Below are 288,358 nucleotides of genomic sequence, written 5' to 3'. Positions count from 1 at the left end.
TTACATTAGGTATATCTCCTAATGCTATCCCTCCCCCCTTCCCCCACCCCACGACAGGCCCCGATGTATGATGTTCCCTACCCTGTGTCCAAGTGTTCTCGTTGTTCAATTCCCACCTAAGAGTGAGAACGTGTGGTGTTTGGTTTTCTGTCCTTGCGATAGTTTGCTTGGAATGATGGTTTCTAGCTTCATCCATGTCTCTACAAAGGACATGAACTCATCCTTTTTTGTGGCTGCATAGTATTCCATGGTGTATACGTGCCACATTTTCTTAATCCAGTCTATCATTGATGGACATTTGGGTTGGTTCCAAGTCTTTGCTATTGTGAATAGTGCCACTATAAACATACGTGTGCATGTGTCTTTATAGCAGCATGATTTATAATCCTTTGGGTATATGCCCAGTAATCAGATGGCTGGGTCAAATGGTATTTCGTATTCTAGATCCCTGAGGAATGGCCACACTGTCTTCCACAATGGTTGAACTAGTTTATAGTCCCACCAACAGTGTAAAAGTGTTCCTATTTCTCCACATCCTCTCCTGCACCTGTTGTTTCCTGACTTTTTAATGATGGCCATTCTAACTGGTGTGAGATGGTATCTCATTGTGGTTTTGATTTGCATTTCTCTGACGGCCAGTGGTGATGAGCATTTTTTCTTGTGTCTGTTGGCTGCACAAATGTCTTCTTTTGAGAAGTGTCTGTTCATATCCTTTGCCCACTTTTTGATGGGGTTGTTTGATTTTTTTTCTTGTAAATTTGTTTATTTGTAGATTCTGGATATTAGCCCTTTGTCAGATGGGTAGATTGTAAAAATTTTCTCCCATTTTGTAGGTTGCCTGTTCACTCTGATGGTAGTGTCTTTTCCTGTGCAGAAGCTCTTTAGTTTAATTAGATCCCATTTGTCAGTTTTGGCTTTTGTTGCCATTGCTTTTGGTGTTTTAGTCATGAAGTCCTTGCCCATGCCTATGCCCTGAATGATATTGCCTAGGTTTTCTTCTAGGGTTTTTATGGTTTTAAGTCTAACGTTTAAGTCTTTAATCCATCTTGAATTAATTTTTGTATAAGGTGTAAGGAAGGGATCCAGTTTCAGCTTTCTACATATGGCTAGCCAGTTTTCCCAGCACCCATAAAAGAATTTTAAAACAGAACTGTAGGACAAAATGTTAATCAGTGGGAGGTACTTGTGTTACCTGAAACAACATCTCAAATTTCTACTGCTTCACTGTCTTTAAATACTACCACTTGCTTACCTAATATCTGTGGTGTTTTAGCACTTTTTGTCTCAAGCTCCTTACAATAGATTTTTAAAATGAGTTTGTTTCTTGAACAATGAGAACACATGGGCACAGGGAGGAGAACATCACACACTGGGGCCTGTCGGGGGTGGGGGGCGAGGGGAGGGAGAGCATTGGGACAAATACCTAATGCATGCGGGGCTTAAAACCTACGTGATGGGTTGATGGGTGCAGCAAACCACCAGGCACATGTATACCTATGTAACAAATCTGCCCGTTCTGCACATGTACCCCAGAATTTAAAGTCAAATAAAATTAAAATAAATAAAATAAAATAAAAAAGAGTGTGTTTCTGTCCATAAAATCATTTCCTTTTATCCAGTCTCTTCTTTTTTTCCTTACTGTGAGATTTGATTCTCTGAGATGGCGGACCCTTCAGAGCACCACTTCAGAAACTGACCTCTCTCTTTAAAAAGTCAAATAACCTACATGAAGTGGCTCGAACGGAATTGAGAATTAAAAAGCAGAATGGTTTACCGTAAACTAAGAGGCACAGATTAATTCATAAAGCTGAAAATATTCTTAGACAGACTGTTAACTGCCATATAAGAAGGATGTTGTCAATTTAATGTAACAAAAGGGTGCCGTAGAAAGGATGCATTTCATAAATCAGGTCACCCCTACAGGGTGGTCACACCTACACGTCATTTTAGGAAGAGAACAGTCAGGCCATGACTCACCCAGGAAGACGGTCAGTGTGATGGTGAAGAGGGACGGTAAGAAGAACCCTTATCCAGGAGTGGGGAATAACAGAACTGGGATGATTTGGAAATGGAGAAAACTCCATGGAGGCTGCTCCAGGAGACCTCAGCTGTCTGAAGGCCAGGCACACTAAATGAATGCACGGCTTTTTCTGCGAGGCTCCAGAAGTCAGAGGCAGAACCTATGCATGGATTCATCAAGAGGCTAGAAATCAGCTCTCTAAACAGAGAAATTCACTTATTTTTGAAATAAGCCTTTACATGGAACAAGCCTCAGGTATGTTGTCATTTAAGTTCTGATTCTACCTCAACCACACATACCATTTGCCTCAATATGTCAGCCAAGCAAGGTAAGAATTATACGTATCTCAAGACAAAAATCTTGATAAAGTCACCATTTGTTTCAGAAATATGTTTTTGTTTCTATTGAAATACAATTCGATACAATTGAATTCAATTCAGAACAATTCTCTAAAATGCACTTGTTTCTAAATATTGAGATTTCTTAAAAAGTAATGGTGTGTCTTGCACAGGTTTCCATGCTAAACAGCCATCCAGCTTGGGTGTTCTACAGAGAATTTCTATGTGAGACTGTGGGTTCTAGGAGTTACCCTGTTATCTCTCTAAGGTCCTTGTCAACTCTAAAACTCAAGGATTATGTGATGTTGCTGGGAGGATTTCTACACTGAGAGGGAGTTTAAACTACATACCAGATGAATCTTGATTCCCTCCATCCACCTAAATTCTTTGTTGTTGTTGTTGTTGTTGTTGTTGTTGTTGTTTGACAGTACACCAGGAATCATATATCAGAGTTTCACCTTTTTTTTAAGTCCCATAGACATATCTCTTAATCAATTATACAGGTCTATACAGAATGATCCATTTTGTAGTAAGAATAAGTCCACAAACCAATGAGTAGACTTGCTCCCAAGAGCCTTCTAGTAAAAACTATAAAGCATATTACTGCAGTTTTGCACTAATAAGCATTGCAAAGCACTGAGATTTTCTAATTTTCTAGTTCCTGTTTTTTATGACGACATCTGTGGACCTAAACTTGGCACTCAGCATAGCACATCTGTGCCAGAAATTGCAAAGGTAGACAAGAGCAGAAAAGGAAGTGGATGTTGTTCAGGAATAAGGAATAGAAAAAAAGAAGAGAGATGGGGTTTTTGTTTGTTTTGGTTTTGTTTTTATAAGTTACTTTTTACAGACAGAAACAAAACAGAAAATACCCCCCATAAGATCCTGTGGTTTGAGGAATTGTTTACTCTATAATCTTTTTTAGATAGATCCAAGATCAGTAAAATGATCCAGTGGATTCTGAGCTGGTACAGGCAGATGTGAGCTCTCCGTGAGGATCCACCAAGTGACTGCTTTGGTGGATCAAGCTGCGTTTTCAAGATCATTATTGTTTCCAAACAAATAACCCTTTAAAACTTCTATTATATTTCTCTTCCAAAAATTGGTAAGATTTCCTTCTAAATGTTTACAGTTTTTGTTTTTTTGTTATTTCATGTTCAACTCACTTCAGAAGGCAGAAAACCCCAATCCTACCATACCTCTAATAATTCTATGCTGTTTTTCCTTCTGAAATGGAAAATAATTATTGGCTGTTTCCTGACACCTAAGCTAAGATAATCATCAATGTTGATGGTACTCACAGAAGAAAAGGGAGTTTGAAGTATCTGTATTCTCTTGGAGAGTCTGATGTTTTTGGGACAAGCCTTTAAATGGTGCAAGCCTCAGGTATGTTTTTTACGTTCTGATTGTACATCAACCACACATATCATTTTGCCTCCACAGGGCTTATTAAGTAACGAAGCAAGGTGAGAATTGTACATATCTCAAAAAAAAAATCTTCATAAGGCCACCATTTATTTCAGAAATATGTTTTCATTTCCATTGACATATTTAGAGACAGAACAAATATTGAGTATGAAATAATTCTGTTCACTAAAAGAGATGGCTTCCTATTGCATTGTCGCAGGTAGTTTTTATTGAACCACTAGTTGCTAAAACTAATGACTACCTTTGACCTCCCTCGGAAATAATAACTGATTATACCATCCAATTATAATTTCCAGAATAGTTCTCTTCTCTTCTTTAGAACAGAAGGCAGTAGCAATGAAATGCAATTAGCAAGAACTGCAGGGCCAGCATATTTTCTAGACTGGGTGACAATGTTGAGTTTGACTCAGTAAAAAAAAAAAAAGTGGTTTTATTTTCTCCCTTTGATGGAAATTTTGACTGCTAATGTCTCTATATATTTGAAGTGTTTTGATATTGTATAAGAAACACTGCCCCAAGGGTAAGGGAAACTGAATATTGAGGGAGGAGAACCGAGGTAATTGGTGGTAACCAAAGCCAGGGAGGGATGGACTGTTTCCCAGACCCCAACAATGTCAACTGTCTTCACTCTTCCAGTGAACTGGGAATTAGAAGAAAACACAAACCAGGAATAGGCACGTACAGAGATGTTTAAGAGGACACAAATGATTTTAAAAAGAAAAAAAAATCTTCTGGAAGTTTCAGTAGAAAGCTGGCATAGGCTCCCAAAGTGATGAGATGATCGTGTCCAGCATTCCTTCCTCGCTTCTAGCCCTAGAAAAACACTCGCAGGCCAGGGATCGTGGCTCACGCCTGTAATCCTAGCACTTTGGGAGGCCAAGGTGGGTGGATTACTTGAGTCCAGGAATTTGAGACCAGCATGGCCAACATGGCAAAACCCCTTCTCTACTAAAAATACAAAAATTAGCTGGGCATTGTGGTGCATGCCTATAATCCAATCCCAGCTACTCCAGGGACTGAGGCACGAGAATAGCTTGAACCTAGGAGGCAGAAGTTGCAGTGAGCCGAAATCACATCACTGCACTCCAGGTGGCAGAGTGATACTCGGTCTCAAAAAAAAACCACTCATTTTTTCACTCATGCAATAGACATTTTCAAGCGTGTTATGTATCTGCAGGGATGTGAGCTCAAGGGGTTCAAAATCCAGTGCAAGGTGAGGAGAGGGATGGGAGACATGGTTCAGAAAATAGTTACAGAGAGGATGCTTCCAGGATTGGCAGAATCAGTCTCAGTTACCAGTTTGTGAACATGCATGAAAAATGGGAAAAATGGAAGAAAAAAAACATAAAGAAGAGAGGACACAGTCAGGTTTCTAGGGGCTGAAGCCAAAAGAACTCTGAATCTGGTGCAAGATGCCCCCAAATCCAGAGGAAACGTAAGGGAGTATCCCCCTCAATTCAGCACCATGCCCGGAAGGAAATCCAGGAACCGGTCAGGGAGGGATTTGAGATACCCACCAGACTTGGCAGTGATCTGACATCCACTTTTTTGACCCTGGGAATTGAATGTCTCATGTGTTGGTGCAAAGCTGACCTGATCGTATTTGAATTCATCTGCTCTGACTCCCTATTGTGCATTTCCTCTGTATTTCCAATATGCATGGGTTAGCCTTTCCTTAAAATAGTGGAGAGAGGTCACTTACATATTTTATACACAGGCAAAATGAGGTGCCAAAATCTTGGTTTAGCCCCCTGAGAGTGGCCAAGGGCTCTGAAGATCTAAGTTCTGAAAGCTGTTCCTCCTTCAGCCATCTCGAGTGTCTTCAGGGAAATTATGAACTCCTCCACATATCATTTTCAGAGAACAGATAATAACATTGGCAGAAAATCGTTAACTCAATAGATTCTGTCCTAAATGGGGAAATCATGGTTTATAATTCACCTGATATCATTCAGAATTTTCTATAACAAATTGGATTTTCGTTAAATGGAGAGAGATCATAGTTTAGTACCTCAACAGGGAATGGGTTGCACCTGCTTTATTTAAAACTAGCTCTCATTCCTCAGTGCTCTGTAAAAGAACTGCAAGCATCCACCTGTACTGCGAATGACAATGTCTTTAACTGCTTTGACACATAGTGCTCTAGTGGTCCTTTGGGTTCCATGTTAGGCCCTGTCACACTTTCTGAAACTTGCACCTTGAGCTTACTGTTGAATAAAAAGCATTGGCCAAGCAAAGTTAAATTGTCTACCCTCCCAGCTAAATTTTAGGCCTAGTAACCCCTTCCCATTTTAGACTGAGATTGTGAAGACTTATTTTCTGTCCATTCATGAGAGGAACTAAATTTGTTGTACTTTTACAAGTAAAAAATAAGAGCCTCTTCGAGTATCCTGCAGAAAAGCTAATTAGGCCAACTAATCTTCATGACAGTAAGTGTCCTTCATATATCCTTGCCTCTGCTTTCTCCAACCAGTTGCTGTTGCTTCTGCCTGCAGATTTCTGGGCCAACCCAACAGGGGCAAGAAACAGAACAGAATCCTCTTTCTTGCTGCTAACAAATTTAGTAACTAGGGTTTCAGCGGAAGCTCAGAGTGCCCACTTAATGTACCTCCTGCCCCACTATTTTAATCCAGTATGAGGGATTGAGTTTCTGCCTCAGCTTCCCTAACAAGCAATCCAATGCATGCTCAGGGTCTAAGCAGTGCTCTAAGTGCCAGCCCTCTTGGTTCAAACATTCCAACCTCTTGCCTTACCCACTGGTTATAATACTATTGTGATGTCACTGCCCTGGGAATCTTCCACTTTTCAGACAAGGCTTGTCTGATACAAACACCTGCACAAAACAGGCCAGAGCTAAGGACATATTTTATCCACCATGCCTTAAAGAGCTTTTTAAACAAAGAGGTTTAAAATGGACTGGGAAAAGGTCCATTTCCCAGTAACTGTCCTGTCTGGCCTCAGTGTCCCTCCCTCCTGTTCTGTTTACCTAAAAAGCAAAGTGATCTGTTTATCCCCAGCCAGAGTACCCACAAAGTACATGCACATGTAGCTGAGGCATCCCAGCAGGATGCAGCTTCCACTGCCTCTAAGATAAGTGCCAGAGAAGGGCCAGAGAACACCATCAACCCAGAAGTCGGTGCCCCAAAGCTTCATTATACTTCATTTCCTCTGTATCCAGACTTCCTTCCAATCTACTTGCAGTATATTATCACTGTCCCCTGACATTGACAAGTGACACAGCTTTGCTTTTTCAGAAAGAGAATAATTAATAAATGCCCTTAACCCTATCACCACAACCACTTTTTAAATATATGAGAACAAAGGCATCACCGCCCTCATAAATCTCTTTCATTCCAAATAGTACCATGACCCTATTTATCAGATGAAAGCTAGATATGAAGCCAGGAATTCTCTTCACTTCGATTGTTTGTTCGTTGTTAATGGTATAGAAGTACCATTGATTTTGTATATCGTGCTTGTATCCTGCAACTTTGCTGAACTCACTTCATTCTTTTTCAATTCTAATATCTCCATTTGGTTCTCCTTTGTATTTCTATTCATTTGCTGAGGTTTTCTATTTTTTTCATTCACAGATTTTATTGTGTTCTCACCACACAGAGAATATTGTAACTATGTGACCTGATGTATATGTTAATTAGCTTGATTGTGGTAATTATTTTACAATGTACACATATATCAAAACATCCTATTATAAACCCTCAATTGATGCCATTTGTGTTTGTTGAGTATACCTCAGTAGGGCTGGAAAAAAATTCTCACAAAACAAGAGTGGCAAACAATTTATCTCAAGAAATTTCAAAAAGAAATCATAGCAGCTACCATTTATGGGGCATTTCACCTATGTTGGAAATATGTGCCTCCTACACATGTTATTTCATATAATTCTTGCAATAATTATGGGATATAGGCAAATATTATCATCCCATTCCAGAGGCTCAGAGAGACTAAGTGGTTTGTCCAAGGTTACCCAGTCAGTATGAACCTGAGCCCAACTTGACTTCAAATTTGTTTGACTTTCAATCTAATCTCTTAAATCCTATGTGCATTGTTTTCCATAAACTCCCTCTGGCAGCAAAACAGGTATTGGGAGTTCTTTCCAATATTAAAATAACAATAAACTGTTCCATAATGAGAACATTTAACTATTTTCTTTAAATGCTTGTCCATTTTACCATATAATGGACTATTTGCGGATGACTTGAATTACAAATAGGGAGACATCTTGAGTTAATTTCTGCTTCCCTCTTGTGTCAGAGACAGGTGATGACAATCGCAAGGGCTGTACATTGACTTCTACCTCTTTTATCTCTCCCTTTTATTTGTCTTGTAAATGATTCAATTTCTTCTCTGTCTGAATGACTGAAAAGGCTGAATTTGAAAATTTGATCTGTTAGCAAAATATATCCCAGCTCCCTTGAAACTCTCAGTAAAATGTATCTATTTCCTTAAAAGCAGCAATTTCAGTGAGTGATAGAAAGAGATTAAATCAATACAACACAACACAATAAACCTTCTTTGTCTCATGTCTTCTATAAAAACCGCCTCAAAACAATTTTCAATCTTAAGTAATACTGTTACCAAGTTATAGGCAGCTCCCTGAGGAAACCTGAAGGAATGCTGAGCCGTGATGGGCTTCGGGGCTATTTCAGAGCATTAGTCGCTGGTTTATAAAATACAGGGGAATCTTTGCTTTTCACATAATGTCTCCAAAAATTCATGCTATTTATTGCACCATTAAATGCTTTAGAAGGACTTTCTATGTAAAGAAAATCTTTGGTGGATCATTCTCTAAAACAAATGAAGACTCCTCAATTTTAGCTGCATTACAAATTCACTTCTTCTGTGGATCAGGTTTACTTTGGGACGATCTAGAATTTTTATTTAAAGAGGCCTGTGGGTAGACTTGGCCACTGTTTTTTCTTAGATGGTGCATTTCTCCAGGGTGGTTTCAGGGGGTGGCTGTGGATGCTGTTGATTAAGATGCTCAAGGTTCGCCCATTACCAGTCATCCCCCTTGGCACTACCACTAGGATTACCCTTAAATATCTCTCATTTCTTCTACACAAATAGATAAGACTGTAGTAAAGTCCAGATGCCCACCTTTACATGTCCAACTTTTTCTTTTCTCTGGCTTATTGTGAATAATGTGTCAGCCAAGCCAATACCAGCACCTTTCTGCAGATTACTGTATCTGAAACGTGCAGAGCTGGCTTTATTACCTGAAGGATGCTGAGGCAAAGCTGTATCATAACACAGAAAATAACTATAAGCCGCATGTTCCTCATAGCCATGCCTTGCTCCCTGAAGAAGCAAGTGCTGGGAAGTATGCCAGAAGGAAGAATAAAGGATACTTTGGGCACAGTGTGGTGCGACTCTCCTTTCCCCTTCTCGATTAGGGAAACTTGGTAAGTGATTGGAGTGACAACACCCCAGCAGAATGAGACATTTACAGAGAGAATCCACTAGTGTTTAGACTGTACTATGTAATACGGTATTCACTATACACACGGGCTTCTTAATTTTCAACTCATTAAAATTAAGTAAAACTAAAAATTCAGTTGCTCAGTTACATTAGCCAAAGGTGCCCATGGCTACTACAGTGGGTAACATGATATAAAACATTTCTATCATCATGGAAAGTTCTAAAGTGCTGATCTGGACAACTTCATTTCACAGGAAGTTTCTTGGCTCTGAAAAGTTCATAATAAATGGCCCAAAGAATGGAGACTGAGAATCCTAGACAGTTTTCCCTTTATAACTACAAGGGAAAACTATAAGTCTAACATAGGTAACCGAAGAATCAAAAAAAGCAGGATTTACAAATCGCACAGGGCCAGGAGGGGGAGCTATGATCCTCTGACATTGAGTCTGACTCTTCCCCGCTACTGGAAACTGGATATTGCACAGCTGTGGCTGGATTAAGGCATCAAAATAATACAAGTCTAGTTTTGCTATAACTATAGAATAGTTATATATAATATATCATATATTATATATTATATATCATATATTATATATTATATATCATATATTATATATTATATATCATATATTATATATTATATATCATATTATATATAATTATTATATATTATATATAAAAATTTATGTATATATATAAAAAAAATGTGCCGGGCTCATCTGACTTTTGTACTTAAGGCCCTGCACATGGAAAGTTGTCCGCTTAGATAGAGGAATTATGCAGCATCAAATATGTCATTACCATACATTTAGAAGTATTCAGAGCCTTTCTAAATACTACAACCACGGGACAGATTTGACATGATGGAGTTAACATTCATGCTTCAGCTATTTGTGAGTCACATGTGAAGGATATTTTATGTGTCCTTTTGTGGAGGCTTGATTTGGAGACAGGAGTCAGTCCCTGGGGTCTTTAGTGACGCTCTTCAACTAGGCTGCATTGCATCCCAATTGTGACACAACCTCACTGTGGCCAGGCAGTAAATTCAGTGAGTAGATATTGTCAACCCCACTGCACCGATGAAGAAGCTGACAAGAGTGTGTCTGCAGTGGTAGTTTAGAAATGGAGTATCTCAATGATTTCTAGACACATCTCTTGTAAATTATTCATCCCAAATGTCAGGTATCTACTTTATTGGCTCTTCTTTGAAAACGCCACATGGAAGAAAATCCCTCAACCATATGAGAACTGTCTTAACTGCCTTTGTCTGTTTTCTGTCTTCTTTTTTTCAGAACCAGCTCTCACAAGTGCCTCTAATGAATTTGGCCGCTTATTGGGCTTATCAAATATAGGGTAACTTCATATTTGCATTGCAAATTAATCACCTAAAGAATGAGCTGACATTTCATTTGTTTCTAGGCAGGTCTTCAAGTCTTCCAATTGGAGCATGTATTCTAGATATACTAAAATATATCCGAATAGATTTTTAAAATTTTTATTTCAAAAAATCATTCTATGAAAATAGATCCTCACACTGGCTTAAGGAAAAATAATTTATTATGAGAATGTGAAAAGGTCTTTCAAAACCTGAGAATGAGAATGCAATTGAACCTTATAGAAAACTAAAACCGGGAACCTGAATAAGCTGCGTACTGTGCCCTGTCTCCTGTCTCTCCCCTCTGCTCATATCTGCACATCTCACTTGGTTTTTTCTCTTGTTCTGCAGAACCGCATGGCAGGAAACACGGGTAACAGCATCTCTTGTGCTTTCCATCTCACTGCTTCGGGCACTAAACAGACACCAAACAGACTGTTAGTTTCAGACCTAATATCTCAAGGAAGAGACTCATCAGCCCAGCCTGGAACAGGTCCTATGTTTGCACAGAAAAACTCTGGACATGAATAAGAATCGCGTCTTTTTTTTTGAGACGGAGTCTCGCTCTGTCGCCCAGGCTGGAGTGCAGTGGCACAATCTCGGCTCACTGCAAGCTCCGCCTCCCGGGTTCATGCCATTCTCCTGCCTCAGTTTCCCGAGTAGCTGGGACTACAGGCGCCCGCCACCACACCTGGCTAATTTTTTATATTTTTAGTAGAGACAGGGTTTCACCGTGTTAGCCAGGTTGGTCTCGATTTCCTGACCTCGTGATCCGCCCGCCTCGGCCTCCCAGAGTGCTGGGATTACAGGCGTGAGCCACGGCGCCCGGCTTTTTTTTTTTTTTTTTTTTATGAACAGATAATTGTGTGGAGTGTGTGTGTGTGTATAAGCACAAATGCCAGGAATTGTTACTACTGACTTTCTTACTACTGACTGTCTTTTATCTTTAAAGCCAAAATCTCAAAATATCACTAATGATTTTTCTCTATTTACTTGGCTAAGCAGGAATAAAATAACTTCATATTTAAATGTTTCTTTAAATTACACCAAAACGTTTTCTTTTATTTTTACCAAAGTATGTATAAGTATATCAAGGCTACAATGTTTTTCATGAGTTTGTATTAGGTTGATTAGGTATCCAGATGATATACAGTTATCATCCAAATATAATATATTTTGAATTGTCTGAAATATTTGAATTGAATTTAACTTAATCTTCCTTCTCAAAAAATTTGTAATAACAAAAGCATACTTGAGAGTACTAAATAACACATTATGGATTCATAATATTTACACATCTGCAAAAATAATGATTAAGACATATGCTCCAAGCATTTTTTTAAAAGGAAAATATTAGCTATATTGTTAGCTGCTAATTTCTTCAAAATTTTCCTTACTCTGTCCACATTATGCACACTGGGTTCCTAGGTATGTTTTTATTCTAAATCATAATCTCTTGTTATCTTAAGGATAATCTATTAGCTTGATAACAAGAGCAAAGTAATATTTTGAATGATCCTCTATAGCAGTAGGCAAGATTAAAAGGTAAACATGGAAATGTAGACACATGATTGTTAAAGAAATGTAGTAATAAATAAGAAATTATTTTTAAACAAATAGATGCTAAAAATTGACATATGTATATAAAGGCCTAATAAATTGATTTGCTAATTGTTCCTTGGGATGATTAACATCAATCTTTGGCATACCGTACATTCATAAGTATACTGAATTCCTTTCCAAATTGCCAGTATTCTCATTCCTCAGCCAGCAATGTAATCACTTCAATTATAATGAGATAGAGTTTATTTAGTAGCTACTTGTACAGAACTGTCTCCGATTTCAAGGAAAACAAATTAAGCAATATAATTTGGGAGACTGAATCATGAAATAGGAGCCCGAAGACCCCACTTTTATTCTGGATCCAACGCAAAGCTATTATACGACCCTAAAAACGTCATTTCAATATGCCGAGTCTCAGTTTTTGCATGTATCAGACATTTCACAGAGATACAAGGAAGATTTTATTTGACAAAAAAAAGTATATACAATGAAATGCTTAGCTGTTGAGTGTCCAATTTGATACGTTTTAGCAAATGTAAGCATGGAGTGTCACCAACACCCCAGTGAAAATATGGAACATTAGCCAGGCTTGGTGATGAGTCTCCTTAAAAAAAATTAAATCAAAATATCGAACGTTTCTCTCTCCTCAGAAAGTATCCTCGTAGGGTGGAAGAATTTCAAGATGTCTTCAGGACTGCATCACCCATCAATCTGGACTTAATTATGAATAACAACCAGGAGGATAGGCCTATGAATCTACTTTCCTGTGACTAAATTGTTCGTTGTATTCATACTATTTTCTCCCTAGACCAATATTTCCCAAACTGTACTAGGAAACTTCCTGGGACAAATCATCTGGCTTGAGAGGTGGGAAACAGCCAATACAGTTAGCCAGGTAACAGGATCAAACTTATGGGAGCATCAGGCAAAGCTGAGCATGTCTCTTTACTGCAAGACCCGTCAGCACCTTTTCATTGTCTTAATGTGCATTGCAACTCTGTCCTATGAAAACATACAATGCCTATTTCCAAAACTGATTGTCCACAGTGTATTTTTATTTCAAAACATCTACTTATATCTCAAAGGAACTCAAGTTGCTGCTAAGACAATTGGGAAATGCTTACCTTGATCATGACAGACTCAAAAACTACCAAGGAAGGCTGAGAACATTCCAAAGACCTCAGCTGCCATCGACTTGTGTTACTGAGACTTCCTGTGAGGCAACCCTCTTTTCCCAAGGCTTCTGACTAGTTCAGTTCACTAATATTGTGGAATGGATAAAGTCAACATGGAAGAATCTCCCCTCTCCTACCATTTTGGGGGAAACTGGTGTCTAACACTGCAGCTTTGTTTTGTTTTGTTTTGTTTTTTATACTTTAAGTTCTAGGGTACATGTGCACAATGTGCAGGTTTGATACATAGGTATGCATGTGCCATGTTGGTTTGCTGCACCCATCAACTCATCATTTACATTAGGCATTTCTCTTAATGCTATCCCTCCCCCAGCCCCCCACCCCCTGACAGGCCTCGGAGTGTGATGTTCCTCACCCTATATCCAAGTGATCTCATTGTTCAATTCCCATCTATGAGTGAGAACATGTGGTGTTTGGTTTTCTGTCCTTGTGATAGTTTGCTGATAGTGATGGTTTCTAGCTTCATCCATGTCCCTGCAAAGGACAAGAACTCATCCTTTTTTACAGCTGAATAGTATTCCATGGTGTATATGTTCCACATTTTCTTTTTTTTTTTTTTTTTTTGAGATGGAGTCTCACTCTGTCCCCCAGGCTGGAGTGCAGTGGCGTGATCTAGGCTCACTGCAAGCTCTGCCTCCCTGGTTCACGCCATTCTCCTGCCTCAGCCTCCCGATTAGCTGGGACTACAGGTGCCCACCACCAAGCCCGGCTAATTTTTTGTGTTTTTTTTTTTAGTGGAGACAGGGTTTCACCGTTTTAGCCAGGATGGTCTCGATCTCCTGACCTCATGATCCGCCTGCCCCAGCATCCCAAAGTGTTGGGATTACAGGTGTGAGCCACCACGCCTGGCCTATATGTGCCACATTTTCTTAATCCAGTCTATCATTGATGGACATTTGGGTTGATCTGTGCTATTGTGAATAGTGCCACAATAAACATATGTGTGCATGTGTCTTTATAGTAGCATGATTTATAATCATTTGGGTCTATACCCAGTAATGGGATTGCTCAATCAAATGGTAATTCCAGTTCTAGATCCTTGAGGAATCGCCACACTGTCTTCCACAATGGTTGAACTAATTTACACTCCCACCAACAGTGTAAAACATTCCTATTTCTCCACATCCTCTCCAAGCATCTGTTGTTTCCTGACTTTCTAATGATTGGCATTCTTTTTTTTTTTTTTTTTTTGAGATGGAGTCTGGCTCTGTTGCCCAGGCTGGAGTGCAGTGGTGCGATCTCTGCTCACTGCAACCTCCACTTCCCAGGTTCAAGTGATTTTCCTGCCTCAGCCTCCCAAGTAGCTGAGACTACAGGCGCATGCCACCACGCCCGGCTAATTTTTCGTATTTTTAGTAGAGACAGCATTTCACCGTGTTAGCCAAGATGGTCTTGATCTCCTGACCTCATGATCCGCCTGCCTTGGCCTCCCAAAGTGCTGGGATTACAGGCGTGAGCCACCGCACCTGGCTTGGATTGCCATTCTAACTAGTGTGAGATGGTATCTCATTGTGGTTTTGATTTGCATTTCTCTGATGACCAGTGATGATGAGCATTTTTTCATGTGTCTGTTGGCTGCATAGATGTCTTCTTTAAAGAAGTGTCTGTTCATGTCCTTTACCCACTTTTTGATGGCGTTGTTTGTTTTTTTCTTGTAAATTTGTTTGCGTTCTTTGTAGATTATGGATATTAGCCCTTTGTCAGATGAGTAGATTGCAAAAATTTTCTCCCATTCTATAGGTTGCCTGTTCACTCTGATGGTAGTTACTTTTGCTGTGCAGAAGCTCTTGAGTTTAATTAGATCCCATTTGTCAATTTTGGCTTTTGTTGCCATTGCTTTTGGTGTTTTAGACATGAAGTCCTTGCCCATGCCTATGTCCTGAATGATATTGCCTAGGTTTTCTTCTAGGGTTTTTATGGTTTTAGGTCTAACATGTAAGCCTTTAATCCATCTTGAATTAATTTTTGTGTAAGGTGTAAGGAAGGGATCCAGTTTCAGCTTTCTACATATGGCTAGCCAGTTTTCCCAGCACCATTTATTAAATAGGGAATCCTTTCCCCATTTCTTGTTTTTGTCAGGTTTGTCAAAGATCAAATGGCTGTAGATATATGGCATTATTTCTGAGGCCTCTGTTCTGTTCCATTGGTCTATGTATCTGTTTTGCTACCAGTAGTATTGTATCATTCTTATGCCTTTGTGTCCTCATAGCTTAGCTCCCACATATCAGTGAGAACATACGATGTTTGGTTTTCCATTCCTGAGTTACTTCACTTAGAATAATAGTCTCTAATCATTTTAACGTTAATTGTGGCTTACATTGTTTGAACAGGCAAAACCAAATTTCTAATTTATAGTAAAACAGGAGCTAAGAATAACCACAGAGAATCATACCCCTGGATAAAAAAAAAAAACTCTTAACTTTTTGTAATTTCTAATTTAATTTAATACACTTTGTATTAACTTATGAACACTTCTCATTTTTTTCTTTGATCCTGAAATAGAAGGCATTAAATTATGCACAGGTTATTGAAAGGGACAAAGAGAACAGGTTCTGGAACCAGATCTGCCACTCAGATTGGAATCCTGACTATGTGCGAAGTGAGGAAGTCCGAGGAAGCAACATGAGAAGAAGATAAAAAGGTTCAGAGTTACAATTACTCCACCAAAATAAAAGGTCTGGAGCTACTACTGAGGTTTATGAAATTTGTGGGGCTGATTACAGATTATTTTCTATAAACAAGAAGAAAAAAAATCACTTCTTTATTCCAGCTCAGCAGACATCTCCAAGAGCTCAACAGACTGAAGAGAGATAAATTTTCAAAATATAGTTTACTATGCATTTATTATGTGCCGGGCAGTGTTGCAAGCAGTTTATATTTATTAACTTATATAATCTTTATCAGAAGGAGTTGAAGGATGTCAGCAAGAATGGTGGAGTAAAAACCTCTGAAAATCCACTTCTCCATAAAAGTAATAAGAGCACTGAGAAAAAAATGTCAAATCATCATTTCTGGAACTCTGGAAATTAGCCAAAGTCTTGCAATAATTTGGGGAACATTTACTTATTTATTTATTTATTTATTTATTTCATTTGAGACTGAGTCTTGCTCTGTCGCCCAGGCTGGAGTGTGGTGGCGCGATCTCAGCTCACTGCCTCCCGGGTTCACACCATTCTCAGCCTACCCGTGGTAGGCTACCCATGTAGTCCCATGGTAGCTGGGACTACAGGCACCTGCCACCATGCCTGGCTAATTTTTTTGTATTTTTAGTGGAGACAGGGTTTCACAGTGTTAGCCAGGATGGTCTCGATCTGACCTCGTGATCCACCTGCCTCGGCCTCCCAAAGTGCTGGGATTACAGGTGTGAGCCACCGCGCCTGGCTGGAGAACACTTTTTTTTAAAAAATGGCCAAAACTTGGTAATAACGTGATCTTTGCATCATTTTCAGTTCCTCTATACTCACTTTCCTCTCTAGCTCTACAGTAGCCTTGAAAACCAAGAGCCCTGTGATCATAATGAAAACAATCATCCTAGAAGCTCTGAAGAAGGGAGAATAGGTTTGGAGCTCCCCTAAAACATCATTCTCAGAGAACTACCATCATTTGCCTAGAAGTTCCCTGGAAACTTCCTCTCAAAGGGGTTGTCCTTATTTGGCCTGAACCAGTGATCACTGACTGTGAACAGCCATTCTCCAGAAGTGTTTGTCAAAAACAATCAGCAGTAACTATTTAACATTAAAGCTGCCTAAAGCAGTGACAACATTTGGAGACAAGAAGAAGCTAGCCAAAAAAACTTAAAAGGAAAATCTGAGGAATAAGATGTCATAGGGAACTTTGAAGAGCTCTAACATATTCCTGAAAATCCAAACAGCCACACACATGAGAAAGAATGTGTGACTGCCCAGGGCTGTGCATATGCCCAGGAAATACCTCAGAGGGCCCTAAGCTCTCACTTCTTTATTACCTGGGGACTCTGCACAAACAGGAAGTGAAGGCTAAGGCAGAATTATAAACTGCCTTCCTACACATTGAAGGCATACCTCAAAACCCACACAGCCCCTTATCAGAGGCTTGAGAGACAGGAATTCCAGGCATATCTGAAAATCTGTGTCCAGATATTAGCTGACACAATAAACTAATCATGCAGAGACTCCGATAAATACATATGAAAAATGATGCAGACTTTAAAGAGTCAGTCCAGAAAATTAATGAAATAAACAAAGAGCAGCAATAAAAACAAACCCTGTGGAGAAGAAAGAATATGATTTCCAGAGTGGCCACATATTATTATTTAAAATGCCCAGTTTTCAACAAAAACAGCACAGCAGTTTCTTGAAAACTTAAACATAGACTGGGACCCACAAGCCACTCCCAAGTATATGCCCAAGAGAAGTGAAAAGAAAGCAGTAACACTGCCTCTATTTGAAGATAACAATATCTTGCATATAAAAAAATCCCAAAGAACCCACAACATAAAAACTCATATGCAACGTCTGTATAAAAACTTGTATACAATGTTTATAGCAGAATTGTTTGTAATGGCTGAATAGTGGAAAAAAATCCAAAAGTCCATCAACTAATGAATACATAAACAAAATGCTGTATATTCATGCTGTGGAATAGGATTCAACCATGAAAAGGAATGAAGTACTGATAAATGCTACAACATGGACGAACCTTGAAAACATTATGCTGAGTGAAAAAAGTCAGAGACAAGAGGCCACAAACTGTATGATTCTATTTATATGAAATGTCCAGAATAGGAAAATCCATAGAGGCATAGATTATTGGTTGCCAGGACCTGGGGCAAAGCAGGGTGTATGGAATGACTAGTAGAAGATGTGAAGCTTCTTTTGGGATAACGAGCTTGTTCTGAATTCCATAAGGGTGATAGTTCACACCTGTGTGAATATACTAATAACCACTGTGGGGGTGGTTGTGGAACTACTGCAGTCTTCTCTATTCAACAGATGATAAAATGGAGGTACTAGATATTAGGCAATTTATGCTAAGTCGCAAAAGTATTTAAGTGATAAAAATGGAATTCAAACCTAGACACTCTGACTCCAGCATCCAAACTTTTAACTACTATGTCATGTGGAACTTGCAAAGGTCTCTTTCCTAACTAAACTAAAATTCAACTAACAAACCAAACAGGTGATATCTTGTTTCCCTTTTAGCTGGAGACAATGATATAAAATAGAGATATTTGTACCATTTTTGTAGATTAGGTGATATACCCAGATATTATGTAAGATTACAATGACATATAATGAAACCTAGAAGTACCTTTACAGAAATTGCCTCTCATTGGATCATTTGGTTCCAGCTTTGCCATATGTAAAAGCTTCTACTATAATGGCACATGAATAAGACTTTTTCCTCAGAGACTTTACCAGTGTGGACTTGTCATTTTCTGTTTCACACTGTTACTTAAGCCCTCAGTGTTTACCTTCCTTGTTTATAACACAGGGATAATAGTGGTATCCCCTTAGAGGACTGGAATTAACACACTTAATACGCTTAGGCTACTGCCATGAATATAGTCCTCCTTCATAAGTGCTAGCTATTATAGTAATAATTAATATTACGCTCATACCAATACCATAAACTAATCAACACTTTCTTCATAATTCTTGTTAATATAGGCAATATGAGAAAATAATTAACATGTAATTTAAATGAGAATATGATCAATGTTCACCAGCCACTACAACAATTGCAAGAATAGCTAGTAACTCGTGGACTGGGTGGATGGAGAGTGAACTACACAAATGAGGTGAGGACACAAGGAGAGAAGTATTCTGCTGAATTAGCAGATATTTTCCCTAAGTGAAAATTTCGGACATGGATGGAGACTATAACCAGTTGAATTTTCAGAGTAGGATTGTGAGGCTGAGTAACATTTTCCAAACATTTTTAATCCGTATTTGGTTGAATCCACAGATGTGAAATCCACCGATATGGAGGATGACTGTATGTTTAAATAGAATAAATACGTTAATTAGTTGGATTTATTTTTTTTTTTTTTAATTCTCAGATGGTCCTTGGACTGGGTCACTGGTCACTAGCTTAATTTTTGATACCTAGGGAAATTTTCTCACACAGGCACAAGACTGTAAAGAAGTCAGTGTTTATCCTCAGATGCAACACCAATTCCAGTTAGCAGAAGGTCCCCGGATTTCAAAACAAGGAAATGAAGTATCTTGGTTTGATGAGGGGAAGTCACTGACTATAAGAAGGATGCCAAGTATTTTGGATTGATAAGCAGAAGTTGATGAAGAAAACAGAACGGATTCAGAAGAGCTATGATCTTGTCCTGGGGTTTTTCTCTGCCTTTATAAAGACCTGGGCTTCATATCTTTGCTTTTATGGAGACCAGATGCCTCATTTCCAACATGAAGGGCTTGATCAGTTGATCTCTGTGTTCCTTTCTCAGAGGTCTGATGTTCTACAATTAAATGTCAGTCAAGTCAAGAGCAGGTATCTCAGATTCTTCAGAAGAATCACCATGAAAGGAAAAGAATGGAGAGAAGAAGAGGAATGACTGAAGGAATAAACATTCTGCTTTCTGAAAGGGCTGAAGACACGTGACAACACAGCAATTAATAAAAGGACAAAAGAGCTCTGGGAGCAGAGTTTTCACGTTTGAGTAGACAGACTCAGCAGGAGGGTTAAAAGATGGACAAGGTGGTTGAGTCACCAATGAGAAATGTAAGGTGGGGAGGTGGTATGGTGTTGTGCAAAGGGCATGGGATTTGGGTCCTAAAACCTGGTTGAAGTCATTCACTAGTTTATATAACTGAGGGTAAGCCACCCATGTTTCTGAGCCTTATTTCCTCATATGTAAAGTGTGAACAATATTTGTACTAGATTCTTGAGGATTCACATGGGATCCTTCAAATGATACATCATAGTAAATTAATTAATATATCCTGCACCTAGTTTCTGCCCACAAATTTCTCTTTGGGTGCAATCTACAAAAACACAGAGTTATCTTTATCCCTCGAGTTTTGTCCCTGAAGTTATCCCTGGAGCTTGGCAGAGAGGCACAACAAAGGTCATCTCCTAATCCCTTCCCTTCTCTGTCCAGAAGTCTACAAAATCCCCCTCGAAACTTACAAACATTGTAAAGCCTTACCAGTAAAACCTACTGTGATAAATAGAAGCCACAAAGTTTACTCATATAAAATGCAAGTTCACATTATATGAGCTAAATGAAATGAATTCAGTAGCCTTGAGAGTATTCCACGGAGGGTTCTGATCTGTCCCAACCAAAATCCCAGCTGTGCTTTGGCACACATGGTGAGCGTTACCTTCTCCTGCTTAAATATTGATGGAGATGATTCTGGGCTCTGTGGCTTAGCAGCTCTAGGGATCTTCTGTTCATTTGCAACTTGAGAAGATGGGGCCAGGAGACTATTGTAGCTGGGGGGATGCATCCTCCTCCTGCCCTCTTTCCAAGATGGGCTTGTCTGTTTCATCCTTCCCTCCACATTCCCCTCCTAGGTCAGAAGATAAGAACTTTCAGAATCATTCTCCCCATTTAAGAATGGGGGCTTGGCAAAGAACAGATCCAATCGCTAATTTTATTGTTATTGGGGTATTTTACTGTAACTCCGAAATCTGAAAAGCGTCATATCAATGAGTGTTTGTGTTATTTACTATTTTAACGGATAAGGGCTGAATTGTGTCTCCCCAAAATTCATACGTTGAAGTCCTAACCCCCAGTACCTCAGTATTTGGAGACAGCACCTTTATAGAGGTCATTAAGTCCAAATGAAGCCAGTCAGGATGTGTCCTGATCCAATATGACTTGTGTCTTTATAAGGAAAGGAGATCAGGACAAACAGAGGGATGCCAGAAATGCACGCAGAGAAAAGACCATATGAGGGCCCAGGGAGAAGGTGGCCATCTGCAAGCCAAGACGTGAGGCTTCAGGAGAAACCAACCCTGCCAGCACCTTGATGTTGAACTTCCAGAATCCAGAATAGTGAGAAAATAAATTTCTGTTGTGTAGGCCATCTGGTCTGTGGTATTTTGTTATGGCAGGCCTGCATCTGTCCATGTTTGCATAGCTATAAAAAAACACCTGAGACTGGGCAATTTGTAAAGAAAAAAGGTTTTGTTGGCTCACAGTTCTACAGGCAGTCCAGGAACCATGGCACCAGCATCTCTTCCTGCTGAGGCTCCGAAAGCTTTCAGTCATGACAGAAGGTAAAGGGAGAGCTGGTGTATCACATGGCAATAGCAGGAGCAAGGGGTGGGGGAAGATGCCAGGCTCTTCTCAATAACCAGATTGCACATGAACTAACAAGAGTAAGAACTCACTCATTGCAATGCAGATGGCCCAAGCCGTTCATGAGGAGTCCACCCTCATGACTGAAACACCTCTCACCAGGCCCCACCTCCAACATTGGGGATTAAATTTCAGCATGAGATTTGGAGGGGACAAACATTCAAACCATATCCCAGCCCCGGTGGACTAATATATTAACCAAGTGATAATGGCAACCTCTAGTGAGGGAAATGGACAAAATGAAGAAAGAAACCCACATTGCCGAGTCTTATGCACCTTCTCCTTCCCTATTCCTTAAATAACGGAGGCTATCTCTTCCTGATGGGAGTTAAGGCTCAGAGAAACACACTGATTTGAAGAAATTATTCAAAGCTCAGGACAGTCTTTCTGCACAGGAATGGTTACAATAGGCCATTAAATCAGTTATCTATTACTGCTTAACAGAGTGCCCCAAACTGAGCAACTAAAGCAACAAGTGTTATCTCACAGTTTCAGTGGGTCAAGAATACAAGACTGGCTAATCTCGGTGGTGCTGGTGCAGGGTCACTCATGAAGCTTCAAGCAACATGTTAGCTGGAGCTGCAGTGTCATGAAGTTCCTGAAGCTGTAGGCTCCAGTTCTAAGCTCACTCACATGGCTTATTTCCTCACCTCACAAACCTCTGTTTAGGGCTGATCACAATGTGGTGGCAGACTTCCTCCAGAGCAAGCATTCTGAGACCAAGAGTAAGAATAACCAAGATGGCAGCCACAGTATGTTGTATAACCTACCTGCAGTATCTTATATAACCCACCTGCAGTTTCTTGTATAACCCACCCACAGTTTCTTGTATAACCCACCTGCAGTTTCTTGTATAACCCACCTGCAGGAGGGACATATCATTGGGTCTTCCATGTGCTATTGGTCACACAGAACCCTCACACAATGTAGGAACGGACTAATACAAGGGTGTGAATACTGGGAATTGAGGACCAGTTATTTGCAGCCACATTGGAGGCTGACTACCATTTAAAAAGTCTCAGAAGAGAGTGTGGAGCCCAAGTACCCTTACCAATTCTCCGTGCTTACTCACCTGAATCCGTTCCTTCTCCCAAACCCATCCCCCCTGACTAAATAAAGGTCAATAGAACCCAACATTTTCTTTACATGTATTCATGAAAAAGAAAAAAAAAAAGAAGAAGAAGAAAGCTAGTGTCAGGTAAAGTAGTAAAGTGTGAAGAGGGTCAAATAGTTATTTATCTGTTATATTTGTGAGCAAATGGCATGTCTGGAAAGACCCATCTAATCATAAATAAGACAGAAAGAAAAGGCATGTTATATAATGTTGACATCACACAGTTAGAAAACACACACACAACCCACAGCAAGGGAAAGTTCGGGTCCTAACCTAGGAGAAGGTATAAATTGACTCTTCACAGTTGGTTTCTGCTACAAAATAACTTTAAAACAGTATTGATTCAATAAAACAGCATCCTAAAGATAAGATGATCAAACAAGAGGGAGATTGGAAATGAAAGAAATTAAATTGTCAACCACAACCACATCCCTTTGGAAGTCATTAATTAGAAAAAGCAGAGAACAGAATAGTCATCTCTGAAAATCAAATTAATGACATAAAAGAAATACTCCAATATAGATTAAATAGAAAAAAGCAATGAGAGAGAAACTAATAAATAGAAAACACATGAGAATATTATTGTACCTACAGCAGAAAAATCCAACAGACTGACAAAAAGATGTATGAAAAGGTAGAAGTGAATATCTCTGAAATAGAGAAAGTATTGAAGCTGCAAATCACAAAAGCACAATGTGCCTAGGGAAATTCGATATAGAAAGCTTACCACCAAGATTTGTCCTAGTAAAGATTTTGAAATTCAATGATAAAGAAAATAGTTCTTCAGGTGCCAAGCAGAGAGAGCAAGTTGCTCTAAAGAAAGATATGATCATGGTTGGTTTTACAGTTTTCTACAAATACCATCCAATAAGAGAAGACATCAAAAAATACCTACAAAGTTCTGAGAAGAGAAGGCACGGGGCCAAGAATATCATACCTAGTTAAGATGTCATGAAGACATAAAAGCGACATAGATATATTCTCAAACAAGGAAGAACTAAAGAAATGTAATGCCTAGGAGCCTTTCTTTCGTTAAAAAAAAAAAATTACTTGCCATTAAAATTCATCGGCCAGGCAGGGTGGCTCGCACCTGTAATCCCAGCACTTTGGGAGGCCGAGGTAGGTAGATCACAAGGTCAGGAGATCAAAACCATCCTCGCCAACATGGTGAAACCCTGTCTCTACTAAAAATACAAAACTTAGCCAGGCGTGGTAGCATGTGCCTGTAATCCCAGTTACTCAGGAGGGTGAGGCAAGAGAATCGCTTGAACCTGGGAGGCGGAGGTTGCAGTGAGCCGAGATCATGCCACTGCACTCCAGCCTGGCGACAGAGCTAGACTCCGTCTTAAAAAAAACAAATTACCAATTACAGAATGAATTTAAGTGTAGAACTCATGAAGGTAGAAGCTAAACAGTAGGTAATCAGCATCTAATCCATTTAAATATAAAGCTAACGCTTATTAACTATACAAGTTGTGGTCATAGAATATGCATGTTATAAACCTAGACAACAAAAAATAATAATAATACTATAAGCAACAAAAATTGTCATTGAGGGAGGGGAGCTATGAAACATTGAATGATTTTGAAAGGACTCATAACTTCATTTTTCAAAGCAAAGTTTCAATAGATACTTTCCTAAAACCCGAATATGAATTTACAATCAAAATAAAACAAAACAAACTCCTCATGTCATAAGGAGTGCAATTTTGTAATATTTCTCAAAGCTTCTCTCTCTTTTGTAACTTTAAAATCATCTTTAGGTAATAGTCATAGCTATTCTTGGGATGGTATTTATTTAAAAATTAAGAATTTGTTCAGTATTTTTCTTCTATTTAGTTAAATCTAAATAGCTGAGTTTAAAAATAACATCTAGCATATCATTCCATTTTTATAAATGTATTAAAGACATAACTATCTATGTATTATTCCCCTTCTTTCTGAATAAATATATAGAAAAAGTGCTGAAATAACAGCCTAACAATTGTGACAGTAATTTCTGGGTACGTGGCTTGGATGCTTATTTTTACTTTTATCTTTATGCTTTTACATTTGTTGATTTCTTTACAATTTGTAAGCATCATTCATTGGAAAAAAAATGGAGACAAATATGTCAAGATGTTATCCATGTTTAAAACTGGGTGGTAGAACCAGAAGTGATTATTTTTTTCTTTATATTTTGATGTTTTCTTAATTATTTTGAAGTGGAAATTTTTAAACAAAAGGAAAAACATTAAAATTGGGAGAGACTTTAAAAATCATCTAGTCCAGACCTTTTATTTAATAAAAGGTTGCATTTATTTTAAATAAATGCAACACACATTTATTAAGTGCCTACTGTATGCAGATGAATTCAAAGATGAATAGGATATAGGCTTTGCCCTTAAACCAATGTGATGTGCTGGAGTTGGCTTGTGATAACTCGTGAGGGTTTATTTTTAAGTTTTCAGGAATTTAGGGTGCTACTTATTACATACAATTATTATTTAAAATTAAATTATATACTTCACTGTACTATTTTTCATGCTGGTGAATATCTTTAATCTTATTTTAATATGACACATTATAAATAAAAATGGGCTACCAACAGTGCCTTGCTTAAAAAATTCTATCCGGATGTAGTGGTTCATACCTGTAGTTCCAGCTACTTGGGAGGCTAAGGCAGGAGGATCACTTGAGCCTAGTTGGCTGAGGCTGGAATGAGCCATGATGGCATCACCTGCATTCCAGCTCAGGTGACAAAGCAAGAAAAAATTATTAAATTTTGTCCAAAAAATACATTATACAAACTTATAATTAAATAAATTATATTAAAATTCTTAAATTTTGTCTAAAAAATTATACAAACTTATAATTAAATAAATTATATTAAAAAGAAAAGTATGCTGCAGACGTAATTGTGGTTTTTGCCCTTAAAAGTAATGGTAATTTTTTAAAGCAATTAAAAATATTTTTGCCATTAGAAATAATAAGTACCCAGGCACTTCCAAGTGATTTTATTCCATGTGCTGTTTCCTGGGTTCTTGGGAGCCGTTTCGCATGTTGCCTCTGTCTGGCGGAAACCTGTGCCATGAGGGCTACTGCACACCTCTTCTCAACTCTCCTTCAAGGGCGTCGCATTGACAGGCTAAATTTGGCTTTCGTGGGAGGGTTTTCACCAGGGAAAGCATTAACTATTACACATTTGAGCTTCACTATTTTAAAGAAGCCATGAGAAAAAATGGGAATGATCTAGATTGTACTTCAATGTTTGCCACGCTTGTAGCTATGACGTGAGTAGCACAAATTCAAGGAAAGAAATATTCTTCCAGTATTTGGAAACTGTCACTCAATTCAGTAATCACTCATGTTACTGAAAAATGAATGAAGTTACAACTATGTCTTCATTGTTTCAGTTTTGTCTTGCTAATGCAAATGGAAATACCAGCCAACTGTCACAGCAGAACTACATTCGTTCTTCAATTGCAACCGTACATTGGCGGCAGTTACTGGAGTACAGTTAATACCAATGAAAGCATCTCGCGAGAATCAACTGACTAACTGGAATTGACAATAAAAGATATCATATGATATAATATTTTATTATTATTTTTAAATGGAATGCTATATACTCTTTATATTGGTGAAAGCTGTAATAAACATATGAGTGTGTGTGTGCACGTGCTCACATATAGTTTCTTTTAGAGTTGATCATTACACATACCAACACAAAACTGTTCATAATCTAGTGTGAAAGAAAAATCTGTGAAAAACGATCAATAACAAAAGGCACAATGAAAGAATCAAAGTCATAGCCCATAAGGGAACAGTGTGATCATCTGCCTGGTGAAAGAAAGCAAGGAAAGAATCCAAGGTTCAGAAGGATGATGAGAATGGTGCAGTTCATTCCGTTTGCCAGCAAAATCAATCACTGCCTGAACTCAGCAGCCTTTCTCCCAGCAGCCCAGGAGAATGACAGACTCTTTTCCCTCATTCTGCTTGTATGCTGTATGCACATGAAATCATGTGCATTTTAAACCAAATTCACTGCGATTTTGTGCTATCAAGATGCCTAGGAGTGACGTGATCAATAAACCGAGAACCAAGAAGAGATTTCTCCTCTCCAAATCACCGTCCCTTCCATCATTCCTCTGTGATTCTTCCCACAGGAATCCTTTTACACCTGCAAGCCTGAGCAGTCAAGAGAACTATGGCACATTACGATATACGACAGGGGAATTTTCTAAAGAGACACACATCCCTGACTGATGCAGAAGCTTCATTTGAGGATGCAGGAAGTGGAATAGCCACTGCGTCATTGCCTCTTCTAAACAGAAATGGAATCAGTGGGAATAATTATAAAACTGGAGAATATATAAAAATTACCTCTAAAATAAACCTATCTCCTTCCTAAGAAGTAGCCATGCTCACCAGATGGAGTGGAAAGGCAACTGGGGAAATGGGTCAGTCCCACCTGGGCCTTCACCCAGCTAGGTGACCCAAGACCTTCATTTTTATCACCTATAAAATGAAAGTGTTCAACAGGCTGCTTTTCATGTCTCTTTTCAGACTTAATGTTTCTTAATTCTAAGGACTAGCAGAGTAGAGATCTCTCTCTAAGGAAATTTAAGAAGTTCCTAGTCCCAAATAGAGTCTGTTTTGCTACAATGCATGTTTGTGCAATCTAAATTAATTCATCCATGACTGACGATTTGGCGAACATCTGAATGGGAGAAAAGGCGTGCTGATTCACAGTTTTTACCAGCAGTTTAGATTTTGTACCTCCCAGTAACAATAGCTTCATGCAAAGTCCACCAGCCCAGCTGAACACAGCCAGGCATGGAGGATTCAACACAGCACTGCATACTCAGGCGACCCAAGTATGCTCCAAAAGCTCACAGTCGGAGCATCTCAGGTAAGCTTGTTGGAAATGCAGAATCCCAGGCCCTACTCCAGGGATTAAATCAAAATCTGCATTTGAACAACACCCCAAGGTTCTTCATATGCATATTAGAGTTTGAAAAGCCTTGATACCTTCAACATTCATTCCTGGCACTTTCTGCTACTCAACTCAGTTTTACCACCTGTTCTTTCTTGGACCTGCTCATTAAGTGGCTCTCCCACTTCTGTTAAGCTACTGATATGGTTTGGCTGTGTCCCCACCCAAATCTCATCCTGAATTGTAGTTCTCATAATCCCCATGTATCATGGGAGGGACCTGGCAGGAGGTAATTGAATCATGGGGTGGTTACCCTCATGCTGTTCTCATGATAGTGAATGAGTTCTCGTGAGATCTGATGGTTTTATAAGGGGCTTTTCCTCTCGTCGCTCTGCACTTCTCCTTGCTGCTGCCACGTGAAGAAGTACGTGTTTGCTTCTCCTTCGCCATGACTGTAAGTTTCCTGAGGCCTCCCCCGCACTGCAGAATTGTGAGTGAGTTAAACCTCTTTTCTTTATAAATCACCCAGTCTCGGGTGATTCTTCTTAGCAGCATTACAATGGACTAATACAGCTACCTACAATTTTGTTTTGGTTTTAAGGGATTGAAACTGTCATTTTTACTCTGATTCTTTCTCCCAGGATTCCTAATGTGTTTGTCAGTACTGTGGCTAAAAATTTGCAACATTCTTTTTCCCACAAGCCTTGTTATATTTTAGCACATGATTTTGCAATACATAAAGTTTTTCGTGATCTTATATATAACATTATAGCAGAAATGCCAATATACTGCTTCAGTTCAGTTCTATCTTTAATAAATTAAGTTATTGAAAAATAAATTTATCCTTTTTTAAGGTAGTGTGGACTATTTGGGAAAAGAAGGAAAAGTAATTTTCCCTTATTCTTTACCAGCCCAACCTCAGGAGGGTTGCTTTCCTTTCCCTCTTCCCCAAACCCACACACTACTGCTGAAAGTGGTGTCTCTGCTCTTGGCTCTTGGTATGGGAACCACAGTGAGTATGAATTACTGATCATAAAAATTTTGGTCTGATATTTAAAAATTCATTGCATCCTTACCCTAATAGACCTAGTAACCCTTTGTGAGGCTACAAAAAAAAAAAAGAAAGGCATATTTGCTTGCCTGGGGGCTTCTCTTCCGGTTCGCCTGGGTAGAATTCTGGGTGTAGTTCCCACTTCTACCACTAGGGACCACTCCCGTTCCCAGGGACCTTGTCTCAGTCCTGGACCCAAAGCATCCGTCCCGGTCCCCAGAGCTCAACCACTGGGCGGGGAAAGCTCCCAGGAAGGGGATCCGCTTCACTTTGGTTTTCTGTGAACCACGTTTTCTGCTTATAGACCCGGGAGGTGGGAGCTGACCCAGTCTCCCACCGGCTCCTCCTCTGGTGGTTATGGCCAAGCCAGCCTGCACACTCCTGAGGCTGGAGAGGAGCATACTGTCCAGCCCGCCGGGCTCCGCGCTGCGGCCCTCAGACCTCTCCTGTTAGCTTCAGCGCGGTTCTCCTTCTGGCCCAAGGAAGCTGCTCTCCTTCCAAACCATCTCTCGCAAAATAGGTTGCCAGCCACTATGGTCTACTAGAATGAGTTTCCCTATTTGAAAAAAAGGTTTTGTCTTTAAAAATAAAAAAAGAAAAAAGAAAAAAAAAAGAGTCCAAGGAAGAAGCCGATTTTATTTATATTTGATTGAAATATTATTCCCTAGTCCTCCATTATCATTTTCATTTCCCTCTATCTTTCAGCATTCTTTATTATTCCAGGGCTAGACCTGCTGTAGGTCTGATCACACCATTAAAAATCTGACTTAAAAGCCTGTAGGTGCACACCCGGGAAGGCTGCCTCATTGGTCAAGCACTGCAGGGCCCTTCTCAAACGGACCACCATCACTGGGCCAGAGGCACTGACCCCTGAACATTACTTATACCTCCATGAGGAACTAGTGAGGCTACAGTGCCCAGACATTTGGCCTACCAACAGTACTGATGTTTCTGTAAAGGTATTTGTAGGTGCAATTAACATTTAAATTATAGACTTTGAGAAAGGAAGACGGGAAGGAGGGAGGGAGGGAGGGAGGGACAGAGGAAGGGAAGGAAGGAAGGAAGAAAGGAAGGAAGGGAGGGAGGGAGGGAGGAAGAAAGAGAGAGAGAGAGAAAGAGAGAAGGAGAGAAGGAGAGAGAGAGGGAGAGAGAGAGGGAGAGAGGGAAAGGGAAAGGGGGAGGGAGGGAGGAAGGAAGGAGGGACGGAGGAAGGGAGGGAAGGAAGGAAGGAAGGAGGGAAGGAGGGAGGGAAAGAAGGAGGGAGGGGGGAGGCAAAGAGGGAGGGAGAAAAAAATAACACCAGGTTGCAATGACTGATTTCATGACTTACAAGATTTGAAATTAGACAGACTGACAGCTTCACTGCTAAGGAGCTTCTAAGCTAAAATGAAAACTGGAATCCCAGACTTTTTCCCACATCTGCCTCCCACGTTGCTGTGCATAAAAGCACTAGGTTTCTGTCCCTCTGACTTCACAACAGAAAAATACATACTGGAATTCCTCTATATATTACCTTTTTAACCACTGCTATATCTTTCTGGGGCTCTTGCTAAAGTAGTAAGGTTAATTTACATGACAAAAAGTGGTTTTTTTTTCTTTTCCTTTTTTTTTTTTTTTTTTTTTTTGAGATGGAGTCTTGCTCTGTTGCCCAGGCTGGAGTGCAGTGGTCTGATCTCGGCTAACTGCAACCTCCGCCTCCGGAGTTCAAGTGATTCTCCTGACTCAGCCTCCTGAGTAGCTGGGATTACAGGCATGTCCCACCAGGTCCAGCTAATTTTTGTATTTTTAGTAGAGATGGGGTTTCACCATGTTGGCTAGGCTGGTCTCGAACTCCTGACCTCAAGCAGTCCACCCACCTCAGCCTCCCAAAGAGCTGGGATTACAGGCATGGGCCACCGCAAACCTGCCGAAAAGTGTTTTTCTACAGGACACATTAGCACTTTCAACAACCACTAGTTCAGAGCCTCAGAAGTCCCTAAAAGGTGGTTCGCAACCCTGGGGGCACATTGAAATCACCAGTAGAGTTTGTCAAAACTACCGATGCTCCAGCCCCATCAAAAAGTATTAACTCAGAATCCTCTGTGTAGACCATGCAGAGGAAACTTCTTTAAGCTCCCATAGTGACCCAGACATGCAGGTAGAGTGGAGAAACCCCATCCTGAAGAACCAGAAGTGGGCCACCACCACTATTTGTCCCTGAACTAATGTCACAGTCATTGTTCACTGGAGCCTGTAGTAAATTGGCTAGCACAGGCTTATTTCTCAGCTTGACTCTCAGCTTGGCTCTCTGGGGGACCCGATGTCCTTTTGGGCTCAGCTTACCAGTCATTTGACATTTCAGCCCCCATCCAGCATCGGCGACACCACCAGCACCGTGGTGGCGTGGTGTCAAGAGCAGAGGTTCAGGGTCAGATACATGGTCACCTGACCTACAAGCCAAGGCATTGGGCAGTGACCCTTCATTTTCATCTCTGTAAAACAGGAAGAATTATCAAAATTCAACCAATGGGGATGTCTGTAATATTAATGTAATATGTATAACATTCACTGCCATACCCATCAAAATAAATTGCTGCTGTGAGTAATAGAGGTTCTTACCAAGAGCTCAACAGGTAAGAGTCAGGAGGTGCTTCTGGGATTCCAACAATTTGGAATGAAATGATGATGAATTGCAATTTGGTCGCAAATAAAAACAAGACAAACTAATAGGACTTGAGGTAGGAAGTGCTTGTGTTTTCTCTCTATGGCAGCCATTGTGGCTGCTCTCAGATCTATGACTCGGGCCTTGATCCTTTATGGCATTTCTTGATACCCTTTCCTGCCCTCCCGACTGCTGCCTTCTCAACCTGCATGAGCCAGCCAGGATGATGGTGACCAATACTCTCCAGTCTCTGTCCATTGCAGCACGATTTGTAATAATAAAGAGTGAGAATAATAGACATATTCAACAATAAAGGGGAAGTTGAATACATGATGTCTTTGTTTTTCAATGGAATCGGTTTGAAGAATTTCAAAAGAATTGCAAAATGCTCACAAGATAATTTTAACTGACCCAAAAGCAAGATCAAACTGATTATGTAGGTCAATTTTAATTGTGCAGGTAGGTGTGTGTTTGGAAAAATAATCACTGTATCGAGCACCTATGATTAGAAGCCTATCTTGAACTTTACCTCACATGCTCATCTGAGACTAGCCAAGTATTCCTTGTTTTAAAGAGTCAGTTACCTTGTCAGTATATCTAATAAATGACAGTATCTACCCAGTCACCTTGAGTGCTTTAGGAATTACGCGGGGAGGAAGATTAATTAATAAAGATAGATAATATTTTTCTAAAAATGTTTACCTTTAGACATTTCTCTGGCTCCTCAAGACATCTCAGAGGTTAAATTTCATCTATTTTTTTGTGTCCCAGGTTAAGGCTTTCCACCATTTTTCCTTGGGAGCACATGAGATAGTTGACATGCACAGTTTGGACACACCTCCATGCACTGACAGATTATTCTGGAAGCTGTGTGTTTATCTAAAAGTCTTAATACCAAGGAAGATGAAAAAAAAGCCATTGAAGGGCAACTGGAAATCTCTCCCACAGTGAACAGATATAAAAAGCCCCACGGGCTCTCAGGAAGAGCTTTCGGGAACTTTGAAAATGGATTCACATTCAGAAAACGCTGTTTTGTAACTCTTGTTTCTCACCCAGACCAAATCTGAGTTACAGGCAGTTCAAAACAAGTACAAACAGGGCTCGTGGTGTTACTAGGTTGGCTTATTTTCTGGAAATACAAGATCTTTCCAGAACTTCTTTATTAATTGATATGAGTAAAACTTTCCCCCTTTCCTGTCCATCAGACAGAAATAGTCACACCTCAGAAAATGACTAAGTGTTTTTGTAGTAAACCTCAGATGAAGGCTTCAAGGAAGTGATTGGGGTACCTCTTGCACCACAAATGTCTTACGTGCATGTGAATGCTTTAAATATTATATCAGGTCCAGCGTTTATTACAGTCCTTGTAAGTTTCTCAGAGGTAAAAAGGCAATAATCCAATAGTCAACCAAGTGGGGACTTAGAAATGGTATTTATGCTTAGCCTTCTACTTGTTAATGTTGTTTTCCCAAACACCCCTCATCAGGTTGAGAAGCTAAATGCCAAGACGTCACCCTGGCCTCCTTTCTTCTAAGTCAGATACTGTCAGTCTGGGTTAGGTTCCAGGAACCTGTATTTTCCAAAAGCTCTAAACATGATTTTAGTATGTTTAAGACTTGAAGTCTGCAAGCTTGTCAGGGAAACATTATACTATGTTGTAAATAATTATATTGATAAATTAACATACAGAGGCAGAATGCTATGAATTAACAACTATAATATTTAGAAATGTTTTTCAGCAATGCTGTTAAAAGAATTTTGCTGTATGTATAATGAAAGTTAATAACCCTTAATAACCCACTTATTGTTAGCTGGGCATGGTAGCACACACCCTGTAGTCCTAGCTACTGGGGGGCTGACCTGGGAGGACTGGTTGAGCCTGGAAGGTTGAGGTTGCAATAAAACGTGATTGCATCACTGCACTCCAGCTTGGGTGACAGAGCAAGACCCTATCTCATATAATAATAATAATAATAATCTACTTATTAAACTACCGGTAAGTAGCTCTTGCTATATGTAAAAGTATATGGAGTTGTATCTCATTTTATGTAAGAACTAAATGAAAATCTTGCATATTTTATTGGTTACTGACCCACCATTAAGAATCATAATTATGATCATTGATACTATTATAGACAATCTGAAAATAGGGCAGTTTGTAAGAGATAGTGTCTCTTAGCGTTTAACCGGGAAAACGAAAAACTCTTCAAGCATTTACACAAAGGAAACTCATTGCAGGGAGAGGGTAACATGGGTGCGGAAGGAACTGAGAAGCCACACTGAGGCAACAGATAACCTGGGGATTTGCAACAGCAGGAAACTACTGCTGCCCTTAGGCTGGGGGCAAGAGAAGGAAGTAATGCCACCTGGGACCTGGGAGCAGCTCCATCTAATGGAAGCTGGAACCACCTCAGGTGTGTCTGTATGGTCAGAGCAGGATTCACAATGCGGTGCAGGTGCTAACAGACATACCACATAAGGCTGTGCGGGAGGAAAGCAATGCCCCACCCTCTCCCTCCCAGCCCTCCAGTCTCTCATCAATTAGCTGAACCCAATGGAAAGCCAATGGACCTGGGAGCCCGGGAAGCACAGCACGGGAGTCAACCCTCCTGGATATACAGAGCAGGGCAGGGGCAGGATGAGGAATGGATCTGTGGGCAGCAGACAGAGAGAGGACCAGCACAGAGACTCAGAGATGCTGTGAAGGTAAGTTCCTGGGTGATTAAAAGTGTAAAGGAATGGGAAAAATGGTCAAAAACCAAGAAGGTTGACAAAGTTTAATTACAGGCCAAGACAGAATTACTGACTACGAACTTCAAACTGGAAAAACAGGCAGAGATCAGGCTTTCTGCTTCTGCTATGAATTAGACCCTGAAGCATTAAAAAATACTGAAAAAATACAATATATTGTGTAAGGATAAAATGTATATTGTGAACCTCCAAAATCTGAGACAGTTCTCAGTTAATTTAGAAGTTTATTTTGCCAAATTTGAGGATGTGTACCCCTGACACAGCCTCAGGAGGTCCTGACGACATGTGGCCAAGGTGGTCAGAGCACTTGGTTTTATACATTCAAGGAAGACATGAGACATCAATCAACATATGCAAGATGAACATTGGTTCAGTCTGGAAAGGCAGGACAACTAGAACCAAAAGCAGGAAGACTCAAGCAGGGAGGGGGCTTCCAGGTCGTAGGTAGATAACAGACAAATGGTTGCATTCCTTTGAGTTTCTGATGAACTTCTCTAAAGGAGGAATCAGATATGTATTTGTCTCAGTGAGCAAAGGGGTGACTTTGAATAGAAGGGGAGGCAGGTTGGCCCTAAGCAGTTCCCAGCTGGACTTTTCCCTTTGCCCTAGTGATCTGGGGACCCTAAGGTTTATTTTCCTTTCACAATATCAAAAGTCATACTGATGTGGTCACTATTAAGAATTGTTCTTGTGTTCTCATTGTTCAATTCCCACCTATGAGTGAGAACATGCGGTGTTTGGTTTTTTGTCCTTGCGATAGTTTGCTGAGAATGATGGTTTCCAGCTTCATCCATGTCCCTACAAAGGATGTGAACTCATCATTTTTTATGGCTGCATAGTATTCCATGGTGTATATGTGCCACATTTTCTTAATCCAGTCTATCATTGTTGGACATTTGGCTGGGTGCAGCACACCAACATTGCACATGTATACATATGTAACTAACCTGCACGTTGTGCACATGTACCCTAAAACTTAAAGTGTAATAATAATAAAAAAGAATTGTTCTTTATTTCAAACATCTCATGACTGTCAGGTTTCAGAAATGTAAATTAGTCTGAGGTATATTATACATACTAGAGAAAAGAAAGATGGAAAAGGATATCTGATTTTCTTAGAATCACTTGTAAGTAACTCGGTTGAGACTGAATAATTTTTCTTATGCATGATGAACTTTTATTAACATTCTTTTTTTTTTTTTTTTTTTTTTGAGATAGAGTTTCACTCTTGTTGCCCAGGCTGGAGTGCAATGGCACGATCTCGGCTCACTGCAGCCCCCGCCTCCCGGGTTCAAGCAATTGTCCTGCCTCAGCCTCAGGAGTAGGTGGGATTACAGGCACCCGCCACCATGCCCGGCTAAATTTTTTTCTTTTTTGTTTTGTTTTTTTTTGCGTTATCTGTTATTTTAATTTCTTAGCAGTGTCCAAGATATCACACTCTCCTAGACTGGGATCCAAAGAGCTATAAAAAATTGGTAGCAGAGTCACCAACTTGCTAGGAGTCATAAATTACCCCTTACTCTTTTTTTTTTAATTATTATTATTATTATACTTTAAGTTTTAGGGTATATGTGCACAATGTGCAGGTTAGTTACATATGTATACATGTGCCATGCTGGTGTGCTGCACCCATTAACTCGTCATTTAGCATGAGGTATATCTCCTAATGCTATCCCTCCCCCCTCCCCCCACCTCACAACAGTCCCCGATGTGTGATGTTCCCCTTCCTGTGTCCACGTGTTCTCATTGTTCAATTCCCACCTATGAGTGAGAACATGCGGTGTTTGGTTTTTTGTCCTTGCGACAGTTGACTGAGAATGATGATTTCCAATTTCATCCATGTCCCTACAAAGGACATGCACTCATCATTTTTTATGGCTGCATAGTATTCCATGGTGTATATGTGCCACATTTTCTTAATCCAGTCTATCATTGTTGGACATTTGGGTTGCTTCCAAGTCTTTGCTATTGTGAATAGTGCCGCAATAAACATACGTGTGGATGTGTCTTTATAGCAGCATGATTTATAGTCCTTTGGGTATATACCCAGTAATGGGATGGCTGGGTCAAATGGTATTTCTGGTTCTAGATCCCTGAGGAATGGCCACACTGACTTCCACAATGGTTGAACTAGTTTACAGTCCCACCAACAGTGTAAAAGTGTTCCTATTTCTCCACATCCTCTCCAGCACCTGTTGTTTCCTGACTTTTTAATGATTTCCATTCTAACTGGTGTGAGATGGTATCTCACTGTGGTTTTGATTTGCATTTCTCTGATGGCCAGTGATGATGGGCATTTTTTCATGTGTCTTTTGGCAGCATAAATGTCGTCTTTTGAGAAGTGTCTGTTCATACCCTTTGCCCATTTTTTGATGGGGTTGTTTGTTTTTTTCTTGTAAATTTGTTGGAGTTCACTGTAGATTCTGGATATTAGCCCTTTGTCAGATGAGTAGGTTGCAAAAATTTTCTCCCATTTTGTAGGTTGCCTGTTCACTCTGATGGTAGTTTCTTTTGCTGTGCAGAAGCTCTTTGGTTTAATTAGATCCCATTTGTCAATTTTGGCTTTTGTTGCCATTGCTTTTGGTGTTTTAGACATGAAGTCCTTGCCCATGCCTATGTCCTGAATGGTAATGCCTAACCTGACTTCAAACTATACTACAAGGCTACAGTAACCAAAACAGCATGGTACTGGTACCAAAACAGAGATATAGATCAATGGAACAAAACAGAGCCCTCAGAAATAATGCTGCATATCTACAACTATCTGATCTTTGACAAACCTGAGAAAAACAAGCAATGGAGAAAGGATTCCCTATTTAATAAATGGTGCTGGGAAAACTGGCTAGCCATATGTAGAAAGCTGAAACTGGATCCCTTCCTTACACCTTATACAAAAATTAATTCAAGATGGATTAAAGATTTAAATGTTAGATCTTTTTTGTATTTTTAGTAAAGATGGGGTTTCTCCATGTTGGCCAGTCTGCTCTCGAACTCCTGGTCTCAGGTGATCCACCTGCCTCGGCCTCCGAAAATACTAGGATTACAGGCATGGGCCACTGCGTCTGACCTTAGTATTCTTCTTTTCTTTTGTCTGTCACAGCGAATTTAAATGGACAACACTTCTGATTTATAATCAGTTTTATTTTCTTATTCTTTGAGGTTTTTTTTAACGTCCAATACTTCAAATAATGTCCAATAACATCTGATACTTCAAATAATTCTATATTTTATGAAACTCAATTTGGAGATAAGATATATTAACTTTATTCCTAAGCTTCATTTAAATGTTTAGTCTTAGAATTTGCATTTTTATTCTAGTTTGGAAATTTACATCTATATCATATTAGAAATGCTAGTTTTTGGATGGCCTATAGATAAGGAAAATAATGAAAGGAGAGAAGAGAAAAGGAGGGGAGGGGAGGGGGAGGGGAGGAGGGGAGAGGAGAGGAGAGGAGAGGAGAGGAGAGGAGACAGAAGAGGAGACAGAAGAGAAGAGAAAAGGCATCCAAGCAAGGATTTGAATCCCTTCAAAATCTATTGAGTGAAATGCAGGTAAATAATAGCTACACTAAGGAAAAGAACTATAACCTATTCAAAGAAAATACTTTTACTTTAAAAAGTCATTGGCTAACCTTGTTTATATCAATTTATTTTTTACCTTATAAAATATACTTTGTGTCAGATAGGTAGACTAAATTTGTTGTTTTCTAATCTCCATATGTGCAAAAACATCTTTGTACTATGTCATTCTGCTCACAGATTTACTTCTAAACTTCCTTTGCCGCAAATATCTTAAAATAAAAATTATTTAAATGTTAGTTTCTGTCTTGCTGTGATTGTGAAAAACATGATCTTACAGACCCAACAAGCTCAGTGATCTCTAACAGAATAAAAACAAAACACATTTGGCTTTAAGCATATCATAGGCAAACTTCTAAAAACTAGAGGCGAAGAGAAAATCTTGAAAGCAGACAGAAAGAAATGACACGTTACATAAGGGAACAAGAATTATTTCTAACTTTTCATAAGAAGCAATTTCCCCCAAATTGACTTATAAATTTCATCCAATCCTTATCAAAATTGTAGCATTTTTGGTAGGCATTGACAGATTCTAAGACGTATATGGAAATTGAAAGGATTTACAGTTGCCAAAACAATCTAGAAAAAGAACAGTAAAGCTAAAGAGCCTATCTACCTTACTTTAATACTTTCTATACGGCTACAACTGAAAAGTTAGCATGGTATTGGCATAAATATAGAAAACGAAATCAATGGAACCGAATAAAGAGTCCAGAAATAGACCTAAATTCATATGGTCAATTTATTTTCAAGTGAGACACCAAAGCAACTGAATGGGAAAGTGTAAGTCATTAAATAATTGGAGATGGAACAGTTACATATACATACAGAATAAAACGTACCTTGATGCATATCTCACATTGCATGTAAAAGTAAATTCATGGTGGATTATAGGCCTAAATGTAAAAATTAACACTATAAAACTTCCAGGAAAAGCAGAGGAGAATATCTTCACAACTTAGCAGACAAATATTTATTAGGCAGGATCCAGAAATCACTAACTATAAAAGAAAATATTGATTAGTTACACTTCATCAAAATAAAAAATTTCTCAGCAAAAAACACTGTTAAGAAAATGAAAGGGTGAGCCACAGACTGGGCAAAACTATTTGCAATACCTAAATCTAAAACAGAACCTGCATCCAGGATATATAAAGAATCCCTTCAATTTAATAATAAAAAGACAACCCTTTAAAAACATGGGCAAAACAACTTGAATAGACACTTCACAAATACATTTGTATTAATAGTCAATAAGCACATGACAAATATCCAATGTGTTGTCATCATGAGGGAAATGCAGATTAAAATCATGAAGAGATATCACTATAGAGCCACTAAAATTGCTAAAATTTAAAATATTGAGCAGTCAGAAGTGGCATCCATTGCTGGTAGGAATGTAAAGTGGTAAAACAATTTTGGAAAAAATGTAACAGTTTCTCATAATGTTTTTCCCCTGCTACCCAGCAATTGCACTCCTAAGTATTTACCTAAAAGAAATGAAAGTATGTGCCCACACAAAGACTTGTAAACAAGCATTTATAGCAGCTTTCTTTATAATAGTCCAAAACTGGAAATAACCAAAACACCTACCAACTGTTGAAGAGATCAACTTCAGAAAGATTAAAAAGCCAGTGTATTCAGTTAAATAAAGGGCCCTTTTAAGAGAGTAAAGGTATGCGTCAATCAAGACAAAGAGCCTCTAGGGAGAACTAGGGTATCCTTCGGCCATTTCCACAGAAGCCAAAGAGAGTGAACAGATTACCTTGAAAAGATCTGTGGATGTGGCTTTTATCAAATAGAGTGACATCTGGTGAAATTCACCAAAGACCCACCGACCTTTTTTCTTTTTTTTTTTTGAGACGGACTCTCGCTCTGTCTGTTGCCCAGGCTGGAGTGCAGTGGCGCGATCTCAGCTCACTGCAAGCTCCGCCTCCCAGGTTCACGCCATTCTCCTGCCTCAGCCTCCCGAGTAGCTGGGACTACAGGCGCCTGCCACCACGTTCGGCTAATTTTGTGTATTTTTAGTAGAGACGGGGTTTCACCGTGTTAGCTAGGATGGTCTCGATCTCCTGACCTTATGATCCACCCGCCTCGGCCTCCCAAAGTTCTGGGATCACAGGCATGACCGACTTCTTAAGAAAATTGTTCCAGCGGAAAAACTGCCAGCTTGGGCTGAAAGAGACACAGTAAGAAACGAAAAGATGCTATTGAATCCCAAAATTCTCTGACAGGGAGCAAGCTGACAAAACTACTCAACTGCAAACAGGAGCTACCTTTCATGAAAAAGGAAAGATGATTCCTCGGATGGAATCACAAGCCCCGGGGGTAGATCCAAGAACCCGGGAAAATTATTCTCCAATCTTGAAATCTAATCAAGAAACTTCTGTTTGCTCAGATGCATTTTGGAATTGCCTTTAACAAGTGGCTTTTACCTTTCATTTCCCCATTTTTTGAACACAAAGTCTGCAGCTGTGATTTTATGCCTATCCCACCACTGTATGTTGGGAGCAAATAATTCGTAGTTTTAGTTTCACATATCGGCAAATGAAGAGAAGTGGTGCCTCAGTAGCTGTACGCAATGGATTACACCTAACAGCCTCATTTCCATTTGGTACTGATTTAGATTTTAGATTTGAGCTGATAAAATGTAGATGAGATTTTAGGCTTTGAATTAATGCTGTAGCAGAATGAGACTTGTGACTTTTGGAGAGGTTGATGTAGTTTGCATTTGGTGGGCCAGAGGGTGGATTGTGGTAGGGAGAACTCTAACAGCATCTCCAAGATTCCCATCCCATGTATCATCCCCCTTCACTAGAATGTGGATGGGAACTGTGAATATGAGAAGACACGGCTGTGACTGGGTAGCAAATCAGTTGACTTTGAGTGAACCATAAGGGAGAACATCCTGGGTGGATCTGATCTAGCCAGGCAGGTCCTTATAGAGAAAAGAAGCAACAATAGCCATGCTCCTGCTGGCTGGAAGGAAGGAAACAAATGGTCATCTTGTGAACTTCCTGAGGTGACCACATCATAGGGAGCTACCGGGAGCCTCCAGGAGCTAAGAGCAGTGCCTGTGAACAGCTATCAGGAAAATGGGACTGACTTCAGCCATACAACTGCAATGAAACGCCTCTAGCCACCAGTGAGCTTGGAAGAGAACCCTGCACCTGAGATGAGATTAGCAGCCCTGGCCCAGAGCTCCCTTTCAGCCTGGTGAGACGCCAAGCACAGAACCCAGCTGAGCCCTCTTGACTCCTGACTCACGGACACCGTTTTAAGCTACTGCATTTGCAATCATCTGTTATGCAGTATAGAAAAGCGATGTTTTACTTAAAGAAGTGATCTTTGGAAAATAATTATGGGTCTGTTTCCTTTCTCTTCCTCAAAATCATGCAAAATGTGCAACCGAAACTGAGACAGGGATGAATGATGTCCTTCACCCAGCAGCTCCTCATTCCTAAGAATGGCGAACATGCAGAGGGGATGCATGTAGCCTTTTAGCAAATGTTAAAACTCTCCTATTTGAAGATAAATGGGTGAGTGGATGGATAGATGGACAGATGATGGAGGTGCAGGCTTTGCCAGGAGTCTGCTGCCTGAGTTGATTAAGGTGCTGTGCCTGTGGAGGTTTTCATAATCGTTCCCTACTTCAGACTTAGCAGTCTCTATTTCATTCTCATCAGATTTTCTCTCCAAACTGAGATCATTTGACCATCATTGAGAGATAAAAAAGGTGAAGTATTTTTTTTCTAATGTCATCCCTGTGGCAAACCCATTGTCTATGGTGTATCCGGGTTCAGAATATCCTTCGAGCCTACCTTCATTCTAATGCCTTGCTTCACCTGCCTGGACTGGACCATTCCCATGTATTAATGGCATCTTGATTAAGGGATGAGTCCAGACACTACTGTTTTCAATGGACCATTTGACTGAAGGCACAGAGGTTTTTGCATCCTGGGGCAATGCATCCTGTTAAGATACCAGATGGGTGAGAATTCACAGAGGTTTTTGCAGCCTGGAGCAACACATCCTGTGAGGATCCCAGGTGGGTGAGAGTTCTACCTTTCTTTGAGAAAATAAGAGAAGGGTGATTGTGAAGGGAGATGGCAAAAAAAGAAAAGCATGAGAAGTTGCCCCAAATGCATTCTCAGACATCATTTTTGGGGAAAAGGACACATGAAAATCAAGTCAAGAATCTGAACATTAACTCTTTTAATACTACCAGGCCCTTGTACCACCTGAAAAGACTTCATGAAGCCTACATCTCCACTTTGGAAACTGAAAATCAAGATATTTCTGAATTAAAAGCCTAGAAATGTAACTGCTAAAAGCATGAGCCAGGGCAAAACAGGTCTTCCCCAGTTCTCCTGACTTAAAAGAGATATTTTAAAACAATTACTGGAAATTACTACCAGAGACCTTGATTCGAAACAACCAAGGTCTTTAGTTTCATTTTAGCTAGACATCAGAAAGTTTTGTGGGGTGTGCATGGGGGATGTGTATGTCTGTCTGTTCTTCAGTGTGTCTCCGTATAAGTATCCTGAATAAAAAAAGGAAACTGCTACCTGAGCTGAGTTGATAATACAGTTTCAAATATTTATGCATTAGTTAAATCTTCTCTAACATAGGGGATCCCTTGTGAATCTGGACACAAGACCCAACTCACAGATGGTGTCCAGTCTAACTGCCCCATTGCCCTATAGTAAAAACCTGAGTGTAAGAGTTAATATTGCTTTATGACTCAAAATATGATCATCCAAAAGGCAAATAAATTCAAGGAGATGACTTGTTTTTTGATGAGATTTTAAAAAACAACAATGAACATTTTTGCCAATTCTAGTTTTGGTGAATGGCAATAGGAAGGTAATTTAATTTCAGGACTCAGAGTAACATTGTAGATCTACTCTTTGTGGCAATATAGATAGAAATAAGTTTGTGTAAAGATTTATTACACCAAAACTCTGTGAGCAGTTCATTAACCTTCAAGGAACTACCGTGTATTACATTCAAAGACAAAGAAAATCAAAACTTTATCTGTCCTGGGGCAGCCACGATATTGAAGACAGGTCCGTAGTATTTTCTTGATTCTGAACATAAAATTTGAGCTCTTTCAGAGTAGAGGAAGATGCAACATGGAATGTCCTTTATACGTCATCATAACTGCTCCCTGGCTTTCTCGCTTGCCCTGAGGTGACCTACATTTTAACACGCAACTGGAAAGTCTGTTTAATTTAGAAGGAGTCATGACCAGGAATTTTCAGAGCAAATTTTAAAAGTCACAATGGGGACTGGAAACGAGCCTTAAACTTGAAAGATGTTTGTCAGCAAGGTTTTACCATATTCCATTCGAATCTGCAAGCAGCCAAAGCACCAGTGATAACGTAACACCAGCAATTACAATTAGCGTAATAATATCTGCCATTTTGACCATTATCCTGCAATAAGGATTGTGCTTAATATGCATGATTTCATGCAAGTCTCACACTAACCCTTTGAGGAGACAATACATTTTGTATCCTCATTTTATATACAGAACAAATGGTAAGAGAATTGGGTTATAACAAGGAATCAATAAAGAATGTAAATGCATGCTATATGATAGTAGTATTACCTTCACATTGAAAATAATTTGGCTTCAATAAAACACATTTTAATCTGTCCTGTTAAATTGCTAATTCTACACTTATTCTTAATTTTAATTTTTAAGTTTCATGTTTAAGGTTTCATGTTAAGTTTCATGTTTTAAGTTCATAGTTTAAGGACTATGAACAGAAGGATTTTGAATCTTAGATTTAAATGATAAAAACTAATTTAGTCAATAATAAGGTATATATATATCTTTCTATATATATATACGTATATATATAGACATATATATACGTACATATATACATAGAGAGAGGGGGAAGAGAGAGAGAAAGCATAGTATTGTGATTTATTTTAAGGAATCTGCATTTTACTCAAATTTGTGAAACATTGGAGTACACATTGATAGCTGCAAGAAGACAAAAGCAATGGCCAGGTGTGGTGGCTCACACCTGTAATCCCAGCACTTTGGGAGGCTGAGGTGGGCAGATCACTTGAAGTCAGGAGTTCGAGATTAGCCTGGCCAACATGGTGATACCCCATCTCTAATAAAAATACAAAAATTAACCAGGCGTGGTGGCACATGCCTGTAATCCCACCTACTCGGGAGGCTGAGGCAGGAGAATCGCTTGAACCTGGGAGGCGGAGGTTGCAGTGAGCCGAGATCACACCATGGCACTCCAGCCTGGCTGATAGACCAAGAGTCCGTCTCAGAGAAAAAAAAAGAAACAAAACAAGAACTGATTATGCTAATCCTAGAGGAAAGAGATTGATGGTAAAGAAATAAAGAAACATGTCAAAAGAGTACTCAGTCATCTAAAAGCCTCCTGCCCAGAAGAATTGTTGCATTTTTCTTCATGGCCCCAACTGCTAGAATTACAATTGATGGGTGGACGAAGCCACACACACATGGACCCACACACACATACACACATGCACCCACACATTCACACACGCACACACACACAGAGTTGTGGCAAAATTGAATGAGCTACCTTGTGTGGAAATGAACCTCCTTTCACTGGGGGCATTTCAACAAAGACTTCCATGACTAGTGTGGGCAAGAAGGGTTGACCAGAACATTAAGACCCCTTGCTGTGCTAGGATTCTCTGCCTCTTAGGGGAAGAGTGTTGAAGCTAGGAAGTCAGAATTAATGTCACCATTTTGCCATGACTAGATCTGTTTGTGTTGAAACCTCAAAAAAAATAGGCAGTATCTTGAAGACACAGAGACACCAACCAGGGGAAGGAAAGTACTTGTTTTTTCCAAGGAACTCCTTAACAACGACAAGGGGGTAGAGGAAGAAAAGTATTAATAACTGGGCTGATGACATGTGAATGACAATAGAACAGCCTCTCCTCCTGCCTTGTAGATGATAATCTCCCCAGTGACCTTTCTCCTTGCTACATGTTTTCACAGAGAATCCAGCTCCCCAAACCTCCCTTCCACAACTCACTACACTCCCACCTAAGACATACATTAAATTGGCTCATTCCTCATGCCAGAGAAGTCTAGATAGGAGAAAATGAGTCTTTATTGGCAAGAAAGAGCCAGCAGACAGATAGCAGATGAACAGGAATGAAAGATCACTTGGCTATTTTAAGAGAACTGACAGGAGGCTGGGTGCAGTGACTTATGCCTGTAATCCTAGCACTTTGGGAAGCCAAGGAGGGCAGATCACTTGAGGTCAGGAGTTCGAGACCAGCCTGGCCAATGTGGTGAAATCCCATCTCTACTAAAAATACAAAAAGTAGCCCGACATGGTGGTGCATGCCTGTAATCCCAGCTGCTTGGAAGGCTGAGGCAGGAGAATCACTTGAACCTGGGAGGTGAAGATTGCAGTGAGCCAAGATCGTGTCACTGCACTCCAGCCTGGGTGACAGAGTGAGACTCCATCTCAAAAAAAAAAAAAAAAAAGAGAGAGAGAGAGAGAACTGATAGGAGATGCAGAAATGAGCATCTCTGAGAAGTGAAAGAGCCCAGGGCACTGAAGCTGATGGAGACCTAGGGGAGCTTGGTGACAGTGGAAATGGCCACATTCGTGTCATGGTCCAGCATCTGTGGCAGAAAAACATAACAATCCATTGAAGTTACAGTAAATAAACAAATACAGACCAATTACATATCTTCCTCCTTTTCTGCAGTGTAAAAAGCAGTGATCACCACTTCAAAATTTTGCAGGATGTTGATAAGTGGGAAAACATACTTCAAATTATTTTGTTTCCATAAAGAATGTATGTAACATTTCTGTAAAGCTGCATTGATTCAACATACCTAAACCTGATTTCTTGTATATAGTAAATAAAACAGTGCATATCTTATTTTTCCCTGGTTTATAAGTTATCAAAAAATGGATAAAAAATTATGCCTGAGCGGTTGTATATTTTCTCCATATAATGGTTCCGTATACACTCATCATAGCACACCCCGTCTGCCACCCAGTTTAATATTGCAACCCTTGCCATTCCCTCTCACGGGTATCATTCCTCTAACTCTGCTTTTTCTTTTCCCCATAATTACCCTCAAACGCAATGGATAACATACTTCTGTGCTTTGTTTATTGCTTGTCTCTTTCTGCTAGAATGAGGACTCCATGAGGGCAGAGGGTCTCTGTCTGTGCTTTCCTTCATATTTCCCATGTCCACAACAGAGCCTGCCCCATGGGGCACTTGGTTCATATTTGTTGACTAATTAATTGCCCATTGTCTATTTTTCATCTGCTTTTAACACTCATTGTAGATCCCTTAAAGACAGAAACCATTTCTGCTGTGCAATCCCAGCACTCAGTGAGCGCTTTAGTGACGTAGAATGGATGAGGAAAGAGAAAGCAGCAGCCCTTCGCATTCAGAAGCCGGCCTGGATCCCACAGCCAGGCCATGTTATTCTCCCACCAGGCAACAATCACACAGAACACCAACCTCAACAAAGCTTACTCTGAGGCCACTGTCAAGTAAGATGAAGCAGGCCCACTTCTGTGATCTCAGACACCATCCTTTGTACTCAATATGGTTGTTCTTCTGGGCACCATTTATAATTTCATAACTTGATAATTTTATAATTTTATTTATAAATTATAATTTTCATAACTTCATAATTTCATCTAAACACAAAGAAAAGCAAGGCCACTGTGCCACCCACAAATGTCAAACATCCCCTCTCTGGACTAACATGAGTGACTGCTACTTCTTTGCCAATTGCAGCTTTATCCTCATTTTAGTCTCCCCTCCGCATACAGAGGATTGACTGAGATCATAGGCATAATCCATTCTAGAGAAACCTCTACTTCCTTATAGCCCCCTCCCAGCTCACCCAGTCAAAGCCTAAATCCTATCATTGTTTGTTTTCAACACCTCTTACGGGGCCACCCCATTTCCTCCGTGGTGTGTGTTCTCTCTTGCTGCGATAAGTAATAAGCCCAACTTTTTAAACTATAGGGGTGTTTCGGTGGCCTTTGACTGAGGGTCATTGATGGAATAAATGAATTACTTAATTGATGCTAGCATTTCATAACACATCTGCCTTGGGATTCCTTATGTATCTTAGACATTACAACTCCCCAAAGCCTTTTGAAGGAAAAGAGTTTTACCTCTTTGCTTCTCTAGCAAAATAGATGGATTCTTCCAACTCCAGGAAAACCTCAGGAGATTCATCTCAATGGTATTTAGTCATCTGAAAGTAAACCCATAAGCCAGGCATAAGGGATGTGAAAGACTTTTGAGTAATTTTTAAATTATAAAATGAGCTACATTATACATTGGTATAGGTATTTATTCACAACCACAAAGTTGTCACCTATAAAAACAATTTCAAATTACATCTCTAATCCACAGCCAGCTACTTTTTCAAGGTATTGGTACATGGAAGATTTCAGCAGTTCTTCTAAGTACAAAGTAATGAGACAGAGTAACCCACCTGTTACTCAGCCCACCCTGAGTAATGTATTTTTCTATACATCTCTGCTGACCGCCAGACCTTGCAGCACCCACCAGTCGGCACCACCCCCACTGATCAGACCTTGCAAACTGAGTGAAGAAACTAACATCAGGAGCATTCCACTATAAATCTTACTCAAGGGAGTTAACCCTGTCATCTGTATGTGAGCAAGACCATGAGAATGACCAATCTGGACCCTTGCCTCATTATAATACTAAAATCCCTGCCTGATGAGGGGCTTATCTGCCATGTGATATACAAAAAAGTATGTCTCTACACTGCCCTTGCATGGCTGAAATTCCTTCCAAATCATGTTTACATATCTTTTATTTAACGTCGACCCCTTTTCTTCCCCAAATAAAAGATCCCAAGCAGCTCTTCCCAGGGAACCAGCCAGGGAATCCTTCATCCTGTGCTGTCTCCCTTGTACTCAAGCATAAGCCCTCAATAAAGCCTTGTCTGGGAAACTTGCTTGGCTTCATGTCAATTTCTATTGCATGGGAGCTTAAGAACCTGTGGTCCATAACAATAACAGGTCTTACTTTAACTCTGTGTTCTACAAACACAAACCGCAATGAAGAGGGCTGGGAAGGAGTAGGGACTTGGAAGTCATTCTTAAAGAACATGGTGCCGACGTTGGGCGCTAGTTAAAGTTGATGAGAACAGATTTTATTCACTCTATTGCAAAGGGAAGTGTCCAGCATAAACTGAGCTCATCTTTTGTTCTGTGCACAGGTGACTGGGTGTTTCAAGGAAAGAATGAGAAAGTAGGGGTAGGGATGGAACAGAGTGCTCAGTGGAGTCAGGGAAGCAGAAACTTAAAAAAGCGGGAAGGGGGTGGTTGGTTTACGTGATTAGTCCATCTGTGTTTGTTAACTGGCGATTATCCAGTTAGGCTTCTGTCCTGCCATGGAGACTAGAAGGCAGGTGCCCTATCTTCAGGGGTTGGCTGGAACAAAAAGTAAATCATTCTGGCAGCCTTGAGTTTTCCCAGGCAGGAACTTAAGAAGCCTGGTGTCCTCATCCCAGGAGTGCATCCTTGAGCTATTAGGAACTGTGCTGCGACAGTGCTGACTCCTTGTCAGAGAAAAGCTTACTTGAATACAATTATTGCTTCACTTGAGTTTGTACATTATTTACTAAAAACAGCTTCAGGAAAACAAGATCTTCAACAGAGATAAAAGAAAATTTGCCAACCAACAGCTCTAAGAATGGGCTGATGAACATGTAGAAGGTCACAAAACACTGATGAAGAAAGCAATGATTAACTGGCTGCCTGTGATTGTGCACATTTCACAGAAATGTTTTGGTCATCATTTCCCCTAATCTCCCTTAAACCCCCCCGGATCAATATCCGGAGGCAAAGCTCTGAGGGGTGGTCTCTGAGTGCTAGTTCACTCCCTCCTCTGGTTTGCTGGCTTCTTGAATGAAGCAAACTTTCTTTTCACCAAAGCTCTCTTGAGTTTTTGGCTTTCAAGCAATGAGTAGCCCAGATCTGAGTTCAGTTACAATGATAGTGTTTGTTTGTGTCTCTTAGTGTGGGAATGGGTAGAAAAAATTGTCTGTGCTGAGAGTCAGCCATCCTTATGGGCCAAGGTTAAGGCCTAGTTGAGAAGATGGCTCAGAGGAGCCTGAGCTTAATCAAGAAGAGAGTCTTTGTCCGTGGGAATGTAACCAAGTATCCCCATTTTTTAAGACAAAGAGAATGAGTTATTTTTTCATTATTATTTTCTTCTTTTCTGTTTTCTCCTTTTCCCATTTCCTCACTTCCTACTTAGCTCTTTAGAAATGCAATTATAACATTCTGCCTTCTCCAGATGTTCTTTACAAGGCAAGCTTATCTAACCGTGTACTTACTTAGAGGCTCTAGAGCAGAAACCTCTCCCCAAGGAGATGCCTCAAGAAACAACAGTCAATTTACAACCCAGAGTATTCCCAGCATGAAACTCTCTCCCACCTGGAGCATATCTTGAGACAAGTCTGCTTTGCAACCTGGTTCTGCCTGTGATGGTGCCAACTTGACCATCTAGTAGATAAAGCACCAAAGCAAGTCCCATGGACCCGCAGCTGCTCACTCCCTGCCCTGCATGCCACTCATGCCAGGCCCCCTTTTAAAAGTGCCCACTTTCTGCTCCAAAAGCGAAGTGGTACCCTTAAGGCAGGAAGCCTGGACTTATTCCCATAAGCTAGCTTTAGAATAAAATGTCACTTTCTTTATACTAGACCTTGTTCTTGTTGATTGGACTCTGCAGGTGGTGATCAAGTGAACCTGTGATTCAGTTACAGGGACATTGACTAAGCAGCTCTGGAGCTCAGTTTCTCCCAAAAAGTATCATATGTAGCTTCTCCCAACGTGGTGATGAGGTTACTCGTGTACACGTAAGTAGACATAGTAGTTATCTCCACAACTTCCATGCTACCCTCCCTCTACGTGTAGCACCCATGAAATTTGAGTGTCAGAGAAGGGCAGAGTGGAGAGAAACATCGAAGACTAAAACCAGGACTCTGATTCAAGAGCTAAGTCTGCTCTGCCTCTAGCCACTAGACCTCCCTTTTTGTTTAAGACAGTCTGAGTTTGCTTTTCTGTTACTTACAACTGAAACCATCCAAACGGAAATATAAATTTTAATATAATCTTTTGGGGTAAACAAGAGAACAAATCAAACATAACCAGAGGACAAACTCTTTATTTATTGTCCAGGGAACTGCAGTTAGAAAGAATAAATACAGAATGGTTTTGCAGTTTAATAGTTTGATGCTTCATCCATAGAAGGGATAAATTTCCAAACCTATGACTCCATATGGAAAGATGGTGGCTAAGTCGGGCCCGGTAGTGATCTCAGACACCATTCTTTGTACGCAATGTGGTTGTTCATCTGAGCACTGTTTATTATCCCCAGCAGTAATGGGTTGCTCTAAGCATATGTTAAAATAAAGTTAGTGAGTGAATAATGGCCCCTTTTAAGTTCATGTACCATCATAATGTCAATTTCTTTGAATACTTGGCTTAAAAAGCCATTGTATTGAACTGTGCATGAGCACATTGACATGCTACTGCCTTTTATAACCCTGGTATCTCTACAAGCTCATCCATTATCTCCAAATTAAACAACAAAGGTTCCTTGGAAAGGCCCCAGTTAGACATCATTACCGAGCATGTTGCCATCATTTGCTAGATTAGTGAGACTAACTATATAACCTGCAGCAATGAGTCAAGACCTTGGCGAAACAGGAGAGATGAGGTGTACAAATCCTTTTGTAAATCGCTTTAAATCAAAGCATTCCATCCCCTATTGATAGACTGGATTACTTCAAATGTTAGTATCTCTCTTCCTCTCAGTCATTGCATGCTCTGAAGGGGGAATGGATGACTCATAACTCTTGGGAATTCACTCTCTGCCTCTCTGCAACAGCATTGGATCCATTTTCAGCTTTACAGCATTGAGCATTTGGGCTGGGTGAGAACACTAGATATTATATTGGTCTTCTGGTTTAGATTAGAAGAGAGGATAAGAAGAAAACTCAGTGAAACATGCAGCACATGATTAAGAACCATTCTTATCTAAAAGAATTGGAAGGAAGATTAACATTGGTTCAAAAGGTAGACTCTGAGGATAAACGACCAGGGCTCCTGGCCCCTCTCCTTCCTACTTGTGCAACCATAGGGAAATTACTGCATTTAATGCTTTTAAGCCTCATTTTCCCATTCTGTAAAGTGGGAATAATAATAGTACCCTTCATACACTGTTGTCTTGAGAACTCAGTGTGAGAAGATGCTCAGCCCTATTGCTTTTTAATGCTCAATAAATGTTAGCATATGGTTTCACAAAGAGGATAATGACACTGTTGTTTTTTAAAAAGCTAATATAAATATGTTTATACTTACATGTATTCTTACTGCAGTCTTAGTAGCATTTCAAAGGAGGGACTTGGACGTTTGTAAGATTTTGAAGTCTGAATTAAGATAGGTCTTTCAATGTGGGCGTGTAATTAGGATTAAGTAAAGATCAAGATATAACCGTCTAGGATTGGCAGATAAAGCAATTGTACGGGTTTCCAGGTAAGAGGTTCACACAATCTTAGGATATAATCTGTCGTTTCGTGTTTTCTAATAGTGAGTTGATGGGTCTTTCAAGATATTCCTGAAATGAGCAATAAGGTTATTTTCAGGTTTGTTTTCCTGGGCAAGAGTTTAATAGACTAGCAAATTATGTTGAAAGAACACAGTGGAATAATAAAGTCAATAGCTCTGTGAATTTCCATGTTCGATGTACAATAAAATAGTGGTTAACCCGAAATTCATTTCTATATAAAACTTTTGGCAGTTAATTTTGCAGCAAATTTCTGTGTTAAATTTTATTTTATGAAAAGTGCTGCTAATATCTTTGTATGCATTTACCATCTCTTCATGGACAAAAAGGAACCATTAAGGGAAAAGTTGGCCTTAGATCAAAACTTCTCTTCAAGAGAATTCATATTTGTAAAATCAAGAAGCAAGTTACCATACTAAATAATAAAGGATTCCCTGAGGGGCCAGTCTTTTTACTTAGGGTGTCATTAAGGTTTAATTTGTGGTCACACTACTGAAATCTTATTTTTAGAGGAGAAAAAGAAAAACATTAAAAAGAACACGGCAAAAATTCTTCCTTCATGTCAATCATTAGACTCCGTCATGTTTTCTCATCATTTAACCACCCCCATGACTACATTCCTCCTAATTCAATTTAGGAGGATCAATATTCTGCAGATCCATAGTGCAACCACTCCCATTGCCCATCTTTCAGATCTCTTGCCCCTTTCATTCTAGGTCCCACCCCCTGGCAAAACACCATCCATTGATAAACCTGGCTGTTGCAAACCGACAGCCATTTCCACTTGTACTTGACCATGAAAAATTCTTGGTTATTTTGGAAGAGAAAACAGTAGTGTGGAAAGTTCTATGTGAGTGAGGGTTGGCTACTTTCCTGCCACCTGGTTATAATAAAATCAAGTTACAGATTCAACACAACCATGTATTTAGACATTTATATGTAATCATTTATTAGCAGGCAGATGGGGAGGGTTCTGCAAGCTTCGTGGAGCCTGAGCTCCCTGACCTTTTAGAGATCTGTCCACATCTCGCCAGAGACTCTCTGGGACATACACAACATTGCAGAAAGAGGACTCTGTGACCCCAACGCCTGTCATCAGGCAACAAAAAACCGTCTGACTCATTCTAAACACAGGCCCAGATAGGGATGTAATTTGCTATTCTAAGTGTAAGTAATGTCTCTAAAATATTTTAGGCCACCCATACCGCTTCACTACCACTAATTTTTGTAATCTCAGCACTTTGGGAGGCCTAGGCGGGTGGATCACGAGGTCTTCAGTTCGAGACCAGCCTGACTCACATGGTGAAACCCCGCCTCTACTAAAAATACAAAAATTAGCTGGGCATGGTGGTACGCACCTGTAGTCCCAGCTACTTGGGAGGCTGAGGCAGGAGAATCGCTTGAACCCAGGAGGCAGAGGTTGCAGTGAGCCGAAATCATGCCACTGCACTCCAGCCTGGGTGACAGAGTGAGACTCCATCAAAAAAAAAAAAAAAAATCCCATTTCCAACAATTGTGTTAATTAATGAGTGTCAAACTTCACAAAGAAAAATGCACTCTTAATATTTATTAAGCTACTTTTTTAAAAAGCTTGGAGTTGACCAGGGATAGAAGGAATGAAATTCCTTGTTGTAAATGCCTATGGAGGATGGACTTTCTGACACCCTGAGAGTGAATTTCTAAGACAGCAACTGAAGGCTCCCATGAGCAGACTTCTCAATCTTTTTAATCTGGAGGGAAGTTTTAAATGATGTTCAGGATACAAAACGTTAAAGATGTGTGACATATAGTACATGCAAGTGGAAATTTGTTTCCCTTGTTTAAAACTAATCATATATATATATTTTTTTTCGAGACGGAGTCTCGCTCTTTCGCCCAAGCTGGAGTGCAGTGGCTTGATCTCGACTCACTGCAAGCTCCACCTCCTGGGTTCAAGCGATTCTCTTGCCTCAGCCTCCTGAGCAGCTGGGATTACAGGCGCCCACCACCATGCCCAGCTAATTTTTGTATTTTTAGTAGAGGCGGGGTTTCGCCATGTTAGCCAGGCTGGTCTCAAACTCCTGAACTGAGGTGTTCCGCCCATCTTGACCTCCCAAAGTGCTGGGATTACAGACATGAGCCACTGCGCCCAGCCTAATCATATCTTTTTAAGCAATCAATTGTTTCCTAGAGAAAAATATAACCAACTTCCCTTTTGAAATCAAGCTCTTCCCTTTTGCCTCAGGAAAAACTCGCTCAAACCAGGCTTCTCCTCTGTTCTCACACGAGAACAATAAACACAGAAGACTTCTGTGACCAAAGGTGTGGGAGTTTCTTCTCACCACCAAGCAGTGGACACCAGCTGGGTATCCTCCAATTGAATTCCAACTCTATCTACCTGGAGATAGTGACCGATCCCATTGGTTGAAGGCTCAGTCCCCAACCGCCTCCTTCTTCCTAGTTGCAAGTCCAAACCTCCTGAACTCTGACCAACTGGCATCAAGTCAGGGTTTCCACGACTCTCCCTGGGTTTGATTAATTTGCAAGAGCAGCCCATGGGACTCAGGGAAACATGTTTACTGGTTTATTCTAAAGAATGTTGCAAAGGGCATAGATGAAGAGATGCATATGGTGAGATACGTGGGACGGGGTACAGAGCTTTTGTGTCCTGGGCATGACACCCTCCAGGACCCTCCACATGTTCCACTAACTGCAAGCCCTCTGAACTCTGTCCTTTTTAGTTTTTATGAAGCCATGACTGATTAAACCACTGGTCATTGGTGATCAGCTTGACCTTCTTTAATGTGAAGCATGTGCTGCCTAAACATTCAATTCTGAGTCAAACTTGAGGTACACACAGATGTCATTGTCAACTGAAGGGCTACAACTTTTTCCCTTGCTGTTGGTGTTTATTAAATAACAGAAAATTTGCTCCTATGTGCGAGAAGTTGCAACTGCAGTGAAGTGTTCATTGTTTCCCTGAGGCTGACAGAGCACTCTCTTACCCAGAAACCCAGGACTGGCCTCCGGAGTGATATGTGAGTCCCATCTAGAGAGTCTGGGGTTGCATGGGGTGCAGGATTCTTCCTCTTCTCTCCAGACTCTGTTCTCAGACTGAGTCAAAGATTCAAAGAAACACTCCCTCGCCTGGTCATGCACTTGTGTTTAAAGAGAGGGAAAGTATGGTTCAATTTCATTCTACAGTGCTGCCACGTTCTGCTCAATAAGAATTGAGACTTACTGATGGCCCCAGGCCCAAGCAACAATGGAAACATCTCAAGGATTTCTTTTGCCGCATGGTTTTTTCCAAAAATTTAGTTTTCTTTTAAATCCAAAAACTCTTGACATTTGTGGCAAAAACATTTTCTCCAGGGCTTTGCAGAGGCTTATTCAATGGTTGATGTTATGGAAAACATCTGCCAGTGTGACTAGTGTTAACAAGCCATTCTCCATCTTCAAAGCACTCCAAAAACCTGGCCTTGTGTCATCTTGAAAGTATCCCTCAAGCACAGTCATGACATTCCTGTTTGGAGGAGGAGATGATGTCTCTTTATCTGACTTTTTACAAAATTTTAAAAATCTCAGTTCAACTTATCCCTGTTTAACTGTATTTGCAGGAGCATTCAAACCTTCTGTTACTTTCTTTTCTTTTTTTTTGAGACAGAATCTCACTCTGTTGTCCAGGCTGGAGTGCAGTGGCGAAATCTCAACTCACCCCAACCTCCGCCTCCTGGGTTCAAGTGATTCTAGTGCCTCAGCCTCCCAAGTACCTGGGACTATAGGTGCCCGCCACCACACCTGTCTAATTTTTGTATTTTTAGTAGAGATGGGGTTTAAAAAAATTCTGAGCAAACTATCACAAGGACAGAAAACCAAACACTGCATGTTCTCACTCATAGGTGGGAATTGAACAAAGAGAACACTTGGACACAGGATGGGGAACATCACACACCGGGGCCTGTCGTGGGGTGAGGTGGGGGGAGGGATAGCATTAGGAGATATATCTAATGTAAATGACGAGTTAATGGGTGCAGCACACCAACATGGCACATGTATACATATGTAACAAACCTGCATGTTGTGCACAAGTACCCTAGAACTTAAAGTATAATTTAAAAAAAAAAAAAAGAGAGAGATGGGGTTTCACCCTATCGGCCAGGCTGGTCTTGAACTCCTTACCTCAAGTGATCCGCCCACCTTGACCTCCCAAAGTGCAGGGATTACAGGTGTAAGCCACTGCGCCTGGTCATTCCAAGAGTTTTTGACCCCAAGCAGTACTGCATGAACACATCAGTGTGTTGTGACAATGCCAGGTTTTTTCTTATTCTACAAAAGATGTGAAGCCTCTTATCAAGCTATCCCTGGATGAGGTGTTACCGGTACAGATGCTAACACAATGCCCCCAACACAGATGCCTTGTTTAAAGATACGTAGACAAAATTTAAACTAGATCTTTGCCTTTGCTTGGTTTGAGCAGCTCTTCATAGCTGAAAATATTGCTTGAATTTCATTACTATTTACCAACCTTACTTACAAATGACATGACTGGTGTCAAGTTAGATGCTGCTGCTGCTTTTATCGGTTTATTATTCAGAACCTTTTCAGGGTCAAGAGGCTTTTCAGCAATATCTCAATTTGTCTTACCATTTGAGAGTGGATTTTTTTTCCAATTTCTTATACTAAAAATGGGCCTAGGATTTAACTCAGTATAATTTTACATCCTAGGGACTATTAAGTTTTCACAAAAAGTGTGGCCTTTCCTTTTATGGGCAATAAGTTCTGCTAGTAAGTAAGTTGAATTCTGAGTCATTTCTCAGAAAGTGACTCTTTTTAGCAAATGCTTTACACTGTTTTGAGATTCCAATGGTGATCTCAAATAATCAGCATCTTTACTTCTGAGATGTGAGGTAAAGGGTCTTTTCCATTCTGCTGGAGCCATCACTGCGGTCACAAGTTGTTTGCCAGGAAAGACACAAAATCTGGCAAGACACAAATGCCCTGTGAAATTCATTGATAAGTAGTTTCCATTGTAAATATGAACATACAAATTTATTACATACCCTTTATTGCACTTATACAATGAAATGACTCAGAAGATTGTAGCTCTTCATCACTTTATCAGCACAATCTGTAGGTCTAGACTTAAATTATCCTCTTCTTTCTCATATCTCATTTTCAGAAATCACCACATGGACTCTCCAACATGATTGGCAATATAAATGCTAATAAATGATAACACAGAGGGCATAATAAATACTTGAACAGGAATTGCAAAAAAAAATGAAAATGTCACAATAAAATTCTCTTCTAACCTATATAAACCTTGCCTTGCAATGCTTACCACAGCAAAATGCCAGAGCAGAAGCTGAGTTGCAACACACACAAAAATTCCTTCCTTAGAATGGAAATGTCCCTGCAGTTTACTATCAGGCTGGGTGCAACTTGTTTGCTCCCTTGTATCTGTCAGGAGTGTGAGAAGATTGGTCAAGGGAGGTGATCTTGGGAGGGAGAGGCTGGTATCTTCAGCCTAGAGTCTTTCCATGGGCACTATAGCATCCACCGATTATCAACAGCCTTCCCCAATTTGCACAGAAAACTGAGAATGGACTCCTGCAAATAAACACAGTCCTGTTCACAGCAACACAATAAGGCTTAAGGATCCCTAACAAAATCCCGACAGGGCTGCTATGTCACCAGCATTGTGCAGTATGTGAAGTTCAAAAATTGGGGTTTATGCATAATGTGATACCACCTTACTCCTGCAAGAATGGCCATAATCCAAAAATCAATAAACAGTAGATGTTGGCATGGATGCAGTGATCAGGGAACACTTTCAATTGCTTGTGGGAATGTAAACTAGTACAGCCACTATAGAAAACACTGTGGAGATTCCTTAAAGAACTAAAAGTAGAACTATAATTTGATCCAGCAATTGCATTATTGGGCATCTACCCAGAGGAAAAGAAGTCATTATATGAAAAAGATACTTGCAGATTTATACGGAAAGTCATTATACGAGAAAGATACTTGCAGATTTATAGCAGCACAATTCACAATCACAAAATTGTGGAACCAACCCAAATGCCTATTAATCAACAAGTGGATAAAGAAACTGTGGTAGAAATATACAATGGAATACTTCTCAGCCATAAAAAGGAATGAATTAACGGCATTTGCAGTGACCCAGATGAGATTGGAGACTATTATTCTAAGTGAAGTAACTCAGGAATGGAAAAGCAAACATTGTATGTTCTCACTGATACGTGGCAGCTAAGCTATGAGGACACAAAGGCATAAGGATGATACAATGGACTTTGGAGACTTGGGGGAAAGGGTGGGAGGGGTTGAGGGATAAAAGACTGCAAATAGGGTGTAGTGTATACTGCTCGGGTGATGGATGCATCAAAATCTCACAAATCACCACTAAAGAACTGTAACCAAACACCACCTGTACCCCCCCCAGTAACCTATGGCAGAAAAAATTTTTTTAATTAGGGTTTACTTTTTCATTCACACTCCCTTGCAGAATCACCAGTGACATCTCACAAGATGCCATTAGAGAAACTGTATCCTAGAGCATAGCTTAAATGAGCATGCACATTTATGTCTGACTATTTATGCTAAAGAGTTCTTAAAGAACAGATGTCAATCTGCTGATGCTCCACTCTCTCATTGCCCTATGCATTTAAGTGTTTCAGAAGAAATTCATATGACCCCACTGGGGCAGAGATTTGTCTGATGCCATGAAACTTTGAGTAGACACAAAGGAAAGGCAAGAAATTAAACACAGGAGAACTTGGTTCAGTATCTGGGGCCAGCAAGGAATTACGCACTTAGAACCCAGATGCTAGGTCTCAGTGAGGCAGGTTATCTCCACCTCTCCCTATCCCCACCCCACAAGCCCAAAGAAGGTGTATTAGTCTGTTTTCATGCTGCTGATAAAGACATACCCAAGACTGGGTGATTTATTAAAAAAAAAAGAGGTTTAATGGACTCACAGCTTCTGTGTGGCTGGGGAGGCCTCACAATCATGGTGGAAGACAAAAGGCACATCTTATATGGCAGCAGGCAAGAGACAATGAGAGAGCCAAGTAAAAGGGGAAACCTCTTATAACATCATCAGATCTGGTGAGACTTATCACTACCACAAGAACAGTATGGGGAAAACTGCCCCCATGATTCAATTATCTCCCGCTGGGTCCCTCCCACAGCACTCGGGAATTATGGGAGCTTCAATACGATATAAGATTTGGGTGGGGACACAGCAAAACCGTTTCAGAAGACATAAAGGCTTCTCTCACCTGGAGGATCCTTCACACTAATGGTTCCTGGAACAGGCACCACTGAATCCTGGATTCATCTATAAGAGGAACAGGTAAGGGATCAGAGAACAATGATCCCTTACCCCATTACAAAATGTTTATATTTTAAATGTCTCCTTTACTTTCTTGCTGAGGACATGGTAAAACCTGGTGAAAGCAATGTTAGGCAAGCCCAAGTCCTTATTTTTGTCAATTTTTTCACCCAGACCAATATTTGGGGTCTGCTCTAGTTCACGGATTGGTCTCATTTTGAACTCATGTTGATAATCTCCAATAAACACTCTTCATGGCCTGGAAATTCTGAGAGTCTTTTCAGGTAAGCCCGCTCTACCAGCTCTTATCAAAGTGACCGCTCTCTTGCGTGTTACCAAATATGTTGGATATTTGTATCCTGATTTTACACCACCTTTTAGTAGCATTTTGTGCATTTCACTATCTCATCTTTTATTTTTTGCTACAGGAATATGTATTCATTGTAACAACTTTATTGAGATATAATTTACATACCATGCAAATAATTCATTTAAAGTATACAATGTGGTGGTTTTTAACACAACCTGTTTTGGAATATTTCATCACCCCAGAACGAAACCTATACCCACTACCCATCACTCTCTAATCCCCCCAGCCCTCCTTCCAGCCCTAGGCAACCAGTAATCCACTTTCTGTCCCTGGAGATTTATCTGTTCTGGATATTTCATATAAATTGAATTATATATCATGTGATATTTTGTGACTGGCTCCTTTCACATAGTATGTTTGCAAAGTTCATCCATGTTGTAGCATATATCAGTATTCCATTCCTTTTTATTGCCAAATAATATTTCACTGTATAGATCTACCACATTTTGCTTATCTGTTAATCACATGGTGGGCATTTGGGCTATTTCCAGCTTTTAGCTATTATGAATAATGCTCCTGTGGTCATTCATGTACAAGTTGTCGTGTGGACATATGTTTCATTTCTTTTGGGTATATGCCTACGAGTAGAAGTGCTGGGTCATATGTTAACTCTATGTTTAACCTTTTGAGGAACTGCCAGACTGTTTTTCAAAGTGACTAAACCATTCTTACATTCCCATCAGCAATGAATAAAAGTTCTAATTTCTCTGCATTCCCATCAACACTTGTTATATCTGTTTTTTAAAAAAATTACAGCCATCCTAGTGGGTGTGAACTGGTTGTGGTTTTCACTGGCATTTTTCTGATGACTAATGAGGTTGAACATCCTTTCATGTATGTATAGGTTATTTTTATATCTACGTTGGAAAATGTGTATTTAGATCCTTTGCCCATTTTTTTTAAATGGTTGACTTGGTGTTTTTTTTTTAATTAGCGAGTTATGTTATTTATATATTCTAGACACAAGTCCCTTATCAGATATATGATTTGCAAATATATTCTTCAAGTCTTTTGGTTGTTTTTCCACTTTCTTGATGATACCTTTTGAAGCACATGTTTTCATTTTTGAAGTTCAATTTTTTTTCCTTTTGTTGTTTGTGCATTTGACATTGTATTTAATAAACCATTGCCTAATCCAGAGTCCCAAAGATTTACCCCTATGTTTTCTTCTAAGATTTTTACAGTTTTAACTCTCACGTTTAGGTGTTTGGTCCATTTTGAATTAATAATTGCATATGATGTGAGGAAGGGTCCAACTGTTTTCTTTTGCATGTAGATATCCAGTTGTTCTTGCACCATTTGTTAAAAAAAAATTCTTTTCTGTTGATTGTTTTGGCAACCTTGCTAAAAATCAATTGACCATAAATGTGAGGGAATATTTCTGTGTTCTCAATTCTCTTCTATTGATTTATATGTCTATTTTTATGCAGCACCACACATCCTCTTCTTGAAACAGTCTTCTCGTGGCTTCCAGACCACAAAACTTTTCTGGGTTTTTTCCAGTCTTTCCATCTCCTGTGTAGTTTCACCTACTTGTTGCAGCCATATCCCTGAGCTCTAAATTTGTCTATCTGACTGCTTCTGCTGCATCTCCATTGAAATGTCTCATTGAAGACATTTCATACCTTACATGTCCAAAACTAAACTTTGGCTTATCTAAGATAGCAAAATATTCTTATTCAAGTCTTCCCATGAAAATGGCATTTTCATCCACCCAACTTAGCTAGAAACTTGCAAATCACTTTTGTCTCCATTTCCTAACATAATCTGTATCAATTGGGATCTAGTCAAAAGACAGAAACCACACTAGTTATTTTAACAAAATGAATTTAATATAAATAATTTCAACCAGACGTTAGAGAATGCAAAAAGACAAAAAGAAAACATTAAGATATTACAAAAGTATTAAATGCAGTGAAAAACTATCTGCCTTAAGTCTGGGGGAACACAGAGATAAGGTTGGAATTATTAAGAGCTTGGGATTATGAGACACCTGGAGGAAATATTCCATGAAGCAGGACTTAGACCTCTAAGGAGGGCTCTCCAGCCAGCTGTTGCTCCTGTCTCAGGATGGGTTTGGGATGGGAGTGAAGCTGAACCTGAGAATATTAGGAAAAGTGCAAACTGAAATCTACTGTCACAGCCAAGGTGTATTAGTAGCATCTTTGCTAGAACCTTGTCAACAGGAACCGGAAGCAAAAAGGAAGGAGCAGGTCTCTTCCTATGATGCCTCCAGCCTTTCAGTGTCCCTTTAGCATCTTCCTTCAGCAGAGCTTAGCAGGTTGGGAGCTGATAATGCAGAAATTTTATGATATAGAGTCTCCATCTCAGCATCCAGAAGAAATGGGTGTGGAAGGACAGCTTTGAAGCTGAGAAGCAACAACTTAGTAACCAGCTCAGTCCATCCTTTTGATTACTCAGCACCCACACTTCCTGTTTTTTCTGCCTGTGTGCTCTGGACCCTACCTGCCTCTCTAGCCTCAATCCCTAATTCACAGTATGTTGACCATTTTAACATTCTTTCAGATCCCCAAATCCCCAAAATGATTTCTGGCCTTAGGATTATCACATTTCACCTGGACCACTCTCTACCCCATATCCATACCAGTTCTTTGCCTGACTGGCTCCTTCTCATCTTCAAGTCTCAGTTAAACTATCTCTTCCACAGAGTGGGCATCCTTAACCATTCAATTAAAGAACCAACTGACTCTTGCATATAATAATTTTTCTTTTCCATCATTGTATTTATATATTCATTGTATGTTTATTCATGTGACAATTTTTTATGTCTGTCTCCATCAATAGAATATGAGCCCAATATTTACCTTATCACTTTATATATAACATCCATCATAGCCCCTGATATTTCGTAATGCTGAATAAATATATGTTGAACAGATGCTACTGAACCAACCCACTGTGTTGTCAGGGGTACCATATTCATCTGCAAAAGAGATCCTTTTTGTGTTGGGCAAGTGTTAAGTCAAGAAGTGGGGTGAACATTTAAAAAACCTAGTGGAAAGAATATTTTTCTAGCCCTAATTGTAACCATGGTGCACCCAGACCTGAGATGCATTAAAAAACTTTTTTAGTTAAAAAAATAAAAAACATTTCAAGAAACAGGATCATAGCCATCTGGAAAATAAAAACAGAAAATGGGTATTTGGAAGAACTGGAAAATAGGTAAAAGTAGTTCAGATTATGAATACTTTGAAGGCCAAGCACAGGATACACAGCTGTTTGATTTCCCCTGAAAACTCAGCAAAAAGGATGAGCTTCTGTTGCAGTAGCAGTGGTCTAGTTTTACCAGCAGGAAGAAATTCCAATAAAAGTCACGTGTCATTTGAATAGATCAACAACAGGCAGGTAACATGTGTATTCAGTAGAAGAAAGGGGATGTTTGGGACTTGAAAGTGGAAGAGAGGAATAAGGAAACAGGGTCTTTCAAATTGACTTAGAATTTCCCTTTTTCTGTGTTCATGTTTTTCACTAGCTGTTCCCAAGTGTCCTCAAACAAGTCATTTTTCACTGCAAGGATAAGTCTCAGCCAATACCTTTCACTAGATTACATGGAAGAGTCCTAACTTATAGTAGGGGCCAGCATCATGGGCATGCAACCCATGTAGTAACAAAGAGCCCTGTGCCCAGAAGGGCAACACACTTGATATGAGGTTCTGCTGTTGCCATTGTGAAATTCATAGATTTCTGATTAAGAGATCCTGCATGTTTATTTTGGACTAGACTCTGCAAATAGTGTAGCTACTCTTACTCATAGTCTAAGTTCTGAGCCATATTATGCTAAAAGAATTTCCACATATAAGTCCTTCCCAACCCTGGGCTTCATTTGATAACCTTATTTTATTAAGATGAGTTTAGAAAGTACTATGTCCAATCACCCTTCCCAGTCCCTGAGATTCCCTCCCCTGCCCTTGATGATGTGCACCATTTCTGCTACGTAAAAAGCATGGGTGGGAATTCACTATAATTTGAATTTCCCAAAATAAAGATCACAAATTAATAAATCTGCTAAAGATGATCTTGCACATAACTAAATGACTTTTGTGCAAGGGGACATTTAAAAATATATTCCCCAAGTGTAAATTGCCTCCCTTCTTTCTATGCTACATCAGATCCCTGACCTCACACCAACTAGAAATACAGTGGAAATTATCAGTACAGCACTATTGATTCTAGTTTTCCACTAAAAGATCTGTATTGTTAAAACAAGACTTTATATATGAAGCATTTTGTAGTTCTGTGAGTACTTTCACATACTTTGCATCATTTGACCATCACAACAGCTGTGTGGTAAGCAGAGTGGGTCCTATAATTCCATGTAGCAACAGTGTCAAGGGCAAATACAAGGAGATGGCAACTCAGGGTCAAGTCTAGACTAGACCATTTCCTTGGTTGTAAAATGAAGATGAAATGTGATCATATGTGTGAAACTCCTAGTATAGTGCCCAGCGTGGAATACTTAGGAGTTTTTGCTGTTGTGTGCATGCTACCCTGGGGAAACTGAGGATAAACGTGGTCCTGATTAGAATCCCATCCACTCACCACCATCCGTCTCCAGCAATTCCCACAAGCATCCTGCTTTCTCATGGCCCCTTGACTTTCCATCTGCTGCTCTGCCCAAAATTGCTGCTGCCCATTTTCCATCTGGTTAACTCCCACTTACTCTTAAAGACTTATCTCATGTGGCCCTTTTTCTAAGGCTTTCTCCTATCAGCTCTTCTCCAGGCTGTGTTAGGTGATCCTTCCTGGGACTCCCGTCTCCCTCTCCTCGGTATGGCTGCACCATGTTGTGCTGTAGATGCCTGCTCCCAAGTTTGTCTCCTCTGTTGCCAATATTTACCTTTAGGTCAGGTAATCTCTGTTTTGCAGTTCTTGAGTAGATGTTCAATCAATATTCTTTCCTTAAATGAGTGAATACATAAATGAATAAAAAAAGGTACAAAGGAATCAATTAATTTGCTTTTTGTGTGTGCCCCTTGTAACATAACGGAGATGCCAACAGCTTTTCCACTATCCTGGAGATAAGCCAGCACTCTGCTTTAAAGCGGAAAGCAGCAGGGCATGATTTCCCTCAAGGAAAGCATTTCTTGAGTTTCCAGGGATCTAGCCTGTGGCCACAGGTTTAGAAATGATAGACAGCTGAATCTGAGTTGGGGGAAGGCGCATCACTTGATTGCAAAGATCATTTTTCTTGGCACTAGTCAAAGAAGAGGAGAGAGACATCTGCATGTCCCAATGACATCACTTGGCCCTGCCTTGCACAATAGAGGAAAAAAGCTGTCAGGGCAGATTTCCAGTTTATCTAGACATAGCTGGGCCAAGGCCAAGATTTTCCACCCCTCTCCCTACCCCTACTGCTCCCAACACCGAAAATGGCCTTTGGAGCATTGAATAAAACTGCCGGGAAAGAACCAAGCTCTTCATCATGAGTTCAAGGTGGTGTCATCATATACCCCTCACCCTTCTGTGCTTCCACTCGCCACCCCCCAACTTCCACCCAAGAAGCCACTCCCTGAATTTGAAGATTAGCATTACTCCACATTTTTTATACTTAAGCTATATATGCATATATCCTTAAAACTGTAGAGCCTTGTTTAACATTTCTTAAACTTTATATATGTTTTATCATGTTGTACACACTCACCTTAACTTACGAGTGTCTTCTCGATATTACATTGTGAAATTTACCCACATGAATATTTGTAGCTCTGCTTCATTCATTCCCTTGGGTGACTCTCAGGTCCCCAGGGTGGGCGTCAAATGTGACAAGCTAGTTGGAGATGTGCTCCGTGTAGTATGTGAGGCTGGTAGGAAAGCATGAAGGGGCACATCACTCTCAGCTCTTAGCCTGCTCTCGTCTTGGGGTAAACGTGTATCCGGGGAGGATCTGTGGTCTGCTTCATCACATGGAGGCTGGGCTGATCTCATTTCCTGAGCTTTGTTCCCCTCTTGAGTGATTCTACAATCAGACAGTATACTGTCACCAAAACAACGCTGGGCTGGAAGTCAGAAAGCTAGATTCTTGTCCCAGTTCTGAAATAAGAACCCATGTGACCTCTGGTAAGTTATTTCACCTTAGCAAGCCTCAGTTTCCATGTGGAGTATAAGTTGGTTTTCAGAAGCCTTACAAGTCGCAGAGGACCCATGCAGCACATTTCTAGGGTGGCCTGCTGTGAAGTTGCCAAACTTTGTACAGAAGGACCCTGCGGTGGTCTCTGCACCCCTACTTCCCATCTAAAGATAACCACGCAGATTACCTAACTTTCCTAAGCCTCCCCTACCTCCTCCCCACAAATTGAGAAAATAATGATGAAGTTATACAATGCATGTAGGCAGGGCGCGGTGGCTCACGCCTGTAATCCCAGCACTTTGGGAGACTAAGGCGGGTGGATCACGAGGTCAGGAGATAGAGCCCATCCTGGCTAACGCGGTGAAACCCTGTCTCTACTAAAAATACAAAAAATTAGCTGGGCGTGTTGGCAGGCGCATGTAGTCCCAGCTACTCGGGAGGCTGAGGCAGGAGAACGGCATGAACCCCAGGAGGCGGAGCTTGCAGTGAGCTGAGAGAGATTTCGCCACTGGACTCCAGCCTGGGTGACAGAGTGAGACTCCGTCTCAAAAAAAAAGTAAATAAATAAATAAAATGCTTGTAAAGTGCTGAGCACAAGGCTGGCACATAAAAAGAGATAAACGTTAGTTAGTATTAGCGTTTTTCTGAAGACAATATTTTCCCTTTTTTGCATAATCTCTGTCCTCCTAAAAATATGCATCTCCCATACCTATTCCTATAAGTCTTTGGAGGGTATTTTGTCTTCTCCTGTAACTGCCACTGATCATGCCCCTAAACCCAACCATGTCACCACAAGGACACAGAGGCCACGGCACTGGTGCTATGCTGCCTTTGACCACCAAAGCCAGCCTCCAAGTCTGGAGCACCAATGCTTCTTTAATGCTTTTCCCAAAATCCCAGATTTTGTTACATTTCCCAAAAGTAAAAAAGTCAAAGCAGAGAAGAAAACCTCTCGAAGTCATTCTTGCCTTATTTTGGTTGCTGATTTTGATCATTGTTGTTTATTTTCAATCCCTTTTCTTCTGAGCACTCATGGAATATAGGCTGGGAAACAAGTCTAACAGAACTTTGCCTCTCTCTCTCCCAACAGCCAAGGGTAGTTTTGTCTCTTGAGCGTATTTCTGAGATCTAGGTCATATCTATGTACCTTATGCTCATCTCCGCAAATAGGCTGTTGCCCAAGAAACTTTTTGGTTCCTCAAAAAACTCCTGGTCGCCAGCCGGGCATGGTGGCTCACGCCTGTAATCCCAGCACTTTGGGAGGCCGAGGCGGGTGGATCACGAGATCAGGAGATTGAGACCATCCTGGCTAACATGGTGAAACCACGTCTCTACTAAAAATACAAAAAATTAGCTGGGTGTGGTGGCGGGCGCCTGTAGTCCCAGCTACTTGGGAGGCTGAGGCAGGAGAATGACGTGAACCCGGGAGGCAGAGCTTGCAGTGAGCCAAGATTGCGCCATTGCACTCCACCCTGGGTGACAGAGCGAGACTCCATCTCAAAAAACAAAAACAAAAACAAAAAAAACTCCTGGTCGCCATGCTCGCTTTGGTTCTGTCTCTAACTCTGCCACTCTGGGACTTCGGGAACCCTTCTGAGCTACAGTATTCCCACCTCAGCCCCTCGGTGCAGAGGCCCACCCCTCAGCACTCTGTAAAGACCCTCCCCTTCCCCTTGTTGGCCGATTTTTCAACCTCTTAATGAAGGAGTAACCATCTGGCCTCTCTCAGAGGACATCATTAAAGGGTGTCATAGAAAAAAAAATTGTCCCCCAAAGATGTTATTGTAATCCCAGAACCTGTGGATATGTATTTTATATGGCAAAAGGGTCTTTGCAGGTGTGATCAAGTTAAGGCGCTGCAGATGGGGTGATTATCCTGGATGACTGGGGCAAAGATAGGGTGATTATCCTGGATGACTGGGGTGGACCCAATATACAAGAAGGAAGTGGGCATTGGAGTTAGAGAAGAAGATGTGGTAGGATGAGCAGAGATGGGAAAGAGAGAGAGAGAAAGGGACTTGAAGATGCTACGCTGCTGGCTTTGAAGGTGGGGAAGGCAACACGAGTCAAAGAAAGCAGGAAAAGGCAAGAAATAGATATAGATGCCCCCCCACCCCCGCAACCCAGGGTACCCAGGAGGAACACAGCTCAGACCACACCTTGATTTTAGGACTTCTGACCTCCAGAACTGACACATAGTAAATGTGTGTTGTCTTAAGCCACTACGTTTGTGACTTTGTTACAGCAGCAATCTGGACCTAATATAGGTGAGTGAGCAATTTCCGTGTGAAGGATCCACTCAAGTCCTCCCAGCTCCTGAAGTCCTTTAGTCCCCTCTTCTGCCTTAACGTGAGGCACTCTGGAGTCTCAGAGTCCTTGAGTCTGGACAGCTACTTCCTGAGGGCAAGCTTCAGCCAACCCTCCCAGAAAATGTTTAGAATCACTCTCTCTTATTTGAGCTGGTACACTGAATCCAAAATCTCTGATAAGTGCCCCTAATTTGAGAAGTTCAGCCTCATCTAAAGTTGCGTTCCTTTCTTTCTGGTTTATGACCTTAAAAATTCATTCTCACCCATGCTTCTCTGGTTTCTGCTGGTATTCATTGGCAACATCTTGTGATTCATTGAGTCTGTAAGCATTCTCCTCCCAGGTAAGACTGTATTTACCCCCTGAGCCTTGCTGGGATATGGCTCTGGAGTTATGAGGGATAGAGAAATCAAGAGTCTGGAGGCAATGTGAGAATGGTCCTGTGTGAGAAGCGTGATCCCTGTTAGAAATCACCCAGGTGAGATGTTTGCACTAAGCCTCAGGGGAGGAGGGCTTGCTTCTGTGGGTGACAAAGCCTCTTTGGGGTTTGAATCTGCCCAAACATCCTCTTTCCAATCCTCTCTTTCCCAGAATTGCCCTATTCCCCCCCCCCGCCCCCCCCGCCCCACACACACACAAGAATGGGAAGGCTGGAAAGGCAGAACCCATGCTGTAATTCAGCGGCCCACGAGGACAGACCATGCCTGATTGACAGCTGCATCAGCCCCATGTCTACAAGACCTGAGCACACGCAGGGAAGTGCTGTGGTCCTCTGCCTGTTTCTTTAAAAGAAAATCTCAACCCTGAGCTCATCATATTATTTTAAATTAAGCTTTCTGGCACAGTTAAAAACAGGTAACCCATATTCTGAAGGTAAAATATCCTTGTTGCTTTCACACTTAATCTGATAAGATTGACAATCCAGATTGCCCATTTTCTTGAGAATAGTCACACCAATTAGGGTAAAAATTTACTGGCAAAGAACAGACTTCACTCTGACTAGTTTATGTAAGAAGAGATTCTTATCACAGGCTAGTAAACACCTTCCAGAATAATTGGGAAAGCTGCAGAAACAAACTCTGGGCTGTGCTTTTAGGAATAACATTCAAATGATACTGCAGTCTCTGGTAGACAAGACAGTAGTTGCTTTTGCCACAATCGGACACGGGGAATATGCTGCTTGAGGGATGAACCTGCCTCTGCACACAAGGGTCCCTGTGCCAAGTCGGCTCACTAGGATCCGTTTCAATGGAAAGGAGGTTTGTTGCCCACCTGAAATTCAAGTTCTGAGCAAATGTTTCTGCTCTCAGAACCTAAATCACATCCCAAACTCTAACTGCAAGGGAATCTAGGAGATGTCATTTTTAATATTCCAGCCTCTACTCCAAGAAGGCAGTTGAAACCAATCTGCAGTGTCTGCCCACTCCTGTGGGGATTCCTCAAGGAAGTACCACCAAGGGACTATCTGGCAAATCATGCAGCAAGGGTAATCCAAGCCCAACAGCTGCATTCATGAGCTCGGGACATGCCAGAGACTTCTTGGCAGATGAGCTGGGAGTCAGAGCCTTGAGAAGAATGCAGGACCAGTTGTTTGGCAAGTGAGGGAGGCAATTCAAACTCAGCTCAGATGTTATGCGGATCAGGAATTTGAACTCCGAATTGTGCTCCATTGTTACCTTTTTGTGTGTTGGATTTTTCTTCATAGTTACTTTTATCTTATTGTTTAAAGTTCTCCTATTTTATTTCAGAAATGGGGGAAAAAGATTTCTACACCATAGTCAAGGTCTCTAATGGGAGAACTAAATAGTGAGAGAGGAATTATTCCCACCAGAGGGGAATTCCCTCTGACAAGCTTCTCAATTTACAAATTCTCAGCTCATGTTGAATTTGGCAAACGAGAGCCGTATACGCATTGTTTTTATTTTGGAATTTGGATCTATACAATTAACTAAGTGGAAGCTAGTATGCTATATGAATGCTAATTAATTGCTCCTCATTTAAATAACAACAATGAAGACATTGTTAGCTGTACTGGTTTGCATACGCAAATTGTTTGTCTTTGCTACTCGAGAAACTCACTGATCACAGCTGCATGAAAAATGTCTGGTCTATGAAACTTCCATCCATCTTCACATCATAATGCTTAGTTACGCAAAATTAATTAACACCTGTAGATCAAGGGATTTTACTCTTATTTATGTCTACCTTTAACTCCTAGAATTGTATACAATTACTTCCTGAGAAAACTTGTGCAAAATAATCACTTAACATGAAATAGAGTAATAAAACATTGAAACTGGGATGTGCATATGTGAATGAGTCTAGGAATGGGTGTGTTTCTGACAAATTGAGCATATGGAGCCTCTTGTGATTGATACAAAAGTAGCCATCTCTGAGAAGCCCAAAGCAGCTCGTGTTTGCACAGATTCTCTAGTGACTAAGACTGTTCTTATTTTCTCTACACCTTTTTCCACTTTCCCATAAGCATTTTTAAACTATGCACTGTTTTTCTACACTGAAGTCATCAAGTCACCTCCAAATCTTAAAACCAAGCGGAGAAAAGCCATTATTTAATCATAGCAGTTACGGATGGCAGAAGCAGTCTTCACATTTCCTACACCCCATGCAGCCAGAAATCATTTCCTCCCGCTGTAAACCCACCAGATTTTTTTTCAACTCACAGGAAGAAACAATGTTTTGGTCTCACTTATTTGGAGGTATATTGGAGGTTTGTCTATCTTAAAAGAGAAACTGTCTCTAAGCCCCCAAACCCAAACCAAGGTTAAAAAACACCCCCTTTTTCCTATTTGGCCTGGAAGCCAAATAATGCTTTCAAAGTAAACCTGGGCATTTTTAAAAACCAATGAGGATAATTTAGAAAAAATAAATAAATAAATATTCAAGTTTTCTCTCAATTTTGCAGTTCTGGCCACACATCACATCAGCCTCAGGGTCTTCAACATTTTGTGACTGCCACGAGCTTTCCCCAGAACGATAAGATCAACACAGGTGGCTGAATATATCTCCGTGTCTAATTAAAGGCTCCCTTCTGTGCTGGGCTATTGATTAATTTGTAATCTACTGGCAGGTCTTCTTATGCTAGTTACCAAATACACAGTTCCAGAGACGAATTCTCTTTGAAACACCAAATTGATGATTATTTAAAGCAGGGACCCCTAACCTCTAGCCTACAGACATGTAGCTTTCCATGGTTTCTACCAGGCCTCACAGCAGAAGTTGAGTGGCGGGCCAGCAAGCCAAACTTCATCTGTATTCACAGCTGCTCTCCGTGGCTCACATTACCATCTGAGCTGCGCCTCTTATCAGATCAGTGACGGCATTAGATTCTCACAGGAGCATGAACCCTATTGTGAACTGCACATGCAAAAGATCTGGGTTGCAAGCTTCTTATGAGAATCTAATGCCTGATGATCTGTCACTGTCTCCCATCACCCCCAGATGGGGCTGTCTAGTTGCAGGAAAACAAGCTCAGGGCTCCCACTGATTCTACTTTATGGTGAGTTGTATAATTATTTTATTATATATTACAATGTAATAACAATAGAAATAAAGTGCATAATAAATGTAATGCACTTGGATCATCCTGAAACCATCCCTGTCTCCACCCCATCCATGAAAAATTATCTTCCATGAAACCAGTCCCTGGTGCTAAAATGGTTGGGGACTACTGATTTAAAGAGCATGCCATCATGCATCTTAACTACTGTTTTTGAGGACAGATGTTAGTTATCCTGAATAATCAGTTTTGTTATTCATCTGTTTCTCTTTTATATTTCTCACAGATACAATTTATCAACTGGATAATTTCTCTGAGTAATCAAGAAATTAGTAGCCTATGCTTGTAGTATGTGTTAACTGGGGAAATAAAGATTCCCAAGGATAAAGAGAGTAAATTGATCTAATCAATGAATGTAACACCAATTTAAATGTTTAATCAATTCTCACAAACTCTTCAAACCCCTTGAGATGCTCTGTGTTCTCAGGTGGCTGCCATGCAGGGCCTGCAAATCCAGCAGGGGACTCTTGAGGCACCAGCAGCCTCCTTGTGAATGGCACCTGTCCCCCTAGCAAGACCACCTCCCTGGCCTGGCTTCATTACCTGGTCCTATAAAGACGGCAATGTTTCACTACCTTCCCAGAATTAGTGCTGACTCCCTTGAGTGCCCAAACACGAAATCCACAAGTTTTAAAGTACCCGTTCAATCAACCATGCTTGGTAACTTATGCAAGAACTTGCTCCAGTACTGTTTTTAATCATCTCTTCTGGAGCTGGCAAATTGTTTGCTTGATTTTGCATATGCCAACTCCAACGAACTCATAATAGCTCCTACGAGCACTGCATTGAGAAGGATTCTGAGATCCTATATGAGCTTAATGGGAAAGCACGTTGTGTCAGGCAGCATTTATGCCCCATCAGTCTTGCTCCAACCACTGCTGCAGGAACCACCTGTGCACAAGTGAACCTCACAACGCCTCACTTCAGCTTCCTGGTGTCTCTTTTGCCTTCTATCTGGGGGCAGTCCTGCCCCTGTGGTGAGGAATCTCTGTAGGAACCAGCCCAGCCATGCTGCCAGTGGGCTAATTGCTGGGGCAGCCCTTGACCAGTGGGCTGAGAGCCAACGGGGAAATACTCCATTTCTGTGTCTTGGGTGGACAGTGCTGAGGAACATCCTACACCATTCCTCAGATGGCCCTTGATATGGTTTGGCTCTGTGTCCCCACCGAAATCTCATCTTGAACTGTAGCTCCCATAATTCCCACGTGTTGTGGGAGGGACCCAGTGGGAGATAATTGAATCATGGTAGTGAATAAGTCTCATAGGATCTGATGGTTTTATAAGGGGTTTCCCTTTTTGTTTGGCTCTCATTCTCTCTTGTCTGCCGCCATGTAAGACATGGCTTTTGCCTTCCACCATGATTGTGAGGCCTTCCCAGCCACATGGAACTGTGAGCCCATTAAACCTCTTTTTCTTTATAAATTACCCAGTCTCAGGTATATCTTTATCAGCAGTGTGAAAACAGACTAATACAGTCCTCCCTGGGGTTGCTCCCACAGCCATAACTAGCTAATAATGCATTTATAAACTGGCTGGAATTCCCACTTTCCCTCCTCATTATCCTCAGTTCCCCATTCCTGTTCTCTGAGATCACTTCTCAAAGTAAATTGTTTCTATGAGAGTTCTTATCTCAAGTTCTGCTTTCTTGGGGGGAAATCCAAGCTAAGAAAAGGCCCTGCTAAATTATTGGGGTTAGCCATGAATGAAGGTTTCATGGGGAGTTCTACCTCTTAAGCCACAGAGCTGCCACTCCTGGTGTCTTCCATCCCTTACAATGATTTCAACTCCAATCAGCAACGGAGCAACTGATACAATATCACTGAGGAGGCGGTTCAGTTAGCTGACAGTTGTTATCATTATGTATAGTTCAGAATAAACAATGTGTTTAACTCCAAGTTCAATCTTTCATTCATCATCCTTAAAAATTAAGACAAATGTTTCATCCTCATTATCAACAACAATATCGACAATCTTTTCTGGGTGATTTTTTTTCAGAGTACTGTCTGAAAAGTACTGTTGAGAATGACCAAGGAGACAGAAACAGAGAACTACTTGCAAGACTAAAGTAAAAATGATAAAAGAGGGTAGGGAGCTGAGGGGATGGAGAGAGGTTGATTAATGGGTACTATACTAGTTCATTCTCACACTGCTATAAAGAACTACCTGAGACTCGGTAATTTATGAAGGAAGGAGGTTTAATTGACTCACAGTTCTACAGGCTGTACAGGAGGCATGGCTGGGAGGCCTCAGGAAACTTATAATCATGACAGAAAGGTGAAGGGGAAGCAGGCACGTCTTCATATGGTGGCAGGAAAGAAAGAGAGCAAAGGGGGAAGGGCTGCACACCTTTAAACAACCAGATCTCATGAGAACAGTAAGGGAGAAGTCTGCCCTCATGACTCAATTTCCTCTCATCAGGCCCTTCCTGTGGGGATTGCAGTTTTACATGAGATTTGGCTACAGACACAGAGCCAAACCATATCAGGTGCAAACACACGCTTAGAAGAAATAAGACCTGGTGTTTGATACATCAGTAGGTTAACTATAATTAACATAAAGTGATTGCATATTTCAAAATAGCTAGAAGATAATAATTTGAACATTTCTAGCATAAGATAAATATTTAAGATGTTGGACATCCCAATTACCCTGATCTGATTATATGAATGTACCAAATTATTACATGTACCCTAAAAATATGTACAGCTATGGCATATCAATAAAAATAAATAAATATTTTTATAGCAAAAAAGATCCGAGAGCAAAAGCTATAATAATAATATAAATTGCATATTCTGAAAACTAAATAAATGGCACCAAGAAAAAAAATACTATCTTTAGGGAAGAGGTGGAACTTGAATTGGATGTGCAAAAAAAGGATTGGACTGGCAGAGGAGTAGAAAGGGAATTCCAGGCTGAGGACTGGTTTTAGCAAAAGTGCAGCATGGGAATGCACGTGGCATGTTCAAGAATTAATTAGGCAACGAGTTTAGGATAGAGAATATTTGTGGAACTAGAAGGAGATAAATTTAAAGAAATAGACTGGGACTACACTACGAAGGATGGTAAAGATGAGAATAAGGAGTCTGAATGTTTATTCTATAAGCCATAAGGTCTTATTGACTATTTGGTGGCTCAAACTATCAATAAGCCTTGAAGCTTGCAGACCAGAACTAATAAAATATCTCAGATAATATAGATGAACACAAGGAGGATTGCAGTGTGCTCTTGAACCACAAAACTGCTACTCACAATTCTTTTGAATAATAAAAGGTGAAGGTGAGAACTTTAAGTAATGCTTCAAAGAAGAGGAAATAAAAGAAAAATTGGGATGTCAGAGAGCTATATGCACTCTCATGTTCACTATAGCAATATTCACAATAGCCAAGATATGGAATAACCTGTGTCCATCAAAGGATAAATGATAAAGAAAATGTGGTATAAGTAAAGCCTTAAAGAAAAGAAAAATCTATCATTCTTGACAACATGAATAAACCTGGAGGACATTATGCTGAGTGAAATAAGGCCGGCAGAGGAATAGCAATACCACATTATCTCAAACCATCTCATGATGTGGAACATAAAGATGTCAGACTCAAAGATGCAGAGAGTAGAATGGTGGTTACCAAGGACTGGAGGTGGGGGGAAATAGGGAATTGTTAAAGCATACAAAATTTCAGTTCGACAGGAGGAACAAGTTCAATATATCCATTCTACAACGTGGTGATTCTAGTTAACAACAATGTGTTGTATACTTGAAAATTGCTTAGAGATTTTAAATATTCTCACTACAAACAAATGAAAACCATTTGAGGTAATGTATATGTTAATTAGCTTGATGTAGCCATTCCACAATGTACACATATTTCAAAACATCATATTGTGCACCATAAATAGATATGGTTTTTAAATTTTCTCAATTTGAAAAAATATTTTAGAGAAGAAAGCAAAGAAGACAAAAGGCAAGACCTTACTGCTGAGCCTGAATCCACCAGCCTGGATACCAGTGGATTTTCCTGAATGAAGTCACTGATTTTTTTTTAAGTAATCATTACTTTTCAATTCTAGGACTTAGAAAATGCTTGTAACATGTTTGCAAGGCAGTAAAGGATTAGTCACTGAATATATCAATGTGTTAAAATGATAAAATAATTAGGCAGGCAAGATGGAAAAGGAAAAAGGCTTTAAAATCTGCAGCGGAAGGATGGATTTAGATAGCTGCCTCATACATCCTCCTTCTTGTTTTATATTTTTAATCCTGTTAAAAAAATCACCCACTCAACAAATATTCTTTGAATGGTGACTGTGTATCATGGGAAGGTTACCAGAGGCACAGGCTTGAAGTCAACACTGCTTTCAAATCTACATTCTGCCATCTACTCACCCATGATTTTTGCAAATTGTGTGTACTTTCTGATCCTCAATTTTCTTTTCTGTAAAATGAAGATATAATATCTACCTCATAGTCTAATGTAAGAATCATAAAAGTTCTATAATATGCAATCAATTAATGGAAACTTAAAGATGAAAAAGTTTCATTTGCTGTATCATCAAAAAAATGGAAAGATAAATTACTGTATGATAGGGCATTTGCTAATTTCCTAGCTATAATTTCAGCAATTGTGATAGGCTCTGCCTACAGAAATAATTTTAGTTGGAATTTAAATATCTCTATTAAATCTTTAAATTTCTGTAGGAAACATAAATTCTGACTTCTCCTTTAAAGATGGCCTATCCAATGTCCATGGATTTAGTTTCTCTGCTTCTCTGACTTAAAAAGAAATGGTATACTGAAAGTTATTTGTTTCACATAATTCTACTTGAATCACTTGAGATATCTGCTTTCTAACCTCTCATTTAAAAAATATCTCAAGTAATCTTGAAATACACAGTAACTTTTATTTTGATTTTTCCATTCAGCTTGGAGTTTAATTCTTTGAGATTCAGTGATTTAAGTTTTAGTAAATTACCATTATGAGTCTATTACATCACCAACTCCAGAATCATAGTACTAAGAGAAAAATATATATATAAACTCACAAGTTTAAATTTGCTACAACGAATTATTGAAAAAAAGCATTTTAATATTAAATCAGATTTTTAAGGCAGAGATCATACAACTGATAATAATTCCAAAAATTAGTAAAATCCCTGACACTCATTAATAAGCCCATTGTCTTTGATAGTGTCATAATGATGTTTCTATTACATGAAAAGCTTTGTACAAATTGGAAAAATACTTAAGTGACATTATCAAATGTCTTTTTTTAAGCTACATAAAAATAGCAACTAAAAAAGCACATCAGAAACATAATAGCCTCAGTTAAAGAGTTGTTTTTGTCTGAAAATGGAAGAAAATCTAACATATTTACAATTTCCCCACAGTTGGCATGTCTCTATCAGTTAGAAAGGAGGACAAAAGGATACAGTGAAATGTGATTTCACTCAGTAGCTTGAGGCAGCCAGCAAAAGAATTTTGACCTTACAGTGTCTCCTTCAAAGGATGCTGTGCGAGCAAGTGTTTTCTTCACAAAAAGCAAAACAAGTCACTGTTCAAAACCAACATGGCTAGGCTGAAAATTTCAGCAACATCTGTGAATTTCTCTGCAAACTCATCAGCAGGAACAGGTGGTAATTTACCAACCAAATAAACAAGGTAAATGACTCCACAGAGAACTCCTTTGTATAGGACGGACTATGGGGGTTGAGGAAATCAGATTGCATTCTAGAGATCCACTACGTAACATTGTGCCTGTAGTTAACAACACGAAACTGTGCACTTAGAAATTTGTTATGAGGGTAGATCTCATATTAAATGACCTTCTAAAATATGCTGGAATGATGTCTCTCATCTTTTTTTCTGTTCAAAATTAGGTGTATTATTTATACTGTTTTATTAATTTTACTATTTTTGTCAATAGTGTTAAGGAATAATTTACCTACAATATAATTCACACATTGTAATTGTACAAGTCAATGATTTTTTCCAAACATGTATCATGTAACCACTACCCCAATCAAAACATAGAAAACTAGTGGCAGTTGGCTGGGGGGAGGGGTTGCGGGGAGTGCAGGGGAAGACAGGGAGATGTTGATCAAAGGATACAAAATTTCAGATAGAGGGGAGGACTCCTTCAAGGGATCCATTGTATGACATTGTGACTCTAATTAATAACAAAGTATTGTTATTACTTGAAATTGCTAAGAGAGTAGATTTTAAGTGTTCTCACCACAAATCAACTGTAAGTATGTGAGGTAATGCATATTTTAGTTAGCTTGATTTAGCCATGCTGCAAGGTGCACAAATGTTGAAATATGTTGTATACCATAAATATATACAATTATATTAAAATTAAATGTTAATAACCTAAATAAATAAATAAATAACTCTTTCAAAAAGATATAAAATATTTTCATCTTGCCAGAAATGTGTCTCATGTCCCTGTGTAGTCAACCTCTGTCCACCACCCTCTGACCCTGGAATCCACTAACCTAATTTTGACCACCACAGATAGGTCCTGCCCGCTCTAGTATTTGAGGCAATGGAATCACACAGTCTGTGCTCTTCTTCTGAGACTAGCTCCTCTCACTCAGCATCGTGTGGAAGGGGGTCTTCCTCAGCCATTCATCTGCACGAGGTGTCCGCAGTGGCAGCACCAAAGCCACACTCCAGACTAGTAGGCGTTATCCATATGGCACGAGTGCCATCTGTGTCAGTTCTTAAAATGTTTCTCCTCTGGCCAAGGGCGGGAGGCAACCTCAGTGCTGCTCAGGACACTGAAGGGACCCCTTCCTCCCACCTTGCTGGAACCTCCCAGTAGGAGCCCAGGCCAGCCAGCAAACCGATGTTCTGCCTTGTGAAAGCTGAAGAAGTCAACTGAGCGAGCCTGGACTTCTGACCTACAGAACTGTGCAGCAATACATTTTGGTTCTAAGCTACTTAGTTTGTAGAGGTTTGTTACAGCACCTGTAGAAAACCAATACAGCTCCCTGTCTGGAAGACAGGGACTCCTCAACTCTGACTCCACACTGTTAGAATGATGATCAATGAGTAAAGAAAGATGAACATTGTGTTATGACTAATGTTCACGGAGGCAATTTGATTCCAACTGTCCAAAAGAGGATATTCCATTTGAGGTAAAGAATTTGCTCTTTGATTATATTTGTAAATGAATTAAATACTTCTTAAGATGTGAAAGGACTAATTAAATCCATAGCTACCCAATTCTTCTGCATAAGTAAGTGAATGATTTCATATATCTGTAAATGTATTGTGATTAGTTACATTTAATTCATGCATTCATTTTACAAACGTTGTTTGAACGCCTACTATGTGCCAAGCACTCTCTAGTTGTTGGGATACAATAATAAGTGATATACGGGGAAAATCCCTGCTTGCATAGAGTTTCTATTCCAGAAAGGTGAAGCCAACTGGGAAGAGGGATGGGGAGGGAGATAGAGAAGGGGAGCGTAGGGTCTAGTGTGTATGTGTGGACAGGGGTTACAGAGGGGCTGAAATTTGAAACAGAGTGATCAGGGAAATCATCCTGGAGAAATTGATGTTCAAGCCAAACCTGAAGACTTGTGCCCTAGGCTCCAGCCTGCCGGCATGCTAAGAAGCAAACAGGGGCTGATGCAGCTGGAGCTGGGTGGGGAAGATGAATCAGAGGCGGATCTGGGGCCTGGGGACTGGGCAAGTCCTGTAGGGAGAAGGAAGCCCTGGGGGCTGGGACAGAGTGGCAGGTATGACTCTGCTATTGGGGAGTCTTTCTGGCTGCTTGTGCCAAGGGCAGGCTGCAGTGGAACAAGTACTGGAGTACTCCCACCCATCAGGAGTCCTCCCCAGTGCTATCCTGTATTGATACAAATGCATGTTTCACCAGGCACATCTGTGCTTGTGTATAAATACATAAGATAAGATCTTGTCTGGCAGATAAGAGCTTGATACAGAACAGCTCACTCCCGCTCTCCTGTTCTATGTATGCTGCAGTTCTTCCCTCTAAAACTGAACCTGCACGTGAAAATGACTTGCATCTGTTTTTATTGATACACTGAAGAGCTCTACTCATATTCTTATTTGATTGTCATCAGTAAAGCAATTAGAAGAAAAAAATCTAAACTACTATGTGTGTATTACTCCGTTAACACATTTTTCTCTTGCAGGTTGAACAGCTGGTTTCTTGAACCAATGCATAACATTTATTGGAGTGATTTCCCACCCCCTCCTGCTAGGTACTCCAGCCATCTGGAAAGAGGACTTCCAAAGTTCAAACGGCAGTCTCTTGTGAAAATAGAATTTACTTAAAACTTACTCCATATCTCTAGTAGTTGTCGATGTTTACAATTTAGAAAATTCAAAGGAGTTTTTCTTTTGTGTTTTGCATTTCTTTCTGATTAACCAATTAACTCAGATGTGTGCTCATGTCGTAAACTTGGTGGTCTCCAAATATTTATTGAAGAATTAATTAATTTTAGGTATCAGGTAAATTCAACTGATCACAGCAAACTACAGAACCAGTAGCTGAAAATAACTGTGAAGGCAATTGCTACTGAGGAAGAGCTATTTGAACAAGCTAATTTGCTTCAAGATGGGATCTGAAAAGGGATTCTTGGAGTTACTTGGGTATGAGAAGTATTGCCTGAAAAGACATTTTCTTTAGGGTTCCCAGAATTTGAATTAAAAGAGAAGAGAGAGGCTGCTTGAAGACACAGTGGAAGATTGGAAATGTCCCTGGCACTAAAGCCTTCACAGTTCTTCAACCACGACTGCTCTGGTTGCAACAACAGAGGCCACTGGGCCCCATTTTCATCAGCTTTTGAAAACTGCAACAATTAACAGTGTTCTTCTCAAGAGAAAACTCTTCTGACATGGGTTTTCATGTTTAAAGTAAAAAAGGAACACCCCACAAGCATTCTTTCTGACCTACACCTTTTCTATTTTCTAGTGGAAATTGTAACCACAGGTTACCATGTTTTCCTTCCTGTGTTTGAAAACCACATGTGTTTTAGTGAAAACATTAAGGTGAGTAATGAAATGGAAGGTTTCAAAGTGCCAGCCACCTGTCACTAGAAATGGAAATATCTCACTTATTCTTTCTTCTACAGCAATAAATTAGAGTGAGCAGAAGATGTAATTTTTACTCAATCCATCTCAGCTGAATACAAATCATGTATCCTGCTGGAGTAAAAATATTATACAAATATTTGTTGGAGTTAGGTTCTTTTGCACTTTATGGATTTGTCAAATGGAAAGAAATGTTATCCATTGCTTTGTTTTACAGCAGAGGAAACTGAGGCCCAGAGAGATGATGGGACTCCCCAAGTCCTCAAGGCTTGTCAGTGGTGGAGCCCAGACCTGTCATGATCATGAATCTGGGAGTTCTAGGACTCTGAAGTCCACCATCTGCCACCACAGCAGACTGCCCTGCTCCCCTGCTCCCACAGCAGATAACAGCAGAAAAGGGGCAGGGAGGGGTGATATTGAGTGCTTCCTAGGAACTTCCATGTTTTATTTCAACTCATTCTCACCTGTGAGGTAGATAAATACAAGCAGAGGCGTGTTGTACAAACTAGCCAGCACCTACTATGTGAGCATGTTCTTAAAGTATCAATGGAAGATGTTTGTTACGAAGATTTGTTGCCATTACAGGTGAGGAAGAAGGTGATCATGTTTCTTTAAGGCAGAGAGTCAGAAGCCAAACAATTTAACATCTACGCTTTTGTAAAAGCATAGCTTGACATTTTCCTCTATTTCTCTGACTTTCTCAGCAACACCAGAAATATCCTTAGGACCATAAGCTAATTGCCAGCCGACTCACTGGAGGGGATGATATCTCAGCAGCCACAGGTGTTTGCCAGTGAAAAGCTGAAGGTGCAGCTGGGTGAGGAGAGCAGTCAGGAGCCTGGTGTCCATTCCCACCTGGCCATGTGCGGCTTCCTCTGCCTGCCTCACTCTGTCACCCTGTGCCCCTCTTTGCTCTGAGCACAGCTGGCTACTGAGGGATGAGCCCCTCGGGACGCCTCCTCCTTGAACACCTCCTATGCCAGCACTCGGTCCTGGATTTAGCAGCTGTACAAACTCAGTTTTGTCTGGGTAATCAGTACATGATGCAAAAACATGCAAGAGACTCATCTGTTATCCGTCACAGAGGGTCTGCCTCAGATCACCGCTATTGTTCAATCACCTGGGAGGCTAAACCACAGGTCAAAATGGTTCTCTGTGAGCAAAGACAAATATGGTGAAACAATAACCAAGAGGATATTTGTCTCAAGCTATCAGAGGTGTATCCTCCAGCAGTTTAGGAATATTTTCAACTCCTTAAGGAAAGAAGTACAATTAAGTACAATTGAACAATTCAGAAAACAAGATGACAAATTCTTATCATCCAACCCTCTTTTATTTATTTTTCCATAAGTTTTTGGGGTACAGGTGGTATTTGGTTACAGGAGTAAGTTCTTTAGTGGTGATTTGTGAGATTTTGGTACACCCATCACCCAAGCAGTATACATTGCACCGTATTTCTAGTCTTTATCCATCGCCCCCCCTCCAACCCTTCCCCCCAAGTCCCCAAAGTCCATGGTATCATTCTTATGCCTTTGCATCCTCATAGCTTAGCTCCCACATATCAGTGAGAACATACGATGTTTGGTTTTCCATTCCTGAATTACTTCACTTAGAACATGAGTCTCCAATCTCATCCAGGTCGCTGCAAATGCTGTTAATTCATTCCTTTTTATGGCTGAGTAGTCTTCCATTGTATAAATACACCACAGTTTCTTTACCCACCAACCCTCCTTTTAAATATTCTTTGTCAAGCCCCAAGACTTTTAGCCTGAAAATCTTATCTCTTATTAACTCAAATTAAAATCACTCTCCCAGATGATTATATTCCCTGTACTTATACTTTGTGTCAGTGACATTATGACACTTTCATCTCACAGATGAGATGCACCACCTCTGAGGGACAGAGTGAGGAAATCCTCACCACTCCTGCTTGTTCTTTGTGCATTCTTGCTATTGGATTCCATTTAGAAATCGGCATGGACAGCCTTCTGCCCAGGTTGAGATAAATTCTACCTTTTAAGTGTTTGAGGCATTTAACCACTGACTACAATGCAAAATTCACACTTTGCTGAACTTTTTCCTTTATCAAGAATTTTCTAAAGCATTATTATTTGCTCTGTGCAAGACGTGGTGCCAGAAAACCAGAGGAGATACCAAAAGAGATATAAAACAAACTCAACTCTTGGGGGACAGAGATGGGGGTGGAGAGGGAGGAAGCAGGAGAGAGGAAGAGAGAAAGGTGATTGTGAAATCAAGAGGTCAGAGGAAGCCTCACAGAGAAGGAGGGGGCTTGAATCATAGCAGTGAGGATGGGAAAAGACTGGAGGCACCATTTTAACTAACACTTCACTCATCAAATGAGAAAAAAGGATTCAGAAAGTATGCATGGCTTATTTAAGGTCACACTGTCACTAAGCCTAACTTGTTACCTTACAGAACAGCAGAGAGAGAGGGAGAGAGAATGAACACACTTGTCCGCTGCCCTCCACTCACTAAGCTCCTGACGACCTCTCAGTCACCTGGGAAACCAACCCTGTTTCTGGCTATATAGAAAGGGCTTTGGAAATACAATAATATTATACTTGATTTTCAAATAATCTTTTTACTGGAATTGACACACGCAGAAAAGAGTGCAAGTCACAAATGCACAGCTAGATGAACTTTTCCAAAGTGGACCTACCTATTACCTACTCCCTACATCAAGTCATAAAAATAGCACCATGAGCCATCCTGGTGCTCCTTCCCTGGCACTCCACCACCTGCCTCCCCAGATGCAGTAGCTACTCTCATGACTTTCCATTGCATGAATTCATTTTACCTGTTTTTGGACTTAATGTAAACACAATCATACAGTATGTCTTTTTTTGGGACCTGGCTTCTTTCTCTTGACGTTATGTTTTCAGCATGTGTTCAAGCTGTGGCATGTTTCTACCGATGAAAGTACCACAGTTTTATTGTGCAGTCTCCAGTTGGTGGACGCTTGAGATGTTTCCACTTTGGGGTGATTATGACCTGGGCTGCAGTGAACATGTTGTACATGTCTTTTAGCGCATCTGTCTACATTTTTGTAGGTTATGTACCCTTGACATGCCTGAGTCACTGGTTTTGCATATTCTCAGCTTTACTAGGTACTGCTAAACCGTTTTCCAAAGCTGTATGAATTTAATAAGAATTCCACTTTCTCCACTCCCTCCTCATGATGTACATAATGGACTCACTATGTCCAGGGAGTTACAAAGTAAAGCATTGAATTTTTTGGATTTTCTTTTGTAGCTAAGAAATAAAAGAAAGAATTTAAGTTGAGAACTGTGGGAGAGGTCTTCATTCTATCCAAACGCAATCACAAGGAAAAGAGAAAGCGTGAGTCTGCAGAAGGTAAGTAAATATAGAGAGGTTTGGGGAAATAGATACAGGTACAAGTGTTTTGTTTTCTAAAAATCTTTTTAGGGCTTTGACTTTATGGAGTGCACAAAGACTATAACCTCAAGAACTCAGGTTTAAAGAATTTCAGTTCTATTGTTCGGTTTCTTTAGCTCGGGTTATTACTACATTCCTAGGAAAGGTGGAAGCTTGGGAGTAAAGCTGTGGTAGCTAAAATGTGTTGCACCAAGCTGAGTTTTATCCAGAAGCCTTTTAAGTTCTTAAATGTTTATTTCTTTTCTAGTTCCCTTGGCAGAGCAAGGGACAAGGACAGAAAGGTTCTGGGGAACAACCATTCATGTCTTTGCTCAAAGAAACTTCCTCAGTGTGATTAAAATCTGATCCATATTTCTGCAGCCCTCCCAAATTGATGTAATGCCTAAATTTATGTACCTACTCTGGCAGTTCCATATCAGTTGCTTCAGACTTGACCTTTTCCTCTCATTAAAAGCACATGATCCGAGTTATTAAACAAGGAGTTTGTGGTTTTCTTTCACTGTGCAATGGAAATGCTTTTAAAAGTTGCTTTGGAAGAAAGAAATTTTGAAGTCATTCTTTGGAGTTATAAGGGCAGATTTAAACAGTATCATTACTCATTCTTTGAGTTTTTTTATGTGTGTAGGAATAATATTTGTCCTTCAGTAAAAAGCGAAGTAGCTAGTCCTATTCAGAGCAACCAGAACATTCCAATCAGCTGCCTAAAAATCACATCTGCAATTTTCTAAAAAATAAAACATCAGCAAATCAAGTAAAAACCAAAGAAACAATTTTAAAAATGATGTTGTGGCCTAAACTATAAACTGTATGGTATAGAAATTTTGTGCTTCAGTCTCAAGATATGTGACCTCAGCCACAAGGAGGATAAAATGCCAAAGTACTGACAGGCATCTTTATATTTTGAGATTAGCAATCATTTCAGATTTCTTTTATAGACAGTTTTATATTTTTCAAAATATTTATGGTGAATATTTATTACTTCATAATCAGGCAACCAGTAAAAGTTATTTTTAAAATAAAATAATTCAAAAAAGTATAGATAAAAGAATACTTGAAAACACCAAAATGTTATCTGTCTTTAGGTGGTGACATTCTGGCTAATCTTTTTTCTTTTCTGTAATCTCTAGTTTTTTTGTTTTTTTTTTTTGTTTTGTTTTGTTTTTTTTTTGTGTGTGTGTGTGTGTGTGTGTGTGCGCATAACCTTTATCATAAGAAAAATAACAAATATTTCTCAAAATCTACATGTGGAATACGACCCTTTCTTTCAGCCTTTGCAGACAGAGTTCAGCATGGCTCCTAATGAAGCCTGCCTGGGTTCTGATCCTGGCTCTGCCAGTCACTTGCTTTGCGATCTTGTGTAAGTTATTTACTTTCTCCGAGCCTCAAGTTCTCATCTGTAATGTGTGCATAATCCCCATATCATAGGATTGCTGTAGGGTTAAACAAGATCGTATATGGAAAATGCTGTGATACAAACGCTCTATAATGGGTAGTTATTAATTCAAATTGCACCATTCTCTTCTTGAGGCTTATAGGGATCAAAGCACTTTAGAGGTTATAGCTGCTCAATCTTGCCTATAAAAATGCCAGGATGTGATATGAATATACCCTCCTTTTAGTAATTTTAAAATCAACACTTTGAGAAGAGTTTGTGAAATAATGCATGATATTTGTAATCTGTGTAGAAAAATAAACACATTTTCTGATTTCAAATACCACATATCTTTGATCTTCAAACATCATATCTCCATCAAGTTCTCATAAGAGATGTAAAAAGATTAGTTCATTTTTTAAATTACTTTTAATATTATACAAATATTAAAAATAGAAATGGAAGCTAATAGAAATACAGATGTAAGCTATTAAAACTATTCCTTAAATATAAGAGATTTTTCTTCAATCATCATAGTGCATTTTATTTAAGTACCAGGCAATCCAGGTGTGGTTTTGTTTGTTTTAATGAGTAAAATGGAGATAGAACATCTGCCTTCTGGGTGATATGCTGGACTCCACGCGCATGGCTTTCCCTCTCTTATGTGCTGCCTCTACCTAGTGATAGGCAGACAAAAAGGAAAGAAAGAAGAGAAAGAAAAGGAAATGTCAGTTTGGCTCCACTCCCAGCGGATTGAGCCAATCCAAGGTGAAAGAAATAACCCGTGTCAAGGTTTGCCACTTGGGTCCCAAACATTTTGAGGGTGAGATGCTTGAGTTGAGGGATAAACTGTGACCAAGAAACAAAGCACGTCTAAGTGACTCACACAACAGGCACACATGGTCATCCACATTAGGCCACTGTGCTAAGCCACCAAGAAAAAAAAAATCTTTACATTTTTGTTCCACAAAAGTTTTTCTTTAAAAGTGAATGGTCGAAGTGATGATGTAACCAAAAAAGCTGGACATAACACAGAGAGTGATGATTTTTAGTGTTTTCCTGGTACCACCAGTATAGGCTTTTTTGAGGGTGTTTGAAATTTTTTTATGCCAGTGAATATAGGAAATTAGCAGTGAGTACCACTAGAAGCAAATAGCAGTGCATCCCCCATCACTGACAATTAGTACTTTCTTTAATTTGATATTTAGTCTCAGAATTTTATAGCTGAAAGAAACCTGATAGAATATCCTATGTAGCCCAGCATACTTTCTGTAAAATGAGAAATCCTCTTCCTAATTTGTGTGCGTGTGTGTGTGTGTGTGTGTGTGTGTGTGTGTGTGTGTGTTAATAGCAGAATAAAGCCAGGCTATGGACAAAGGAGAAGGGAATGATGAGGGTCAGGTGTGGCATTTGCCTTTTCAAAAAAGAGATCGAGTGACTTACTCTAAACTAAGTTCCCTTTCAAATCTAAAGCAATTGCACTATGTCAAACTATAAAATTGCAACAATCAAATTTATAAATATGATAGTTTGCATCTTGATTTCTTCCTCCTGGATTTACGGGTGAATTCTAAGATTTATTCATCCTTCCTGGGGAGGACTTGCCATTAAAATGTATGGTCTTTTGCATTTTCAGGTTGCTGTTGCTTTTACCCTGGTGGAAGATAATCACTAAAAAGTAGTCTCTGTGGATTATCTAATCAATATCTCTTTAATTTCAGACAAAATTTTATATCCACTTGGGCCATAATTATTGTGCTAATATCTCTAGGCTTCCCAAATCTAGGAGAACTGTGTCTGTGGATCTTTAGAAATACTTGGACTGACTAGTTTCATGCTGGTTCTACCCTTAGAATCCAGAAACACGCCAGAAGCATATCCTGTTAACTTGTATCTATGTTAAGAAAACATTGAAAATGTAATTATTCACTATCTGATTTAGAAACTGATGTTACAATTAGAGTGTCTGTATTGGTAGTGGTAACAACAATAATGACAACAAATTGTACCCATAGAATTTCCAGAGCCGTAAATGTTACAATTAGAGTCTCTTTATTGGTAGTGATAACAACAATAATGACAACAAATTGTACCCATAGAATTTCCAAAGCCATAACTAAAACCAGATGGCAAATACAGTTTTTATAACTCCCACCTTAAAAAAAAAAAAAGTACCAAAGGAACCGTTTCTTGTTTAATTTCATTCTTTTATAGTGTAATAGTAATTGATACCCAGGAAAAAACAATCTACTCTAAATATTCTACACAGTAAGGATTAAATTTCATTTTCTATGGTTTTATTATTTAGTGGGCACTCTAATCTAACATTGCCCCTCTACCCATGCCTTGTCTTTTGTCCTCAGAATATCTTATTAATCAGAACTTTCATAAACATACACAATTCTTTGACTGTTTCAAGAGTCAGGCTATATTTTCAGCTCTTGTCTTGTTTCTGTCAATATGGTGGCAGAAATCATGGATTTGAGGATCAATTGGACTGGAGTCAAGCAGTCCCCTACCGTTTACTGGCTGAATGAGCTTAGGAAATCGTTTGTTTAACCTTTAAGTCTCAATTGTCTCATCTGTAAAATGAAGAGGATATTATCCATCTCAGGGGATTCATTGTTAGAATCAAATGAAATAATTGAAATAAAGTGTGTAACACTATGCTTCGACACAGGTAGTAAATGTACGATAAATATTAACTAATATTCACACATTATCTTTTTCTTAAATGAAGGAATAATACAGACTACCCTTCCCTTGTGTAAGATTTTTTGAAGTAACTTAACATTACAAAGCATGTCTAATAAATATTTTAAATAATGGAACTTTCAAATATATATTATAAACATTATTCAAACCTTAACCTAGGGTAAGGTTTCCATTCACCTTTCACTGGTTTCGAAGAGTTGATGTCAGTTTTACTATCAACAGTAATTGAGGTTTATCACTCCCCAAGAGGAGGGTCAGTTTTTTTTTTGTTTGTTTTTTGTTTTTTTTTTTTCAGGATTTAGAGCTCTTTTCTGGCAATAACAATTTCTAACTTCTAATTATCCTTTTTCTGGCTTGAAAATCTAAAGTTGGATTGAAGAAGAGAAACGACAACATCTCCCTTTTACTTATCCAAGCTGTGAATTTAAAATACTTTTTGTTTTTGTTTGTTTGTGCCTATCAACTTTGACCCATAGCTCCCAGAATAATTTTGATATTTTCTGAATAAATTGACATTGGACTTTACACATCACTCATGTCTTTAGTTAGGGTAGGCCACTGTCCTCTAATTCCATGCTGATTCTTCTAGGGACTCTGGTGAGCCACTCAAAAAACAATTTCTGCCAACCCTTTGGGAAAGTATCAGTGGTTTGGTGGCCAAATTCCTCATCAAATAGTGCAAACTGGTTTCCTCCAAGCTGTGACTTCTGCAGAGACAGAAATGTCCTTGTTAAGTAACACTGTCCTCAAATTTTCTATGCGTATCATAGCCTACTTCTCCCTAAATACTACCTTTCTCCAAATCAAGACTCAAAATAAGATGTTTTCTTTTTAATTTCTATCCTAAATCCCATACAGAAGGAAGGATGCAAGACATGGTCTCCATGGGAGACCGGGTATAATCACCAACTAGGTCCAAAAGAAAAGCAAAGTCGTGTCCTGGGTTCCTTTTTCCAAGTTCCGAGTTGTGGGAAGATGGGTTGTGGCAGCTCTGGGAGCAGACACATAGGATTTCCTCCTTCCTCAGCTCTCAGGAGGGCCGCTGGATCCAAGGCAGGGGTCAGGTGTTTCCGAGATGAAGTGAACTGAATAAGGCAGCTACCCGACAGGCAGTCCTCAGCATTATTCCAGGAAACGTCAGGGCAGAACCTGAAAGAGGAAAAGAAGTACACAGCTGAAAGTTGGGGTGTGTTTAACGTAATGAGTGGAACCTCACCGCCCACGTGTCATCCCCTCCAGGAAATGCCATTTCCTCTTCCAGGAAACAAAGGTGTGGAGAACTTCTGAGAGCAGCCACATTTATAAAACTAAGAGACAGTGTCTGATAGAAAACAGAAACACCCCACGGCCTGGGAAAGGAGATGGCGGGTCTACAGGATGCTGGCATCAAGAATATCTAGAGGTGTCCACTACACCTAATGGATACCCAGAACAGATGTGAATTTTTTGTTTTAGATGAAATTTTACGATAAAAAAATCCCAATTTTGTAGATATATGATGGATGTTGTTTTAAAAGATCTGATCTTCAGGTTAACGGGTTTCCTAGTAGGAAACCGTAGGACTATACGATTATAGGACAATTGAGTAGCCAAGAGTCCTCAAAGATCAGTTGTCCAAAAGAGAAAGAAAGAGAAAACTGAGTGTACGATGTAAGAATGGAGAATTGGCCGGGCGCAGTGTCTTATGCCTGTAATCCCAGCACTTTTGGAGGCTGAGGTGGGCGGATCACCTGAGGTCAGGAGTTCGAGACCAGCCTGGCCAACATGACGAAACCCTGTCTCTACTAAAAATACAAAAATTGACTTAGCATGGTGGCATATGCCTGTAATCCCAGCTACTCAGGAGGCTGAGGCAGGAAGAATCACTTGAACCCAGAAGGCGGAGGCGGAGGTTGCAGTGAGCCGAGATTGTGCCACTGCACTCCAGCCTGGGTGACAGAACAAGACTCCACCTCAAAAAATAAAAAAAAAAAAATAAGGAGAATTAATTATTCAGCAGCTCTTGAGATGGTGGCTCCAGCCTGACCTGGGTTTGAATCTTGGTTCTGGTACTTTATTAATTGTGGGATCTTGAGCGAGGTGCATAACCTATCTAAGCCTCGTTACTCTCTTCTGTTAAAGAGAGATGATGATGATGATGATGATGATGATGATGATACACATCACATAAGATTATATTATATGAGTAGTGCATCTAAAGTCATCACAGGCTGGGCACGGTGGTTCACCCCTATAATCCCAGCATTTTGGGAAGCTGAGGTAGGAGCATCACTTGAGCCCAGGAGTTTAAAACCAGCCCGGGCAACATAGTGAGACCCCGTCTCTACAAAAAAAATCTTTTTAAATATTAGCTTGGGCATGGTGGTGTGTGCCTGTAGTCCCAGCTATTTGGGAGGCTGAGGTGAGAGAATTACTTGAGTCCTGGGGGATCAAGACTGTAGTGAGCTATGATCATGCCGCTGCACTCCAGCCTGGGCAACACAGCAAGACTGTCTCAAAAAGAAAAAAAAAAAAGTCCTTATCATACTTGGTGTATATATGAAACTTTTTCTAAAGCCACTAACTACTGATTAAATTAACAGGACATATGAGCTTCCTTTCAGTGCCTAATTGTCAATGAGAAACCCAGATATGGAGCGTGAGGAACTTACCATCTTTTAGGCACAGTAACTGTTATCCGTTTGCCATTTCTTGTTTCAGTGTAACAGGATCCACTGAAAAACAATTAGAGAAAGAGCCAGGTGGATGGCACTCTGAACTAGGGAAGCTTCTGTTTTGTAGTTTGCAGAAAGAATCTGCGTGGGGATCACTGCTTAAGCTTTGCCTCCTTGTTTCCAGACATAGACGCTCTTTCCTGCCAAATTTCCATAGCAAATACCCAGTGAGTGCCTACTGTATGCCAGGTTCTGATGATGTCACAGTGAGCCAGCACCTCCGAGGTACTGGCCACTCTCGAACCTCCTGGCTAGGATCTTCCAAGAGCTACAGCCTCTGGCCTGAGGGTCAGTCCAATGCTGTTAGATATTGACAAATGTGGGGCTAATTTTAATGGAATATAGTTTTATCCTTAAAAGGTGTGTGTGTGTTGGCTTTATTGGGTTCATATAGATTAGGGGCATCATCATAACTCGCTTCCCAGTGCAGACCTGAGTGATTTAATCAAGTCGTGAAACACTTCAGGGCCTCAGTTTTTCATCTGTCTTCCCAACCTCTGAGGTCCTTTTTAGTTGACATTCTACATTCCCATGATCAGAAGGCTGCTAATTCAACTTTTGGCTTTTGTTAAACCTTTTTTTTTTTTTTTTTTTTGAGGCAGAGTTTTGCTGTCACCCAGATTGCAGTAGTGCAGTGGTGCAATCTCGGCTCACTGCAACCTCCTCCTCCCAGGTTCAAACGATTCTCGTGCCTCAGCCTTCTGAGTAGCTGGGATTACAGGCACGTGCCACAACATCCAACTAATTTTTGTATTTTTAGGAGAGACAGGATTTTGCCATGTCGGCCAGGCTGGTCTCAAACTCCCGGCCTCAAGCGATCCACCCACCTCAGCCTCCCAAAGTGCTGGCATTACAGGCATGAGCCACCGCACCTGGCCTGTTTTGTTTTAATCGTTTTTAATGTCTCTCTCAAAACAAGAAAAGAAAAAAGGACAAAAAATTACTATTTTACTACTCAGATTAATCTGATCTTAGTACACTACAGCAACAAAAGTCTTAATCAAGTACATTTTAATTATTTGGTGTCATCATTGCAAGGAAACCATTCAGTAAGAGTATTAGTAACCAGACATACGATTTTCTAACCTGAATGAGAAATTAGTTACATGGAGTATAGAAAAAGAAACCACCCCATTTATCCTCATTGTGACCATCATTAGTATCACCCACAAGGCATAAAAAGTCCTAAAATGACACGCACGGCGGCAACATCGCCTTTGCAGCTTCAAGCTCAGTAAAGCTGAAATCAGTTCCACCTTGGCAATTGTGTATAAAACGACAATGTGCAGATACAGGAAATCAAAGTCCCAAGTCCGAAGCCACCTAGGAACGATGACCCCAGGACAGAAGTGTGCCCAAACCTCCCGGGGTAGGTCATTTTAAAAGAAACAATGTTTACAAGCCCTTTCTAGCGTGAAAAACAGAGAAAACAAGACACAGCTCTTTCCACCCAATCTGCTGGAGCGCCGTTTCGTTTTCAGTTTGGCGAGAGGGAGAGATGTGGCCTCTCGCCCCTTTTCCTGACTCTGAGAATGTGGCCGGAGCCGGGGCGCTCCTGCTCCGCCTCGCCGCCCTCCCGGGGCTGTCCTGGGCCCTCCGGCCGCCGCCTCCCGCTCCAGTTCGCAGCTGGGAGACAAGTGGCTGGTAAGGAGGCCGGGGCGGGAGCCTGGGCGCGGGACCGGGGGCGCACGGCGGGGGACCGAGCGCGCGTCCCTGGCTAGAGGTGCCGGGTCCCGGGAGGCCGGGCTGGCTGGGAGGCTGGCGAGCGCCCCCTGGCCGGCACCGCCTTCGGGTCGCACCCGCAGTGCGCCGGCCCCGCCAGCCCCGCCAGCCCCGCCAGCCCCGCCAGCCCCCGCGCAGTCCCCGCGCCACCGGGCAGCAGCGGCGCCGTGCTCGCTCCAGGTAGGGCCCCGCGCCGCCGCCGGGAGGGAGCGGGCTGGAGGGGCCGAGACCCGTGGCGGGAAGGGCTACCCGGGCGCCTCGGAGAGCCTCCGGGAAGGGGTGAGGGCTGCCGGGTGAGCAAGCGGAGTAGGAAATTGAACCAAGCGGGCGCAAGAGCGCACCGGGAAGAATTTCCCCGCTGGGTTTCTGGGACGCGGGTCGCACGGGATGCGGGATGCTGGCGACCTTAGCCGGGTGGGGGCCGCCGGCCTGGGGGGCGCTTCCTCCTATCTTCTCCCTTTTCCTTCTCACCTGAACGAAAGGGGGCCTGCGGGGAGGGAAGAAGGTGGAAAGTTTTTGTATTCTTGGTTTAAAAAAACGCGTGAGGAAAGGTGTTTTCTGGAGATGGTATCCTGTCCACAGGGGAGCATACCCCGTTTTCTGGGAATGTATTGGAGCACGGACGGGGGTGCCATTGCTCAGGCTTCTAAACAAGCCAAGTTTCTTGTCAAGGGCCTGGGGGAGGGGGAGGCAGGTCTTTGAAAGATATCAAAAAAAAAAAAAAAAAAAAGTCTGGGTGCTCACTCCTGTAGCCTCAAGTGAGGTTATTCCCCAGCTTTGAGGGCCAGGTTAACCAAGCAACGTTTGTGCAATAAAGTATCTTTGTGGTATTGGATTTTCGAGAGCCACCGTTATCAATGGGAGAGTGACTGTTGAATGCTACAGGCGTGGGCGCTCCCCAGTGGGCGTGAAGAGAGGTCCACGGGCTGGCTGGATTGGGAGACTCCGGTCATTTCTGCAAGGAGAGCGCCACAGAACTGCCTTGTCCCCTGGGCTGTCCTGCCCCTGTGCGGGCTGGACGTGGTGCTAATAAAAGATGATTCAGGAGTGGCACAGGCTGAGGGGGACTAGGCTGGAGAAGGTGGAGGGAAGAGGGAGCACTCCGTGCCCTCTTCCTGTCCATGGGGAAATGAACCATCTGTGCCTGGTGTCCAAGTCCTTGATGTTCCAGTTGCCCTTTGAGAGCACACCTCAAGCCGGCTGAATTCTTTTAAGAACCACCTACAAGATCTGAGAAGTCCGCCCATGCTTTCTGTCAACTCCGGCCTCTTTGTCCTTTTCTTTTGCCAAAGAAAATTCTAAACCACTGGGATTCGGGAGGCTCCGTGAGAGAGGCAAGAAGCCTGGAGGGTCCACTCCGTTGTTCTTTTCCCTTGGTTTGCTCCCTAGAAGCCATGGTCCCCACTGGGCCCTTCCTGCCCGAGGCTGTGTGATAGACAAGCCCTATTCCTAAGGTCCTGGGTCCCCCACCCCACCCCGCACCCCGACCTTGTGAATCATCATCTTCATTTTTTCCCTGACTTATCTTTGGTAACCCTTGTAAAATGGCAGGCTTACTGCGGATGCTTAATCTCTTTTAAAAGTGCTGTGTCTAGCGGGAAGAAGGGTGACATTTACTAATATGGTTGCAAATTACTTTTGAAGTTTATGCACAGCTGTTTAAAATCCCTCTGAGATCAGTGCCATTGTTTGATGCAGGTGCCTACCGCAGAAGGCTCTTGTTAGTCCCTTCCTCCTGCTGATTGAACATACATATATTTAAAGAGGTGGCGTAGGGAGAGCTTCTAAAACCTGCAAAGCCAAAGCTGCACAGCTCCTGCAAGTTAGCGATCCACTCTAAGTTTTTCTGTTGTTGTTTCTGTCTTCTTGTCTCTCATGAACTTCTGTTTCTGATTTCAAGAGTAACCTGCTGGGCACCATCAGCCTTTGTTTCAGTGACCTGCGATTTTCTTCTACACTTTAAAAATGTCAATATCTAGGCAAGACTCTTGTCACCCACCATCCGCGTTGTCGTGTTCATTTCCGCTACTGTCTTGTGCTGTGGTGCTTCGGGATGGCAACTGTTACTTGAGCAAACTTCTACCTCTGTTCTCCTGCAGAAATGTCCTCACTGCGTCTGCGCTTACCATACACGTTGCAGCTCCTGGAACTTTGATTTCTTTTGCTGTCTCACTTCTCCTTCAGGCATCAAGGGGAGGGTGTTCGATTATTCACACCTCAGCTCTTTCTATAATCTCAAAGATCCCTTTCAACAATAATACCCTCTGTCTCTTGTTAACGCCAGGCATCGGAGGCCCCCTTACATAGCCGGCTTGTCATTGGTCATTTCTATAAAGTATTCTCATTCTAACACGTGCTGTCTCTTCTGTGGAAAAGACTGAATTCTTCTCTGCAATGAATTAGATGTTTTAACCAAAATTCCATGTGGACTGGGTCCAGAATTTTCTTTCAAGAGTATGGGCTTGTGGTACAAGTATGTAACTTCGGGGATTCAGAAGCAGACCTAAACAGACAAATATCCTTATAACGTGTTATTTAATTATGGTATATTTGCCTTTCTGGAAATTAGGAATTAGAGTTAGTACTTCCTGTTTTTAATGCATTTGATGTCTTAGAGTTGCTGATTATGTTTTTGCCCCTAAAAATGTTGCTAATGTCATGGTTTCTTAACAAGGTTATATTTGATTTCAGGTGATTTCCTTTTTATGGAGTTCAGTCTTTAATTTTTTTTAATAATTTGCCTCAAATCATTTAAAATGATATATTGTTATAGAATGAAAAATCCCAGCAATATAGATGTGATTCCGTGTGTGTGTATATATGTGTGTGTATATGTGTGTATATGTGTGTGTGTAATCTGTAATTTAAAATAGGGAAATTAGTATTGTGACGGCATACATAGCATTAAACTCACGCTTGCTGTTTCTGTTGTTTTAACACTTTAAGCAGCTCATTTCTAAGCAGCTATGTGTTCAGCTCAGCTTTTTCATACCTATTCCAATTGTTAAGGAAGAAATCATGAGAAACTATAGAAAAATGTGATGTTGAACCAGAGAGATGGATTAAAAGCTGTTTCCTTACAATGGTGAAAATATCTTTCATTATTTTAACATGCCAAGCATTTATACATGTCAAATTCTGATTGCTCTGTCATCTAAACACATTCTTGGGGACAAAATGAGCACCAGAGTTTTAGAAATTAGGAAAGCTCACTCAAGCCCAGAATCATAGATTTTTGCTCCTGGATTAAATTAGCAAATATTTGGCAGGACAATCTTTCCGCAGGTTGCTGTAGGTTGATGTTAGCTTTTGAATTAAGCTAATAATATTAATTATAATAATCAGCATTAACAAAACCAAGGAAGTATGGTTTTGAGTCATTATTATTTAGAATTTATGTGCTGTATATCATACTCAGAATTTTATTTATATGTAAGAGGCATTACTGCTTCGTTTAACCTCCAAAAGCCTTTATAAATTAGATATTATTATTATTCTAATTTTTCAGATGAGGAAACTGAGGCTCAAGGGGTAGAGCCGCTTGTCCAGGTCTTATAACCGGTAAGTGGTAGAGTCAGGTTAGTTGGACCACCCAGATTAGTCTAACCATCAAGCGTTTGCTTTAAACCACAGTCCCAGGTGACCTACCAATTAACTTTTTTATTGTGGTAAAATACACATAACTTAAAATTTAACGTCTTAACTATTTTCTAGTGTACAGTTCGGTGACATTAAGTATATTCACATTGTTGTGCGACCATTGCCATCATCCATCCACAGAATTCTTCTCATCTCCTAAAACTGAAACTCTGTCTTCATGGAACATCAATTCCTCATCCATCTTTCCCCTCAGCCCCTGGCAGCCACCCTTTTACTTCCTGTCTCTAAGATTTTGACTGCTCTAGGGACCTCACATAAGCAGAATACCGTATCCATCCTTTTGTAACTGTCTTATTTCACTTAGCATAGTGTTCTCAAGTTGTATCCATGTGACAGCATTGGACAGGACTTCCTTCCTTTTTAAGTCTGAATAATATTCCATTTATGGATATACCACGTTTTGCTTAAATTTGCATCTGTCGATGGTTGCTTCTATCTTTTGACTATTGTGAATAATGCTGCCATGAAGAGGAACGTGCAAATATCTGTTTGAGGTCCTGCTTTCCATTCTTTGGGATATGTACCCAGCAGTAGAATTGTGGGGTCATAGGGTAATTCTATGTTTAATTTTTTGAGGAACTGCCATATTGTTTTCCACAGTGGCTGGACCGTTTTACATTCCCACCAATGGTAGAAAGGGTCCCAATTATTCCACATTCTCAGCAACGCTGTCTTTTGTTTTGTGTTTTTTGAGATGGAGTCTCGCTCTGTCGCCAGGCTGGAGTTCAGTGGCACGATCTCAGCTCACTGCAACCTCCACCTCCCAGGTTCAAGCAATTCTCCTGCCTCAGCCTCCTGAGTAGCTGCGACTATAGGCACACGCCACCACACCCAGCTAACTTTTGTATTTTTAGTAGAGATGGGGTTTCACCATGTTGGCCAAGATGGTCTCAGTCTCTTGACCTCATGATCCACCCACCTTGGCCTCCCAAAGTGCTGGGATTACAGGCGTGAGCCACTGCACCTGGGCTTTTTAAAAAATCTTCTTTATAGTAGCCTTTCTAATAGGTGTAAGGTGCTGATAGTTAACTTTTTACGCAATCATTGAATGCCCAATGGCAGGGATCTCTGGGCTGATGCTACTCCTGAGTTCATTGTTTATTTCCTATCCCAGCTTGAGCATATACACCTTTTTCTAGTGTAGAATTAATGGAGGAAATACAACTCACACAGCACCTGAGGGACTAGGGAAGCCATGGAAAGGACTGTCCCTAAAACATAAACAGAATGTCCCTGTAGGTAGTGTTATCTCCACCTCCATGGGGAACCTTATGATTCAGAAATGAGTAGTTGTTGAGAATAAAGTGAACATGGCATCAGTTTTAATAACCCTGAATGTGCAGGACAGGTGCTTTTTAGAAGGTTAGTTACAGATATAATTATCTTTTGTATGTTCTCAGAGCAGGACAAGTTCTCAAGACAATGGAGAGAATGGAAAGGGAAACTGCTATTGAATTCACCAGGCCTGTGTTGCAAGCCTCAGATCATACACCGTGTTGCAAAACCCGCAGGGAGATGTGGTCAGGCAAATAGGAAATTATAATGAATTGTGATGAATTCATGAGATATTTGTACTATTATGTATCAGTTTATAATGTCATGCAACTCTGTTTTACATTTGCTGGTTTCCTTTCTGTCTCTTTTTTCCTCTAGCATGAAACTCCATGAGGGCTGGCATTTTGTCCCTACATGTGTCCCCAGCCACTCTAACAGGGCCTGGCACATACCAAGTTCTGAATAAATATGTGCAGAATGATTGTGTAAGTGTTTCCATAGGGGACACACTTGGTGTTATGTGCACAGCTAGATTTGGGGTGTTGCAGAACTATCAGTGACGGCTCAGCTGAGACCTGAAGGGGAAGTGGCAGTGAGCCAGACGGGGGGTTCTGGGAGGTAGGAACAGTGTTTGTAGAATGGCCCTGCAGCATGTGAGTCTGGAATCCCAGTGCAGTCGAGTCTAAGCCTTGCAGGTGAGTGGAAATGAGCAGGGTAAGCATCGCAGCTTCCGTTTAAACCTCTGCTCCCCATCCTAATTTGCCACATGACCTTAACCAGTGAACTTCTTGGAGTGTCTTTCTCTCCGTTTGTAAAATGAAGAAAATTGTGATCTCTGATAGCAGTGATGCTGAGAGAAAGGAGCATGTGCAAGTGTGTGGGCTATTGCTGGGTGGAGCTGGAGGGGTCAGCTGTGCCAGATCACATAGGGCCTGTAAGCAGGTGAACCATATACGTTATCCTCCAGATGGGGACTGTTTATAGAGTGAAAGAGCACGTTATTAATCACTAAGCTTGGGTAACAGGTACAAACCCAGATTGTCCTGGGCAGACTGTCCTGTAGAGTTGTCCTGCCTTTAAGTCGTACAAAGGAGTTTGATCCTTTTCTAAGAACAGGAGCAACCCTTTAAATGCTTTCTCTACCAATGTATACAAGTGCCATTCAGGTTCTCTCTAGCATTTCAGAGAGTTTTACCTGCCCGTGAACTCACAGCACTCGGCTTGTACTGGAAACTCAGCTATACCTTGGCAGCTGTCTCCTCACTGGGCACTTAATTCATGAACAACTAGGAGGGAAAGAGGACAAGACAGCCAGGGGTCTGCTCTTTGGCTCTTTGCATTTTTTTTTTACGGGGTCTTGCTCTGTCGCCCAGGCTGGAGTGCAGTGGCACGATCTCAGCTCACGGCAGCCTCCACCTCTGAGGTTCAAGGGATCCTCCGGCCTCAGCCTCCTGAGTAGCTGGGACTGCAGTTGCATGCTACCATGCCCGGCTAGTTTGTGCACTTTGTAGAGATGGTGTTTTGTCACGTTGCCCAGGCTAGTCTTTAACTCCTGGGCTCAAGTGATCTGCCTGCCTTGGCCTCCCAGAGTGCTGAGATTAAAGACATGAGCCACCACACCTGGCCTAGCTCTTTTCACCTTTAACTGGAGTGTTAGCTGATACCAAGAACACATCTTTTGGGTTTTTCTTTTTTTAACCTTGTAACAACACCTAAAGGACTGGGTGCTAAGTGTTAAAAGAAAAAAATTTCAGTCTGGTGGTTTAAATATCTGCAGAAGCAGTATCCTTGTCATCCTGAAATTTTTTCCCTGTGGGCAATAATTCCTAATAAGCGTACAGCCTATTGGAAAAATCAAAAAGTAAACAAACTATGGCAATATATTCTAACATGTATTGACTGGTCACTATCGGCCATTTGCTGTGCTAAGCACTATATGTAGATGATTTCTTGGGTGCTTTGAGAACATGTAGAAGGGAACCAAGTCCTGATTCGGAGGTTCAGCAAAGGCTTTCAGAGGACAAGGTATCGCGGGTGGGGATGGAAGATGTATGGGAATTAGCCAAAAGGACAGGGGTTCAGAGGTGAGCCGAGTCTGTCCTGAAAGTAAGCAGAAATGTTGTTCTTGTCGTTTTGAGAGAAGTTCATCTCAGCTGTGTTCAGCATTTTTAGGGCATAAGCTTCAACATTTTCCATTCTGTTTTCACTGATATGTTTTAGCTATACAAAAGCAGGCCTTCTACACAGCTTTTCAAACTCCAAGATACAGTCTACTAGCTGGCAATGACATTAATTTTGGGGGTGATAACAAGCATGAAATAGAATAAAACAGAAAATATTAGGATGCATTTCATGTAGGAAGGGTAATTATTTCATGAAACTTTGTATCATTTGGTTTGGGACACATTAAATCTGTTTCATACCTAAAAGAAGACATTCATGTGGCCAACAAACATGGAAAAAAAACCCTTAACATCACTGATCATTAGAGAAATGCAAATCAAAACCACAATCAGTTACCATCTCCTACAAGTCAGAATGGTGATTATTAAAAAATCAAGAAACAACAGGTGCTGGCAAAGTTGCAGAGAAATAGGAACGCTTTTACACTGTTGGTGGTGGGAATGTAAATTAGTCCAACCATTGTGGAAGATGGTGTGGCAATTCCTCAAAGATCTAGAACCAGAAATACCATTTGACTCAGCACTCCCATTACTGGGCGTATATCCAAAGGAATATAAACCATTCTATTATAAAGATACATGCGCACGTATGTTCATTACAGCACTATTCACAATAGCAAAGACATGGCATCAACCCAAATGCCCACCAATGGTAGTCTGGATTAAGAAAATGTGGTACATACACACCATAGAATACTATGCAGCCATAAAAAGGAATGAGAACCTGTCCTTTGCAGGGACATGGATAGAGCTGGAAGCCATCATCCTCAGCAAACTAACACAGGAACAGAAAACTGGACACCTTATGTTCTCACTTATAAGTGGGAGCTGAATAATGAGAACACGTGGACACAGGGAGGGGAACAACACACACTGGGGCCTGTCGGGAGGTGGGATTGGAGGGAGGGAGAGCATTAGGAAAAATAGCTAATGCATGTGGGGCTTAATACCTAGTTGATGGGTTGATAGGTGCAGCAAACCACCATGGCACGTGTTTAGCTATGTAACAAACCTGTACGTCCTGCACATGTACCCCAGAACTTAAAATTAAAACTAAAAAAAGAAAATTACATACCTATGGCATTTAGTTTTCTATACCATTCCTTTAAATCATAGAATCAGATGAGCTTAGGGGCTGGAAGGAAGAGGGAGCGATGGGAAGGCAATCGTTGATCATGCCCTGTGCCTGGATCCTGGGAATCAGTAATTCAGAAAGCCCCATATGTTGGGTGGATCTCACAGCTTACAGAGAAGCCAGCTGAGGTGTGCAGGTTAAGAAACTTGATCAAGGGTCACACATTAAATTACTAGCGCTGACCCCTGATCTCTTGGCTTCTGATGTGGTATTCTTTCCATGCCTCCAGGGACTGTGTTCTCAAAGTTTGTTAGTTAGGTGGCTGTTTAGGGAAGGACCACACCTGGTTCTTGTTTGTTTGTTTGTTTGTTTTTGAGACAGGGTCTTGTTCTCTTGCCCAGATTGGAGTGCTGTGACTCAATCTTGGCTCACTGCAACCTCCGCCTCACAGGCTCAAGCAATTATTGTTGCTCAGCCTCGAGAGTAGCTAGGACTACAGGCATGCACCACCACACCTGGTTAATTTTTGTGTTTTTAGTAGAGACAGGGTTTCACCATGTTGGCCAGGCTAGACTTGAAATCCTGGCCTCAAGTGATCTGCCTGCCTTGGCCTCCCAAAGTGCTGGGATTGCAGGTATGAGCCACCCTGCCTATCAGGGGAAGATATTTTCTTAAGCGGAGTATCTAATAACAACCATGTCCCTTGTTTGTTAGGCAGGTTATAAACTTTGAAATATACCCTTCAGTTTCATAAAGAGCAAGACAGGTTAGGAAGAAATAGTGTTCATTATACAGACCAGAGATCTTTCAGCTTGACATTGACAAATATAAACTTGGCCACCGTCCCTCCACTAAAGCGTTTCCCTTGCTGCTGGGGAAGGACCTCCTGGTGATGTTGTGTGAGATGATGCACTTTCTTTGCAGCCTCTGTGGTCACTGGGATCACAGCTAAATCCACTGTCTGCTTTTTCCAGCATCTACACATAGGCTGATGAGTTCTCCTGGAAAACATGCCGCTCTGCAAATTCAGGATGCTGTAGCTCTGTGACTTCCCACTTCGTCTAGGATCTCTGTCTTCCCCAGCTCCCAGATGTTTCCCTGGCCAATGATCTTGCTTCCCACGGCAGCTTCTCCACAGCTGCTCCTGCCTCCACCGTCCCCTCGCGCTCAGCAGCTGTCTTGCCTCCTGCTTCCCTGAGAAAGTACAAGTTTCCCGAATCAGAACTGCCCCCACCCGGGGATCACAGGGCTGCACGCCTCACTTTATCTGAATCCACCCTCTCATCCTTCTTTTCTTTCACAATGAAAGAAACCCCTCAGTTCTAGCCAGGCACAGTGGCTCACATCTGTAATCCCAGCACTTTGGGAGGCCGAGGTGGGTGAATCACTTGAGGCCAGGAGTTTTAGACCATCCTGGCCAACATGGTGAAACCCTGTCTCTACTAAAAACAAAAATTAGCCAAGTGTGCTGACACATACCTATAATCCCAGCTACTTGGGAGGCTGAGGCAGGAGAATCGCTTGAACCCAGGAGACGGAGGTTGCAGTGAGCCGAGATTGCCCCACTGCACTCCAGCCTGGGCGACAGAGCAAGAGTCTGTCTTAGAAAAAAAAAAAAAAAGCCCCTCAGTTCCTGTCTGAGGCTCGCCTCCCCTGGGGCCCTGGAATCCATTTCTTTCTTGTTCTTGGGAATCTCAATCTCTTATCTTCCCTGTCACCTGCATTTTCCTTCTCTCCCTCATTTCTGGCCCCATTCTCCCTGTATTAAGTGAGCTTAAATCCCTTCCTTCTGTGAAAAAAAGAATATATATCCGTTTATACCTTCCTCCAGCTACTTCCTTGTCTCGCTTCTCTTCACAATCAAACTCCTCAAATTGTTGTCTACACTTGCTGCCACTGCTTCCTCACCCCACATGTCTTGAACTACAGATGCCTGGCCTTGCCTCTTGCACCCCTCAGAAATGATCACCCACACTCTCCTCATGGCCGATCCCGTGGAGTTCTACCCCCCTCTTAGCTGACTTCCTGCAGCCAGATGTGCTGTGAGCACACATGCATCCTGGAACATTGTCCCTCTGTGTCTCCCATGACCCCCTGGCCCATGTTTCCTTCCTTCCTCTCTTCTCCTTTGCAAGCTCCTCTTCTTTTATCAACCTGGATGACTGATGTTCCTCAATTTTTCCACCCTGTGAGCATCCTCATCCCTCATCAGCCTCCATACCCATCTGCTCTCTGGCCGTGACCCAGCCATGACTGCCCCAAATCCTTGCCGTTCTTCCCCAGAAAGTTCCTGGGCACATCTAATGCCTCATGCCCCAAACTGGATGCACCACCTTCCCCTTCCTCTTTCAACATGTTTTCTCCTCCTGCTGTTTTCTCCAACTGGCATAGACATCACCTGCTGCACGACCTGAAATCTGTGTGTCTTTCTTGACTGTCTCCCCTATCTCCATAGCTTGCCCCAAACCGATTTTATTCACTCACCCCGATTCCTCTGTGTTCCCTCCAGCCTGTCACACTCCCGCCACCTCTGCTCTAATTACAGCCACCACCGTTTCTCTTCTGGGTTGGTGTGGAACCTCCTCCCTAGCCGTGGTTACCATGGGCTGCCTTCTGGAACCCAGCATGCCACTCCCTGCTCTAAGTCCTCCAAAGGCTACCCAGTGCCCCAGGGATAAAGCCCAGCCTCCCTGATGTGGATTCGAAGGTTCTACTGCTTTCCTCTCCAGCCCTCACATCGGGTTCCTCCCAGTCTGAGCCTCTTTAAGCTCCTCGGAGGTCCCGGCATCTGCTCGTCTCATGGACATCTGCTCAATCTCTGAGCTACTTCCTGTCATCTTCAGCTCCCAAGTTGTCTCTCGTCCTCTGGAAGGCTCTTCCTGATCCTCCACGTCAGGACTTGGCTTTCTTCCACATTATACACTCCCTGAGGACAGGATCCACACTCTCTCTTACTCTTTTTGTTGCAGTTCTAGCATTCAGCATTGTATCTGACACATAGTAGGTGCTCAGTAAATATTAGTGGGATAAATAAATTAGTCATATATTTTAGAATCTGTAATGCCCAAGGTACTGTGTGCTAAGTGTTAGAGGAAAAGAATCCAATCTAGTGACTTAAATGTCTGCACAACAGAATTACTATTGTCTTGGAAGGTTTTGCCTGTAGACTTCTGGAGTTATCTAGATAAATTCTACCAGAAATCAGAGCTGAAGGGGGTGGGAAATGTTTAGAATTCCAGGAGGTGACTTGCTGTGAGAAAAAAGACTCCATCTCCCCTTGTCTATGGTGTGATTTTTCCCCTTATTCATCCCCTTGGCATCCTGCTTTGTGGACCACTGTAATGTCAATAATTTAAAAAAAGATTAAGCTGGCCGGGCGCAGTGGCTCACGCCTGTTATCTCAGCACTTTGGGAGGCTGAGGCAGGTGGATCACGAGGTCAGAGATCGAGACCATCCTGGTTAACGCGGTGAAACCCCGTCTCTACTAAAAATACAAAACAGTTAGCCGGGAGTGGTGGTGCATGCCTGTAGTCCCAGCTATTCGGGAGGCTGAGGCAGGAGAATGGCGTGAACCCGGGAGGTGGAGCTTGCAGTGAGCCGAGATTGCACCACTGCACTCCAGCCTGGGGGACAGAGCAAGACTCTGTCTCAAAAAAAAAAAAAAGATTAAGCTCAAAAAAAAAGATTAAGAGTGATCAGGAAATAAAAGATAATATTAAAATATTCAAAAATATTCTATAAGCAAAAGAATGAGGCAACAGGTAAACATAAAACGTAGACATACCAAAAGTTCATAAGTGATTTTAATAAAGAAAAAATAGCAAAGGATAAAAGAGATAAAATTTTGTTTAAATTAAATGAAAAAATATTTTAAGGATTATTCAAAACAAAATCATACTTTTTTTTGTTATTTTTGGGGGGATTTTTGTTTTGTTTTTTTTTTTTTTTTTTTTTTCCTGTTTTGGAGACAGAGTCTCACTCTCACCCACGCTGGAATGCAGTGGCGTGATCACAGCTCACTGCAACCTCCGCCTCCCGGGTTCAAGCGATTCTCCTGCCTCATCTGAGTAGCTGAGACTACGGGCTCACACCACCATGCCTGGCTAACTTTTGTATCCTTGGCAGAGACATGTTTTCATCATGTTGGCCAGGCTGGTCTCCAACGCCTGACCTCAAATGATCCCCCCACCCCCCGCGCCACCACCAAAGTGCTGGGATTACAGGCATGAGCCACCACGCCCGGCCTGTACTCACTTTTAAATGTACTAAAATAGATATGAGTAAGAAAGGTGAAAGACTAAATTCAAGAATTAGGATGATAGAGGTATGCCCAGAACAAAATAAGTGAAAGCATTCACAAAAAAGAATGTTTATCTTAAAAGGAAAGAGTAGTAAACTATTTAAGGGACTCACTTAAAAGTAGAATAAACCAACATTATGAAACCAAAGAAAAACATAATCTTTTAAAGAAGATTAGAAATAAATCCCAGCAACAATAAAATAAAATGGGCCCTCACATGTATGGGTTTCTAACAACAGCTAAACCCCGGCTAAAACAATGTTAAAGCCAGTGCTGAGGTTTCCAGCTTGTACCCCACAAGGCCTTGGTGACCTCAGGGATGTCACAGAGGGAAAACACTGGGACATTTCCCTCCTGGGGAATGTAAGCACAGGGTCAGGTAAGGGTAGAGAAGAGAGCTACACTCATCTTTGTCTGCAGAATTCGGGTGACGCGTCTTACTGTGCAAGACTGGGCACCTTGTGCATTCTGGCCCCAAATTGCATCTCCATCCATGTGTTCTGCTATCCTTTCAGAAGTGGGAAGATATGGTGGGCCCTTTAGGGCCAAGCGTATCCTTGTCTTTGTTCATGGAGGTCTCTTCTCATACAGAATCCCTATGTCCTGTTCGTGAAACACTATTTGCCCCTACTATATAATTGGCATTTTTTTTAAGTGTCCTATTGTGTTAGACCTTTTCCAAGTCGCCTGTGATGTGTGGACTTTCTTTCTGCTTCCTGTGTCTCTGGGAGCTTGAGGCTTCTATCCTTCTCATTACTGGAGCTCCCTAATGACATTTTAATGCAATTATTGTCTCTTGAGTAAGCCTGAGAGCATGTACCAAGTCTTCTCTCTCTCTTTCTCTCTTTAACTCTCAGCACAAAGCTCAGACAGAACCTTGGATTGAGGAGGTTCATGAGGCCTCCTATAGCCAGGGAATATATTTTATTTCCCTCCAGTTACCAATATGAAGGTTTCCAAACATTCATATAATATTTTAGGCCCTAATCATTAATATTGAGAGCCCTAAGCACTCCGATTTGGGTCCATATCTAAAGGTGAGTTTTAGGGGATCTGACTGAGAAGTGTTCCAGGCCAGCTCCCTAGAAACCCTTGGGTGCACTGAGTTCTTCCTGGCCGGTGTCATCCGCTTGGTCATCAGTGTGTTCCTCCCCTCCTGAGTTCTCTCTGTCTTTCTGTTCTTCAGTTTTCTTGCAGGTGGTCGCTGCACACAAGGATATTAGGAACCCATGAGGTTGTCGCTTGTAGGAGAAGGGACTGGAGAGAGGCCACCGAATCTCGTTGTGTCATTCACCCTACCTAGTGCTGCTCTGCCAGGGTCATGCTCACCTTCCAGACCCACCCAACAGTGAAGTCGGACTGAAAAATCCCAGAAGTGGGAATTGGGAGACAAGGCTGAGTGGATTAGTGGGAGGTCTAGGATTCCCCCTGATTAGAATATTTTGTAGCTGTTTTGGGGGGTCCTTTTCACATCCACCCATTCCAGCCAGGCCAGGATTTCACCTGGATAGCTGGGGTGGGAAAGAAGTGGATACATTTCAAGCTCCTAGGGCTTGGAATAGTTGATGTGTCCCGTCATAACCACTGCAGAACCGTAGGTCAGAGAATGGAACCACTGGTGGCATGTATAACCCTTCACCAATAAACTGAAGTGCAGTCCCACAAACATGGGAGTCATTCAGCTACAATTAGCTTTGCTATGGACAGGAGGAATTAAAATTTAATACCATAGCAACAGCAAAACATGATTCGTTCTACAGTGTTAGTGGGGATGGTAACACAAGGAAGGTTACGATAACCAAGTTTCTCTAAAAAGGTCAAATGGATTTCCTCGGTGGGCTATGTTTCTGGAATATAAGATAATGGTGAATAATAGAGGAAATCTCTCCTCTAAGAATGGGAACTCTTTAATTCATCTGCATTAGTCATTCAATAAAAATAAATTAGCATACATTTTACTGGGGACATATTTAGAGGGGTAATATGAACAGGAGCCATAAATAACTCTTGCATAGGAAGAACGTGAATTGCTCTACTTTGTAAATATTAGTTTGCAAAAGTAATTGTGGTTTTGCAATTACTTTTGATGAACGTAATTCAGTGGGAAGTAACTTGCATAATTCCGAGTTCTGAAGCAGAGGTGCTGAGATATTTGCCATTGCAATGAAAAGGACTTTCCTCCCGGGATTCTTTCCTAGTTCCTGGACAAGGATATTTGTTAATATTTATAGTAGACTTGAGATCTGCGACTAAAAGTGCTTTAGGAGAGAAAAGCATCGCAACAAGAGGAAAGGGCTTTTCTTTTCTTTTTAAAATAAAATAAATGCAATTTCTTTCGCCAAAAAAAAGGCGAACATTGCTAAGTATAAATTAGCACTTCCTTTTAGAAATTAATAAAGTAAAACTCAACCATTAGCAATTTCCCATAGCTAGGGCTGGCAGACGGAAATGTTAACACATAACATCATGTTTGAATTTTATTATTTTCATAGAGAAGAAAACCAGCAAGCAAACCCCTTCTCTTGAGAGAACAGCCTTAAATTACACAGAACAGAGAGCATATGTATCTATTGAAATAAAATAAAATCAATTTTCTCCAGGAAAATACTATAGATATTTCCTCATGAAAAAAATAGTCTAGATCTATGGGTCTAAATATGTAAACATAAAGAGAGGTCACACTAGTCAAATACTGTGCTGTCTCAAGACACCCAGCCATGCTGCTAAGAAGGCACATTATAAAGAAGCATCAAACATTCTGCAGTTTCAAAACGTGAAACGTATATTTGCTTGAATGTTCATCTAAACACTACCCATAGGAAAATTCAAACGAAACTCCAGGGAATTTTAATCCACACGCCACATTTTCTTAGTCTTTTGCAAGATAGAATCAGAGGATTACATTTTCTGAAAACCCCTTTTTAAAAAGCTTAAGCCCTAATCAGTTAAGTGTGACAAAGGCTTGAAATGGGATTTGGTAGCAAGTAATTAAGGATAAAGTACAAGTTGGTATATATTGACAGTGGACCCATGCTATTGTCCTGAAATTGTCAGCAGGGAGTTTATTCTTTATTTGACATTGTTTATTTGACCCAGAGCATTGCTTTGAAGATATCAATTGCTATGGAACAAACTGCTCCCAAACTTAGTGGCTTAAAAAATAGCACCATTGTATTTGTTCTTGATTCTGTGGGCTAGGGATTTGGGTCAGCCTTGGCTTGGCGGTTTTGGTCTTCAGAGCATCCCTAGGGCCCTCTCACAATGTTGCAGTCAGATCTGAGATGAGGTCACTCCCTTATATAGCCCCTGGGTGGATGCAGCTAGGAGGTTGAGATCCCCCCACCCCATGTTTTTCTCCATATGTGGCCCCAAACTAGGAAGTTCCTGCTGCTTTGGTCTTTGGGTGAAAAACAGGTCACAGGCCAGGCAAGATCAAGGAGGGGCAGCAGAGAGCACTCCTGGGCGAGCAGTACAGTGGCATCGAAGAAGGACAGGGGGGAGGGGAAGTGATAGGCTGCAGCAGCTGCCTTTGAAAACACCATCGAGCAATAGTATTGCAGCCATTTATACCATAATATTTCCTACAGAGGACCCCGTTTAGTTTCCGAGATTGAGCCTCTAGTCTTGCTCTTCACACCGCTGGTAGAGGATCTTGCTGAAACAAAAATGATTGCCGCACTCCCCTGCAAAGCTCTTTGGTTACTCCATATCACCTGCAAAATAGAATCCCGAAATCTTTGCCGGGCCCGCGAGTTCTTCCCAGCCCGTCCCCTTCCTGCCAGACTCAGGTCTCCCTTGGGTCCTTGAGCACCTCGTAGCTCCTCAGAAGCCCCTTGCATTTTACAGCTCTGCACCTGATCCCAGGCCTGGCGTGCACTTCCTCACGCTCACGTCGTTACTTTGCTAACCCCTGAGATGTCACCTCCTCTGCAAAGGCCCCCACAGGCTGTGTCAAGGTGTCCCTCCTCTGCGTGCCCTGGAATGCTGTGCACATGGACAGCTCAGCAGCACTAACACACCCTTCCTCCCTCCCCAACTGCACTGTGAGCTCCCAAGGGCAGGCCCTGCATCTCTTTGTCTGTCTAGCCCCTAGCCCTCAGCTTGAGCAGAGAGTCCCACACATAGCAAGTGCTCAGTAAATTTTGATGGAATGTCAGCTCAGTATAGGTAAATGACAGAGTGGAGGAGTGTCAGAGGGAAAAGACTAGAAAACCCCGTACAGGAAGAAGGCCGTGTGATCCCATGGAGAGTTGGAGCCTGGGGAGGCAGGAGGAGGAGGAACAAAGTGGTGGGCTTAGACTGCAAGTGGAGGCTGAGAACACTCTAGGTAGAAAAGAGATGTGAACAAGCATAGAAAGTAAAGCAGAAAATCTGATTCGATGTAAGAGAAATCGAGGCATGTGTCATGGTGAGGGGCTTATAGGGAAGAGGCAGTGACAAGGTAGGAGAGATGGCCCAACATCAGGACGGGCCATGGAGACCTGTCCCCATGGGGACATCCCTGACCTGGACTCAGAAGGCAGGGCACCCAGAATCCCACCCATGCACCTCCAGATATGCAGTAGAGCTCAGCCATAGTAGACATGCAGTAGACCTCCCTGTCACCGAGAAGAGGAGGAGAGGCACTGGGCAAAGTGAGGTTGCTGCTTCCGGGACTCTTGGAACTGTGAGACTTATGCTCTGAAATCCCAGCTGTCACTTACTTCACTTTCGACCGAATATCTTCACTCTTGAGCCAAAGTGATTGCATGCCTTTAAAGTGAAACTGTGTGCGCTGGGATCTAGTTGACAAGGGACAGGGGCTATTGTTTTGTTGGGGGAGGGGAGGTGGCAGCTGAGAGCCAACCAAGGAAGCCCACCTTGAAAGAACCCGTAGCCTTTTTTTCAACAAAATAACTAAAAAGTAATCACTACAGAAAATATTTTAGTGCTAAATCTTGGAAGAAAGCATGATGAGTGTTCTTTTGACTCTGAGTATGTAATAATTATAGCTAACATAGACTGAGCTTTTTCTGTCTGCTAGTAACTGTTCTAATCACTTTGCATCCATTAACCCATTTAATCCTATTATGATCCTCATTTTTCAGACAAGAAAACTGAGGTTAAATAGCTCGCTTAAAGCCACAGAGCTACCATACAGCAGAGCTGGAATTTGAACTCAAGCAGTTTGATGCCGTGATCTGTGTTCTTAATACTCCACGTAGCAAAGCGTGATTTTGGGAATATACCTTATCTACTGACTTATGTTTAAAAATACTACCTGACATTGGAGTTAATTCTGAGAAGTGGGTTTTCAGACTTCCTTCTGTCTTTATATCTCAATTGCTGTTTGGAGCTATTTCCTTGTTTTGCTGTCCAATATATTACTTATTTTAGTAATGGAGAGAACACTCACTCTGGTTGAGCATCATCATCAAGCCGGGAGCTCTGCTAAGATCCAGTCGGCTTTGCTGGGTTCTTCTCCAGGCGTTCTCTGCTGGGCCCTGGAGTGTGGGTCTCTCTGCTCAAGCATCTGAACCTTCCTCCTGGTGTTTAGAGAGATTTGGAAAAGGCTGAAAAACTGCATGGAACTCCGAAAGTTGTTGTCTTTTCAGGGAAAACTTGTGAGGGAGACAGGAGATGGCCACAGTGGTTTTCTTTGGGGTCCAGCACTGACCAGGGCATTTATGAGGCTCCCCTGCAGGAGAACCACACAGATGAGTTCATAGACAAGCCTGAGTGGGCTTCTCCTTCGTTCTTCCTTACCCGCGAGCGTCCACCTCAATCCTTCTCTCTTTCCTTTCCAATATCTCCAGATGCCAGGTCCGTGGCTCAATGTATTTCCTTCCTACCAGCATTATTTCAAACTGACAGTGTTGTAAATTTAAAACTATATTTTAAGTAAACATTAAAAGCTTATTTTAGAATCCTAATCTGCTTTTTCAGACTTTTATTCACCTCAGTTCTCCAACTCCCTTTACTTTTTCCTTGAACCCTCCTCCCTTCTTCCTGCTTTCCTCAACTCTTTCATGCTATGTTTAGTAACATGCTAAACACATTAAAAATGGCAAGTTCTATCATATCAACCTACATACCCACACCCACACACGTACGTACTGACGACCGTCACTTGCAAAGAGCTGTTAAGAAGAAAGTTTGTTTAATTAAAAACCAGCAAGAATGGTGGCCAGATTAACATTCTTGAGTCATAACTTGGAGGTTTGAACTTCAACTTTATGGAGCCGTTCTGAGAATTTAAAAAAGTAATCTATTCTGTCATACTGTGAGATCTACATAAATTATTTTTTGGCATAGGCCTTTGTAACTTTTTAATTGGCTTTTGAGTCGGTGTGTTTCTGTGTATGTGAATCAACTGTAGGTTCATGTCAAATTTCTGATTGTCTCGGATACGTGTTGTTTAGTAATATTTGACAGGGTCCTGAAGCACAAGATTCCAAAAAGTTCAAAAAGATACCCTTATTGAAGGAAACATTTCTTTTTTTCTTTTTTCTTTCTTTCTTTCTTTCTTTTTTTTTTTTTTTTTTTTTTTTTGAGACAGAGTCTCACTCTGGTTGTCCAGGCTGGAGTGCAGCACAATCTCAGCTCACTGCAGGCTGCATCTCCCAGACTCAGGTGATCCTCCCACCTCAGCCTCCTGAGTAGCTAGGATTACAGGTGCACACCACCATGCCCAGCTAACTTTTTGTATTTTTAGTACAGACACAGTTTCACTATGTTGCCCGGGCTAGACTCAAACCCTTGGACTCAAGCAATCTGCCCGTCTTGGCCTCCCAGAGTGCTGGGATTACAGGTATGAGCACCCAACCTCGAGGAATAATTTTTTAGTCAACAATTTGAAAAGAATAATTTTTTTTTTTTTGAAATGGAGTTTCGCTCTGTCGCCCAGGCTGGAGTGCAGTGGCGTAATCTCTGCTCACTGCAAACTCCACCTCCCAGGTTTATGCCATTCTCCTGCCTCAGCCTCCTGAGTAGCTGGGACTACAGGTGCCCACCACCACGCCCGGCTAATTTTTTTTATTTTTAGGGGAGATGGGGTTTCACTGTGTTAGCCAGGATGGTCTTGATGTCCTGACCTCATGATCCGCCCACCTTGGCCTCCCAAAGTGCTGGGATTACAGACAGGAGACAGCGCGCCTGTCCTCAAAAGAATAATTTTTAAAATTTCAAGAAACCTATACTTTGTTTTGACTTGGTTTCTAAAATAGAAAATAAAATGGATTATTTATATTTGACCAAATAGGCACATTCTCAGAGGCTAAACAATTCACTGAATATGTAAGCATCTGGCCTGAAAATGACTATGGAGAAAAGTTAGAATAGCCACAAAGTGCAGCATATCCATGAAACACTATCTTGGGGTGGAGACAAGAGTCTCCACACTTTCTACGGGTTCATTTTGTCCTGATCCTTCCATGATGCACTGCCTCTCAGCCAGTGTTTGCAGAAGTTTTTTAGATTCAGTCATGGAGGGAAAGAAGAAGCTGTGGAAACCAAAAAACAGCACAGAGGGGTTTCTTTCTCCTTTGAGTAGGCTTCCCAACAAATCAAGGATGACTGCCTTTACAATGCCGCTCCTCACCTAGTCTCAAAATACTCCAGAAAGTTCTCCCTGCACCTTATTCTATCCAGCGCCTGAAATGCTGCCAGCTAGGATCTTAAGGGACACAGATCCTCTTAAAAATGCAAGCACTGCTGAGATTCCCTTCACCCATTAGGGTGGCTTAGGCAGTAACAAAGAGAAAATGGATATTTTCAAGGAGAAGGGGAAAGCTGGGTTTTATTCGGTCACTAAATGTTGATTGATCAAACACCTAACATGTCAGGCCTTTTTCTGGGTGTTTAAAATACAGGGGAGAAGAGAGGGAGAAGGTACTGACCCTTGTCAAGCCTATGCCTACTTTTTTTTGGAGTAGAAAGACAATAGCTAAGTAAATAACACACAAATAGGGTAAAGTCAGGCACCTCAAATGCAGTGACCTGACCACTACACATTCCGTGCACGTAACAAAACACCACATGTGCCCCATAAATATGCAAAATATGATGTATCAATAAAAACAAACAAACACACACAAAACTCAAAGAACAATAAAACAAAGACGGTGAAGAAGTAAAGAGAATTTCTAGAACCTGGCCTGTTTTTAGATTATTGTTTCCTTTTTTGATGGAGAGTGAAGAAAAATATCTGATATTGTACTTGCTGCCACAAAATCATGGTTAACAAAAAAAGATACAGGCCAGGCACGGTGGCTCACACCTGTAATCTCAGCACTTTGGGAGGCCGAGGCAGGCAGATCACCTGAGGTCAGGAGTTCGAGACCATCCTGGCCAACTTGACGAAATCCCATCTATACTAAAAATATAAAAATTAGCCAGGTGTGGTGGTGGATGCCTATGGTCCCAGCTACTCAGGAGGCTGAGGCAGGAGAATCTTTTGAACCCAGGAGGCGGAAATTGCAGTGAGCTGAAACTATGCCACTGCACTCCAGCCTGGGTGGCAGAACGAGACTATCTCAAAAAAAAAAAAAAAAAAACCAAAAAAAAACAAAGGAGTCACTAGATGTTCTAGAAAAAGGCATGTCCCTCCTTCCCTGGCCCAAACAATGCACAGCTCTTATCTGCCCCAGTCCTCAAGGGCTGGGACCAGGGCTCTTTTATTACCCAGAAGTTCCTTCGCCAGTTCTTTTCCTGGCACTTAGTTGGTGACTAATGAATATTTCTTCCTAGTGAACGTAGTATAAGGTATCTGACGGTGGTCATTTATGTTCATAATGAGGATACGTAACTTTTCTTTTTAAACCTTAACTTTTTATTGCCTATTGCTGAAATGTTAGCAGATAGGCCAATGAGTAGAAAGAACCCCAAGAATTGCCTAATTAATTCCCACTCATGCAGCCCAGGGCCAAGCTCTCACCTCCTGCCCTGCTTTTAACTGCAGCACACATCACCGCTGATGGGACGTGCCTCTCTGCGCGTGACCATGCACTTGGGACTCTCTGAATGTCTCACCAGAGAATCAATAGCCCTAGTTCAGCTCTGAAGGAAGTTTCTCATCGCCCCCTTCTCTTATACCCTAAGGATAAACACTGTCTCTGAGAATTTTCCCCAAATCTTCCTAACATAGAGATAAAAATAGTAAAATAAGAAATTAGACCCCTCAACTACAACTCTAAAATCTTATTTCTCTTCCTGCATCATGGTGACCACGTCCTCACAAGAGCAAGAATAGATGATGATATTCCAGCATGCTGTGATTCTCCTAAAAACCTGCTGCTCCTAGGGACTCTGTGGAGTGAGTTTCCTGGACCAAAGTCACTTCTCAGATCTTCATGTTACACCCATGATGTTTGCTTGCTAAACCATCAGCTTAAGTTATTTATCCTGTATCTTTTATCTCAGTTTTCTGGTTGCATTTTATCTATGTCATCTTTACTTTAGTCAAGCTAACGCTGTGGTTTTGCAAATTAAATCAGCTGTGGGTTTCAGTATGTAACTCCTCTTTGTGTTTACTAAGCCTTTTTTAAAAAAACAAAATAGTACTGTATGTCTGTTTACATCTTTAGTAGTGTGTAAGGGAAGATTGTTTTCTTTAGAGTTCTTTTAAACAATTTCAAGGCTATTCAGAAGAATACATTTTAAGAAACCAAAACATCTTTTTAAAATGCCTTGTTTAATATATATCTTTAGCCATAATTGAATCCCCTTAAAATTTTGAAGTTTATCTGTAGTAAAGAGGTTGTGTGGGTCATGAGTCTGGACTTTATAGTTCAGACAAAGAGAATCTGCTTCATGTTTCAAAGCGAGGAAGAGATTTTTTTAAAAGACAGCTCATGTGGCCCATGTGGGGTGGAAAAGGCAGCGTGAAAGAGCAAGGGGATAAGTAATTAAACATCTATTGCAATCATGAAATTATTAAGAGAAAATGTCTGAAGTTCCGGAGCTAAAAGACTGAAGAGCAGTGATGAAATGCAACAAAAATAACCAGAAAAATCCATGGGACTTGTTGCGTAGATGGATGGAGGAGATGAAGATGAAGGAGAACTCACAGCTGGTTCCAATATTTCTAGCTTGGAAGACTCAGTAAGTGGTAATTCCATTGATCAAGACAGGACAGAGAGGAGAGGCACAGACACTGGAAAAAGTAGAATTCATGTTTGTTTCAGTTGTGTTTGAGGGGCTGGTGGAACATCACCTGGAAAGGTCCAATATGGAGTTGAATACAGGGGACCGAAGAAAGTGAATGTATAGTTCGAGAAAGATATTCTTTTTGAGGTTACTACTAGGTAGAGGATCATAGGAGCCATCAAAATGGATAGATTGACCAGAAATGTTGGTTTAAAAAAAAGGGGGAGGAAAGTCAAAATGTATTCCAAAATAGTTAGGTAAAGAAGTGAAACCAACAGAATAAGCTGAAGAGTGAACCGAGAGGGAAGGAGAGCAGGAGAGAAGAAGGGACAGTGTCCTGTGCAGTGTCAAGGAGGAAGACCAAGAAATTGAATTAAAATACAATTGACAGTACAGAGTTATATTTGGTATGGAGAAAGGTCTCTGGAACAAAAGGAAGAAGGTCTCTGGTTGAGGAGGAAGACCATTTCCAGCTGCAGGATCTGGAAATGACCAAGTCATCAGTGCTCTTGCAGGGAGCAAGATAGATCCACAGAGTGCTGGCTGGAGTAATCCATATGTCAGAGGGCAGAGAAGCGAATGGAAGGGGAGGAAGCAAAGATGGTTCAGGAAGCTGGTTGGTGAAAGAAGGGAGGCAAGGCCATAGCCGCGGGAGAAGCCGCGGCAGAAGTTGTTAGAGGATGGAAAACAGGAGGGTGTTTATAAGCGGGAGAGGGAGAGAGGCAGAAATCACAAGAATAGCAAGGGGTTAAAGAAAAGAACAATTCCAAGGGTGTGTACAGGGTTAGGATCATGTATGCATGAGGCATTCAGGGAAGAACAGATGGAGACTGGAATAAGTTGAATCAGAGCGAAGGAAGTTGAGCCATTTATGTCTTGCGGCTTCCAGTTTTTCCTTAAAATTAACAAGCTCATCTGCCGAGGTGGAGAAGGCAGAGTCATGGTTTTGGAGACATAAGGGGAACAAGTGTGGGACAGCCCGTTTAGGAAATGGGAAAATAAACAGGCAGGAATAAGATCAAAAATAAAGCCAAGATTGTTGGCAAATTCAGCAGTAAATCAAATGCTTACATAATTCATTGTTTTTTATTGTAGTAAAAATAAACATAACATAAAATTTACAATTTTAACCACTTTAAGTGTAAAGTGCAGTGGCATTAATTAGATTCATGACTGTTTCCAGAACGTTTTCATGACCCAAGCAGAAGCTCTGTACCCCGTAAGCAGTAACTCTCCATTTCCCTCTCCTTTCAGTCCCAGGCCACCCCCTTCTACTCTTTGTCTCTATGAATTTGCCTCTTCCAGGTAGCTCATATTATGTGTTGCTTTTTTATTTTTTTTCCAAGACAGGGTCTTGCTTTGTTGCTCAGGCTGGAGTGCAGTGGTGCAATTACAGCTCACTGTAGCCTCTAACTCCTGGGCTCAAACATTCCTCCCACCTTACCCTCTTGAGTAGCTAGGACTACAGGCATATGCCACTGCACCCAGCTAGTTTCTTAAATTTTTTTGTAGAGATGTGAGTTTTGCTATGTTGCCCAGGCTGGTCTCTAACCCCTGGCCTCAAGTGATCCTCTCAGCCTCCCAAAAGTGCTGGGATTACAGGCATGAGCCCTCATGCCAGCCTATTTGTTGCTTTTAAACCATTAATCATAGGATAAGAAAAAGGAATAAGTTATTCTTCTACTGTATAACACTCTGTAAATGAAGAGGTCATTCCTAAACCATATCCTGGTTTTGTTGTTGTCGTTGTTGTTGTTTGTTGGTTTTTTGAGGCAGTCTCGCTCTGTTACCCAGGCTTCAGTGCAGTGGCACGATCTCAGCTCACTGCAACCTCTGCCTCCCAGTTTCAAGCAATTCTCCTGCATCAGCTTCCCCAGTAGCTGAGATTACAGGCATCCACCACCACCCCAGCTAATTTTTGTTTTTTTAGTAGAGACATGGTTTCGCCATGTTAGTTAGGCTGGACTTGAACTCCTGATCTCAAGTGATCTGCCCACCTTTGCCTCCCAAAGTTCTGGGATTACAGATGTGAGCTACCGTGCCCACCTGGCCCATACCCTGTTTTTTTAAATCCACCATGTGGTATCCATTTATAAAACCTTATTATTAATACAATGCTATGAAATTGATATAATGCTTTACCCTTAAAGTGATTCAAATCAGCTGAAGCCTTTGAACCTCTCTAAATTCTACTTTGAACTAAATATTTTCTTTATCATATGCATACACAACAATGAATGTCTTTTTTTCCCCATCCAAATGATAGCACAGAATTGTGAATCTGTTTCTGTTTAGTGTTCTCTTCCAGAGGATTGCATTATTCACTGAATGTGTGTTGTCTGAAATAGAAGTTCCCACAGTAGTTTGTATATGCATCATTTAGGAAGATAAGTGGTTTTTCCTGTTAAGATATGTATACAAATAACCAGTCTGTGTTAATGTTCATTATGGGTGACATGAACAGATCCTTCTCGAGGAGGTTTACATGTGTCACTATAGCATTAGATCTTTTTTTTTTTTGAACTTTTATTTTAGATACAGGGAGTATATTACATGATACTGAGGTTTGGGGTACGATTGATCCCGTCACCCGGGAACTGAGCATAGTGCCCAATAGTTAGTTTTTCAACCCTAGTCCCCCTCCCTCCCACCTTTACTTGTCCCCAGTATCTATCGTTGCCATCTTTATGTCCATGAGTACCCAATATTTAGCTCCCACTTCTAAGTGAGAACATGCATTATTTGATTTTCTGTTCCTGCATTCACCACTTAGGATCATAGCCTCTAGCTGCAACCATGTTGCTGCAAAGGACATGATTTCATTCTTTTTTGTGGCTGTATAGTATTCCATGGTGTCTATGTACTACTACATTTTCCTTACGAGCATCTAGGTTGACTCCATGTCTTTGCTATTGTTAATGGTGTTGCCACAAACATACATATGGATGTGTCTTTTTGGTAGGATGATTTATTTTCTTTTGGATATATACCCAGTGATGGAATTGCAGGTTCAAATGGTAGTTCTGTTTTAGATTCTTTGTAGACTTAGTAATTTTTAATGGAAATGAATTATCTTCCCAAGAAAGTAAATTCTAATAAAAGACTTATTGAAAGAAATGTCTGATATTGGGATCATTTTCCTAACACAATTTCCATTTTCATTTTCTTTAAAGCCCCCACAAGAGTTGACAGAGTTCCTGCAGTGGGGATGAGTGAGCTGTGCCTCTTCCTATCGTGGATGTAGTGGATGTGGCTTACAGATGCCTTTTACATTTCCAGCTGTAGATAGAAAATGCCAGAGGCCACAGCATTTCCCCAGGCCCTGAAACTAAGCTAACACCCTCTAAATATTGCCGAACCAAGTAGTAGAAAGGAAAACTATTCTCATATTGTCTTACTTCCCCAACCATATCTCCCCTAATTCAATTCCAACCACGCTTTAATTCCCAGTTTGGACCCCCATTTTTCTCCTGAGACTACTGCTGGAGAGTTCTCTCTCTTCGGAGTTGCAGTTCCTTCTGTGACGTTGCATAGACTTTGGTACCAACTGGCCTTGGTTGCTTTGTATATGAGTCCTGTATCCCAAGGAGACTATAATCTTCCTGACAGTCGTGGGTTTCAATTCCTAGAATCATGAAATAGTACCACTTTACAGATGAGAACATTAGACCCAGAGAGGTAAAGTAACTTGCCTAAGGTCACACAGCTGAATTCAGCAAACAGGTGAATTAGTCTTTCTTCCCTACTTGAACTACTACTTGAATGAGTGCTCCGAGACTTGATGTCCACAGCGCTCTGTTTTTTTACTGTTTCCACTGCACTTTTTTGTTCCAGAGACCTTTCTCCATACCAAATATAATTCTGTACTATCAATTGTATTTTAATGTATAAAATTATAGTCACATTTCAGGTCCTGCCTCCCAGGGATAACCTTGACTGAAGTTTTAGGTGCTCAGAAATAATTTAGTGACACATTTATAGATTTTAAATTTTGGTAAGAAATTTGGAAGTAACTACCAAAGTTGAAGATATGTGCATACCACAACTTCGTAGTTCTATTACTTTGCATGTATTCTATAGAAACTCTCAAATATGTTCCCAAGGAGGTATCTGCAAGGATGTTCACAGCAGCGTGAGTTATAGAAAGTGGAGGAGAAGGAGGAGGAAGGAAGAAGAAGGAAAAAAAAGAAAAGATGAAACATCAATAGAAGAAAAGATGGATAGCGTATTTCTTTCTTCTTCTTCTTCTTTTTTTTTTGAGAGTGGGTCTTGCTCTGTCACCTAGGCTGGAGTCCAGTGGCACTATCTCAGCTCTCTGCAACCTCCACCTCCAGGGCTCAGGTGATCCTCCTACCTCAGCCTCCTGAGTACCTGGGGCCACAGGAACACACTACCATGCCCAGCTAATTTTTGTATTTTTAGTAGAGGCAGGATTTTGCCATGTTGCCCAGGCTGATCTCAAAGTCCTGAGCTCAAGCCATCTGCCCGCCTCGTATGTCTATTCCGATGGAATCTGCAGCAGTGGTTCTCAAAGTGTGGTCCGGGAGATCATTAAAACCTTTTCAGGGATTTTGCAAAGTCAAAACTGATTTCACAGTATTACTGAGGTCTGTTTTTCCTTTTCACTCTCATTCTGTACCTTGAAGTTTTCCAGAGACTGCATGTTCTGATAGCCACAGGCTAAACATAGAAACTGTCTTCTATTAAACCAGACATTAAAGAGATCACAAAAGTGTCAAACAGTGCCACTTTTTTCAATGTTTTTTGCTTTGAAAAACATAATTATTTATCATAAAATATGTTATCTTTGTTCACATATTACATGATAGGTTTTCATTATTTTTAATTAAAAAATAAATATTTTAATTTTTCTCCTTTTTATTTTCTGATGTGGTAAATATTGACAGATATAATCCCTATAAACCAAAGCTCTTTGTTTTTCTCACAATTTTTAAGAGAATAAAATAATTCTTAGAGTAAAAAGTTTGGTTGGGTGCAGCGACTCACACCTGTGATCCCAGCACTTTGGGAGGCCAAGGCAGGAGGATCACTTGAGGTCAGGAGTTTGAGACCGGCCTGAGCAACCTAGTGAGACCCTGTGTCTACAAAAAATAAAAAAGAAACTAGCTGGGTGTGGTGGTGCATGCCTGTAGTCTAACTAGTTGGGAGGCTGAAGGGGAGAATCACTTGAACCCAAGAGGTGGAGGCCGCAGTGAGCTGTGATTACGCCACTGCACTCCAGCCTGGGCAACAGAGCAAGACTCTGTCTAGAAAGAAAAAAAAAAAAAGACTAACAGGTTTGAGCCCTGCTGTTGCAGACAGTGAAAATGAATGAACGGAGACTGCACGCACTGAGCAGGAATCTTGGAGGCACGATCACTGGAGTTGCAGGAGAATATAAACAGTGATTTATATTGTGTTTTAAAACTAGTAAAACATGCTGTACGCAGAATACATGTTTTTAGGAATATACAGGTATATAAAACATGTATAAAAAGTTATTTTTATATTTGTGTATATCTGAAACACTTTATAATACACTTGAAAAACTATAAATAGCTATATAAGCTCAACAACCACAAAAAAAACAATTAGAAAATGAGCAAAAGACTTGAATAGACATTTCCTCAAAGAAGATATACAGATAGCCAACAAGCATATGAAAAAAAGTTCAATATCAGTGATCATTAGAGAAATGCAAATCAAAACCACAATGAGATACAATCTCACGCCAGTCTGAATGGCTATTACTAAAAAGTCAAGGAATAACAGATGCTGGCAAGGTTGTGGAGAAAATGGAATGTTTATACACTGTTGGTAGGAGTGTAAATCAGTTCAACCATTCTGGAAAGCAGTATGGTGATTCCTCAAAGAGCTAAAAACAGAGCTACCATTCGACCCAGCAATCCCATTACTGGGTACATACCTGAGGGGATAGAAATCGTTCTGTCATAAAGACACATGCACGTGTATGTTCACTGCAGCACTATTTGCAATAGCGAAGACATGGAATCAACCTAAATGTCCATCAGTGGTAGATAGATAAAGAAAATGTGGGCTGGGTGCAGTGGCTCACGCCTGTAATCTCAGCACTTTGGGAGGCCGAGGGGGGCGGATCACAAGGTCAGGAGATCAAGACCATCCTGGCTAACACGGTGAAAACCCGTCTCTACTAAAAATACAAAAAATTAGCCAGGTGTGGTGGCGGGCGCCTGTAGTCCCAGCTACTTGGGAGGCTGAGGCAGGAGAATGGCATGAACCCAGGAGGCGGAGCTTGCAGTGAGCCGAGATTGCGCCACTGCACTCCAGCCTGGGTGACAGAGTAAGACTCCGTCTCAAAAAAAAAGAAAAGGAAAGAAAAGAAAAAAACAGAAAATGCGATACATATGCACCATGGAATACTATGCAGACAGAAAAATGAATGAGACCAGGACTTTTGCAGAAACGTGGATGGAGCTGGAGGCCATTATCCTTAGCAAACTAACACTGAAACAGAAAACCAAATGTGGCATGTTCTCACTTATAGGTGGGAGCTAAATGATGAGAACACATGGACACAAAGAGGGGAACAACACACACTGGGGCCTATCAGAGGGTGGAGGGTGACAGTAGAGAGAAGATCAGAAAAAAATAACTGTCAGGTACCAGGCTTAGTACCTGGGTGATGAAATAATCTGTACAACAAACCCCCGTGACACAAGTTTACCTGTATAACAAACCTGCAGGCGTACCCCTGAACTTAAAATAAACATTTAAAAAAAAGAGAAGATGCTCAACATTACTTACCATTAGAAAATACAAATTATAATCCCATTAGAGAAGTGCAAATCAAAGGAGATAATGCCTCGAACCCATTAGGATGGCTAGTATCAAAAAACAGAAAATAACAAGTGTTGGTGAATACATGGAGAGTTGGAGCCTTTTTGCACTGTTGCTGGGAATGTAAAATGGTATAGCTGCTATGGGAATCAGTACGGTGGTTCCTCAAAAACTTAGAATGACTGCATGATCCAGCAATTCTATCCTAAGTATATATCCAAAGGAATTGAAAGCAGGGTCTTAAAGAGAGATTTACACACCCACATTCATTAGCACCAGTATTCTCAATAGCCAAGAGGTGGAGACGACCCACATATCCATCGACAGATGAATGGATGAACAAAATATGGTATAAATATGCAATGCAGGCTGGGCGCAGTGGCTCATGCCTATAATCTCAGCACTTTGGGAGGCTGAGGCGGACTGATCACTTGAGGACAGGAGTTCGAGACCAGCCTGGCCAACATGGCAAAATCCCATCTCTACTAAAAATATAAAAATTGGCCAAGCATGGTGGCGTGTGCCTGTAATCCCAGCTACTCAGGTGGCTGAGGCATGAGAATAGTTTGAACCTGGGAGGTGGAGGTTGCAGTGAGCCGAGGTCATACCACTGCATTCCAGGCTGGGCAACAGAGTGTGACTCCATCTCAAAAAAAAAAAAAAGTGCAATGGGATATTAGACTATTAGCCTTAAAAAGGAAAGAAATTCCTTCACATGCTGTAATGTGGATGAACTTTGAGGAAATTATGTTAGGTGAAATAAGCCAGATACAAAAGAACAGGTATTGCACGTTCTACCTATGAGAAGTATCTCAAGTAGTCAAATTCACAGAAACGGGAAGTGGAACGGAGATTGCAGGGCTTGTGGAAAGGGAGAATGGGGAGTTATTGTTTAATGGGTGCAGAATTTCAGACTTGCAAGATGTAAAAGTTCTGGAGATGAATGCCTGACGATGTGAATATACAGAACACTGCTGAACTATACATTGAAAATGATTAAGATGGTGAATTTCAGCCGGGCGCGGTGGCTCACACCTGTAATTCCAGCACTTTGGGAGGCCGAGGTGGCCAGATTACCAGAGGTCAGGAGTTTGAGATCAGCCTGGCCAACATGGTGAGAACCCTGTCTCTACTAAAAATACAAAAATTAGCCGGGCATGGTGGCAAACACCTGTAATCTCAGCTACTCGGGAGGCTGAGGCGGGAGAATTGCTTGAGCCTGGGAGGTGGAGATTGCAGTGAGCCAAGATCATGCCACTGCACTCCAGCCTGGCCTGGCAGACAGAGTGAGACTCTGTCTCAAAAAAAAAAAAAAAAGATGGTGAATTTCATGTTATGTGCTTTTTACCATAAGAAAAGCTACATAATTGTGGTTTTTGTCATTACTTTTAATGGCAAAAACCGCAATTACTTTTGCACCAACCTAGTAATCGCTGTAACAAACCTTTATATGACCAGGGAATTTTCTGATTCCCTACCCTCACTCCAGTTATCATAAAAATGAGTTGACTGTTTCTGAATCTCTCAAGTGAGTATCTTGCCCAGACTTCTTGCTTTAGTCCAGTCATTGATGTTGGCTCCTATGAAGCATTCCGCCCTTCCAGAATATCCTGTACTTCCTCCCTATCTATGTAAATTCGACCCAAGGGAACTCTAATGAATCCCATTGCAGGATGCCCAACTCCATACTGCTTTCTCCGTGATACAGTCAGGAGCCAACCCAGGGCACTTGGATTCCTCTTGCCTTGAGGGTCCAGGACACTTATTTTGTGTACAACCAGCTCTCCATTACTCATATGGCCTCGTCTACTGCTTCTTAAGTTTTCAGAGCTGTTCCATCACTCCCATTGGAATGTAAGCCCTTGGAAAACAGAGGTCATAATAACACAACATGGCTTATACATGCCTGCCTCAGAGCTTTGGCATATGGCTGTCACACAATAAGACTGGTGAATGAATGGATAAATGGATCATGGATGGATCAATGTGGTCTTTCACTGTATCTGAGCTGGATGCATTAAGAATTAAGTATAACAGCTTCTTTGAACTACTGTAGCTTCCACATGGCTGGGCTTTGTGTATATTCCTTGCACCACGCTGAAATTTCCTTTCCTCTGCAACCTCATCTTGCTCTACCCCAAGGGGCACTTCTACTGTAAACCTGGATGGTGTGTGGAGTGAGGCAGTCCTGACTCCCCTATCCTGATCCCACTGGCACCCCATTTTACTGCTTTGTTTTAAGACACTTACTATTAATTGATACACAAAAACAGGAGGCAGGTAACAAAAATAATAAACATCAGGGCCTGTACACCATCATGAGTAACACCTAACATTTGCTGTTAGACATCTCTGAGCTCAGTTCCCCACCGTCCCACTAGTAAGTCCTTGGACAATTCACTTGAACTCTTTTTTTGTTGTTGTTGTGCTAAAACATGCGTAACACAAAATGTACCATGTGAACCTTTTTTTTTTTTTTTCCTGAGATGGAGTTTTGCTATGTCCCCCAGGCTGGAGTGCAGTGGCATGATCTCAGCTCACTGCAACCTCCACCTCCCGGGTTCAAGAGATTCTCCCCCCTCAGCCTCCCAAGTAGCTGGGATTACAGGCACACACCACCACGCCTGGCTAATTTTTGTATTTTTAGTAGTTTCACCATGTTTGCCAGGCTGGTCTCGAACTCCTGACCTTGTGATCCACCTGCCTCAGCCTCCCAAAGTGCTGGGATTGCAGGCATGAGCACCTTGCCTGGCCTGAACTATTTTGAAGTGTGCAGTTCAGGGACATGAGAACCTTCACAGTATTATGCAACCATCGTCACCACGCATCTCCAGAACCTTTTCATCATCCCAAACTGAGACTCTGTCCCCATCAAACGTGAATTCCCCATTTCTCCCTCTTCCAAGTGCCCGGGAGCCACCATTTTACTCTCAGTGTCTGTGAATCTGACTCCTCTAGGGACCTCATTTCAGTGGAACTGTTTAACATTTGTCCCTTGGTGTCTGGCTTCTTTCACTGAGCGTAACATCCCCAAGTTTCCTCCATGTTGTAGCAGGTGTCACCATGTCTTTCCTTTTTCGGCCTCAAGAATATTCCAGTTTAACCTTTGAAAGCCTCCATTGCCTCTTCTGTAAAATTGGATCAGTAGGCCATTTTTCAAAGGTTGTTGTGAGGATTTAATAAAATCAGGTAAAGCAACAGACAGTGCCCAGCGCTGTGCTTTGAGCCATGACAGAAATTAATTTAGCCTCCTTCTCTTCCCTTTCTAAATTATAAGTTACATGAGGACCAGGTACAAGAAAAATGCCTTTCTCATGTCCATGGTTCCTGAAGTCACACATTTGTGAGTGCTCAGTAATTAATATTATTTTTAACTGAATTGGATAATCTTTTTATTTAGCAAATTAGAGATTAACTCCCAGAGTCCCAGTATTGTAAAAATTATGTTTCATTCACATTTTCCCGCTATTTGTCCCCTATAGATTAAAAAAAAAAAAAGAAAAAAAAACAGAAAGGAAATAATAGTAGACTTTGTCACTCAGGAAAAGAAAAAGTTGACTTAAGACAATGTAGGTCCGGGTGCAGTGGCTCACGCCTGTAATCCCAGCACTTTGGGAGACCGAGGCGGGCAGATCACGAGGTCAGGAGTTCGAGACCAGCCGGGCCAATATGGTGAAACACTGTCTCTACTAAAAATATAAAATTTTAGCCAGGTGCGGTGGCACGTGCCTGTTGTCCCAGTTACTCAGGAGGCTGAGGCAGGAGAATCTCTTGAACCCAGGAGGTGGAGGTTGCAGTGAGCCTGGATCACGCCACTGCACTCCAGCCTGTGCGATAGAAAGAGACTCCTTCTCAAAAAAAAAAAAAAAAAAAAAGAGCGTGGGGTAGGATCTCCAACTGCTTAGGCAAGAGAGGAGATTAAACAGTCATCAGACAAATTCAGATTCTAAGGGCAGGTGAATGAATAGAACCAATAAGTGAAGACCCAGTTTCCAGTTATCTCCATTTATCAATGTCCTAGGCCTAAGTCAATTAGAGTTAATCACTGTGGAGTGAATTACAGTGTCTCTCCTTGCCGTTAACAATATATTCTGTGGTCACTGCATTATTAAAATGAGCAAACTGGTTCTTCAGTTGACAGTGTGACCAGGTCATTAAACAGATCTCCCCGATGAAAAACCTTGAGCGATATTGATTTTGGTTGAAACATAAAGCCATCCACAAACCATCCTGTCCAGGATGGACGTCAGGTGGCAGGAATTAAGCTCAAAACTGTGACTCACAAACAGTTTAACTTCCTTCAGGTTGATTTTCCCCATTGGTAAAATTCCCATGAATATTCTACATAACCCTTTCATTGTTCCAACATCGTTTTTCCCAAACATCTTTCCTGAGAGCTCTTCAAAAGATGGTAAAGGTACCATAGTAAGATACATGATGTAATGAACTTGACCTCGCTGAGGGGAAAATGGCCATGGTAGCCCTGCTTGGAAGAAATATGCAAACCATCTGAGAAAGAGACAGCTCTCTCGGTGTCGTGGGGTTGGAGATCATGTCTTTCCTTTTCACAACAAGAAGGGCTGGCACCTTCTGCTCTTTCGGTCCTGACAACTGCCTGCTCAGAGCATCAGCCAAACAAGGCCCTGTCATCCCAGCCAGGAAGGATGCGCGGTGCATGGGAGTGGTGGGACATTTGTGGAAGGAGTACGGCCGACTCCCCATTTTCCTCCAGTCCTTGTCCCTGGGCTGGGGTTCCTTCCAGCACCTGCAATTCAGCCCTGCTCAGCGTGTTTCTCTGGAAAACAGACCCGTGGGCCTTGTCAGCAACCTGCTGTGTGAGTTGGGGTGTGTGTTTGATCATCGAGGACAGTGTTTTAGCATCTGGAGGTGTATGTTTGCTTTCCTTACGTAACCACAAAATAGTGGTTAGCTTCTCTCTAATTGATAAGGGTGACAGAAGTTGCTGCTGGCTTTAGAATGATGCCTGAACTCTTCTTCTGACAATGCATGTGGTTAATTTAGTCATGACAGACACATTTCTGAATTTTTCCTCCCTCCTTTTTTCCCCAACGCCACCTTTCCCCATGGTGTTGTGTTTTTGCTTTTGTTTTTGTTTTTGTTTTTGTTTTCCTCTGTCTAGAGACTGAAAGAGACCAGATTGGGCTCAGCTGAAAGCTAGGGGAAGCCTGTGCTGCTCCGCCAGGGCTGAGTATTTTGTTTTCAGCTCCCCGGACTCCACCTGTGTGACTTTTTCTTCCTTTCTTTTTAAAAGTAAACATGGCAGGATGTGTGCTCACCGATTACTGAGTGCACAGAAATACAGGAACTGCTGGGCTAACGAACACGACTTCAAAGGACAGTGGTGAGGAGCCCTTCCCTCCCTGCCAGGCTTGAAAGGGCTGAGCTCTCCGGGGAGGACAGGGCCCGCCCGCAGGGCTCCACCAAAATAGTGACTTCCCAGCCTGTGACTTTCTTAGAGCCCTGAGGAAGGACTCAACGCAGGGAAAGGACACGCTGGCAATGGGGATTCCCTCTTGCTTTGAGCCCTTCTGAACGCAAGCAGAAAAAGAAACCCTTTTATATTACTTTTTAATTGAATGTAATAACAGAAACAATGAAAAGAATGTGACCTTGACTTTGCAACTCTATTTCCCAGGCATATTCCTAACAACACCTAAGAAAGCTAGGATGCAGGTAGCTTTTATCACCTTCGTTCTTTTTAGGTAATGAGTTAGAAGCACAAAGCAGGCAAGAGACCTTGTAACGTCAAATTTAATATTAAGCTGATCTTCTGATGGCCCAGGACATACCCCTGGGTGCTAGAATCTAACACGGAGACATGGGTGGTGACAGGTACCTAGTGATCCAGCCGTTGAACTACACACAATTCTGCTGTTGTCCCCGAGGGAGAACTGTTCACTCTGAAGCTGTAGATGCTGTGTTATAGGGTGTTAAAGTCTCTATGGTTTCTATCAATGCTGTTGCATTCATGATTTATTGCTTCTGCCAAAATGCAAGCATTTCAAGGATGAAATTCATGTTCTCCCACCAGCTCTTGTCTAAAATCCATGCTCAATGAGTATTTACTGTATGCAGGTTATTACTGAAGAGAGGACTTATATGTTCTTCCCATGACATCAGAATGCAAGGATATTTCTCCAAGAGAGCAGGCTTCTATCTGCAAATGCATTCACCTGAGCACAGTGGTGAGACAGCCACTGAGCCTGGCAAGTCAGCACCACTCCAGGTTGTTGGGCTGAAAATAGACTAGAGAGAGTCATCTCTATGCCCTTATTTTATAGGCAAAGAAGCTGAAACCCACAGAGGGTAAGCAATTTCCCCATGTTTACTCTGTCCTTCATTGAGCTTTGTATTGGCTTCGTTGTTCTTAGTGAAAACACAAGGACTCGCCACAGTTAGAGCCGGGGTCCATGTGTGCATCCCAGGCTCCTGCCTCTGACAGAGTTGAGGAACGTGTTGAGAAGGTGTGGTTGCTTTCCTTGACCTTAAACTTAAATAGCGCAGAATTGCTTTGGGCTCAGCATTTTAATCACATCACATAAAAATCAGATGCTATCCACAGAGAAGAAAAAAAATCATTTGAAATGTGCATATGAATATTTATTAGAGAAAGAGTAAAGAGTAGATATTACTTCATGTGGAAACGAGGAGGCTTGGAGGTGGCTTTAATATGCAGCATCAGTAAGAATCAATGCAAAGAGAATGCTATCTAGCAATTTTAAATGTTCACTCAGAGAAATGGGCTTGAATTATAGCAGGAGGATTCCTGTTTAGTTGTTAAAAAAAGATAAAAAGTAATCAGTAGGTCTCAACATGGACTTATTAAATTCATGCCAGATTCACCTAGTTTCCATTTTTGTAGAGTCACCAGACTAATGAATTATTAGACCAGTAAGAGAACATGATTTCAATGAGATATTTAACAAAATGGCTCATAACACTCCTATTAGAAACATGAAAAGTACCTAGTGGGCACCTAGGGGGCAATGATTCCTTCAGATCCAGGAAAAGGGGGTCTTTAGGGGCAGGTCATAGAATTTGGTACTGGATTCTGCCCTAGTCATCAGCATTTCTAGAAATAAATGTCCTTAAGATTTAGAAGTTAGGCCAAATTTATAGCAGACCACACAAAACTCAAAGGGTCAGTAGAATGCAGAATCAAAATGATCATGTAGACTGAAAAGCTAGGCCAACGCCAAATTCAGATCTGACTTTGGCAAAAGCCTTTATGCAGATTCAACAACTTAACTGGTCCAGGGGCAGGTGGGGACATCATGAGAACATTATGATGAACAGGACTCCGGGATTTTCGTTAATTGACATTTCTATCTGAGTTGGCAGTAGAATGTAGCGTCTGCAAAAGTGAATTCATTCATGGTCTGCATTTATGGACCTTCAGTGCATCTAGAACTTTTATCTTCTGCTGATCAAACAGTATCTGGAAATACTGATTATTCTGGATATGCACTGTAATGATATTGAGACTCATAAAAAGATGCTCAACACCCTTCCTCATTAGGGAAATACAACACAAATCAACAAGCTCTGCTTCACACCCATTAGGATGGCTCTTACCAAAAAAAGGGAAGGTGGTGTTGGTGAGGCTGTGGAGATGCGGGACCTTCTTGAATTGCTGGTGGACATGTGAAGTGGTACAGGCTCTGTGGAAAACAGTGCAGTGATTCCTCAAAAAGTTAAACAGAATTACCACATGATCTAGCAATTCCATTCCTGGGTATTCTCAAACTAATTGAAAATGAGGACTGAGATACTTGTACACTGAAGTCCGTGGCAGCATTATTCACCGTGGCCAAAAACTAGAAACAGCCCAAATGTTCATCAGCAGAGGAACAAACAAACAAAATGGGGCATATTCATACAATGAAATATCACTCATCCTTAAAAAGGCATGAAACTTTCTGACACCTGCTACAACACAGATGAACCTTAAAAACATGATGCTAAGGGAGATGATCCAGATGCAGAGGACAAATATGCTAAGACTCCACTTACACGAGGTTCCTAGAGTAGTCAAATTTATAGGCATAGAAAGTAGACGAGCGGTTATCAGGGGCTAGTGAGTGGGGGGAATGGGGCATTAGTGTTGAATGGGGACAGAGTTTGAGTTTGGGAAGATAAAATAGTTCTGGAGATGGATGGTGGTGATGGTTGCACAACAATGTGAATGTATAAATGTCACTGAACTATACACTTAAAAATGGCTAGCATGATACATTTTATATTGTATGTATTTTACCACAATAAAAAGGTTATTAAACGTAGACTAAGTATCCTGGCAGTGAGAACTAGTACAAAAAGCAAACTGACAAACTTTGTGTGTCTGGGCAAAGATGATCAAGACCATAGGTCTAGAAACTCTGGCAAAGAAAAGATAACTAAAGGAATTTAGTTATCATTTACTGTCAAGAAGAACAGGCAGAAGAGGGTGCTGGCCACCCTTAATTAGCTGAAGGGATTTCCTGTGGCAGAGGCATTACATGAATTCCACTTATTCAGAGTAACCATAGGGCAGAATCAGGACCAATGGAAGAAATTATATCCAAGGAGGTAAATTTCAGTGCAGGAAAGAACTTTTAACCAATTAGAACTATGTTTTGAAAAGAAGCAGGGGCATTGCTAAATGCACAACTGAGTGTTCACAGTATACTCAAGAAAGACATTTTATGCAATTTGTGATGCAGAGTGCTGCACTGATGAGTTCTCTAAAGCAGCGGTCCCCAGCCTTTTCGGGCACCAGGGACCAGTCTTGCAGAAGACTGTTTTTCCACAGACTGGGGTGGGGAATGGTTTCAGGATGATTCAAGCACATTACATTAATTGTCCACTCTATTTCTATTATTATTATATTGTAACATATAATGAAATAATTACAACTCACCATCATGTAGAATGATTGGGAGCCCTGAGCTTGTTTTCCTGCAACTAGATGGTCCCATCTGGGGGTGATGGGAGACAGTGACAGATCAGGCATTAGATTCTCATAAGGAACGTGCAACCTAGATCCCTCACTTGCACAGTTCACGATAGGGTTTCTGCTCCTGTGAAACTCTAATGCTGCGGCTGATCTGACAGGAGGTGGGGCTCAGGCAGGAATGGTCACTCACCTGCTACTCACCACCTGCTGTGTACCCCAGTTCCTAACAGGCCACGGACCACCACTAGTCCATGGCCTGGGTGTTGGGGGACCCCTGCTCTAAAGGGTCAACATAGGTAAATTTAGAAAAGTCAGCATCCTCCAAGTTCTCAGATACATTCTCCGATTCACTGATGAGTCCTGAAAATATAGTGAGGCAGAATGTTAGGGCCAACGGAAAGGAAAGTAGGACTCTAGGGATTACAGTCACCAAGATTTCTACCCTTGTGCAAGAGAACTATCACTAAATACTTAGTCATGTCATTTTCAATTATTAAAAATAAATTCATCACACCTGTAATCTCAGCACTTTGGGAGGCTGAGATGGGCAGATTGCCCGAGCTCAGGAGTTTAAGACCAGCCTGGGTAACATGGTGAAACCCCGTCTCTACTAAAATACAAAAAAATAGCTGGGCATGGTGGGACGCACCTGTAGTCCCAGCTACTCAGGAGGCTAAGGCGGAAGAATTGCTTGAACTTGGGAGGCGGAGGTTGCAGTGAGCTGAGATTGCACCACTGCACTCCAGTCCGGGTGACAGAGTGAGACTCCATCTCCAAAATAAATAAATGAATAAATAAATTCAAAGTCCTTCATTTCTAGATAGTATGGAAATAGGTAAGAGTCAACAGCTTAAAATCTGAACTAGGAGAATCAGTCTTATTCCAACTCCAACTTTCCAGAGTCCATGACCAGCTGGCACTAGGACGACTCCGGCAGACTTGTGTCACTTTGGTGACATCAATGTGACGTCACAGCTGAGCAAGGAACGGCCCCCATTATCTTGGTGCCGACTGGATGTTCTGAAGGCAGGAGGAGCCAGGGAGGGGCATCTTGGTTTTAAAAAGCTTTTCCCCATGTCCTTCAAACCGAGCCATGCCTATGATAGATTTGAAATGCAGCTTTTGTTGTGACATTTCCCAATGGAATAGCTTCTGTAAAATGTTTCCTCTCTCTCTGCTAAGGGGTCATTCCTGCCTGGAATGTCTCCAGTCCAAAACCAGCCTTGCTTCTTTAGCTTCCCAGAGGCCCAGCAAGGGAAGACCTGGAATTGGTTATGAACAGGTTGGCCCAGGCTTGCTTACCCCTCTCCTGACAATGCCGCCTCCAAGCTTACCCACCTCCAGGCTCCAGTCCTGGCAGTGCTGGGAGTTGGACCACTGGAATTAGCACAGTGGGCCTCCCCTTAGAGCAGCTACTCCTGTTTCTGAGCCCACAGAGTGAGGCACGATGAGGGGTGTTTCAGCAGGAACAGAAGGCATATCCTTGGGGAAGTCAGCAGGAGCCTTGGTCCCGCTTTCCCTGCTCCTGGAGGCAGTAAGCAAATTCATCCCTGAAAGAGCAGTTCCCCTCCCTTCTTCTTTTCCTTCCTGTTTTGCAGGAGGCCAGATGTTCTTTTCATGCCACCTGCCTTTTATTTCCAAAGCATCCCGAGTGAGGAAGCGCTAAACTGCAGAGGCCTCAGAGGAGGAAGTACAGGGAAGGGGGGCGCTGTGGAAGAGGAACCAGAAAAGGGAAAAGTTAGCTTGCCCTCCATAGCCCTGAGTTTGCAAATATCAAAGTCAAAATGTGTGGCTTCTTTTCTTGGAGCAACTGAGATGAAAGTGTCTTTGAGAGCCCCAGAGAAGTGTCAGATGAATAAGACCTGTCAATCGTCATAACTCTGCAGCAAGGACCAGCGAAGGGAGCTCAATGGGAGCCAAAGGTCTCCTGACGAAGATCTCACCATAACCAACTCAGCCAGGTGCCATTAAAAATACTCACAAAACCGCACTTAGCTTACAGGAGCTCAAAGACCTGTGAATGCTTTCAGAATAGATCCTGAGAAAGGAAGGGGTCCTGGGCAATGCAATGTCCTCAGGTTAGCTTCTGTGGCACCTGAGTTCCCGTTCCCACAGGGCTGGAACAAGCTGTGCAGCCTTGGGCAAATGTCTTCACCTCTCTGAGCCCGTTTCCACATGTGTAAAGTAAGGACAAGAGACCAACTTCGATATGTCACAAGATGGTGGCATTAAAATGGAGAGATGGAACGTGAAAGCACTTTGAATAAACATCGGATTTTGTTAGTCCTCCTCCTCATGTATTTCCTTAAGAGGTAAACTGAGGTATAGATTAACAAAATGGCTTATTGGTTTCAGTCCTTTTAGAACAAGATGAAATTTTATTTTAGAAAACAAAGTGAGAAATAAAAAGAATCACCAACTTCCCTGTAAGCATTCAACAAATGCCTATAGTATAAAACCAATAAGAGGAGTCAAACCCCCTCTTCTGCATCTCCCACCAGCCACACCCTGACACCCCCACTGCACCCCATCTTTCTGTCCCTGATGCTTGCCAAATTGTTCCATCATCAGCCCCACCAGATCTCATGCTACTCTGAGCCCCTGGCTTGGGAGAGTGAGAACTGGGATGGAGAAGGGTATTCTTCCAAAGGTACCATAGATATTGTTTTGTTTTTGGGAGGGAAGGTGGTGCCTCCAAGCCTCCCCTTCCTCTTGCAGCTTGCAAGCAAACATAGATGGAGGGGATACTCTGACTGTTTTTTCTGCTTTCTCTCCCAGGATTCTTACCCAGAAAACATATTGGAATTTCAAATTTTCAAACCTCAGGAAAGTGTTGTGCCCGGAAGATGGTTTGGGGTTGTTTTGTGCTGTCAGCTGTGGGGCTGGGACAGGACACTGAAGCCCAGTGCCCTATTTGGATGCCACTCTTCATCCTATTTTTTTTCCTGGGAGAAGAACAGGGAGAACTGGCTGGAGGAAGAGGAGAAGGGGAGGGGAAGAAGGAGAAGAGATTTTTAGAGCATAATAATAAAATTGTATTTTACTATTAGAATAATTTTTTATCTTCCAGAACATGTTTTCAGTTATAGTCTTGTCTGCTTCTTACTAAAGTCTTATGAGGTGTGCTACTCATTAGTCTACAAGTTTGCTGCTGTCATAGGGCTCCCAAGTAACAGTGACCGAAAGAAGACAGTGGACGTCCCTCCCACGTCAGAGCCCGGGCTCAGGCAGTAAGGGGCATAGCCAAGGTCATCGCCAAGGTCACTGCCAAGGTGATTTGACACCATCACATCCATGTTCCAGCCAGTGGCAAGTGGCTGGGCCCCCCCGGGGGTTATACCCCTCAGCAAAGGGACATTGAAGGAATCTGTATCTGGGACCACCTAGGCTCAGTGCAGGTAGGGGGTTAGAGCCATGGGCTGCCCAGACCTTCAAATGCCCTCACTGCTGATCATCAGTTTCACACATTCCTTTTCTTCTCCTCATCCTCCTCATTCCACACACACACACAAACCTCCCCACTCACACCTGCTTCCCCAGGGCCCCCCTTACTTCCTACTGTCCCTAAGGGTGACCTAGAACTGGGGGCAGGGCCTGACTGCACTGCTCAGTAGGAAGGAAGAGGGCTTGTGATCCACTGCTATGGCTGCCCTAGGGTGGTGCTCCTAGAACTCCATATGGGAGGCTGGGGGCATTTCCTCATAGATCTACGACAAATACACAGCAGTTGGTTTTGTCAGCTTAAAATGAGTGACAGACAGACTGACTTTCCAAAGCATAGACCTTATTTGGGAAGAGTGGGGGACTGCAATCGGGATCCGTCTGCTTTGATGGCGCGGCGAGGGGAGACTTCAAAAGACCAAGAGGGGAGGTGGACATAGGCTGTTTTGAAACAGTGCTCAGTGCAGGAGGTGGCCTTGGCGCATGGCTGGAGACAGGCATGTCAGGCCAGCAGCTTGTCTGGAATACTTTGGTTTTGGGGAATTCCTTGCCTACTTCCTTCGTAACCTCCCAGGTCCTTTTACTTGGGGTTTGACATAAGTGACTCCATTCTTATACTGGTAACTTTCACATTTTCATAGCACCATTTGGTACTGAAAAAAAAATGTATTAATACATATGTGGATTTAACATCATAGGTAATATTTCTATGGAAAAAATGTATATTCCCTGACCTAAACAAATAACTTATTAGTAAAGTTATAAATTTTTGCTGTTTCTTAAATTGGGAATCTCCCATTATGAGGATTGGAGGATTCTTGGAAACAGGAACTATGGCTTAGATACCCACAGTACTTTCTACATATGGAACTCCTGGTAAGTTGGTATTAGGCGAAAGAGAGACTTGTTAAATTACCAAATGTTATCAAAACTGGGCATCTGAATGGTGCCAGGTGATACCTGGGACCAGGTGAACAGAAGTCTTGTAGTGGAAAGAAACTAGTGTTAGAGTCAGCAGAAGTGGGCCAGGTTACTTACAAGCTCGGCAGCCTTGGAGAAAGTGTTAATTTCTGTACACATCCATTTTTCCCTTCTTTATAATGGGAACAATTCATCCTACTTCACGAAACTGTTAGGACTTCAAACTGAATAAATATGTGAAAAACATTTTCCCTTTTTGTTATACTGAATTACTTTTAAAATTTGAATTGCAAATTCCAAAAAGAACTAGTTAAAATCACCTAATATCCAGTATACTGAGAGATAACATTTTGCTCCACATTTTTTCCCACTGACATAGATTTTTCTCTTTGTAATGAGTTTATATTTTTATATATATATATGTTTCTATTTAACTTTTAAGTATATTCTGTAAATATCTTTCTTTCAATAAATAATAAGCCACTGGTTATAAAATATTCCATTATAGTTACATGCCATTATATATTTAAACAATATCTTATTTTTGAATCTCCAGGCTGTTTCTAGTTTTATTATTATTAAACTATGCTGCAATGAACAGTCTTATAAGTATATTTTCTTACATTTTCCTTATCACTTTAAAGTCATTTAATACACACTTCCTTCTATAAAGCTTGTAGAGGTCTCTTATCCAAATTGCTATGGCGAGATCTGCTTCATAATTCATATTTTATAAAGGTAATAAAGTTATATGCTATATATTACAAAATTTTCCCAAAAAGCTATGTACTGGGGAAGGATATTAAGCGTCATGCTCAGTAGAATAAATAGACTGTGAAGAGCTTCATGTCAGACTTTGGATTTTGCTACAAAATTAGTTTATATCACAGAATAATTTTTTTTCTATTTTTAGAACTTTTTGGCATTTGAAATCACAGAGAAGGGATTAAAGACCTGGATGATTTACCTATCTTTTATTTCTAGTAAAATGGAACTTGTTTTATTGGCCCTTGATAATTTTTCTTTTGTAAATTGCCTGTTGTTAGCCTTTGCCCATTTTTTGATTAAGGGATTTGCCCTTTTTAATGATATTTAAATAATTAAATATTTTGCCACATATTTTGCAATTATGTCTCCAAGCTTTACATGTGTTAATAACACACATGTTTTATGTAAAATAGTTTGGAAATGTTTACCTTTGTGGGGCTTGTCTGTGGGATCATATCTAAGAAGTCATTCCTAATTCCAAAAGGGCATAATTATTGATCTGTATTACCTAGTACTTTTAGTGTTTAGCAGTTTTGTTTCTGGATGAATGTCTTCAATCTATCTGAGTTTAGTATTATATTAGCTTTAATGTAGGTTTTAGCTGGTAGACACTGTCTCATTTATTAAGCAATCTTTCCCTTTCCCGTTGAGTTTAAATACCATCTTCTTTAAACACAAAACTTTTATATGTACTTGGATCTGTTTCTGGACATTCTCTTTTGTTCTGGTAATCTGTCCATCTCTTTTGTTGCCAGAACCCCATTATTCCCATTATAATATCTTTATTTTAATACCTATTAGGGCTGGGGGAAGGAAGGATGAAGAGACAGAGGGCATTTTTAGGGCAGTGAAACTTCTGTATGATCCACTGTAATGGTGGATCCATCTCATTATCCATAGAATGTACAGCATCAAGAGTGAACCCAGGCCAGGGACGGTGGCTCGCGCCTGTAATCCTAGCACTTTGGGAGGCTGAGGCGGGTGGATCACCTGAGGTCAGGAGTTCAAGACTAGCCTGGCCAACGTGGTGAAAAGCCCGTCTCCACGAAAATACAAAAATTAGCCAGGCATGATGGTGGGTGCCTGTAATCTCAGCTACTTGGGAGGCTGAGACAGCAGAATCGCTTGAACTCGGGAGATGGTGGTTGCAGTGAGCCGAGATCGCGCCACTGCACTCCAGCCTGGGCGGCTGAGCGAGACTCCATCTCAAAAAAATAGAAAAAAGAGTGAACCTGAGGTTCACTTATGGACTTTGGGTGATAATAGCATGCAAATGTAGACTCATCCCCTCTGGTGGAGGATGTTAATAATGGGAGGAGCTCTGCGTCTGCAGGCACAGGAGTTAAGTGGGAACTCTGTGTACCTTCTTATTTTACTGTGAACCTAAAACTGCTCTAAAAAATAAAATCTATTTTTTAAAAAACAAAATCTAAACATTACTTTTGAAGTCATAGAGCTTAGATTCAGGGGGGAATATGAAAAAAATAGAAAATTAGAATAGATTTCAATTTAGCAAGTATTGCAGTAAAACAGGATCTACAGAATAGTGCTTCTTTAACTCTGTGGTAAAGTGCCAATGAAGAAATAAATTACCAATATCTCTTAGATTTAGCAGCCTCTTAATTATTCTCATCTTTGAAAAGCTATTTGTAAACTGTAAAGTGCTCTGTGCCTGTTAGTTATTTGCCACTAATCTATAATAGACTCCTTTTAAAAATGAAGGTATTCACTCCATCTACCTTCTACTCTGGAGAATAATGAAATTGCAGTTATAAAATGCTGTCATGTTCTCTTAAGAGATTGGTGTCTTATAAGAACAGGCTGAAGTACGTTTCAGACAAGATTGGGTGCATTCGGGGTGGGATGACTGTAGACTGAAGCACATTTCAAGCAATGTCTCTCGTCACAAAATAATCTGAATGGCTCACGACAAATGCACCAAGTAAAGTAGAAGCTTCACATTTGCCAACTATATATCCCATAACCAAGTACTGTTTTTAAACCAGTTAAGAAGAGTTTTTAAACCAGTTAAGAAACTTCTTTTCTTAAAGAAGCTAAGCTTTTAATTTCTTCATATTATATGCATATGATGAATATAGAAAAGCCCCTTTTAAAGTATGAAGAGTGAGCGGTTCACCCAGCCACTGGCTAATTGAATGCCAGCTACTGCACTGGACGCTGGTACACTGCTCAGAAATCAGTACAAGTCACAAGCATTAAGTCTGACAGGGTCCGATATCTGGCCGTTTAAACAATCCTTCAGCGTGTGTAATATTAACACTCTGTGCAGGAGCAAATCCAATCACCTATTCAAATCAAATCCTCACTGAGTGATGCCCAGAAGAGTCAAACACTGGCCCGGCTGAAAGAGGACCAAGGGAGGTGCTGGGAGAACTGGCTCCCAATCCCTTCCTGCTGCTAATTAGGTAGATAGCTTTGATCACTCGCCTTAATTTTCTGAGCCTCAGTTCTCTCTTCTGTTACATGAAAGGGCAGACCACTAGATCAATAAGGGCACTTTCAGATTTCAAAATGAAAAAAAAAAAAAAAACAGATCCACTAGCTGGTTTATTTCCTGCCTTATTATACTGGATTCATCCATTTACTTATTCCAAAGATGCTTGTTATGAACATCTTACATGGTCAATTCCTGTGCCACGTGTGGTCCCTAAATGAGAAGGGAATATGGGAAAGAGAGAGAGACAGAGTCCCTCAATCTACCTTCTTCCATCCTCTGGATGGGGCCAGAATTCACTGAACATGAGGAAGTGATGAGAAGTGGTGAGGAATGGGTTGGGGAGATATTCTTGGCATTGCCATTTATTTAGAACAGGGTTTCTCAACTTCAGCACTATTGGTTTTGGGAGGGCTCTTGGGGGACTAGCCTGTCATCATAGATTGTTGAGCTGTATCTCTGACCTCACCCTGCTAGATGCCAGGAGCACACCCTCCCGCCATTTGTGACAACCAAAAATATCTGTCTCCAGACATTGCCAAATGTCCTCTAGGAGCAACATCACCCTCTGAGAACCACTGATTTAGAACCACCAGGCACTGTGCTGGATTCTGAGCAAACAAACGAGAAAGCTGCTGGCCTGGCCTGGCGGAGCTGACTCCAGGGCAGCTTTGCCAACTTCAGTGTGCATCTGTTCCCTGGCGCCCTTGCTAAAGCTCCATCCTTTAAACCCCAGAGTTTCTCACCCAGCAGCTCTGGGTGGGGCTGCAGGATTTGCATTTTTAAAGAGGTCTCTGGGATGCTGATGTTTCTGTTTCTCCAGGACCATCTCTGAGAACTATGCGGGCTCCACCCTGTTAACAGGTGAGAGTACAGATGTCCTCTTCTCACATCATAAAACAACTTAATAGTTTTTTGAATTCAGAAATTAGGCCTCCAGTGGATACTCAGCCTGCAGTAAATCTGAAATGTCACAGTGAGGAAGAAAAACAAATAGAGACTCACGTAAGCTAGAACAATGCCAATGGGTGGTCAGTTTTATATATTAATTTTGGCTCCTTTCTGAATTAGCAGATGAACGGTCAGTGAAGGGGCTGGCCTAGGAACCTAAGTATTACCTAATTTTAGAGTTTCCATGGATTCTAAACCCCAAACAACTGCAACCAAGTTTTTTACAACACTTGCATTTGTAAGCTGGCAGCATTTCTGACTGCAACTGGATGTAAGCAATTCACGTTGCCCTAAATGCATACATCCACCCAGATAGACCCAGCTCTTTCTTTCTGCTCTTTCTTTCCCTTCCTCTGGTGCCCTTCCCTAGTCCACCCTGTCCCTTTATTTGCAGCAACCCTTCTGTGACTGTGATAGCCCAGTCCCCCGTCGCCCGGCAGACCCGGCACATGGAGGATTCCGTAGAGTATTCTCTGTAAAACTGTTAGCTCATTGTGGACTGAGCACTGCTACTTCCGCTTGCTGTATTGATACTACCAAATACTGTATTTTCTTTGAAAAGTGTCACACGCCTGCAGGAGGAAGTGGGGTGTGGTGTCACAGCAGCATAGGAGGACAGGAGTGTTTTTGCTACTGGTGTGCCCAAGGGTGACAGCTCACTTTGCCATTTCTTGCTCTGTCTCTGACGCCAAGTTCGTGGGAACCAGCCACGTCTCTATTCATGGGATCAAAGGTTAAGAAAGTGGAGCCCAGGCTCTCGAAGCCTTCTTCTCCGACCGTGCTCTAGGAAGGAGAGGTTTGCCCCATACCTACCCCATAATGTGTTGAGAACATGGACCCTGTCCCATATGCATATCCAGCGCAGTGCTTTGCAATATAGTAGGCAGATATTCCAAATGCTTAGTGACTAACAGCAAAAAACAAATGTGTGTGTCACTTCATCCCCTTGGCAGTGGTTCAGAGGTGTTCTGGGCCATGTCTGATGACCCATGAAACAAGTTCCCATGGTATTTTCATGAGGGAGAATTTCTAAGGATGTTTTAGAAAAGTGTGGTGTGATCATCATAGCCATCTTTTCTACCAAACACTGTCATACACATTTTCCATGGATTAATTCATTAAATCATCACAAAACAGACATAGACCCACTCCTTCATAGACCCTGATGAAGTGGGTCCATTATACACCTTGTTTTGCGGATATGATAATGTAGTCACAGAGAGATTAAGTCACTTGTCCAAGACTGTACAGCTTGGAAACTGATAGAGCTGGCCTATACTCCATGACACTGACATTTACAAACTGCAAGCTCTTTCGTGTGTTAACTCCTTCCTGGGTCTCTTTGCCTTTTTGAACTCTGCCATGCAAAGGTTTGAGAATGGCAGAGCCCCTTGCCCAGGGGCTTCAGCTCCCCTTCTCAGTCTAGGCACCCTTTGACCAGAGCACCTGAGTCCCTGGCCCCAACTTGACGCCCCTGTTTTGGGCGGTGTGCTCTTCCTCACTAAGCACCTACATGACAGGAAGAAATGTCAGGAGGACTGCAAGGGATCCAGCATCTCAGTTAGAGCTGCTGGGTCACAAGATGGTAGAGTCAGAGAGAAGGTTGTCTTTTCAGAGTAAATTTTGATACAAGGAGCAGAGTCCTGCATTTCCATTTACTCCTATAGAAGGCAGCATCTTTGTGTCTAGTAAGTGATTATCCTAACCACGGTTAGAAAATGATGCCAGGGAGGCTGAGTTCCTCCCAACTTTATCTGATGAAGTTAGCTTCTTTCTAGGCTTTGTCCATAGAAATCCTCATTGATCCCAATCAGCCACTTCTAAAGGCATGAATGGCAGAAGCTTGGAGGGAATTGCACAGGCTTATGACATGCTGAGAAAATTACCCAGATGGGCACAGGCGCCCTGACATCCAGAAGAGAACTTAGGGTATTCCAAGAAACTCCGTCTCTGTTGATATCACCCACTTCTTCATTCTTCAAACCATAGCCAGAGAGTAGAAAGAAAGAGCATTAAGCCTCAGGTACAGACAAAGAGAAACATCCTATTAGTACTTAAGATAATTAAGCAAGTTGCCAGGAAAGCCTGTCCCTACAGTCATAACACGTCCTTTGCAAGTAGGGACAGGTGGGAGCAGACAGAAACAGTCTACAGCGAAAACTCCATGCACTCATGTCCTCCCTGACCTAACCTTCAAAGACATTTGCTAACAAGAAATGATGTATTAGTTTGGGTGGAGACACTTAGCCACCAAAGCTGGGTTCAGGTGCTGTTGTTTACTCGCTGTGAGTCCTTTGCACAGTTTTGTGGGTTGTGGGAGATCCAACACATAAGCCCTCTTGGCTATGCTTGGGCTTAGAACAAACGGAGTGGCAGATCAGGAGACAGGGAGATGGAGAAGCATGTCCACCAGTTACAACAAAGGCCAGATCGATGGAGATGGCTAAAACGTTCAGGCAAATAAGTTGGTCATCTCTGTTCACAGTGTCCCAGGCAATGCTGGACTGTGGCAGGGACTCTCTCACCCCTGTCAACTGAGGAGGATGCGCCCCCACCCCACCCCAGCCTATGACATGGCCAAGAATAGTGCAGAAATGGTTCTGCAGATCAGCAGATCCTGCAAAATGAGAAGAGGAGGGTGGAGATGGGTGGGAACGGTTTATTCATGTAGAACATGTTAACCAAAAAATGAGTGACTGAGGCAAGTTTCTCTATCAGTTGAGGTTTATTGAGCTAAAGTTTGAGGACACACCCGGGAAAAACACCAGCCCCAGAAGCACCTGTGACCTGTGCTTTCCAAAGAGGGTTTTAGGAACTCAGTGCTTAAGGAGAGGGGGCAAGCAGGAGGGAAGAGAGAGGAGGGAGGCAGTGAGGCTCTAATTAGCGCTTACCAAATCCATGTCTTACATAAGATAAGGTAAATGTGTGAGAACAGGGAGCAGAGGAACAAATCCATTATGCACCTGCCTCAGAGTCAGGAGAAGAGCGACTGATCTCAGCTGGCCCTTCTTCTGTACCTAGGAAGATGACCTTGAAATCAACATTGTCAGTTGACTTCCTAAAACAGAACTCAGTTTTAGAAGTTAAGCTTAGGTTGCAGTCCTAGGGTTGCAATCGGCATAGGCTTGTTTTATAGGGAAATGTGGATCCTGAAGGATTTAGGGGCCAGAAAGGAATTTCCTTGTGAGCAGTGTGTGAGGGTGGCCATCTGGGAGAAGCACAGGGCCTTTTGTCATTGTGGGATCCTGGCTTACGCAGAATGCTGTGACACAGGGTTGTGAAGTGACCACTGTCTCCTGGGGAAAATGAATGGCACGGTGGCAGGACTCAGCTTCCAGGCTTACCTCTCCCCTTGGCATAACGGGTTTGGGGGGCCTGAGATTTTATTTTCTTTTACAAACTTACCCATCAGATCAATCACTCTTCTTCTTGGGGTGCAGGGATGGGGAGTAAGGATAGGTTAGAGGGATGCAGGTGTCTCTGTTTGAAAACACAAGGAGGGAAAATATGAGCTTTCTAATAATGACCATGATTAAAAACTGCTCGGTAAGTGATGGGTGCTGTTGTCCTCATAACCAACATTATCATCATTTCAGTTTTTATATCTTTTACTGCCTGCTGTTTCCTAGATATGGAAATTATGTGACATAGACTTCAAATATCTAGTCCCTTGATTCCCAATAAATACCCACTTGCCCAAGAAGTTTCAGTACCTGGCTGCTGAAAATACAACTTTTACATCCTTAGTTCATGTGTCTTAATTCTTGATTCAGAAAAGGTATCAACTGTATTCTCCATATCTCAAAGTTAACGTGTCCAAAATAAAATGTCTCATCTTCTTGCGCCATCTAGTTCTTCCCACAGTGCTCCCATCTTGTGAATAGGGATGGCCTCCTACCCTGGGTTGGGGCCCCAAATCTTGAGGTCGCCCTGGCCTCCTTTTCCCTCCCCTCATCTTCAGTCACTTGGTACATCCCGTCAAGAGATATCGGAATCCCTGCACGCTGCCAGAGTCCTTCTGCTGGTGCCCCCCGACCATCAACTGGAAGAGTGAAGTCACCCCCGTAGTCTCTCTTCTTCTGTACCTGTTTCTTACAGTCCTCTCAACACAGGGACCAGGATACCCCCATTCTAGGTGTAAATAAGTCTGCTCTGCACTTAAAGCTGAAGACAGCACGCAGACCCCTCGGGTGGTGTCCTACCTGAACTCCAAGTTCTCACCATGGCCTGTGGACAGCCCCATGGGCACGCCCACCTCATCTGTCTTCTCTACCCCTTGCTCACTCCACACAGCCCATACCCCTTCCCAGAACATGCTTGGCGGCTCCGACCTCACACCCATGTTTCGGCTGGGAAAGCTCACCTGCCGTTGTCTGTGTGGCTCACTCCTCTCCTCCTGCAGGTCTTTACTCAACATCATTTCACAGAGACCCTTCAGGACCAGCGAAGCCCTCCCTGCTGCCCCACCCAGCACTCCCCACCTCTCTCCTCTGCTTAGTTTGTTTCATGGGAGTCACCTGGTGTATTTCATATTATATTCTTCTGCTTTCTTGTCTATCTCATGCATCTGGACCCCTGCACAAAGGATGGGTTTTGTCTCTTTGGCTGACTGCAGTGTCCTAAGACACTTAGTGCCTAGTAGCTCTAGTAACTGTTGAATGAATGAATGAGTTAATGGATGCATAGTTACTATAATCAGAAATCGTGGACACTACAATCATAGAACATTAGGTCATAAATACCAAGGATCCTGAGGAAGAAGGAGAAAGAATATCTATGATTTGGACAGCCATTTTTCCAATTGTGGAACATTGTTTAGCATTTCAAATAATGAAAATAAACACATATAGAGGGCTTACTATGCGCTGGGCATTGTTCTGTTTTATACATATTAACTCGTTTAATCTGTGCAATGCACGTAGGAGTTTATGGAGTTTCCTCATACCTTATCTCATTCAGTTCCCAAAATAATACCAGCAGATTGTGGGTGATTACAACATTTTCAAGGATTCTTCCCCAGGGCAGCTGCTTGTGGGAGAGCTGAGGTCTAGAAATGAGGAGTTAGGAGCAGGAAAGGAACCAAGCCTGACCCCACCCCCACCCCAGCATTTTGATTTATGGAGCTCTGGGAGAAGAGTTTCTCCAGAATGATACTTCATGGCCTCCAGTAGATCCCCCCTCAAAGAAACCAACCTGGGAATGACCCTCTGTGTGGAGATCAAGAAGGAAAGGGGCAAACGAGCCTTTCTTTTTTCCTGCTTATGGACTTAGAGTAAGAGTGTCTGGGACATCCAAGTATATACTGTTTCCATTTTTTCTTTTGACATCTTCGATGATCAAGATACCTGCTAAGGATTTGTTCAGAAATCAGAATTAGTTGTAAGGCAGTTGCCTGAACAACTGAAAGCGTAATGACCCCACAGAGAGCACTAAGGCAACATAAAGTATGGCGAGATGGGATTATTAGGTTGGTGCAAAAGTAATTGTGTTTTTTGCCAACGCTTTTAATGGCAATTTAAAAACAAAAATTGTATTTTTAGTAGAGGCAGGGTTTCGCCATGTTGGTCAGGCTGGTCTTGAACTCCTGACCTCAGGTGATCCGCCCGTCTCAGCCTCCCAAAGTTCTGGGATTACAGGCATGAGCCACCAGGCCCAGCCTTTTTTTTTTCCCCCATTACTTTTAATAGCAAAAACTGCAATTACTTTCACACCAAATTAATAGAATATTTGATGAGTTTTAATATAATTATTGTTATTGTTTTTACCACAACTGATCTTCCCCTACTCTTACTCTCAGAAAAAAAAAAAAGAACTTAATAAATCCATAGTCATTTCAAAAGTGACTTCAATAATTTTAAAGTCATTAGTTGTTGGGACTCTGAAAATGTAGGAATCCTGTTACGCATGACAGATTTCCACGGCGGGCAACAGTCACCTAGCACATGCCTGGTAGTTCAGCTGTAACGTGGGCTAAAAGCTGATGGAAAGCCTAACCCCCTTTTAAACACTATTTCTATGACTGGCTGAACTCCGTGGTGGACGGCAAGGCTGTGTCCTACGTCAGCGAGAACCTGCCCGCTGCAGCCAGGAGGCACCTCACAGGGACTGAAAGCACAGAGGGAGGTGGGCCAGCTGGGGCCTGAGGATCCAGACTTGATGAGACTCACAGACCTTGGCCCACTGCCCTCCTCCCTCCTCACCCACTTTTCTCCCTTCTTCTTCACATCAGTACTGGTGGCAGCACCCTGAGCTGAAGGGGAAAAGTTCATATTCAACATCTGAAGGCATTTTATTTGTATGTCGCTTTGGTGAGAGCTCTGTCCTGTAAGAGGGGACCCTTCCCATCTAGGAGAAAGTCTACCCATACCTGTCCTCATCTGAACTAATTAATTCTATGGATTCTGGAAGGAGAAAAGCAAAAGTGAAAAGTAGGTAAGAAGAAAGCATGGCAGACATGCGCTTGGAATACGGCTGAAGACACTAGATCTGGCAGGTGGTAGGATGCTGTGGAAAGGGACTGAAATCTAAGCCCTGAGTTTGAATTCAGGCCCTCCAAGCACTTTGTAACCATAGACAAGTCACCTAAACTTGCTGAGCCCCAGCCATAAAATCTATAAATTAATAAGATGGAGATAACTACCATAGTTGTCCTGTCTACCTGACAGCTACTGGAATGGTTTATGGAGATAAAATAAGTCAAAGTGTCTATGAGAGTTCATTACAATAATTAATGTGATGATTATGTTTAATATTATTAGGTGAGTAACTAGTAACACCCACTGTATCTCAGGGTTTTTTAAGGATCTCATGAAGCATGAGAAAGATATTGAAAGATGGTAATTTTGTTCGGGTGGAGATGGCCGAGCTCAGAAACAGAAGGAATGGCGTGAACAGAGCCACAAAGACAGATATTCAGGGAGCCTTCAGCAAACCGAAAGAAGTCCAGGCAGGCTGGGACTCCGCTGAGAGTTGTGCTGTGTGAAGGGGGCAACTTGAACCCAATACACGGAGGCTTTTTAATAACAGGTTAAGAAGCTGGGACTCCACTGAGAGTCATGCTGTGTGAAGGGGGTAACTTGAACCCAATACATGGAGGCTTTTAAATAACAAGTTAAGAATTAGGCTTCAACTCAACAAAGACTGGGACAGCTTTCTTAAGTAACAGTGTAATTTGACCAGGGCTATGCCTTAGTGGGACTATCTATTCATGTAACCTATTAAAATTGGTGTCAGAAGATTAATAATGTCATCCCAGGTGTTTTATTTTCTATATTTCAAGGTTTAACTTCGACACTATTGTTGGTTTTTTGGGGGAAAGTGCAGAGTGTTGTTAATGTTGGCAGGCAGGAGGGCAGCACTTGGTCTGTCCACGAAGCCTCCTTCATCTCTAGTTCTGACTGAGGGTTGACTGTTAGGCTTTGGTTTCCTTTGTCACTGTATTGTAGGGGTTATTTTAAATTATTATCTTCAATTTATACTTTATTATTATTATCATTATTTTGAAAAGGGTCTTGCTTTGTCCCCCAGGCTGGAGTGCAGTGGTGCAATCACAGCTCACTGCAGCCTCGACATCCTGGGCTCAGGTGATGCTTCCACCTCGGCCTCCCGAGTAGCTGGAACTATAGGTGTGTGCCACATGCCCAGCTAATTGAAAAAAAAAAATTAGAGACAGGGTCTTGCTTTGTTCCTGAGGCTGGTCTCAAACTCCTAGACTCAAGTGATCCTCCCACCTCAACCTCCCAAAGTGCTGGGATTACAGGCGTGAGCTACTGCGCCTGGCCCATACTTACTATTTTAATTCACTTTTGAGACCATTTTTGTTGGTGAAAGCTAATATTTAGCCTCTTTATTATACTACTTAGTAGAAGTCTTAGCAACAAAGCAAAACGCTACCTGACTATGTGATTTTTTTTTACTAGTTATCATCTTTCTTCTGTGCACATTGTGAAAAAGTCTTTTTTTATATGTTTCTTTTAACAGCAGTCACTTTTACCTAAGAATCCTTTCTATCTCATAAAGAAATGCAAAAGCTATTGGTGTAGCTTAATTTGCCAAAATTTTTCTGAATTGATGTTTACCAAATTTGGCTGAGCAGATGTAATTGGAAACCATTGAATGCTTTGTTTCTCATTCCCAAATTTACTATTGATTAATCTGTGTTCTCTCTTCCACATGTGAGAGGTTTTGATACAAGTGATGACTACTGTTATTTTAATTCTGTGAGACTCTCCCCCAACACTGAGCCATCTGCCACTAAATTATAGTAATACAAATGCTGTCCAAACATTTTATTAAATGAAGAAGTTTGCTATTTCTTGTTTCATTTGCTACTGAGGAAGATTTGATATTTTTTTCAGTTGATGAGAGTATGTTATACTTCTATTGCTTTCTATTTACATGGAATTTGTCCCCATCAGGTTCAGTTATGTGGACATCCTCAGCATCTCTATAAAAGCATACTGGGGGTTTGAATTGTGGAGGGTGAATCAGCCTAGCTAAATAGGTGAGTCAGTGTCCAGAGAATCAAAAGACCAGAATTCTCAGTTCAGTACATAATAGTGTATGACCTAAAGCACTGAGCAATTATACTTGATCATGAACCTGCATCAAAGCTACACACAAAAGACAAATGAGATCACACTTAAAGCTGAAAATAGTGAGCCTGTAAGAGTAAAGATCCTTTGTAGTTTTAAAGTACATAGGGGCCAGGCACCATGGCTCACTCCTGTAATCCCAGCACTTTGGGAGGCCGAGGCAGATGGATCACCTGAGGTCAGGAGTTCAAGACCAGCCTGGCCAGCATGGTGAAACCCAGTCTGTACTAAAAATACAAAACTTAGCCAGGCGTGGTGGCACGCACCTGTAATCCCGCTACTCGGGAGGTTGAGGCAGAAGAATCACTTGAACCCAGGAGGCAAAGGTTGCAGTGAGCCGAGATCGTGCCATTGCACTCCAGCCTGGGCAACAGGGCGAGACTCCGTCTCAAAAAAATAAATAACATAACATAACATCACATCACATAACATAACATAACATAGTACATATCATGATGGTGTTTTGCAGCTGGGGTAGCAAAGCTTGGAAGATTGGATGAGCATACCTGATATCCATCATGACGATGACTGCATCCAGATGAGGACATCAGAGGGTAGTAAGTGCTCTGCAAGAGATAGATGGAGGGTTTTATGGGAACTCCGTAGCAGAATGCAGAGGAAGGTCACATAATTTAACCCAGATATGCTCCTAAAAGACTATTTCTACTTTCCTCCTGCTCTTTTTGGTACACAGCAATGAAGTCGAGAAGGCCCATTAGAAAATATATCAGAGTTGTAATAATAATAACTAACATTTATTGAGCATTTACCTTGAGCCAGCCCCATTCTAAGCACCTTGTGTGTATTTAGCCATTTAATCCTCATGGCTCTTTGGGATGAGTAATAGTATTATCAGTGATTTCCAAATGAGAAAGCAGGCTTAGAGAGTTTAAATAACTCCAGCAGTTCAGTGTATGAGGGCATCGATCTTTTGCTTACAACAAGTGCTGGGCTAAATCCTTTGCTCTTGACTCCCTCTGTAATTGTCTATCACTTAATTTGACTATTGTATACTCTTGCAAGTAAAACAAATGCATGAGATGAAGAGATTTGGTAAAATGTTGCTTTTGAAAATGAACTCCCTAAGCAAAAATGCACTGAGTCTCTAGCATATATCAGACAGGGGGATCAGCTCTGGAGGCACATAGATGATGAAGTCATGGCCCCTTCTCTCGGAATTGTTGAGGAAGACAGACGTGAACCCATAAATCCACCTGCACATTCTAGGGAAATATGGCAGCATGGGCGCCGGCACTCTGTCTTTTCCCCTACCCACAAGCTGACCACATCTCCAAAGGAATGTGATCACGAAGGGAAATTGTTTATCTTCACTGGGGATGAGGGAAGTAAGGCACCCAAATGCACTTGTTCTGAGGAGTTTTTGCTAAATGTATTGCAGATGAGACCAGAGAGACTTGTGTAGTTGGAGTCAAACCCCTCTTCTGAGTATATGTAGCATCTCAAGAATTAAATACGCAACATCCTGGTGGGTCTACTAAGTCCCCACATTAGAGGGCTGAGAGCTGTGAGCCACAGGATCAACCCCACTCGGACTGTAGAAATGGCAGGTGTGACGCAAATCAATATGGCAGGTGCTGTCTAGCAGTGCACTCAGAACTGCAGGAGCCAGGGCTGAGAACTTCCCATGGAGATGTGTTGATGGGAGGGCCCTAGAGGAGAGGAAGGAAGGCTTCCAAGAGGAGCTAGAAACTGAACAGGAACTTGAAAGATGAGGCAGGGGGCAGAGAGGATGGAGTAAAACAGGGAGGCGTTCCAGGGAGAGGATGCAGCTTTCCTAGAAGGCTGAAGCTGTGAAACACATGGCACATTGGAGAAACAGCAGCAATTTTGCAAGATCCTAAGATCATTCAGGCTGGAGCATGCAGATCTGATGGAGACTGAGAGGTGACCAAGGCTGGACAGAGGAGGCTAAGAAGCTGCTGTGAGTCACAAGAGAGGTGATGCAGAATTGGTGGAGCAGGAGATGAAGCAAGTGGGCCATGGGGCACAAGGGGAAGGGTAAAGTTGAAGCAGCAGGTGAGGGCTGGGCGTCACGGCACCCAGCACTGAGCTGGCAAAATGAAGGAAGAGGCAAGTTTGAAAGGGAAGGCAGGGAGTTCTGTATGGGACCTGGTGAGTTTGGGGTCCCCTTGGAGATTTCCAGGAGAGAGTCGAATGCGTGACCTTATTACTCAGACAAGGAGTCTATGGGGGGACCTAGCCCCTGCCTTGTTCGGAACAGCCTGGCCAGTCAGTCTTCTTGTGCATAGATTGTTGTCATAAAGTATGAGACTACCATGTGTTACACAATAGACCACCAGGATGGCTGAACAGCAGAAACGAACTTTATTGGCAATATCAGTTTGCACACCGGGAAGAGACAGTCTTCGGCGTGTACGGAAAGTGCTTTTCCTTCAAAGAGTAAAGTGCAGGCTGGTTTTATGCCTCCCAGGGTTCATATTACACAATAGAGTCAGATATATTCAGAAAGCTTTGGGGAAAATTCTATACATATTTGTGAGGGGAGTTAAGTGCAGGTGCCAGGTGTAAACATATATCCAACATACATCCCATGTTCACTTTGGGGCACAGTTTTAGCATTAAAATGAGGTGCTAAATTTGGCTCTTTATGTCAAAAGGCAAATTATAGGACACAGTGACATTTTGTGTGTAGCACCTGTAAGCTGCTGAAACTGGCTTGAGGTCTGCAGTTGCTTATCAGGAAAGAATGCCTGGAAGGCTGGTTCCCCTGTCCAGTCAGAGTTGCAGGGGTCTGGGTTGTAAATCAGAGTTAGGAAGGGTCTCACACTTCGCCTGATTATTCTTATTATTAGGGAGACTAGCAAGGGTGTGGCTTTTCCTGTAGCTGTAGGAATTTAGGAGGTTGTGATGCCAGCCAAGCCCTGAATCCTCGACCCCTGGGTAACTTTTGTTTCTTTAATCTTAGAGTCCATCTTAGTTGATGAAGGGGCAAATGTCTTGGTCTCTCAGATCACACGTGAATGGAGAGTGAAGATGAGACCGACTGAAATTTAGAGTGCACAGAGGACAGATCACACAGCTTAGTCCGAGGCATGCTATTCCAGCACATATATTTTTGTCTACAGAAACTCTCCTTTCTAGTTTAACACCCAGGGAAATCCCCTTCTGCCTCCTATCTGCTCTGAACACCAAAAGGCAACCCATGAAAATCTTTTATGTTGATTTCTTTCTTGTATATTCATTACACATCTTCTTGGCTCTTAATATAGGTGGATAGATACACATATTTTTACATCCACACATATACATACATATACACACACATATATACTTACATACACACATGTGTGTATATCTGTTAAAAGTGGTAATTTATATACCCAGCAGCATTGTATGAAAGTGTATGATTCATTTTGTCCTTACCAACATTAAGTAATAGCATTTCAAAAATATTTGATAATTGCATAGGCAAAAACATATTATTATTTTTATTATATATTTTTCTTTTCTTTTCTTTTTTTAAGACAGAGTCTTGCTCTGTTGCCTAGGCTGGAGTACAATGGCATGATCTTGGCTCTCTGCAACCTCTGCAGGGAGCCAAGCGATTCCCCTGCCTCAGCCTCCAGAGTCGCTGGGATTACAGGTGCCCCCCACCATGCCTGGCTAATTTCTGCATTTTTGTAGAGAGGGGGGCTTCACCATGTTGGCCAGGATGGTCTCGAACTCCTGACCTCAAGTGATCTGCTCGCCTCAGCTTCCCAAAGTGCTGGGATTACAGGCGTGAGCCACCATGCCCAGACTATTTTATTATATATTTTAAATATTATAATTCTTTTTACAGCTTAAATTAGGACTTAAAATGTTAATTTATCCTCAAATAAAATGTATTATTAATTTCTAATGTTATTTTATTCTCAGCTGTGTTTGCCTAACTGCAGATATTCAAAAGAGCTTAAATACCACAGAACCAAAACTATTTTAATTTTTTTAAAGATCTGATCATTTCCCTTTAGTAATTTGAGGCTACTTTTGATTACTTTAAGATTTTAATTTAATATGCAGCTTTTTCATATATATTCTTTTTACTTTATCTCTATAATCTCTGTATTTATAACACATGCCTTAAAATACCAATTGCATATATTTCTTTTCTTTTGGTTTTTGAATTATCATACAGTAAAATTGACTTTTGGCTTGGTGTAGTTCTGTGAATTTAAGTCTAGACTTCTTTGACCACTTGAGCAATCAAGCTGGAGAACAGTTCTGTCTTTCCCCAAAATTTGCTCATGCTACTCCTCTCTGCTGCAACTCCTGGCAACCACTGATGTTTTTCTTCATATAGTTTTGTCTTTTCAAGACTAGCACATGCAATTACATACTATCTTATTCTGCATGTCTTAAACTGCTCCTATGGCTGAACATTTTTCCACAATTGGTTGCAACTATGATTTTTGTATCCTGTATAGTTTGTGCCTTTGCAATTTATTTTCTTGAGTCATAAACAGTGCTTTCTTACAAATTTGTATACCCATATTATGTAAGAATGGCGTTAACTTACTTCTGTTACACTAACCATAGCTATTTCCCTGGGTAGGTCTTTACTGTTAAGTTTGGTTATTTTCTTTAAATGTATAAGACCTTACCAATAAGAATAACACTTGATAAATAATATTGTAGTACTCTGATGATCCAGTCTGATGCAGTATCCCTAAATCTGGGAAAGGTTGTAAAAAAAAAAAAAATGATGCTATCTTAAAGATGCATTTTTTCTGGCATGTAGAAGTTGGAAACAGACTAAATATGTAGCTACAGACTTTAGTAATGCAGATCGTAGAGCTACTGTCAATAAGATGTCATGCAAGAATGACAAGGAAGCCTGAGAAAATGTCAGAGAAACTTGAATAAAATTTTGTAGTAAAATGTTAACTTAAAAAGCCAAATATAATTCCATACCCACAGAATGATCATAGCACGTAAGGGAAAAAAAAACACAAAACTTGCTAATTAAAAAGACTATGGAAAATAGATCAAAATAGTAAGTGATTTCTTTTATTGGTGGAAATCTGGAGACACTTTATACTAACTTTGTGTGTCTTCTTTATTTTTCATCATGATCACCTAAAAAGCGCTCTGAACTACACAGAGAAAAGCACTCTGTGTAGTTCAGGTGTAAAATGCTGCCATCTGCCTGAAAAACTCACACCTGAGCTTGCGGTTCTATTGAATGATGTGTGAAGATTACCACACAAATACCCGTTCTGTCTTCTAGATGTCAGGTGTATGTCAGGTCACGTCTGACATACATTTCTAGAGGTCTGTGAGCAGATCTTTAGAAAGAGGGATACTGACTTGGCTGTCAAACAGAACATACATGTGTTGGGCAAATCATCAAAATGCTTAGAAGTAACAGAATAGTGCAAGTGAATCTGGTGAAATGGCCATTTAATCTGCATTGTTTATTAAGTAAGAAATCATTGTCCAGGTAAGACCTTCAGGAGGAGAGAGGGTTTTGCCCCAACTCTCTTCCTTGCTGTAATGGAAGCCCCGGTCACCCTGGAGGTTTCCATCTTCTCTTCCTGAGGCAGCATTTCCCAGACGCCTGCTGGGCTGCTGTTGCCTGATTAGAAACCCACCCTGGGAATAGCAGGGTGACACCAGAAAAGGCCAGGGTGTTTTAACTCAGGCTTTGTGAGTTAGTGATCCCTCTAGACTCAAACAGAATTAAGCAAATCTTCAAAAAGTCCCGACAGGGCAAAAACTCCTGTAACTGAAGATGATTCTTAGTGATTTTTCCTGATTTGTGGAGAAATGAAGTTTTGTCTAAAAGACCCAAGTGGCCCAGGAAAGAAGGGATTCTCAAAGAAACTCTCTCCGGAGAACTCACAGCTGTTAGCCCCGCTCCTGCCTGGGAATTCTAAACTCATAGGGCAAAGGGGGCCCCCTAAAGACAAATTTGTAAGTCATCTACCTGCTAATTCAGCAACGTGACAGATACAGAACCCAGCAAATCATGATGTTTACCCAACCGTCTCCTTTAGATAAACCTTCCAAACTCTGCAGGAAATTAGGACTTCATTAATATCTGTGAAATTAGCAGTGCCTGTCAAAAGCTCCTAATTTGTCTTTCTTGTAGAGTCAAAGAACACTGGCATTTAGCATACTGGAGATCCCTTTTGGCTTAGCTAGATGAGGTATTACAGGCCCAAGATCTCCAGGTATGTTACTGATTCTCCTTCCAGGTCTTTATTATTTCAAATAGTTTTATTTCTTTATACAAAGGCAGAAAAGACAATCAATGCTTTGTTTCTTATCTTTGGCTTACTTATGAAAGCTTAGAAAAAATTATAAGTATAAAATGGTCAAAAAGAGAGACGGAGCAAGGAAGTAACTTTTTCGCTGAATATCAGATGATAGTTTCAGATTAATGGGACCTCGGAAAAGTAGGTAAAAAAGAAGAGGTACCTAGTTCACGTAAGTGGCCAGAACACTCAATAATGGAACAATAGATGAAGAATTAGACTAGATTCCTGGATTTGTAGCTAACACTTTGATAACTATCATCTAAACCTCTTGGAAAGCATAATTACTGATTTTTGGGCTTTTATGAAGTATTTTGTTCATCCTTATATGAGAAAGCCCTATTTTATAGTAGTCAATTAGTTTGGAGTTTTCTACGTGGTTTGTGATGTTCAAAGGCTTAGAGTGTGTGTGTATGTGTGTGTAACTGTGAAGAAAGCAGACCTTTTTGAAAATGTCCAGAGTAAATACGGATCAGCTGCTGAATGCCTTGGGCCAATCCCATTACACACATAAATAGACCATGTAAGAATTTTGTGGTGTCATATTTAACTAGTGTGACTAAAATAGACTCGCTCTATATAAACTCATTTTCTGATTACTGTGTGCTGTTTCCTGGGCACCTACTTGAATAACAGAAGACATAAAATGTTGGAAAAATTTTGCCTCACTATCCAACCATTGGGCCTAACTCCATTAGGTTGAGTGGAATTAACTCTTGAGTTACTTCTCAATAGCGAGGTTGAGTGCAGACTTCCAGAAAGCCTCTCACCTCGGCAAGTCAGTGTGTGGTTTTGGGTGAGTCCAGCTGTGTCCTCTGCAGAAGGGGAAGTGAAAACATTTGTTCAGATGGATAGTGGACCTATGTGAGGTTCTGGCTGTCCACGATAAAGCACTGGTTAAGTAGACATGGGGCACCAAAAATAATATCTTTTATAGCCCCCAAACAGCGTTTGTCTTTTGTCTTTTTCCAGGGCGCAACCATGTCGCCATTTCTTCGGATTGGCTTGTCCAACTTTGACTGCGGGTCCTGCCAGTCTTGTCAGGGCGAGGCTGTTAACCCTTACTGTGCTGTGCTCGTCAAAGAGTATGTCGAATCAGGTAAGCTTGAGTGGGTTTTCAAGGCGGGGAAGGAGGAGGAGAACCCTGCTATGAACTATGTATGAAGCAAGGTCTTCCAGGACATTTGACATCATCTGGTGGAACCAAATCCTACCATTTAGGACACTGATGCCCAGCAAAGCCAAGGACTTCCTCATGGACACACATTTCGTGATGGACTCTAAACCAGGACCTGATGGCCTACCAGTGGCTCTATTGCACTGTATCATTTTTCCCACATATACAAAGGGAAAGAGAAAGCTGGGTTGAGGAAATTATGTAAGGAGTTAATGGGAAGGAACTCTAATGAGCTGAAGTAGAACATGGCCCTATGTGGTTAAGCCTGGTTACTTTAAATAAGTCTAGGTAGATTAAGACTGCATAATCTTCCAACCAACTCTAAAGACTGCTTACTGCTGCTTTGGAAAAGCTTCAGTGGATATTACAAAGTATCTATAATTAGCCATTAGAATCCAAATTTCAGAAAACGTACTTTTGCACTCACTAAGGTCTTGGCTGAATGAAAGAATGGTGATGTTTCATCAAGTTTAAATATTTACAGGCAGCTCAAGGTGAGGGGGAAAGTGGGAGAGCCACCCAATGTCCTGTTTGTGGGTTCAGAATGTTCCTTTCCAACAGTCTTATATGTAGGGAATCTCTCTGTGGTCACGTCGGCGGGCTTCCACTCTCCGAGATCCTCACCTCTGCATTGTAAGTTTGCCATGGATTTCCAAAGGAAAAGTAGGAGGGAGTTTAGATCCCACAACTCTCCTGACTGCACACCTTTTCTTGTTTCCCTACGTGCATTTTGATTTTAGCAGACACTTTGTAGGGAATGATAATGATGATGGATGCAGGCTTGCAGTAACTATAAAAGCCATCACAGTTCACTTACACAAAAGTGTTTACGGAGAGACCACTGCAAGAGTGCTGGGGCCAGAGCATAGAGGGGAAAAAAGTCAACCAAATAAGCTGAAGGAACTCAGAAAGACTGCCTTCCCTTTAGAGCATCTATTCCTGCAGAAGAAAGTGGCAATAAACAAAAATACAAACAGCAGGTAATGAAGGAACAAAAAGCAGTGTAAAGAAGAGAGGGACTGGGGGCAGGGATGTGTGTTATTTTATATAGGGCTGTCCTGCAAAGGCCTGTGAGCGAGGGACATTTGCAGATGCAAGAAGAAACTGACTCAGACTTTGAGAACCTCTTGCCAGATACTCAGAGTTCAGATTTTGGGGTTCCCAAACCTACTATTTTGCATCCCCCACCAAAAGCCTTTTTGCTTCACAGCTGACTTTGTCCTTCCAGCCACCCTGAACACATCAAAGTCAGATAGACTGTCTGAATCATCTTGATTTCCTTTGTGCCCAGAGTTCTCTCCTGTTTAGTTAAAAGTGTGAATGCCACTTGCTCCCAACCTAAAACCTTTCAAATGTCACAGACATCTTTGAAGTGTAAAATGTCTGAGTTTTTCAAAGCTGCCTTTGACTTAATGGGTCTCCTGGATCCAGTTCTCTTTACCATCTCAGGTCCCCCTGACATTTGCCTCCTGAGGGCCTTTTTTTTTTCCTTTTTTTTTTTTTTTTTTTTTTTGCTTTTGGCCTTGCCTTTGAACTTGGTTTAATCAGCCATGTGGATCGAGAGTCCTTGTCAGAAAAGAAGGAAACTGGTTTTCCTAAATATTAGCCTGTGGAGTTGGAGGGAGTTTACAGATTTTTGCTTTTGATTTTATTTTGGGTTTGTTCTGAAAAGAAATCACTCTGAATATTATCATTCAATATTTACTTCTACAGAATTTAAACATATTTCAGTTCTTGGGGTGTAAGGCTGCGTTTTCTACAATGAGCCAACAGAACAAGGACAAACAGGCCACGGGGCTGTGGGGCTGTGAGTCATTAAAACAGTAACACTCTAGATAGATAGGGTCCTCTGTTTAGGTGATTACAAACATGGTAAATGAAAATGTAAAAAGTGCCTTGCTTTGGGGATTTTTGCCCTTTCTCAGAGTATTTTTGGCCCTTTTCTCCAGGCACAGAGAATGGTTACCATCAAAAGGAATTATCCAAAAGGGAAGCTTCAGGTCTGTGGAAGTAAAATGTTACTGTGATCATTAATATTGCCATTGGTTTCTAAAAAGCCCAATCTCCAGTCCAATTTTTTTTTAACCAACCCACAAAAAATGTCCCCTTTCTATTCCATCTTTAATAGTCTCATGGTTTATATCTTTCCTAGCCAAGTTTATCTAACATTTTTCAAGCTTATTCAACTCCTTGTATACCCCCAAAATAAATATTAATTTAACAAATGCTAAATGTCTGCTCTGTTTAGCTTTGTGTGTTGGACAGAAGGGGCCCTCGAAAGTTAGAAGGGCTTTATTTCCTGGCTTTAAGCGGATTTTTCCCCTTTTGCTTAATCGACATCTCCGAATTGCTAAATCTGCCACTTAATGTGCTTATATCACAAGAAACAAACACTCAAATGCAGGTTTCTGCTTCTGAAATGATTAAAGAATAAATACCAGAGAAAATCCAAAGTGCGTGAAAGACAAGGAAAAACTTCTTAATTAGTAAACTCTTTGCCAATCACAGAGCAGCTTTAGGGAGGTTTCCCCTAAACTGACCTTCCGGTCTACAGATTTGTTACTAGTTCCAGGGTTCCTGCCTGCCTGCCTCTCCTCACTTGCAAACTTGCAGTTGGCTTCAGCCTCGCTGGCTCCACGGGTAAAGATCAGCACCACCACTCTGACTTGCTCACTAGCTTTTGCTGAGGGTGCATGGTACATGTAAAATGTATCTTCACCCAAGAATTAGAGAAGGAAATAATGGCTCATTATGTTTTAAAGATCATTGTCTCTTACTGTATTTATGTCAAATGGAAAAAAATGTAAATATTTCTTAAAGGAGCATTCATTATGCGCTGAAATTACGCCACTGTGTCTTTCAGATGAACACATAGTAGTTTTGTATTGACTATGTTTAACGTGGGGCCAGTGAGGTTAATCAGTCGTAGGATCAACACTACAGATTAATAAAGGAGAATCTCAAAGGCATAAAAGATTTTTTTAAAAGTTTGTTGCTCAGGTGTTTAAACCCAGAGTGAAGCAACTAACTGTTGAATAGGAAAATAACATTTTGAAACCAACCCAATAGTCCCATAGACAGTTGTTTTTGGCTAATTATAGAAATGGACCCTTCTGATCTTAAAGCTTGGAACTTACATTTGATTTATCTGAGTTTCTTCCTCAAGAAAGGATCCCCACACCTCTCAAAAAAAATATTAAAGAACTGAAACTCACCAGATCATGGCATCCAGAGACTGAAGCACCAGGCCCCTGGTTCATCATGATTGCTTCCTTATCCCTCCCGAGTTCCCGTTTTCTCATACAAAGTTACATTTCTTCCCTGCTATATAAATCCCTAGTTTTAGTTGGTCATGGAGATGGACTTCAGACTGAGCTCTCATCTCCTCGGCTGCAGCACCCAACTAAAGCCTTCTTCCTTGGCAATTCTCGTCATCTCAGTCATTGGCTTTCTGTGCGGTGAGCAGCAGAACCTAGAACGCCTGGTGTTTCGGTAACAATTTCCAGTCCAAGAAATTAGCAGATTGTTGTCTGAATTATCAACATTGGACTTATAAGGTTCAATGCATCACCTTGCGTCTGGACCCAGGGACTGTCTCATTCTGTCCCATATTGTCTCTGATTGTTTTTGTGCTACTTTTGTCTTCCCAACAGAATTCTATATCCCAGAGAACAGAGGGAACAGGTGCTACTGTTGAGTTGAACTGAATTATTTTCCAGGCCTGACTGAAGGAATAATGAGACCTTATGTTTCTGTTCCTAGAGAACGGGCAGATGTATATCCAGAAAAAGCCTACCATGTACCCACCCTGGGACAGCACTTTTGATGCCCATATCAACAAGGGAAGAGTCATGCAGATCATTGTGAAAGGCAAAAACGTGGACCTCATCTCTGAAACCACTGTGGAGCTCTACTCGCTGGCTGAGAGGTGCAGGAAGAACAACGGGAAGACAGAAATATGGGTAACGTTGTGTAAAGTGTATGCCCCTAAGGGATAAGCGTGATGGTAGCAGATGACTGGCTCAGAACGCCCATGTCAATCTGAGGGTGTGATTACACTGGCCTCGGGTCACCAGGCTCCCTACCACTTCCTTACTGGTGATTTGATAATGGCAATGGTTATTCTTTATGGGCTGTAGAACACATTGACACCTTCAGATCTCTTTGATGCCTACATCAAAGAGATGTAGAAAGTCTCTTAGACTATGATAAATTATTGTTTATTTAAAACTGTTAAAGCAGGCTTAGAATATCTCAAATTCCCCTTAAGTGGGGGATGAGTTTTTGTCTATCAATCCAGTTGTCAGTTTCATTCACTTTTTCAGATTTGGGAAGAATATTTGTATATAAAACTTAATCAAGATTTATGAAACAACAACTCTAATACTTTTTAACTTAGAAATTACTTGTTTAACCCAATAGACGCAGAACACGTTGAGATATCAAAATCTTAATTTTATTAAACTTCATCAATACACTTTTAAAGTAAGTAAAAAGCTATCAGAATGTGAGAGGATAGAACAAAGATCCATTTAATGTTTGGTTTTCTCTCTCCATACTTTGACAATTCCTACAATTTTTTTCAGCTGTAATGAACTTAGCTTACTTTGACTAAGAAGTGCATCATACACAATTCATCTTAGCACAGCAAGTTGTTAAAAACCTGGATTATGGTAGTAAATATTTAGAAATGTTAAAAGGAAGAGTAAAATAATCAAAGCATTAAAAAAGTTCCAATGAAAATTTCTGGGGCACAAAATAAAAGAAAATATATCAGTAAGAAACTGCTTTTACATGATCTGCAATCTAGAAAATGTTTTCAAATGTTTATATCATCTGTGCCAAAGGAGAGAATCCTGACTTTCTGCTTCTTACTTTCTATAACTCAGATTTTTAAAAATCCACCCAAAAGATTTTAAACTCAGATTTTAAGAAATCCACCAAAAAGATTTTCAAGAACTCAGATTTTAAGAAATCCACCCAAAAGATTTTCAAGAACTCGGATTTTAAGAAATCCTCCCAGAAGATTTTCAAGTCACAGGTTTCAAATGGGAATGATACAAGCCTAAAAACTAGGTTTTTGTGTCAGTTTTGTATTTTTGACCTAAAAAAATTAATGCTTTTTAAGAAAGTATAAAAATCTTTGCTTGTATCACTAAAGTAATCTTTAGAGACAATATATGCCAAGATTTTTTTTAAAAGGTGCTCATGCCCATGCTTAGATATGTCCAGGTAATTTAGTTGGGCAGTATCTACTCAGCACTTGTGTGTTGGCTTGGGAAAAGGGTTCCTGGGGCTGGGTGTGGTGGCTCATGCCTGTAATCCTAGCACTTTGGGAGGCCAAGGTGAGCAGTTCACCTGAGGTCAGGAGTTCAAGACCAGCCTGGCCAACATGGCGATACCCTGTCTCTACTAAAAATACAAAAATTAGCCGGGCGTGGTGGCAGGTGCCTGTAATCCCAGCTACTTGGGAGGCTGAGGCAGGAGAATCACTTGAACCTGGGAAGCGGAGGTTGCAGTGAGCCTAATTATTTTATTAGGTAGAAGCAGGAATGGGAGAAACTGAGGAAGACCAGTTTATTTGGTCTACCTAATTTTTTTTTTAAAGAGTCGTCAATTCCCCAATTTTAAAAATACGATTCTATTCATGTTTCTTTCTCAATTAATGAAAGGATAAGTCGGGGGGTGAGTATCTTTTTGTTAAGTAGTCTTCACTGATAGGCAGGTTGCTGTTCTATTTGTATCTCTTCAAGTTGCATATGATTTCTTGCCTAGGATTTTGCTGATTTCATTCTTAACAGACTTTTCTTTGCATTCTAGGATTATTTAGACATAAGCACATGGTGGCATTCAGATGCTCATTTAACCAACTAGCACATTTTTTGCACTTTTAAGCTTTGGTGGGTTTTTTGTTTTGTTTTGTTTTGTTTTTGCCAAGGTTATTTCTTAATTTACTTTTATTTTAAGGGCCAACAGGTTTTTGGGACTTATATTTCCCCTTGCTTCTATTGGAATCTGCTTTTCCGACACTAATTTCTCTAAAGAAAATGATTCTCTCAAATTTGCCTTTCATGTCTCTCAACACCGTATTGAGAGACGACTTTTGTTTTCCCAAGGTTGTGACTGTTTGCATGGTTGTCTCCCATTCACTCCCCAAAATCTGCTGGAATGTGGCTTTCTGTGGGTGCTGTTTTTCCAGTAGCTAATTGGTTTAATTTCTTCCATCACTACTAAGTACTGAATATTGCCAACTTTGTGGTCACCTGGTGCCGATTTTCATTATTCCATTTGGAAGCGGGCCCCTTACCATAGCTCTTCCATCTCCATTTTTGCCTCCCTCTTTACTCCTTATTCCACAAGCCAGAGAACAACGGTGCATACATGCCATGTCAAAAGCACTTTTCTTTTCATTAATCTGTTGAAACTCATATGAAAATGTATAGTTGTCGCAGCAATGCAAGCTTATTTTATCACAAAATTCTCATGGCAGTAATGCTGTGACATAGGCATTGCTATTATGTCTGTTTTTCAGAGATTTCCCAAGACTTAGTGACTCGCACAAGGTCACATAACCAGAAAATTATTTAGCCATGATTCAAATTCAATCCTGAGTTCCACAGGACATTACTTGCTATTTCTTAGTTACTCCGGCTCACCTGGATAACCCATGGACATAATGACCAATAATGACCTTCAAGTCATCTTCTTTCTTATTCTTTTTGGTCTGTTAATGGCATAGTGGGATGGTTTAATAGATTAACAACAGTGCTCAGCTTGTCTTGAACTTGGATTTGTCCTTTCTTCTCCTTATGTCACTTTATGGGAGATCCTACATCATCCCTTAAAATGACACTTTGTTCCGCCCTCTTCTACATAATAATACAGTACTGAAGTATATATTTATATACATTTATAAATTCCTTCCCAGATCAGTATAATTAGAATTTTCTTTAGTGGACCATCCAAGACTTTCCTAAAAATACAATCTCTTTGTGAAAGAGAAAAGCCATCCCCATTGAATGCCCTGATTAACGTAGACATGCATCCCAGGTAGAAAGGAAGACAGGGGCCTGGAGGCAGCCTCAAAGAGGCAGGATTTATCTTTCCCTCCAAAAGAAGAGCTTTTTCACCAAGGAAGCCAGTCCCAGTGCCTGTGATTCTTTTGTCATGATGAAGATCTGGGTCTGCCCTGTGACAGTTCTTCAGATAAGCAGCATCACAGGGCAAGAAAATCAAATAGAATCTGTATTAGGATTTTATTTCTTCCTTATGTAAGTTTTTATTTCCAAATAAAATTAATGAATTGCTGGGATGTTTTAAGAAAAGAAAGGCGACTGTCACGGTTGCTACAGTCGTCTGATGACAATGAGTGTGAGTACAGTGGAGAGTAACAATGATTGTATTCTGTGTTGGAAATCTCCTGCCATCGTCAGTAGCCAGTGATGTCATTGAACTCAGGGCTTGTTTCACATTCTGACTGACGTTTCTCTCCTTCTCCCAACCAGTTAGAGCTGAAACCTCAAGGCCGAATGCTAATGAATGCAAGATACTTTCTGGAAATGAGTGGCAAGTGACATTTCTTCTTCCTGTTTGGGGGTGAGGAGGGCATGGCCTTCTCCTCAAATGCAGCTTATTTTACCTTTGCAATTATTGTAGAAAAGAATCAGGAGAAAAGAGAAGCACAAAATTGTTTTAAAATTCTCAGAGGTGCTCAGGCATGACTTTAAAAGATGCTATCTGGGCCGGAAAAATGTAGAAATATAAAACATTTACAGCACTTGTTTTTAAGTGATGTGAATCTATATGCCCAAAGCTCTTATACTCTGTCTTTATTTTAGTTTGGGAATTCAGTCTAAATACAAAAGACTGTTGCTGTGTGGTTATGTGTGTACACATTGTCTATGTTTAAATGATGTGCTCTAACAAGCTACCATATTATCAGTAGAATACAAAATAAGTAAGAAGTCAATAAATATATTCCATAAAATTAGTAACAAAAAGCTAATACTTGAAGTTAGTCACCTCAAGTCCTTTTAGGAACAAGAAAAGGTGAGAAAACGCATTGCTAAAGGGTTTTGGTTCCATGTTACATGTGGACTTTGGCCACAGAAGTGAAATTTCCCAGTACAATGTGCTGAAACAGGCTGTCAGGGCTGTGTATGTGAATCAAATCCCCCTACTTATAAAATCCTAAGTCACAGCATGGACATGTAAACTTACTGATGGTAAACTCACTTCATTTTTTCCTAAATTAATTTTACTACCAAGAAGAAGCAAGTTTAACTTTATACATTTATGGTGCTTTCTGAGTTTCGGCTTGCCATGTATAATTCCTCCAGGTCTAAATTCAAACAAATACATCAGAGAAAACAATATTATGAAATAATCATAGAAAAGTTGAACGCTCACTAGATATTTGATGATATTGAGGCATGGTGAATTCATCTTTTAGGTGTGATAATAATATTGCGGTTATGTTTCTTTAAAAGGCATGCTAATCTTTTACGTATATATGCTGAAATATTTTAGATAAAATAATATGATACCATGGCTTTGCTTCAAAATAATCCAATGGCATGGGGTGTAGGATGGACAGGGTATATTGAAAGAGAGTGGCCATCAATTAATAATTGCTGAAACTGAATGATTGATACATGGAAATTGATTATAGTATTTGCTCAACTTTTATGTATATTTGAAATTTTCCATAATAAAATTTTTTAAAAGAAAGAAAGAATTACTGAGAAGGGAAAAATGTACTCTGAAATTTTATTTCTTTTTCCTCTTGGAAGGTGTAGATATATAATACACATAGTACAACTTTTGAGTTGGCTGAAATAGAGTGATTGCAGGATATCTGAATAACCAGATTTGCATAAAATGTGAAAGTGCTGACCTGAATAATAGTATCAATGATGTTTAATTCCTTGAATAAGAGAAATACATTCCTCCCATTAGTTTAAAGCATGACCCAGTGTAAATTGAAAAAGGGTCCTGTCTGGGCATGGTGGCTCCTGCCTGTAATCCCAGTACTTTGGGAGGCCAAGGTGGGCAGATCACTTGAGCTCAGGAGTTCCAGACCAGCCTGGGCAACATGGCAAAACCCATTCTCTACCAAAAATATAAAAATTAACCAGTGTTGGTGGTGCGTGCCTGTAGTCCCAGCTACTTGTGAGGCTGAGGTGGGAGGATTGCTTAAGCCCAGGTTGTTGAGGTTGCAGTGAGCAGTGATTTCACCACTGCACTGCAGTGTGGATGATAGAGTGAAAGAAAGAAAGAAAAAGAAAGGAAAGAAAGGAAAAGAAAGGAAAGGAAAGGAAGAAAGAGAGAGAGAAGGAGAGAGAGAGGAAGGAAGGGGAAGGGAAGGGAAGGGGAAAGAAAGAAAGAAAAGGAAAGGAAAGAAGGAAGAGGGAGACAGGGAGGGAAGGAAGAAAGGAAGGAGAAAAAGGGTCCTTCGAAAGAAAGAATGAAAGAAGGAAGGAAGGAAAGAAAGAGAAAGAAAAAGAAAGAAGAGAAAAAGGGTCCTTCATCAGAATGCAAGTATTTTTGGTAAATGATTTTAAGATCTCTGCTTTGAAAAACAATTCCATGGATAGTCCTCCTATTCCTGTGGAACTTAAATATTTTATTAGAATGAGAGAGCAAATTCAGTCGGGCAAAAACAATGATATTCCATAAACAATAATGACATAAGCCTAGGAAATGTTTTAAGAATAAAGCTTTGGCCGGGCGCGGTGGCTCACGCCTGTAATCCCAGCACTTTGGGAGGCCGAGGCGGGTGGATCTGAGGTCAGGAGACCGAGACCATCCTGGCTAACATGGTGGAACCCTGTCTCTACTAAAAATACAAAAAATTAGCCGGGTGTGGCAGCATGTGCCTGTAGTCCCAGCTACTCGAGAGGCTGAGGCAGGAGAATGGCGTGAACCCGGGAGGCGGAGCTTGCAGTAAGCCGAGATTGCACCACTGCACTCCAGCCTGGGAGACAGCGAGACTCCATCTCAAAAAAAAAAAAAAAAAAAGAATAAATCTTTGTAATATTTAAAACTTTTTATATCTAGATCCAAATTGACACTCCATCTCTAAATTTTTATATGTCAAAAAAATCTAATTTTAAAAACCAAAGTTATGGAATAACCTAACTAGAAAATTCCTTGTGGATGACAAGAAGGAGAGCATTGTTTTAAGAAGGCTCATTATTAGTATAAGAAATCGTCTTCTGAAGGATTCAGAAAAGCAAAACGTGTTCTTCCACTCAGGGAACACGTACCCAGATTGAAGAGGTGGTACAGATTAGACAATTAGATAAAATTATAACCTAAACTACACAAATACTGATTAACGAAGAGATCAGTGTGTGCTGCTTTCATTTCAGTAAGTTCCACAGTGTGGGCATTAAAGGTTAGCAAGAGTAGAGTTTTCTAAAGAAGAGGGATGGCCTTGCAAGGAGGAAAAAGTGAAGGCTTGAGCAAGAATATGCCATGGGTGAGGACTGTGGGGAGAACAGCCTAGGCAGACCAGCAGGCTCCTGCTGAAACCAGAATGAAGAGTCAGAGACAGATGTTGGAGGGCAAGAGGAGTGCATAGTCTTGGGTCATGCTTTGAACTAATGGGAAGAATATACTTTCTCTTACTCAAGGAATTACACAGTATTGGTCTACAAAATTTCACTTATGTTATGGAGAGGTGATAAAAATCTGTTCTAGGGATGTAGCTTTGGGAATAAAATAAAAGGAATAGTCTAAAAGAAAATACTGTTGCAGAAAGATTTCATGGTAGAATAGATGAAATATCTACAGAATGCCTGTTAAGTGTACATAGTTGAGATGCTTTATAACTCTTTAAAAATTAGGCTGGGAGCAATGGCTAATGCCTATAATCCAAGCACTTTGGGAGGCCAAGGCAGGAGGATCACTTGAATCCAGGAGTTTGAGACCAGCCTGGGCAATGTAGAGTGACCCCATCTCTACAAGAAAATTTAAAAATTACCTGGGTATGGTGGCACATGCCTGTAGTCCCACCTACTTGGGAGGCTGAGGCAGGAGGATCGCTTGAGCCCATGACTTCAAAGATACAGTGAGCCAAGATAGTGCCACTGCAGTCCAGCTTGGGCAACAGAACAAGACCCTGTCTCCCAATAATAATAATTAATCCTTAAAAATGTAAGTTGAATGAAGGGAAAAAATGTTGAGAATATCTCTTAAAATAGCTAGACTGGGAAAATGGTAGGAGTCGCAGGAGTGGGAGATATGGAAAGAGGAGGAAAATGATTGGGGGATAAGGAATTCAAATTTGGATAACACTTGAGATAGTACCGTGTCTCCCGTGTTTCTCTTACATGGAAGCCTCCTCAACCTCACCAGGAAGTAAATGGCTCAGCTCTCCATAACAGACTACTTTGTTCTTTCTCTTTGAAATCCCCTTGTGTTGGGTTTTTGAGCAGGAATCATTTTTTCTCTTCTTCCTCTGTTCTCCTATTATTACTCTTGTAATTTCAGAATTCCCCAATGTCATCTCATGCCCCCCACCGACCTTTCTATTTCACACCTTCCTGTGCTTCTCTATCCATTCAGTAACCAACCTTCAACCCACATATCATCACTCAGAATTCTCCACCTCCAGGGACTCACACTCAGAACTTGCTTTTTCAGAGCTCATCTTCCTCCCCTGTCAATTCTGCCCTTATTCTCAGACAATAAGTACTAGCCTTTAGTCCAGTTTATCTTTTACCTCATTTATTAGCCCACTTTCTGGCATTAACTCTACCTAGCCTGGTTCCCATGATAAGCCTTTGTCAGCACTCTACTCTCATTAGTTCCCCTTTACCATGGATAGTCTGATCTCCAAACCTTGCATTCTCCCCTCTCATTCTCCCCAGCTTTGCTAGAAAAAGTCATACAGCTAAGTGTGTTACAAACAGATGGTATTAGATGACATTCCTATGGTTCAGACTCTATGTTTGGCTTCTTAGCAGACCTCTCTGACCAGATTTCCTGTACTTACACATTTTAAGGGGTCAAATTAAAATAAGTATCCAAAATTACATTTGCCACATTCACGAGTAATCTATTTCTTTTGTAACTTACTATAGTACTTAATTATATAATAACTCACTCCACAAAACCTGGAAGTAATTTTTATAGCCTCCTTTTCTTTCAACTTTCATATGAATGCATCAGTCAATCATTTGTGTTCATGTTGTCTAGTCAATATTTTTTCCATTTCATTATCTAATTACATCCTTACCACCTCCTGCCATATCCCATCCATTCTCCTATGGTGGTCCTAGAAGTAACAATGCCAAGCTCCAATCTGACCATATCAAACCTCTGCCCCTGCTGCAGTGTTCCAGCATCTGCAAATTGTCTGCAGGAAAGTGTTCAAACTGATCTGACACCTACACATCTTCTGGAAGTGACTGCTGATCATTTCTGTTTCACCCTCTGCACTCTGGCAATGCCCAGCTAGTGCTGGACCCCCACCCACACCCTGAGGAACCTTAGCTCTGTAGCTTTGCTTGTTCCCTTCCACCCAGAGAGAGCACCTTTGGCTTTTCCCCACCATACCTTCTCCCACACATTAGTAGGAGTTACCTGTCCAGAATTCAGCACAGAAACATTTCTGCCAGGACCTTTCTTTTCCAACTTCCCTCTTTCTCTCCTTCACCTACCTCCACCTGCCTTAGCTGGTATAGTTTCCTCATTTCCATGGTCCCATAGCATCCTGTGAATACCTCTGTTCTGACACATCGATTTTCTTTCCCTCTGGACTCTTAACTCCTTGCAGGACAGCCACCATCAAAACACATCTCATTAATTCCTTTAACTTTGGCACCAAGTTTTTGGTGAGGCGTACATGAAGTACACAATGAATGCCTGTTGAACTGTTCAGCTGGACTCACCTTGGCACTTAGAAATCTCCTTCATTTCCGTTTGATTCCCACACAATAGCTATTCCTACCATTCCCATCCTCCTTGGTTTCTGAGGATGCCTCAATCTCATCTGATTCTGGGAGGTTGACCTTGCCTCCAATATAATTGGTAGAGACCCCATCTTCTTTTTTTTAATTTTTTTTTTTATTTTATGTATTTTTTTTTTCTTGAGATAGAGTTTCACTCATGTTGCCCAGGCTGGAGTGCAATGGTGCTATGTTGGCTCACCGCAACCTCCGCCTCCTGAGTTCAAGCGATTCTCCCGCCTCAGCCTCCTGAGTATCTGGGATTACAAGCATGTGCCACCATGCCCAGCTAATTTTGTATTTTTTTTAGTAGAGACGGGGTTTCACCATGTTGGTCAGGCTGGTCTCAAACTCCCGACCTCAGGTGATCTGCCTGCCTCGGCCTCCCAAAGTGCTGGGATTACAGGTATAAGCCACCACGCCCAGCTGAGACCCTGTCTTCTGTTTGTCTCTGCACTTTAGGGTGCAGTTGCTTCCTCCTGCCTTCTCCTCCTGCTCCTCTGCCTCAGAGACAGCTGCTCCCTTTCTTGGTTGCACACCTCTCATCCCAGCAGTCCTGCTCTATCAGTAAACTTTACCTCTGACATTCTCAACTCCTCCTCCTCTCTGCGGTTTCTTCCTCATTCCCAAGACATACTGCATTATCCATCTTCCCCAATCTTGAACACCATCTCTTCTTTTTTTTTCACCTTTTTACTTCCATGAGTTTTTTTTTCTTTCCCTAACACAGTCCTTTAAAAAGTAGTTTATATTTATCAGTTCCTTTTTCTTCCCTTCTACTTCTATTCTTAGACCCTAAGATTCTGGGTCTCCAAGATTATGTGTTCTCACAAGCGGTTCCTGCTTCTTAGCCTTCAATTTCCTTGATATCTCTCTATCATACAATGCTGAAAACTTCATTTCTTTTCAGCTTGCCTGATGTGATGTTGTCCAAGTTTTCCTCTTAATTTTTCAGCTGCCTCTTCTTGGTCTCTTTTGCCATTTCTTTTCCTACCTCCTAAAAAATATGGGTACACATATCTCAGAGCCTATTCCACACCATCATATATTGCCTCTTAAGGTTGGCTGTTCTGTGCCTGTCCCATGTCTCCCTGACTTGACTGTTAGCCATGCAAGGGTGAGGAATAATATGTTTCTTCAGCACACTCAGCAAGGCAGTTTACTCACAGCTGCTCAGGAAACTTTAATTTGATTGACTACAAACAAGTGATAGGTTAGACCACATAAATAGATTAGAATCCATTAGTATAAAAGAAAAAAAATTGCAAAAACCAATGAGCTCATTCAAACTAGTAAATAGAGAAATAAATATAGTCAATACAAAAAGAATTAAAGAATTCTATGTTTTTACGTTTACTCTTTTATAATGATTGAAATAGAGGAAAATCACAGAAAATAACAGGGTATAAATTCATTTCTAGAAATTCCTGATATTTTAAAAAATTATAGTACTATAGTCTAATGTACAAATTATATATATAACTATATATATTTATAGTTTATAAAAATATAAGCTATATGTAGACATATATGTATATAAACATATGTATAGATATATGTATAAAATATGTTTAATATACATATAAACATATATATGATTTTTTACAGTAAAAACCTGTATATGGTCCCCAGAATAATTCACTTTCATTCCCTGCATTTAAAAGTATATTTATACTTATTTTTATTTTATTTTATTGCATCTGGACCAAAATAGAAACAAGTCACATGTTATAAACAAATGACCTACTATACTAGTCACAAGTTGTAAATAGATTTGGACATTTAGACCAGAACTTGTGGAAGAAGGTGATTAACTCAGTGATCCTTATTTAACCCCTCATTTACCAAGCCGAATCTATTATTTCCAGCCAAGTTCCAGGTAAAAAGACCAAAATTACCTACTCTCAAAGCATTAGGCAAAGTATTATGTCCCATCTGTGGAACTGTTAGAGGGTTACTGGAAATGCTTTTTGTCTGGAAGTTGGGGTTGCCATAAAACAGATCTGTGAACACTACAGAAAAGACCTGAGTCCTACATTGTGTCCTGGGATGTGGCTGGATTCCTGTGGGAGGTTTCTACCCACACAGCTCCTCCTTTGTCGACCTAGAGTGTTTCTGGTCTAGCCACTGTTAGGGATTGGACAATAAGGTACCTTGGAAGATAATTTGCCCCGAACACATTGTCAGGCTACTGCCACTGCTTAGCCAGAATAGAAGAAATTTAGTTTGAATATTATTAACTCATTGTGAAATATGATGAACCTGCTATTTTAACTAAACCTCAATGTTCTGTATTGGTAACAAAATAGAAGAAGTAATCCGAGAGTCTTCAAGCTATTGCAAAATTATAACTCTAGGATTTAAATTCATTATCCTTATTTATTTATTCACATATTTATTTGTGTATCATTTTTGTTACAGCAGTGGTTATTTTTATTTCTTTACTGTTCCTTGTGTTATTCTCTCACACCTGCTGGCGTGTCCACTGTGCTGTTTAACCATGACTGCCTTACAATTTGGTGTTTCATGAGGACCTGGGCTTCAGCAAGGGCATCATGAGTATTCTCATAATTTGACTATCTTAGTTTTTCAACCCTTTGGGAAGATGTCATCCAGGTATAGGGCACTGTAAACAGTGACTATCCAAAGCACTTTCACCAATATTCATGAGCCCAGAGTAAAATGAATAGATTGAATCTGATGGTTTGATGCTGATGACTAGGTAATGCACAGGATTACCTAGACACTAAAAAAATGCAGTGAGCTATTAATTTTCTGGCCTTTTTCACATTGGTAAATATGGTTGGTAGCTGGTGTGTCTGATCACTGTGGACATCAGGAACCAGGACACGATGTCCCAAAGTTCCTTTCCCCTCACACAAAATCCTGGTCAGCTCCCCCCAGTCTACTCCAGCATGTCTCCAACAACCTGCTGTAAAGCATCCTGGCACCTCTGAAATGCTGTTCCCAAGATGCTGTCAGTAACCATGTGATTCTCTAGAATTACAGACAGGAAAGCCTTTGCCACTTCCTGCCTTTTCTGACTGAGTCATCATTGACGGTGACAAAGAGAGGTTGATAGATACCTTCAAAGTTCTAATCTCTGGTTTTGAAACTTGAAGAGGATATATTGCTCAGCCCAGTCAAAGAGGAGCGAAGGATTGAGCCAGCAATCCAATATTGTTTTCACCCTCTAACAATATGCACTATGATGAATCTGTGTTGTAGAATTTGAGGAAAGATGCTTAGTGTGGTACCCACCATAATGAGTACCTGGAATGTTACAGCAGGTACTCAGTGCTGGTCCTCCTCCATCCCTTACCCGTCTCCCTCCCCTCCTGACCCAGCTTGGAATAGGAGTCATCCTGTTGCAGAACTTCACCTTCTTCCCCTTTCTCTTCCTGTAGACACAAAGGACATGAGTGAATTTGAGACGGAAGGCTTCTTTGCTTTGCATCAGCGCCGGGGTGCCATCAAGCAGGCAAAGGTCCACCACGTCAAGTGCCACGAGTTCACCGCCACCTTCTTCCCACAGCCCACATTTTGCTCTGTCTGCCACGAGTTTGTCTGGTACAGTAACTTGGCATCTCCCTCCAAGCTTCGGGTTATGCATTTTGTTGCATCTGCTTAATCCTCTAGGCTGGCATGCTCCACCATGGGGGGTGTGCTGGAGTAAGTGCTACCGCAGCGTTTTCAGGGACCTTGCCTGAACTGAGAAGGTTCAAATGGTGTGATCCAATAAAACAGGTGCATGACGAAGCCAGGTCTAGGCAGGAAAAATGCCCATGGGATTTTAGTTTCTGCCTCAATGAGGGGGGCTATTGGGGGTAAGTGGGAAGGAACAGAAGTGAAAGGTACCTTTATTACAAGCAGTTTTCCAGTTTTATAGTCAAAACTTCCCCCACCTAATGGCCCGACCCTGCTGGTGCTACTTTTTGCAGCAGGCAGCACTTTGCCATTGTAGCTAATGGTTTAAATGCTTATGAGGCTCTTGGGTATCTTAATAGCCATCAAACAGATCAGTTTAAACCTCAGTAACCGCATAGCAAAGGCTATGACAGAGTGGAGACTTGAAATGACTTCTGTTTCTGGCTCTCAGCATCCTAGCCTATTAAGGGATACTCTTCCCTTTAGGCTACTGCAGAAACTGTTAAAGCACAGCTCCCATGTAACCAGGGTATCCACATGCCAGATCGACTTGGCGGGTTTTCATCAACCTGCTTTCGTCTAATCACTTGAACCTCCTTTCTCTCTAATCATGGATGTCACTCAGGAATCGGTCCTGCGTGTGAGACTTTGTTGGTTGCAAATATTCTCAGATGCTCAGAAAGAGGAAATAAAATGTTACAGATGTCTTTGTTCATCTGTAGTGAGCTCAGCGAGGACATGAATTTTTAAATCTAGCACAGGAAGATGTGCGACGAAGAGTCTGTGATGCATGCATTTTCATTCATGTGTTTTAATCTCTATATGTTTGTTTGGAAAATACAACGATGAAAAAGAAATCAGCCAGTTCTCATTTATTTAATTATCAAACTTTTTAAAAAGCAGCTTCAAATGAAAAACTCTCTGTTAACACTCTTGGCAAATGATACAACAGGGCTGCTGATCAGAAACTGCTCTGTGATCTTAGGGGATTATGAGATCTCATTCACCTCTTAAACGCTGTTGATGCTGATGTTGATGCCAACATTGAAATAAATCAGCGTGTGCTTTATTACAGGGGCCTGAACAAACAGGGCTACCAGTGCCGACGTAAGTGAGAGGGTTTCGGTTGTATTACCATCATTCTTTTTATTTAGTTATTCCTTAGGCTATGAAAATCTTAAGCTGCAATTTTTTTTTCTTTTCAGAATGCAATGCAGCAATTCACAAGAAGTGTATTGATAAAGTTATAGCAAAGTGCACAGGATCAGCTATCAATAGCCGAGAAACCATGGTGAGTATTTATACTCCTCTTTGACGTGCAGTGATTTTTATCAGAACGTTAAATGTTACAGCCCACGAATTCTTCAGAATAATGCCAGAACTTGAATCCTTCCATTTATCAGTGAACATCCATCTCCCCAAAACTCTTTCCTCTTCAATAATGATTCTTACCGAATTACCCAAACCAGAGGATGAATTAGAAATTAGCCAGGCCTGGAGGCATACGCCTGTAATCCCAGCTACTCAGGAGGTTGAGGCAGGAGAATCTCTTGAATTCGGGAGGCGGAGGTTGCAGTGAACCAGGACCATGCCACTGCACTCCAGTCTGGGCAACAGAGTGAGACTCTGTCTCAAAAAGAAAAGAAAAAAACAAAGAAATCTGCACTTGTACCTCCTAAATATACACAAATTATATACAGGAAGAATTTTCATGGCTCTACTTTCCCAGAAAAATGGTATAGAAAGTGGCCAGAAACCATAGTTTAGATTAATTATATGAGAACAATCCTTGTGGCACCCCCAGCTAGAAGTGACAGTAAAAGAGTAAATAAAGGCAAATGATGATAAGATATAGCAACATGGCATTTACAAGGTTAGAGATAATAACAGAGGCATAATTTTATGTTGAGAAGCAAATATTTCTTTTAGAATAAACTTTGAGGTATAATCTGAAGACAAATTACATTTTACCTAATGGAGGGGGGAAACTGGGCTAGCACGTGGGCAGCCTATCATTATGAATTTTAAATTTTTAAAAATTTGTGTGTATTTAGGAGGTACAAGTGCAGCTTTCTTTTTTTTCAATTTTTTTTTTTTTTTTTTTTTTTTTTGAGATAGAATCTTACTCTGTCACCCAGGCTGGAGTGCAGTGGTGTGATCTTGATTCACTGCAACCTCTGCTTTCCAGGATCAAGAGATTCTCCTGCCTCAGCCTCCTGAGTAGCTGGGATTACAGGCGTATGCCACTACGCCTGGCTAATTTTTGTGTTTTTAGTAGAGATGGGGTTTCGCCATGTTGGCCGGGCTGGTCTCGAACTCCTGACCTCAGGTGATTCACCTGTCTCGGACTTCCAAAGTGCTGGGATTATAGGCATGAGCCACCACACCTGGTCTACAAGTGCAGATTTCTTCTATGCCTATGTTACCTAGTGGGGAAGTCTGGGCTTCTAGTGAACCCACCATCCGTAGAGTGAATATTACACCCAATAGGTAATTTTCAATCCTCCCTCCCTCCCATCCTGCCACCTGTAGTCTCCAATGTCTATTACTCCACTCTGTAAGTCATTATGAAGTCTTTTGATTTCCTTCTCCCACCCTTTCCTTCATTCCACAAATCCTCACTGGGTATCTGATTCATGGAAGATACTGTGTTCTTCCAATGACAGCATAACACAAAACAGATGTGGTCCTGCAAAGTTGGACAAACAGATAATAAACAAACAGCTATGTATGGCTTCGATTTATATTAAATGCTACAAAGATAGTGAACAAGGTGCAAGGATGGAGAGTAAGCAGGTAGCCTACTGAGACTCCGTGGTCCAGGAATCTCCCCAACGGAGGGAACATTGAAACTGACAGTTGAAGAGTGACAGAGCTGGTTACAGGAAGAGCAGGAGGAAGGAACCTCCTTACAGGCTGGAAGACCCTGCTGAGGGAGAGTCCAACGTGTTCCAGGAACTGAAATGGGATCAGTGTGGTGAGAGCTGCAAGGGCTGTGGAGACTAGAAGCCCACACTGGGGAATGTGCCAACGTCTGGGTCATGCTGTGTTTCTTTGGAGCCTGGAAAAGTGATTGTATTTTTGTGCAACTTGTAGTAGAAAACCCACTTTGGGATGCTGTAGTAGAAATAGTGCATTGAGATGTGAAAGTAAAACCAGAGGAGATGGAAGGAATCCCCCAGGCGGGGAGGTTGGTGCTTTATACCAGTGAGACGTCAGCAGAGATGGAGCAAAAGGGGCAGGTTCTCAGGTGATTTTGATGTTAGAAATGACTGGATTTGCCAAAAGATTAGATGAAAGAGGTGGATATAAGGATGATGCTGCAGGTTCTGGCTTCTGCCCGAGGCCAAGCAGTGTGGTAGATAACAGAGTCACGATGGAGTGAGGAAGACTGGAAGGAGAGATGAATTTTTCCAGTTTGGACACGTTGAGTCTGAGACGTGGACATCCAAGTTGAAGCATCAAATAGACAATTTCACATGAGCTTGGAATTCCTCTGGGACAAGGGCCCGAACCTATAAATTTGACAGTGACCATCATATAGGTAGATTTTAAAGTTGCTGAAGAGATTGCCTGGTGAGGAAATAGAGAAAGTTCAGGACTGACTACAAAGGAATCTAAAATGAGATGTTAAGTAGAAGATAAAGGATAGAGATAGACATTGAGAAACTGGGCTTAGAGAGCGCTCCTCCTACACCCGGAGTCTATGAAGTTACAGAAACCAGAAGAAGAAGAGGTGGGTTGTGTTCTGTGCAGTTGAGGTGTTGAAATTGAGGCCCACGTGCAGATCTTCACAGGCTTTAAACAGAGAAATGTAAGGGGCATCTTGGAGGCGTTAGTCTGATTGACCTGCATGAAGGGTGACTGAGGGGATGACATGAAAACAACCTGTAAGTTAATATTATGAAGAAGGTGAACCGTGAAGGAGATGATGGACAGAGAACAGTGGCTGGGAAATGAGACCCCAAGGATGGAAAGTGCTCCAGTGGCCAGGGAGACATGGATGAAGCTGGAGAGACAGATAAACAAAACACTCAAGTCTGTTGGCAAGAAGCGAAGAGGGCCTGAGCTCTGATGGAGACTGGTCCCTGGCGCTTCCACAGTTTAACCAGAAGGCAGTAGGGCAACACAGTTGCTGATGGGGATAGGTGTGAAGCTTTGGTGGTGGGCACACAAAGGCGCTCCCCTTAGACTGCATGTGTCCACCGTGGAGTTTGACGGCTGGAGGAAGGAAAAGAGAAAGCAACAAGTGCCTTCGAGGAAAAAAGAAGATCTATGAGATAATTATCTTAAAGAAAGCAAGGTGACTCGTGAAAAGCAATCAGACTGTGAAGCAGAGCTGAAAGTCCATTTGAATTTGACAGAGTCAGCCTGCTCGGGAGTGTGATTTTCTCCAACAAAGGGGCAGGTTCAGAGAAGGCGAAGTGGCTGGGTTTTTCCAGAGTAGAATTTCTTATAACATTTAGAACCAGAAGGGGATAAACTTGTGCTAACCGGTGATTCTGCTAAGACTCAAAGAGGTTAAAGTAGTTTGTTCATGTTTGATCACCTGTAAGTGGCAGAGCTGGTACTAAAATTAAGATGACAGTCTCTCAGACCATGTTTTTGCTTGCTTAAATCAAATTTTCACATCCCAGACTTCTTCCTTTACTTGATGCCTTCAGTTTTTCTAGAAAAAAACGCAAATCTCTGAATCACTGTTAACCTCAATGACTAACAAAGTCCCTGGTACAAAGTCTTGAGAAACTGTCAGCTACATAAATAAATGTCTGTGATATTATCTTCTCCCAGGATATTTTGATTTCTTGTTCACTCAAGGGGACATCATCTTTGGGATTCTTTTGTTCCTCTACCCCGGTGCAGTATGGTCCGATAGAAATAAATAGAATAAGGGCTACGTGTGTAATTTTACATTTCCAAGTAGCCCACATTAAATAAAGAAAAAAGCAATGGGTGAAATTAATTTTATTTTATTAAATAAAATTTTATTTTATTAATTTAATTTTATTAAATACATTTTATTTAATCCAATCTGTTCAAATATCATTTCAACAAAAAGTTGACATTGGAAAATTCAGATGTCTTAAGTAATTTTTTTATACAAAAGTCTTCAAACTCCAGGGTGTATTATTTTACATGTCCAGCACATCTCAGCTCTAACTCACCACCTTTCAAGTGTTCACCAGCCCCATGTAGCTCATTGGTTTTCATACTGGAAAGCGTGTACATAGCGTCTTCATCAGCCACGGTGTCTTGAGCCATTTGCCTCTGCATTCAAGATTCAAAGTGGTCCCCTTCCAGCCTGGACCTTGACCTATTAATTGTCCATATTTAAACTGTGGAATATAAGTGAGCCCTGAAAATTATTTTTTTCTTGGTTGAAAATGGCTATAGTAAGTGCTGAGCAATTTTTAATCAATTCTACACAGCCATTCTAAAGAACCAACGCTGACCAGTACCCCTGGTGGGAAGGTTAGATCTATTGCTGTGCTGATGAATAAGGCATCTTTGCTATGCACCTTCCCAAAGGAACTGTTGAATTAGAAACTTCTGCAGAGATTATAAACCTTTAGAAAATAAAGCATTTTATCCTGCACAAGAATATTGACATTCTTACCAGGAATCCAACTACCCAAGTGTTTTGTTGTTGTTCATGCAATAAGTTTGATTTAAACTCTGGAAAACTGTTTTTAAAAAAATTATATGTCGATCACTAGCATCCCTCTCCCACTCCCCTCTCCCCATCCCGCTAAGCCTTCACATTTATTTTGAGACAGAAAAGAGAATGGCTGGGCTCTGATTCTGACTGCCAAGCTTATAGATATCCCAGCTCTAGAGCTGCGTATCCTGGGCAAGTTTCTTACCTTCATTGTGCTTTATCTCCTCATCTGTCAAAGGAGGATACTAATAGAAGCGACTTCAAAAGGGGTATTCTGAGGATTACGTGAGATATCACCTGTGTAATAGATGATGCATGTGACGTATTTGTTAACCGCACCTGGCAGGAACTGCTCCCTCCTCTTGCCACCTCAGTTCATGAATAATAGGTGTGAAAATGCTTCTCACATTAGGCAGTAATACTGATAAACCCATAGAAATGTTTCCTTTAAAGAAGGCATTTTTTTTTTTTTTTTTTTTTACATCTTCCAAAGGTTAAAAGCACTAGTTCTGGACTGAAAGAGAAGAGGAAATATTTATAGTAAAACAGGAAGGGAATCTTCATCTATTTAAATGGGAGCAGTGTTTCCTTAGCACTTTTTTTAAATAACCCTTGTGCAGTTTTCCTGAGCTTTTAGCCTGTCTGTGTAAATGCCTCAGATTTCAGCTGTCTGCAAGGTTCTTGCTACATGCAGAAGGCAAGCATGCCCCCTCATGTACAGTTGCTGAGGGCTGCCTGCCTTCTTCAGGCATGACTGTAGGGCTTGACAAGTGACAATCATGGTTTAAAATGCACACAATGCCAGTGTTTTCATTATGATCTCTGTTAGTTATGCTAAGGTATCTGCAAGAACATCCAAAGTTGGGGCCCCAGGGACACACGCATGATTTCACCTTCTGCCTTTCTTTCAGTTCCACAAGGAGAGATTCAAAATTGACATGCCACACAGATTTAAGGTCTACAATTACAAGAGCCCAACCTTCTGTGAACACTGTGGGACCCTGCTGTGGGGACTGGCACGGCAAGGGCTCAAGTGTGATGGTGAGTCCAGTGGGGGATGAGTATGGCCCGACGTGGACCCCGTAGGGGATGGAGCGAGGCTTTCTGGGGAACTGGAGGGAGGATGTAGGGGATACAACTTCTACACCCAGCCCAGACAAGTCATGATCATAAGTATGGTCTTCTGGGGCAATAAGCCACTACGTTCCTTTCCTTGCACCCTGCAACACCCCCACCCCCACATCCCAGAAGAGAGCACAGCAGTTCAGGTTCAAGGTCAAACTCCTAGCTCCATCACCTTCTGCCGTGCCATAGCCCTGGGGGAAATGAAGACAGTGTTTCTCCTCTCACTGGTCTTTCTACTACTAGTTTCCTCAGTGGGCTCTGGGCTGCCCCTTCCTAATCCCAACAGGTCTAGCTGTGTGGTACCCTAACCCTTCTCCTTTGCACCAGCCAGTAAGATTCTTTCTGTCATCTCATCAAGGAGCAAGCCCAGCACATTCATTTGGCTGACGCATGGTCCTGCACAGAAATTCTGTAACATTAGCTTGAGCATCCATCCCTAAACCATTGCTGTGACTCCAAGTGCCCAGTAAGAGGCCGGCCCAGTTCTGACCGCCATTGCCTGTTTTCTGGTCTTTCCCCCAAGGCCGGGATCGCAGCAGAGCCTAACCTGCCATTCATTATTGATGGAGTTTCTCAGACCTACCATCAAAAAAGGAAATGAGGCAAGGCTTTCTTGCTGTACAACTCCAAGTTGCTAAGGCGATAACATTTAGAAGCTGAGATGCTGTTACACTAGGATTAAGAACGAGGGAAGAAAAAAAAAACCCACAAGAACTGACAAGGCACTCTGCTTTCTGGTTGGGGAGAGACGTGGGCAGAGCCCAGAGAATACAGCCCCAAAAGGAGAACCACCTGTTGCATACAGACAGCTTCTGATTTTTTTCTTCTTTTACTTTTTTTCTGAGACAGGATCTCACTTTGTTGCCCAGACTGGAGATTGGCGTGCAGTAGCTCGATCACAGCTCACTGCAGCCTTGACTTCTTGGACGCAAGCAATCCTCCCACCTCAGCCTCTCAAGTAGCTGGGACCACAGGCTTGTGCTACCATGCTTATTTTTTTTTTTTTTTTTTAGAGATAGGGTCTTGCTATGTTGCCCAGGCTGGTCTCAAACTCCTGGGTTCAAGCAATCTTGTCTCCTCAGCCTCCAAAAGTGCTGGGATTACAGGAGTGAGTCACCATGACTGGTGAGCGCAGACCTTTTCTTATGATGAAGTATTAAATATATAAGCCACTTTATTTTTTCTTGGCAGCCCTATTTTGATCAGTGCTACTGACTAATGTATGTCCTCTCTTTTGAGTAATGAGGTACATGATGGAAGGCGGTGCAGCATCTTCCGCATTCTCCCTTTCTTCATCCCAATCCTGTTCACATGTCTGGTGGAACCCAGAGCGACCTCTCTGTGGAGGCAGGAGGGGTTAGGTTTTCAAATCATTACCTAAAGCAGACATCACAGGAGGCCAACATTAGCCTCAAGAATCCATTCCTGGCCCCAAAGGACACTGACACGCTTTTCTCTACACCCCTGTTCAAGAAGACATGGATAGGCAGGGTATTAAGAGTTCATTAGGAGTTCAGAGGCAAAACATAGTGTCCCGGCATCCTGCATCCTGACCGTATCCACAGAAACAGGAATAAAGAAATTCTCGCCTCTTGGTTCTCCTGTGATGGTCTCAGGTCGGGTTCTCTGTCCTGGGAGCCCGAGAATCCACTTGCAGGAAGAGCTGGTCCCAGCAGCGCCGCGGCACAGCTTAGAACTTCCCGGGGGTTCCTGGGCGTTATTTCACGGCTCTCATGCCTGCTTTGTTTCATTTCTTTCCTCGAATATTCTTTCCTTTCCGCTCCATTCTGTTCCCCGCTCTCTCCTACCACCTTCATTTCAAGTGCTCCCTTCCCCCTTTTCTTTTGTCCCCTCTCCCCTCCCTCCCCTGCCCTGGTTTGTTTTCCATTCTTGCTTCTGACACGCCCCACTGGGTCCCTGCCCCTCCACTGTGCTCACCCCGCATGCCTGCATCCTCCTCTCTGGACTCTTCTCGCCCTCTTCTCCAGCTCTCTTCCCTCCCTCTCTGCCTCCCTTTCATCCTGCCTCCTTACAAGCCGTCTTCTTAAGTAGGGCCTCCTCTAGCCTTTTACTCTGCCTTCTCTCTCTCCCCACAATAATTCCAAGAAAACAGTCATCCAAAGGGACTCTTTGATGCTCTCCAAGAAACTGAGTTATAGCCCGATAGGTTAGTAACAAAGACTTAGGACCTTGTTGTGAAGATGGTGGTGGCCTTTCTTCACGGCCAGGCAAGTCACAGAGAAGCCTACATGTGGCTACAGTTTTAAGGAGCAAAGTAAAACTCCATCCCCCTGTGTTCAATCCTAGCTGACAACCTCACTTGGTGTTACAGTGATGCGTAAGAAAATGGAGCTGGGGCTACCCAAGTTAAAACCTAACACCTTCTAAATAGGGCAAATGTGAGTTATGCGAGTTATGCCAACAATGTGGAATTTGGAGCACAATCATGAAAAAAAACAATCCTTTCTGTAGTAAAGATTTTAGGCCGGGCATGGTAACAGACCTGTAATCCTAGCACTTTGGGAGGGCAATGTGGCAGGATGGCCTGAGCCCAGGAGTTTGAGACCAGCCTGGGCAACAAAGTGAGACCCCCATCTCTACAAAAAATCAAAAAATTAGTCGGGTGTAGTGGTGTGCACACCTGTGGTCTCAGCTACACAAGAGGCTGAGGCAGGAGGATGGCTTGAACCCAGGGGTTTGAGGCTGCAGTGAGCTATGATCGCACCACTGCACTCCAGCCTGGGCAACAGGGCAAGACCCTGTCTCAACAACAACAACACAACAACAAAGATTTTAAATATGCAGAAAAGATTTTGCTTCAGGTGAATTTTTCTGTGTATATCTATGCCTATATACTAGGTCTAGTAATGGTTAATAGTTGACTGGGCGAGGTAGCTCAAACCTGTAATCTCAGCACTTTGGGAGACCAAGGTGGGCAGATCACTTGGGGTCAGAAGTTGGAGACCAGCCTGGCCAACATGGCGAAACCCTGTCTCTGCTAAAAATACAAAAATTAGCTGGGTGTGGTGGTGGGCGCCTGTAATCCCAGCTACTCGGGAGGCTGAGGCAGGAGAATCGCTTGAATCCGGGAGGCGGAGGTTGCAGTGAGCCAAAACCGTGCCACTGCACTCCAGCCTGGGTGACAGAGCGAGACTCCATGTCAAAAAAAAAAAAAAGTAATAGTTATTTACATAGAAAATTCTGCTTTATTTTATTTTATTATTGAGCTATTTGAAGAAGAGTGGACCAGTGAAAACTACAGGTGAGGGTTGCCCAAATTTCACCTAAATATTTTAATATCTACATCTATGCAATAAATTATGAAGATGAAAAGGAGGTTGTATTTGTTGAGCACCTACTCGATGCCAGTCATTGTGCTAAGCTTCTTTGCACACACATGTGCAAATCAGCAGATAAAATTAAGACTGCATGATGTCATAGCACCTAGTGCCTGCTTCTATTACAACACTCTCTACTCACAGACTCTGTCAGCTGGAGTTTGGAAATCTTCATATCTGATTTTTCTGTATTTTAATGGTGATGTTTCTTTTTTCTTTTTTTCTTTTTTTTTTTTTTTTTTTTTGAGACAGAGTCTCGCTCTGTTTCCCAGGCTGGAGAACAGTGGCACGATCTCAGCTCACTGCAACCTCCACCTCCCAAGTTGAAGTGATTCTTCTGTCTCAGCCTCCCGAGTAGCTGGGATTACAGATGTGCACCACCACACCTGGCTAATTTTTATTATTATTATTTTTAGTAGAGATGAGTTTTTACCATGTTGGCCAGGCTGGTCTCAAACTCCTGACATCAGGTGATCTGCCCGCCTCGGCCTCCCAAAGTGCTGGGATTACAGGTGTGAGCCACTGCGCCCAGACTTTAATGGTGATGTTTCATAAGCAAAATTTGAATTTCTAAAACTAATAATTGTCTCTACACAGTCACATGGGCACACGCTCTCCAGTCCAAGAGGGATCTCTTGGTCACTGGCAATGGAAGTTAGATTTTATGCTACTGTTTTCAAGATTCATGAATCAGAATACTCACCCTGAATCGTAGGAGCCCCAAAGTAGAATCCTGTATAGATCATGAGTTCAGTGCTGGAGATCCTTAATCGGGAGCCCCCAGAGCATGCATGACTTGCCCAAGGTCACACAGTGTCCATGCTGTGCAAGCTGCCACCAGCACCCCTTTCTCCACCCACCTGACAGGTGCTCAAGTATTTCCCTCTCCTCTTTCTTTTTCTTTAACATCTCATGTGACTTATAAAGATGAAAGAAAACTTTGGTTCTTTTTCTTTGAGTTACCTTTTATAACTAGGTTGTAGATGTGAATTTAAGCCATCAGTTCATGCGTGCAAGAAATATCACTTTCTTTATGACTTTGAGATCCACTTAGTTAAGATTCTCATCTAGTAATTCTTGGGGCCCTCTACCCTTCCCATAATCACACAAAGTTTTGAGGAGGCATGGGTACAGGGGCCTGGAGACTGGGCAATGTGCTCTAACACCCGGTTGCTGTTGGCGTCCTCATCTAAGCCCACACTGGTGAAGCCTGTGGCTTTCTGTTTCCACACCATGTGTAGAGTTTTGTGATTTTTTTTCAAAGCTGAGGCCCTCATGCCTGGTCCAGTCTTGCTAGGTGTGTTCTGCCGTGACCTCTCCTGGCATTGCTAGCCTCTTCCTACTCCATCCCTTCCCACATATACACTCCAGCTCCACCATCTGATATCCATCTGCAGGCTGAGGCTGCCTCCTGGGCTTCAACCTAAAGTCTGGGGGAAGCTCTTCATCGCCCAGACTGGAGTGGGCAGGAACATTCTTCTGATGCACGGCAGGTGAGCCCCAAAGTGGGACTTAGCCCAGGAGAGTTCTTGGCTTCGCCCAGGAAGAATTCAAGGGCTGACTGTTGGTGGAAGAAAACAGCTTCATTGGCCAATGGTATTACAGTTCTGTTGGTGTTACAGCTCCATGACTGCTCCTGCAGAACAGGGCTACCCCAGAGGCAGAGAGTAGCAGCTCAGGGCAGTGCTGCAATCCTGTTTATACCCACTTTTAGCTACATGCAAATTAAGTTCCTGGAAAAAGGGTGGTAACTTCTGGTAAACTGACCTGGCACACAGGTGGGTGTCTTCTGGAAAGCTGCTTCTGCCCTGTCCCTGTTTTAGCTAGTCTTCAATTTGGCCTGGCGTCTGAACCCCACCTCCAGAGTTGAGTCCCACCTCCTACCTCACTTCCCTTCCAGCACGTGGATCACTACCATGGAGAGCCAGGGTCAACTTCCTTCCAGCCATGGCACCTTAGGCTTTCCTCCATATCCGCAAGGCTCTATCTTACCTCCAGAGAGAGTTGCTTAGCACCAGGGGGTTCTTCCACTCTTGCTCACCATCCGCCTTCTTCCTTCCAGCATGTGGCATGAATGTGCATCACAGATGCCAGACAAAGGTGGCCAACCTTTGTGGCATAAACCAGAAGCTAATGGCTGAAGCGCTGGCCATGATTGAGAGCACTCAACAGGTAGGAGCATGTGCCGTGGACACATTCCCACCATGGCCGCTCAGCAAGGATGCCCATGCCTTTCTGCTGCTTCACCTGTGGCAACCCTAAGGGAAATGCCGGGATGTATTTCTGAGCACCGGCCTTGCCCTTGGCTTTCATATCTATGCCCACACCCCCCATCTTTGAGATATTTATTTAATGCATTTGTATTATGCAGATCTTTATAAAATGTTAAATTCTTCATGGCATGCGCATTGCAGAAACAAATAAATTCATTAAAGTTATTGAAGATTCATTGACAGCTTTATGTGAATATATTCGGGTTATAGAATAGCCTGGGGGAAAACACTTATGTGCTAGCATCATCCCCAGAGTCCTCACGGAACACCGAGTCCAGGGCAACTTTTGCCCTGCTGTTTACTGCCTTGGCATTAGCTGAATTCCTAGATCCAAGGATAAACCCTCTTTAAGACTTGGCATTGCCTGTATCAGCTGTTTTCCCATCCATTAACCACCTGTCCTTATTTGTGATGGAATGACGTAGACAGCATGAGAGAATCCTGTCAGCCCCAGAAAAGTGTGGAAGCAAACATGTTCTGCTAATGCATAAAATACAGTAGATAGACTCTCCCAGAATATGGGGTTCCAAAAGAACATTGAGGAAAAGAAGAGCTTTGGTGACCCTATGCATTTAAAAATTTTAAATGGCTTTTGTCCCCATGGTTAGCAGGCTGAGCTGTTCCATCAATGGTGGGTGGGTGGGTGGTCTGACTCTCTGTTTGTCATCTAGGCTCGCTGCTTAAGAGATACTGAACAGATCTTCAGAGAAGGTCCGGTTGAAATTGGTCTCCCATGCTCCATCAAAAATGAAGCAAGGCCGCTATGTTTACCAACACCGGGAAAAAGAGGTAGCTGTCCTGGTCAGCAATCTAATCAATGTCAGTCATTAATCTCAATTAACCCTAACCTGATGCCCCTGGATTTAAGTTATCAGCTTACCTGGTCTGATAGGTGATCCACCTCCAGCTACCAGTTAAGAGGCTCCCACTTCTTAGAAAAGAAACTAAAACATTTTACCTTTGTAAAAGGCAGGAGATGGGGGTTAGAAAATGAGATAGGTCTGGAGGGAACAACCGCAAATGTTTTCTTAGAGTTTCAGCATGTTACGTTCTGTCAGTGTCAAATGGTTTCACAGAAATAAATCTGTCTTAAAATTTGATGGTGGGAAGGCCACAGAAGACATTCTCACTCTGCACCTTTGAGACTTAAATTTAAGGGTAGGAAAGAGAAGGACTCAAAGCCACTTTCATGACATGATGGCAGATTTTCCAACCTACTGTTTGAAAGCAGTTCATGAGTGGATATGACCCATGTTTCTGAGACCTGAGTCATTTCAGCATACATTCTAAAATACTTAGTGTCCTTGGAAGAGTATGAAAGATAAACCTAGGGATTTAAAAATATAGAGACTATTGTAGGCAGGGGAAATTCCTAAAAAGTTCTCTTATGTTTTCTCTGACTTCAAATCAACTTAAAAATGTAAAAGAAAGGTTTGGGTTACATTTAGGAGGGGTCGCCAGGCAGTCAAGGAGACCATGTCTTAGCAATGATCAATATAGGCAGCATCTTTTTTTTTTCTCTTTTTTGAAGACACTCTTGCTGTGTGGCCCAGGCTAGAGTGCAGTGGCACAATCTCAGCTCACTGCAACCTCCACCCTGTGGGTTCAAGGGATTCTCCTGCCTCAGCTTCCCGAGTACCTGGGACTACAGGCGCACGCAACCACACCCAGCTAATTCTTTGTATTTTAGTAGAGATGGGGTTTCACCATGTCGCCCAGGCTGGCCTCGAATGCCTGAGCTCAGGCAATCCGCCCACCTCGGCCTCCCAAAGTTGTCAGATTACATGTGTGAGCCACCACACCCGGCCAACATAGGCAGCATCTTGACTTGAATTCTGGGATGAATGATGTAGTTCAGATCTTTAAAAATCTGCTAGATTTCATTTCCTCTCTCTCTCACACTGTAAATTGTAGAAATTGATGCCACTGTGTTTGTGAGCCATGCAAACAATTGAAAATCATTTTTTTCCTAAAATTTGGTTAAAATCCCTAGATGTCCTTGATGTGGCATTATTAACAGTGCTTGTGTATTTTGCATATATGGTCTTTTACTGATTGGAATTTGTTTCTTAAGTTGAACTATTTCCCAGTCTATTGAAGAAAGAGACATAGTCCACACTCCAAATTCCAAATGCCAGGCTCACAGACAGGGGTTGCTGCACTCACAGACAGATGGAGAGGTATTAAAGCTGCCTGAACTGCAGGAAACCCTCTAAACACCCCCAATTACTATGATGGAGCCTCAGCATGGGAAGTGGAAGAGAAAGCATGTGCTCTCAGTAACTAGAATGACCTCCATTACTCCATGTTCATTTTTAACCACCAGCTTGCATTTTCAGAGCCTCAGGGCATTTCCTGGGAGTCTCCGTTGGATGAGGTGGATAAAATGTGCCATCTTCCAGAACCTGAACTGACCATAGAAAGACCATCTCTGCAGATGAAACTAAAAATCGAGGATTTTATCTTGCACAAAATGTTGGGGAAAGGAAGTTTTGGCAAGGTAAGCTAATGCACGGGAGAATGCTATGGCCCAACTCCAGGAACTGATGAGCCAAGTTCTTGGTCAAAGAAACTAAACTCGTAGGACCACCAGGATTGCATGTGAGTGTCAGAGACAGCTTTCCTGAGGGAGTGCTGAATAAATAGGGACCCTGAGAACTCTAGGCCCATAGTAGCCTCAGCTTTCTGGAAACCTGTGTCTCCAAAGCTACTTTGCTTGGAGAGTGTACATCTCACACGCCTATGAGTTTGAGGTCTTTGGGCACCAAAGAAATAGGAAGGTGCCTCAGCCACTTCCTGTTTCACACGGTGTTTGTGTTTGTTTCATTTTGTTTTTTCTTCTTTTGCTTCATTCTCAAGCCTGGAGTGTTGGGAGTGTTGTTTTAGTTTGCATGTGATTTTTTTCTCTCTCTATTAAATATCTTCCGGCTTGTATATGTTTCCTTGGAGTGTGATAGGGCTTGGCTCTGTGTCCCCACCCAAATCTCACACTGAATTGTAATAATCCCCAGGTGTCATGGGAGGGACCCAGTGGAAGGTGATCGAATCATGGGGATGGGTTTTTCTGTGCTGTTCCCATGATAGTGAGTAAGTCTCATGAGATCTGATGATTTTATAAAGGGGAGTTTCCCTGCACATGCCCTCTTGCCTGCCACCATGTAAGATGTCCCTTTGCCCTTCCTTTATCTTCCACCGTGATTGTGAGGCCTCCCCAGCCATGTGGAACTGAATCCATTAAACCTCTTTCCTTTATAAATTATCCAGTCTCGGGCATGTCTTTATTAGCAGCGTGATAACAGACTAATACAGGCTGCTATAACAAAATCTCACATACTGGCTGGCTTAAACAGCAGAAATTCATGTTCTCGCAGGTCTGGTGGATGGAAGTTCACCATCAAGGTGTTGGCTGTGTTGTTTCTTCCCAGGCCCCTCTCCTTGCTTTGCAATGGTCGCCCTCTCTCCGTGCCTTCATATCATCTTCCTGCTGTGCATGTCTGCATCTAAGGGTTCTCCTTTTTTGAGATGAGGTCTCACTATGTTGCCCAGGCTGGTCTTGACCTCCCAAACTCAAGTGATCCTCCTGTCTCAGCTCCCTAGTAGCTGGGATTACAGTTGTGCCACCACACTCTGCTTAAATTTTCTCTTCTTATGAAACACCAGTCATATTGGATTAGGACCTGCCTTAATAACCTCATTTAACCTTAATTACCTCTTTGAAGTTCCTGTCTCCAAATACAGTCACATTCCGAGGTCCTGGCGATTGGGACTTCAGCATAGACACAATTCAGCCCATAAGAAAACTGTAGCTTGAGAGTCCTGGAAAAAAAATTGTGGAGAAAGTCTCTCCTCTAAATTCTTCCTGCCATACATACAGGTGGGGGGTTGTCTCCATCACTCACAGATGACAAGGAGAGGAAGGAAAGAGGGAGAGGAGGACAAGCAAAAAAAAAAAAAGGGGGGAGGTGAGAAGAAGGAAAAAGAGATAATTTAAGAAATTATAACCAACTATCGGTGACTGCAGAAAATTTTCAAGCTAGTGATTTAAGGAGGGACGATATGGAATATAGGCTTTTAGGTAATTTTTGATATTAAGGATATCTCATGTATTAATGGGGCTCCTATTTGTTTTACATTCTTGGATGGGACTCCCAGGAAAATTTTAATCAGAGATGACTGTTCCATGAATCTGTGCAGCCAAAGGCAGCATTATACACCACACCTGCTCACCAGACTTTGGCAGGATGTCTTACCCAGTTTATTTACTATTAAACAAACTAAAATGCAACTGAGCGGTCGCCACAGCTGAATAATATTGTGCTCCATTTGGGGTTTGGATTTAAACACTGATGCCTTGCCTTTCAGCAAAATCTACTCTGTCCAGCACATGGTAGCTGATATTCATGAATTCTTTTTGTTCATTTCCACAATAATATGAACCACAGTAGGCTCATTTGATGCTAATCTAAGCATAATAGACAATTTTACAGCCAGTCTTCATTATAATTTAGCAGCAATTAATGTGCAATTATAACCTGTTACCAAAAATTGAAAGCACATTATATAGATGGAAATTGTCTTTTCGGCTTCTTAGTTTATGGCTGGTTTTAGGATGTTTTACTGAAAGAAGCAATTACTAAAAGAGTACTTTTAATTGTTAATGAAATGTTTATCTTTCTTTGTTCCCATGTGGGTTTCCACATTTGAATAAGTTTAATAAGAAAGACGTTAGGTTAAACCTACAAGCCTTAGTCAGTATCCCAAGGCACAGCTGGGAGCCCCAGGTTTCCCCTACTCCATGTCCAAAGCTGTCTACTTCTTTTCATCAGGACCCTGGCTCCCTACACACGGAGAGGAGAGGAGGGGGAGATATCAAAGCAAGATAGGATGGCTATGTTTCTCTTTCTCACAACATTGAGAATACTCCAAAACTTGTCTTTTCTCTCTCTTCTGGCTTTATATGGAAAGTGTGTTTTCTCACCAAGACCTCTATACCCTTGTTCTCAAACAACTTTTAAGCCTAAGAAAACAAATTGTGTGTTCTCTGGGGATGTGAGCATCATTCATTTGCCTGAATTCCCATCTAAGTTTCATCCCTTCCCTTCTATCAAGTCAGCTACCATCAAGCCACGAACCTGCACCATCGCGTTTTAAACCTAGACACTCACATGTTCAGGGCTGTTGTCACATCATTGACTTCGGCCTTTCCCAAAAGTCAATAATAGAAACAAATGACAAATGACTGAATTTTAACAACTGTGATTCAGAGATCATTTTAGAGTCCACTTTCCCAGGTCTCATCTTACCTGACTTTCACAACAGTCCTGTAAGTTAGAGAATGCAGTAATTGGAAACTGAAGCCCAGAAGGGCTAATTCATCTGCCCACATTTCCACAGCTAGTAAATGTCTGTGAAATAAAACTAGAGCTAGAATTTTCTGTATCCAAATGCCATGCCCTTACCATTGCCAACAGTGTGTTGCTGCATCATTTGAAAAACTAAAATTGTTGAAACTCTCCATCATATGCCATCTGGTGTCCTTTGATATAAGGGCCACAAAATCAAGTGGGAAAAGTAAATTTTGGAGTTAAATCTTCCCTCGTAGCTCCAAGAATCTGAGCAAGTTATTCTTTGAACTCAGTGTTTGTTGTTGGTGTTGTTAACTTCTGTCTTGCAGAGTGTGATGAGCTAAGAATTAAATTAGATAATACAATTAGGTCATAAGTGTAAAGTAGGTAGCAGAGTGTATGACACACAGTAGGTCCTAAAATGTTTCATTCCCATTTTGGTGTCCTTTGATACGACAGCCATGAAATCAAGTGGGAAAGTAAACTTCGGAGTTAAATCTTTCCCTAGTAACTCAAAGAATCTGAGCAAGTTATTCTTTGAACCCAGTGTCAGTCACATTTTAGGACCTGCTATGTGCCATACATTCTGCTATGAATAATTCATTGCTGTGTTGTCAGAGAAAATGGTGTTTACTTATTTTTTTTTTTCTTTTGAGACAGAGTCTCACTCTGTCGCCCAGGCTGGAGTGCAGTGGCATGATCTCGGCTCACCACAACCTCCGCCTCCCAGGTTCAAGCAATTCCCTCATCTCAGCCTCCCGAGTAGCTGGACTACAGGCACCCACCACCATGCCCGGCTAATTTTTTATTTTTTTATTTTTTTAGTCGAGACAGGGTTTCACCATGTTGGCCAGGCTGGTCTCAAACTCCTCACCTCAGACGATCTGCCTGCCTTGGCCTCCCAAATTGCTGGGATTACAGGCATGAGCCACTGTGCCTGGCCAGTGTTTATTTTTTAAGTACACAAGGAGAACTATATCCCTCCATTCTTCTTTTGGCCTGGAAAAACTGGGTAAAACATAAAGCTACGATTTATGTGCACTTGCAGTGATGTTTCGAGTACAATTTCTCCTCTCCACACTCAACTCTTCTTTCTTCACTGTGCACTTTCTCTCTCTGGATTTTTATTATACCCTCACTCAGATCCCTGAGCAGGGAGGGCACACTTTTAAAAACCCATTCAATTGTTTAATAATTTTGTGAAACCCTTGGAAAGAGTACAAAGATAGTATGAAACAGTGATGTCATGTCCAAAACCAGTGAAATGCTCCATTTTGTCTCAGGAATGGCCTATGCAGGATGGATGGGGGTTGGAGAAGGAACCCCTTTCCCCACCCAACACAGGTGTCTCTCAGGACTCTGTCTCTTTTTTAAGAAGTGGGAATCCAAATTCTAAAATAAAGTTACTTCTTCCCTTTCCTTCTAGGTCTTCCTGGCAGAATTCAAGAAAACTAATCAATTTTTCGCAATAAAGACCTTAAAGAAAGATGTGGTCTTGATGGATGATGATGTTGAGTGCACAATGGTAGAGAAGAGAGTTCTTTCCTTGGCCTGGGAGCATCCATTTCTGACGCATATGTTTTGTACGTTCCAGACCAAGGTATGGCTTCTGCTCCGACAACCCTACCTCCCCTCTAACCTGTCTCAGCGTGATACCTCCAATGGCGCCCTCATTAGGAGACACGAGTCATTGCCTCCATATTTATCTTACATTTCGGTGTATCTGCCATCCATCCAAAAAAGTTTCATCCCTTCTACACACGATGGAAGTATTACTTAGAATGTTTTAATGTCATCGATTGGGAAAGATCTTTACTTGTAGATTTGTTTGTCTGTTTTCCTGTTTTTTAGAATTTGGTTTCATTTAGCACAACAACCAGGCTTCTCAGCAGTCCGTGACTTGGGGGAAAATGTGACAAGTGTTTGTTCATCTACCCTGCATGTATTTGAAGAGATAAAAGTTGGAAAATAGATCAAAACGCACATACACTATTATTTTTCTCTTCAAGGCTGGCAGAAAAAGCAGCCTTAGAATGGGCTCATCAGTGAGCAAGCCCCTGAGCTGGGAGGTGGAGGTTGGATGCGTCTGCATTCCCACTCAGCGTTGGGACCCTTTCCTTATGCTCAATTTGCCAGAAGTCTGCGCCGTTCTGGGAGGACTTGCATCCTGGTCTCCTTTTTCCTTAAAAAAAAATTATCCTTTTCTTTCCTGACTCAAAATTATTCAGGATCATTGTAGAAAATTTTTATAAACTCAAAGAAGAAAATCACTGATAATCCCACCACTTAAGATATACTCACCATTAATACTTTGAAGTTTCTCCTTCTATAGATTCTCTCTGCAGTGGACTTTTAAAAACAAAAATAGCAACCCACTGTAAATACCTACTGCACTGTACTCTGCGTTTGTTACACTCTATTTTGAACATTTTCTTACGTCTTTGGATATTCTACAATGTGATTTAACTAGAACATCTCTAATTTTTTGTTCTGATTTAAATAACACTAAAATGAACATCCTCGAAGATTAGTTTTCATGCACATGCATTGTGATTCTTCTCACCTGGTTTGTCTCCTCTCTGCCACCCCATCACGGCTGTCCACCACCTGCACTAATTAGCAGCCCCAAGTGGGACCATATGACTAAAGGCCAAAGAACACAAGGGGTGGAGGCTTTTCCATTTTCTGTTTTCTTTCTTTTTTTTGTTTTATTTTGTTTGTTTGTTTGTTTTGAGATGGAGTCTCACTCTGTCGCCCAGGCTGGAGTGCAATGGTGTGATCTCAGCTCACTGCAACCTCCGCCTCCCGGGTTCAAGCAACTCTCCTGCCTCAGCCTCCTGAGTAGCTGGGATTACAGGTGTACACCACCACACTCAGCTAATTTGTGTATTTTTAGTAGATACAGGGTTTCACCATGTTGGCCAGGCTGATCTCAAACTCCTGACCTCAGGTGATCCACCCCCGTCGGCCTCCCAAAGTGCTGGGATTCTAGGCGTGAGCCAACACGCCCAGCCCTTTTCCCATTTTCTATCTCAAGCCATGACGACTGGAGAGTGAATGAGAGAAAACTTCTAAGGTGACTCGAGCCATGGGAAGAATTAACGGGGGAACCAGGGAATGAATGAGGAAAGTGGATGGCAACTGGGGCATCCATCACCACCTCTGCAGTTCCCAGTAGATTCTCAGCATATGTGCAATAACCAAATCAATGAATAAATGCACTTACCTAAGATAAAGAGAAGCCAGACCATGGCAAAGCACTTACTGAGCATATGCTGAGCTCAAAGCACTGTGGAGGATACAGAAGTATATAATACAGCTCCCAACCTTGAGAACTTCACACTCTAATAAGAGTTAAGGCTGCATTTCTAACAGTATGAGTAATATTAGATCAGAAGGCAGACGCAAAGTACCAGAGCTGAGAGAAACTAGAAATGGGAATTTGAATGGGCAGAAAGGGCCTTGGGCATGAAAGGTGTAGCTGCAGGAGAGGAAGTAGAAAGGAGTGAGGTGTCCTGGTCAGCTGTTTAGGAGAATGCAGGCCGACTTCCTACCGCAAGAGTAGGCTGGAACTTCCCATGATGAAGGCTAGAGAGATTTTGTACTAGAAACTCCCTCCTGGAGATGATAAATACCCATTGGCCTGGGAAGGTGAAGGTATGTCACCTGCAGGCAAAGTGACAAACTGCCACCCTCTCCATGCTGTTGTCTAGATTTTCTGCACACTCTGGGGCTCCCTGTAATCTTTTCCCTTTGCAGTATTTTGAGGCTTGTAGCAAACTGCTAAACACACTTTTTCTTTTTTGCCATAAATAAAGATTTTTATTGTAAAGCTTTCATAATAGTGAATAATTGGAAACAACACAAATACCCAGTGATAGATTTATTGAATAAATTATGATATGGTCAGAGAAAATAATACTATATAACCATTTTAAATGATGATGTAAATGCTTAAATATTAATACAGAATGTTGTTTATGAAATCATAAGTGAGAACATATAGTATTTCCTTTTAAGCAAGAACATTTGCATGTATAAGCATGAAAAATAATGAAAAACTAACAGTTGTTAATTGGGAGGTAGGATTATAAGTGATTTTATTTTTATTATATCTTTCTGTGTATATTACTATGATTTTATTTTTATTATATCTTTCTGTGTATATTACTATAAACACACTTTAAACTGGGCTTCTGGGCACTTAGGCAGTTGTGCTTTTCTTGGTGCCCTTTCCCCATTTTTTTTTTTTTGATTTGCATGTATGACGGTTTTCATGTCTTATAGGGAAGGCTATTGGGAATCTCACTTGGTAGAAGATAGGTGTGCTCCTTTCTCTTGCCTGTCCATCACAGCTTCAGGCAGCATTTGTTTCTGTCCCTCTTATGAGAGATCTCCTTAACCCATTTATGCCTGAGGTTGCAACTTTTTGAATTTTGAAATCAGAACTTGGCGATGACCTTGAGCAGTAGGATATAAATAACTCCCACATGCTTAGCGTTCCAATAATGGAACAGTAGGCATAAATGAGTTCCGTGCAGCTGGGATGCTTTACCAAGACCTGAGCCACAAGTGCATCCACAGCGTTGGTGCCAGGAGAGAAAAAAAACTTCAGCAGAGAACGTGCACATGAAATGTAAATCTGACTGGCTCAAGACTCAGATCTCAAGGAACTGAGTCCTTTTAGAAAGAGGAAAGAAACAAAGGAAGAAGCTTGAATCACCTTTTCCAACACCCCGAGTTGTTGTTTTTGAGATGTCTTAATTTATTATTCAAACCTTGCTTGTCAAAGTAACTGATTAAATACCACAAGTGAATGCAAAAGGCAACAATTGATACATGATATGGATAATGCTTTGTTCTGGGAACATCTTGGGAATGGCCTTTCTTGGGAGGACAGTTACCTGTGTATACTAGTGAAGACATCAGATAAGGTAAATTAACTATGTACTTCTCCAGGGCATTGTTATTTTCTAAAGGAAGTTATTCATCTGCTCTCGGCCTCCAAAGAGCGCACCTGTTAATTATTCAGGAGATTCTGAGAACAGGTATTCAGTTGTTATTAATCAGGGCCATTTGGATTAAATTGTTAAAAGTTTTTAAAGTTTATAGATGAGGGATATATCACCTATGGAAGGGTGAAAATATGATAAAGCCATTTAGGAAGCTACAAAATTTGAAAAATACCTGTGGACTTGGATTCTGAAGTTCAAGCCCAGCTCTGCCATTTATTAACAGGGCTCTGAGGCACCCACTTTACCCCTGCCCAGGACAGAGAGTAAGAGTTACAGGCAGAGGGGCTGAGAGCTGTAAAACCAGGGGCCCTAATGGTACGGTACCGTCTGGGGACATAGATGTACAGGATAATTCATGGAATCTGAACCTGAAGCTGAATGAGGCTCAAATCAAAAGAATCTTCAAAATTAATTTTCTGTGTGCTAGATCAAGATGACTTTGTGCATCATCCAGGCTCTGGCATAAATTACTGGCTCAGGGTCTAACGTAGATCAGCATTCTGAGAGGCTGCTGTCTTGTCAAGAGGAAAGAAGGGCTTGCTATTCTTTCTTTTACTTTTTTTCTAACATTTCTTTGTTGTTAATATTTACATTTTCTGTCTTACATGAAAGTCTGCAGGGCTTGAAATTGCACAATCCCTTCTCAGTACCCCTTCAGTGCGAATGCCAGCCAACTGTTGCACTACTAGATTTCCAACTTCGATTTTTAATAGTTTCCATTACTTACATTTTAAAAAATAAAAAAAGGAAAATCCACAATAAAATTTGTCTACAAGAAGAGTTGTCATAAATCTTTTAACTATATCCACTTACAAGTAGATTTAAAACAATTAGAAAAAAATAATTAACCATAAAACTTTGAAACACTCACAGGGAAAAATAAACACGGAAAAAAACAATTTCCCTCTTTTTAATTATGCTGCAGTAAAAGAAAGATTAATAACTCAAGTATCCAAAGTTTCTGTGTTCTCTCTCTGATAAAACTGTGGAAAAATAAGATTTATTTCCAAAATTTGTTTGGAAAAGAAAGATGCATCTAACACGGTAAGGATGCTACTTCTTTTTAATTTCAAGGAAATAATTTTCCCTTAAAAATTAAAAGTGAACTAAAGTCTACCTTCCTCTGTGTCTCCTTTGAATTCTGAAAGGCCGATCTGTATTCTGTCATTTAAGTAGTGTTACTATTTCACACCTACGTTGCTCTAGATCCTAGAGGAACATCTCTGTCTCTGGGTCGTTCCCTCAGGTTGGATTTGAGGGCAGGCCGCCGTGGTTTTGCAAGCCTCTGAAGAGTGGCCTCCCAGGGTGATGCCAGGAGGCAGAACACTAGTGTTCCTGGATTCACATCACTGCTCTTGACTCCCACACTCCCAGTATGCACCAGTTGAACATTCTTGGTCAATATCACTTTGAAATTTTTCTTTATGAAAAAGAAAACTAAGTTTCACTTTCTATTCATAGAACACACAAAGTTCTACTTCCGGTTATGGCTTCAGGGCATGAGTGTGTGAGTTACTTTGAACAAGTCACCTAACATTTCTTTGTGACATTGGTTCTCCTTTTTTGCTTCCTAAGGATAATGTGAAAAATAATAACAATAATAGCACTTGCAGAGAAGTTTGGATCTTTTTTGGAGAAAGTACCATACTAACTACAAGATATTATTATCATTTAAAATTAAAAAGAAAAACTCCTTCAATTTGATAGCTTTTAAAAAGTATGTCATCCTGGTATTTGCATAGTTTTAAGGCAAAATCCATCTAAGAAAGTTTTTAATTTCAAGCATTTTATTCAGAAACTGCTTCATCTGAAGCTCTCAAAAATGCTGCAATCCATGAATGCTTCAGTTGAGCTAGGAGCCCTGGAAATTATCACAACTGTAGCAAAGAAAAGAAAACCCACGGAAACCACATCCTCCAAAAGACGTGTCCCTGCACTAAGACAAGAATTAACTTTTCATGGTGCCCCCATCTGTAGTGACAGATAAGCCTCTTTAACGTCTTCTGGCGGCGTTCTGATCCTGAGAACGCTTACACGTTGTTATTTCAGAAACTGGGGGTCACTTAGACGTTCTGCAGGTTCCCCTGCTATGTAACCAAACTGTGATTTGGCAAATGTTAGATTTTATAGCAAATTTACAAAAATGAGTCGATTTACAGCTGTCAACCTGAAATAATCAAAAAGGCCAGAATCAAATTTAAAGAGCATTTATTCAAACTCAAAGTTTGAGGATGGTCCACCTGGAAACACCCCAAAAGAATGGAGTCAGAGTTGTAAAGGAGGGAACTTTAGGGTTTCCATAGGGAGAGACAGAGGCATTTTTAGCAGGATTACATTTTTTCATACAAGGCTGGTGCATAGTTCCAAGAACTTGGTTACAGGCAGTGTTTCTTTTTGGGAAAGGGACATTTAACATCTTTTACAGAGTGTGCTATAGTCATGGGTTTTCTGTCATCTGGTTTAAGGAAAATAGGACAAAAAAAGGAGAAGGTAATCTTTAACAAGATTCATTAATTAAAAAGGCAGGAGGCGGCCAGGCACAGTGGCTCACACCTGTAATCCCAGCACTTTGGAGGCTGAAGCGGGTGGATCACCTGGGGTCAGGAGTTTGAGACCAGCCTGGCCAACATGGCGAAACCCTGTCTCCACTAAAAATACAAAAATTAGCTGGGCGGGGTGGTGGGCACCTATAATCCCAGCTACTCAGGAGGCTGAGGCAGGATAATCACTTGAACCCACGGGGCGGAGGTTGCAGTGAGCTGAGATCACACCACTGCACTCTAGCATGCGCGAAAGAGTGAAACTCCATCTCCAAGAAAAAAAGAAGTCAGGAAGTGTTTGTCCCTGACATTGTTTAATTCTCTCTAGTCATTGTACAGAACAAGAGAAAAAAGAAAGCAAGTTAATCTATAATCTGAGAAACAGAAGTTGTAACCATATGTGACGCAAATCACAGTCGCATCTCTCTCAAGGCGTAGAACGCATTTTAGGAATTCCAACAACTTTTAAATGTTATTTATTTTCACACAGTAATTTATGGGAAATTAATGTTGCACTCACAATGTTTCCTTAAGGTTTTCTCATCCAAATACACCGGGCAATGAGTGAACACATATTCAGGAATTCTTGGACTAAAAGAACAAAGAACAAGACACTCACTCAGTGCATCTGGAATGCCGCATCTTTCCTACATGCCTGCTTTTTTTTTTTTTCTGAGGTGGAGTCTTGCTCTGTCGCCTAGCCTGGAGTGCAGTGGCGTGATCTCGGCTCACTGCACGCTCTGCCTCCCGGGTTCATGCCATTCTCCTGCCTCAGCTTCCCAAGTAGCTGGGACTACAGGCACCCGCCACCACGCCTGGCTAATTTTTTGTATATTTAGTAGAGATGGGGTATCACTGTGTTAACCAGGATGGTCTCGATCTCCTGACCTTGTGATTGACCCGCCTCGGCCTCCCAGAGTGCTGGGATTACGGGTGTGAGCCACTGCACCCAGGCCCTACACGCCCGCTTTTTAAGCTCACAGATACGTTCTCATCTTGATGTGACTCTGTAATATTCTTCCAGGCTCATGGCCCATATTATCTGCCCATTCCTTTGTCAGCCATTCTCACAAAGTCCCAAAAGTATTGTCACCAGCTTCCCAGAAGACATGAACATTTGACATCTCCTTCAAGAGAGTGCCGCAGGAAAGTGCATGTCCTCTGTGAATCTACTATCCCTCCTTTGTTTTTTTTTGTTGTTGTTGTCACTGTTGTGTTTGTTTGTTTGTTTGTTTTGAGAAGGAGTCTCACTCTGTCGCCCAGACTGGAGTACAGTGGAACAATCTCGGCTCACTGCAACCTCCATCTCCTGGGTTCAAGTGATCCTCCTGCCTCAGCCTCCCAAGTAGCTGGAATTACAGGCATGCGCCACCACGCCCAGCTAATTTTTTTTTTCTTGGTATTTTAGTAGAGATGGGGTTTCACCATGTTGGCCAGGCTGGTCTCAAACTCCTGACCTCAAGTGATCCACCCACCTTGGCCTCCCAAAGTGCTGGGATCACAGGCATGAGCCACCACGCCCAGCCTACTCTCCCTCCTTTGAAACCTTGCTGAAAAACTACCTACTCTATAAATCACTCTCAGATACACTAAATCCTACTTGTCATTCAGACGCTCAGGCTTCTCGGCTTACGTGACCCGGAAAGATGATTTTGCTCTTGTACTGCTGGGTGTCTTCTGTGACTTCTTTCATATGTTCTGTTTAAATAATACCCTCTCTATGTAAATAATACATTGCTTGATACCAAGATGCATGTTTCGCTCTTTTCTTTTGTTTCATTTGCCCGTAGAATGCACGATAATGTTCAGGGGCTGGGCACAGGGGGAGTGGAAGAGAAAAAGAAAGATAAATGGTCTGAGCGTAGATTATACTGGCTAACTCAGGTGCCACGAAGGCTGGTCCCGAACAGAACGGTAGTGGAGAAGTCTATCTTTGACAAACCCTCTTCCCACCCCTCTCTGACCTCCTGTTTCATTATTTTCCCCTTCATCCCAGAGTTCACATGATCTTGTACCCACTGTAGCTATCAGGTCTCTGCCTTGATTTTTTTTTTTTTTCTTTTTTTTTTTTGAGACAGTCTCGCTCTGTTGCCCAGATGGCTCAATGCAACCTCCACCTCCTGGGTTCAAGTGATTCTCCTGCCTCAGCCTCCCAAGTAGCTGGGGTTACAGGTGTATGCCACCATGCCTGGATAATTTTTGTATTTTTAGTAGAGATGGGATTTCACCATATTGGCCAAGCTGGTCTTGAACTCCTGACCTCTAGTGATCCACCCACCTCAGCCTCCCAAAATGCTGGGATTATAGGTGTGAGCCACTGCGCTTGGCCTCTGCCTTGATCCTTGATCGCAAAATCATTCTTCTCCATCTCTTTGTCTCTCCCCCTTAAAACTTCTGTCACTTCAGGATCCTCTTCTCCACCACCAGTCTTAGAGAAAATATCTGATAAATAGCATAGAGCAGTTTAATATGTGTTGTTCCTAGCAGCGATTTCTTCCTAAAGTGGGGCAGAGTGGAGGTTCCTTATTAGACCGAACATTATGTTGTATCTGAGGTGATTACAGTCCCCATCCTGAGGAGGTGACACGCGTGGGACTCTTCAGGGGAAATTGTGGGAATATATGAGCGTCGGAATCAACCTACTGCAGAGATTCAAGTGCCAAACCACAGAAAACCCCTCTATTACAAAGTAGGAGGAAGAGCAGGGGGGAAAGGTGATAGCGAGGATCCCTCGGGGTGGTAAGAAGAGGAACAGAGGAGTTAGGAGTATCGGAAGACAGGAGAGGAAAGAATTTCAAGAGAGAAAGGATCATATATTTAATGTGGTGAAGAGTTGACAATCAAAAACTGAGTGTGGAATGTGTCATGGAGGAGGAGCAGGCAATAAAGTGTGAAGGAATGAGTGGTGGATGGGCAGAATCAGTGGTGACACAGAAATCTTCCAGAAAGAGTTTTCAGAAGATGGAAGCTCGTTATGACTGCAGAGTGTAAGGGATGAGAATCATGCGAAATGCTTGAGCCAGAGATGGAGAAACCAGACAAGAGGGAGGCTATTCAGGTTGTAGCCTTTTCAGATAGGCTTCTTTCACTTAAGAATATGCATTTAAGGGTTCTTCTTTTCTTTCTATGGCTTGAGAACTCATTTTTCATTGCTCAGTAATATTCCATTGTATGGATGTACCACCATTTATCCATTCACCTGTTGAGATGCATCTTGGTTGCTCAGAATAACTAACAACTAATGATTTGTTACATTCTTTTGTTTTCCTTATAATAACATACTCCATGGATCAAGAATTTTAGTGTAGGGAGGGGTGGTAGAGGTTATCAGGTCAGATCCCCTCATTTTGCAGCAAAGGAAATGGAGCTCCAGAGAAGATAAGCCTAGCTGGTCACAGGAGAGTGCTCTTTTCTGTGGTCAATCCAAAATTATTAGTAAAGTTGAGACTTCAAGGTACCTCAACACAAATCCAACTCACAACTTATTTAATTGGAAAATTATTCATTCCATGTCCTAAACCTTAGACCCAAGCAAGAGGGGTTTTGCCCAGCCCCTCACTTAAAATCCTCCCTTTGGCCTTTCTCAAACCACACTCCTTCCTATGAAGCCAAGAGGTCATCTCTGTTCCTAAACTACTCCCCAGGACCTCAGAATTCCATACCTAAACAGCCTCAAGCCTGTGTAGACGTCTCCCTAGGTTCTGTCCTTGAAAGGGGCAGGAGGGGACTTTCCCAATATGGCCAATTAACTGGTGCAGAATTTTGAGGGATCCTGAATTTGTCACTGGCCTTCTTGGTCATTATGAAGTTATATTTCCCAAGAGACAGAATATATAGGAATGTAGAGCATATTTAATTGAATTGTTGGTGAGCTTGATTAATAACACTTAAACCTGGGGACCCCCGGTGTGGGGACTCCCTCTGCACACTCGCTCCAATCTTGCAAAGGTTGGGGCTGTCCTTGTTCTGATTATAATGCAACTTAATGCTTTTCTTCCCTCTGTGATAAAATAATAACAATGTATGTGATAAAGTTAATACATAAGGAGTTCTTACTATATGCCAGGCACAGGGCTAAATACTTTATATTAATTCTTTCATTTAATTTTAAATATGAACGATAGCTCCCCTTTCTTCTTCAGAGCAGAATTCCCAACTCTTTCCATTGGCTGTCATAGGAGATGCCCCAAAGTAGAGTTGAATTCTATCTCTGGTTTCCATCTTGTTATACTATAGTCTTCACTGTTATAACATTTGTTACATGTGCTTAACATATGATACTTTGAAAGGTGTGATGGTAAATTTAGATGTTTTGTCATAAATATTTTGATCTTAATTTTATTTATTTTGCAGAGATTGCAAATATTCTCTTGTGTAAAATTTATTACGTTGGTTTACTAGCATTTGGAGAAAAAAGATACCTCGAAAAAATGACTACAATTATTCTTTTCCTTCTTTTCCCGTCTTATTTTTCTGGAGAGGGAGTCTATAAATCTGACCTTATTTGCATGATATTTGCCAAGTTCTCAGTGTATTTACAAAATTAACTGTTATTAGTTTGATAAAAATCATTAGTTAATTTCTTTAATGCTATAAGCCTGTCATTCATCCTATAATATATGCACATTTGCCAGCCATTTCCTTGTTTACTCAATATTTGACTAGCTGTGTTGAATAGTCTTCACAACTAAACACTTTTCCATTCTCTTTATTCTCGTTCTCTCATTTGAAAAATGTAATCACTGTAAGAAGAAAGCAGTGTAGAAGCTAGGTTGTATTAAATAACTTTTGAGGCCGCTTTTACAATTCACCCGTTACTAATTCTAGAATATTCGCAAAATGTCCTACTCCTCCCTTTAAAGAACTATCTTGTGTTTTAAATAGTGATATATTTTGACAGCTCTAGGACCTTTAACTACTCCAAATAATATTCGTGTATGCACACGCAATCCTATGAGAATTATACAACTGATTTTGTTAAATCTATCACTTTGATCTTGTATTTAATCATCATTTTTTTTAAGACAGGGTCTCACTCTGTTACCCAGGCTGGCTTTGGACTCTTAGGCTCAAGTGATCCTCCTGCCTCAGCTTCATGAATAGCTGAGATTACAGGCATGCACCTCTGCACCCAACTTAAATACCATTTCTTTAAAACATCAATAACACAAACATAAAAGAGTCATACAGCTTTGATTACCCACCTATCTACAGAACATCAACATTGTTTATTGCCTTCCGTTGTCTGGAAATCACAACAAAGCTGTAGGTAATGGTGACTCTCTCATTTTCATGGACAGGGTTCATTTTTCAGAGGAGGAAACCGAGGCCCTGTGATGGTGGGATTTACCTGATCCCACAGCTGATTAGCGACAGTCTCATTTCTCACAGACTAGAATTGCCATTCGACAGATGCTTTGCCAGGAGTTGTTGACAGTCGGCAAGACTGGGACACGTTTGGCATGTCCCATCCCCTAATGCCTTCACAGCTTCAATTCTCACCCACCAGAAAGAATCATTTGCCTCGGTTAATGTATTACCCGCCATAAAGACGTGAGGTCTAGACTAGTAAGTGCCATTTACAATTAACCCAACACAGGCCACATTCTCTCCCTCCCTCCCCACCATCTCTCTCTCTCTCTCTCTCGCTCATCAGCCTGCTTTGTATCCTCTCTCAGCAGGTGGCCAGAACCTAAAGGGCAGCCCAGGAGGGAATCTAATTCTGTTTTCTTCTTTCTTTCAAGAGCCATCAGCCAGAGAACTATTCATTTGCTTCCTCTGGGAAGTATTTGCTGGTTTTTGGATTGGTTTTGGTTTTGTCTTTCCTGGCTTTTAAATTGTTTCCTAGAAGGACAACTGCCGTCAGTTATCAATTTCCCACTGAGGGTCAGTGCAGAGCTTCATTTCCACACACACTATTTTGTTTAATACCCACAGCAACCCTAGGAGGTAGGAGTATTATTACCCCATTTCACAAATAAAATGAAGCTCAGGAGAGGTTAAGTCATGTCTCCAGAGTTACAAATAGAGGGGCTTTGAACCCAGGGCTGAGTAAGCATGAAGCCCACATTCTTCGCAATTACTCTGAGTCTCATTCTTCTTGGTTTGTTCCTATCTACACCAGCCCAGAGTCTTTCCAGCAGGCAGATACTTCTTTTTCCTTGCAGCTCTGCAGAGGTTCTAGTCAGCTGTGGGTTGCCTTCAACTCTGGGCACTCCTTCCCCAGCTGTTTATGAAAGTTTGAGCCTATTATATTTGTATTTACCTTTTATGATGGGATTTTGGATTCAGCTTTTAAAAGGCTTATCCATCCCTCAAAATATGATCCTCAAAATCCAAACCTCAGGACCGTGTAGTTTGTATGTGCATACATTTGTGCTAATTTTATCACAGAGCTTTCATGCGCGTCCGTGTGAAGAGACCACCAAACAGGCTTTGTGTGAGCAACATGGCTGTTTATTTCACCTGGGTGCAGGCAGGCTGAGTCCGAAAAGAGAGTCAGCGAAGGGAGATAAGGGTGGGGCCGTTTTATAGGATTTGGGTAGGTAAAGGAAAATTCCAGTCAAAGGGGGTTTGTTCTCTGGCGGGCAGGAGTGGGGGTCGCAAGGTGCTCAGTGGGGGAGCTTTTTGAGCCAGGATGAGCCAGGAAAAGGACTTTCACAAGGTAATGTCATCACTTAAGGCAAGGACTGACCATTTACACTTCTTTTGTGGTGGAATGTCATCAGTTAAGATGGGGCAGGGCATATTCACTTCTTTTGTGATTCTTCAGTTACTTCAGGCCATCTGGGCATATACTTACAAGTCACAGGGGATGCGATGGCTTGGCTTGGGCTCAGAGGCCTGACACAGCCATCTCTGTGGCCCAAAATATCACGGATGACTCGATTCCCAGGCTTTCCAAACAGAGGAGCATCCTCTAGAGAGACAGCAGGTCCTCCAGGCCGGATCACACAAGCTGGACTTCCAGGCATGGACCGTCCTTGCTCCCCTTCAAGAAGCCCACGTTTGACCAGGCATTCATCCAAGCCAGAGGGTTAAACTGATGCAAAATGCCATCACAAGGGACAAAGAACAGTCACTGCAATTTTCCCATGCTGTGGCTTAATATAAAGATGAGAACCAGAACAGATATTTGACAGATTTATTGTGGAGCCTGCAGTTCTCTTGGGAGGATTAAATGTGGGGCATCCAACATACTATAAATCTCCATTGCTGTTAATTAATAATCACTAGCAACGTAGTCTTCTTCTCACCCTCATGGTAGTAAACACTGACTGTGCCCTGTGATCTCTTAGACTTTAATGGCCAATTCAACCCCCACAATGCTCACCACTAGTGTGGCGTCTGATTCAGACCTGAGAACAGGTGGGAAGGTGTGTGGAATACATGGGAGTGGGGCTGAACTGTTGCCTCCAGTCCCCTCCCACCACTTTCTCCACATCTAAATTGACAGTGTTAAATTCTGAAATGTCAGCCTTTCTAGGAATTTGTAAGCATCCAAACACTTAGAAGAAACCGTTCACTCAAGCACTGTTGGAAATGGTTTCGCTCTACACTTTCATACGCTTTGCTCTCGTGACTACTTAAAAGAAGATTCCACCTTTGTGGCTTGTATAGGGCCGCTATAGTTTGAGTAAAAACGTGAGGTTAGAACAGAAGCTCTTTCTATGGTGCTGATGAGACAAGAGGTAGCATGAAAAAGCAGGTGTGTGCAGGCAAGGCCAATGACGACTCTCAAATTGGGTTTGAAATCTGTGTTAAGTCATGATTTATGTCAGCTGAGAATTTGGGCCTGTCCAGAAGAGAAAAGGGTGGGCTTCACTTAAAGATATATGGAATTAGTAAATCAGATTGGAAACTAACATTGAAAAAAGACTGATGCTTACCTTGACCTGGATTATTGAGATAATTGCCACAATACTTGGTTTCCCCATTCTCACTGTCAGACCAGAACAGTGTTTCTACCATTACCTCCTATGCCCCATGGCCTCGGTTGGGTTCACATCAAAATTTAAAGGTTAATTCTGTTAAGAAACCACCCAGGTGAGACTTTCAGATGCAAATTCATGCCCAGACACACCAAAGGTCCCCACACTTCATGGATTACTGATTCTGTGATGCATTACAACCCTTTAAAAAATCAGGTTTCTCTAAAGTGTTATAAATACATTTATTGGAAAAAAAAAAAACATTGTCTCACATCATTGAGGAGCTGAGGCTGGTTACAATCCTGGCTGCCTCTGATATGCCCACCACAGCCTGAAGACCACCCAGCCCTACTTCTGACTGTGGCCACTCGAGGGCTCCAGCTCTACTGACATACATCATGTCCTCTGCCAGAAGAACTCCGTCATAAACTGTGGCTTGCCTCTGCCATGAGTTAAGTCAGGACTGGAGAAAAATAAGGTTAAACTTGATTGCAAGCTTCAGGGAGGAATGACTGACATGCCCTGCCCACTCCCCACCATGCCATGCCCATAGAATATGCTCAGTAGCTAATTACTGAGTGTTGAATGAATGAATGTTTTCAAGCTCTGCCCTTGGAGTCAGAGACCAAAACACATTCTCCTTATCAGCCTGCAGCCTGTCACTTTCCATAAGTATATGATTGGCACATGCTAAGTGCCCTAAGTGCCTGGCACCATCCCATTGTCTGGCCAGCAGGTCAACTGGACTCTCCCTTGTGCCCCTCGCTCATCTGCTGGGTTGTAACACACAAGCATCTGGATGTCACACGGCATCCCACCTAGATTCCCCAGGCTTCCTGGGGCTCAAAAACATAGATTGGCTAAATGATTTTGACAGTCTTCTGATAAGTGATTTCACAACAGAATTGGTTCCCCTGAAATGATCTGATCCATTTAAAAAGTAGTCCTCCTTGTTGTATTTTCTCTAAAGAGCTAAAAATTGGAACTGTGACTGGGTATGGTGGCTCACGCCTGTAATCCCAGCACTTTGGGAGGCCAAGGTGGGCGGGTCACCTGAGGTCAAGAGTTGGAGACCAGCCTGGCTAACATGGCGAAACCCTGTCTCTGCTAAAAATACAAAAATTAGCTGGGCATGGTGGTGCATGTCTGTAGTCCCAGCTACTAGGGAGGCTGAAGGGGGAGAATCTCTTGAAGCCAGGAGGCGGAGGTTGCAGTGAGCCGAGATCGCGCCACTGCACTCCAGCCTGGGAGACAGAGTGAGACCCTGTCTTGGACAAAATAAATAAAAGTGAAATGAAATAAAAGTTGAAATGGTTTTGTTTTTCCACAGGAAAACCTCTTTTTTGTGATGGAGTACCTCAACGGAGGGGACTTAATGTACCACATCCAAAGCTGCCACAAGTTCGACCTTTCCAGAGCGACGTAAGAGCCTTTAAAGGGTTTGGGGTTTTCCACTGTTCTTGTCAGTTCTCACTGGTTTTTTTTTTTTTTTTTTCTTTTTTCCCACTTGGCATGCCTGAATCCCAGGGCCAGGTAAACCCTGGGGAATACATCAAGCAAGGCAACAGTTTTCCCAGGTTGTGAAACTGAAATTCATGTCAGTTTGGTTTCATTTCTCTGTGATTTAAAACTAACTACTTAGTTTCTTAAGGAACCATCCCGATTCATCAGACTTCTAACTAACCTAAGCACAGAAGCAAATATGTGCCCTTTGGAAAGGAAGCAGTGAAATGGACTGCGGACCTCAAGGGTGGTCCCCAGAGATGGAGCTTGTAGCTGAGGCATCTTATGGAAAGCCTGATGTGGAGGCATAAAGCTTTAGGAAGCAGGAAGAGGCACTTACTCCATCTGAGAACAAAGCTTCACCTTCCTAGTGCCAGGCAGCCTGAGACACATGGAGATGGGGCAGGCTGAGTGTACCTGGTGGGACTGCACCTGCACCCACAGCTCTCACCACCCCTCCTGCCCATGCTGTTCCCCTTGGGTCCCACTTCTTGCTCCCCATGACATGCAAGTAAAAGAAAGCTGTGCCACTGGGCTCCTTGGAAGATGATGAGTACATGCTAGCTTCCTTTGCTCAGCGCTCAATAATCCCTCCCTCCCATCTGCATGAACACTTTGAGTGGTTTAGGTTGAAGTGGGTTGAGAAATGGATTTGGTCCGCCAGCTCCTTAAAAACCCTGGCTGGAATGGCTGTTTATCACATCTAGTGGGTAGCACTCTGCTGAGATCATTGCTCTGGGAAACCTCAGCAATGCACCCAGAGGTAATTTTACTGGATTTCTGCAGCAGAGAAATCATCGGGCATTTTTCATGCCAGAAAGGATTCACTTAGTCCACTGTCATCTCCAGCCAGCCCAGACCCACGCTATCCATCCTGTCCTAAATGCCTTCCAGGAAGGAGAATTTTGCATTCTTCCACAAGATCCAGCAAGCTTCCCTTCCAGGAAGCTGTCTCTTATATCCGACCTTAATCCCACCAGTGATGGAGTAAACTCATTTCCTTTAACCTTGTCACCATTGAAGATGAAGTGTAACTTATCTTGCATCTGCTAATATCCTCTTTTCCACCTCATGGGCTGTAAGTGTTGCCCAGGCTAAAGGTTCTCAGTACGAAAATAAACCAGTTAGTTCTATTCAGAATGGTGCATACAGGTCTATGGGTGCCAACCAGAGTTTAGAACAAAGGGAGAAATTATTTGCCTATTATCTATACTATTACTTTTTTTTTTTTTGAGTCAGAGTCTTGCTCTGTTGCCCAGGCTGGAGTGCAGTGGTGTGATCTCAGCTCACTGCAACCTCTGCGTCCCAGGTTCAAGTGATTATCAAGCCTCAGCTTCCTGAGTAGATGGGGCTACAGGCGCCCAACACCATGCCCTGCTAATTTTTGTATTTTTACTAGAGACGGTGTTTCACCATGTTGCCCATGCTTGTCTTGAACTCCTGACTTCAAGTGATCCACCTGCTTGGGCCTCCCAAAGTGCTAGGATTACAAGCGTGAGCCACCGTACCTGGACTATACTATTACTTTTAATGTCTGTGTATGTTTTATTAGCAATAGCAAAAACAACAAAAAAAATGACAACGTGAGCATTATTGTTTAAAATATAAGAACAAGTACTAGATACAGGCAGGACTCACTTAAGATGCCAGCTCTGTTTTATGCTGTTATGACTGAGGCTGGAGGTGTCTGAGCCTCCACTTTCTTATGTGTAGAACGAATGGACAACATCTTCCTTGTTAGGATTAAACAGAGTTATGTGTGTATGCCATTTAGCCATACACAGCATGTCAGAAAAAGGTCAGTCTGCGTTTGGGATTTTATTTTGTTCCATGACTACATTCATGTTAAACCTTGGTTCTCCTTCCCCCAGGTTTTATGCTGCTGAAATCATTCTTGGTCTGCAGTTCCTTCATTCCAAAGGAATAGTCTACAGGTAAATTTTGCTTTGTGGAAACAAATGCTAAGATACCGGCTTTCCTGGCTCAGTTAATTTAATCATTGCACCGAGTGCTGCGAGACAGCCCATGTGATTTCGTGGGAGTAAGCTCCACACATAGGTCTCCTGCCCACAGTGATTACACGGATGATGACTTACAACCAAGGAAGACATTCCAGTCTCAAAAGCAGGAAAGTGCTGAGCTCATTCTGTCCTTTATGCTGGTTCTCACTTGAATTCCTTCTTTCACCTTCCTTCTCCCATTTTCACTGCCCTATTTTCTCTTTCTTATCTTATGGTTTCTTTCTCTTTTGTCCCTTCATACCTCTTAATTTTGCTTGTCTTTGCTTTGAGCCACCTAGAAATGCTTATGGAATTTTCTCCTTCTCTGCTGTATGACATCATTTCACGTTCTTCTGTCCAAGCTCTTAGATTGACGCTATTGTATCTCAATCTCCTCACTTCTTTTCTCAAAATGTAGTTGGCGCTTATTTAACATACAAACCTTTACAAGCTTACTGTCAGATTTCCAACTCACTGCAGATTAGGAGGAAAAATAGAAAGGAAAAAAAGAAAGGATCTAGTGAGGAGGATGGCTGAGCTGCTGGAGACCAGATAATTAGTATTGAAGCTTTGGTGCTTACAGAGTGTAGAATTCACTTAACAAGGAAGGACCTCTCCATTTTCTGAGGGTGCAGTCAAGTGAGGGTTGCCCTATTTGGAGTCACACAACTAAAGGTTTAGGAGGGGTTAAGAATAAGTATTCTTCAGCAGCCTCTTTGAATGTAATTTTTTTGGTCTACCTACAAAATCATAGATTAAGAAGCTGTTTTATATTTTTTAATCTTCAGGAAATTGAGAAATACTCACCAGAATATTATGTAAAAACCCTTATCAGAATTTCTTAAAATTTTTCTTTATATGTGTAAGGCCTGCAATGTATCTAAAATATTTCTGTACCTAGGCACTGACTAAATTGTGTGGGGTGGATGGATAGATGGATGGATGGATGATGGATGAGTGAACAGATGGTTGGATGAATGGATGGATGAATAGATGAACAGATATTTGGATGGATGGATGATGGATGAGTGAACAGATGGTTGGATGAATGGATGGATGAATAGATAAACAGATATTTGGATGGATGGATGGATGGGTGTGGATGGTTGAATGGATGGACAAATGATGGATGAATGATGAATGGATGAACAGATGGTTGGATGGATGGATGAATGGATGGATGTGGATGGATGGATGGATGAATGATAGATGAATGATGGATGAACAGATGGTTGGATAGATGGATGAATGTTGGATGGATGGATGAATGGATGTACGTGGATGGATGGATGGATAAATGATGGATGGATGAGGAATGGATGAACAGATGGATGGATGGATGATGGATGGACAACGGATGGTTGAACAGATGGTTGGATGGATGGATGGGTGTGAATGGATGGATGGATAAATGATGGATGACAAATGGATGAACAGATGGATGGATGATGGATGGATGGATGGATGGATGGGTGATGAGTAAATTGAACAGATGGTTGGATAGATGGATGGGATGGATGGATGGACGGTGATGGATGGATGGGGAGATAAATAAATGAAAGGGGCTGGGCACAGTGGCTCACACCTGTAAATCCCAGCACTTTGGGAGGCCAAGGCAGACGGGTCACCTGGGGTTAGGAGTTGGAAACCAGCCTGGCCAACATGACAAAATCCCGTCTCTACTAAAAATACAAAAATTAGCTGGGTGTAGTGGCCCGTGCCTGTAATCCCAGCTACTTTGGAAGCTGAGGCACGAGAATCACTTGAACCTGTTAGGCGGAGGTTGCAGTGAGCCGAGATCACGCCACTGCACTCCAGCCTGGGCAACAGAACAACAGTCCATCTCAAAAAATTTAAAAAGTAAAAAAAAAAAAAAAAAAAAAAAAAGGAAGTAGGAATAAAAATTAGGAAGGGCTGGAGAGAGAGAGAGAGAGACAGAGATCTTAGACTGGAAGGGACCCTGTGAAACCTAAACCCACATGCCTTGGTGCATTTTATTTCCCTATGTCACAAAGCTTCTTTCTATCATGTCACCATGTAAATTGTTAACACTCAGAACAAAAAAAAAAAAGCGATAGATGTCCTTAAGTAGCTTTACTATCACAACAAATTGTACCCATTTTCGAGTCTTACCCTGCCCATGCATGGAAGTTATGTTCTTTAAGGCTTCTTAGGCACCAACAAGAAAAAAAAACTGAGTTTATTTTTTGTGGTCATTAGGTTGCAGGAGACCCTTGAAAGTCATCATCAAATAGTTATAACTGAGGATAGGTCACCAGACAAGTATGTTGGCTTTAAGACTGGCCTGCTGCATAATAAGAAATAAGTTGCCTTATAATAAGTTGAATGCTAAGAAATTATTCAACTGTGTGTAATTTGACTTATCTAAACTTTTAATTTGGCAACTGAATTAACAAAAGGATTCAATTCATTTCTTTCTTTTGACCTCATAGGATAATAATTTTCTGAATTTGTTCACAAAACTGATACATTAGTTTTGAAGGGCTGCCATAAGAAATTACCCCAAATTTGGTGGCTTATTCTGGAAGCTAGACATTTGGAAGCAAGATGTGGTCAGGGCCATGCCCCCACCAAGCCCTCGCTTTGCCAGCCTCCGGTGGCTGCAGGCATTCCTTGGCTTGTGGCTGCATCACCCAGTCTCTGCCTCTGTCTTCCCACGGCCTTCTCTTGCCCCCATCTGTCTTTTCTAAGAACACTTGATGGATTTAGGGCCCACCTCCATAATCAAGGATAATCTCACCTTGATATCTTTAACTTAATTACATCTGCAAAGACCCTTTTTCCAAATACGGTCACATCCACAAGGTTCTGGGGGTTAGGACATGAACATACCTGGACATATCTTCTGGGGACCCCATTCCACCCATGCAGCTGGTATCACAGACCATGTGTGCTCTGGATGTGCAGGTGTTTGTCAAGCATGGCAGTGGGTACTAAACATAGAGAAGTCCCAACCCCCAGAAACCTGATAAGCCACTTTCTGGGGTTTCTTCAGAGGTAGAATGGATGGATGATGAATGGATGAACAGATGAAAAGACACAAGCTGTACATTCCAAAAATGTCCAAGTGAGTGTGATTCCAATTAAAAGTGCGAGTGCTGAAAGGAAAAAAATATATCACCAGACTTAAGTAGGGGAGATGGCAAACAAAAATTCTTCTGTGAAGGTAGACTTTTTAGAGAGGAAGAGGCTTTGCAGATGGAAGAAGTGACTCCAGGAAAGGCACAGCAATAGGAAAATGGATGAATATTCAACAGGTGCATCCAGCTTCAGGGGCAAGGCTGCTGTTGGTCGATGAAAAGCATGAGATGTGGAGAAGCAGGTGTGGTGGCGTCACTCACCATCTGCCAGAGGAACTGTAAAATCGACAGCATCTTCAAAGATGTTGTAAGCCCTGGTTTCGGTCAAATGTAAAAACATAGAGCTGGAAATTATGCAGATGTGGAAAGAAGAATCTAGAACTTCCAATCTTAGAGTATTAGAACTAAGAGGAACCTTAAGATTATATTTTATTGATGATAAAACTGGGCCCAACCCATGTGTTTGAAGCCACTTTCAATGCTTTCACGTGATTATCTCATTGGACGTCACAAGACCCCATGAGACAAGCAAGGCAAGCGTCATGGTCCCTGTTCCTTGGATGAGTCTTGGAGGCTCCCAGAGGGGAAATGGCGAGGCGGAGCCAGCTGGCTGTAATGCTGGAATTGGGAAGCCAACTGTGATGCCCACTCCACCTCTTCCAAATAGAAAAGCTTTGCCTCCGTTGACCTCATGATGGAATGAAAGGGTGCCCCTGGGTGTTCTCTTCTGCTTGATGCCGTGATGGCCTGCTTCTCCTCTGACAGATGAAAGCTTTCAGAGACATGCGTGGGCTGTGGACTCTGAAGTTCTCCCCTGGGTCCTGATGCCCCATAGGGTGTAAGCATGACATGCCTCAGAACACCCTGGGCCTCTGGGTTCTCTGCCCTCTCCAGCTGGCTCCAGGGGTCCTCGCTGGTCTTCCTTGGCACTCCTTCCTCACCCCCATGGAGGGCTGGCTTCACATGGCAGCCTTTCAGAACCTTTCCCATATTGACCTAGATCCCTCAGAGCTGGCCAGGCGCAGTGGCTCACGCCTATAATCCCAGCATTTTGAGAGTCTGAGGCAGAAGGGTTACTTAATGTCAGGAGTTCATGACCAGCCTTGGCAACATAGTGAGACCTTGTCTCTACAAAAAATTTTAAAAATTATCCAGGCACGGCGATGGCACACACGTGGTCAAGAGTCTGAGGTAGGAGGATTGCTTGAGCTCAAGAGGTTGAGGCTGCAGTGAACTGACATCATGCCACTGCACTCCAGCCTGGGTGACAGGGAAAGACCTCGTCTCACGGAAAAAAGAAAAGAAACTGACATCAAGGGAAGCATCTGAATTATCTTTAAAAAATCAATTTCACAAGTACAGAATGAGAAGAAACTGGGATAATGGCACTTCATATAGGAAAGAAAAAAAACACCTGAAGGTTTTAGTTTACAATAAACTCAATATTGGGCATTATTGTGATGAAACTATGAAAAATATGGTGCAGGATCTTAGTCCGCTGTGGCAAAAGGCAAGAGGATGGTAATGGAGCTCTGGGTGCCACTATAACCTATACCAATTAGATTGTCTCTCTGGAGGATTCTGGCTTCATTCTGAGCACCACGTTTCAAGAAGAAAACTGACAAATTCAAGATATTTGGAAGGTAGAGGACAGAATGTTTGCCCTTCATCCAGTTTCTCCCAGTGGCCACATCTCACGCAGCTGTGGTCCAAGGTCAAAAGGGTGTGAAAACCACGTCATGAGGAGCAAAGTCCCTGATCTTGGTGAGAGAAGAAAAACCTTGATGTCATTTTTTTCAAATATTTGGGGTGTCACACATGATAACAATAGAAAGCCCCCTTGGACCAATAGGTGACATCACAGGGAAGCAAAGTTCGGTTAATTGTTTTTTAAAAAATATTATCAGTTACATTTCCCTAAGAATGGAATGGGTTCTTTCAAGAGGATACTAGTTCTCCAAGGAAACAGAAATTTGTTGGCATGACATTCTGGCGTTGGATGGATTCTGGTTCTCAAGGGGTTCAGTATTAGTTAGGAAAAACCTTCATAAACTGGACTTGGAATTAGGTGCAGTATAATTCATTCACAAATATGTAGAAAATGGCATACAGTAAGTATATTTTTTAGGTTTTCCTCCTTCATCATTACCCTCAGGAAAGTCCTGGGATCAAAGGTCCCCAATGGGTGTGGGTGCTCTGTCCTCCTTATACTGAGCTGCACCCCTTGGTAAATCAGAGAATCCACAGCAGCCAGGGTGCCCTTGCAGAATCCGCTTTGTCTACACACCACTTGGTGTGCAAATGGATAGAAACATAAGCGCCTCTCGTGAGCCCCTCTCAGGCTGCAATGAGACAAACTCCCTCGCCTCCTATGGAATTTTATATTAACCAAATTATATTTATTAATGTGAGATTTGCTTCGCTTTTGTTTTTCAGGGACCTGAAGCTAGATAACATCCTGTTAGACAAAGATGGACATATCAAGATCGCGGATTTTGGAATGTGCAAAGAGAACATGTTAGGAGATGCCAAGACGAATACCTTCTGTGGGACACCCGACTACATCGCCCCAGAGGTAGGAATGCAGTGACAGGCTGCTCCCACCTCAGCATGCCCTGGCCACATGCCATTGCTTCTTTTGCCCCTGAAAATCAGAAAGTTTTAAGTATCTTGGTTCAAGATTTGTACCTGTTTTCCTAAGTATCTCTTAAATGCCGCCGTGCATGTGGGTTTCTGTTATTATTTTGTGGGGAGTGCTACTTTTACAAATCACATCTCTCCAAGGCTTGCAGAGTTTGGCATTTCCTTTCCCCCAGCCTTAAAACATATTCACTCTGCTCAGACCTACCAGAAGGAGCAGCTAGTGAAGAGCCAGGTGGAAGCAAGTATCCACCCAAGTCAAGTGGTGAAACTGTGGGGTCAGAAGACCTGGACTGAGTTTCTAAGCCACCACTGATGTAAGCACAGAGTGATTGCCAAAGTCTCACTGACCTCCATTTCCTCTTCTGTAAAATGGGTATAATGCTGATGTCATTGTTACTGTGAGCATTAAATGAGAAAGAGTGTGAAAGTTAAAACTCACCCTGCCCCCATTAAAAAAAAATAAGAAGACGTTGCTGTCACATTCTGAACACACAGAGAAATGACATTTGCACAGAAGACATCCATCAATTCAGCTAAAACCACCTCTCCCCTTTTCGCAGAATCCTCCCTGGCTGCCCACCCAGGGAGATTAGTGACGCCCCTCCCACTTGGTCTTTCCCATGGCACAGCACTTGTCCTGGTTGCTTTTTCATCTTCAAATCTCCCTGCATAACTGGATGTTTGCTCTGCAGTCATGGACAGTTTCATATTCACTTTTTAAAAATTTTCATTTTGAAATAATTGTAGATTCACAGGAATTTGCAAAACATAGTCCAGAAATATCTCCCGACTGTGCCCTTCATCCAGTTTCCCCCAGTGGTCACATCTCACGTAGCTGCAGTACAATGTCAAAGCCAGGAAATTGATGTCCATCCAAAGTGAACATGGTGCTTTGCCATCTTCTCTCATGGGTAGATTTGTGTGATTTTGTTCACTTTTACATCTAAGGACCTAGTGCAGGTCTTGGCACATTAAGGTGCTAATAGATACCTTATAGAAGAGTAAATGGATGAACTAACTAATAAACGTGTGATTGGAGATGGTTGTTTGATAAAGACTCTGGCAGACCTCTGATTTCCTGGGTAAAATGATTCAGCAGCAAGTTCCTATCATTGCCAAAGGAGTTGTGGTCATCTGAGTCCTAGAACTATGTAGCTTTGCCCTGTGGTTGGGTGATATGTAATTTGAATTTAGCCTTGGCCTCTGTTCCATGAGGAATGATGTCTTTTAGCTTACATGGCATTGTTGAACTCACAGAGTGAGGCTTATTGATTAAATAACTTTCTGATCGTAGAAATCTATGTTTCATTCAGTTTGGCACAGGTACAGGTTTTGATGCTATAAACCATTTTCATTTTGAAGTGAAACCAAAGCTCATCAAAGCACAAGTGATGGGGACGTAAAAGGAGAGATTCAATTACTGAATTCCCCTTCGTAACAATTCTGAAATATGCCCACATGCACTCTGCTCAGACCACCCTCACTGCCATCCCCAGCAGCAGTCTCCTTTGTCACTCCCTCAGCCTCACCTGAGCCATCTCAATTTCTTTCCTCTTCACCTTACAACACCTTGGTGTGGCTGCCTTACTCTAATGTATTCCTGTCTACAGATGTTGGGTGCTGGTTCTTTTCCATGGCAAACCTTCCTTCCCGATTTCCATCTGCTTCTTGCAGAATCTGGCTTCCACAGATTGCTTCTCTCTGCAGCCTCACTCCCTTCTTGTCTTTTACATATGCTTGTCTCCACGTGATTCAGTGTTTGGTCCTCTTCTCTTCTTACTCTACATCCTCCATGAGTAACTTCATTGATGACTGTGGTCTTCGCTGTGGAGTCAATATGGCCCACCTGCACTTCTTCCTGCTGCAGACACTATGTCCACTTTCCTGCTTGAGACCTCCAAGTAAATGCATGAGTCCTTCAAAGACAGCAGGTCCAAAACTCTCTCTGTTGAACTTGCTCCCTACTTCCCTCTTTCCTTCTTTTTCTTGATGAATTACATGTCATCCATCCAGTCTTCTAGACAGAAAACTAGGAATTATACAAATTTCCCCCTTCTTTCTTACCCTTCAAATCCACCCAAACACCAAGACCTTGTATAATTGGACCCTCTCATGTCCATTCACTCCCCTAAACTTGTGACTGAATTCAGACTCTCCCTTGATTCCTTCTCCAAGCTCAAACAAATCCCCTTGATCCAGCTCCCCCCAGATCTCCAGGTCCTCCCACCCTTACTGCTATTACCCTAGTGCAGAACATGAGTATCTCTTGCCTGGCTCTTGGTGACACCCTTCCATCTGCTTTCCTCCCTTATCATCCATCACCAGGGCATGCTCTTTACATATGTTCATGCCTTTTGATCAGTTAGAAAAGCATCCCCAAGATCTGTCTATTTATATATGAATCATATACATTGTCACCAGCTAAGATAGACTGTGTGTTATCAATGCCTAAAAAGGAATATAATCAGGTTACACTAACAATAATATATAGTTTAAAATAACTAAATTGTATTATATTTATTTTTTTATTATTATTATACTTTAAGTTTTAGGGTACATAGGCACAATGTGCAGGTTAGTTACATATGTATACATGTGCCATGCTGGTGTGCTGCACCCATTAACACGTCATTTAGCATTAGGTATATCTCCCAATGCTATCCCTCCCCCTTCCCCCCCACCCCACAACAGTCCCCAGAGTGTGATGTTCCCCTTCCTGTGTCCATGTGTTCTCATTGTTCAATTCCCATCTATGAGTGAGAACATGCGGTGTTTGGTTTTTTGTCCTTGCAATAGTTTACTGGGAATGATGATTTCCAATTTCATCCATGTCCCTACAAAGGACATGAACTCATCATTTTTTATGGCTGCATAGTATTCCATGGTGTATATGTGCCACATTTTCTTAATCCAGTCTATCATTGTTGGACATTTGGGTTGGTTCCAAGTCTTTGCTATTGTGAATAGTGCCACAATAAACATACGTGTGCATGTGTCTTTATAGCAGCAGGATTTATAGTCCTTTGGGTATATACCCAGTAATGGGATGGCTCGGTCAAATGGTATTTCTAGTTCTAGATCCCTGAGGAATGGCCACACTAACTTCCACAATGGTTGAACTAGTTTACAGTCCCACCAACAGTGTAAAAGTGTTCCTATTTCTCCATATCCTCTCCAGCACCTGTTGTTTCCTGACTTTTTAATGATTGCCATTCTAACTGGTGTGAGATGGTATCTCATTGTGGTTTTGATTTGCATTTCTCTGATGGCCAGTGACGATGAGCATTTTTTCATGTGTCTTTTGGCTGCTTAAATGTCTTCTTTTGAGAAGTATCTGTTCATATCCTTTGCCCACTTTTTGATGGGGTTGTTTGTTTTTTTCTTGTAAATTTGTTTGAGTTCATTGTAGATTCTGGATATTAGCCCTTTGTCAGATGAGTAGGTTGTGAAAATTTTCTCCCATTTTGTAGGTTGCCTGTTCACTCTGATGGTAGTTTCTTTTGCTGTGCAGAAGCTCTTGAGTTTAATTAGATCCCATTTGTCAATTTTGGCTTTTGCTGCCATTGCTTTTGGTGTTTTAGACATGAAGTTCTTGCCCATGCCTATGTCCTGAATGGTAATGCCTAGGTTTTCTTCTAGCATTTTAATGGTTTTAGGTCTAATGTTTAAGTCTTTAATCCATCTTGAATTAATTTTTGTATAAGGTGTAAGGAAGGGATCCAGTTTCAGCTTTCTACATATGGCTAGCCAGTTTTCCCAGCACCATTTATTAAATAGGGAATCCTTTCCCCATTGCTTGTTTTTCTCAGGTTTGTCAAAGATCAGATAGTCATAGATATGTGGCGTTATTTCTGAGGGCTCTGTTCTGTTCCATTGATCTATATCTCTGTTTTGGTACCAGTACCATGCTGTTTTGGTTACTGTAGCCTTGTAGTATAGTTTGAAGTCAGGTAGTGTGATGCCTCCAGCTTTGTTCTTTTGGCTTAGGATTGATTTAGTGATGTGGGCTCTTTTTTGGTTCCATGTGAACTTTAAAGTATTTTTTCCAATTCTGTGAAGAAAGTCATTGGTAGCTTGATGGGGATGGCATTGAATCTATAAATTACTTTGGGCAGTATGGCCATTTTCACAGTATTGATTCTTCCTACCCACGAGCATGGAATGTTCTTCCATTTGTTTGTATCCTCTTTTATTTCATTGAGCAGTGGTTTGTAGTTCTCCTTGAAGAGGTCCTTCACATCCCTTGTAAGTTGGATTCCTAGGTATTTTATTCTCTTTGAAGCAATTGTGAATGGGAGTTCACTCATGATTTGGCTCTCTGTTTGTCTGTTATTGGTGTATAAGAATGCTTGTGATTTTTGTACATTGATTTTGTATCCTGAGACTTTGCTGAAGTTGCTTATCAGCTTAAGGAGATTTTGGGCTGAGACAATGGGGTTTTCTAGATATACTATCATGTCATCTGCAAACAGGGACAATTTGACTTCCTCTTTTCCTAATTGAATACCCTTGATTTCCTTCTCTTGCCTGATTGCCCTGGCCAGAACTTCCAACACTATGTTTAATAGAAGCGGTAAGAGAGGGCATCCCTGTCTTGTGCCAGTTTTCAAAGGGAATGCTTCCAGTTTTTGCCCATTCAGTATGATATTGGCTGTGGGTTTGTCATAGATAGCTCTTATTATTTTGAGATATGACTCATCAATACCTAATTTATTGAGAGTTTTTAGCATGAAGGGTTGTTGAATTTTGTCAAAGGCCTTTTCTGCATCTATTGAGATAATCATGTGGTTTTTGTCTTTGGTTCTGTTTATATGCTGGATTACATTTATTGATTTGCGTATATTGAACCAGCCTTGCATCCCAGGGATGAAGCCCACTTGATCATGGTGGATAAGCTTTTTGATGTGCTGCTGGATTCGGTTTGCTGGTATTTTATTGAGGATTTTTGCATCAATGTTCATCAAGGATATTGGTCTAAAATTCTCTTTTTTTGTTGTGTCTCTGCCAGGCTTTGGTATCAGGATGATGCTGGCCTCATAAAATGAGTTAGGGAGGATTCCCTCTTTTTCTATTGATTGGAATAGTTTCAGAAGGAATGGTACCAGTTCCTCCTTGTACCTCTGGTAGAATTCGGCTGTGAATCCATCTGTTCCTGGACTCTTTTTGGTTGGTAAGCTATTGATTATTGCCACAATTTCAGATCCTGTTATTGGTCTATTCAGAGATTCAACTTCTTCCTGGTTTAGTCTTGGGAGAGTGTATGTGTCGAATTTATCCATTTCTTCTAGGTTTGCTAGTTTATTTGCGTAGAGGTGTTTGTAGTATTCTCTGATGGTAGTTTGTATTTCTGTGGGATCGGTGGTGATATCCCCTTTATCATTTTTTATTGCATCTATTTGATTCTTTTCTCTTTTCTTCTTTATTAGTCTTGCTAGCAGTCTATCAATTTTGTTGATCTTTTCAAAAAACCAGCTCCTGGATTCATTAATTTTTTGAAGGGTTTTTTGTGTCTCTATTTCCTTCAGTTCTGCTCTGATTTTAGTTATTTCTTGCCTTCTGCTAGCTTTTGAATGTGTTTGCTCTTGCTTTTCTAGTTGTTTTAATTGTGATGTTAGGGTGTTAATTTTGGATCTTTCCTGCTTTCTCTTGTGAGCATTTAGTGCTATAAATTTCCCTCTACACACTGCTTTGAATGTGTCCCAGAGATTCTGGTATGTTGTGTCTTTGTTCTCGTTGGTTTCAAAGAACATCTTTATTTCTGCCTTCATTTCGTTATGTACCCAGTAGTCATTCAGGAGCAGGTTGTTCAGTTTCCATGTAGTTGGGTGGTTCTGAGTGAGTTTCTTAATCCTGAGTTCTAGTTTGATTGCACTGTGGTCTGAGAGACAGTTTGTTATAATTTCTGATCTTTTGCATTTGCTGAGGAGAGCTTTACTTCCAAGTATGTGGTCAATTTTGGAATAGGTGTGGTGTGGTTCTGAAAAAAATGTATATTCTGTTGATTTGGGGTGGACAGTTCCGTAGATGTCTATTATGTCTGCTTGGTGCAGAGCTGAGTTCAATTCCTGGGTATCCTTGTTAACTTTCTGTCTCGTTGATCTGTCTAATGTTGACAGTGGGGTGTGAAAGTCTCCCATTATTATTGTGTGGAAGTCTAAGTCTCTTTGTAGGTCACTCAGGACTTGCTTTTTGAATCTTGGTGCTCCTGTATTGGGTGCATACATATTTAGGATAGTTAGCTCTTCTTGTTGAATTGATCCCTTTACCATTATGTAATGGCCTTCTTTGTCTCTTTGGATCTTTGTTGGTTTAAAGTCTGTTTTATCAGAGACTAGGATTGCAACCCCTGCCTTTTTTTGTTTTCCATTTGCTTGGTAGATCTTCCTCCATCCTTTTACTTTGAGCCTATGTGTGTCTCTGCACGTGAGATGGGTTTCCTGAATACAGCACACTGATGGGTCTTGACTCTTTATCCAATTTGCCAGTCTGTGTCTTTTAATTGGAGCATTTAGTCCATTTACATTTAAAGTTAATATTGTTATGTGTGAATTTGATCCTGTCATTATGATGTTAGCTGGTTATTTTGCTCGTTAGTTGATGCAGTTTCTTCCTAGCCTTGATGGTCTTTACAATTTGGCATGATTTTGCAGCAGCTGGTACTGGTTGTTCCTTTCCATGTTTAGTGCTTCCTTCAGGAGCTCTTTTAGGGCAGGCCTGGTGGTGACAAAATCTCTCAGCATTTGCTTGTCTGTAAAGTATTTTATTTCTCCTTCACTTATGAAGCTTAGTTTGGCAGGATATGAAATTCTGGGTTGAAAATTCTTTTCTTTAAGAATGTTGAATATTGGCCCCCACTCTCTTCTGGCTTGTAGAGTTTCTGCCGAGAGATCCACTGTTAGTCTGATGGGCTTCCCTTTGTTGGCAACCCGACCTTTCTCTCTGGCTGCCCTTAACATTTTTTCCTTCATTTCAACTTTGGTGAATCTGACAATTACGTGTCTTGGAGTTGCTCTTCTCGAGGGGTATCTTTGTGGCGTTCTCTGTATTTCCTGAATCTGAATGTTGGCCTGCCTTGCTAGATTGGGGAAGTTCTCCTGGATAATATCCTGCAGAGTGTTTTCCAACTTGGTTCCATTCTCCACGTCACTTTCAGGTGCACCAATCAGATGCAGATTTGGTCTTTTCACATAGTCCCATATTTCTTGGAAGCTATGTTCGCTTCTTTTTATTCTTTTTTCTCTAAACTTCCCTTTTTGCTTCATTTCATTTTCCGTCACTGATACCCTTTCTTCCAGTTGATCGCATGGGCTCCTGAGGCTTCTGCATTCTTCACATAGTTCTCGAGCCTTGGCTTTCAGCTCCATCAGCTCCTTTAAGCACTTCTCTGTATTGGTTATTCTAGTTATACATTCGTCTAAATTTTTTTTGAAAGTTTTCAACTTCTTTGCCTTTGGTTTGAATTTCCTCCTGTAGCTCGGAGTAGTTTGATCGTCTGAAGCCTTCTTCTCTCAACTCGTCAAAGTCATTCTCTGTCCAGCTTTGTTCCGTTGCTGGTGAGGAACTGCGTTCCTTTGGAGGAGGAGAGGTATTAGAGTTTCCAGTTTTTCTGCTCTGTTTTTTCCCCATCTTTGTGGTTTTATCTACTTTTGGTCTTTGATGATGGTGATGTACAGATGGGTTTTTGGTGTGGATGTCCTTTCTGTTTGTTAGTTTTCCTTCTAACAGACAGGACTTTCAGCGCAGGTCTGTTGGAGTTTGCTAGAGATCCACTTCAGACCCTGTTTGCCTGGGTATCAGCAGCAGTGTCTGCAGAACTATATTTATTAATACTACAAAAATATCTATGCTTCATCAAAATAATGAGATTAAATGGCTTTTACACAATCTTGGTTTCGGCCAGGTACAGTGTGGCTCACACCTGTAATCCCAGCATTTTCGGAGGCCGAGGCGAGTGGATCACGAGGTCAGGAGTTTGATACCAGCCTGGCCAACATGTTGAAACCCCATCTCTACTAAAAATACAAAAACAAAAAAATACCTGGGCATGATGGCGAGCGCCTGTAATCCCAGCTACTCAGGAGGCTGAGACAGGAGAATCATTTGAACCCGAGAGGTGGAGGATGCGTTGAGCCAAGACAGAGCCATTGCACTGCAGCCTGGGCAAGAGAGCAAGACTCCATCTCAAAAAAAAAAAAACAACTTGGTTTCACACTTTAGGACTCTAGGATGGAAAGGTCTGATTTGTTTATTTCAATTCTGGGTTTTAATAGTTGTCATAGCTGGAAAAGATACTTCCCAAAGGTATAATTATTAACAGACTTTACAATATGCACTAAGGCAAGGATGTCACTGACAACAGTAGATATAAGTCCATAATTAAAAGCAGTGTTTTTAATATATTCCATTTTTTAACCAATCTTCTGTTGACTAAAACATCATTGTTTTTAGCTTCATCATATATGGCTGACAGAGAGCTTGCCCTGGGAGAAATAAAAACATCAGCGTTGCCATTTTCTCATGTTCTGCTTAAGAAAGATTTATTTTAGTGCAGAATTATCTTCATCCAAATGTTGTGTTTGCATTGCTATTGCAGTGTTACCTTCAGCCCAAGCCTCTTTGCAGATAACTTCATAAGGCCTTGTCATTTTGTAAAAATTTATTTAGTTAAAGCAACACTCAGGCCGAGCATGATGGCTCACACCTGTAATCCCAGCACTTTGAGAGGCTGAGGTGGGCGGATCACTTGAGCCCAGGAGTTCAAGATCAGCCTGGGCAAGATGGCAAAACCCCATCTCTACTAAAAATACGAAAATTAGCCAGGTGTGGTGGTAGGCACCTGTAATCCCAGCACTTTGGGAGGCCAAGGCGGGTGGATCACCTGAGGTCAGGAGTTTGAGACCAGCCTGGACGACATGGCGAAATCCCGTCTCCAATCAAAATACAAAAATTAACCTGGTGTGGTGGCAGGCGCCTGTAATCTCATCTATTCAGGAGGCTGAGGCATGAGAACCTGCAAGGTGGAGGTTGCAGTGAGCCGAGATTGTGCCACCGCATTCCAGCCTGGGCAACAGAGCAAGACTTTCTCTCTCAAAAAAAGAAAAAATCAGAACCCAAAACGGTAGCACAACTTATGATGCATGGAAAATAAATGGATAAGCCAAGTCACTGCCGAGCTCCCCCTGAGATGCAGCTTCCCTCCTCCCCACAGGATTCCTCACTTCCTGTTTAAGTTTCTCAATGAGGGTACCCATGTCACTCTAGATGGTAAATAGTCATAAAGCCTCAATTCTTCCTCATTTTAAATTGTTTTTTAATGGATGTATTACACATGCAAGTTCAAATTTTCTTGTCGTGTCTGGGATGGTCTGGGCCACCCCTGGGTACACGCAACCCCGGAGGCCACTGCTCAGCCAGGTCTCCAGATTCTCCTCTGTGCTGTGCAGACCTGCCCCTGTCTGGCTTCAGTATCCTCAAGGAGTCCCCATTCTCAGCTGGGTGTCAGTCACAGTCCTGAATGTGGGTCCCTAAGAACATGTGCTACCACATTAAAGTGCTACCTGCAAATAAAGAATTAAAAAAAAAAATTTAAGTGCGGCCGGGCATAGTGGCTCACGCCTGTAATCCCAGCACTTTGGGAGGCCGAGGCAGGCGGATCACGAGGTCAGGAGATCGAGACCATCCTGGCCAACTTGGTGAAACCCTGTCTCTACTAAAATACCAAAAATTAGCTGGATGTGGTGGCACGTACCTGTAATCCCAGCTACTCAGGAGGCTGAGGCAGGGGAATTGCTTGAACCCGGGAGGCGGAGGTTGCAGTGAGCCGAGATCGTGCCACTGCACTCCAGCGTGGTGACAGAGTGAGACTCTGACTCAAAAAAAAAAAAAAAAATTAAGTGCTACCTGCCCTGGCCAGGCCACTCTGCCATTGCACATCCTTGGTCTGTGACCCCCCCCTCGAACACAGTCACCTTCTCCCTAAAGTTGCCACCGGCTTTAGGAATCACCTGCTCTTCCCTTCCCTGTGCAAGCACAGCACCTCTGCATCCACCTGACCAATCCATTGAACTTCTCCCCATCAGAGACCATGGCTTATCCACTCACAGGCTGGAGCAGCAGCCCTCAGCTGCTTCCTGAATAAATGACCACACCAAGTCAAGCACCCTAAAAGTTCATCTCTAAGTGTGTACTGGATTCCCCACCTCTGGGCATCTTTTGTTAAATAATCCTCCCCAGCTTCCCCCTACTCTACCTGGAAAAATCCCACCCCTGGTTGGAGGCTCCCCTCCCACCATCCAGTTGGTGGAGTTTTCTTTCGTCTCACTCAGTTCCCCATTGCCCCTTTTACCCTCAAAAACCAAACAAAACTGGAGCTGTGTTTTTCCTCCTCGGTGCCTTAGGGAAATGTTCGCCTCTCTTGTGTGGTTCTAAGTCAATGCTGTCCCTTGGGGTCTTTATGAGTGTTCCGCTGCTGTCTCTCCTACAAACGTGTCTGTAAGCACCTTCAGGGAGGGGACTCTGTGGCCTGGGGAAAGCTGACTAGGTGAGGCAGAGAATTAAAACACAGGAACACACAACAGCTGGGACAGAGGCCACAGAGGCCATCTAGCAGGCACCCATCGTTCCTGTCAGGAGAACTCAAATCTCAGGAGCTCATGCATTTCGTTGCAGAGTCAGGAGCTACACATGAAAAACACACGTGTGCTCCCTCAACTGGGGACCGTCTCACTAGGCCGCACCTCCTGAGAGCTAAAGCGCCTCTCAAAAGCCTCACTGTTCCCCCTATGTTCCTATAATAGGAGCAAAGAGAGGCTGATGTCTCTTTGGAGGTGCAAACTCATTTTGACAAAGAATAGGAAGGCAGTTAAACAGGGAAATTCGTACTTTCTTTTTTTTTTTTTTTTTTTTTGAGGCGGAGTCTTGCTCTGTCACCCAGGCTGGAGTGCAGTGGCACAATCGTGACTCACTGCAACCTCCGCCTTTCAGGCAATTCTCCTGCCTAAGCCTCCCGAGTAGCTGGGACTACAGGCGTGTGCCACCATGCCCTGCTAATTTTTGTATTTTTAGTAGAGACAGGGTTTCACCACGTTGGCCAGGATGGTCTCGATCTCTTGACCTCATGATCCGCCCGCCTTGGCCTCCCAAAGTGCTGGGATTACAGGCGTGAGCCACCGCACCCAGCCGGAAACATCGTACTTTCTATGGCACACTAGACACTCAGTAAATCCAGATGGGATTGCAATGCGTGGAAGCAGCTCCCTGGAGAAAGTCGGGGTTCCCTGGAAACCACACTGGTATTGGCCCCAGGAGGTCACTGAGTGCTGGGGCAGCACTCACCCAGTTGCACATCATGGTAGCAGAGCCCCGCGTGTCCAGACCTGACTTCCCAGCTCCTGAGGCTGAAGGAGAACAGATGAGGTTTGCTCTGGCGTCGTACGGTGAAACCACTGTTCCTCTCTCGCTGCTTTCCCGGGTTTCCTTGTGCATTTTGAGCTGTGCCTCTGATTCTTTGGGTCAAAGCGAGGACAGAAAAAGAACAGAACACGAGATCACAATGAGGCAAGGTCCTGGGGCTGAGAGAGAAAGGGGCCACCCTTGCTGGTGTTTCTCCACCACAGTCTCTTTAAAAATTGGGCATGGGCCGGGCATGGTGGCTCATGCCTGTAATCCCAGGACTTTGGGAGGCTGAGGTGGGTGGATCACCTGAGGTCAGGAGTTCGAGACCAGCCTGGCCAAGATGGTGAAACCCCGTCTCTACTAAAAATACAAAAATTAGCTGGATGTGGTGGCACACACCTGTAATCCCAGCTCCCCAGGAGGCTGAAGTAGGAGAATCGCTTGAACTCGGGAGGTGGAGGTTGCAGTGAGCTGAGATCACGCCACTGCACTCCAGCCTGGCCAACAAAGCGAGACTCTGTCTCCAAAAAAAAAAAAAAAAAAAAAAAACTGAGCATGGTGTGAGCATGACAGCTTGAGGTTTAAAACCAAGAGGCACATTATGCTATGGAAGGAACATCACGTAGTAAAATCCTGAAAGACCAGATTCAGAACATCGCTCTCAGCTCACTAACTAGGAGAATTTAAGTAAGACCTTTGGCCTTTCTAAGCCCAGTCATCACCCCCTATAGGAGAGGGATAACTGTGCCTAGCTCGGGGAGTTCTTATCAATAAAAGACAGAACATCTGCAAAACTCCTAACACATATCAGTATTCCTGAGGCAAACACTCTGTTGCACGTGTGAGTTTGCATTTTACTTCTTCCTCCTAAGGTAAAACTGAAATTTTTTACCAACATCGCCAAGCTTTGAAGGTTTAATTTGCACCACAGCTGTCTCCTGTCCTTCCAAATTTTCTTTTTGTTTGTCCTGCCAAAACGAAGTTGTTTACAAAGATATGTGGTTCAGAGACGTTTCTGGTTGCTTTGACGCCGCCTTGTGGGCAAGTCTCAGAAATTGCATGTGTCCCTGGCCCAGCAAATTGAGCAAAGATTGTATTGGGTGCATCTTATATTTCCTTATCGTTCTCCCTGGGTCTACTTTCAGATGATTCCTTAAGGCAAAGCCTATTTTTTCTAAATTATAAAGTAAACTTTAGCATGTAAATATTGAGGTAAGAGTAGCAGGTAGCATTGTTATATTGGAAATTAGTAACAGATTGCAAAATTCTGTTTGCAGCTTTATTTTCAGAAACGGGGACAAGCGCATCATCAAAGCAGATATTTATCATAACATTTATAGTTGTCCCATAAGACAAATCATCTTGACTTTGCTACTTTTCATTGGATCTCACAAGAAGCTTGTAAAAAGCGGGCCAGATATGATTCCCGTTTTTCACAAACGAGAAGGATTAAAGGGTCCTCCCAAAACTACACAATAAGAGATTAAGCCAGAAGTAGAGCCTGTGACATTTTATATGGCCAGCAAAACTGTCGTGCTGCTGTTGATGTTGTTTTTCTGTTTGTTTAGCAAGTCTGCCTCAGAGACACTTCACAGCATCCCTGGGCCTCACTTAGTACTGATCTGTCTCCCAGGAATGGGCCCCAGGGTAGCAGAGGGTCAAGGATGGGGTTGCCGTGCACATCAATCTGCTCCATCTAAAAAAGCTCACCAACATCAAAACATGTGGCTTTCCTAGAAAATACTGGAATGTCTGGAATTTTTTTTTTTTTTTTCGAGACAGAGTCTTGCTCTATCACCTAGGCTGGTGTGCAGAGGCGCGATCTTGGCTCACTACAGCCTCCACCTCCCAGGTTCAAGTGATTCTCCTGCCTCAGCCTCCTGAGTAGCTGGGATTACAGGCATGCGCCACCACACCCAGCTAATTTCTGTGTTTTTAGTAGAGACGGGGTTTCGCCATGTTGGCCAGGCTGGTCTCAAACTCCTGACCTCAGGTGATCCACCTGCCTCAGCCTCCGAAAGTGCTGGGAGAATGGCTGGAATTGTGGCGTCATTTTCTTTTCAAGGCCATCAGTGCTGCAATTCTGCCACTCATTCCAAAGGCCCATTAAAGAAGGAAGAGAAAAATTCCATTTCATATGAGTAGTGCCAACAACAAAATATCTTCTGCGTGTGTGTGTGTGTGTGTGTATTTATGTGCGTCTGTTCACAGATGCACCCAGCTAAGCCCGAACACATTACAAGGTAGAACAGATGTTCATCCCCAAGAGAGTCCGACTGTCTTGCTTTTAAGTTTAGTGCCTCAATCCTATTATTCCTTCTCCATTTTGTTTTGGCTAATAAAGTAACTTGCCCGCAACTCATCCTTGGAGCAGCAGTCATGAATTGACAAAGATTTTTTTTCCCTCTTTTCCATTAAAAAAATTTTATGTGCCACTACTATGTCCTAGGGTTTTGTTTTTAATTGTGGGAAAATACACATAACATGAAATTTACCATCTGAACTATTTTTGTGTACAGTTCAGGAATGTTAAAAATAGTGCCAGGTGCAGTTAATCCCAGCACTTTGGAGGCCGAGGCGGGTGGATCACTTGAGGTCAGGAGATCAAGACCAGCCTGATCAACATGGTGAAACCCCATCTCTACCAAAAATACAAAAATTATCTGGGCATGGTGGTATGCACCTGTAATCCCAGCTACTCGGGAGGCTGAGGCAGGAGAATCGCTTGAACCCAGGAGGCAAAGGTTGCAGTGAGCCGAGATTGTGCCACTGCACTCCAGCCTGGGTGACAGAGCGAGACTCCATCTCAAAAATAAATAAATAAAATAAAGTGTATTGTATAGTTGTGCAATCAATCTCCAGAAGGTTTTTCATCTTGAAAAACCAAAACTCTGTCCCCATTAAATACTAGCTCCCTATTCCCCCTCCCCACAGCTCCTGGCAGCCACCATTCCACTTCCTGTTTCTAGAATTTAACTGTTAGGTTGGTGCAGAAGTAATTATGGTTTTTGTCACTGAAAGTTAAGTTAAGGGCAAAAACCTCTGTTAATACTTAAGGTACCTTATGTAAGTGGAATCATTCAGTATTTGTCTTTCCCTGCCTGGCTTATTGCACTTAGCATAGTGTTAAGGTTCACTCATGTAGCATGTGACAGTTTTCCCTTCACCTTGAAGGCTGAATAATATTCCACTGTGTGGATGTACCACATTTTCTTCAACGCCTTCCCTATCCCTCCTCCCTACTCTCTGCCCAGACCCTGGCAAGTGCTACTCTCAGCTTCTATGAGTTCAGCGTGTTTACGTTTCACATATAAATGAGATCTCGCAGTATTTGTTTTTCTGTGCCTGGCTTGCTTCACTCAATATGTTTTCCAGATTCATCCATGTTGTTGCAAGTGGAGATTTTCTCCTTTTTCAGGGCTGATACAACCCTGTGTATATGTAGCACAGTTTCTGTATCCATTTATCCACTGATGGACACTTAGAGTCCATATCTTGGCTATTGTGAATGATGCTGCAATGAGCAAGCAAGTGCAGCTGTTTCCTCTACATACTGGTTTAACTTCCGTTGGTAATTTACCCACCAGCACATTTTCCTTATTTCTTTCATCCATGGATGGGTCCTACCATGTACCATCTCAGAGAAGCTTAGGCACAGTTTGTTGGGATGTCAGACGCTCAGCAGAATGGCACATGCCCTCTACCTTCCAACGTCCAAAAAGGAATTCATTGAAAGATCAACATACAAAGCCTTTTTTGCCAGAAGAGTGGGTTGGTGAAAGGATAGGAATCTTTCAAAATGTTAGATAGGCTTCCAGACTTTAAATCCTCCTCCCTAACAGATAGACTCAGACCCCGCTATTGAGCGGTAGGTAGCTCTTAGAGATCTTTCATTTCTAGATTTGAGTGCTTTGGGAGTTTTTGTTTTTGAGATGGAGTTTCTCTCTTGTTTCCCAGGCTGGAGTGCATTGTCATGATCTTGGCTCACTGCAACCACTGCCTCCCAGGTTCAAGCAATTCTCCTGCCTCACCTTCTTGAGTAGCTGGGATTACAAGCGCCCACCACCACACCTGGTTAATTTTTGTATTTTTAGTAGAGATGGGGTTTCACCAAGTTGGCCAGGCTGGTCTCGAACTCCCAACGTCAGGTGATCCACTCGCCTCGGCCTCCCAAAGTGCTGGGATTACAGGAGTGAGCCACTGCACCCGGACTAGATTTGAGCACTTTGCTATCCTAGGTTCTCTTTCCTGGCACAGGACACAATTTGATTCTGCATATTGGTGATTACAGTTGTGCCCCCTGAACTGAACAGCCATAGATAGCGAGGCTTTGAGGAAGGGAATTGTCCAGATGACCTGTTTGGATGCCTGATTACTACAGAGAGTTTATGCAAAGACTCAGGACAGTACAAGTCAGCAAAGCACATAGGCTTGGTTTCCAGGCTCACACCAGAGCCGCTGAAGAACTTAGACACATACCAGCTTAGGTCCAATATCTGCCACCTAAGTTCTCATGTCACTGATGGAAAAATAAAAACTAATGGCATAGTTTCACTGTTTCTTTAAAAGCAGAGGAAAAGTACAAATTGAAACTGAAAAGTGTTTACTCAGGCTCAAACTCAAAAATTTCAGCATTGTTTAGACACTGCTATCCAGTCATTGGCTTCTCAAGAGACAGGTTTCAGGGTGATCTTTGTTGCAGCTGCACACCATCCTCGACCATTTACTGAGTGGCCTTGAGATGCTCAGAAAGAGTTGTCACTCCTCAGCCTCATTCCTGTTAATTTCGTGTCTGCCTTTTGGTTGTGCAGATCTTGCTGGGTCAGAAATACAACCACTCTGTGGACTGGTGGTCCTTCGGGGTTCTCCTTTATGAGATGCTGATTGGTCAGTCGCCTTTCCACGGGCAGGATGAGGAGGAGCTCTTCCACTCCATCCGCATGGACAATCCCTTTTATCCACGGTGGCTGGAGAAGGAGGCAAAGGACCTTCTGGTGAAGGTAAGAAGTGAAGCCAAGAGCGTGTTCATAAGACGAGCATTAGGTCTTCTGGTCAGTTTTCTGTTCCTCTTAGTTTCCAACTTGCATGTGGCAAACAATGATTATATTGAACTGGGTTTAAATGGGATGTGCACCGTCTGTGTTTTAATAGAGGCACCAATATTATGAGCATTAAATGTCAAAATGAGTGTAAGTTAAACCCTCATGTGCATCAGTTATAAAATAAGGGCCCAGGAACCAGTTCCATGACCTTGAATACCCTCACCTGGAGATGTAGTTGGTTCATTAAACAAGCACAGTGTGTGGCTTAAAACTCAATCTTCTAGCTACTTGGGAGGTTGAGGCAGGAGGATTGAAGTTAGAAGTTTGAGGTCAGCCTGGGCAATGTATCGAGACCCCTGTCTCCAAAACAATAAAGGAAAAAAAAAAAGAAAAGAAAGAAAATGGGCATTTAGGCCAGGTGCAGTAGCTCACACCTGTAATCCCAGCACTTTGGGAGGCCAAGGTGAGCATATCACCAGAGGTCAGGAGTTCGAGACCAGCCTGACCAACATGGAGAAATGCTGTCTCTACTAAAAATACAAAATTAGCCGGGCGTAGTGGCACATGCCTGTGATCCCAGCTACACGGGAGGCTGAGGCAGGAGAAAATGGGCATTTATGTTATATAGAGGGTTTTTTTTTTATTTTACTCAGTCTTTTGTTTCCCATAGTTTTTTATTAGAAATATTCAGTCCAGTTCATCTTCCCCTGCCTCTGGTTGAAAACTTGGACAGGATGTATGACTTTTTGGCCTGCTCTTAGATAAAAGACAACCTATTGTCACTCCTATGTTATGAAACACTGTCTCAGTGGGGAAATTACAACCATCTAGTCCAAGATATTCATCACATAATTTTTTTTTTTTTTTTGAGACAGAGTCTCACTCCCTTACCCAGGCTGCAGTGCAGTGGCATGATCTTGGCTCACTGCAACCTCCACCTCCCAGGTTAAAGCGATTCTCCTGCCTCAGCCTCCTGAGTAGCTGGGATTACAGGTGCACGATCACACTCAGCTAAATTTTTGTATTTTTAGTAGAGGCGGAGTTTCACCATGTTAGCCAAGCTGGTCTCGAACTCCTGACCTCAAGGGATCTGCCCGCCTTGGCCTCCCAAAGTGCTGGGACTACAGATGTGAGCAACTATGCCCAACCTCATCAGATAAATTTTAATTTTAAAGCTGAGACTCCGGCTTCCTTTCCTCTGCTCGGAGTTTGTGATTGGCAGCTGCTCACTACTGGAGGAGACAGTGTTGTCATGCTCTTGCTGACTGTGTTTTTGTCCTCTTCCTCTCTAACTCCTGAGTTTCTGCTTCAGACCTTACCAGGTAGAAGCTGAGAGAGGAAGGAGGATGAGCAGAAAGAACAGTTTTTATTCAGCTGACAGCCTCCTACCCCTGAACTGGAGGATGGCTAAAGCTGAGACTTCAATGAGGCACTCTACTAGGTTCTGCAGAAATACTTATCCTTGCAGATATGTTTGGCTGAAACCCTTGAGATACAGGCATTCAGTCCAGTCCCTAGCCTACATACCATACCAAAGCTGATTCTGCAAGACTCTCTCACTGTTAGTTTCCTGCCCAACAGATTGTCTTGGGCAGTGTACTAGTCTGTTCTCATGCTGCTGTAAGGACATACCTAATACCGGGTAATTTATAAAGGAAAGAAGTTTAACTGACTCACAGTTCTGCATGGCTGGGGAGACCTCAGGAAACTTACAATCATGGCAGAAGGCACCTCTTCACAGGGCAGCAGGAGAGAGAATGAGAGCCAAGCAGGAAGGGGGAAACCCCTTATGAAACTATACTCTATCATGAGAACAGCATGGGGGAAACCGCCCCCATGATTCAATCACCTCCCATCGAGTCCCTCCCATGACACATGGGGATTATAGGATTATAATTCGAGATTCTGGGTGGGGACACAAAGCCAAACCATATCAGCCAGTACAGTTGACCTTTGAACAGCTCGGCAGTTAGAGGAGCCAACCTCCTATGCAATGGCAAATCTGCTTATAGCTTTTGAGTCCCCCAAAACTTAACCACCAATAGCCTACTGTTGACCAGCAGCCTTACCAATAACACAAAGTCAGTTAACACATGTGTTATATGATATACTGTATTTTTACAATCTAAGAAGCTAGAGAAAAGAAAATTCTATTACGGTCTACAGCTCCCAGCATGAGCGATGCAGAAGATGGGTGATTTCTGCATTTCCATCTGAGGTACCAGGTTCATCTCACTAGGGAGTGCAGTGCCAGACAGTGGGCGCAGGACTGTGGGTGCAGTGCACTGTGCGCGAGCCGAAGCAGGGCGAGGCATTGCCTCACTCGGGAAGCGCAAGGGGTCAGGGAGTTCCCTTTCCTAGTCAAAGAAAGGGGTGACAGACGGCACCTGGAAAATCGGGTCACTCCCACCCCAATACTGCTCTTTTCCGACAGGCTTAAAAAACAGCAACCAGGAGATTATATCCCGCACCTGGCTCGGAGGGTCCTACGCCCACGACGTCTCGCTGACTGCTAGCACAGCAGTCTGAGATCAAACTGCAAGGCAGCAGCAAGGCTGGGGGAGGGGCGCCCGCCATTGCCCAGGCTTGCTTAGGTAAACAAAGCAGCCAGGAAACTCCAAATGGGTGGAGCCCACCACAGCTCAAGGAGGCTGGCCTGCCTCTGTAGGCTCCACCTCTGGGGGCAGGGCACAGACAAACAAAAAGACAGCAGTAACCTCTGCAGACTTAAATGTCCCTGTCTGACAGCTTTGAAGAGAGCAGTGGTTCTCCCAGCACGCAGCTGGAGATCTGAGAACGGGCAGACTGCCTTCTCAAGTGGGTCCCTGACCCCTGACCCCCGACCCCCAAGCAGCCTAACTGGGAGGCACCCCCCAGTAGCAGCATACTGACACCTCCCACGGCCGGATACTCCTCTGAGACAAAACTTCCAGAGGAACGATCAGACAGCAGAATTCATGATTCACGAAAATCCGCTGTTCTGCAGACACCGCTGCTGGTACCCAGGCAAACAGGGTCTGGAGTGGACCTCTAGCAAACTCCAACAGACCTGCAGCTGAGGGTCCTGTCTGTTAGAAGGAAAACTAACAAACAGAAAGGACATCCACACCAAAAACCCATCTGTACATCACCATCATCAAAGACCAAAAGTAGATAAAACCACAAAGATGGGGAAAAAAACAGAGCAGAAAAACTGGAAACTCTAAAAAGCAGAGTACCTCTCCTCCTCCAAAGGAACGCAGTTCCTCACCAGCAACGGAACAAAGCTGGACGGAGAATGACTTTGACGAGTTGAGAGAGGAAGGCTTCAGACGATCAAACTACTCCCAGCTACAGGAGGAAATTCAAACCAAAGGCAAAGAAGTTGAAAACTTTGAAAAAAATTTAGATGAATGTATAACTAGAATAACCAATACAGAGAAGTGCTTAAAGGAGCTGATGGAGCTGAAAGCCAAGGCTCGAGAACTACGTGAAGAATGAAGAAGCCTCAGGAGCCAATGCGATCAACTGGAAGAAAGGGTATCAGTGATGGAAGATGAAATGAATGAAATGAAGCAAGAAGGGAAGTTTAGAGAAAAAAGAATAAAAAGAAACGAACATAGCCTCCAAGAAATATGGGACTATGTGAAAAGACCAAATCTGCATCTGATTGGTGTACCTGAAAGTGACGTGGAGAATGGAACCAAGTTGGAAAACACTCTGCAGGATATTATCCAGGAGAACTTCCCCAATCTAGCAAGGCAGGCCAACTTTCAGATTCAGAAAATACAGAGAACGCCACAAAGATACTCCTCGAGAAGAGCAACTCCAAGACACATAATTGTCAGATTCACCAAAGTTGAAATGAAGGAAAAAATGTTAAGGGCAGCCAGAGAGAAAGGTCGGGTTGCCAACAAAGGGAAGCCCATCAGACTAACAGTGGATCTCTCGGCAGAAACTCTACAAGCCAGAAGAGAGTGGGGGCCAATATTCAACATTCTTAAAGAAAAGAATGTTCAATCCAGAATTTCATATCCAGCCAAACTAAGCTTCATAAGTGAAGGAGAAATAAAATACTTTACAGACAAGCAAATGCTGAGAGATTTTGTCACCACCAGGCCTACCCTAAAAGAGCTCCTGAAGGAAGCACTAAACATGGAAAGGAACAACCAGTACCAGCCGCTGCAAAATCATGCCAAATTGTAAAGACCATCAAGGCTAGGAAGACACTGCATCAACTAACGAGCAAAATAACCAGCTAACATCATAATGACAGGATCAAATTCACACATAACAATATTAACTTTAAATGTAAATGGACTAAATGCTCCAATTAAAAGACACAGACTGGCAAATCGGATAAAGAGTCAAGACCCATCAGTGTGCTGTATTCAGGAAACCCATCTCACGTGCAGAGACACACATAGGCTCAAAGTAAAAGGATGGAGGAAGATCTACCAAGCAAATGGAAAACAAAAAAAGGCAGGGGTTGCAATCCTAGTCTCTGATAAAACAGACTTTAAACCAACAAAGATCAAAAGAGACAAAGAAGGCCATTACATAATGGTAAAGGGATCAATTCAACAAGAAGAGCTAACTATCCTAAATATGTATGCACCCAATACAGGAGCACCAAGATTCAAAAAGCAAGTCCTGAGTGACCTACAAAGAGACTTAGACTCCCACACAATAATAATGGGAGACTTTAACACCCCACTGTCAACATTAGACAGATCAACGAGACAGAAAGTTAACAAGGATACCCAGGAATTGAACTCAGCTCTGCACCAAGCAGACCTAATAGACATCTACAGAACTGTCCACCCCAAATCAACAGAATATACATTTTTTTCAGAACCACACCACACCTATTCCAAAATTGACCACATACTTGGAAGTAAAGCTCTCCTCAGCAAATGTAAAAGATCAGAAATTATAACAAACTGTCTCTCAGACCACAGTGCAATCAAACTAGAACTCAGGATTAAGAAACTCACTCAAAACCACTCAACTACATGGAAACTGAACAACCTGCTCCTGAATGACTACTGGGTACATAACGAAATGAAGGCAGAAATAAAGATGTTCTTTGAAACCAACGAGAACAAAGACACAACATACCAGAATCTCTGGGACACATTCAAAGCAGTGTGTAGAGGGAAATTTATAGCACTAAATGCCCACAAGAGAAAGCAGGAAAGATCCAAAATTGACACCCTAACATCACAATTAAAAGAACTAGAAAAGCAAGAGCAAACACATTCAAAAGCTAGCAGAAGGCAAGAAATAACTAAAATCAGAGCAGAACTGAAGGAAATAGAGACACAAAAAACCCTTCAAAAAATTAATGAATCCAGGAGCTGGTTTTTTGAAAGGATCAACAAAATTGATAGACCGCTAGCAAGACTAATAAAAGAGAGAAGAATCAAATAGATGCAATAAAAAATGATAAAGGGGGCGAGAGGAGCCAAGATGGCCGAGTAGGAACAGCTCCGGTCTACAGCTCCCAGCGCGAGCGACGCAGAAGACGGGTGATTTCTGCATTTCCATCTGAGGTACCGTGTTCATCTCACTAGGGAGTGCCAGACAGTGGGCGCAGGTCAGTGGGTGAGCGCACCGTGCGCCAGCCGAAGCAGGGGCGAGGCATTGCCTCACTCGGGAAGCGCAAGGGGTCAGGGAGTTCCCTTTCCAGGGGTGACAAACGGCACCTGGAAAATCGGGCCACTCCCACCCGAATACTGTGCTTTTCCGACGGGCTTAGGAAACGGTGCCCCAGGAGAGTATAGCCCGCACCTGGCTCAGAGGGTCCTACGCCCACGGAGTCTCGCTGATTGCTAGCACAGCAGTCAGAGACCAAACAGCAAGTCGGCAGCGAGGCTGGGGGAGGGGCGCCCGCCATTGCCCAGGCTCGCTTAGGTAAACAAAGCAGCCTGGAAGCTTGAACTGGGTGGAGCCCACCACAGCTCAAGGAGGCCTGCCTGCCTCTGTAGGCTCCACCTCTGGGGGCAGGGCACAGACAAACAAAAAGACAGCAGTAACCTCTGCAGACTTAAATGTCCCTGTCTGACAGCTTTGAGGAGAGCAGTGGTTCTCCCAGCACGCAGCTGGAGATCTGAGAACGGGCTGACTGCCTCCTCAAGTGGGTCCCTGACCCCTGACCCCCGAGCAGCCTAACTGGGAGGCACCCCCCAGCAGGGGCAGACTGACACCTCACACGGCCGGCCAGGTACTCCAACAGACCTGCAGCTGAGGGTCCTGTCTGTTAGAAGGAAAACTAGCAGAAAGGACATCCACACCAAAAACCCATCTGTACATCACCATCATCAAAGACCAAAAGTAGATAAAACCACAAAGATGGGGAAAAAACAGAGCAGAAAAACTGGAAACTCTAAAATGCAGAGCACCTCTCCTCCTCCAAAGGAACGCAGTTCCTCACCAGCAACGGAACAAAGCTGGACGGAGAATGACTTTGACGAGCTGAGAGAAGAAGGCTTCAGACGATCAAATTACTCCGAGCTACGGGAGGATATTCAAACCAAAGGCAAAGAAGTTGAAAACTTTGAAAAAAATTTAGAAGAATGTATAACTAGAATAACCAATACAGAGAAGTGCTTAAAGGAGCTGATGGAGCTGAAAACCAAGGCTCGAGAACTACGTGAAGAATGCAGAAGCCTCAGGAACCGATGCGATCAAATGGAAGAAAGGGTATCAGCCCTGGAAGATGAAATGAATGAAATGAAGCGAGAAGGGAAGTTTAAAGAAAAAAGAATAAAAAGAAATGAGCAAAGCCTCCAAGAAATGTGGGACTATGTGAAAAGACCAAATCTACGTCTGATTGGTGTACCTGAAAGTGACGGGGAGAATGGAAACAAGTTGGAAAACATTCTGCAGGATATTATCCAGGAGAACTTCCCCAATCTAGCAAGGCAGGCCAACATTCAGATTCAGGAAATACAGAGAACGCCACAGAGATACTCCTCGAGAAGAGCAACTCCAAGACACATAATTGTCAGATTCACCAAAGTTGAAATGAAGGAAAAAATGTTAAGGGCAGCCAGAGAGAAAGGTCGGGTTACCATCAAAGGGAAGCCCATCAGACTAACAGTGGATCTCTCGGCAGAAACCCTACAAGCCAGAAGAGAGTGGGGGCCAATATTCAACATTCTTAAAGAAAAGAATTTTCAACCCAGAATTTCATATCCTGCCAAACTAAGCTTCATAAGTGAAGGAGAAATAAAATACTTTACAGACAAGCAAATGCTAAGAGATTTTGTCACCACCAGGCCTGCCCTAAAAGAGCTCCTGAAGGAAGCGCTAAACATGGAAAGGCACAACCGGTACCAGCCACTGCAAAATCATACCGAATTGTAAAGACCATCGAGACTAGGAAGGGACTGCATCAACTAACGAGCAAAATAACCAGCTAACGTCATAATGACAGGATCAGATTCACACATAACAATATTAACTTTAAATGTAAATGGACTAAATGCTCCAATTAAAAGACACAGACTGGCAAATTGGATAAAGACTCAAGACCCATCAGTGTGCTGTATTCAGGAAACCCATCTCACGTGCAGAGACACACATAGGCTCAAAATAAAAGGATGGAGGAAGATCTACCAAGCAAATGGAAAACAAAAAAAGGCAGGGGTTGCAATCCTAGTCTCTGATAAAACAGACTTTAAACCAACAAAGATCAAAAGAGACAAAGAAGGCCATTACATAATGGTAAAGGGATTAATTCAACAAGAAGAGCTAACTATCCTAAATATATATGCACCCAATACAGGAGCACCCAGATTCATAAAGCAAGTCCTGAGTGACCTACAAAGAGACTTAGACTCCCAAACATTAATAATGGGAGACTTTAACACCCCACTGTCAACATTAGACAGATCAACGAGACAGAAAATCAACAAGGATACCCAGGAATTGAACTCAGCTCTGCACCAAGCAGACCTAATAGACATCTACAGAACTCTCCACCCCAAATCAACAGAATATACATTTTTTTCAGCACCACACCACACCTATTCCAAAATTGACCATATACTTGGAAGTAAAGCTCTCCTCAATAAATGTAAAAGAACAGAAATTATAACAAACTATCTCTCAGATCACAGTGCAATCAAGCTAGAACTCAGGATTAAGAATCTCACTCAAAACCGCTCAACTACATGGAAACTGAACAACCTGCTCCTGAATGACTACTGGGTACATAACGAAATGAAGGCAGAAATAAAGATGTTCTTTGAAACCAACGAGAACCAAGACACAACATACCAGAATCTCTGGGATGCATTCAAAGCAGTGTGTAGAGGGAAATTTATAGCACTAAATGCCCACAAGAGAAAGCAGGAAAGATCCAAAATTGACACCCTAACATCACAATTAAAAGAACTAGAAAAGCAAGAGCAAACACATTCAAAAGCTAGCAGAAGGCAAGAAATAACTAAAATCAGAGCAGAACTGAAGGAAATAGAGACACAAAAAACCCTTCAAAAAATAAATGAATCCAGGAGCTGGTTTTTTGAGAGGATCAACAAAATTGATAGACCACTAGCAAGATTAATAAAGAAAAAAAGAGAGAAGAATCAAATAGATGCAATAAAAAATGATAAAGGGGATATCACCACTGATCCCACAGAAATACAAACTACCATCAGAGAATATTACAAACACCTCTACGCAAATAAACTAGAAAATCTAGAAGAAATGGATAAATTCCTCAACACATACACCCTCCCAAGACTAAACCAGGAAGAAGTTGAATCTCTGAATAGACCAATAACAGGATCTGAAATTGTGGCAATAATCAATAGCTTACCAACCAAAAAAAGTCCAGGACCAGATGGGTTCACAGCCGAATTCTACCAGAGGTACAAGGAGGAGCTGGTACCATTCCTTCTGAAACTATTCCAATCAATAGAAAAAGAGGGAATCCTCCCTAACTCATTTTATGAGGCCAGCATCATCCTGATACCAAAGCCTGGCAGAGACACAACAAAAAAAGAGAATTTTAGACCAATATCCTTGATGAACATTGATGCAAAAATCCTCAATAAAATACTGGCAAACAGAATCCAGCAGCACATCAAAAAGCTTATCCACCATGATCAAGTGGGCTTCATCCCTGGGATGCAAGGCTGGTTCAATATACGCAAATCAATAAATGTAATCCAGCATATAAACAGAACCAAAGTCAAAAACCACATGATTATCTCAATAGATGCAGAAAAGGCCTTTGACAAAATTCAACAACCCTTCATGCTAAAAACTCTCAATAAATTAGGTATTGATGGGACGTATCTCAAAATAATAAGAGCTATTTATGACAAACCCACAGCCAATATCATACTGAATGGGCAAAAACTGGAAGCATTCCCTTTGAAAACTGGCACAAGACAGGGATGCCCTCTCTCACCACTCCTATTCAACATAGTGTTGGAAGTTCTGGCCAGGGCAATTAGGCAAGAGAAGGAAATCAAGGGTATTCAATTAGGAAAAGAGGAAGTCAAATTGTCCCTGTTTGCAGATGACATGATAGTATATCTAGAAAACCCCATTGTCTCAGCCCAAAATCTCCTTAAGCTGATAAGCAACTTCAGCAAAGTCTCAGGATACAAAATCAATGTACAAAAATCACAAGCATTCTTATACATCAATAACAGACAAACAGAGAGCCAAATCATGAGTGAACTCCCATTCACAATTGCTTCAAAGAGAATAAAATACCTAGGAATCCAACTTACAAGGGATGTGAAGGACCTCTTCAAGGAGAACTACAAACCACTGCTCAAGGAAATAAAAGAGGATACAAACAAATGGAAGAACATTCCATGCTCATGGGTAGGAAGAATCAATATCATGAAAATGGCCATCCTTCCCAAGGTAATTTACAGATTCAATGCCATCCCCATCAAGTTACCAATGACTTTCTTCACAGAATTGGAAAAAACTACTTTAAAGTTCATATGGAACCAAAAAAGAGCCCGCATCGCCAAGTCAATCCTAAGCCAAAAGAACAAAGCTGGAGGCATCACGCTACCTGACTTCAAACTATACTACAAGGCTACAGTAACCAAAACAGCATGGTACTGGTACCAAAACAGAGATATAGATCAATGGAACAGAACAGAGCCCTCAGAAATAACGCCACATATCTACAACTATCTGATCTTTGACAAACCTGAGAAAAACAAGCAATGGGGAAAGGATTCCCTATTTAATAAATGGTGCTGGGAAAACTGGCTAGCCATATGTAGAAAGCTGAAACTGGATCCCTTCCTTACACCTTATACAAAAATTAATTCAAGATGGATTAAAGACTTAAACGTTAGACCTAAAACCATAAAAACCCTAGAAGAAAACCTAGGCAATACCATTCAGGACATAGGCATGGGCAAGGACTTCATGTCTAAAACTCCAAAAGCAATGGCAACAAAAGCCAAAATTGACAAATGGGATCTAATTAAACTAAAGAGCTTCTGCACAGCAAAGGAAACTACCATCAGAGTGAACAGGCAACCTACAAAATGGGAGAAAATTTTTGCAACCTACTCATCTGACAAAGGGCTAGTATCCAGAATCTACAATGAACTCCAACAAATTTACAAGAAAAAAACAAACAACCCCATCAAAAAGTGGGCAAAGGACATGAACAGACACTTCTCAAAAGAAGACATTTATGCAGCCAAAAAACACATGAAAAAATGCTCACCATCACTGGCCATCAGAGAAATGCAAATCAAAACCACAATGAGATACCATCTCACACCAGTTAGAATGGCAATCATTAAAAAGTCAGGAAACAACAGGTGCTGGAGAGGATGTGGAGAAATAGGAACACTTTTACACTGTTGGTGGGACTGTAAACTAGTTCAACCCTTGTGGAAGTCAGTGTGGCGATTCCTCAGGGATCTAGAACTAGAAATTCCATTTGACCCAGCCATCCCATTACTGGGTATATACCCAAAGGACTATAAATCATGCTGCTATAAAGACACATGCACACGTATGTTTATTGCGGCATTATTCACAATAGCAAAGACTTGGAAGCAACCCAAATGTCCAACAATGATAGACTGGATTAAGAAAATGTGGCACATATACACCATGGAATACTATGCAGCCATAAAAAATGATGAGTTCACGTCCTTTATAGGGACATGGATGAAATTGGAAATCATCATTCTCAGTAAACTATCGCAAGAACAAAAAACCAAACACCGCATATTCTCACTCATAGGTGGGAATTGAACAATGAGAACACATGGACACAGGAAGGGGAACATCACACTTCGGGGACTGTTGTGGGGTGGGGGGAGGGGGGAGGGATAGCATTGGGAGATATACCTAATGCTAGATGACGAGTTGGTGGGTGCAGCGCACCAGCATGGCACATGTATACATATGTAACTTACCTGCACGTTGTGCACATGTACCATAGAGCCTAAAGTATAATAATAATAATAATAATAATAAAAAAAAAAAGAAAAAAAAAAAAAATGATAAAGGGGATATCACCACCGATCCCACAGAAATACAAACTACCATCAGAGAATACTACAAACACCTCTACGCAAATAAACTAGCAAATCTAGAAGAAATGGATAAATTCCTCAACACATACACTCTCCCAAGACTAAACCAGGAAGAAGTTGAATCTCTGAATAGACCAATAACAGGATCTGAAATTGTGGCAATAATCAATAGCTTACCAACCAAAAAGAGTCCAGGACCAGATGGATTCACAGCCGAATTCTACCAGAGGTACAAGGAGGAACTGGTACCATTCCTTCTGAAACTATTCAAATCAATAGAAAAAGAGGGAATCCTCCCTAACTCATTTATGAGGCCAGCATCATCCTGATACCAAAGCCGGGCAGAGACACAACCAAAAAAGAGAATTTTAGACCAATATCCTTGATGAACATTGATGCAAAAATCCTCAATAAAATACTGGCAAACCGAATCCAGCAGCACATCAAAAAGCTTATCCACCATGATCAAGTGGGCTTCATCCCTGGGATGCAAGGCTGGTTCAATATACGCAAATCAATAAATGTAATCCAGCATATAAACAGAACCAAAGACAAAAACCACATGATTATCTCAATAGATGCAGAAAAGGCCTTTGACAAAATTCAACAACCCTTCATGCTAAAAACTCTCAATAAATTAGGTATTGATGGGACGTATCTCAAAATAATAAGAGCTATCTATGACAAACCCACAGCCAATATCATACTGAATGTGCAAAAACTGGAAGCATTTCCTTTGAAAACTGGCACAAGACAGGGATGCCCTCTCTCACCACTCCTATTCAACATAGTGTTGGAAGTTCTGGCCAGGGCAATTAGGCAGGAGAAGGAAATAAAGGGTATTCAATTAGGAAAAGAGGAAATCAAATTGTCCCTGTTTGCAGATGATATGATTGTGTATCTAGAAAACCCCATTGTCTCAGCCCAAAATCTCCTTAAGCTGATAAGCAACTTCAGCAAAGTCTCAGGATACAAAATCAATGTACAAAAATCACAAGCATTCTTATACACCAATAACAGACAAACAGAGAGCCAAATCATGAGTGAACTCCCATTCACAATTTCTTCAAAGAGAATAAAATACCTAGGAATCCAACTTACAAGGGACGTGAAGGACCTCTTCAAGGAGAACTACAAACCACTGCTCAATGAAATAAAAGAGGATACAAACAAATGGAAGAACATTCCATGCTCGTGGGTAGGAAGAATCAATATCGTGAAAATAGCCATACTGCCCAAGGTAATTTATAAATTCAGTGCCATCCCCATCAAGCTACCAATGACTTTCTTCACAGAATTGGAAAAAACTACTTTAAAGTTCATATGGAACCAAAAAAGAGCCCACATCACCAAGTCAATCCTAAGCCAAAAGAACAAAGCTGGAGGCATCACGCTACCTGACTTCAAACTATACAAGGCTACAGTAACCAAAACAGCATGGTACTGGTACCAAAACAGAGATATAGATCAATGGAACAGAACAGAGCCCTCAGAAATAACGCCGCTTATCTACAACTATCTGATCTTTGACAAACTTGAGAAAAACAAGCAATGGGGAAAGGATTCTCTATTTAATAAATGGTGCTGGGAAAACTGGCTAGCCATACGGAGAAAGCTGAAACTGGATCCCTTCCTTACACCTTATACAAAAATTAATTCAAGATGGATTAAAGACTTCAACATCAGACCTAAAACCATAAAAACCCTAGAAGAAAACTTAGACATTACCAATTCAGGACATAGGCATGGGAAAGGACTTCATGTCTAAAACACCAAAAGCAATGGCAACAAAAGCCAAAATTGACAAATGGGATCTAATTAAACTCAAGAACTTCTGCACAGCAAAAGAAACTACCATCAGAGTGAACAGGCAACCTACAAAATGGGAGAAAATTTTTGCAACGTACTCATGTGACAAAGGGCTAATATCCAGAATCTACAATGAACTCCAACAAATTTACAAGAAAAAAACAAACAACCCCATCAAAAAGTGGGCGAAGAACATCAACAAACACTTCTCAAAAGAAGACATTTATGCAGCCAAAAAACATATGAAAAAATGCTCACCATCACTGGCCATCAGAGAAATGCCAATCAAAACCACAATGAGATACCATCTCACACCAGTTAGAATGGAAATCATTAAAAAGTCAGGAAACAACAGGTGCTGGAGAGGATGTGGAGAAATAGGAACACTTTTACACTGTTGATGGGACTGTAAACTAGTTCAACCCTTGTGGAAGTCAGTGTGGCCATTCCTCAGGGATCTAGAACTAGAAATACCATTTGACTCAGCCATCCCATTACTGTGTATATACCCAAAGGACTATAAATCCTGCTGCTATAAAGACACATGCACACGTATGTTTACTGCAGCACTATTCACAATAGCAAAGACTTGGAACCAACCCAAATGTCCAACAATGATAGACTGGATTAAGAAAATGTGGCACATATACACCATGGAATACTATGCAGCCATAAAAAATGATGAGTTCATGCCCTTTGTAGGGACATGGATGAAACTGGAGATCACCATTCTCAGTAAACTATCGCAAGAACAAAAAACCAAACACCGCATGTTCTCACTCATAGATGGGAATTGAACAATGAGAACACATGGACACAGGAAGGGGAACATCACACTCTGGGGACTGTTGTGGGGTGAGGGAGGGGGGAGGGATAGCTTTAGGAGATATACCTAATGCTAAATGACGAATTAATGGGTGCAGCACACCAGCATGGCACATGTATACATATGTAACTAACCTGCACACTGTGCACGTGTACCCTAAAACTTAAAGTATAATAATAATAAAAAAATAAAGTTAATGAAATGCTCCCTATCAAAAAAAAAAATTATAAGAAAAATGTGTTTACTATTCACTAAGTGGAAGTGGATCATCATAAAGAACTTCATCCTCATTGTCTTTATGTTGAGAGGGCTGAGGAAGAGGAGGAGTTGGTCTTGCTGTCTTAGGAGTGGCAGAGGCAAAAGAGGTGGAGGAGGTGGAAGGGAGGCAGGAGAGGCAGGCACCCTTGGTGTAAATTTGATGAAAAAATCTACATATTAGTGGACTGGTGCAGTTCAAATCCAGGTTCATCAAGGGTCAATTGTACTTAAAATACCTACAGACCAGCTCTCCCCAACCTGCCCTACCCACTGTCCACCAGAAATACTGTTGACTTCTTCACTCTAACAAACTCTGAGAGTGCAGGCTATTACCATCTTTGCAGCAATCTCCAGAATTCACCATCAAAACAGAATTCAGCACCCCTTCCATGGTAGCCCAGGATCCATCAAGAATACAAGCACAGTATTACCAGTGGAAACTGGGCTCTGAGAATCACAAGGTGTGAGCCAGGAGCTCCCAAGGCAAACCCATGTGGAGACATAGGAACACCTGAGACCCATCAAGAAAGATCTGGACTCTAGACAGACTCAGAGTTGGCCTTTTTTGAGGATGCAAAATACTCTCCACAGTGTATGGGCGTAGCAAGTTGCAGAATGAAATGAATCATGTCAATACAACATGCTAAATACATAGAAGAATAATAAGGACCTACATATACTGAGCTGTCCCAGCAAGTATTTGGGTCAAAGAGACCCATCACTGTAATCAAGAGCCTAGCACATCTAGGCCGGGTGTGGTGGCTCACGCCTGGAACCCTATCCCTTGGAAAGGCTAAGGTGGGAAGATTGCTTGAGCAACCCAAAATTCAAGACCAGCCTGGGCAACATGGAGAGACCCCATCTCTACAAAAAATCTGAAAATTAGCCAGGTGGGGCTGCTGGCGCCTATGATCTCAGCTACTCAGGAGGCTGAGATGGGAGGATCACTTGAACCCACAAGGTGGAGGTTACAATGAGCCGTGATCACACCACTGCACTCCAGCCTAGGTGACAGAGCAAGACCCTGTCCCCCCTGCATAAAAAAAAAAGAGTCTAGCACATCTAAAAGAAGTGGACCAAGAATGCAGGTGTTTTGGAAGAAACATTGTTTTGATTTCTGGCATTTCATATGTCAGCTGGTTAAAAAATAATCATCATTTAGAGAAATAATTTTTAGCCTTTTTCATGCTATATTGAAAATGGGAATAGGATAAGATCCTTCAACATTGGAAGCTATCCATGGGTTCTAAATTAAAAACTAGAAAAATATTAGCAGGCTCATCTTTTTTCACTAATCTACTTTTTTTGCTTTTGAAGAAGTGCTTAGAATTAATTGTAAAGGGAAAACACTTCCACCTCTCTAATAAAAGTGACAACTTGTCTTGGGCATTAGAAACTTGGAGGCAACTCCAGGGCTCTCCCTGGAAAATCAAGATCTTGAATCTGAAAAGTGCTGACAAAGCTCTCACAGGATCCCCAGCCCCAGGGTAAAGCAACAAGGTGTTTAAAAATTTGAGCCACTTCCATTCAGCTTTCACTTTCTGACTGTGATCCAAACAAGCAATAGCTTAGAAAACTCCCTCAACAACCAATTAAAGGCACTTTAATGACCAAACACAGATAAAATGAAAGCTAATCTCAAAATTAACCAATTTTTTTTAAAAAAGGCTGACAACAGTAAAAATAAGTTAGTGGGGGCAGGGCACGGTGGCTCACGCCTGTAATCCCAGCACTTTGGGAGGCCGAGATGGGCAGATCACGAGGTCAGGAGATCCAGACCATCCTGGCTTACACGGTGAAACCCCGTCTCTACTAAAAATACAAAAAAATTAGCCAGGCGTTGTGGCAGGCGCCTGTGGTCCCAGCTACTCGGGAGGCTGAGGCAGCAGAATGGTGTGAACCCGGGAGGAGGAGCTTGTAGTGAGCCAAGATTGCACCACTGCACTCCAGCCTGGGGGACAGAGCAAGACTCCATCTCAAAAAAATAAAAAATAAAAAAAATAAAAAGTGGGATCTGGATATTAAGTTTTTTATTTTATATAAAGGCAGGTTCAAACACTATTACAATTGCTACATTTGTAGCAATAAATGTAGCAATCGTAATAATGAACTCAGTGTGAAATGTGTCAGCTTGGGCTCCATAACAAGATATCACAGACTGAGTAGATTAAACAACAGACATTTCTTTCTCACAGTTTTAAAGGCTGAAAGTCCAAGATTAAGGTCCAGCAGCGTCAGTTCCTAATGAGGACTCTCTTCCTGGCTGGTAGACAGCTGCCTTCTTGTGTCCTTACAGCAGAGAGAGAGAGAGAAACTCTGGTCTCTCTTTCATATGAGACTTCTAGCCCTGTTGGATCAGGACCTTACCCCATGACCTCATTTAACCCGAATTATCTCCATAAAGGCCTTACCTACAGTTACATTGTGGGTTGGGGCATCAACATGTGTATTTTGAGGGGACGCCATTCAGTCCAAAGCATGAGGCTGCACTGCACAGCCTGGGCCAGCAAAACCCACTGGAAAAAAAGTGAGCACAAGGCTTAATCTGTACAACCTGAGGCATGAGGGTACCTCCAGACTCAGGGGCTGTCTCCAAGTGAGTCCCAAGGTGGAGGCCCTGGAGGGAGAGTCACAATTCCCCAACACCCCTCATGGCCCATAAATGCCAGCCTCCCCCTGTTCTTCCCAAACCCAGCCTGCACTGAGGATCTGCAATGCTCCAGGCCAGGACTGAGGGTGAAGGAGGGGCAGAGGTAACCAGAAGTAACTCCGTGGAGAGAAGTTGGAAGTGATGATTTCCAAGGAGAGAAAGATTGGATGGGAGGAAAGGGTTCCTTCCAGTTGGAGGAGAAAAGGTGAAAAGCCGTGTGCTGGAATCCTACTCAGCAATGAAAAGGAACAAACTATTGATTTATAAAACAACTCAAGGCATTATGCTGAGTGCAAAAAGCCAATCTCAAAAGATCACATACTCTCTGAGTCCATTGATATGACTTCATTGAAATGGCAACACCATAAAAATGGAAGTCAGATTAGTGGTTGCCTGGGGTTGGGGTGCTGGGGACAGGAGGGTGGGCATGACTCTCAGGATGCAGCACAGGCATATCTTTGCAGTGATGGAACAGTTCGTATCTTGCTTGGTGTGGAGGTTGCCCATATCTGCACATGTGATAAAATGGCATAAGTAGTACACACATGGTACCAGCATCAGCTCCTAATCTTATGCTATCATTATGTGAGATGGAACCATTGGGAGAAATAGGGTGAAGGGCACCCAGGACATCTCTGTACTGTCTTATCAACATCCTGTGAATCTATAATTATTTAAAAACAAAACTAAATCTAAGGCTAAATGCCTTGCAAACACCAAAATAAAAAGTCATCTACCGAATTTCAGTGGCAAGAGAAAGAGTTGCCACAAGAGAAGAAAATAAATTTGGTTGAATAGAGTAGAAACTAAGATAATAAAGTTTAAAGAAGAAAACAAGAGGACTGGTGGGTGAAAGAGGTTCTTTTCTTTTTTAAGACAGAGTCTCACTCTGTCACCCAGGCTGGAGTGCAGTGGTGCAATCTCAGCTCACTGCAGCCTATGCCTCCCAGGCTCAAGCGATTCTCCAGCCCCAGCCTTCCAGGAAGCTGGGACTACAGGTGCATGCCACCGACACCCAGCTGATTTTTGTATTTTTTTGTAGAGACGGGTTTTGCCATGTTCCCCAGGCAGGTCTCAAATTCTGGAGCTCAAAGCAATCTGCCCGCCTCAGCCTCCCAATGTGCTGGGATTACAGGCATGAGCCACCATTCTCAGTAAAAAGAAGTTCTAAATGAAGCTTGCCCAACCCACGCCCTGCATACAGCCCAGGATGGCTTTGAATGCAGCCCAACACAAATTCCTAAACTTTACGACATTATGACATTTTTTGTGATTTTTTTTAGCTCATCAGCTACTGTTAGTGTTAGTGTATTTTAGGTGTGGCCCAAGACAATCCTTCTTCCAATGTGGCCCAGGGAAGCCAAAAGATTGGACCCCCCTGTTCAAAGTTGACATAGAAGAGTTTCGACTTGTTGTTTCCCATGTGAGTTAGTAAAACTTCCATTTCTCTTACACATATTCTTGCAGTTGGGCTGATAAAATTAATCTCCATTATGCAATCTGCTGCCCATAAACTGGCTTCCAGCTTTATCTCTATTCCTCCTTTGCTTTGATCCAACAGCCCCCACATTCTTGAGCCCCATTTGTTGCAAAAAGGTAATGCCATTTCTCAGAAATGTCCTCTAGGGAATTTGACAAAATGTTATGAAACCCAGAAGTCATAGGTCCTCTGGAAAAGCTGAGGATAGCAGCATTTCGTGGCATCCGTGACAGCAGCAGTGCCAGACTTGTCGCCGTCGGCCCTCCTAGGGCATGGATGCATGTTGTGCACTGAACAATTGCACATTGGGAGAGGCTGTGCTCCGGCAAGAATTCCAGTGGGGACACTGCTGTCCAGTTGATGATTGCCAAAGAAACACCCTTTACTCCCCGTCTCTACTAAAAGTACAAAAAATTAGCCAGGTGTGGTGGCGGGCGCCTGTAGTCCCAGCTACTTGGGAGGCTGAGGCAGGAGAATGGCGTGAACCTGGGAGGCAGAGCTTGCAGTGAGCCGAGATCGCGCCACTGCACTCCAGCCTGGGTGACAGAACAAGACTCCATCTCAAAAAAAAAGAAAAAAAAAAGAAACACTCTTTACTTCCTCATTTATCCATCCAGGATGTCCTGTCTATTTGTTTGAAAATGATGGGAAACTAATGATCTAGAACATAAATATCTCTTCCTTTCATAGAAAGACATATCTGAGGAGGGACTGAAGAGGGAAGGCAGGTTCCAGGTACAATCTGTCAGCGCTACTGCTGGCTGTCCTCCGCAGCCTGGGGCTGCTTTCTTGCACAGACTGTCCAATAAACTTAAACAAACTTCAGCTACATCCTGGCTATTTTTCCCATCAATGTAAACCTCCGTCCTGACAGCTTTTAGAGACAAAATCAAGTCTTCAGGTATCTTATTTCCTCAGTGCAGCTTTTCAAGGGCGGAGCTTCCAGCCTGGCCCCCCTCCCATGAGGTCACCTGTCATCCTCAGGACCTCAGTGGGTCGAATGGCTACAGGGCAGAACGTATACTAATTTACCGTTCTGTGCAAAACTGGAAAGAATATTGAAACTCAGAGCTGGAGACCATACGCTCTTCTCATTACACGTTTTATTTTTTAAAATATATTTTTAAATTTTGCAGGTACACATCCAAGCTAAGAAGGCCCATTGACGTGATCCTCTTGGTACAAATGCCACATGTTCACTTGAAGAAATAGAATAGAAAACCTAGCCTGCAGCACACACGGCCCAGGGCAGTTACTTCCTGCCTACTTTGCTGAAGCATCTCATTAGAACAACATGAGCGAGGTTTTGGCCCCTTCCTGAGACACTTACGCCATCTGTCTAATCTCGTTTCATCCAAATGTCCTTAAGAAGCGGAGACCAATCATTTATCATTTAGTATCATTGTTTCAGGAGAAGGGATATAGGGCAAGTCACTTATTCCTTTTGCTTTTTTTTTTTTTTTTTTAAGGAGCCTTGCTCTGTTGCCCAGGCCAGAGTGCAGTGGTGGTGCAATCTCGGCTCACTGCAACCTCCACCTCCCAGGTTCAAATGATTCTCCTGCCTCAGCCTCCCGCATAGCTGGGGTTACAGGCATCCACCACCACACCTGGCTAATTGTTGTATTTTTAGTAGAGATGGGGTTTCACCGTGTTGGCCAGGCTGGTCTCGAACTCCTGACCTCAGGTGATCCGCCCACCTCAGCCTCCCGAAGTGCTGGGATTACAGGCGTGAGCCACCATGCCCAGTCTCTCTTTGCTTCTAAAACATCTATCAGCTTCTCCGTGTGATGACTCCTGCTGTTTTATGGTTTGTATAAATGTGTGGGGTGCAGGTGTCATTTCGTTACCTACATGGATTGCACAGTGGTGAAGCAGGGCTTTTAGTACCCACTCCATTTTCTGAGTCTACAGAAAAATACATCTTACCGTGAACTTGGTGCTTCTTTTCTGTGCTGAAAACAGGTAACCGAGATAAAATGAGGATAGAAGATGCATGGTCTGCAGATAAACAAAGTGGAAAGACAGCTTATTCACTTACTCAGCAGGCATCTACTGAGCATCTATGTTGTGCACGGCACTATGCTAGCTTCTGTAAGGAATAGACATGTCAATGGTGCCCGGCCTCCAGAGCTTACAGTGTGGTAGGAAAGAAGACAACCTTGGAAAAAAGATACAATGTGCTAATTCCCCAGTAGAGGGAAGATGTTCTGTGGTGCACAGATGAGAGATTATCCATCAGGATGAGGGGAAGGAGGCCGCTTGTCATCAAAGTGCTAGATCCTCTGAAGCTCAGCTTCGTCAGCCGACAACTGGGATGATGAATTTGTTTCTCTTGGAATTTGTTTTAAAATCACTGAGGCATCTAGCACAGTGCCTGCCTCTCAAAGAACATCAGTTGGAGTGGATGATGTATCAATCGTAAGAATCATGAATGATGTGAATGATGTATGATAGTGTGATCAATCCTGAATATGACTTGAACAGAAGAGAGAGAGCTCCCTGTCAGTGGAGGTAATCAAAGAAAGTTTCACAAGGAAAAGGGGGTGAAAGCTGAGCCCTGAAAAATAAGGCAGAATTTAAAGATGAGGGAAGGGAAACAGGAGTCGACTAGGGGAGGGTATCTCATTGCAAGATGGAAATGTTGTTAGTGAGGGACAGAGACAGGAAGGCAGGTCATGTTTTCGGTGAGCAGAAATGTCTGGACTGGAGAGGGTCCTAATGGGAATGGAAGGTCCCGTGAGTCAGCGTCAGACTCCAGAGAGCCTCGAATGCCAGCAGAGGGCCCGAGGATGTCAGAACTCACCAGGCCCTAGAGATCACCTTGTCTAGCCCTTCCTTTACACACGAGGAAACTGAGACTCAGAAAACTTACCTGAGACCACGCATGTAGTCAGTCTCTCAGATAGCTGTCGTGTTATTTCCACCATGCAGTGGCTTTCTAATTGGGTGCTTTGGAACCCCAAGTTTCCCTAGAGAGTCCTCAGTGGTCCTCATATGGTAAGAGGGAGAGAGGAAGTTGAGACTGCCAAGAATTTGCCAGTCAGATACACCAGGTGATTGCACAAACATTTCACCTGGAACTTTAAAAGAGATTCTCCTACTTTAAAAAAAAAAAAAAAAAAGCGAAAAAACTCCACTTTACAATAGCATGTTGTTTGGTCTTTATATTTTTTTGGTAGAACGGAGTCTTTGAAGATTTTCAAGTACTCAGATAACATAAGTGAAGCACTATTTCAGAACATGCAGGCTGGCTATGTTTATGAGCAGTAAAAACAAGAGACCCTCGCAATTTAGGTGTGAATGGAGGTCAAGTCCCTGTGAAAGCCTCCTGGAAAATCACTGCATTCCACCATGTTTTCTGTTTTAAAGAAGCTTAGGCTCCTTAAAATGCCCTATAACTCATGGTTACTTCATAAATAAACATCTAGCTGATGTAAGAATAACCGGTAACTACTCCAGACACCCAGGGGACCTGTTACTTTTCTAAGTTAATGTTTAGACTCTCCTGTTTCTTAATGCCCTTGACAGGTTTTATTTAAGTTTGAAAAATATCCAAGTTTCTTTCCTGTTTTGCCAGTGTTCATTTTAACCTCTTAGGGGGAAAGAACAGGAGAAGGAACAGTGCAGAGAGAAATGTACATATGTGCCAGCTCAGAAATTATTAGATGGACCTTGAATTAAATATTACTCCTCCAGCAGGTTTGCAGGAGCTGAGGGTAATTCTCTTCACTCAGATGCCTTGTAGAGTCCAAAGCTGACTGTCTGGGACCAGTTTCTATTATACCTGAGTCCCCACAATGCTGGAATCATTCTAAGAATGCAGCTTTGTAAGAAATCAGACTCGATTGATAGATAATTGATCAAATGACAAATAAATTATCACTGACTCTATGCTGTTGGGTGTAACAGACCAGGAGTTATACTGCACAAATGCGTGCGTGTGTGTGCATGTGTTCATATACGTGCGTATATGCATGTGTATGCCGTCCGTGTGCATGTGCTCACATTTGTGTGTGTGTCAGTGGGTGTGCACGTGTGTGTATGTGTTCATGTCTGTGTGTATGCATTTATATACACCTGTGTGCGTGTGTATGCATGTGTTCATGTGTATGTATGTGTGTCTGTGTGCACGTGCTCACATTTATGTGCATGTGTGCCAGTGTGTGTGTGTATGTGTTTATGTCCATGTGTGTATACCGTCACATATGCCTGTCTGTGTGCATGTGTGCATGTGTGTGCCTGTCTATGTGCGTCTGTGTGTGTGCGTTGCTGTCTCATAAATCGTCACATCAGCCCTGTTAGGAGGGCACTTGGCTCACTTTACAGGTGAGGAAACTGACTCAGGTCTGTCAGTTGCCTGAGGTCCAATCAATAACACAGGGCAAAGCCGGTTTCAAATCAGGTCTATGCACCTCAGAAGATAATGCGTCAGACTCCAGCAAATTTAGAAAGTCTCCTTCAAGGGAGAGTGTCAGGACAGGTTGACTTTAGTCAGTCCTGATAAAGGTGAAAGAAAAATGAGGTTAGAAAAGAAGGGGCTGGTGCACCGGGAAGCACCACGCCCTCCTGATGCAAAAGGGTCATCCCTGGAGACCTCAGGGCTCCTCCTCTGCTCTCTTTCAGCTCTTTGTGCGAGAACCTGAGAAGAGGCTGGGCGTGAGGGGAGACATCCGCCAGCACCCTTTGTTTCGGGAGATCAACTGGGAGGAACTTGAACGGAAGGAGATTGACCCACCGTTCCGGCCGAAAGTGGTAAGGACTCGCTCATGGGCCACTTGGTGTCAGCCACTCTCCCTCCGCTCAGGGCCGTCTGCCTGTCCAAGTCACCGCAGCTGCTCACCCCTGCCAGAACCCCAACTCCCCACCAGCCCCACTCTCCAGGAGGAATGCACTTCTCTAACACATGTTACTGGGCTGGTGGGGCAGGGAGGGGAGGTCACTCTTCTTTGCAAAATTTAATCTCTGTCGTCAAGATGCACCTGCACCCTACCATGCACCTGCACCATGGGCTGGGCGCGGTGGCTCACGCCTGTAATCCCAGCACTTTGGAAGGCCGAGGCGGGTGGATCACCTGAGGTCAGGAGTTCGAGATCAGCCTGGCCAACATGATGAAACCTTGTCTCTACTAAAAATACAAAAATTAGCTGGGCATGGTTGCGGGCGCCTATAATCCCGGCTACTTGGGAGGCTGAGGTGGGAGGATTGCTTGAGCCCAGAAGTTTGAGACTAGCCTAGGAAACATAGTGAAACCCCAACTCTACAAAAAAATACAAAATTAAGTGGTCTTGGTGGTGCATGCCTGTAGTTCAAACTACTCAGTAGGCCAAGACAGGAGGATTACTTGAGCCCAAGAGGATGCAGTGAGCTGGGATCACACCACTGCACTCCAGCCTGGTGACAGAGTGAGACACTGTCTCCAAAAATAAAACTTTTTAGAAAAACAACAAAAAAAGTCATTAAGAAAGTAAATTTTAAGTTATGTATGTCACAATTTCTAAAAATAATGATTTTTAAAAGAGTAGAACAAAGTGGTGGGTTTGCCAGCCTTAACCATTCCCTGTGATTGCTGGGAATACCGGAGTTATTGCCTGGGTAGACATGGGCCATATCCGCACTGAAGGGGGCCAGGCTCATGGACTTCCCAACAGATTCCACCCCAGAGAACGCACAGGCTATTAGTCATGATAGCAAATGGCCAGAAGAAGCAGGTGCATCTTGTTCCCAGGGCAAGAATAGTTGTTCTCAACATCTGTCCCAAGCTCCAGGGACATTCCAAGGACCCAACAGGCCGGCCTCAAGCACTCTAATTACTTGTGACAGTACCACATCTAATACATGAGTTAGTCATTTGTGATAAAAATTTTACCTTGTTTTTAGCTATCAGAACTATTAAACCATGTCTCACCTTCCACTGCAGATTAAAATTGACTTAATATTTTGCACATAAAAATCAAAACTTTGATCTAAGCTTACCCTAAAGGACATTCCCAGTTCTGCCAGTAGGAAACTTTCCCTGACCTGTGGTCTGAGCTGCCATTGACCTCACAGCCCCAGGGCCCGTTGGAGGGTGGGAGGGGCCTGGCTCTTCATTTTGCTTCTCTGTGCTTATAGGACTTTCTGTTGATAATGGTTGTTCTCAATCTTGGGACACTGAATTGAACACCATACTGAACAGCATGTATGAAATAGATGTTTGCTTTCCCTTCCTCTGTTGTTTGGTTTGGTTTTGGGTTTTTGCCATGAAAACCAATGGACCAAGTGGTCTGAAAGGAGTCTGTCCCAGTCTGTGTTGTCTAAAAAAGCCCAAGATGTTTACTAATAAAATTAACAAGGGCAGGGGACTGACAACAGCCAAGAATGTTGATAAAAGAACAGGAATATGTAATTGTGAAATTCCTTCTCTCTTCCCATCCCTCTGTTCACACCCCCTCACTCCATCTCCCCACCACCCTCCCTTATCCCCACCTTGTGTTCCATGAAAACTAAAGAGGCAGAGGTCAAATTCAGGCGGATCATTTTTTCAAAGATTGCCAACCCTGCTTCATGTAAACCACTAATTAAAAACATTAGATCCCATTTGAATGTCTACAGTGGTAGTCTTTCTGTGAATTTATGAATTTATATTATTATTAAGCTGAGGACACAGGATCACAGCCATGTTCAATGAGAGCTGTGCATGGTCATCTATAGGCATTGCCTCCATTTAGTGTCTCTGCAAACACCAACTTTGCCATACACAGATCACAGCCTAGATAACAAAAATGAAGATCATGAACCTAATGACTGATTTTTCTTCTCTTTCTTTCTTCCCGTAAACTCTGACCAAGAAATCACCATATGACTGCAGCAATTTCGACAAAGAATTCTTAAACGAGAAGCCCCGGCTGTCATTTGCCGACAGAGCACTGATCAACAGCATGGACCAGAATATGTTCAGGAACTTTTCCTTCATGAACCCCGGGATGGAGCGGCTGATATCCTGAATCTTGCCCCTCCAGAGACAGGAAAGAATTTGCCTTCTCCCTGGGAACTGGTTCAAGAGACACTGCTTGGGTTCCTTTTTCAACTTGGAAAAGGAAAGAAACACTCAACAATAAAGACTGAGAACCGTTTGCCCCCCATGTGACTTTTATCTGTAGCAGAAACCAAGTCTACTTCACTAATGACGATGCCGTGTGTCTCGTCTCCTGACATGTCTCACAGACGCTCCTGAAGTTAGGTCGTTACTAACCAGTTATTTACTTGAAAGATGGGTCTCCGCACTTGGAAAGGTTTCAAAACTTGATACTGCAATAAATTATGGCTCTTCACCTGGGCGCCAACTGCTGATCAATGAAATGCTTGTTGAATCAGGCACAAACGGAATACAGACGTCTCCAGACTGAAACGGCCCCATTGCCTGGTCTAGTAGCGGATCTCACTCAGCCGCAGACAAGTAATCACTAACCCGTTTTATTCTATTCCTATCTGTGGATGTGTAAATGGCGGGGGGGCCAGCCCTGGATAGGTTTTTATGGGAATTCTTTACAATAAACATAGCTTGTAACTTGAGATCTACAAATCCATTCATCCTGATTAGCCATGAAATCCATGGTCAAGAGGACAAGTGGAAAGTGAGAAGGAAGGTTTACTAGACACCTTCACTTGTTATCTCGTCAAGATAGAAAAGATAGTATCATTTCACCCTTGCCAGTAAAACCTTTCCATCCACCCATTCTCAGCAGACTCCAGTATTGGCACAGTCATTCACTGCCATCCTCACATTATAACAAGAAAAGAAATGAAGTGCATAAGTCTCCTGGGAAAAGAACCTCAACTCCTTCTCATGCCATGACTGGTGATTTCATGACTCATAAGCCCCTCCGTAGGCATCATTCAAGATCAATGGTCCATGCATGCTGTTTGCAGCAGTCAATTGAGTTGAATTAGAATTCCAACCATACATTTTAAAGGTATTTGTGCTGTGTGTATATTTTAATAAAATGTTGTGACTTAATGACAAACAGGTGGATGTGTAAAAATGGAATTAAAAAAAAAAAGAGTCCTCTTAATCATTTACTTCCCCGCTTGTCCCCCACAAGAACTTGCTTCTGCTGTGTCAATCCTCAAAATGTAGCTAGCATTGAGATGATGTTTTACAGTTGGGGGATTGGCTGGGCACGATGCCTCATGCCTGTAATCCCAGCACTTTGGGAGGACAATGTGGGTAGATCACCTAAGGTCAGGAGTTCGAGACCAGCCTGGCCAACATGGTGAAACCCTGTCTCTACTAAAAATACAAAACTTAGCCAGGCGTGGTGGCGGGCACCTATAATCCCAGCTACCTGGGAGGCTGAGGCAGGAATAGAGTAAGACAAAGGGTGAGGAAGTCAGATGACCTTAAGGCAATCGTAAGAAAAGCAAATGTGCATAATATTCGGAGTCACCAGCCTACCTCATCACACGGCTGGAAATAACTTTAGATATTATTTTTAAAATAGAATAATATAAGCAGACTGTTGACAGTCTGCAGGTGTGCTGGGACATTTTCCTGACTATATGGAGCTCTTGTGATTTTTTTTTAAATAGACACTCCCCTAAAATGAACACGAGTAACCTCATTTAAGGAGGTGGAGATGGGCATCTATCTTCAGATGTGTCCATTCAGGTGTCCGGGCCCTTTGTTCTGATAATAGCACCATGACTACAAACCTCTAGTTATGTGAGAAGGCGACACTTGTCCTCCCCTTGCTCCAAATGAAAATGCTCACACATGTTTACCAAATTCACCTGCTTGAGGGAGGGAGAGGGTCCTTTAGGGCCCTGGATGGGCCAGTGGAGGGCAGGGAGCCCCCCATTCTGTTCTGATCTCTGCTCCGCCTTGCATTTGCTGTGAAGCCCGGAACAAGTCACTTCATCTTGTGGGGCTCCAAGTAATGGGGCCGGTGAAGATGCTCTCTACAGTCCCTTCTCGCTAGAGCAATGGGGTTGGTGAAGATGATATCTACAGTCCCTTCTCACTAGAGCAATGGGGTCGGTGAAGATGCTCTCTACAGTCCCGTCTCACTAGAGCAATGCGGTTGGTGAAGATGCTATCTACAGTCCCTTCTCACTAGAGCAATGGGGTTGGTGAAGATGATATCTAAAGTCCCTTCTCACTAGAGCAATGGGGTTGGTGAAGATGCTCTTTAAAGTCCCATCTCACTAGAGCAATGGGGTTGGTGAAGATGATATCTGAAGTCCCGTCTCACTAGAGCAATGGGGTTGGTGAAGATGATATCTGAAGTCCCGTCTCACTAGATCAATGGGGTTGGTGAAGATGATATCTGAAGTCCCGTCTCACTAGAGCAATGGGATTGAAGATGCTATCTAATGTCCTTTCTCACTAGAGCAATGGGGTTGGTGAAGATGTTATCTAAAGTCCCTTCTCACTAGAGCAATGGGGTCGGTGAAGATGCTGTCTAAAGTCCCTTCTCACTAGAGCAATGGGGTCGGTGAAGATGCTGTCTAAAGTCCCTTCTCACTAGAGCAATGGGGTTGGTGAAGATGATATCTAAGGCCCCTTCTCACTAGAGCAATGGGGTTGGTGAAGATGATATCTAAAGTCCCTTCTCACTAGAGCAATGGGATCGGTAAAGATGCTATCTAAAGTCCCGTCTCACTAGAGCAATGGGGTCGGTGAAGATGCTATCTGAAGTCCCGTCTCACTAGAGCAATGGGGTCGTTGGAGTTGCTTTCTGAAGTCCCTTCTCACTAGAGCAATGGGGTTGGTGAAGATGATATCTAAGGCCCCTTCTCACTAGAGCAATGGGGTTGGTGAAGATGATATCTAAAGTCCCTTCTCACTAGAGCAATGGGGTCGGTGAAGATGATATCTAAAGTCCCTTCTCACTAGAGCAATGGGATTGGTGAAGATGCTATCTAAAGTCCCTTCTCACTAGAGCAATGGGGTCGGTGAAGATGCTGTCTAAAGCCCCGTCACACTAGAGCAATGGGGTTGGTGAAGATGCTCTCCAAAGTCCCTTCTCACTAGAGCAATGGGGTTGGTGAAGATGCTCTCTAAAGTCCCTTCTCACTAGAGCAATGGGGTTGGTGAAGATGCTCTCTAAAGTCCCTTCTCACTAGAGCAATGGGGTTGGTGAAGATGCTATCTAAAGTCCCTTCTCACTAGAGCAATGGGGTCGGTGAAGATGATATCTGAAGTCCCTTCTCACTAGAGCAATGGGGTCAGTGAAGATCATATCTAAAGTCCCTTCTCACTAGAGCAATGGGGTTGGTGAAGATGCTATCTAAAGCCCCTTCTCACTAGAGCAATGAGGTTGGTGAAGATGATATCTAAAATCCCATCTCACTAGAACAATGGGGTTGGTGAAGATGCTATCTAAAGCCCTTTCTCACTAGAGCAATGGGGTCGGTAAAGATGATATCTAGAGCCCCTTCTCACTAGAGCAATGGGGTTGGTGAAGATGCTATCTAAAGTCCCATCTCACTAGAACAATGGGGTTGGTGAAGATGATATCTAAAGTCTCTTCTCACTAGAGCAATGGGGTTGGTGAAGATGATATCTAAAGTCTCTTCTCACTAGAGCAATGGGGTTGGTGAAGATGCTATCTAAAGTCCCGTCTCATTAGATCAATGGGTTTGGTGAAGATGATATCTAAAGTCCCTTCTCACTAGAGCAATGGGGTCGGTGAAGATGCTATCTAAAGTCCCTTCTCACTAGAGCAATGGGGTCGGTGAAGATGCTATCTAAAGTCCCTTCTCACTAGAGCAATGGGGTTGGTGAAGATGCTATCTAAAGTCCCGTCTCACTAGAGCAATGGGGTTGGTGAAGATGCTATCTAAAGTCCCTTCTCACTAGAGCAGTGGGGTTGGTGAAGATGATATCTAAGGCCCCTTCTCACTAGAGCAATGGGGTTGGTGAAGATGCTCTCTAAAGTCCCTTCTCACTAGAACAATGGGGTTGGTTAAGATGATATCTAAAGCCCCTTCTCACCAGAGCAATGGGGTTGGTGAAGATGATATCTAAAGCCCCTTCTCACTAGAGCAATGGGGTTGGTGAAGATGATATCTAAAGCCCCTTCTCACTAGAGCAATGGGTTTGGTGAAGATGATATCTAAAGCCCCTTCTCACTAGAGCAATGGGGTCGGTGAAGATGATATCTGAAGTCCCGTCTCACTAGAGCAATGGGATTGGTGAAGATGCTATCTAATGTCCTTTCTCACTAGAGCAATGGTGCCGGTGAAGATGCTCTCTAAAGTCCCTTCTCACTAGAGCAATGGGGTTGGTGAAAATGCTATCTAAAGTCCCGTCTCACTAGAGCAATGGTGCTGGTGAAGATGCTGTCTAAAGTCCCTTCTCACTAGAGCATTGGGGTCGGTGAAGATGGTATCTAAAGTCCCTTCTCACTAGAGCAATGGGGTCGGTGAAGATGCTATCTAAAGTCCCGTCTCACTAGAGCAATGGGGTTGGTGAAGATGCTCTCTAAAGTCCCTTCTCACTAGAGCAATGGGGTTGGTGAAGATGCTGTCTAAAGTCCCTTCTCACTAGAGCAATGGGGTCGGTGAAGATGCTCTCTGAAGTCCCGTCTCACTAGAGCAATGGGGTCGGTGGAGTTGCTCTCTAAAGTCCCTTCTCACTAGAGCAATAGGGTTGGTGAAGATGCTCTCTAAGGTCCCGTCTCACTAGAGCAATGGGGTTGGTGAAGATGCTATCTAAAGTCCCGTCTCACTAGAGCAATGGGGTTGGTGAAGATGATATCTAAAGTCCCTTCTCACTAGAGCAATGGGGTTGGTGAAGATGATATCTAAAGTCCCTTCTCACTAGAGCAATGGGGTTGGTGAAGATGCTATCTAAAGTCCCTTCTCACCAGAGAAATGGGGTTGGTGAAGATGCTATCTAAAGCCCCTTCTCACCAGAGCAATGGGGTTGGTGAAGATGCTCTCTAAAGTCCCTTCTTACTAGAGCAATAGTGTTGGTGAAGATGATATCTAAAGTCCCTTCTTACTAGAGCAATGGGGTTGGTGAAGATGCTATCTAAAGTCCCGTCTCACTAGAGCAATGGGGTCGGTGAGGATGCTCTCTAAAGTCCCTTCTCACTAGAGCAATGAGGTTGGTGAAGATGCTGTCTAAAGTCCCTTCTCACTAGAGCAATGGAGTTGGTGTAGATGATATCTAAAGTTCCGTCTCACTAGAACAATGCGGTTGGTGAAAATCATATCTACAGTCCCTTCTCACTAGAGCAATGGGTTTGGTCAAGATGATATCTATAGTCCCTTCTCGCTAGAGCAATGAGGTTGGTGAACATGCTATCTAAAGTCCCGTCTCACTAGAGCAATGGGGTCAGTGAAGATGCTATCTAAAGCCCCTTCTCACTAGAGCAATAGGGTTGGTGAAGATGCTCTCTAAGGTCCCTTCTCACTAGAGCAATGGGGTTGGTGAAGATGCTATCTAAATTCCCTTCTCACTAGAGCAATGGGGTCGGTGAAGATGCTATCTAAAGTCCCGTCTCACCAGAGCATTGGGGTTGGTGAAGATGCTATCTAAAGTCCCTTCTCACCAGAGAAATGGGGTTGGTGAAGATGCTATCTAAAGCCCCTTCTCACCAGAGCAATGGGGTTGGTGAAGATGCTCTCTAAAGTCCCTTCTTACTAGAGCAATAGTGTTGGTGAAGATGATATCTAAAGTCCCTTCTCACTAGAGCAATGGGGTCGGTGAAGATGCTATCTAAAGTCCCGTCTCACTAGAGCAATGGGGTCGGTGAAGATGCTATCTAAAGTCCCTTCTCACTAGAGCAATGGAGTTGGTGTAGATGATATCTAAAGTTCCGTCTCACTAGAACAATGCGGTTGGTGAAAATCATATCTACAGTCCCTTCTCACTAGAGCAATGGGTTTGGTCAAGATGATATCTATAGTCCCTTCTCACTAGAGCAATGGGGTTGGTGAACATGCTATCTAAAGTCCCGTCTCACTAGAGCAATGGGGTCAGTGAAGATGCTATCTAAAGCCCCTTCTCACTAGAGCAATGGGGTCGGTGAAGATGCTATCTAAAGTCCCCTCTCACTAGAGCAATGGGTTTGGTGAAGATGCTATCTAAAGTCCCTTCTCACTAGAGCAATGGGGTTGGTGAAGATGCTACCTAAAGTCCCTTCTCAGTAGAGCGATGGGGTTGATGAAGATGCTGTCTAAAGTCCTTTCTCACTAGAGCGCTTTCTGCTTCTAATCTGAATCAAAATCCTGCGAAGTTAAAAGGTCAGTGAGCAACACTTTCCAAAACACAGACACTCATGGATTCCACTTGCTGCAGGCCGGGGGCAGCTCTACCCCATTTTCCTTCCAGTCCTCCTCTCCTCACTATGGGTTCCCACATAACCCTGCCCCAGCACCCAGCATCCTCCTGACACCCAGAGACCCCAACAGGACCCCCACCAGGAGACAAATAAGTGAAGACTGTTGGCTCTTAGAAACAGGAACCAATGCAACTTTTATCCCCTCCACTAGACCAAAATGCAGTCTGTTCATCATTTGGTTTTGTTTGTTTTCTTTTATTTGTTATTTTTTTAAGTTAGAGACAGAGTCTCCCTACGTTTCCTAGGCTGGTCTTGAACTCCTGGACTCAAATGATCCTCCTGCCTCAGTCTACCAAAGTGCTGGGATTACAGGCCTCATCATTGGTTTTTAATAAATGTCACCTGTATGAATATGTCAGATGACTAACAAGGTTACTATTTGCTTTGTATTTCTGAGTGTGCGAAGTACTTGTTACTTCCTTCTATTCTTTCAGGTGTCCTCTGAAATTGCTTATTAATATCCCTATTTAATAGGTGAGAGACCTGGCCGGGTGCGGTGGCTCATGCCTGTAATCCCAGCACTTTGGGAGACTCAGGCAGGCAGATCACGAGGTCAGGAGTTTGAGACCAGCCTGACCAACACGGTGAAACCCCATCTCTACTAAAAATATAAAAAATTAGCTGAGCGTGATGGCACACACCTGTAATCCCAGCTACTCGGGAGGCTGAGGCAGAAGAATCGCTTGAACTCAGGAAGTGGAGGTTGCAGTGAGCTGAGATCGCGCTACTGCACTCCAGCCTGGGCGACAGAGCAATACTCTGTTAAAAAAAAAAAAAAAAAATAGAGGAGAGACCTGAGGCACAGGGAGACCATAAAGGTTACACTAGAGGGTTGACCAGTGGAGACTTGAACCCAGAACTCTTAGCATGAGATCTTGCTTCATTCCAGAGTGCAGGGTTTCAGCAACATCCACCAATCAGCATCTGACGATTGTTGTTCACTAGAGTTTTAAGTGGACTTCCTAATTCAGGGCCACACCTGGCTTACCTGTCCTGCTTCTAGAGAAGCAGCGTGGGGGCCAGTCTCTTTGATGCCAGTCCTTTCATCACCACTCCCAGTTCCCCTCCACGTTGCACTTTAGCCTAGACTCAACCTTGCCAATAGAAATGAGAACTTTACCTCAGGGTATAGTTAAAGGTTTTGGAAAAAGAGAGATCAGTGCTTCTTTTTGGAAGATACAGACTGAGAGTTTGGCTGAGAGCTCCCTGTGCATGAGAGGATGGCCACAGAGAGAGAGAAGGGCTCCCTGTGCACGAGAGGCTGGCCACAGAGTGAGAGAAGGGCTCCCTGTGCATGAGAGGCTGCATTGACCAGGGTTCTCTCAGATCCCGTCCAGCAAGACCATGCTTAGGAGAGAGGAAGAAGTCATAAACCAGCCAGAGAAGAAGAAATGCCTTTGTTACATCATAAAACTGCAGGCAGGGGTCTGGGCTCTCAGAGCCTCTGTCTCCAGTGAACACATCAATGATGGCCAACAGAGGAAGCATCAGCCTTGAACACCCACAGACCGGGAACATCCCAGAACCCACTCACAACAATCCAAACCAAGGAAGACTTCTCCTGCCACCTCTCTCCTCTTTCTCTGTCCTTTCCCAACTTGGGGGAAGAGGGAGCAGAAACCATGGTTATCTGACTGCGGAAGGAGAGGACTGAGCATGGGCGGGTGAGAAATATGAAGACGCTGACCACGTGCCTTCCCCACCACAAGCCACCAGCACTGCCCTCTTGAACTAGATGAGAAGACAGGGTCAACTTTAAATCGGTTTTCGATTATTCATGGCACTGCACATGTAAGTTGCAGAAATAAATCTTGAAGGAGCAACTGAAGGACATGTCTAATGTCACCGGAAAGGTCATGGGACCTCTGAGATTTCAGCCAAAGTTTGGAAGAAGGAGCCCCACAGAGCAGGTCTGAATGGATGGTGGGCGCAAATAATAAAGGTGTTGGTTTGGTTTGGTTTTGCCCCGAGAATTTTGCTTGTTTACACACAGACAAGCCCTAGAGCGACAGTGATGTTGCTCTTGGTGCCACAGCTACACAGGAGATTTCTTGCATGGAGGGACCACGCTCTTTACCACCAAGCCTACCACCCTGGCAGACACTCCGCCATCACGTGCATTTGTTGAGTGAGTGGGTGAATAGGATGTGGGTGAGCACGTCTCTACAATCCTCTGTCTGTGTGGGGCCTGGCACACAAGAATGCCTGGTGGAAATCGCTTCGTCCTACAGGCACTACAGGATTAACTGGACTTAGGTATCAGGTCCTCTCTCCTGAAGAATTTTAGACAGAGGCAAAAACCAGTTGGCCAAGAGAAGAGGCATTTGGTAAAGACCACAAGGCAGCCAAAGGGATGGGCAGCAGAAGCCGGGAGGTAGGGTCAGTCACAGTAGCAGAGACACAGGGTCGTCCTGCCACCACAGTGTGGGTGACTCAAGGAGGGCTAAGACTAGCAACTTCCAGTAAGTTGCTCTCACTTCCCGGAGTTACTGAGGGGTCCCCAAGGTACTAGGAGTCTTGCAGGCAGCCCTCCAGTCAGTCCTGTGTTATTCCTCTCTCTGACTCAGGGAACCATCCTGATGGGCAGCAGCCCCCAGCCAACGGCAGGCCGGGGAATTAAGCCACTGGCTGCTCTCCTTCCCTCAATGCCGTCTGCTCAGTCTCCTGGAGGGTCAGTGATGAGGGGAGGAGCACTGACTTCCTTGTTTCTCCCTGTGTCCTAAGTAGGTCCTGAACCCAAAGAGACTGAGTGTGTCCCTGGGGCATGCGTGTGCCTGTGTGTGTATATCAGAGCAAGACACCACACCGCCGTGAGCACCAGGCTGGCTGACTCATTGTTCCCTACATGCCTGATGTCTGCTCCTGCTCTAGGACTTTTACTCATTCTCTCCTACCAGCCTGAAAGGGCCAGCACATCTCATAAACAACCCCAAAGCCAACCCACCCCAGGCCTGGCTGCAGCACCAGCCTCCTGCACAAGTTCTTTGCTGACCACGCCAGCTGATGCTGCCCAGAGATGCCTCCCGCCTCTATTTGTCCTCTGAAATAAGCATAGTGAACAGCTGGGCCAAACTCCCAGAGCCCAGAGATATTTGGAGATGGAGTAGGCGCCACCCAAGGTTGTTTCTGTACAGCACCCAACTCACTGAGACGGACCCTCAGAGGTTGGCAGCAACTCCCACCAGGGGGTCATCTGAGAGGCGCAGTGACCATAGTGATCAATGATGTCCCACCATGAGGACAGGAAGGAAATGCCCAGCCAGGGAACCTGTTTTCTGCCCGTGGCTTCTGCCTACCATGTTGTTTCTTCACTCTACTGCGGATGAAGCTTTGACTATAAAATATGCTGTTGGAATGCACCAACTGCCCTACTCCCAGATGGCAGAAGGAGAGCTCTGTTTTCCTTCTGGAAAATTCTTGGCAATTACCAGGTACCAGGTGAAGTGCTTTGTGTATATTACCTCATTCAACCCCCGACAACAATCTCTGAGGACAGCATCATTGTCTCCATTTTATCAACAAGGACACTGAGGTCTGGAAAGGTTACACATCTTGCCCAGAATCATAGAAGAAGAGCTGGATCCCAAGCCCATTTGATGACAAAGCTCGTCCCTCTATCACCATAAGGGGAGGGAGAGCAAGTGGGTTATAGAGTCAGGCTGCCCAGGTCACACCCAGCTTCACCCCCGATGTGGTGTATAACCTTGGACAAGTCACTTAAACACTCAGCCTCAGTCTCCTTCTTTCTAAAATGAGGACCAAAAAATAAAGACAAAAAATAAAATAAAAATAAAATAAAATAAGGACAGTAATAGTGCTGGCCTCACAGGCCATATGAGAAGTGAATAGCATCGTCTATGCAAAGCACTTGGAAGAGTGCCTAATGTGGAATAGGCACCCGCTAACATAGTATTATTATTTTACTGCTGCATCCCAACATAAATGATTTAGAGACCTCTTTCGTAGGAAAAATAATTCTATCTGATTGATCACAAAGACAGGGGTGTATCAAAACTAAATATGAAGAAGTGAAAAATATAAAGTTCTACTTTATTTTTCTTATACAGCTATAAAAGCAAGATACAATTTGTAAAAGTTAATACAAAGAAAACTACAAAAGTAATAACACTGACAGCAACAAGATTGATTTTATGGTGATGATGATATTACGAGGCTAAAACTAAATGACTACCCTCCATGTCAATGTGTCTTAACTACCATGGTGCGGTTTCTTCTGAGTTCAGCATGGTTAGATGAGCACACATGGTGCAGTGATTCGATCTATACACCACCTTTCTCTACTGGAACTATCAAGGAAGAGCCAACTGTGCAGTGTGTCTTAATGTCATTCAACCTTCATTTGTCAAAAATGCTTAAGTGCATCTAGGCTCTTTCTTATAGCACATGACAAATTAATACCATTGGTGGAAATGAAGTCATGAACAAAATGCACCATAAACTCTGAATTCTGACACCATCTAACAGAACTTTCTGCTGTGATGGAAATGTACCACATCTGCACTGCACAGTATGGTAGCCACTAGCCACATGGAGCTATTGTTGGCTTGAAATGTGGCTAAGATGAAGAAACTAAATTTTTCTTTCTTTGAGACAGGCCTCACTGTGTCACCCAGGATGGAGTGTATTGGCACAAATACAGCTCACTGCAGTCTCTACCTCCTGGGCTCAGATGATCCTCCCATCTCAGCCTCCCAAGTAGCTGGGACCACAGATGCACACCACCATGCCTGATTAATTTTTTGAGTTTTTGTAGAGACAGGGTCTCACTTTGTTACCCAGGCTGGTCTCAAATTCTTGGGCTCAAGGGATCCTTCCCCCTTAGCCTCCCAAAGTGCTGGGATTACAGGCATGAGCTACCATGCCCAGGCTACAACAATTATTATCTTCAGAAACACTAAGGACGTACTACATTCACATTCCATCCACGAACTAGACCAGGGGATATAAAAATTCAGAATGTTAAAGAAACTTCCCAAAAAATAGATAAAAACTAGAGCTAAAAAATGTTGGGAAAATAGATAAACAAATTAAAGTTTCAGTTCCAAGGTCCATTGTCTAAATAATAATAATTAGAGAGAAAAAAGAGATCAAAGGGGAGGAAGTCATGAAAGACATAGTACAAGAAAACTCCCCAGAACTGAAATACATAGGTTTTCAATGTGAACAGACTATTTTGGTGTCCAATAAAACAAATGAAAAAAAGATCTACACCAAAGAATATAATTTAAAAAATGTCAGAACACTAGTGATGAGAGAGAGAGAAGTTGTTCTGAAAGCCTCCCATAAAAAGCAAAAGAGGCCACACACAGTGGATCAGGAAAATGGTATTGGACTGCTCATAGTAACAAAGAAAGTTACAAGACACTGGAACGATGTCTTCAAAATTCCAAGACAAAATAAATTTGAACATACAATTCTATAACTAGCCAATCTATGATTCAAATGTTAGAATATAATAGAGACATTTTCAGACAACCAATTTCTCAAAAAAATTATCCTCTGCATACATGCTATTCAGAGGATATATTTTACCAAAAAAAGGTAGGAGTGAGGAAATAGGTCATCTCAGGGCAGGGAACCGAAGCAAGAGAGACAAAGACACAGGAACCTGGAAACCAAGGATCCCATGGAAGACTGACTGAAACAAAGGAAGTTCATGCAGTGATTATGAAAAGAAGTTAATGCCAGCAGCCGTGCCATAGTGGTAAAGTCTAGAGAACAACCAGTCAGACGGCAAGGGAGTGGAGCGTCCACACAAAGCTCCCTCAGGGAAGAAGCCCAACACACAGATTCGAAGGCGTGGTGTGTTTAAGTGTATTAAAAGGAGATTTCAAGGTCTAGGCGGGTGGATCACGAGGTCAGGAGTTCAACACCAGCTTGACCAATATGGTGAAACCCCGTCTCTACTAAAAATACAAAAATTAGCCAGGTGTGGTAGTGCGCACCTATAATCCCAGCTACTCAGGAGGCTGAGGCAGGAGAATCACTTGAACCCGGGAGGCAGAGATTTCAGTGAGCCAAGATTGCACCACTGCACTCCAGCCTGGGCGACAAAGTAAGACTCTGTCTCAATAAAAAGGAGATTTTGGCCAGGCACGGTGGCTCACACCTATAATCCTAGCACTTTGGGAGGCCAAGGAGGGCAGATCATCTGAGGTCAGGAGTTAAAGACCAGCCCGGCCAACATGGCGAAACCCCGTCTCTACTAAAAATACAAAAATTAGCTAGGCATGGTGGCATGCACCTGTAATCCCAGCCACTCAGGATGCTGACAGAGGAGAGTCACTTGAACCCAGGAGGTGGAGATTGCAATGAGCCAAGATGGCACCACTGCACTCCAACCTGGGTGACAGAACAAGACCCTGTCTCAAAAAAAAAAAAAAGGAGATTTCAGTTCTGTCAGAGATTTGAGAGTGAGTGATACACAGAAACCCAAGCATATTAATAGCTATTTTATTAATTCCAAATAAAAGAATACTTTGTCCCAAAATGCAAAGATAATTATGATACATTAAATGGATCCACTATGATCCATGATGATGTAAATGCCAAATTAATCAAACTGAGAGTTATAACCTGACTGAGAGAATGGGGGAGCATGGAGGGTATGTGTATGGGGAATTGATTAAATAAACTGTCATCTTCCTCAACAGGAAGTCCAAACATCATCTTAAAATTTAAACATTAGGAAAGAGGAAAACACAAATCTACTTAAGATACAGTAAGGAGAAACAGCTAAAGGGTTTTTAAATTATGTGTATTTATTACTTTGAATATACAAACACTTAATGTGTATGTACACACATGTATACACATATGTACACACACATATAAATAGATTTGATGATAAATATAAAGATAGAGATAGACAAATATAGATAGATAGATAGATAGATAGATAGATAGATAGATAGATAACAAATAGAAGATAGTTAACGGATAAGACAGATAAAGAAAGGAGATAAATGGACAAATGGGTGAATGATAGATGGGTAGAAAAATAATACAGAGGTAGATGATTGATAGAATAGATAGATGATACACAGATAGAGATAGATGGATGATAGATTGATAGGTAGATAGATGATAGATACATAGATAGATAGCAAGATAGACAGATAGACAGATAGATAGATAGATAGATATATGTTAGATAAGATAGATATAGAGATTAGATAAATGAATGGACAGATGGATGGATGAGTGATAGATGGATAAACAAATAATATGGAGACAGTTGATTGACAGAATAGATAGATGATATATAGGTAGATAGATGGATGACAGATTGATAGATAGGTAGGTAGGTAGACAGATGATTGATAAATAGACAGACAGGCTGTCTCCCTGGAAGGTTGACAGTTCCTTGAGCTGGGACTGAAAAAGCACAGGAAATATAACTTTATCAGACACATTTAGAGGGTCTTTGAGCTGAGGTTTCAGTTATGGTGGATCAGTCACCAGGCCTCCCTCTGACTCTATGGTCCTGTAATTAGCCACAGGAGTTTGGGTGGAGAGGAGCACCGAGGGCTCCTGAGCTGAATGCCAGGGGTCGGGTGAGGATTGGGAAAGTCTCTTAAAGAGTGGTGGGCAGGTTTTCCTTCCTCTTTTCTGTAGTAACACATGAGAGGGGGAGAAAGCAGGGGAGGAAAGGATGGAAACAAAGAAGGAACCAGACTTTGCTTTGCTTTCCGCCTCCTGGGGACGTCAGAGCAGGCCCAGACTGACCTCTGCCATGAAGGAGCACAGATTCTTCCCAGTGTCCTAAGCCCTCCCTGTCAGCTCTTTGTCATTCATCAGCATCCTCTGGCAAGAGAAGAATGTCAAGAAAATTTAGTGATCTAAGAATGTTTTTCCAAGCCTCAGAGGTTTTAGAGATGCATCTTTTCCTTTCTTTTTAATACATCCAAAGGTTCTGTGACTTCACAGGTGATATTTTAAAATATAAACAGCAACACGTAATGAATTTTAAAACAAGGATGTTGTTATTTGGAAAAAGTCAGTTAGAACTCTTGCTGTCAAATACGCTTTCAGAAGAAACGAGTTTTGGAGGAGCCTGAGGAAGCTCATAAGACAAGAAGACGGGCATCTGGGAGATGACGGAAGAAGGCACGCCTCTGGGAGATGGGAGAAGGAGACCCGTGTCTGGGAGATGGTGGAAGGAGACGCGCCTCTGGGAGTTGGTGAAAGGAGGCATGACTCTGGGAGATGGTGGAAGTGAAGGGACTTTTGCTGGGAGCAAGCACTGTTGAGAAGCTGGAGACCTAGGAATGACATTAAAAATCTAAAGTTACTTCAGCCACTAGAGAGCCAAGGGACACGGAGTGAGAGGAAGGACTCCAACAGAACGGGTTCCCTTCTCCCAGCATGTCCTGGCTGCTCACCTTGCTGGATACTCCCACCTGGCTGTGCACCTGGATTCTCAACTGAATGTTCACATGGCCACTCTATCGTCCAGCTAAGGCAACATTGGAAGCTCAGGGTCTAAGGCAGCCACCATCAGGGAAGATGCCAGGACAAGCATGGATGGATCAACAGATTCTGAGCATCACACTAGCATCGTTTTAGATTGCATGCATTCTGAATATCAGAACAGTTACGTCCATTCGAATTTGGGGTTTGACCGAAATTGAACTTGAATGTGGATTATCAAAGTAAAACCTAAAGAAAAGAATTTCTCTGCAGGTGCATGTAGTAATCACCACAAGGTTATTGTTTTTTGATTTTGGTTTGGTTTTTTTCCAGTGCTGCAGGCTTTAAGAAGCTCTGGGTGTCCAACCAAAGACACAAATCTGAAAAACAAGTGGAAAATCTAACTCCAGCAAAGCCTACTCAAATTTCAGTCAGTATTTCAAAATAACAACTGATGACATCCACCCCACAGAAACTGGAAACTACCCACTTTTAACTGCCCCTGTTTTCCTCCTCAACCCTCTCCTCCTCCCACTTAAGCACAAGACACCTATTTCATGTTGCCGTGGAAATTGTGCTTTTAAGGTTTTCCTGAGATAACACTGGTTATATGGTGAGGTGGAGACCTCTAGTGTCCCAAACTTGTATTTCCTTTAAGAATACATTACAGGAGTGGTGCCTATGATGGTGAATTTATCAAGAGAAAAGTTGAGCCTGCTGACCAGGTCTGGCTATAAAACGACCAAGTCCCAGAGTGAATTAAGAAGAATCATACCACCTTACTCCTGCAAGAATGATCATAATTTAAAAGTCAAGAAATAGTAGATGTTGGCATGGATGTGGTGAAAAGACAACACTTTTACACTGCTGGTGGGAATGTAAACTAGTACAACCACTATGGAAAACAGTGTGGAGATTCCTTGAAGAACCAAAAGTAGAACTAAGATTCAATCCAGCAATCCCACTACTGGGTGTGTACCCAAAGGGGAAAAAAGTCCTTCTATGAAAAAGACATTTGCACATGTATGCTTATAGCAGCACAATTGACAATTGCAAAGATATGAAACCAACCTAAGTGCCCATCAACCAATGAGTGGATAAAGAAAATGTGGTCTATATACACCATAGCATACTACTCAGCCATAAAAAGGAATGAAATAATGTCTTTTGCAGCAACTTGGATGAAGCTGGAGGCCATTATTATAAGTGAAGTAACTCAGGAATGGAAAACCAAACATCATATGTTCTCATTTATAAGTAGGAGCTAAGCTATGAAGATGCAAAGGCATAATGAAATAATGGACTTTAGGGACTCAAGGAGAAGGGTGGAGGGGGCTGAGGGACAAAGGTCTACACAGTAGGTACAGTGCACACTGCTCAGGTAATGGGTGCACCAAAATCTCAGAAAACACCACTAAAGAACGTATCCATGTAACCAAAAACCACCTGCACCCCAAAAAAAAAACTATTGAAATAAAAAATTCAATTAAATTTTAAAAAAAGAAGAATCTTTGTATTTTGCACTCATTGTATGTCTGGTCAATCATATCAAGAATCCAAATGGCTATATCCTAATAAATATTTGATTCCTACAGGCTTATTTGCCAAGTATTCTATAAAGTGGTCCATTCCTTTTTCAAAAGAGGAAAACAGGCCAGACATGGTGGCTCACGCCTGTAATTCCAGCACTTTGAGAGGTCGAGTCGGGCAGATCACCTGAGGTCAGGAATTCAAGACCAGCCTGGCCAATATAGTGAAAGCCCATCTCTACTAAAAATACAAAAAATTAGCTGAGCATGTTGGAGGGCACCTGTAATCCCAGCTACTCGGCAGATCGAGGCAGGAGACTCTCTTGAACCCAGGAGGTGGAGGTTGCAGTGAGCCAAGATCACACCACTACACTCCAGCCTGGGCAACACAGCAAGAGACTCTGTCTCAAAAAAAAAAAAAAAGAAAAAAAGAGAGAGAGAGAAACATTAGCAGCAACTGTCAACAATGGGGCTTCATTTATAACTTGACCCAAACAATTCCAGAATAGTACAAACATACGGTTCTGGGGATCTCAGCACAGAGGGAATTCTACAATGGCAGTGATCAGACTTTAACCACTGGTGTGCAGTATGACTTGTTCCCTCCACCTTACCACAAGCTTGTTCTCACACCTTCACCTCCTTAAGCTAAATTAGAAAGTTCTTAACCTGAAGTTCATGAATGAGCTGAAATTTCCTGTAAATTTTGAGTAAGTGTATATATATACATATACATATATATATGTATTTTCTTGGGATTAAGATTTTCTCTTTATCACTAGGTTTAAGAAATTTGATTACAATATGTATTGGTGTCGTTTTCTTCGGTTTCTTGTTCTTGGGGTTCTTTGAGCTTATTGGGTGTGTGGATTTAAAGTCTTCATCAGGCCGGGCGCAGTGGCTCACACCTGTAATTCTAGCACTTTGGGAGGCTGAGGAGGGTGAATCACTTGAGCTCAGGAGTTGAAGACCAACCTGGCCAATATGGCAAAACTCCATCTCTACTAAAAATACAAAAATTAGCTGGGCATGGTGGCTCACAACTGTAGTCCCAGCTACTCGGGAGGCTGAAGCTGGAGAATTGCTTGAACCCAGGAGACAGAGTTTGCAGTGAGTGGAGATTGCACCACCGCACTCCAGCCTGGGTGACAGAGCAAGATTCTGTCTCAAAAAAAAAATTAAATTAAAATTAAAAAATAAAGTCTTCATCATACTTGGAAAGTTGGAGGCCATTATTTCTTTAAATATATTTTCTGTCTCCTCCTCCTTTGGGTCTCCAATTGCATACATATTTGGCCACTTGAAGTAATCCCATAGTTCATTGATGTTATGGGGGTTTTCTTTCTCTTTTTTTTTTTTTATCACTTTTATCTCAGAGTCTTGGATAATTTCTATTGCTATGTTTTCAGATGTACAAATCTTTACATGCTTACAAATATTTTCTTCTGTAATATCTAATCTCCCATTAATCCTAATCAATGTATTGATTATCTCAGACATTATAGTTTTCACCTCTAGAACTTCAATTTTTAAGATATATTTTATGTCTAGACTTAATGTGTTCAATACTTCTAGCTTTTTGAATGTATGGAATGCAGTTATAATACATTGAATGTCCTTGTCTATTAATTTTATTATCTGTGTCATTTTGGGGTCGGTTTGTTGATTTGTCCCCTCATTTATTTTTCTGTTTCTTTGTGTGCCTGGTAATTTGTTATTAATGTTGAATGTCGTTACTTTTTCTTTGGTGAGAATTGGACATTTCTGTATTCTTAAAAACAGTTTTGAGCTTTGTTTTGTGATGTGGTAAAGTTACTTGGAAATTGTTCCTTTCAGATCTTGCTTTAAATTTTACTGGAAAAGATCAACAAAATGTTTGATCTAAGGGTAGTTTTTCCCACTGCTTAAGATCCCCTGCAAACCTCAGGATTTCCCTTCCTCCGGTCACTGCCCTGTGAGCCCCAGCTGCCTGGGACCCTCTGGACTCTCTGTTCTACCTACACGACTCAGGGAACCTTCCGGAGTCAGCTTGAGTTCCCCACGCATTTGCCGTGCCCTTGAAACCTTCTCCAGGTGGGAAAGTGCTACAATCTTGGGGATCACCTTATTTGCTCCCCATCTTTCAGGGACCACTGAGATTCTTTCTGACCTGATGTCCAATATCGTCAGGGCTGTTATGTCATTTATTTTGTTAGATTTTGGTTGTTTCCGGTGGGAAGGCAAATCCAGTCCCTGTTACTTCACCTTGGCCAGCAGTGGAAAGCTCAAATATTTTTCTTTTAGCTATTTAATCCAGTGCTTCCTAGTGTGTGTGTGTGTGTGTGCACGCACGCGCGTGTGCACGTGTGCACACAAGTGGCATTTAATCCAGTGTTTCCTAGTGTGCACAAGTGGCATTTAATCCAGTGCTTCCTAGTGTGTGTGTGTGTATGTGACATAATTTTTTATCCTCCCATGTCTACATCTACCTAAGGATTAAAAATATTCATGTTGAAGAACAGATTGTTGTAGAAGAGCCCAAGGAATGTAGGGAGGTACTGTTTTTATTGGTGACATTGATGAGAAGTTTTAATATTTATATTTCATTTGTTTTTGCTGTTTAAAGTAAGTCTAACCTTTTTAGAGTGGTTGAAAACATAGAAAATTGTGATGTTTAAGGCCGGGCGGAGTGGCTCACGCCTGTAATCCCAGCACTTTGGGAGGCCTAGGCGGGCTGATCACAAGGTCAGGAGATTGAAACCATCCTGGCTAACACGGCGAAACCCCATCTCTACTAAACATACAAAAAATTAGCAGGGCGTGGTGGCAGGCGCCTGTAGTCCCAGCTACTCGGGAGGCTGAGGCAGGAGAATGGCGTGAACCCAGGAGGCGGAGCTTGCAGTGAGCCGAGATCGAGCCACTGCACTCCAGCCTGTGCAACAGAGCGAGACTCCGTCTCAAAAAAAAAAAAAAAAAAAAAAAAAAATTGTAATGTTTGTACAGAAAACTAGAGTACACGAGCAATTGTGCTCATAAGTGATTGTGGAAGACAGCAACCAGCCTAGGAGTACTGACAATACCAGGCTGTACCTAGTGGCCCATTGAGGGATCAATAACTCAAGTCACTTGTAACCCACTTACGCTATACCAGAGTGCACATTGGTCAGGAAGTTCTGATCTAACCAATCATGAATTTATTTAATATATGACGTGAGATAGGCATCTAAGCTTATTGATTTTCCAAATGGATAACCAAGTGACTCAATGCTGTTTCCTGAATGGATCTGTCCTTCCTCCACTGACTTAAATTTCTATCTTTGTTGTGAATTATTTTACAATACATATCTTTGCGTATCCTTGAATATCACCTGTTATGATCTATTGAGCTGTTTGTTCTTCCATTGAGAACCAAGTGTTTTGGTTGTTATCACTTTATAGCATGCTTTGATATCTTAGCAAGGCAATTCTTTTAAATGTTTTTCTTCTATATTCTTACACATGTGCTATTACAAATGAACTTTAAAGTTAGCTTCAATTTCACTTTTTAAAACTCCCTTTTGATATTTTTATTGGAATTGCATTGAATCTCTAAACTGATTTGAGGATGATAAATTTCTTTTACATCTTAAAGCAAATTCCAAGATAACTAAACACTCCTTTGCCCAAATATGACTTTAGAGCTTTCTTACCATAAATCCATCACATTTAAAAGTCACTCCTCTTTTACCAAGCATGATGGCATATGCCTGTAGTCCTAGCTACTCAGAGGCTGAGGTGGGAGAGTGTCTTGAGTCGAGGAGTTTGAGCTATGATGGCGCCATTACCCTCCAAATTGGGCAACAGAGGAAGACATCATCTCTTAAAAAAATAAGTTTCTCCTCAACTTCCAGCTATTGTCTGGGTTCATAGGCTAATTTTGCCAGTGACTAAATAAACTTGAGGGAGTACTGAGATGCTGGGCATTTTTGTGTTTATCAAAAAGACTTAGTATCTATAAAGTACTTAGAAGCGTGTATAATCATAGTAAACAAATAAGTGTTATCTATCATCATCATCATTGTACAGTATTACTATCCCCGTAAAACACTTCATCCTAAACCCTTTGTGTTTATCTCTCTGAGCTTTGATAAGATGTGGCCCTCAGGTGACAGCGATGAGTAGTCAACTCATAAAGCAGACTATGTACCAGGGTCAGCAAATGTTTCTGTAAAGGACAATTTAGCCAATATTTCAGGTTTTGACAGCCATACAGTCTGTGTGGCAACTACTAAACTCTGCTGTGCAAAAATAGTCAATATGGAAACAAATGGGTGTCCCAAGGAAACTTTACTTACAGAACAGGGTTCGGTCTAAAGACTAAATTTGCCAATCTCTAGACAAAATCAGGAAGTCAGTTTTATTTGTTTTTGATGTCCTTCTATTGTGTTATTATGATCCCTTTTTTCAATCACTTACCATCATAGGAATTTGTCTCCTCCTAGGGAAAATATCACCGGATCTTTTGGAGATTTCCGAGGCTAGAGTGATGTTTCTGGAATAACTGTCAAGCAATGCCAAGTTTTCCCAAGGGGCATGAGGAAAAAAATAATCATAGCTAATATTTACTGAGTGCCTACTACGTGCCAGGGAACTTTCTAAGTGCTTTAAATACATCAACTCCTTTAATCTCCATAATGACTATAAAAGGGAGGGGCTATGATTGTCCTCACTAACAGATAAAGAGCTTAAAGAACAGAAAGCCTAAGTACTATCAGATAATTGAGTCGCTCTATGAACTATGTAGACTCCTCTGTCATTATAAGCTAGAGGCTACAAAATATACTGATGACCTAAGAACAACTGATTTTTCCATAAAACTCAAAGATCAACGTGCTAGCTCTAATCATCCGCCATGTTTCTCAACAGGGATGATTGGCATCTTGGAGAGGACTATGTTTTTTTTTTTTGAAACGGAATCTCACTCTGTCGCCTGGGCTGGAGTGCAGTGGTGTGATCTCGGCTCACTAAAACCTTCACCTCCCGGGTTCAAGCAATTCTCATGCCTCAGCCTCCCCTGGGATTACAGGCACCCACCACCATGCCCGGCTGGTTTTTGTATTTTTAGTAGAGACAGGGTTTCACCATGTTGGCCAGGCTGGTCTTGAACTCCTAACCTCAGGTGATCCACCTGCCTTGGCCTCCCAAATTACTGGGAATACAGGTGTGAACCACTGCACCCTGCCAGACAAGACTATTCTTTGCTGGGTGGAATTGCTCAACTTATTGTAAGACATTTTGCCTACCTGGCTCCCAAGCACTAAATGCCAATCATGCCCACCACCAACACCCCCAGCCTATTTTGAAAACCCAGATGCCCCTATGCATTTCCAAACACCACTGCTACTTAGAGCCCTGGGTGATGTCATTGTTTTGAGTTAGCCTCAGCAGCTGCTGACCTAGAAATAAAGACCCACCCTCTGCCCTACATTTCCTCCCAAGAAGGCAGCAGCTTCACTCAGCTAGTATGATGGAGTATTCCAAGCAGAAAACCAGCTGTGATCTCGGGCACTTCCAATTCCAATTAAGGAGCTTTGTTCATTTAACTTAAGGATTTACATCACTTTAAAAACACATATCTTGTCAAGTAAGTAACACTTGAAATGACCCCATAAATGTCCCTTAAGAACAACAAATTGCAAATCATCTCAAAAGGAAACAACAGATCATCAGACCAAAGCAGGAAATAAGAAAGGCCTGAGAAGAGCTGGGTAACAGCATTTCAGCTCATCCACGGAAGCCTAGGATTTCTTGTCAGTGGTTAAGTAATGGCTATTGAATGCAATAGGAAGAGCGTGGAGACATTCATTGAGCAGTTAGTAGCCTGAAGTGTCAAAGGGCTGACTTGCACTCCTTCCCCCTCATAGTTTATGAGCTTCTGCCAATCTTCTTCCAATGGAGAAGCTGAGCAGGGCTCTTAAACTTTCTGTTGGTCGTGGCAACAGCTTTTTAACACATTTCACCAAGGCATAATGAACTAACCTTTCTACATTATAAGACTTGTAATTTTGCCATGGAGTAACTGCATGAACAGAGAGATTTTATCTTAGTTTTCTATCTTAATTCTAGCTATTTTTCCCATTCCATGAAAATGATAGCTTTTCAATATATCAATATTTATGCTACATTATCTCCTCCAAGCTGTAAAAAAACACAAAACCTTCTGTAGAGTTACCCACATTTAATCTAAATGGAAGAAAACATATTATCAAAACTGTGTCATTTGAAAGTTCTTTCAGGAATATCTGAAATGAAATTCCAATTGGAAATTCCAGAAAGTGTATGTAAAATGAAAAAGAGGCCAGGCGCAGTGGCTCACACCTGTAATCCCAGCATTTTGGGAGGCCGAGGTGGGTGGAGCACTTAAGGTCAGGAGTTCAAGACCAGCCTGGCCAACTTGGTGAAACCCCATCTCTACTAAAACTACAAAAGTTAGCCCGGCACGGTGGCGCATGTCTGTAATCCCAGCTACTCAGGAGGCTGAGGCAGAACAATCGCTTGAACCTGGGAAGCAGAGGTTGCAGTGAGCCGAGATCGTGCCATTACACTCCAGCCTGGATGACAGAGCAAGACTCTGTCTTAAAAATAAATAAATAAAATAAAATAGAAAAAGAAATAGATACCTCAACTTCTGGCTGTGGGGAACACCCATATTAATGCCTGTTCTATAAGATCACAAGCAACATACATCCAGATTTCATTCTTTCTTCCACTGTCCTCTTTGGGCCAGTTAGTAGTGGATGGTGACAAACATCCTTGGTCACTTAAAACCTTTACAGTCATTTCCTTTCCCCTCTCTCTCACTGTGAAAATGAAAAATCAGTACATATCCGTAAGACTGGCAAAACTTGAAAAGTGAGACCAGGAAGCAAACTGCACAAAATTCACTTCATGAATCCCCTGCTGATGAAAGTGTAAACTGCAACAGTCGCTTTGGAAAACAATTTGGCATTGACTAGTAAAACTGAAACTGAACATGCTCTACGACCACCGTTCCACTTCTGCGTAAATTCATATTCAAGCTATTACCAGGAGGCAGTGTAAGAATATGGAGAGCAGCACTGTTCGTAACAGCAAAAACCTGTCAACAATCTAAATCCCATAAACGTTTGAGTGGATAAATAGCATCTTCTAAGGAGTTAATAAACAGCTACTAACATCTCCAAAAGAAAGACAACTGGGTCTCAGGAAATGTTTATCACATGAAAAACAGAATACTCTCTCTAAAGTAGTCTTGCCAAGGCTGGGCGCAGTGACTCACACCTGTAATCCCAGCACTTTGGGAGGCCAAGGTGGGAGGATCACCTGAGGTCAGGGGTTCAAGACCAACCTGGCCAACATGGTGAAATCCCATCTCTACTAAAAATACAAAAATTAGCTGAGTGTGGTGGCAGGCGCATGTAATCCCAGCTACTTGGGAGGCTGAGGCGGGAGAATCGCTTGAAGCCAAGAGGCAGAGGTTACAGTGAGCTGAGATCTAGCCAGTGCATTCTAGCCTGGGCGACAAGAGCGAGACTCCATCTCAAAAAAAAAAAAAAAAAAGTGGTCTTGCCAAAAAACTAAATCCATCAATCAAACCTGAGTTTGGTCAAATGTCTATGTCCAAGTACTAATTTATAAGAAATACAGAACACAGAATAATATGTCAAAGTACACCCTGGAGATGTAATCAGCAAAATCTAAACTGAGCAATTCCATAAGATAAGTGTCAATAAATAAACTGCAAGGAAAAGTAGGGGAGATAAAGCTATAGATCCAAGACAACTTAAAAGACATCAGTGAATCACAGTATATGGACCTTATCTGGATCCTGATTCCAAAAAATGTAAAAAAAAAAAAAAAAAACAAACAAAGAAAAAAACTGACACAAGACCACTGGAAATTTGAACAACTGACTAAAGACTTGATACTATTAAACATTAATGTTAGTTTTCTTGGTGTGATAATGCTACTGTGGCTATGTTTTAAAAAGAACGTTTTTAGAGAAGTTTCAAGATAGATATATCATTTTATACTTATTTACAAATACACATAAAGATTTCACAGATAAAATGATATGATATATGGGATTTGCTTGAACATAATACTAGGGAGAATGAGTTAGGTGGGGATATGGATGAAACAAAATTGGCCATGAATTGAATCTAGATAATGGGTCATGGAGATTTCATTACACCGTTCTCTTACATGAACACACACACCACGCACACCATATATGTACACGTCACATGCACATACCACACACATGCATTCACACACAACCCATATACACACATCATATATGCAAACACCACAGAGGTGCATGTCCCATGCACATACCACACACATATAATCACACATTCACACACTATACACACATGCTATACACACACCATACACACCAACATACACACATGAACACACCATACACATGACACAAACACCATACATACACACCATACACACACACACGGAACATGTACACCACACATGCATGCATGCACACTCATGTAGCTTTCCAAGCACACCACATGCTTACTTCTGGCCCGACACAAGCTGCTGCCTGGAAGTCATTCCCCCTCACTTGAACGCCTCTTCCTGATTTCTGCTCCAATATCACCCCCTCCAGATGCCTCTTATGCCCCCACTCATCCCCTTACACCCCCCACACCCCGGCACCATGCACGCCCACTGCATTCAGGACTGGGTGCTTGCTTACCTGCAAGCTCAGCAGGCGTGGGATTGCATCTTCTCTGTCTCATGTCTCCAGCCCGTAACAGAGCTGAACATTTGTGGAGTGAAAGTTGGATAGAAGAATTACCAAATTCTTTAGAGTGATCTGTTAGAACCCACAGTTCTTTTTGGGTTTGTGAAATTAAAAAAATGATGCCTGTGGTTTTTAAACTTCACTCACTGATCTTTTCAAAGGGCTTTACCCCCAAGGAAATACAAAGGACGGTATATTTTGCATATTCAAAGTGCATTCGTTCATTTCAACTTTATTAGCTGCACTTAAATCATCATACTGAAAATGCATGTTTCTGTACTCATATGAGACATTCTAATTAATCTTACATTAGATCAACCAAACATTTGCATCTTGTAGCTGAAAAGTATCGTTTAAAAGCGGTTGAAACTCTACTTCCTTGTCGGTTTTGACAGTGGTGAGTGAGTACCCATTGTAATGATGGTGAGCCATTCCCTTAGTACCTCAGCTGGCACATCTTATTTCACAATGAACATATTATCATAAGATCTGCACAAAGACATATTCGTTTCATGGCATTATTCAGAACTGTTTTGTGTCTATAAAAATTATAATAGCCTTCTGGTTAAACATAACACATTGACTAGAAAGTGACTCTCTTTTTCCTTTTCCAAAAAAAATTTATTGAAACATTAAAATAAACTGGGAAAGTAATTTTAAAATTGTAATTAAAAATTACTCAGTACCATACAACAAATTCTGCATTGGTATAACCTGCAATCACAATTTTAGCCACTGGGGAGCGACTTCAGCGAACATTATTTTACAGCCGAATTCTGGAACCACAGATTAGAGCTCAAAAGAACACGGGCCCCATTGTGCAAATTTTTACTTTTAGTCATGAAAAAAAAAAAAATAGCTTGGTTATTTGGTGTTAGAAACTGTCTGGAACACAGTTCTGAATTTTAAAAAGAACAATTTTAGGATGATATAGGCACTCTAAGGCATCTCCAGTTTCTAACATAAGTTAATTCTAACCCAAGGATTTTTCTAAAATGTTGTATATTTTAAATCCACACAATGCTTTAGATTTCACTCCTTACAGTCTAATCTCAATTCCAAAGGGCATTATTATCATAATGCTCTTTCTCCATGTAGGTAAAATATGAAAAGTGTTAGTTGCTACAAAGGCCCAAAACAAATGGCCCAAATGTCCTCCACGGTGGGCCCTCTGAATGTGCGAGCTCTTGGTAGCAACATGCCTGACTTGAGGTTATACCAAGAAGAAAATCATCATTCCCACTGAGGGTCTCCCAGTTGCATGGAAATGGGACAACATTGGTAACAGGTGCCAACCTGTGAGATTTTGGAGCTGTCATTGTTCCCCATGGGCACATGGGTGCACCAGTCATACAGTCCCATAAAGTAGCCAGCACTCCCGCACTTGTCCTTCAAAGCCTGACCCTTCCAGTAGCAGCAATTAGCTTCCTCTAGACCTAGAATCGTGTGACAGTCCATTTGGAAAGAGCAGGATAAAGAACTTGAGCCGTCTAGTGGGCTCTTGGGCTTAGTTGGGAAGACATAAGGCAAATTCCTCTTCCAAAATATCCACCTTCTCACTCCACCACACTTAACACTTGGCTATTAAAAACCTTATTCTTGAGGTCAGAAAGACTTGCGGGGCTCTGGAGTTCCCCAGTGAAAATGCCAATAGCAATAAACACGTAAGTTATTGTCATGTGTGATTTGCAAACCTGCCAGCAAGGCAGTGAGCAGTTCCCTGGGTGGGGTCCAGGACACAAAAGGAGAGAGCTCACGAAAGTCAAGATGAGAGGATGGCAAACGGAGAGCTGCCCAGTGCACAGATCTGCCTGAAGGAATACTGCTTTCCAAGGAAACACATCTGTTTGTTGTGAAGCTCTCACTATGAAAAACAGAATCTGACCGGGTGCGGTGGCTCACGCCTGTAATCCCAACACTTTGGGAGGCTGAGGTGGGCAGATTGCTTTAGCTCAGGAGTTTGAGACCAGCCTGGCCAACATGGTGAAACCCCGTCTCTACCAAAAATACAAAAAATTAGCAGGGTGTGGTGGCGTGCACCTGTGGACCCAGCTATCTGGGAGGCTGAGGTTGGAAGATCACTTGCAGGAGGCAGAGATTGCAGTGAGCTAAGATGGCCACTGCACTCCATCCTAGACAACAGAGTGAGACCCCCATGTCAGAAAGAAAGAAAGAGAGAAGGAAGGAAGGAATGGAGGAAGGAAGGAAGGAAGAAAGGATGGAAGGAAGGAAGGAAGGAAGGGAATGGAAGGGAAGGGAGGAAGGAAGGAGGGAGGAAGGACAGAGAGAGAAAGAAAGAGAGAGAGAGAAAGAAAGAAAGAGAAAGAAAGAAAGAAAAAAGGAAAGAAAGGAAGGAAGAAAGGAAAGAAAGAAAAAGAGAGAAAGAAAGAAAGAAAGAAAGAAAAAGAAAGAAAGAGAAAGAAAGAAAGAAGGAAAGAAAGAAAGAATCCATTGTCAGAGTCTGGCATGGAAGAGGGTTTTTTATCTGAACATTGCAAGTATTTGAGTTAGTCCTCTGGCCATGCAATCTCTCTCTCTCTCTCCCCCCCCACCCCCCACCCTTCTCTCCCTTTCTCTCTCTCTCTCTAGTTTTTTCTTTTCTCTTTCTTTCTCTTTAATGCCATTAAAGGATTTTTGCTCTTATCTAACCTTGGCAAGGAAAGCGTAGAATTCTGTATTTTTTTTTATTCTTGCTACTAAAACTGTGACCATAATCCTGAAAATTCTCTCTTAAGTTATTAGAATCTGTAGGCATTTTTTCTCCATTTCCTCTCCCCCTTTTTTTGGCCTTCGTATGCTGCTATCTCCTATATTTTCTCATATGCACCCTAATGTCTTATCTGTCACCATAAAGATTGTAAAATCATGAAGACCTGTTGGCCTAGCATCTGTTCTTACGAGGAAATAAATGAGTGTGTGTGTGACTTTGGGAACAAAGTATTGCTGAGGCTAATGATTACCCATTCATTTTTTTTTCATTCATTTATCCCTGAAACAAACAATTATCAAGCACCAACCATGTCTTAGCCACTGGGAATACAAAATTCAGTTAGCATCATGCAGACCCTTTAGCTGTCTCCATTTCACTAGGCGAGATAAACACTGGATTGCAATACATTGTGCTCAGACACAATAGGAGGTGCATAGATTAAAATGGTCTGACGCAGTGTATGAAACGTCCATATAACACCTTTCCAAAGCTTCCTCAGGTCATGAGCATGGGGAGAAGCTTTGTTTCTGTGGTTACCAAAGGTCTCATCTGAGACCCACCAAAGTCGGCAGAAACCTGAGAGTGAGCCGGGAACTCACGGTTCAGGGACACTGGATATGCCCCAGGGATAGCAGGGGGGAATGAAGACATGAATGCCGAGCTGGGCTCTGCAGGTGTTGGATGGTCAAACCAAGCTGCTTGGATCCTTATATAAAAATAACATCAGAAGCACTTTTGTCTATTCCAAATAGAAGGGACCCTACTCCATAGCCTTGCCCTGCTCTGACTAAGACACTGGCAGCGAACTCCTTAGTGTTTGTCACACTATGGTGTCCTTGAGAAGTCTGACTCCTGCCGCACCCCACCTCTGAGTGTGCACCGTCTGCACATTGCTGGAAACTAGGTGTTTTAGCACAGAGCTTCAGGCATGAGAGCGACCAGCAGGGCCGGCCAGTGCCCGGTGCTATGCCTGGCTTCCTTGCCCTGCATGTTGATTGGCAGAGGAGATAAAACACAAAAAGAGCACCAGTGAAGGGAAAGGATAGTAGAGCAAGGGAGAGAGGAGGGGAGGACGGGAAGCAGGGAGGAAAAGCAGCAGCCAGGGGGTCAGGAGACAGTGTGCAGACACTGAATTAAAAGTGGTCCTAATTCCCTTCATGGAACTCTTTTTGTTTCGATTTGGTTTTGAGACAAAGTCTCGTTCTGTTGCCCAGGCTAGAGTGCAATGACACAATCTCAGCTCACCGCAACCTCCACCTCCTGGATTCAAGTGATTCTCCTGTCTCAGCCTCTGAAGTAGCTGGGACTACAGGTGCCCACCACCACACTTGGCTAATTTTTGTACTTTTAGTAGAAATGGGGTTTTGCCATGTTAGCCAGGCTGGTCTCGAACTCCTGACCTCAAGTGATCCGCCCACTTCAGCCTCCCAAAGTGCTGGGATTTACGGGCATGAGCCACCGCGCCCGGCCCTTAATGGAACTCTTAAAGGCCACACAGTGCTTCACTTTATACAAGAAAGCTTGGAACAGAAAAAGTAGTTACTGCCACTCTTCTTTGAAATTGTTGAGTCCCCTTTGCTTCTTTGGGTACGTGGAGAAGTTGCCAAGGCAACCCGAGCAGGGAGAGGAGGAGTCAGGCTTTTCTCTCTGTGTCTTTCATGTTCGGTACAGTGCTTCACACATGGTAGGCGTGAGGGCGGAAAGAGCGGAAGGAATAGATGAAGCTCAGCTTTTTTTTTTTTTTTTTTTTTTGGCATTGAAATTGCACTCTTTTGGGTTTTTTTTAATTATACTTTAAGTTCTGGGGTAGATGTGCAGAACATGCAGGTTTGTTACATAGGTATATACGTGCCATGGTGGTTTGCTGCACCCATCAACATCAGGTATTTCTCCTAATGTTATCCCTCCCCTAGTCCCCAATCCCCCAACAGGCCCCGGTGTGTGATGTTCCCCGCCCCGCGTCCATGTGTTCTCATTGTTCAACTCCCACTTATGAGTGAGAACATGCGGTGTTTGGTTTTCTGTTCTTGTGTTAGTTTGCTGAGAATGATGGTTTCCAGCTTCTTTGCAACGTCTGTGTTCTTCCAATAGTTCCCAATAGTTCCCAGCCGCACTATTTTGGACTTGAGTCACTAGAGGGAGGCAGAGGAACACGAAAAAGCTGCAGTTTCCGTCCCTGCTGGGCAGGGCTGCCTCAGACCTGAGCTGAGGACTCAAGAACTTCATTGACCAGGCAGGATTAGAGATCGGAAGAATTCCAGGCTTCAGCCTTCCCCTTAATTCAAGATGTGTATCCTGCCTTTAATCAGAGTGTAACCTATGTATTTGTAGGAAATAATAAGAAAAAAGCTGCTTATTGCAGAGCCATGTAGAATTGTTGGGTGTAAGTCAGAGAAAGAGACGGCGGGACGACAGCTCCCAGCAGACAGTGTGACTCAGCAGGAAAGCCTGTGGGAATCAGAGCTTTGGGACCAGAGTGCCCTGGCTCCGCAATCCTCACCAAGTGGCTGGCGCTCAGAACCCCAGGTGTTGTAATCAGTGAAAGGGTGGCGGTAATCACTGTTACCTCATTGGGTTACTATACAAAGCATGAAAATGGATCAATATTTAAAAAAGAAAAAAAAACCTCTCCTAAAACAGCGGAGAACTATATGGATGTCAATCCAATTATTACTATTAACCATGTGTTCAAGTCATGAGGTTGTCTACTTAATTATGTCCTTAAAGTTTGTTGACCTTAAATAAGGTGATACAGAAAATAAGATGAAGTATGGGGTTCATTTGAGTACAGAGCTTGAGAACAGTCACCCGGAAAACACAGACCCCAAAAGGACATGCTCTAAAGTGGGGAAGCTAAGGCTGTGCTTACATAGGTAGAGATGGTTTCGGCAGGTTGCAACGTTTTCCATGCAAGGCTAGATACATGTCATAGGGATTTGATTAGGGTGGCTTGCTCCATTCCATGGAAGACAGCTGTAACGTTCTGTGAGGACAAGAGTAATGTTCTGAGGGGTCACTACTCAGAGGGTCTTATTTCTGGTGCTACTCGGTCATTCCTAATCGTTTACAGGAAAAAGCAGAAGTTGCAACAGCATGCTATGTGACTCAGCCCATTTCTCTGAAGGCTCAGAATAAAGTTCCAACAGTTTTAAATTTGAATTATTTAATTTTGCAAGTTCTCCAGAAGACAGTAAGCTCTAAAAGGGAACGAACTATGGTCATTGCTCTTAGCATCTAACATGGTACCTATTCAATATTTTTTTTTCTTTCTTCTGCTTTTCGTAGAAGTGGGGTCTTTCTATGTTGCCCAGGCTGGATTTGAACTCCTGGGCTCAAGCATCGTCCCACCTCAGCCTGCCAAGCACCCAGGACTGTAGGTGCATGCCAGCTGGCAGATTTTTTTTTTTTCAGTTTCTTAAATGAATGAGTAAAAACACTTACATGTAGCAAAACCATATAATTTACTAGCTAAAATAAGCCTTTTTTTTTTTTTTTTTTTTTTTTTTTTTTCCTGAAAGGAAGCACTGTTAGCAATTACTCCAGGAAACAGGTTAAAAGCAGAACTGTCCTGGGCCTGCCGAGACACAGGACATGGGATTGCTCGACGGATCCAGCTCTCGCTGTGTGCTGAAATATAGTTCAGGGCACGCTGCTCAGGGCTGGGACTGCCCTGAGTATGTGACAGTATTGAGTCATTCCACCCGCATAACAACACAGCGAGGTTGGTACTGTGACTACTCATATTCAACAAATGTGTCTTGACCACCTGCTGTCTTCCAAGTCTTCCAGAATCTTGGAATGCATCAAAACACCACAAGCAAGATGTCTGTCCTTTCAGAGCAGGAGATGAGGAAGACAGACAGTAAATCACAAACATAGCAAACAAGTAAATTACATAGTTTGCTAAAAGGTACTGGGGCTACAGATGAAAGAAGGGCAGAGGCGGGGAATTCAGTGTTAAATGAGGAAACTCAGGTAGAGAACACCATGTCAGCAGCCGACATCTCCAGCTGGCTAGTAACAGAGCCCCACTCTAACTCCGGCAATCTGGCCCCGTTCCTGCTTTTCACCTGGACTCTGCCTTCCCTTTCAGTTCTGACGTGCGTCAAACCGTGCAGCATATTCAAATTCATTTTCTCCGTCAGTGGCACAGAAGAACACACAAAATCTGGCAATACTGCCTTGAACTAAACTCAGTGTCCCCCCCCCCGCCAACCCCCGATTGACGCCAGACATTTGCCACCCTGGGGACTTGATCTGGGTGACTCTGGGTTCACAGGAGATGCTGGGCCCCTGGAATTGATTGTCTACCCTGTAGGAATGGAGGCAGGTCTCTGTTCTGCCTGGAGAACTTTTGATCATGAGTTTGTGGAATCGGCCAGCCAAGCCCACCAGACAGGACTAAACAAATGACTCTAGGGGGAAAGGCCAGGCTTCCTGAAAGTCTAAATTGCTTGCACTAGTGCTGGCATTTCAGCATTTTGAGCCATTCCAAGCACATTATGTCAAACTTCCTCTCCCCCACCCCCGTCTCCTCACCCTGCT

At 42.1% G+C, this 288,358-nt stretch overlaps 1 protein-coding gene and 3 long non-coding RNA genes across 7 annotated transcripts; 2 read left to right on the top strand and 2 right to left on the bottom strand.

Moving 5' to 3' along the window:
• Positions 1 to 10,278: 10,278 nt before the first annotated feature.
• LOC129048503 (uncharacterized) lies at positions 10,279 to 11,413 on the top strand. Its single transcript, XR_008510875.1, has 3 exons — positions 10,279 to 10,411; positions 10,522 to 10,582; positions 10,956 to 11,413. It is a non-coding gene; the product is annotated as an uncharacterized LOC129048503 (long non-coding RNA).
• Positions 10,765 to 25,504, bottom strand: LOC129048504 (uncharacterized). The gene is made up of 3 exons (XR_008510876.2): positions 25,406 to 25,504; positions 20,677 to 20,865; positions 10,765 to 11,019 (listed from the first exon to the last, which is right to left on the bottom strand). It is a non-coding gene; the product is annotated as an uncharacterized LOC129048504 (long non-coding RNA).
• Positions 25,505 to 91,782: 66,278 nt separating this feature from the next.
• On the top strand, positions 91,783 to 257,093 carry PRKCQ (protein kinase C theta). 3 transcript variants are annotated; one of them, XM_024253393.2, is made up of 18 exons: positions 91,783 to 91,928; positions 154,784 to 154,910; positions 158,751 to 158,950; positions 162,494 to 162,554; positions 171,352 to 171,514; positions 172,668 to 172,699; positions 172,798 to 172,883; positions 178,163 to 178,292; positions 183,777 to 183,886; positions 184,659 to 184,776; positions 186,327 to 186,487; positions 190,759 to 190,932; positions 206,149 to 206,240; positions 208,193 to 208,255; positions 213,859 to 213,997; positions 230,271 to 230,459; positions 253,673 to 253,801; positions 255,877 to 257,093. In XM_024253393.2, exons 2-18 carry the CDS (start codon positions 154,793 to 154,795, stop codon positions 256,030 to 256,032), a joined length of 2,121 nt encoding a protein of 706 aa, XP_024109161.2. In that variant the 5' UTR covers positions 91,783 to 91,928; positions 154,784 to 154,792; the 3' UTR covers positions 256,033 to 257,093. The 3 variants fall into 3 exon arrangements, with proteins under 3 accessions (XP_024109161.2, XP_054377861.1, XP_054377863.1); XM_054521886.1 differs by lacking the exon at positions 91,783 to 91,928 and adding an exon at positions 92,121 to 92,186; XM_054521888.1 differs by lacking the exons at positions 91,783 to 91,928; positions 154,784 to 154,910; positions 162,494 to 162,554 and having other exon boundaries at positions 158,829 to 158,950.
• Positions 221,733 to 266,134, bottom strand: LOC134762026 (uncharacterized). 2 transcript variants are annotated; one of them, XR_010141471.1, is made up of 3 exons: positions 263,369 to 266,134; positions 225,400 to 225,569; positions 221,733 to 223,622 (listed from the first exon to the last, which is right to left on the bottom strand). It is a non-coding gene; the product is annotated as an uncharacterized LOC134762026 (long non-coding RNA). The 2 variants fall into 2 exon arrangements; XR_010141472.1 differs by lacking the exon at positions 263,369 to 266,134 and adding an exon at positions 263,022 to 263,131.
• Between the last annotated feature and the right edge of the window lie 22,224 nt (positions 266,135 to 288,358).

Source organism: Pongo abelii, chromosome 8 (assembly GCF_028885655.2).
Source record: "Pongo abelii isolate AG06213 chromosome 8, NHGRI_mPonAbe1-v2.0_pri, whole genome shotgun sequence".
Lineage (NCBI taxonomy): Eukaryota > Metazoa > Chordata > Mammalia > Primates > Hominidae > Pongo > Pongo abelii.
The sequence above is the reverse complement of the archived record's forward strand: the minus strand, read 5'-3'. Positions and strand labels throughout refer to the sequence as shown.

Bases quoted from the DNA above. Each gene is read 5' to 3' on its own strand.
- PRKCQ (XM_024253393.2), top strand. From the start codon at position 154,793: ATGTCGCCATTTCTTCGGATTGGCTTGTCCAACTTTGACTGCGGGTCC. The intron at 158,951-162,493 runs GTAACGTTGTGT...TCTCCCAACCAG, and splicing joins ACGGGAAGACAGAAATATGG to TTAGAGCTGAAACCTCAAGG. The intron at 213,998-230,270 runs GTAGGAATGCAG...TTGGTTGTGCAG, and splicing joins CCGACTACATCGCCCCAGAG to ATCTTGCTGGGTCAGAAATA.